Source organism: Pristis pectinata, chromosome 26, assembly GCF_009764475.1.
Source record: "Pristis pectinata isolate sPriPec2 chromosome 26, sPriPec2.1.pri, whole genome shotgun sequence".
NCBI lineage: Eukaryota > Metazoa > Chordata > Chondrichthyes > Rhinopristiformes > Pristidae > Pristis > Pristis pectinata.
Genome location: NC_067430.1, coordinates 26,584,158 through 26,856,257, shown reverse-complemented (window position 1 = coordinate 26,856,257; position 272,100 = coordinate 26,584,158). Strand labels below are relative to the sequence as shown.

The following is a 272,100-nucleotide window of genomic DNA, read 5'->3' as shown; positions in this document are numbered from 1 at the left end:
CTGTGGCACATTGAATCGCAACAACCAAGACAGCTCTTGAAAATTCTTTGACAACACCAATGCAGCAACCTCCGAGGACAAGAACTACAGGCGTAGGGGAACACCACCTCCACAGGTTCTCTTCTGAATCGCACACCACCCTGACTTGGAAAGGTATTGTAGTTCCTTCAGCCTCACTGGGTCTAAACCCAACTCCCTATCCAACAGCACTGTGTGATCACCTTCACCAGAAGGCCTGCAGTAGTCCAAGAAAGTGGCTCACCGCCAGTTTCTCGAGAGTAATTAAGGATGGGCAATAAACGCCTGGCCTGTTGATGAGAAAGAACATCTCCAGAAGCACCCAGGTCAGAATTGTGTGTGATCTGGAGAGGAACTTGGAACTGCTGATGTTCCCGTTACTGACACTTTTGTCCTTGGTTACAGGTCTCACAGCAGGGAGGCGGGTCAGAGAAGTGGACGTCGGGGGTAGGGGCTGTGACCGAAATGATGTGGGTATTGAAATAACGTGCTATTGAAATGACGTGGAACATCTGGCCCGTGGGTCGGCGGATAAGTGAATTGAGCAGAGGTACAACAGTTAGACCTCAGTGTCTTCGGATGAGAAAGAACAAAGTTCCCACTTGCCTCCCTGATGTAAGTTTAACATCTGACCCAGTATCAATGTATTTTACAGAAGGGGTCCAAATTCCTGCCTCTTTCTTCTTCTATGGCCAGACGTTTGGTGACCTGTTCTAATACCTCCTTTCATTGATCTATGTCAGATTTTGTTTCTTAACATTCTTATAACATGCCTTGTGATGTTGAACTCTGTTGTTAGAAGAGAGAAGCTGGCGAGAGATTTAGAGTTGATTGGATCTCAAAACCCCTCCATCCTGTACTGACTGACATTAAAGTATGAGGCATGGTTACGAAGGCATGGTCAGGACTAAATGTTGCCAAGGCGTGCCTGACCCTTCGTCCAGGGCTCCTTTGCGTTAATTATACAGAGGATGTGATGTCATCGCCAATGCCAGTATTTATTGTCCATCCCTAACTACCCCTGAACTGAGTGACACTTTTGTTCTTGGTTATAGAGTCATAAAGATGGTTACAAGGTTAAGAGTCACATAGACAGACTGGTTAAGGAACTGTACTTTCCTTCCTGAAGGTCATTTGTGAGCCAGAAAGTATTTTACAAGCATTTGGTAGTTTTGTGGTCACCATTACTGTGACTAAACTTTTCTTCTCAGGAATTCCAATTTTTAAAAAATTACTTGAACCCAAATTCCTCAGCCACCTTGTGGGATTTGAATTCATGCCTCTGGATCAATAGTCCAAACCTCTGGCTGTTAATCCAGTAATTTAACCACTACTGCCATATCCATCTGAGGTCTTCTGAATAAGGATCTAAGCTATTAAATATATTGAAGGATAAAGGAGCAGTCAATCATACTTGACCATAGTACAGCAATGAATCTTCAATCATTTTAATGCCAAGCCTCATAATACAGGGCAGAAAATGCTTGCGTTGCAATGTTAGTACTATTGACTGATTACATTCTATTTGGTTGATAATTTACCTACACACAACTGTAGCAGAGACTTTCTTTGCTCCTTTAACCCTGCACACACCTACCAAACATCCACCAAGTCCTCCTGTTCTTCTCTACACAATTAATTATTCTTACAAGAGCAAAGGAATGGACTGACGGAAGTTTTCATGAAGGACTATGAATGCTAAATTGTGAACCATCGTCAGTTAGACTAAAAGGTCATGAAGTGGAAAGAATGAAAGGAAAGTAAAGTGGTTCACATAGAGGGCATTTGTTGCGGAGATCCTTCTGCAATTTATTTACGTTTGATCCGTAAAAGTTATTTAGCGGTTTGGTTGACAAAGAAAAATATTAAAGTTTAGGAAAGGGTGGGTTTAGGCTCCATGGTGATGTTGGTTGAGGGAATGACTACCTTCCGTAGTACAGGACACCCCTGGGTTATGAATGCCCAACTTACGGACACCCGTACGTACAAACCGTTCCCATAATATTATTAAATTCGAAAGTACGAAATACATACATACACTTGGAGGAGGAGAGGGATCTTGGGGTCCACGTGCATAGATCCCTCAAGGTTGCCGCGCAGGTCGATAGGGTTGTTAAGAAGGTGTATAGTGTGTTGACCTTCATTAGTCAGGGTACTGAGTTCAAGAGCCGCAAGGTAATGTTGCAGCTCCATAGAACTCTGGTTAGGCCACACTTGGAGTATTGTGCTCGTTTCTGGTCGCCTCATTATAGGAAGGACGTGGAAGCTTTAGAGAGGGTGCAGAGGAGATTTACCAGGATGTTGCCTGGATTGGACAGCATGTCTTATGAGGATAGGTTGAGTGAGTGAGGGATTTTCTCTTTGGAGAGAAGGAGGATGAGAGGTGACTTGATAGAGGTGTACAAGATGATAAGAGGCATAGATCGAGTGGACAGTCAGAGACTTTTTCCCAGGGCGAAAATGGCTAACAAGAGGGGGCATAATTTTAAGGTGGTTGGAGGAAGGTATAAGGGCGATGTCAGAGGTAAGTTTGGTGGTGCCAGACTGGCAGATGTTCTGGACTACTGAATATTGGACTAATATCCCAACACACTTTTATTACCCTTTTTTGTTCACGTTACACGATGGGATAATAAATGTGCCAGTGAACCCAGTGAGTTTAAAGGGAGCATGGGACATGGAACCCTGCTGTCTTTAACGGAAGCGTGGAAAACAGGGTCCTGGTGATTTTAAAGGGAACATGGAAAACAGAACCCAGTGAGCCAGATGCCAAACCACTGGGGCTTCAAACAATTGGATACTGGAATATTGGAGGAATACTTTACACCTCAAAACTGTAATAATTAGGTTGCAATGGGAGGTTCATCCTGCATTCTCACAGAAGTATGAGCTTTGGAGTTGCTAACATTGGTTGGATCTGCTCCTGGAGGTATCTTCGCATGATACTTCCCATTGGTCACCCAACACATCCATCATCATGGTGCCCCACCTTCCCACAGCAACAGTAAAGTGAATGGATATCTCATAACCTGGAAGGCCGAGCCTTGAACGTCAGTCAGATGTGGTTTCCCATGTCCAATATTTTCAGAATGAGTGAAGTAAAGTGGTCAAAGTAATAAAAGGATGACAGCTTTTCTATTGTTGGGTTAATTTCTCCAGCGGTGTCCTGGAGATCAATATTTAATTCGGTGGAGACTGTTTTCTTTTGCCATCCCCAGAAAGCTCGGCAAGACCTCAGGGGTGGCACAGTGGCAGAGTTAGTAGATCTGCCACTTCACAGCTCCAGTGACTCAGGTTCAATCCTCATCTCCGGCGTTGTCTGTGTGGAGTTTGCACCTTCTCCCTGTGACTGTGTGGGCCTCCCCCAGGTGCTCAGGTTTCCTCCCACATCCCAACGACGTGCGTGTTGGTAGGTTAGTTGGCCGCTGTAAATTGCCCTTAACGTGTAGGTGAGGGGTAGGATCTGGGGAGGGTTGATGGGAATGTGGGGAGAATGAGATTAATGCAGGATCAGGGTTAATGCAGACTTGGTAGGCCAAAGGACTGCCAACGATCAGTTCAGTGGCTCTTTGATGTGGTGGCAGATCACCCCAGTATTCCTTCAGTAATGAAATATTACTCCAAGGCAATGATGGGAGCTGGGGGGATGGACATGGTGAGGGTTGTGGGGGAGTGGGATAGTTGGATGTGAAATGTAACAGGGCCCAGGAGGGCTCAGGCTCCTGGAGATACCAAAGGATGACTGGGATTGGGAGCTGGAAACTGGAGCATAGCCAGGAACGTGGGCAGTTGTGGCCAGAGGAGGACAGGGTGTAAGGGCTGAAGGGAGGGAGTATCTGTGGGAGAGCAGGGGAGGGGGAGCAAGGAAGAAGCTCAGAGACACTGAGACGTAGTCTTATGTAGTGGGAGACTCTCTCCTTCTCTCCCTCTCCCCCCTCTCCCTCTCCCCCTCGCTCTCTCCCTCCCTCCCTCTCTCCCTCTCATTCTCCCACTGCCATTTTGAAAATTGCCTTTCTTATTCTATTTTTTTTTACTATTTTTCAACTTTCAATACCTGTTACCATAACACCCAATCCCAGGAGCCTAAACTTTGAATGGGAACCTTCCCTTCTGTAAATTTACTCCTCCACATTTATCTACACAGCCTATTGCAGTTTCCAAATAGTCCAACAGATTAGTCAACTGCAAGTTACTTCTCCTAAATCTGTTTTGATTCTTCCAAATCACTGATTTTCAAAGTGCCCTGGTATCAGGCCTTTAATAATAGATTGCAACATTTTTCCTCAGACTGACATCAGACCAACTGGTTCACTGTTCCCGTTCCCGCTCTCCTTACTTTATTGAATGACAGGAATGTGTTTGTCACCTTGCTGTCCAAGGGGACCATTCTATAATTCATGGAAGGTTAAAGCCAATGTAGCTACTGTCTCTGTAGAGATATCCTTGCACGGAAGTCCCACGGAAACCAACCTCTGTCTACACTTCTCGCTGCCTTGCTAAAGCAGCTAACATAATCAAAGAACCCACCCACCCTGGACATTCTCTCCTCTACCCCCTCCCACTGGGCAGAAGATACAAAAGCCTGAAAGCACGTACCAACAGGCTCAAGGACAGCTTCTATCCTGCTGTTATAAGACGATTGAATGGTCCCCTTGTACAATAAGATGGACTCTTGAGCTCACAATCTACCTCATTATGGCCTTGCACCTTATTGTCTACTTGCGCTGCACTTTCTCTGTCACTGTAACACTTTATTCTGCAGTCTGTTATTGTTTTACCTTGTACTACCTCAAGTGCACTGTTGTAACAAAAGACAAGTTTTTCACTGTACGTCGGTACGTGTGACAATAATAAACCAATTTCAAGTCTAGTAGACTTTAAGCCCACTCATTATTGTCTTCATATTTTACAAACGCTAATTTGTTCATGTTCCTCACTCTGAACAGATCCTTTATTCCCCACTCTTTACAAAGTGCTTTTCTGTCTTGGTTGTGGTGCCAGATGCAAAGTATATATTTAATTTTTCTATCATTTTAGTCCTGCCCTTCTAGATTTCTTACCTTTGCTTTAAGGCTTCCTCGTGAAGCTTTTATAATCAGATCTCATCTCTTACTGGTTTCCCCTCCTATTTTAATTTCTCCCTCCATCAGTTCCTAAGTTCCTCCCAATTCTCAGGATTATTGCTTTTTTGGCCACTATCTCCCCTCATTCTTTTATTTTTGATGGCCAAGGTTATACGATGTGTCCAGCAGTATTTCATTCCAAGGTAATGCGTGCTCATCACAAGCTAGGAATTGCGTGTCTAAATGTTACCTAGTTATCAGAGCATGAAATACAGAGCAAGAAAGAGAGAGAGATGGAGGGACCGAAAAAAGAGAGAGATGGAGGGAGAGAAAAAGAGAGAGATGGAGGGAGAGAAAAAAGAGAGAGATGGAGGGAGAGAAAAAGAGAGAGATGGAGGGAGAGAAAAAGAGAGAGATGGAGGGAGAGAAAAAGAGAGAGATGAAATGGGGAAAGCAAAATGAGAGATAATTGGACGTAGAGAGAATAGGGAGGTTATTGGTGGTGGGGAGGTGTGAGGAAGATTGAGGAGCAAAGGTGAGAGGCAAGAAAGGTGAAAACAGTCATAGAGGCAGAGGAAGAGAAGAGGACAGAAAGAGAACAAAAAGAAACCAACAGAAGATGTACACTAAAAGGGAAACGTAACGACAGAGGGAAGGAGAGAGAAAGGTGAGTGCGCAGAAATGGAGACAATATCCCTACGTACATAGGGCAGGACAGTGAGAGAGAGAGAGAGAGGGAGCGAGAGGGAGGGAGGGAGAGAGAGGGGGTGAGAGAGAGGGAGAGAGAGAGGCAGGGAAAGGGAGAGAGGGAGGGAGAGGAAGAGAGAGAGAAGAGAGAGAGGGAGAGAGGGAGGGAGGAAGAGAGAGAGGTGGTGATGCTGGAATCTGGAGCAAAAAACAAACTTCTGGAACAACTCCAGGTTGAGCAGCACCTGTGGGTGGGAAGGAATTGTTGAGCCGAAACCCTGAATCGAGACTGAGCACAGAGAGAGAAGCACCGTCATTGTGAGAAAGAGGTAGAGAGAGTGTAAGTGAAAGCAAGAGAGAGAGAACGAGGGAGAGAAAGAGAGCAAGATAGGGGGAGATGGAGAGTTAGCTGCTTAAGCTCAGTAAGCAATGTGCTAATTCACTTGTTCCTGCGGCTTTCACGTTGAAACCTTTATCCAAATTTATCTTGCTTGAAAAATAGTGAAGATCACCAACTTAAAGAGTGGCATCGTGTGATACAGTGTTTCTGGGGACGCAAGGTTGATCAAACCTTCCTATCCAAAGAGACTTGGGACTCCATGTCCATGTATATGGGCCAATAAAATGATAGAGAAAATAATTAAAAAGGCCAATGGAGTGGAGAGCATTGAAGTATGAAGGGATAGATGTTACCCATGGCCAAGTCAAAGCCCTGGTTAGGTGGCGTGTGGAGCACTTTCTGAAAGTTTATTTGTTCATGAGGAGACCAGTGTTTACATCTCTTCCCTAACTGCACCTTAGTGGCTGGCTGCATTTCGTCAGAGGTCAGGCAACACTCAGCCACAGTGGTATCATGTTGGAGTAGGGAGGGCAGATTTCCTCCTCTGGGAGACAGGACTGCATGGGATAGATTTTACTCCACAATGTGATTGAATTTAAACTCCCCAACATCTGTGGTGGGGTTTGAAATATCTCTGTATCAATAGCCCAGCAACATGACCACCATACTACTGTGTCATGTACTGTAAGCACTACATCCAGATTGTACTTAAACTCATAGAACATAGAACAGCACAGGAACAGGCCCTTCAACCCACAACGTCTGTGCCAAACGCGATGCCAAATTAAACAAAATCTCTTCTGCCTGCACATGATCCAAATCCCTCCATACCCTGCATGAATGTATAATCTAATTCCTCTTCCCTGCATATTGACCATATCCCTCCCTTCTCTGCATATTCTTGTGTCTATCTACAAACCTCTTAAACACCACTATTGTATCTGCCTCCACCACTGCCCCTGGCAGCCCGTTCCAGGCACCCACCACCTTCTGTGTAAAAAAACTTGCCCGGCACATCTCCTTTCCCCCTCTCACCTTACATGCGTGTCCTCTAGTACTTGACAGTTCTACCCGGGGAAAGGATTCTGACTGTCTACCCTCTCATGATTTTACAAACTTCTATCAGATCTTCCCTCAGCCTCTGATATTCCAGAGAAAACAACCCAAGTTTGTCCAACCTCTCCTTATAATTCATACTCTCTAATCCAGGCAGCATCCTGGTGAACCTCTTCTGCACCCTTTCCAAAGCCTCCACATCCCTCCTGTAATGGGGCATCCAGAATTGCACACCATACTTCAAATACTGCCTAACCAAAGTTTTATTTAGGTGCAACAATGACTTACTGACTCTTAAGTCAATGCCCTGACCAATGAAGGCAAGCATGCCATACGCTTTGTTACAGACCTATCTACTTGCATGGCTACTTTCGGGGAACTATGGACTTGGGCCCCAAAATCCCTCTGTACATCAATGCTCTTCATGGTCCTGCTGTTAACTCCCAGGGTTAAACTACAAGAAGGGATTACACAAACTATGGAATTTAAAAGATTAAGGGGTGGATTAGTTGAAGTTTCCAGGATGAACTGATAGCATAGAAGCTAGTTCTACTGGTTCAAGAGTCTGGGACAGGGAGACAGAGTCTGCAAATTACAGCCGGGCCTTTCAGGAGTGAAGTTGGGAAATGCTTCACACATGGGGGTTGGGAGACATCTCTGGCTCCCCACTCCAAATGGCATTTAATACTGGGCCAATTATTAATTTTAAATGAGAGATTGGTAGATAGATTTCTGTTCCCCAAGGAAGTTGAGGAGTCGGGGGGTCACTATTCAGCTGCAACCTCTATTAAATGGTAATGGTAGTGGTTCATTATTGTCACTTGTACCAAGGTACAACGAAAAACTTGTCTTGCATACCGATCGTACAGATCAATTCATTACACAGTGCATTGAGGTAGTACAAGGTAAAAACAATAACAGAATACAGAGAGAAGTGTCACAGCTACAGGGAAGTGCATTGCAGGTTGACAATAAGGTGCAAGATCATAACAAGGTAGATTGTGAGGTCAAGAGTCCATCACATCGTATAAGGGAACCATTCAATAGTCTTATCACCGTGGGATAGAAGCTGTCCTTGAGCCTGGTGGTACGCGCTCTCAGGCTCCTGTATCTTCTGCCTGATGGGAGAGGAGAGAAGAGAGAATGACCTGGGTGGCTGGGAACTGGCTCGATGAGACTGGACGAATATTCCTGTCTCTATGTTCCTTAGTTCCAACAGTTTTATCCTTGCCTGCTTCTTGCAAAGGTTGCATCATGGCCTGGTACAGCAATTCCAACGCACAGGAACGCAAGAAGCTGCGGAGAGTAGTGGACGCAGCCCAGTCCATCACTGGCACAGCACTCCCAACCGTTGACAGCATCTACATGAGGTGGCGACTATCATCAAGGATCCTCATCATCCGGATCATGCCATCTTCTCACTGCTACCACCAGGCAGGAGGTACCGAAGCCTGAAGTCCCACACCACCAGGTTCAGGAACAGCTACTTTCCTACAACCATCAGATACTTAAACGGCCCTGCACAACCCTAACCCTACCTCAGCAACGGAACACTACCGATCACCTCTTGCACTGCCATGGACTTGTTTCTAATTGCATTTTTGTACTAATGTCTTGTTTTGCACAGTTTTTTTCTTCACTGTCTTGTATAATTTATGTATAATTTATGTTCTGTGTGTTGTCTGTACCTACATGCCTGTGATGCTGCTGCAAGCCCGTTTTTCATTGTACCTGTACCTCACCGTACTTGTGCACATGACAATAAACTCGACTGGAACTCAAACCCTTGGCCAACATTATCCCATGCATGCCTTTGCTGCATCTTCTCTTTAACAAAGGATTGAAACAAAAACAAAGCATCTCTGCTAAGTGTTGTCCTCAAAACTCTTGTTACTGGGAGCAAAGTAGCATCACAACTTTATATCACGTAGCATTATCGCAGAGGAATGGGCAGTTCGGCCCACAACAGCATCTACAAGTACGCCCGTTACATAATATCACGTGAAGCTGTTAACCTCAAGAACAGAAAAAACAAGAATTGGCCACTTTAACAATCGTTAACAAAAAGCCACTTTTCTGATTTCCCGCACATAACATGAATGCAGTTGGCTATAAATATTTTATTGGCATTATTATCTTCTTGCACTACAGAGCAACATCATTTATTCATTCACATAAAACTTTATTCTTCAGCCCTCAGCAAGAGACATTTTCTCACCATGAAGTCTCTCATCTTGTTAAGATCCTGTGCATTTCTCTCGTGGGTGTGTGGCGCTGAGGTGGAGTTGTGGGATAGAGGTTTCACCACTCAGTCTAATTGTTTTAAAGTATTTCCCATAAATTGGATCTTTCCTTCTGCTTTGGCACCAGACAGTGCAGTCTAATATTCTCAATGTGTTATAATGCAAGATACATGACAGGACTAGTAATTTACAGGAAGCCAATGACTAAATGCAGAGACTTACACAGTGGAGTTCCACATTCATAATACATCATTTTCAATAAGGCATTGGCAATTACTGCTTTACTAAAAGTGGTCAGTCATTTTGTGTTTTTAAAACAGAAAATGCTGGAAGCACTCAGCAGGTAACTCAATGTTTCTCCTACCTGGAAAGATATCCCTGTTTCTCCTTCCACACCTGCTATCTGACCCGCTGAGTGTTTCCGGCATTTTGTTTTTATTTCAGATTTCCAGCATCTGCAGTTCTTTTGACTTTCAAACGTTTTGTGTCTGAGTTCATTCAAACTTAAGGACACAAGTAGATAGGAGCAGGGGTAGGCCATCCAACCCCTCAAACCTGCCCTACTATTCAACATGATCGTGGCTGATCTGTCTCAGGCCTCAATTCCTCTTCTGTGCCAGTTCTGCATCGCCCTCGATTCTCTGATATTTCGAAGAGGTACCTACTGCCCCTTTAAATACCCCCAATGATCCAGCCTCCAAAGCCTTCTGGTGTAGATACTTCCAGGGATTCATCACCCTCTGTGAGTTCCTTCGGTGTGTGCCATCGCTACGTGGATGGAGCAAGTTCTTGTTTATATTTATTAATTCCTGAGATAAGGATGTTGAAGGCCAAGCCACCATTTATTGTCCATCCCTAATCTCAGAGGACAAGAGGTCCGCTTGGGTTTAAAATTGTAACCTGACTCACACCCAGTCAGACCACAGTCAATCCAAACCCAGACCAAGTCTGCAGATTTATCGTTCGAACCTTACCTGTTGTAAATATAAAAATCCCAAACACGTTTTGATCCCTTGAAGATGGACCCACCGCATCTTGATCAAGACAAAGACCGTATGCAGAGATGCTCACCTGGATAAAGTCATGAGCTGAGCCGGCATAATGCAGCCTGAAGTATTCTATCGGAAGGTTCACTGGACCCAGATCCAGCACTGATAGTCAGGTCTACTGGGTCTGAGCAACACAAAAGTAGCTCAGTGAGTCAGGGAGCATCTGTGGAGGAAACATAGAACATAGAACAATACAGCACAGTACAGGCCCTTCAGCTCACGATGTTGTGCCGACATTTTAACCTGCTCTGAGATCTATCTAAACCTTCCCTCTGACATAGCCCTCCATGGACTTTCAGGTCGAGACCTTTCATCTGAATGACTTTAGGAGTCGACCAGAGTTAAACAGGGCAGCTTTCCTCCCTTGAAGTAGATTTGTGATGGAGGTGACTTTTCATGACTGTTTGGTTGTTTTATGGTAACCGCCGCTGATGCTAGCATTTTATTGAGATTTTAATTTACTTTTACGATGCATAAGGAGGCCATTCACCCCACTGGTCCATGCTTGCTCACAGAGCAGCCCGATCAGATTCTATTCCCCCTCTTCTTCCTCTCTCTGTTGCTGCAAAACAACAAATTTCACATCCTATAAGTCACTGATAATAAATCTGATTCTGAAATTCTGATTCTCTGTCCAACAGCTTCCCTTTAATACTTTAGTCACTTACTTACACTAAGGGGTAATCTCCACTGACCAATTGACCTATCAGCATGTCTTTGAGATGCGGTGGGAAACCGGAGCATCCAGAGGAAACCCATGCAGTCACAAGGAGAACGTGCAAACTCCACACAGACAGCACCGGAGGTCAGGATTGAACCAGGATCACTGGTGCTGTGTGGCAGCAGCTCTGTGCTGCCTCACCTCTGTGAGGCAGGTACAGTAACAACTTTTAAAGGACAGTTGGACAGGAGAGGTTTAGAAGGATATGGGCCAAATGCGGGCAAATGGAGCTGACTTGGATGGGTAGCTTGGTCAGCATGGACCAGTTGGGCTGAATGGCCTGTTTCCAAGCTGTGTGACTCTGTGACTGGGAATCCAACAGGATTGACTGCCCTCGGAAGTGGTTGCCACTTCCAGTAGCTCTGGGGGCGAGGACACCACTGCCATAATTCAGCTATGACAGAAAGATCCTCGTCCTGGAAGTAGAGAAAAGGAAGGCGCTTGGGTTTCCGTGCCCAGCAAACCACAGTGGAGGTGGGAAGACCCTGGATCCCGGCTCGATAGGCTCCCACTTCCCACAGTTTCGATATAAGTTTAGCAGCCGCTGCTAATGTAAAAATAGATTTGAGGGCCTGCCATCTGAAGTCCAGCTTCCATGTGGAAAGTATCAGTTGAGGCTCAGCCTTGCATCTTTGTCAGATGGTCGTGGATTCAAGGCCCTCTGTAACAAACTGAGCTCAAAAACTGAGGCTTACACTGGAAGGGAGAGTTGGAGGCTGAGACCTGACACCAAGACCTCTTCTGAGATCAAAGATCCCATTGTGCTATCTTGAAGAACAGGAAGGGAACTTCCCCCATTGTCCTGGACAGTATTTACCCCTCAAACAACATCATTAGCAACTAATGGCCATTTGTGGGAGCTTGCTGTGTGCAGATTGAATGCTGTGCTTCATGCATACAGCAGCAAGTGTTTACGGACTGCAGCTAAAACCCAGCCTCTAATAGAAGCCCCTGCAATCATGGTCCCACCTTACAGCACCGAGCACACCTCAGAAGGACCTCTTTGGCTGTAAGCGCTTTGGGATTTCCAGAAAGAGATGTGAAAGTTGTTATGTAAAAGTAAATCTTTAGAAAAAGTGGGACTGCCTTATCAGCTGTGGTTGGCTATGTGAGCTTGGGGTGCAGAAGGCAATAACAGTGCCTAGCACAGGGACACAGACAAAACTTAAACTGATGCTCCCAAGCTATAGACACTAACGGCGCATGATCTCCCAAACAAGCTGCAGGGTTCGGACCACTCTAGACAATGCGCTGAGAGTGGAATTCTGCTCCTGAATCCTAGGATGAAGTTCTTAGGAGGATGTGGGCGTTGCTTCCCCTACACGCCTTGATCACTCCCACAGTTTGTAGAAATCCCTAAAATCCTCCTGCAGAATTAGACTGAATAATTGGCTGGTAGGTAGGTATCCACAGCCAAGAAAGAGCATTCACATCACGACCTGTCAGGCTGCTAATTAGGCCGTAAAACCTCCTGCTATTTCACGCTGTGCTCTGTGGGAAACATGAGGATATGAAAACAGCAACAACTCACTGACTTACCAGTTGACCCAGTGGGAAACCGATAAGAATCTTATTACGTCCCAGAACTCTGAAGTAACATGTAATTTAACTCCAGCCTCCCTCGTTCTCATGCATTTGCCAGTCATGGTTTTTAATACAGCAACTTCTATATTTTCTAGATTCCATACAGTCTTTGGAAGTCTCCATCTTAATGTTCTCTCTTTTGACAGAGAGACTCAAATATTATTGGCTCATTTTATCCGTTAAAATCTTGAGGGGTTAGTTGTCCTCTTAGACCATTTGTGCATCTTTTAACCACTGGCCTAGAGACGCTTTGCATGGTTGGGGGTTGTTGGCGGCCATTGCTGCCCTTGGGGCAGTTCGTCCAGTGTAGGTTGGCCCCCACTTTCCTGCCAAGTTCCAGAACTGGGTTTGTTTTCCCTGGAGCAGAGGAGGCTGAGGGGTGACTTGATGGAGGTATATAAAATTATGAGGGGGGGTAGATAGTAAAAATCTTTTTCCCGTTGTGGGTGGTGTCGAAGACAAGAGGTTGATAGGAGGTTGAGAATGGATGTGAGGAGCAATTTTTTGCTGAGAAGGTGGTTGGTGTCTGGAAAGTGCTGCTTAAGGAGGTGGAAGGTGCTAATACTCTCATGACATCTGTGAAGCATCTAGACAAGTACCTGAATCACCAAGGCAGAGAAGGCTCTGACCTAATGTGGATACATGGGATTAGTGTCGGTAGGTACAAGGGCTGGCATGGTCATGGTGGGCTGAAGGGCCTGTTTCTGCGCTGTGCAACTCTACATAACTCAATCTGGTCCCTCGTGCCCCACTCCTGGTAACAAATCCCCAAAATCAGTCAGAGCCCCTGCCTGTCCACATCAGATGTTGTGTAATACAAAGCAATAGGAAGAACTCAGTATCAAATTCTCCAGCTTTAGATAACTCACTCTTTCTGTACCAGAGGACACGCATTTAAGGTGAGAGGAGGAAAGTTCAAAGGAGACGTGTGGGGCACAGAGAGCAGTGGGTGCCTGGAATGTGCTGCCAGGGGTGGTGGTGGAGGCAGATATGATAGAGGCATTTAAGAGACTGTTAGACACGTGAATAGGCAGGGAATGGAGGGATATGGATCACGTGTAGGCAGAAGAGATTAAGTTTAATTCAGCTTCGTATTCAGCACAGACACGATGGGCCGAAGGGCCTCTTCCTGTGCCGCACTGTTCTATGTTCTATAAGCTCTTTCTGCCACCCTTTTCTCTTTTCTTCCCTATAGGTTGGCTTGCTGGGCATGCCCCAGTGTGCCAGAACCACATTAACAACACACTACACAGCCATAGTGACTTCATCTGCCACGTGATTTCACCCTATCAGAAAAATTCTTCTCTCTCTGACCTCCTCATCCACTCTGACGGGGACGGGACCTCCCCCAGATTTTCTTGAAGGTGGTGGGAGTGGTGCAGGGGACACCAGTCTTTGCAAATCTCCATGAAAAGCAGAGTGGGAGGGAGAGAGGGGGGTGGAGGGGAAATATACAGGGAGCAAAACATGGCATAAATCAGATGGGTGAAGTGGCTTCTCCCTGAGACTGAGGCACAGTCTGAGAACTCTGTTTAGTTATCAGGTCTAGGAAAGTATAAAACAGATTAAACTGTTAAACAGGGTAGGATTGGCGCAACCAGACATCATGGCTTCTGCTACGTTTGTGTCTCCTGCGGACAAATACTTTCTCATTCTGCAGACAATTGACCCACTGACCAAGTAGTGGTATGGAAGTCATAGAGATACAGCACAGAAACAGGCCCTTTGGCCCATTGAGTCTGCACCAGCCATCAACCACACGTTTATGATAATCCTGCACTAGTCCCATTTTATTAGAATCATAGAGTAATACAGCATGGAAACAGGACCTTCAGACCAATTCATCCAAGATTCCCATCTAAGCCAGTCCCATTTACCCACGTTTGGCCTGTATCCCTCTAAACCTTTCCTATCCTATTCTCCCTACTTTCTCATCAACTCCTCCCAGATTCTCCCACTCACCTACACACCAGGGGCAATTTACAGTGGACGGTTAACCTACCAATCCACACGTCTTTGGGGTGTGGGAGGAAACCCGAGCACCCGGGGGAAACCCACAGAGTCACAGGGAGAACGTGCAAACTCCACACAGGCAGCACAGGAGGTCGGGATTGATTTGGTGCTTCAAGTGTGTCCTCCTCTGCATTGGCGAGACTAAACACAGACTAGGTGACCATTTCACAGAACACCTGCACCCTGTCCGTAACCGCGACCTGCATCTCCCCGTTGCCGGTCACTTCAACTCCCCCTCCACCACTATCACAGATATGTCAGTCCTCGGCCTCCTCCACTGCCAGGAGAATTCCAAGCGCAAACTGGAGGAACAGCACCTCATTTTCCGTCTTGGGACCTTGCAGCCTATCGGCATGAACATTGAATTATCCCAATCAACCCCCACCCCCCACCCCCCAGCTACACCCACTATGCCTCTTCTTTTCCTCCCTTTCCTAGCCTCTCTCTCTTTTACTTCCTCACCTATGTTTTTCTTCCCCCCCCCCCCCCCCCCACCCATGGGACGCCTGCCTCCATACCTTTGACCCGTCTCCTGGTAGATCTGCTCTCCCCTCCTCCCCCACACCTGCCTATCACCATCTCTTACCTGCATCTACCTATCGCCACCCTGTGTCCACCCCGCCTCCCCTCTTTTTGTCCACCTATCACTGCCCTGCTTTTCCCTCCGATATATTGGGCTTCCCCTTTTCCTATCTTCAGTCCTGAAGAAGGGTCCTGACCCGAAACGTTGACCGTCTGCCTTTCTCCACGGATGCCGCCTGACCTGCTGAGTGCCTCCAGCATCTTGTTGTTTTTTCATCAGGATTGAACCCGTGTCTCTGGCGCTGAGAGGCAGTGGTTCTACCGGTTGTGCCACTGTGCCGGTCACTTTTCTGCTTATGAGATACTGGGAGTCTGAAACAAAAATGGGAAATGCTAGTCAGACACTATCTGCAAAGAAAACCGCTTCAGGTGTGGAGCCTTCATCAAAGCACTTTCTCTGGCCATAGATTTGGCACTGGAGATATCACTTGCTTTTTACCGGACATGTTGTTCCGCTTTAAAGAGACTTTGCTGTGAAATAGATGGGAGGTTGTGAGCCTTGGTTTAAGTTCCAACGCACTTTGAACTCAGGAACCCAGAATAGGTGTGGTGGCTTGGGCATTGTTATCCTGAACTTACACATTGAAGTCACCTCGAAGTAAGTATATCAGGTTGCACCTGACACAGAGAGTATTGATTTCACTGTAGAGGAATGGCTGAGGCAGGAAGAGTGAGCAAGTTAGTCACTTCAGATTTTTAAAATTGTTTAAAAGGCGGAGTTTATAAGACCATAATAAGACCGTAAAATATAGGAGCAGAATTAGGCCATTCGGTCCATCGAGTCTGCTCCTCCATTCGATCATGGCTGATTTATAAGATGAGATACCTTTATTAGTCACATGTACATCGAAACACACTGTGAAAAACAACCTTTTGCATAGTGTTCTGGGGGCAGCCCACCTCCAGCGCCAACATAGCATGCCCACAGCTTCCTAACCCGTACGTCTTTGGAATGTGGGAGGAAACCGGAGCACCCGGAGGAAACCCACACAGACCTGGGGAGAACGTACAAACTCCTTACAGACAGCGGCCGGATTTGACCCCAGGTCGCTGGTGCTGTAAAGCGTTTTGCTAACTGCTACACTACATGGTCATAGTGTTGTTAAATTGTAGTGAGTAGGGTTGTGCAGGTTGGTTCAAGAACAGAATGGTTGAAGGGAAGCTGTTCTTGAACCTGGTGGTGCAGGACTTAATAGCTGCCTTACTGTGCCTCCCAATTATCTGACCCCTGTTCCAAATGTAAGTTTGATTCTGACCAGGCAATAGTTGGGAGTAAGTGGGTGAGACGAAAAGGCCAGTGAATACTGAAGAATGTCTGTAGTGGCCAAGGAGGCAGGAGCTGGAGGGTGTGTGTGCGGGCTCTGGCAGACTCCATTTGCAGCCAGGCTGAAGTGAAGAGGCAACTGGTTTGTTCCACCCACAGCTGCAAAGTGGTGACAGATGATCCAGAGGCGGGAGCTGCCCAGAACAAGCACACACTGTGACAACTGTAAGTAAACCCCAGGGCACAAACGGAAATTGTGGGCAGGGTGTGGAAACTCACCACACAAGTGGGCATTGGAATCTTGCTCGGAGATGTAACCTTGCCAGGAAGTCTGGTTTACCTCCGGTGATTCTGGGAGTGGGGAGCAAAAGAGAGGCAGGAGACACAACTTCACAGCTCAACTCCTCTCCTGGTAAAAAGAGAGGAAATACTGGGAATTCTCAGCATGTCAGGCTGCCTCGACAGAAAGAGAAGCTGGTCAACAACTTGTCGGGAGAACTGGGAACATTTGGAGGTGAGCAATTTTTAACAAGCCATGAAGGAGGGAACATAGTGGAAGGTGTGTGATGCATGGCAGGAAGGAGAGATCGGCTCAGCCAACAGACCCACAGGGGAGGTCAAAATAGCCAACAAGTTGTGAAGTTTGCAAGTGAAAATGTCCCAATGAATGATTTACATTGGCCAATGATATCAACAGGAAGGAGGCTTGAACCTCAGGTGTTCAGATCTCTGGATGGAGTAAGATTCCTGCTGGTGTGTGATCTCTTGGAGGACCTCACTTCTCCAGTGATGACACAGGGAGCTATTCAAATGTACATTTCAGTTATGACTTCGAGATGACCTGAGCCAAACACAGGGTTCCAGCCAGATGGAAGAGGAGAATTTTTGTTTATACCATGAGGTGTTGAGTCAGTAATGACTTCCCAAAGGTAGCTGGATGCCCATGTGAAAGGGAAAAATTATCAGTGATCCATGGAGGGGTAGGAAGTGAAAATAAGGGCAAATCTTTCACAGGCACTGCTTTGACTCAATAAGCTGAACGGCTTCCAACAAATTGCAAGTTCTGACATGATCTTCCCGTCGGTAGAATAAACTGGGGAACATTCAATGAATTATCTTCTCTAAAAAAAGTCTTGGGTCCCTGAAGAGTTTGTATTCACTGGAGTGAGAGATGTCAAGCCAGTCGATGGAATATTTTTAAACACGGAATCAAGCATTCTCATCCCAGGAGCACTCAGGAATCAATGTGTTAGGATTGTTACAGTCAGCTATGAAATATAAATTTGGGGCATATAGCTTTGGGCTGCTTAGTGAGTCAGTGAAGAAATAACAACTGTCATGCTTGTGTTGATGCAGTTAGAGTGTGACTCATTTAATGGTGTGCAATCTCTGCAGGAACAGTATTTATGCAGCAGCCTATCACATTCCTCGGACATCTCCATTCTGAAGGACCCATTGCTGGGGGAATGACGGCAAAGATGAGAAAAATGGCAGTTCTGCAGAGCTTTATGTTCACCTGATGCTCGATCAGTCAAAGTAAATATAAATATAAGTGAGCTCCCAGCAACTCAATAACTTCATAAGTAGCAAGTCATCCATGTAATCTCCTAAACTGGGTTTCACCAAATGCTTTCCAGAGTTTTCATTTAGTTTTTCTTGACTCTCAAGAAGGCAGTGTCTATCATCAAGGTTCCCCGCCATTTGGGTCATGCCGTCTTGTCACTGCTATCGTCAGGCAGGAGATGCAGAAGCCTGAAGTCCCACACCACCAGGTTCAAGGACAGCTACTTCCCTACAACCATCAAGTTCTTGAACTGACCTGCACAACCCTAACCCTACCTCAGCAACGGAACACTACGGACCACCTCTTGCACTGCCGTGGACTTGTCTCTGATTGTGTCTTTGTTTTTTGCACTAAGGTCTTGTTTTTGTACAGTCTTTTGTTTCTCTCTCTTCACCATCTTTTATAATTTATGTGGAATTTATATTCTGTGTGTTGTCTGTACCTACGTGCCTGTGATGCTGCTGCAAGCACGTTTTTCATTGTATCTGTACCTCACTGTATTTGTGCATGTAAAAATAAACCCAATGACTTGACATTTTTTTTGCCTCTCTGAGGGCCTTGAAGGGAGGGAAGGAGTCTCAGCCATCGGGCTCGGTGGGGCAGTTGGTCTTCCCCTGTCCGTATCACTTTGTTCAGGTCAGGCCACTAAAGGAACGATAAACACCAAGACAAAGTGTACTACACTAAAAGCTCTGTTATCCACACTGCGCTGGACTTGTCAACTGCTGGTTAATTAGCTACACTCTTTAATCAAGAGTTGGCCCAGCCATTCCACTGATGTTGGCCCAATTACATCCCTGAAGTGCGGGTCATGATGCTTTGAAGGTGACAGATAACCAAGCTTTAGTCAGCAGAGGCTATACTAATTCCATGCCCCTGAACCCTTCATTTTCCAACCCACTCTGCACCCCCACCCTTCGATTTGGTCTGACAAAGAGATGGCTCCAGTTATTGGTGACTGAGAGATAACAAAGGAAACGTTAAAATCTCGAGTACCACTGCACTGATTTAAAGAAGACATGCTCAAAATCACATTGAAGGAGCTTGCATGAACTGCTGTCACATATGTTTGGATTTCAACAGAGACCAGACTTCTCCAGCTCTTCATGCTTCTTAAAACATTTTAGCATCTTCCGGAAGCTGTGAGAGGCCTAGAAGGTCTTTCTTTTGTTTTTTCCTCTCTTGAACCTGAACTCTGCTCATTAGCTGGTTACAATATTCAGTTGCAGGGGTCCTGTTCCCACCCCAGGAGCTGCAAGCTGGCACTTTCCAGCAGAGGTCACTAGTCACCAATCAAAGACAAGATGGGGCCAGTCGGGAGAACTTACGAATTAAGAGCAGGTGCCTTGAGCTGTTCGATAAGATCCATGTTGTTTCTATGTGTGGAGTTACTTTCCTGCTTGGTCTCTCTATTCCTTTGGAGTCTGAAAATCAATCTCAGTCTTGAATATATTCAGTGATTAAGTCTCAGATTCAGATGGGTTTATTATATACACCAGGGTGCAATGAAATTCCTTGCTCGCATGAAGCTCACAGAGTAAGTAATAAATACAACAATAAATACAACAAAACAGCAGAATGGTCCAAAGTAAAGTGGTGCAAACTGAGGTTGTGCAAGAGGAAATGCCAAAGCAATAATAACAGAAGAGGAAGGATTAAGGGTTCGAGACCGTGGCAGCACCACTGGGAAGGGGATGTGAAAGAGGTGACTGGTTCAGAAGTCTGACAGCAGTGGGGAAGAAGCTGTTCTTGAGTCTGGTCATCTGGGCTTTCAAGCTCCTGTATCTTCTCCTAGAAGGTAGAAGAAAGAAAAGCAAAGCTTGGACCAGTCAGTACTGTCTAGCACAGAGGTGTCTAGTTTAGGATAAACAGTAAGGGGCTTAGATTGGATCCGAGGAGGAATCTTTTCACCCACAGGGTAGTTGGAACATGGAATGCACTGCCTGAGAGGGTGATGGAGGCAGGTTCTCTCATAACAGTTAAGAAGTACCTAGACAGGCACTTGAATCACCAAGTTCTAGAAGGTTATGGACCAAGTGTTGGTAAATGGGATTGGTATGGATGAATACTGGATGGTTAACATGAACACAATGAGGCGAAGGGCCTGTTTCTGCGAAGTATGACTGAATCATGTGCATTTCATCCCTTCAGCCATTCAAAACCAGTTAACATTACAGTATCTCTTCATACTTTCATAGTCTTTCAGTGCTCCTGTGTTACTTCTTCCATTGGGTTGACCTGGAGGTAGAACATTTCCTGTGTTTTACATTGAGGGTGATGACTGCATCAGGACTGACAGAGTGAGATACAGAGTTTTGGCTTTAGAGACTGAACACCCCACCTGAGCCCAACCAGCCCAACTTCACTCTCTGCATTTGGCTTGGATCAGCTGTACATTCAGATAAAGCGTTGTGCTGGCCTGGCTCAGTGCTTTATCCAGGTCAGGCTGATTTGCTTAATTTCACTGTGTGTGTGTCCTCTGTTCTTGAGCAGTAGAGACCTATGTGCAGAAAGTTCTTTCCACCCACTTCTCTGCCAATGCCTCCGGGTGGGATTGAAACATTTGTAAATACTCGGATACAGATTGGACTGGGATTGGCTGTGATCAAGTTGGGTTGGGGTTAGGTCCGTGTCTAGTTTTAGTTTTACAGCCTGGCAGACATTTCATTGGGTTGCTCTGATGTTCCTCAGTCTGTTCTGGCTGACCACAGTCACACTGTGGAGTTTTCCAAATGACCACAGATAATCCTGTAGTGTGTAAGGATACAGTTGAGAGATGTCCATCGAATGTCTTGGAAGACCTTCTACAGTTGATCTGTTGTGAGAGGTTCAAGGCCATAAGACCAGGAGAAGCAGGGACAGGGGTGGGGTATTCAGCCTCCCCTTCGCCCCCACCCATCGAGCCTGCAAATCCAATACTCCATTTTTCTGCCCTTTTCCCATAACACTTGATTCCTTTACTGATTAGAGATCTCTCACTATCTCAGTTTTAAATTGCTCCTCCAGCAACTGCACAGTCCAGTTCACATCGAAGTAAAGCTGCCAATTAGTGAGGCTTTGATGCTGAATATTAATGGCCTCCTCTGGAGTTTCAGCAGTGTGTCCCTGCGGCTCTCTGGAGCAAGGAGTTCCAAAGACCCACAAGTCTCTAAAAGAATGAATTCCTCATTTCAGTTTACCTCCTGGATATTGAAAGGCCTAGATAGAGTGGACGTGGAGACGGTTTTCAGTAGTGGCAGAGTCTAGGACCAGAGGACACAACCTCAGAATAGAAGGACGTCCCTTTAGAACTGAGATGAGGAGGAATTTCTTTAGCCAGAGGGTGGTGAATCTGTGGAATTCATTGCCACAGACGGCTGTGGAGGCCACGTCATTGGGTATATTTAAAGTGGAGGTTGATAGGTTCTTGATTAGTAAGGGTGTCTAAGGTTACAGGGAGAAGGCTGGAGAATGGGGTTGAGAGGGAAAAATAAATCAGCCATGATCGAATGGCAGAGCAGACTCGATGGGCCAAGTGGCCTAATTCTGCTCCTATGTCTTATGGTCTTTAAATGGACAACCCCTTATTCTGAAACCATGCTGTCTGATTCTGGACTCTCCCGTGAGAGGAAGCATCCCCGGTCTAGACCCCTAAGAACCTCATATGTTTCAATAAGATCACCACTCATTCTTCTAAACTCCAATGGGTAGAGTACCAACCTGTTTAAATTTTCACGGCAGACCGTACCTTCAACCTTGTGAACCTTCTGTAAATCGCCATTAAATGATATCCTTCCTTACATACTGGATAAGGGCTCTCTAGTGCCTTGTTCGGTTGTGGTGGGATTTCCCTATTTTATACTGCAACCCAGTTGAAATAAGGGCCAACATTCCATTAACCTTCCCTATTACTTGGACAGGTACATGGATAGGAAAGGTTTAGAGGGATATGGGCCAAATACGGGCAAATGAGACTAGCTCAGATGGGAATCTTGGTCAGGATGTACCAGTTGGGCTGAAGGGCCTGTTTCTATGCTGTGTGACTCTATGACTCTACTTGCTGCAGATATGTGTCAGCTTTTTTCATTTGGTTTCTGAGTTTGGTTGGGATTTCTTGTGACCATTCTGTTTTATATACTTCTTCAGGGCTGAAGTCATGTCAACTACGTCACTGAGGAATCAAAGTCAAAGTCGAGTCAAAGTCGAGTTCATTGTCATATGCATGAGTACGTGTATGCACAGGTGCAATGAAAAACTTACTTGCAGCAGCATCACAGGCACAGAGCATCAGATAAGCAGCATTCACAAGAAAAACATAAACATAAATTAAACAATTTTTACAAGAAAGAACACAATTAGAACAAAAAAAAGTCCATTTTAGTGCAAAGTGATCAAAGTGGTCATAGTGTTGTTAAACTCCAGTGATTAGGGTTGTGCTGGTTAGTTCAAGAACTGAATGGTTGAAGGGAAGAAGCTGTTCTTGATCCTGGTGGTGTGGGACTTCAGGCTTCTGTACCTCCTGCCCGATGGTAGCTGCGAGAAGATGGCATGGCCCGGATGGTGGGGATCTTTGATGATGGATGTTGCCTTCTTAAGGCAGCACCTCCTGTAGATACTCCCAATGGTGGGGAGGGGTGTGCCCGTGATGTACTGGGCTGAGTCCACTACTCTCTGCAGCTTCTTATGTTCCTGTGCATTTGAACTGCCGTCCCAGACCATGATGCAACAGTCAGGAAACTTTTCAACAGCGCATTTACAGAAGTTTGTTAGAGTGTTCGGTGACAAGCCGAATCACCTTAACCTCCTGAGAAAGTAAAGACACTGGCGCGTTTTCCTCGTGATTGCAGCTTTGCGCAGGGCCCAGGACAGGTCATCTGACATGTTAACGCCCAGGAATTTAAAGCTGCTGACCCTCTCCTAATTAACTAATGAATCAACATTAGGCTGGGTATTTCTGTCACCAAAGCCAAAATGGCACAGCTACGGGGGAACAAAGATAAAATTAGAGCCACTCCACTGGTTATCCATATCAATAATGAATCAACCTTCCCCACCTATCAGCAACAGCACATTCTGTTTCACGCGCAGACCGAGCTCCGCGTGAAGCTGCCTGTTCGTGCGGCTTTGATGCTGAATGTTAATCGCCTCGCCAGGAGCTCCAGCCGTGTGTCCACAGGCAGCAGTGCAGGTGGAGACCAGGCTTGCTCCAGTCTCCTTTGTTCCTCCTCTGCCCTGCGTCGCTGGTGTAAGAACCAGCGCAGACTTCAATGCAGGGTGACCACCCATTTTCTGTGGGAAACCGAACTGCTCAAAAGGTTAATGAAAGCTGATGATAATTTGCATCCGTCGTTCTTTATTAATTAACATCCTGCCCAGAGCTTTGAGAAGATACTGGTGATACACCCATCCCACACAACACAGCAACACACTCGGACCTTACAGCTACATGTAACAGATGGCTGACGGCTAAGCAATACCTTAATTAAAATGTACGCTTGCCCAAGGTCATTCTCATGGCTCTATTAACAGTTTCTATTAGTTCGACTGTAAAGAGTGGAGTTGAATGCTGGGAACTCTATTAGCAAATAATAGAACCATCCCACTGATGGTTAGAGTCATAGAGTACGGAACAGGCCCTTCGGCCCAACTCATCCATGCCGACCAAGATTCCCACCTAAGCTAGCCCCATTTACCTGCATTTGGCCCATATCCCTCTAAACCTTTCCTATCCGTGTACCTGTTCAAGTGCCTCTAGGATCTTATTAATGTTCCTGCCTCAACCACTTCCTCTGGCAGCTCAATCAAGATACGGACCACCCGCCACATGAAAACGTTGCCCCTCAGATTCCTATTAAACCTCTCCCTTCTCACCCTGAACCTACGACCTCTAGTTCTTGATTCCCCAACCCTGGGATAACCAAGTTCAGTTTAACTCAGCTATGTGGGCACTCGTATCTTCAGCCCAACTCAATGATTCCCAGTGCTATCGAGTATAACCCTTTCTCAGATCCATGGAGACCCTACAATACCCAGAGGGGCTGTGCCAACCATCAGTAACCCACATCTCGTACTTGCTGCATGGTTTCAAGGAACTCTCTCTGGTTCCTGTTGTTTTGTCTCATCAACTTCACCAAATGGAATAAAGCCTAGAAACTAAACACAAACGGGGAACTCACTCTAAACCCAATGGCAAGGCTTCCTGGCTCTCAGCAGCCTCAGAAGTCAAAGATGGCTCTAAAGAAGGATCCAACTGGGGCACGGGCAGTGTGGCTGCTTAATGCAAAAGCGGCAAATCGAACTCTCCATAGGAAAAGGGGGTGCAATTTGCCACTTGTGCAATAAGGGAAAACAGCTTAGTGGTTGGTTTTAAAAGGGAAACTGGTTCAGACTGGGTAGGAGGAATTATTGGACATGGCACCGGATGGGTGGACAGTGAAATCTGGAGGCTGCTTACACACTTGTAGATGTGCCTTTAATTGTAGAAACACACAAGACTGCAGATGCTGGAACCTGGAACAACAAATAATTTGCTGGAGGAACTCAGCGGGTCGAGCAGCATCTGTGGGAGGAAAGGAAATGTTAACGTATCGGGTTGAAACCCTGCATCAGATTTCCTCCAGCAGATTGTTTAATTGTGGAAATGTGGCAAAGTAGACTTGGCTCAAAGCAACAGCATCATAGAACTATCATTGGGATGGAATTCCTTTAATTTACATAAAGGCACTATGCTCTTTCTCGATAATTAATGAGCTACTAAAGAATTTACGTTCGCAAATTGTGAATCCACAGTGGCAGCACCCACTTGTCATCTGAACTTTCATTAAAGAGAATGAGTCAGCTATTGGTTGCTACAAAGAGTGAAAATTCTTCCATGTGAATCCCTTCTGTTCTGACTCAATGTCAGTGCCTCATGCATTTCCTCGAGTTATTTTGTCTCAGTTGCTCTGTGCTGGGGCTGTGTGCTGTGGTTCCTGTACACCTGGTACTGCTCTTTGATGTGTCTCATTGAAAAGTGCATGAATGTAAATTTTATCTGGGTTAATGCATCAGCTGCAAGTTCAGGAGCAACCATTAAATAGAAACTCAAATGGGAGGCATTGAGTCCCGTCGCCACAGTGTGGAAGGGGGATCAGGAACTTCTGGGCACTTAAACACTGCCAGAAGAAGTGGAGTGAGACACTCATCTCAAATGCTTCAGGTTAACAGCTCAACTCACAAGTGTAGTGACGCACCATAAGCAGATGACCACCTCCTTGTGTGCAGCACATTCAGGATATTTTAAAGTAAGTACTTATATGGACCTCAAGTCAGGTTGCAGCCGCATCACAGGCATGTAGGTTCAGACGACAACATACAGAACATGTTATACATAAGTTATAGAAAACGGTAAAGAAACAAAATACTGTACAACACAAGTCCTTGGTGCAAAAATAAACACAATCAGAGACAAGTCCATGGCAGTGCAAGAGGTGGTCTGTAGTGTTCCGTTGCTGAGGTAGGGTTAGGGGTGTGCAGGTTGGTTCAAGAACCTGATGGTCGTGGGAAAGTAACTGTTCTTGAACCTGGTGGTGTGGGACTTCAGGCTTCTGTACCTCCTGCCCGATGGTAGCAACGAGAAGAGGGCATGACCCCAATGGTGGGGATCCTTGATGACAGACGCCGCCCTCTTGAGGCAGCGCCTCCTGTAGATGCTGTCAGTGGTGGGGAGGGCTGTGTCCACTATTGCCCATTTGTGACATAGAGGAGGCAGTTAAGAGTCGACCACAAGGAACAGGTTGCGCCTAAAATGGAGGGGGACCAATATCCTTGCGGGGAGGTTTGCTCATGCTCCTCGGGAGGGTTTCAATTGATTAGACAGGAGCTGGGAAGCATATCAGCAGTGCAGCAGGTGGGGGGAAAAGTGTGGAGGATAGATCAAGCAATCCATTGGGATTTGCGGACAGAGGTATTCATCTCAATGCTGACGGAGACTGGTTGGGGAGAATGGGAAGGCTGGCAGGCTCAACTGCATTGACTTTATTGCAAAGAGTCTCACCGGTAAGTCAGGTGAGCTTAGAATATGGAGACCTCTCATACACTTAAAGATGGAATCTCCCCCTATAACTCAGTCCCTCAAGTCCTGCAGCATCCTTGTGAATCTTTTCTGTACTCTCCCAATCTACCTTGTTGTGGCCCTTGCACTTTAGTTGCCTACCTGCACTGCACTTTCTCTGTAAATGTAACACTATATTCCACATTCTGTTTTCCTTTTTACTACCTTGATGTACCTGTTAATGACATAATCTGTTTGGATGGCACGCAAACAAAATCTTTTCACTGGTTGAGGGCAGGGCAGGACTAGCAGTCAATGTTTTGGGGTATGACAGGGGTGAAGGCTAAAGAGGAGGGGGAGACGCATTACTGAGTGGGAAGAACTGAAGGGCTTGGTCCAATGAAGCCATATGGTTAGAAGTTAGGAATAAGAGAGGAGCGATCACTTTGCTGGGATTATACAATAGTGGGAATTAGAGGAACAGATATGTAAGCAAATCGGAGAAAAGTGTATGAGCAATAGGTTATAGTAGTGGGTATTTTAGCTTTCCCAGTATTGACTGGAATTACCCTTGGTGCAAGGGGCTTAGATGGGACGGAATTTGTTAAGAGCATCCAAGTGGACTTATGAGGGTATTTCCTCCTGTGACCGAGTGTAGAACCAGTGGGTCACATTTTAAAAATAAAGCATTGCCCATTAAGGACAGAGAGAAGGCAACTGATTTTCTCTCAGAGGCTGGTGAGCCTTTGTGGATCTCCCTTCCTCAAAGGGCAGTGGAAGCAGAGTCATAGAATCATACAGCACGGAAACAGGCCCTTCGGCCCAACTGGTCTATGCTGACCAAGGTGCCCTATCCAAGCTCGTCCGATTTGTCAGTGTTTGGCCAATGACCTTCTGAACCTTTCCTACCCGTGTACCTGTCCAACTGTCTTTTAAAAGTTGTTATTGTACCTGCCTCAACCACTTCCTCTGGCAGCTTGTTCCATGTACGCACCACCCTGTGTAAAAGGTTGCCCATCATGTTCCTCTTAAATCTCTCCCCTCTCACCTTAAACTTATGCCCCCTAGTTCTTGACGCCCCAACCCTATCTATGCCCCTCATGACTTTATACACCTCTATACGATCACCTCTCACTCTCCTTTGCTCTGAGGAATAAAGTCCTAGCCTGTCCAACCTCCCCCTATAACTCAGTCCCTCAAGTCCTGCAGCATCCTTGTGAATATTTTCTGTACTCTTTCCAGTTTAATAACATCTTTCTTATAGCAGGGCAACCGCAACTGAACACAATATTCCAAGTGTGGCCTCACCAGCGTCCTGTACAACTGCACCATGACCTCCCAACTTTTATACTCGGTGCCCTGACTGATGAAGGTCAGTGTGCCAAAAGCCTTCTCCACCACCCGGTCTACCTGTGACTCCACTTTCAGTGAACCATGTACTTGTACTCCAAGGTCCCTCTGTTCTATAACACTCCCCAGGGCCCTGCCGTTCACTGTGAAAGTCCTACGTGGATTTGACTTTCCAAAACGCAGTTATCCAAATTAAACTCCATCCTGTCATTCCTTGGCCCAATTACCCAGCTGATCAAGATCCCCCTGTAATTTTTGATCACCTTCTTCATTGCCCACTATACCACCTATTTTAGTGTCATCTGCAAACTTACTAACCACGCCTTGTGCATTCTTATCCAAATTGTTGATATAGATGGCAAACAACAATGGGCCCAGCACTGAGGCACATCACTAGTCACATCCCTCCAATCCGAGAAACAACCTTCTACCATAACCCTCTGCTTTCTACCATCAAGCCAATTGTGTATCCAATTAGCCAGCTCTCCCCGGATTCCTATGAATAATTTTATGAAAGAAGGAGATAGATATTTGAAAGCAAAGGGGTGAAAGGTTACCATTGAGGGCAAGAACGTGGGGCTGAAGTTACAATCAGATCAGCCGTGTCCTCACTATATGGTGGAGCATGTGGAAGGGGCCAAGTGATCTATTCCTGTTCCTAATTCTTATGACCATGTCCACGGCAGATCTGACAGGTCTTGACCGGTTTCGATGGTTGGTGCACTATCATTAAGAACAATCAAAGCACCCGGCTGTTTTGCCCGTTAGGCGAGAGGAAACAGGTGATGCAGTAAACTGTTACACTTGTCCTCTTAACCTCTGGAGAAAGGTTTGAATTTTGGTGTGACGTTCCCAGCACCAGATAACTAAAAGTCCAGCGCACAATAGCACGGAAACCCAAGCAACTGTGTGTGTATTTTCAGTGGTAAAATTCCACAAACTGCCCCTGTGCAATTTACCGAACTCCAGTGTCAGAGAGGTGACAGGGATGGGGAAGTAGAAAGGTTCACAGGAGCCTTTCACTGCAGGAGAGTAAGGGTTTCTCCTCTTTTATTGTCTGAAGAACCTCAGTCACTGATAGTTTTGTAAATGGCACTAGTTTAGATGGGCATCTTGATCTGCATGGACGAGTTGGGCTGTTTCTGTGCTGTGTTACTCTAGGACTCTAGTTAAATAACATTCTTGTCTGTATCAATAACCATTTGCTGTATAAAGATCCCAAGTTCTTAATCTTTGACTTGCATTTTCATTTTCTGGTGATAACCACTAGTCTGTACTACCCGTTTATAGATGAACTAACTAGCTGGGCAATCTGTTACAAGTTTTGAAATCCTTTTGGACGCCACCTTAGTTACTTTGACAGTCAGAAAGTCTCCACTTCTTACTCCCCTTCGTAAGATGCATTTGTTCATTCAGGATCATTGTGACTTTAACTCACTAGGAACAAACATGCCTCTTAAACATCACTAGTGTATCTGCTTCGACCACCTCCCCTGGCAGTGCAGTCCAAGCATCCACCACTTGTAGTGTAAAACAAAACTTGCCTCGTAAATCTCCTTTAAACTTTCCCCCTCACCTGAAAGTTATGTTCTCTAGTGTTTCATATTTCCACTCTCGAAGATTTGTCTACGCCTCTCATAATTTTATACATTTCTATCAGGTCTCCCCTCAGCCTCCGACACTTGAGGGAAAACAATCTAACCTTTCCTTATAGGTTCATACCTTCTAATCCAGGCAGCATCCTGATTAACCTCTTCTGCACCCTCTCCAAAGCCTCCACATCCCTCCTGTAATGCGGCAACCAGAACTGCACACAATGCTCCAAATGAGGCCTAACCAAGGTTTTAGCAAGTGAAGAACAAGTGGTTCTTGATGGGGTAAGACTGTCCCACGCCAGTCACCCGCATGGGGAGTTTAATTGCAGCAAAATGGCCCAACATTACTGCGAATTTAAAGAAGATTGCAGTTTTACTCATCTGGGAAAGAATCAAATGTTTTACTGCAGATATATCCTGGAAGAACATATTGTTGAAGACATGAAAATTTATATAAAAAGATTCAGGAACAGCTTCTTTCCTACAATCATCAGGTTCTTGACCCTACCTCAGCAACAGAACATTTTTTGCACTAAGGTCTTGCTTTTGCACTGTCTTTTTTTCCTCCGCTCAATGGTATAATTTTATATATAATTTTACATACAACATATATTGTGTTGTCTGTACCTACGTGCCTGTGATGCTGCTGCAAGCAAGTTTCTCCACTGTACTTGTGCACCTGACAATAAATTTGACTTTTAATGTTCTGATCTTCTGTTGCCCTAAGAAATTAAGACAAAACATGCAGTCTAGCAAAAATACTTTATTACAATAGGCAAATACATTACACACGTCTGCTATATAAACAAAAACAATGGTCCAAAATTTATCCTCAAAGCTATTGAGAAAATAGTCCTAGATTTCCAAAGTGTGATGGATCACTTCCTTAGTACAACATTCAGGAGGTGAGACAGGTTACACAGATCTAGAAGATTAATTTACAAAGTTTTAAATGAAATATGTAATAGAATCACAGAGATGTGCTGTTCTCATGGGTTTGCAGATGTTGGTAATGCCACTCTTCTTTTAAAAAAATCAAATGTCACAATGCAGATGTGAACCACTGGGCTATTTTCCAGGGGACAAAATCTATCGAGGAGGAAGTTACATGATCTTCAGGATGTCCTGATTACTCCTCTCACCCAGTGAGAAACTCAAAGTAAATAACTTGTCACCAAAATGGAGTGCAGCTATTGAAAGTATATTTACTTTCACACTGTTAGTACGAAGACCAGGGTTGCTTAATCAAAACATTGTTTAGTTTCATTCCTAAGTACAAAAGAGGTTTCCTTATACAAAGTCATAATGAACAATGAGTGAAGATGGACCTCTCTCATTCACTAAGTAAGTTGAGGTCTAATTTCTGTGAACACCATTTTAGATTATAAACAGCTGGAGGGAGATTATTGGGAACAGCCACTGCTCCCTGCCCATTTCAAAGCAAACTGGCCAAAAGCAAGTTTCCACCATCTGGAGTGGTCATCACTATGCAACTGAAGGTCTCAGAATGTGACCAAAGTCAATGCCTTGTTAAATTTTATTTTCCCCTCCCCACTCCACCCACATCCTTAGATTTCATTTCACATTCCCATAGGGACAAATGAAACACAAATCAGCCCAAAATATTTCCAAGGACAGCGAGTGGATCCTTCTGCATGAGATGAAAAGATCAGTTGCTGGAAAACAAGCTATTCAAAGTGGTTTTGAAGACAAAATGTTATATTTATGAAGATCTTTGTTTGTTAAGTGAACACAATGCTTTGTGCATGGTCTATTTATTACAGCATGGAGCCAATACGATTGAGATTGCCCAAGAGTAGGAAAAATAAAAACAAGTTTTTTTAAAAAAGAAACATTGAGATAGTGAAGTGATTTAGGAAGATAATTTCAAAGTGTACAAGCCATCATGTGCCAGTATTGACATTATAATTAGGAGATGATCAGCCCAAATTCCCTGCAGCCTCTCAGCATTAATGAACAAGTAGAATTTGAATCAGACTTAATAGGGCTCCATTGAGGATGATACATCAGAACTAGGAGAGAAATGTGTTTAACAAGGGGGTTCACTGGACAACACACTGTCAAATTATTGTCCAAAATTCTTGTAGGAGCTTTGAGGTGAGCAAGGTAAAGTTCAAAATGGGATTATGAAGGCAAGTTGGTAACTGGTTGAGTTGGGAATTACAACCAGCTGCGCAACCACTTTAACCAGCTCCTTTACTAAAATAACCAGCAGTGTGTACCAACAGAAATCACACCTTGTGCCTCAGTATTATAAGAGAGAGAGCAAGCATGCAGGAGAAAGTACAAAGTGGAGTGAAGATTTCTTTACAGAATGTAATACCCAAGTTTAACAAGAACACAACTGATTTTGAATGGACTAGAGGCACCGTGGTTCTGAAAACACCCTTCTTTGGTGGTTCAATTGCTTGAATGTTTCTAGCTCTAGGCTCCTGAACTGGGCACAGTCAGTGTATTCGGCAGCAAGCACCATCAAAAAAAAAGCTGATCTCCATCTTCAACACCACACAAATGAAACAACCCGTTCCTTACAACAAAAGTGCAGCATATGTTGTGCCCCAGTTTTGCTGGAAGCAGCTGAAAGTCAGTTTGCTCCAGTGTCCTTGAAGAACATTTGTATGGAAGTCTGCATGGAGGAATCAGGGCTGCACTTCCTCGCAGTTGTTCACCATGGCTTTATAGGGCACCAGATCAGTCTCAGCCTTGCAACAGCTGCACAGACCAGAAACCAGCCGGGATCGAACAGCTCGAGTGCAAAGGACGAATGTAATGCAATTGGCTGCTCCTTGAAAGGTGTTCCCTATCCCCTGGGAGAGAGAGAGAGAGAGAGAGAGAGAGAGAGGGAAAAAAAAGTCAGTATGTTGAACAGAACTAGAAAGTTGCAATTCCTGTAGGCAGCTGATTCTGTGCAATGCAGCCACTGCCAATGGCTCATGCCTTGCAGTTAAAACAGTTTGAAAGTCATTGGTTGCAAAGTGCATTGGGATGCCCAATAGATGCTACATCAGTGCAAGACCTCAAGTCTAATGGTCAAGCAACAGGACTTGTACGTAGTAGCAGTTGTGTTGTAGACATTATTAGGGGCCTGTTCCTATAGTGTAGTGGATCACATCATCTCACAGAACAGAGTCCCCACGGTTTAAAAAAAATAGGACTTGCATCTCAGGAACACCCACCAGTTCCAGATGTCAGTGATAGCAACACATTAGATAACACAATGAACTGGGGTCGAGGAGTAGACGTATGGGCAGTTGGTGGAGATGAAGATTGTCCCAAAGTAATGGTGGTGAACAAACCTATTTGAGCAACCTTCACATCAGTGGCTTCCTGTCGAAGGGAGCGTTACTGCTCTGGTACATCCGACAGTGAGGGCTACAAATGGCATTACATAAAATCTTGTTTGTTTCAATATCCAATATTCCCATTTTCATACTCGTATCAATTTTCCACCTTGTAACTTTTTCTTGGTACTTAGCATTTCCTGGAGGCTCCAGAACCTGGAAGGACTGTAAACTTGCCTGGACCCAGTGACACTTCACACCACATTCTTAGTGTCCACATCAAGTTCCCAGTGTGTGTAGATCAGGCCCAGGTTAACCACACTCTCCCAACCCATTTTTATATCTAAAAATCCTTGGGCAAAGATTTCCAGCAGTCCAATTACTCGTGTGCAGGGCGTTACCACGTAAAAACCACCCCTACCCCTTCATACTAAAACAAAACACAGGAGGAAGTGCAGCAAATTCTACCTGATACTGACTGCTGATCAAAAAACACTGGTTTTGAACCAGTTCTAAAAGGAGACCATTCAATGGATGTCAAGAAATACTCATGAAAGGGCTAGTTATTTACAACAAACTTACTTGCTGTAAAATTATTCATTTTCAAATCCCCTCACTGAATGATGCTCAAATATGGAATAAAATTCCCCCATGTTAAAATTTTTCCTAGAACCAGCAATTTATATGTACTTTTTAAATTTGGTGCATAACACGCTCCTCCTTATTGGAGTGTCAACCCAGATTAAGTAATGGTTTTGCAGGGCAACTCTGTTCAGTCACCGAATACAACTGAGCTTTGTATCTTTTGTCTAAAATTTTATATCTAACCCCAGCATTTTATTTTTATCTGATATCTCCCATCCCCTCAGCACCATTTTTGTTTTGGAGTTTTTTTATTCTTGGAAAAAACTCTCCCTGCCAAACACTGCATGAAGTCATCCAAAAGAGGACTTTCTCTCCCCCCCCCCATCTTCGTTGACAGCACATTCATGGGAACTGCATTGCGACTCACAAGGAGAGGAGATACCTCAGGCAATTAATGACAGGACAAGCCAAGCCAACAATGACTGCTCTGTAAGTCAAGCCACTACAACTAAAACTACAGACTTTATGGTTAAGTTACTGGATGATCAATCAGATCTCTGGACCACTGATCCACGGACACAGATTCAAATTCATGTAGAGTCAGAATCATACAGCACGGAAACAGGCCCTTTGTGGCCCAACTGGTCCATGCTGACCAAGATTCCCATCCAAGCTAGTCCCATTTTCCTGTGTTGGCCCATATCCCTCTAAACCTTTCCTATCCACGTACCTGTCCAGCTGGCTTTTAAATGGTGATAATGTACCTGCCTCAATCACTTCCTCTGGCAGCTCATTCCATATGTTTCACCTTCTGTATATATTAAAAAAAACAACTGCCCCTCAAGTTCCTATTAAATCTTTCCCCTCTCACCTTAAACCTCCAGCTCTTGATTCTCCAGCCCTTGGAGGAAAAAACTGAGTGCATTCACCTTATCTACGCCCTTCATGATTTTATACACCTCTATAAGATCACCTCTCAGTCTCATCTGCTCTAAGGCAAAAAGGTCCCAGCCTGTCCAACCTCTCCCTATTAGACAGTCCTCGAGTTCTGGCAACATCGTTGGAAATCTTTTCTGCACTTTTTCCAGTTTAATAACATCTTTCCTATAGCAGGGTGACCATGCCAATGGAATAAGTCCAGAATTAAAAAAGGACTGTTTGAGTGACAACAAACTGGGAATTTCATGGTTACCAAAAGAACCCATCTGGTTCATTAACATCCTCCAGGAGGAGATTTACCATTCTTAGCTGGTTTCGCCTATATGCGACACCATACCCACCAACGTGGCTGGCTTTTAAACCGTCTCCTTGATCCAGGACAATTCAGGATGGACAATAAATGCTGGCGTTACCCCTGAGCTAATTAAAAACATTTGATCACTTTTGCTTCACGTGTCAAGATCCTTTCACTGGATTTTTTCCGCCGCTAACAAAGTGATGACTTCTAAGGGCATAGATTGTTCACTGTGACTTCTTCCAAATGACCCCGCTTCAGGTCCAGACTGCTGGCTGGTCCAACATTGACACTGCCACAGGAGAACATCTTTCTAAATAAGTTCAAGTAGAAGAACTGGACCACAAATTGAGCAAGTGGACAGGGCCTTGATATATTTAAAATAAAATCTGGGCTCGAATTTAGCTTGGACCTTTTAAGCATTAAAGTGATTCTATTGGGGACTGAAATTTGGTTCAGTGCCCTAGATTAGCTGCTGCTAATTAGTACCCAATAGCTGGAAAGAGGTCGATTCAACAATTTTATACCAACCAGACTCTGTGAACATGGTACAGAACAGTAGTCGGATACAACAGATACCATGTGCAAAGTTATGGGGTTCCAAGGGTGAGAAATTCTTCAACGTTAACTCTTGGATCCCAATAACTTTGCATACTTCTGTGATGCCAACTGCATCTTTGGAAGCAAACTAGCAAAGCAAGAGTGAGTGGCCAGCCATACCACCAAATGGTGGCTCCCAGAAACATCACTTCACCAAGCAGCCAAATACATTCGGATGCAACGAAGGACCATGTATTTTGGCCAATGGCAGGCTCAGCAGCTCAACTAGCAGGTTCCTTGCTGGTCTTTGAAGGTACAGGTGGAGAGGGATCCCACATCTCGGAGCCTTGGAAACCTCCCAAAGGTGGAGCAATTACACTTGAGAGCGACTGAAGGGCAAGAATTGGCGAAGTTCAGAGACGTGTGTGTGTGTATATAGAACACTGCAGCACAGTACAGGCCCTTCGGCCCACAATGTTGTGCTGACATTTTATCCTGCTCTAAGATCTATCTAACCCTTCCCTCCCATGTAGCCCCCCCCCCATTTTTCTATCATACAATGTGTCTAAGAGTCTCTTACACGTCCCTAATGTATCTGCCCCCCACAACCTCTGCCGGCAGTGCGTTCCACGCACCCACCACTCTCTGTGTAAAAAAAACTTGCCCCTGACATCCCCCTTATAACTTCCTCCAGTCACCTTAAAGTTACGTCCCCTCGTGTTAGCCATTGTCACACAAGGAAAAAGTCTGACTGTCCACTCCATCTATGCCTCTCATCATCTTGTACACCTCTATCAAGTCACCTCTCATCCTCCTTCTCTCCAAAGAGAAAAGCCCCAGCTCACTCAACCTATCCTCATAAGACATGCTCTCCAATCCAGGCAGCATCCTGGTAAATCCCCTCTGCACCCTCTCTAAAGCTTCCACATCCTTCCTATAATGAAGCAACCAGAACTGAACACAATACTCCAATGGTGGTCCGACCAGAGTTCTATACAGCTGCAACATCACCTCATGGCTCCTGAACTCAATACCCTGAGTAATGAAGGCCAACATTCCATACGCCTTCTTAACAACCCTATTGACCTGCGTGGCAACCTTGAGGGATCTATGGACATGGACCCCAAGATCCCTCTGTTCCTCCACACTGCTAAGAGTCCTGCCATTAACCTTGTATTCTGCCTTCGATCTCCTGAAGTGTATCACTTTGCACTTATCTGGGTTGAACTCCATCTGCCACTTCTCAGCCCAGTGTATGTTACGAGAAATCAAAGAGCCCATGTAAACCAGCAAGCGAGAATCCTCCCAGCCAGTTACCCAAGTCCGTCCACCTACCCGAACTCCAAATCCACCTCTTTGCAGGTACAGCAGCAAGCATCACACACGACGAGAGACGAAGCAACTTTATCCTTTGAGTGTCTCAAGGATAACAGATTACAACAGTTGTGTAAAAATTCCATGAACAGTGGCCAAAGGCGGCAGCAATTTGGCTCATTGACTCCATCCCTGGTACATCAAGATGACCTATCTGCAGTTGATTGAGAGGAGAATGTCACAGGTATAATGAAGAAGTTACTCTGATCCAGCAAACTGGCCAAGTCTCATCTGAATGTACTTCAGGCAACGGAGCACTCCTTCACTCCAGTGTCGTTGGAGAAGAGTTAGGAAGAGTCACATAGATGGCACAAGGGAAAACAGGAAACACTCTCCCATACAGAAGGAGGAGGCCAAGTCAGGTGGATTGGCACAGCCAGCCAAGGACACTAATGGATCTGAAGTTATCAGGTGGACAGAATTCGGATACTGGCAGACAGGCTTCTGGTTTGCATTTTATAAAAATGAGGCATTTGCTTGCTGGTTTACCTCTCTCCAAGGACTCATCCTTCTGCCTTGTTAAATCTTCTCCAGCCCTTAACATACAGATCTCCAAACTCCCCCATCTCTGGCCTCGAGATTGCTCCCAAATTTAATCACTCTACCAACGTCACCCTGTGCATTCTTATGGGGATTCAGTCCCTAAACTTCCCCCACCTTGTTGCGAAGACACAACTGGCAACTATTTTGTAAAATCTTTTCTTATACACTCTGACCTTTTTAGGCAGCCCTCGGGATAGAGGATAATTTGTTCCTACTCAGCTCTATGGGTTCTGAGGTGCCTTGTGTGGAATCCACAAACTCTGCCACAAAGGGTGGGTGGTGTGTGAAGGGAGTGGGTGGGAGGGATGTTTGGAAAATTTGGCATTCGCAAGCTCCTGAAGAGATTAAAAAGCTCATTGCCTTCTCAGCTGATCGTTCTCCATTCCGAGGACTCATGGACCAGGAATTCCCATTATTTCTCCCCCTCCACCCCCTGCAAGGACAACATTTTCTTTTTCCTCACGGAGAAATCCCTCGCCATATCGGAGATCAGTTGTGCCCTGCTCACAGAAGCTGGGAGAACACAATTAAGAGCCTCAGCACCGTGGGGGGAATCTGTCTGGGAGTAGTCACTTCCACCGGCCCTGCCACTGAAGTTGGAGGAGTACATGCCTACATGCACCTGTCTACATCAATGGTGCTGAGGTCGAGAGGGTTGAGAGCTTCAAGTTCCCAGGAGTGAACATCACCAATAGCCTGTCCTGGTCCAACCACGTAGACGTCACGGCCAAAAAGCTCACCAGCGCCTCCACTTCCTCAGGAGGCTAAAGAAATTTGGCATGTCCCCTTTGACACTCTCCAACTTTTATCGATGCACCATAGAAAGCATCCTATCTGGATGCATCGCGGCTTGGTATGGCAACTGCTCTGCTCAGGACGGCAAGAAACTGCAGAGAGTTGTGGACACAGCCCAGTGCGTCACGGAAACCAGCCTCCCCTCCATGGACTCTGTCTGTACTACTTGCTGCCTTGAAGCAGCAGCCAGCATAATCAAAGACCCCACCCTCCCGGGTCTCCTCTCCCATCAGGCAGAAGGTACAGGAGCCTGAGGGCACATACCACCAAGCTCAAGGACAGCTTCTATCCCCCTGTGATAAGACTATTGAACGGTTCCCTTATACAATATCTACCTGCAGTGCACTTCCCCGTAGCTGTGACACTTTACTCTGTTATTGTTTTTACCTGTATTACCTCAATGCACTCTGTACTAACTCAATGTATCTGCACTGTGTCATGAATTGACCTGTATGAACGGTTTTTCCACTGTACCTCAGTACAACTGACAATAATAAACCAATACATGCAGCATCTCTGCTGGTTTCTCTCCAGTGCCAGGAGGTGCCTGCAGAAGGTGGCCCACGTCTCTGAAGTACCCAGGAGGGCAATGGATGACGTCCTGCCCCAAAACTGTGGACGATTCAGTATTTGACAATGCTCCTGTACCACAACTGGGATTCTTTTGCTACCTTTAGCTGCTCCTCTATAAATGGAAGTTTTATAGAACAACCATCTCATTCATTCACAAAGCAGATTTAAGGGGCTTGAATGGAGATGGTGGTTGTTCTATAAACGACCTCCAGCAGGGTAGATATTTATGAATGAAATTGTGTTCATGGAATCGTAGACATACAGCACAGGAAACAGGACCTTTGGCGCACCGGGTCGCTGCCGACCATCCATCTACCCCAATCCCATTTTATTTTTCCTCTCACAACCCCATCCCCTTTGTGTTCACCCCCCTCCCAATTCTCCCGCCACCCACGTGTACTCACTCATTCACTTGGAGGAAGAGCAACATCCGTGTTCACTGTCACTCTCACCGATTAATTTGCATTTCGTAAAAACGAGGGATTTACCTTACAAACAGAATGTGTTCAAGGCCAAGAGTGCAGCTTGAACTGAAGACCTTGTGAGTTGGAGAAGGTTGTCAAGTTGGTACACAGCCATAATTATCAGATCCGTCAGTAAGGTGGGGACCAACATACTTACATGCAGCATTACCAGGATTCGATTCTGCACAGCAGCAGAGTCGTAGAGCGTCAGTATGAACCTCACTGTGCTCCATATCCGAAGGAAGATGAATATGATGGGAATAATGGTAAGCTTGCGGTCTGCAATCGAAGACCTCGAATGATAACTGGAGCTGCTGATGAGGATTGGACGATACTCTGATAAGGCTTCATGCTGAGAAATGAAAGAAAAAGAAAATACACATCAGTTCCTCTGGAGGGAAGTTTTGGTCCACAGTGAACACCACACTTCTACCAACAGAGTCAAGAACTTCCGAGACACTAACTCCCTTCCAAGTCAAATGATCTTCCATTAAATGCAGGAGGGCCAGTGTACCAGACACCCTTCACTTGACCTGTTTATCATTCACCCACCACTTATTCATATAGTTCTTATTAGACAGAATTTTTAAAATTAATTTTGACTAGTGTATGTTGAAATTACTTCAAAACACATAGGTTGGCTATTTGGAGTACTGCATTCAGTTTTGGTCGCACTGCTATAGGAAAGATGCCATTAAGCTGGAAAGAGTACAGAGGAGATTTGTGAGAATGTTGCCAGGACTCGAGGGACTGAGTTATAGGGAGAGGTTGGGCAGGCTAGGACTTCATGTCTTGGTGCATCGGAGAATGAGGGGTGATCTTATAGAGATGTATAAAAGCATGAGGGGCATAGATAGGTGAAAGCACATTGTCTTTTTCCCTAGGGCTGGGAATCAAGAACTAGAGGGCATAGTTTTAAAGGCGAGAGGGGAGAGATTTAATAGGAACTAGAGGGGCAACTCCCCCCCCCCCCCCAGTGAGGGTGGTGCATATAAGGAACGAGCTACTAGAGGAATTGGTTGAGGTGGTTACAATAACAGTTAAAATACAGTTGGACAGGTATGGGGATAGGAAAGGTTTAGAGGGATATGGACCAAACGTGACTGGCTTAGATGGGCATCTTGGTTGGCATGGACCAGTTTGGCCAAAGGGCCTGTTTCTGTGCTGCATGACTCCAGATCAAAATCAAAGTTATATCATTGCAGCTTATAATGTTTTCGACACCACTGATAATTCTGGAACGGCATGAGGTAACTTGCATTGCAGGGGAGGAGGTAAAAGTGACGTAGCCCGAACGGGCTTCAACTCCCATGTGCTGCTATCTGCCCAATTTGCTGTGGTTAACCATTCGGCACTCCTCCATTACCAGGTCAGGGGCTGGGTGGACAAGGGGGCAGGAGGTTGAAAAATAACTCGGAAATGTTATGGAACACATCATTCCCCGCTCAAACACAGCAGCTGAGGAGGGTCAAAACCAAAACCAGCTGTAAACACGCATGGTTATTAGGAGAAAAAGACAGCCCAACTGAGTGACAGGAGAGAGAGGGGTCACCAAGATATCCTTTAAAAAAAAACTACAGTTGCTGGAAATTTGCCTGCGGAAAGAGAAACGGATTTAATGTTTCCAAATAGATAGTTCAGAGGAACTCCTTCACCCAGTGTGTGGTAGGAATGTGGAACTTGCTCCCGCAGAAAGTTGTGACGAATAAACAGAACACAAACAGGCCCTTTGGCCCATAATGTGTCCACTGAACACAATGCCAAATTAAACTGATTTGCACATAATCCATATCCCTCCATACTTAAAAGCATCTTAAATGCCACTACCCTTGGTAGCCAGTTCCAGGCATCTACCACTGTGTAAAAAAAATACTTTTTCCTCTCACCTTAAACCTATGCCCTCTAGTATTCAACATTTCTATCCTGGGAAAAAAGATTCTGTCTACCCCATCTATGCTTCTCATAATTTTATGAACTTCTATCAGGTCTCCCCTCAGCCTCCGAAGCTCGAGTGGAAAATGTCCCAAGTTTGTCCTTGTAGTTAATATGGACAGGCATGGTAGTGTAGCGGTTAGCGTAACGCTATTACAGCGCCAGTGACCTGGGTTCAATTCCGGCCGCTGTCTGCAAGGAGTTCGTATGTTCTCCTCGTGTCTGCGTGGGTTTCCTCCGGGTGCTCCGGTTTTCCCCACATTCCAAAGACGTATGGGTTAGGAAGTTGTGGGCATGCTACGTTGGCGCCAGAAGCGTGGCGACACTTGCAGGTTGCCCCCCAGAACACTCGACACAAAAGACGCATTTCACTGTGTGTTTTGATGTACATGTGACCAATAAAGAAATCCTATATGCTAATCCAGGCAGGATCCTGGTAAACTTCTCCTGCACCCTCTCCAAAGCCATCGCATCCTTCCTGTAGCGGGCGACCTGAACTGCACACAATACTCCAAGTGTGGCTTAACCAAAATTTTATACAACTGCATCGTGAATAGTGTGGATGCATTTAAAGACAGGTTGAACAAGCACAGGAGGGAGAAGGGAATGGAGGGTCACGATGATAGATTTAGCAGAGGAAAAAACCAGAGGAAACTCAAGTGAAGCATAAATGCCAACACAAACTGGTTGGACCAAATGGATTGAACTGGTTTATTACTGTCACATGTACCGAAATACAGTGAAAAGCTATCAATACAGATCATGCCATACATAATTACATTGAGGTAGTTAAAAAAGGAAAACAGAATGCAAAATCAAGTGTTACAGTTACAGAGAAAGTGCAGTGCAGGTAGACAAATAAAGTGCAAGGGCCACGACGAGGTAGATTGTGAGATCAAGAGATCATCTTTTAGTGTGGGAGAGGTCTGTTCAGGAGGCTGAGGACTATCTGCCATACATCATGTGTAGTCCTGCATGCTGACCACATTACAGCAGTTGCAGAGGATAAACATCCTCTTGCACAGATGGAAGAAATCCCTCCGGGTTGCTTCATCCCCAGGAACTATGATTGAGGGAATAATCACTCAGGCGCTCGATGGTGTTTACTTAGATCCTTGGAAAATCTGCTTCTACCTTGAATTATTTTCAACAAGTTGAAGAACAATGACAACTACTACCTGCAGAAGTAATGTACCTTCACTTCAAAACTAAAGGCAGCATTGACCAGGGATCACGCCAGCCTAGAATACCAAAATTGCTCTCCAACGACTGTGTGAATCAAACCAAACCTTTCTTGCGTACCATCGATTCACAAGTAGTTACCAGCTCAGTCTTTGGACAGAGGCCAGAGCTCATCCAATGGGCTGGGTTATCCACCCTGCAGTTTTAGGAGTAACTGTGGGGGGGGGGGGGGGGGGGGGGGGGGGGTGAAGGTGGAGGGAGTGGATGTTTAACCTCATTCCTCTCCGGACGACAGCAGGATGGCTTGCTGAGGCAGCCACACCTTGACTGCTCAACTCACCAATGCTGGTCCCTCACCACACTGCCACAAGGTGCAACCTTTATATCAGCGGTGGCTTCACCCAGAACCGGCAATGCAAATGGATGGCTGGAGAATGACAGAGCTGTAGCTGGGCAGGAGCCTGGCTTTTCCCAGGGTCTCTGGCCCAGTCAGGGCTCCTGTAGTGGGGTGGAGGATGCGTATTTAGTAATCATTGCCTTTAACGTTGCTTGCCCAAAATACCAGCCAATTAAATAAATGCAGAAGCTGGCCCTAATTTTTTTTTGTACAACATTTGTTTTTTTCCCCTCAAGCTCCTGCTTCCTCCAGGATGATTGGAATCAGGAGACACTTCTCAGCTGTGCCCTTTGGGGAGGAGAAAGTACAAAGCCATTCCACACCCCAAGGGGACACAGCCAAGGGATATCAAGGGTTTTCATGTCAACCACCTGTGGAACAAAGGAAGTGATGTCAGCAGCACTGTCAAGGGCTAAATCAGATGATCTCCCCCCACCATCCTTCCACAATGCTGAGCAGTGTGAAGTGTGCTGCACTTAGATGGGACTACGGCAGCTTTGAGGAGAGCAAGGAACCACAATCTATTAGAGAGCCACGTGTGGATGGCTGTTTTCACAATCTGGCCCAATGCCTCTCAGTCTTGTGATGTCCCAAGGCAACTTTCGACACAGTCACAGTTCTAATCTTGGAAAGGCAGCAACCAATTTGGACAAGGCAAGCTCTTACAAGCAGCAGTGTGATAACCATCAGGAATGTGTTAGCGATGATGACGGGACAATAATTGGACTGGGAACCACTGTACCACAGCCAACACTCAAATAAAAGTGCTTTTGTTCACAGGAGAAAAGGTCAACAGTATGAAGTTGCAGCAATTCCTTAAAATAAAATGAACAGCTGATTCTGATTTTCTATCTGTTTTGCTTTAATCAGGTCAACCTTTTTCTCCACAAACAAGTCTAATCATCTGTCTAATTCTGTCTGAACCCCAAGGATTAAGAGTGTACATAATTGGGGATTTGAAAGAATGCATTAACTTGTTCCGTTACATGTGACGACACAATTAGCAGCTTTAAAGGAAGATTACTTCCAGTATATTATCCCTGTAGATGGCCTGGTATTAGTTTAGGTCAAATAATTCGTACATATTTAAATCAATCTAGAATAAAAAGCTGGTAACTAGAACAGGAACTAACTGATCGCTCGGAGAGATCCGTGATTCACACAAGTCCTTCCACAGCCAGACCACAGCCACGTGATTGCTTACTGAAGCAGCCCAGCAAGTTACTCAGTTCAAGGATAATTAGGGACGGACTATGTCTACTGGGCTTGCTGAGCACCAAAGTGAACGAGTACAAAAAAAAATATAAGCCAGAGATAAAATAAAATGTCAAGGTTGAGGCTAAGTGCAAATTTAGGGGAACAGCACCTCATATTCCGCCTGGGCAGTCTCCAACCTGACGGCACGAACATTCGATTCCCAAACTTCAGGTAACTGCTCCCCTCTGTCCCCTGATCCACCTGGCCCCCACCAGCCTCCCCATCCGCCCATCACCCACACACTCCTCCCACTGGTTCCCCTCTTCACTCCCTCCCTTTATTCCACGTTCCACTGTCCTCTCCTGTCAAAGTCCATCTCCTTCAGCCCTTTGTCACCTCCACCTATCACCTCCCAGCTTCTGACACCATTCCCGTCCTTATCTGCCCATCACCCCCTCACCTGGATCCACCTATCACCTGCCAGCTCTGGCTCCGCCCCTTTCCTCCTATCTCCCCTTTCTTTCCAGTCTAGATGAAGGGTCTCTACCCGTAACGTTGACTGTCCATTTCCCTTCATAGATGCTGCCTGACCTGCTAAGTTCAAAGAGCAGCAGAAATTCCACACCCTCCCACAAGGCAGAGTGACAACTGGATCTTCCAAGAAAGATTCTGTTAGGCAGGAATACCACGGGAAATGGAGGAGCCAGAGAACGGATTGGATCAACTGATCACTGTGATGGGAAGTCTCGAGGAACAGACAGGTCCATTCCCATCTGTGTTTGCCTATAAGTGACTTAAAAAAAAATTCAATAGCTGGGAGGCACCTTAGAACGGAGGCTGCCAGAGATGCTATATAAATGAAGTTCTTTCTGCAGGGAATCAAATGACAATTGTATTCATTTTTGTAAGGTGATGCATTCTTACTCAAATTATATGGTTTGTTAAATGCTTGGTATATAGACAGCCCCACTCCCATTTACAAGTATCTCTCTACATACTTAGTCAAAACACTTTAAAAAAAAACTGGATCCTACAGATCTCTCATCATTCTCTAAAAGATCAGAATAAAAATGCCTAGTCTCAAGTGGATGAGATCTTAGGTTACTCACGAAGAGCAGTGAAATCATTCTGGGTATCTTGGTTAATGTTTACATCTCAGTCAACATCACTAAAATAGATTATCTGGTCATTATCACCTTTCTGTTTGCTGTCAACAAATGGGCTGCTACGTTCCCTCAATGAACAACTGACCACTTTTTGGAAGTATTTCATTGGCTATAAACCACTTTGGAACATCCACAAAGATAAACATCTTTTCTCACTACAACCTGCATTGCCAGATACGACTGCAATTAGTAGCAATAAGGTCGAAAGCCTTCTGATCGTCAAGTGTCACAATCCTTCACGCTGAGTTTCATGGCAGTCACAGCTGTCAAACACATGGTGATCTACAATGCTTAAAGCCTGCAGTTTATAGGAAGAAAAAGTTAAGTGATAGGGGAGTTTGTATACACAGAGGGCAATCAAAGTGATTGGTGAACATTCATCCAGAAGTGACTGTGTGATTCACAGGAGAATCTTATAGCACACACGAGGCCAATTTGACAGTTGCACCTTCATGGCACACCTATTCGTCTGACTCTCTCCCTCGATGCATCTGAAAATGTTAAATCTGTTTTGGAAGGCAACGTTGGGCTATTGGGCCTGGACTGTCAGCCGAGAGATACATTCAAATCCTACAATATAGTAGGGAAATTCAAATTAATGTTAGCGTAACACTATTACAGCACCAGCAACAGGGGTTCAATTCCGGCTGCTGTCTGTAAGGAGTTTGTACATTCTCCCAGTGTCTGTGTGGCTTTCCTCCGGGTGCTCCGGTTTCCTCCCACATTCCAAAGACGTACGGGTTAGGAAGTTGTGGGCGTGCTATGTTGGCGCCGGAAGCGTGGCGACACTTTCAGGCTGCCCCAGAACACTCTACGCAAAAGATGCATTTCACTGTGTGCTTTGATGTACATGTGACTAATAAAGATCTCTTAAAATCTGGAATAAAGAGTTAGTATCAGTAATGGCAACCACAAAACCAGCAGATTGTTTCACTAATGATTCATTAATGTCCTTTAGAGAAGACAATCTGATGTCCTTACCCCGTGTCTTACAAATGATTCCAGACCTACCAATGTGGTCAGCTCTTATCTGCCTCCTCAGGTGGATAGTAAGCCAGGGGAGTCCAAAACTGGTGAACAAGTCAATAAAAAGTCTGCAAACAATTTCTTTCTGTATCACATTGGTCGTAAAATTAATTTCCTTGTTGTTCTTTTTTTTGCCTGTTGTGTTGATTATTCACAAAGTGTTCATAGCTGATGGAGGTTGCAATCAATTCAGTCAAAAGATTTGAGGGGGCCACGTGACCTACCTTTTCTCCTAATTCTTGTCACATGGCCCTTCTTTCCACCAATGTTTATTGGTTTCTCACCATTTAAGCAAAAATGCTTTTTCTAATTTCCTACCTCACATTATACTTGGCCATCTTGCTCAGTAGCTTAATCTCTCCACAACCCTGTGAAGAATTTTACATCTTCCTCACAGCTCACTATCACACCTAGCTTTGTATCATCAGTAAACAGAAACTTTCCATCCAAGACATTAATGCAAACTGAGTATCCAGGGGATGCAGTCCAAGATCTGTGAACCTCCTCGAGTAACAGTCTGCCAACCTGAAAATGATTTCTACTTTGTCCAGTTCTCTATGTGATTAAAAAGTTATACTCCTTGAACTTCCCCATCCAAGTACCACAGAAATACCCCGTTCCTTTCTTTCTCCAAGCTTCCCCATAAGAACCAGCCTCAAAAGCACTCCCTGTGGTAGAACTTCCACATTCTCAGCAAGTAAGGAAGTAAACCCCAAATTCCCCACGTGAATTAGTCTAGCTTCACTCACACATGGTAACATTCACCGTGTCTGCTCAAACACTACTTTGCAGAATCTTTGCAGGCCTATTGACACCCCTCTGCCTTGTCTCCAAGGGAAGGGACCTCACTTGTTCGTGCTTTCTTCCTAAGTATAACCTCATATTCCTGCTATCTCTCTTATAAATCTTTTTATGACACTCTCTCCAGTAGATACATATCCATTTTATAATATGTCAACCAGAACATTGCACTGTACTTTAGCTGTGGTCCAATTAAGTCTAAGTTTCAATTCCATCCCCAAAATAAACATTTATGAAAGGTGACAATTCAAGCAAAAGAAAATATAAACTACAGGTCCTCCCCAGCTTATGAATGCTCGACTTATGTATAGTCCGTACACACGGTCGAGTGTTTGGGAGACGGGCAGGATGGATTTGCCAGCTGCTGTAGGCATCTTCTGCCGAGTGGGAAGATAGTTCGCGGCCACATTTCCGACTTGTGAACGGTTCGGGTTACCACCGATTCATGGGAGCGGAATGCTGCCGTAACCTGGGGAAGACCCGTAAGGTTTTCCCAATGATCACGTGGAAGGAATCCAGGGAGGAATAAACGTGCTGAAATATTAAGTGCTACAATTAAAAGACAGGCTTCTTTCTACAAGGAGAATGATTAGTCACAGATAGTGATCTTAGAGCAGGATAAAGTGTCAGCACAACATTGTGGGCCGAAGGGCCTGTACTGTGCTGTAGTGTTCTATGGTCTATGGTGGATGGCTATCGACAAATTTCTCCAAGAGCTGGTAAGCGAAGAGGGAAAGGCTGTCAGCTGGATGGATGATGCAGCAAGGTACTCCAGTACATAGCAACTGGGAAAAACTGAGCCACATTTATTTATAAAAAGACAAACTTGATTCTTGATTATATTCAGAATATAACAGTTTTCCTTCTTACCGCTCTGTAGATGTGTTTCTTAATGAGGATGTAAAGTGTTGGCAAGGTAATGTAAGCTACGAATTCCCAGATTTTGCCTGTTAGCAGCATCCACAGGACATTATCTTCTGCATCAATGCTGATCCAGCACCAACCCACCGACACGTCAGATGCATCGTAACCTATTTTCTGCAGGCTGACTGCAGCCATCGTGATTCCTAAAGGCACAAGCCAACTGTTGGGGGAAAAAAAAAACAGAATCAATGTCCATTAGGAATGGCTGAACAGATACCGTCAATAATCGCTGCTGTTGATGCACTGTTCTCACATCCCAGGAGGTTAGATTGGTACAGCTAGCCAGCGACCTTGCCCACAACTGGCAGAGGTGGGGAGCTCTACCCCAGACAGGCACAACATTGAATTATTTAAAGGGGAAGTCTCATGGTTCCTTTGCCTCACTGAGCACCTTAACATTGCAAATGCAAGTACAGGAAAATTCCTTTAAAGACCCAGAGACACAGGCAAGCAACTTACTTGCAATTACAGAGATTAGATCTTCAGTAGGAAGCATTACTTTAATGCCTGGAGTCAGGTAACAAGGAACTTGGACAGGTTGGGAGAATGGGCAAAGAAGTGGCAGGTGGAATACAGCGTAAGGAAGTGTACGGTCATGCACTTTGGTAGAAGGAATAAAGGCGTAGACCATTTTCTAAACGGGGAGCGAATTCAGAAATCAGAGGTGCTAAGGGACTTGGGAGTCCCAGTGCTGGATTCCCTAAAGGTTAACTTGCAGGTTGAGTCAGTAGTAAGGAAGGCAAATGCAATGTTAGCATTCATTTCAAGAGGACTAGAATGGAAAAGCAAGGATGTAATGCCTAGACTTTATAAGGCGTTGGTCAGACCACATTTGGAGTATTGTGAGCAGTTTTGGGCCCCATATCTAAGGAAGGATGTGCTGGCATTGGAGTGTGTCTGGAGGAGGTTTACAAGAATGATCCTGAGGATGCAAGGGTTAACATACAAGGAGGGTTTGACGGCTCTGGGCCTGTACTCGCTGGATCTCATTGAAACCTACTGAATATTGAAAGGCCTGGATAGAGTGGACGTGGAGAGGATGTTTCCAGTAGTGGGAGAGTCTAGGACCAGAGGGCACAGCCTCAGAATAGAAGGACGTCCCTAGAGGAGGAATTTCTTCAGCCAGAGGGTGGTGAATCTGAGGAATTCATTGCCACAGACGGCTGTGGAGGCCAAGTCATTGGGTATATTTAAAGCGGAGGTTGATAAGTTCTTGATTAGTAAGGGCATCAAAGGTTACAGGGAAAAAGGCATGAGAATGGAGTTGAGAGGGAAAAATAAATCAGCCATGATCGTATGGCAGAGCAGATTCAATGGGCCGAACGGCCTAATTCTGTGCCTATGTCTTGTGGAAGACTCTACCATTGAGCAAACTGTGACAGGAAGGATTACTCTGGGCAGTTATGTACAAATCTCTCTCCAAACACTGCCTCTATAAATATGTATTTATGGAGGAAAATTGCTTTGAGTTAGGTGGTCACAAGGACAAACTAGTGAAGAGGTTGATTCCTTCCATTACTGGGAAGGTTTCACTTACAAGCTTCTGGGGTAATGGAACTGTTAATTTCCATACTTCGCCATTGCAGTGGTAATTCCATCACAAAGCACTTCAATGAGACACTAAAGCTCACCATTAAAATGCCCCTTACACTTTCACCACAGTCCAGTCTAACTTTTAATTTAGTGGTAACACTAACCCCAAGCCCAGAGATTTCAGCACGTGTTCTTAGTTGTCACATCTGTGGAACAGCAAGAGAACGCTGGGCGGCATTGTCTTATGGGAAAGAAGCCCCAGCTGTTTTTGTAAGTGAATGGAAAAAGATCACAGATCTAGACAGACCCAAGTGTCCTGGCCACTGTTTCTCCCTCAGCCCAAAACTGCAAAGTGTTCTAATTGTTTTATTTCAGTGCAGCTTGTGGTACATAAATCGTTTCCTACGTAACAGCAGAAGCCCTTTAAAGATACTTCAGTGCCGAAATTGATGATGTATGATGAAACCCAACTAAATGATAAAATATTCAGGGTCGATTGGGGCAGCTACAGTCCAGCACAGTGCTGTACTTTGGTTAGTATTACTGCACTGCCTTCTGCTCTTGATCATCAGCTTAGTGTGACAGCTGCTCCGCCCAAGACCGCAAAATACTGTGGAGAGTTGTGAACACAGCCCAGTCCATCACACAAACCAGCCTCCCTTCCACTGACTCTGTCTACACTCCCCTCTGCCTCGGGAAAGCAGCCAACATAATCAAGGACCCCCCCCCCCCCAGCCTGGTCATTCTTCTTCCCTCTCCCGTTGGGCAGAAGATACAAAAGCTCGATAGCACATACTCCCAGACTCGGGGAAAGCTTCTATCCCACTGTCATCAGATGGTCAAACAGACCTCTGGTACACTTAAAGATGAACTCTTGATCTCCCAACCTAGCTCGCCATGGCCCTTGCACTTTGTTTGCCTGCACTGCATTTTCTCCGTAACTGCAACACTATATTCTGCATTCTGTTTTCATTTTTACTACCTCAATGTACTTACGTATGGAATGATCTGTCTGAATGACAGGTAAACAAAAGCTTTTCACTGTATTTCAGTACATGTGACAATAAATAAATAAGCGGTTAGCACAACGCTATTACAGCGCCAGCGATCAGGGTTCGATTCCCATCGCTGTCTGTAAAGAGTTTGTACATTCTCCCCGTGTCTGCGTGGGTTTCCTCCGGGTGCTCCGGTTTCCTCCCACATTCCAAAGATGTATGGGTAGGTTAATTTGGGTTTAAAATAGGCAGCACAGGCTCGTTGGGCCGGAAGGGCCTGTTACCATGCTGTAAATAAAATTTAATTTAAAAAAATACTCAAAACAGATGTTTACGGTGACAATCACGTCGGGGATATAGAAATAGGATGCACTCGGGCTCAAGTTGCATTTGCTTTTGACCCTGGATTGATTGGTTTCAATGTGCGTTGTAATCTTATACCCAAGCAGCACATTGCTTCTCGGCTGACAAGTATTTTGGGACACTTTGAATTGGTGAAAGGGACCAAATGCAAAATAGGGCAGAAGATACAAAAGCCCGAACTACCCAGCTCAAGGACAGCTTCTATCCCACCGTTACAAGACTATTGAACAGTTCCCTAGTACAATAAGATGGACTCTTGACCTCACAATCCACCTCATTATGACCTTGCACTTTATTGTCTACTTGCACTGCACTCTCTCTGTAGATGTTACGTTTTATTCTGCATTCTGTTATTGTTTTACCTTGTAGAACATAGAACATTACAGCACAGTACAGGCCCTTCGGCCCACGATGTTGTGCTGACATTTTATCCTGCTTTGATATCTATCTAACCCCTCCCTCCCACATAGCCCCCCATTTTTCTATCATTCATGTGGCTACCCAAGAGTCTCTTAAATGTCCCTAATGTATCTGCCCCCACAACTATATCAATGCACTACTCTAATGAATTGATCTGCATGAACGATATGCAAGACTAGTTTTTCCACTATCTCGGTACACGTGACAATAATAAACCAATTCCAATTCTTTCTGATCTGCAAATTTAGCAGAATATGGGCTTCAATATCCATCTGCAATACCTCAGAATTACTCACTGACTTTGGAAAGCAGCTTCATACCCATGCTTTGTATCACTGTGAGAGACAGCTACAGTTGGAGTCCTGTTTTCCAGCGTGTGCGAATGTCAACTACACTTAAATTGGGAAGAGCTTAAAATAAGTAAAGGGTCACACATAAATGCATCAGCAGTATCAAAACAAAAATCCAGCAGCTCCGAGTCAAAGGATGTGATTTACTGAGGGGACTACAGCAATTAAGACCTTAACTGGCTACAAAAGGCAAATTGACAAGAAACTGAAATATCAAAGTTATGGGTCAGTGAGGAAATATCTAACTATCTGGTGCCATTTAACAATAACAGGCCAGGAACCAACAAAATATTTTAAATCCCTAAAACTACATGCCAGCAAGGTCAAAACAGGATGCAATGATTAGGATAGAGAAACTGATTGAAGAATTGGCTCCTGGACACAAATTCCCCACTCCCAGGTTTTTTTTTAAACAAAGACAAGTCCAGAGGAGTTCTTGGGACAGAGACACAGTGCCACAGGGTACACTGAGAGCTGGAGAGAAGATAAAATGCTGGAAGGTTAACGACACCAGAAGCACAAACCCAGCATCACCCAACACCTCCAGAAGTAGAAGTCGGGCAGCTTATAATATCGGAAAAAATTCCAGGATCCAGGCACCGCTGGCAAGGCCAGCATTTGTTGTCCATTTTGACTTGTCCTAGAGGGGTGGTGGTGGTGAGCCACTTCACGTTGGGGATGATGTTCCAGGATTTAGACCTAGTGGTGAAGGACTGACAATACATTTCCAAGTCAGGAATGGGGTGGGGGGAAAGAATCTCCAAAAAGGTAGTGTTCCCATGCATTTGCTGCCCTTATCCTTCTTAGTGGTAGAGGTTGTGGGTTTGGGAGATGCTGTTGGAGTAGCCTAGCAGGAAATTATAGTGCATTTGTAGATGAAGCACTTGCACCCACTCCACCATTCAACATGAAGGCTGGCACAGTGGCACAGCTAGTAGAGCCACCATCTCACAGCGCCAGAGAGCTGGGTTCAATCCTGATCTCCAGTGCTGTCCATGTGGAGTTTGCACATTCTCCTTGTGACCACGTGGGTTTCTGGGTCCTCTGGTTTCCTCTTCCAACCCAAAGATGTGCAGGTTGGTAGGTTAACTGAGAGAATCTGGGGGTAGTTGATGGGAACATAGGGGGAAGAAAAACAAATTGGGGGTAGTATAAAATGGGTAGTTGGTGGTCAGTATTGACTTGGTGGGCTGAAGGGCCCATTTCCATTCTGTTTTATTCTTTGACTCTATAATCATGGCCGACTTTTACCTCAGTCACTGCCCTGCATCAAAACCATAACCCTGGATTCCTTTAACATCCAAAAACCTGTCTTGGTCTTGTACATAATCAGCAACTAAGCCTCCACACCCTTGGGTGGAAAATTCCAACGAACCACCATCCTCCAGGCAAAGAAATTTTTTTCTCAGTTCCGGTCTGCACGGCCAACTCCTGATTTTGTTTTTAATGTGACGCCTGGTTTTAGAACCTTAGCCAGTGGAAACATCATTCAGCAAAGCTCTATATGGCTAACTCCTGCTCCTCATTCTCATGTCACAAGATCACAGACGATCGTTACATCATCGTGACTTTCCCCACACTAACTCCCTATCTCTTGAATGTCCAAAAATCTAAGGATCTCAAATACTCAGTAACTCATCCACCAGAGTCATACCGGGGCAGAAAGTTTCAAAGTCTTGCCACCCCCTGGGTGGAGAAATTTCTTCTTATCCGTGCTGAATGGTAAACTCTCACTTTAAGATTATGACCCCTGGTTCTAGGCACTCCAGCCAGTGAAAACATCATTCCCGTATCTCCCCTGTTGATCCCAAGAAGAGATTTGTATGCTTTAATTAGATCACCTCTCATTCTTCCAGACTGAAGTACAAAACCAATCTGCCTAATCTTTCCTTACACGACAACATCCTCAGCCAAAGGATCAATCTGGTGAACCTTGGTTACCCTTCCTCTATTACAAGTATATCCTTCCTTGAGCAAGGAGATCAGATCAATATTTCAGCTGCAGTCTTACCAGAATTCTATACAATTGTTCAAGTGCAAGTTTGTCAGAGGCATATATACACAGGGTGTAAATGCCATGAAAACTAGCAGCAGCCACACAGTACTTTACAAACACAAGTTCACAAACTTAAACAAATTATACATAACTTACAATGACAAAATAAACATAATGATATGAGTGCAAGGTGAAAGAGAGAAAGAAATATGTATGCATGGGTGCAATGAAAGACTTACTTGCAGCTGCATCACAGATACATAGCATCAGATAAGCAGCATTCACAAGCAAAACATTATACACAATTTTTACAAGAAAGAACGCAATTTAAAAAAAAAGTCCACTGTAGTGCAAAGCGATCTTAGTGCTACACTGGTCACAAATATAATTGAAGTCCGAGAGTGCCTTGAAAACCAAAGGTTCCCCCCAGTTCCAAACGTACAGGCAATTATGTCGGAAACAAAGCAACAAGTGTTTAAAGCAAGCAGCCACCAACAGCAGTGTGATAATGATTAAAAAGCCTTTTAGTGATGTTGGATGAAGGGATGAAACAAAATAACCAGAATTAGGGGATAACTTCCTTATCTGTCTTCAGAATACTGTCCTGGGATTCATTACATGCAGCAGAGAGGAGACAGGAGCTCCAATCAACATCTCTTTCTTTTTCAATCTTTTTATTAGTTTTCAAATTAATACAGATTAATATATCAATGTTTATACATGTAATACAAAGAGATCAGGTGAACAATCATGACATAGATAATCAAAGAACAATAAAGTATTAAAAAAACTGTAGATCCAACGATCTGTTAGTGAATGAATATAATACAAAAGAAAAAGATTTATTATAAAATATAAAAGAAAAAAATCCTCAGAACAATAAGAAAAATTATCAACAATATATGGAACCAAACTAAGCTAAAGAAAAAGAAATTCAAAAAAAACTGGACTAAAATCTCTCAATAGAAACAGAGCAATATTATATCATCAACTCCATTCCTCTACATTGAAAGGTTATTATAAGGGGATCTATATCATGTGAAAATATTGAATAAATGGACTCCAAACTTCCTCAAATTTAAGCGAAGGATCAACTGTACCACTCCTAATTTTTTCCAAGTTTAAACATGATATAGTTTGAGAGAACCATTGAAAAGTACTTGGGGGGGGGGGGGGGGTATGTGATCCTTCCATTTAAGCAAAATGGATCATTTGGCCATTAATGCAACAAAGGCAACCAATGAACATCTCACCCGATTAAGAGCACCTCCAACAGTGCAGCATTCCCTCAGTATGGCACTTAAGTGTCGATCTAAGTTTGTGTTCAAGTAGAGAGTGAGACCTCCAATTTAAAGGCAAATATGCCACCAACTGGGTTGGTGGCATATACCCCCCAACCACCTCCATGAATTCCCAAATTTCTGTATTTGCCACAACTTCCTTCTGTAGTTTCTGGATGGGAAACCACAGTTTAGAAATCATTGGATTCTCCTTTGTGGGATCAGAGACGGCTTTGGATTTTCAGTTTCAACTGAAACCTGTCAACTTTAAAAGTAATTAAGCCAGACTTTTTCCAGATTGTCTTTCATTGCCAAGGATGGCGAACAACATCCTCTCCTAGAGAGGCAAGAGACTGCAGATGCTAGAATCCAGAGCAACAAAACAAATTTGACCCACCAAATTCCTCCAGCACTTCCCTCCGCCTTTTCATACCGGCGACCTCCCCGCTATCTTTCAGTCCAGATGAAGGGTCTCGATCCAAAACATTGACTGCCCATTTCCCTCCACAGATGCTGCCTGACCTGCTGAGTTCCTCCAGCAGTTTGTTTTATTTTTGCTTCTTGCTCCTTTCCTGGAGAGACTGCTAATTTCACACTTGTAAAACAGGAGGTGGAGTGGTTCAGTGAAGGGAACAAACTCAACAGCACTCCAATAATCTGGCACCCTTGAGACTTCGGTGGGTTATGGACTGGCAGATTTTCCAGACTATTAGATGCCACTCCTATTAATACCCAAACACACTTTTATTTCACTTATTTTCCATGTTACACTGTGCTATAATTAATTTTCCAGTGAACCCAGTGAATTTAAAGGAAGCAGGAAAATGTACAAGAACTCTGGACCCCTGGTACAGACCGAGACAATTCCCTGACTCCTAATGTTCTGGAACGCAATCCCAGCTCCGGTCTCACACCTGGCCCCATGGAGCAGACCACACCCCTCACTCACACTCTGGGACCTCGGCTCCTATTCTGGACCAATGAGTGAGCCAGATTGCGAACTCAGGATTTCCAAACAATCCGATACCAAATTATCAAAGTTTTACTGTATTATTTTCTCATTCGTGGGAAGTGGCTGCGTGACTCAAAAAGCCCACTATGGTGCAAAAAAAATCACACCAACTTCTGTTTGAGAATATAACTGGGATCGAGAGCTCAACCCACACTCCCCCAATCCCCCGCCAAAACACTCAGGGTCTAAAACTGAGGCCCCCTCCCTTGCACAGGGTGCAGTATGTCTCTGAGCTGAGACACCTCACTCCTTCACCCAACTCTAGCCTGTGGGCTCCATCCATCTCACCCACAGTCCAAAAACTTCCACCCCTGACTACAGCCTCCATACTCTCAGGTTGCCACCTTGGGCCTGACCTGTTCTGATCCACTTCCAACCAGACAGTGATGAATTTAAGCCGAACAGGTGGTCTCGGACCCTTCCAACACAGGCTACAGGAACTGTGTCCCCACTGACTCAGAGAGCCAACCACATCATCGATGAATGGCCTCATAGTCATCATTGGTGCCTTTGATTTTTTTTAAAAAGAGAACAAAATATTTCCTTTATAAGATATCTTTATTAGTCACATGTACATTGAAATGCATCTTTTGCGTCGAGTGTTCTGGGGGCAGCCCGCAAGTGTCGCCACGCTTCCTGCGCCAACGTAGCATGCCCACAATTTCCTCACCCGTACGTCTTTGGAACATGGGAGGAAACCTGAGCACCCGGAGGAAACCCATGCAGACACGGGGAGAATGTACAAACTCCTTACAGATAGTGGCCGGAATTGAACCTGGGTCGCTGGTGCTGTAATAACATTACGCTAACCGCTATACTACCATGCCTGCCATAGAAAGTGAAGTTCTTTGTCTAACCCACGTCCTGGGAGTGTGTGACGGGACAGCGTAGAGGGACCGTCACTCCGTGTCCAACCATTCCCCCCCCCCCAAAACAAGTTTATTGCAAGTACTGCAACACAAGTTACTACAAACTAAACCAGCTAAATTAAAATGTTACCACCCTGACCCAGGATGCAATTAATTCCCTGCAGCACCCAATGGTCCCGGAACACCTCCCTGGTGCCCATGGACACCGCGTGTTCTTTCTCCAGGGATACCTAGACACAGACATAACCCTAGACTATGGCCAAACAGTCAGCTCGGGTCTTATTAACACTGGACCCTCGTACCCATCAGATACCTGACCCTACTAGCCCTGAACACAGCCATGGCACCACCCCATCACCACGGTAACCACAAGTTGCAAGAAAACTTTCCACCTCACGCAGGCAGCAGTATAACTCCGACCTGGTAGAACTTTTGCACCAATTTGAATTCCCACCACGCTATTCTCAAAGAACCTCCTTTTAAAAACAGACTGTGCTTACCTAATGGTGTGGAACCAGACGATGAGGCTGTCAGCCACGCTCTGCTCGGACCTGACGATGAGCAGGTATAGGTAGATGGCAATGCCCACCGTCCAGAAGAAGGAGCTGGTGTTGGCGAAGGTGGACAGGGCTCCCTGCAGCACACAATCCCAGGAGGAGCTCTGGAAGTCCCGCAGCACCCCGTAGAGGTAGGAGAGAGCCGAGAGCAGGTCCGCGACTGAGAGGTAGACCAGGAGCTGGCGAGCCTTGCTCCGAAGGTCGGGCCACCGCAAGTGGATGGCGATGATCAGTGCCGAGCCCAGGACACTCAGCAGGCAGGAGATGGATATCACCACCTTCTCATACACGTAGACCTCCGTTTGCAGTGCAGCCTGCATGTTGCAACTCTCTGCATTAAACACACACTTTGCAAACACAAATGCAGCTCAAAGCCTTTCTCCTGCAACCCCAGAGCGAATCACAGCCAGTTCCACATTAACCAGCGGCTTGCTCCGGTCATGTGCCTCATTACAAAACTTTCCTTCCCCGCCCTCCCCTCGGTATTGGGACTCCCCCAGCCCGGCGACCGATGGATCCTCCTCCAACCCCCCCCAGCCAAGTAAACAAGCAACACGATCATTTGGGAATGTTCTCCCAGCTGACTCCTGCGCACACACTCAAATGCAGTCTCTCGATTAAAAGAGACAGCTCGACGAGAGGTCACCTGGCCCATCGTGTCCAAACTGGGAAGGGAGTGGAGGCTGCTGTCGCTTGCCGGGTAAGTACATTGCATCTTTAAGAACTCGAGTATTGCATTCAATTCTGGAGGCTATGGAGAGAGTGCAGAAGAGGTTCACCAGGATGCTGCCTGGCTTTGAGGGCATGTTCTATAAGGAGAGGTTGGACAAACTTTGGTTGTTTTCTCTGGAGGAGCTGAGGCTGAGGGGAGACTTGACAGAAGTTTATAAAATTATGAGAAGCATATAGAGAAGATATCTTTATTAGTCACATGTACATCGAAACAGTGAAATGCACCTTTTGCCTAGAGTGTTCTGGGGGAAGCCCACAAGTGTCGCCACACTTCTGGTGCCAATATAGCAGGCCCGCAACTTCCTAACCCGTACGTCTTTGGAATGTGGGAGGAACCCAGAGCACCCGGAGGAAACCCACACAGACACGGGGAGAATGTACAAACTGCTTACAGACAGCGGCCGGAATTGAACCGGGGTCACCGGCGCTGTAATAGCGTTACGCTAACCGCTACACTACCGTGCTGCTAGTCAGCTGGTATCTTTATTCCAGGGTTGAAATGTCTAATACCAGAGGGCACGCATTTAAACTGAGGGGGAGTTTAAAGGAGATGTTTGGGTTAGGTATTTTTTACACAGAGAGTGGTGGGTGCCTGGAATGTGCTGCCAGGGGTGGTGGTGGAGGGAGGTATGACAGAGGTGTTTAAGAGGCTCTTAGACAGGCACATAAATGTGCAGAGAAAGGAGGGATATGGATTATATGCAGGCAGAAGGGATTAGGCATCATTAGCTAAATTAGGCACAACATTGTGGGCTGAAGGGCCTGTTCCTGTGCTGTTCTGTGTGGTCATGCTTTACTCTCTGATGAATTTCCTTGCAACTTCTCTTCAATGGCATGAGCCTGTGATGCTGCTGCAAATAAGCTTTTCATTGTACCTGTGCACATGTACTTGTGCATATTACAATAAACTTGTCTTTAATTCTTCCACCAATTATTGGTTTATTATTATCATTTGCCTGCCATCCAGACAGATCATTTCATACATAAGTACATCCAGGTAGTGAAAAGAAAAACACAAAGAAGGATGTGGTGTAGCAGTTACAGAGAAAGTGCAGTGCAGGTCGACGAATAAAGTGCAAGGGCCACGACGAGGTAGATTGGGAGATTAAGAGTTCACCTTTTAGAGTATGAGAGGTCCGTTCAGGAGTCTGATAACAGCGGGATAGAAGCTGTCCTTGAGCCTGGTGGTTCATGCTCTCAAGCTTTTGTATCTTCTGCCCAATAGGAGAGGGGAGAAGAGAGAATGTCTGGGGTGGGAGGAGTCCATTATTATGTTGGCTGCTTTCCCGAGGCAGCGAGAAGTGTAGAACTTATCTGTGCCCTTCATGATTTTATATACCTCTATTTTTCCCCCTACTCTCTAGGTATTAACCTCTGCATGAATGCATACTGAGGGTATATACTGGTTAAAATGGAGCCACACCTTAAAGTAAAAAAGCTTTCAGTCTTATTTTACTAGTATAAATCTGGCCTGTTTTGCAGATCCTGTCACCTCACAATTAACAAATGCACAAACCCAAAAGGTTAATGTGCTGATAAACCAACTTGACTCATCCTATCAGGGACATTCCCGTTGTTCTACACATCCCTCCCCCACCTACTCGTACTGAAAGCTATCTTGTGTATCTCTCTCTCTCCCAGTTCTAACAAGGGGTCACAGACCTAACACGTCGACTGTTTCTCTCTCCACAGGTGCCACCTGACCTGCTGAGTTTTTCCAGCATTTTCTGTTTTTATTTCAGACTTCCGGCATCTGCAGTTTTTATGATTTTTATTTGGATTTCCGAAGCCCTTTCAGAACATCACAAAGTGTCTTACAACCAGTGAAACCTTGCTGGTGTTTCCACAGTTGTAATGATCTGTGCACAGGCAACTGCTAACACTAGACCTCCCTACATGTAGACCTCCTAACAGGGATGACAATGGATTGGGAGCGCTGGAGGGAATGCCCTTGTTCTTCCTCAGAATTGTGCCTGAAAGTTCTTGGCATGGACCCACAGTTGACCAAGGCTAAGTAAGGCTTTGGGTTGCTCTGGTCCCACCAAAACTAAGCACCCCAATTCTGTCCCTGAAATGTTTCCAAAGATGGGCCTGGAAATCTGAGGCCTGGGTCATGCTAAACCCAGCCTGTTGCTGGGAACTTTTTTAATTTCAATAAAATACTTTATTCAGGAACATATACACAAGAAATACGATTTGTACATGTTTTTGCATTCATTGTGCCATCAGACCAATACATTCTCTTACATTGCATCAATGCACTAATGGTTCCTCTTCGAACCATACTTCCACTAAGTGTTTGAGAGGCCATTGCACAGGAACTTCTGTGTCCTGAACTCTCGACTAGTCCTTCCCTGCAATGCCTTCATTGTTGAACAGGTGAGCCAGATGAAAGAGGGACAATCCAGATCTGGATTGGTAGTTGGACGGCAGCTGGGCTTCGGGTAGTGTGGTGTTGGAGGACCACCTGCACCAACCCCACATTGATCACCGTGACAAACCCGGTAACCAAAGGCAAATCTGGGGGTGGAGCCTTTGCATCCGGTTGAAGCCTCTGAGGCTTTTTTAAATGTTTTTAAATGCCCTTGATGATTAAGAAAGAAAATCAGAAACACACAAAAGCACTTGCAGTCCAATAAAAAACATTAAACTAAAGTAACGTAACTTAACAAAGAACATTTATCTTCCCCATTCTGCAGACCAAGAATCCCCATTGAAATAAATGGGGTCTCCAATCCGACACCGAGTATGAACTGAAAAGGCTGGATGATGCTGGAGAAGAGAGAAGGAATGAGATATCTATGGGTCACAGCCACAGCCACTAAGTTACAACCCTATTTTTTTAGGTTTAAGGAAGGAGGTCTAGAGCTTAGGGCTCAGGCAGCTGAAGTCATGGCTACCAGCTACAAATTCCTAAGTGTAAATATCACCAACAACTTGTCTTGGTCTGACCATGTAGACACTATGGCCAAGGAAGCACACCAGCGCCTCTACTTCCTCAGACGGCTAAGGAAATCTGGCAAGTCCCCGATGACCCTCACCAATTTTTACAGATGCACCATAGAAAGCATCCTATCCGGATGCATCACGGCTTGGTACGGCAACTGCTCTGCCCAAGACAGCAAGAAACTGCAGAGAGTTGTGAACACAGCCCAGTCCATCACAAACACCAGCCTCCCCTCCATTAACTCCATCTAGACTTCCTTCTGCCTTAGGAAAGCAGCCAACGTAATCAAGGACCCCTCCCACCCTGGACATTCTCTCTTCTCCCCCCTCCCATCGGGCAAAAGATACAAAAGCTTGAAAATACGCACCACCAGGTTCAAGGCCAGCTTCTATCCCACTGTTATAAGACTCTTGAACGGACCTCTTATACGATAAAGACAAACTCTTGATCTCTCAATGTACCTCATCGTGGCCCTTGCACTTTATTTGTCTAAATGCACTGTACTTTCTCTGTAACGGTAATACTCTATTCTGCGTCTATTCTGTAATACTCTGTTTTGTTTTCCTTTTGTACTACCTCAGTATACGTGTATGGAATGATCTGTCTGGATGGCACGCAAACAGAAGCTTTTCACTGTATCTCAGTACATATGACCAATTACCTTTGGTGGAGTGAGTAAATTCAGCAATGATCAGGGATTGGAGTGTTACAGAAATCTCAGAGGGGTTTGAGGGGTTACAGAGCCATGGAAGGTGGGATTACTGAGGGATCTGATCATGCATGAGAGTTTTAAAATCAAATCTTTGCGTAACTGAGAGCCAGTGTCAGTCAGTGAGCACGGAGATGTTAGTTCAGATGAACCCAGCAGAATTTAGGAGGCTTCAGCAACTTGCCATCTAAGGTCTAGTTGCAGCTCAACTCCTAGTTGCCAAGGCTCAGGAAAGGAGGCGAGACTACGTGCTAAGGAACAAAAAGATGAAGTTGAGGACGAAAGATACCATTAAGCTGGAAAGAGTGCAGAGGACATTTACGAGGACATTGCCGGGACTTGAGGGACTGGGTTATGGAGAGAGGTTGAGCAGCTTGGGACTTCCTTCATTGGAGCATAGGAGAATGAAGGGTGATATTATGGAGGTGTATAAAATCATGAGGAACATAGATTAGGTGTATGCACACTGTCTTTTTCCCAGAGTTGGGGAATCAAGAACTAGAGGGCATAGGTTTAGGGTGAGAGGGGAGAGAATTAATAGGAACCCGAGGACAACTTCTTCCATATATGGAACGAGCTGCCAGAGGAGGTGGTTGAAGCAGGTACATTAACAACATTGAAAAGACACTTGGGCAGGTACGTGGATAGGAAAGGTTTAGAGGGATATGGGGCCAAACGCAGGCAAATGGGACTAGCTTAGATGGAAATCTTGGTCAGCATTGACCAGTTGGGCCGAAGGGCCTGTTTCCATGCTGTATGACTCTAAGTTGCTGCAGTCACTGCAAAAGCTTTGTGGAGAAGGACCAGAGTTTAAGGGCTTCCCATCATTGTGCACTAAGTGGTTGAAATCTGTGTTACAATCCCATATAGTCTTCACTTGAGGATTGTTATAAATGATGCCTGATGTCATGCTGATGTTAATTAACACTGATAACATGACCTGTGATGAAAGTGCTGGCTTGAACGTTCTGCATTACAGGCAGTCCCTGGGTTACGTTCCTGAGAACTGTCCGTAAACTGATTTTTCCGTAAGTCAGAAGCATCTTTCTTGTGTAGCTACCCATATTGCTCTTGCTATAATTCTTTATTTCATCAAATATTTTTCCTAATGCTATAGTTTAACATAGTTAAATTAATAGATTATATACCATATCTAGTCATTAATGAATAGCACAAAATATTATTATTATTAATAATAGCTTGAAAAATGCTGTAAAAATGTCTGGGAGAATCTGCATAAAGTTGGATTTCCATAAGTCTGGTCATCAGTAACCCAGGGGAGCCCCTGTACATACTGTACATTAGCACTTATTATGAATAAGATAGTGGTGAGAATAGGAGCTCGCTCCCACATGGTATAAGTGCATTAAAAGGGAAGGTGGACAGGAATACGATCCAAAAGGGAATGGGAGGTTGTGGAGGAGAATCAAAAAAGGCTTTGTGGGGAAGGACCAGAGAAGAAGCTAGAAACCCGAATCAAAATCAGAAATTGCTAGAAAAACTCAGCGGGTCAGGCAGCATCTGTAGAGAAAGAAGGGGAAGAGTTGTTGACCTGAAACGTTGACCGTTACTATAGATGTAGGTCAGGAAAAATGAGAAAAAGCTTGAGTGGAACATAAACACCAGCATGGACTGTGTGGGCTGAATGGCCTGTGGGATATATTCTACACAGTCCTATGTCACGTTACCAAGAAGATGAGGAAGCAGCCAAACAGGGAGCTGCAACGCAGTGTGATGCCTTCAAGTTCGTGCTTTAATCTTTTCAGATTCATCATATAATTTGGCTAAATTCTGGCTGTCTCCTGTTGTGGTTGCTTATAAGCTTCATTCAAAACCTTGATGTTTATCGGGGTATTAGTATCTTTTCAGGTCACTCTGTTTATAGGTGAAAAATTTAGATGTGGAAATTTGAGGAAATGTAACACAATTTGTGAACTTAAAAGTGTAAGGCTCTTTAACGGAACTGGCAGAGTCCTCGCCACACAAGGGCACAGCTGCAGAGGTTTGACTTTTAATGTCAATGTAATGTCTGCTTGCATTTTCGTCTGACCGTTTATTAAGATTTGTTATGGAATCTTGTCACTGGAATCAGTCTGGTGAATCTTTGGTGCACTCCCTCCGTGACAAGTATATCTTTTTTCCAGGTAATTGACCGGAACTGTACACGATAGCCCAGGTACAGTCTCATGAAGGCCTTGTATAATTGTAGCTACACACAAGATGCCAGAGGAATTCAGCGGGTCAGGCAGCATCTATGGAGGGAAATGGACAGTCGACGTTTTGAGTCAAGACCAGATCTCAACCCGAAACGTCGACTGTCCGTTTCCCTCCACAGACGCTGCCCGACCCGCTGAGTTCCTCCAGCATCTCGCGTGTTGCTCCAGATTCAGAATCTGCAGTCGCTTGTGTCTCTCTTATATAATTGTAGTTAGACCACTTTACTCTGTTACTCAAATCTCTTGAAATAAAGGCCAACATACTACATGCCTTCCTAATCACTTGCTGTACCTGCACGTTGGCCTTCCGTGACGTGTGCACAAGGACACCCAGGTCTCTCTGAAGATCAACATTACACAGTCCCTCACCATTTATAAAATGCTCTGCTTATCTATCTTGTGCACTGACACAGATAACCTAACATTATATTGTTATTATTATAGTTATTTTCTGTCTATATTGTTAAAATCATTATATTCTGCCTGGGCAGTCTCCAACTTGGCAATATGAACATTGAATTCTAAAACTTCTGGTAACCGCTCCCCTTCTGTCACTTTTCCCTTTTCTCTCTCCTCCTGATCCACCAGCCCCCACCACCCCACCTCTTTCCCCCTCTCTCCACCTGCCCGTCACCCACACGCCCCTCCCACTGGTTCCCCTCCCCACCTCCCTCCCTTTATTCCATGGACCACCTTCCCCTCCTGTCACATTCCGTCGTCTTCAGCCCTTTTGTCACTTCCACCTATCTCCCGGCTTCTGACATCATTCCCACTCTCCCTCCTCCCTCATCTGCCTATCACCCCCTCTCACCTGGATCCACCTATCACCCGCCAGCTCTTGCTCCACCCCTCCCCTCCACCTCTTAATACTGGCTATCTCCCCCTTTCGGTCCAGATGAAGGGTCTCCAAACGTCGATTGTCCGTTTCCCTCCACAGATGCTGCCTGACCCGCTGAGTTCCTCCAGCGCTTTGTGTGTTGCTCCAGATTCCAGCAGCTGCAGTCTCTTGTGTCTAACGTTATATGGTATTTGCCATGTCCTTGCCCATTCACTGTATGTCCATATCCCCTTGAAGCCTCTTTACATCCTCCTCCCTACTAATAAATGAGTTATTTCATTCTATTACCAGATTTTTCGTTTGATACTCAAAGCAATTTTTGGGTTATTAAGAAAAGGCTGCAAAATAGATATTAATGTGTAGATTGTGAGATGTGAACCAGCTACTTTAAGCTCAGTGGCATACGAGGCCCAAGGACTCTGGAGGAATGTGCTCAACCTAACCATATCCCTCTGTGGGTTCTTGGTTTCCTCCTCACAACCCTTTTCACTGTAAATCTAATTGGACTTCTCGTGTATATTCGATGAGTACTTAGTGCCACACAGTAACCAGGGAAGTTGGTTGCTTGCTCAGAAAGTCACTGCAAACCAGAAACACTCACACACTCAATTTCCCATTTTACCAACAGCACTCTGAGTGCTCAGAGATAAGTTGTGGAAATAAAAATATTTAAATCACATGCTCAGCTACAGGCGATCAATAATTTTTACATTATTAGCCTCAGAAATGCATTTTGCCCACACATGGATTTTCAATTATTTCCATTAGAATTCCCAATCTTCCACACCTCGCATCCCAGCCTCTGTAAATTGCCTCTAATGTGCAGGTGGGTGGTGGGATCTGGAGGCAGCTGATGGGAATGTGGGAGAATAAAAAGGGATTAGCATAGGATTGGTGTAAAAGTGCCTGCCTGAAGGTCGACTCTCTGGATATCTGTCCTATTGTTTCACTGCAAGCACGTGCCGTTATCTGTTGCACTGTACACGGTGCTAATGGCGGGCTCCAGGAAGCCCAGAACTGGTTTCTGTAGGTCTTAAGGTTACTGGAGTCTGAAGTGGGCCCTTTGCACCCCACCTCCCGTTACAGTGTGTTTTAATTGGTCTGAGTAGATTGGAATGAAACTAATTTGTGGCCATTGTGATACCCTGATTGTAGTAAATTATGTGAAAGTCAATTGAACTACAAATGATCCAGCGAAGGCAAATCTTGTCAAAGGTGTCTTCACTCTCTACCATCGTGACCTGTTATCTTAGGGTAGTTGGATACAAATTATTGCAGAAAAATAACCAAGCAATAACTATAAAACGAGAATGACCTGGGGATGAAAGGGTTAACGTATGAGGTGCGTTTGATGGCTCTGGCCCTGTACTTGCAGTCAGTATCAATGGAGGGAAATGGATATTCGATGTTTCGGTTCCAGACCCTTCACATTTACAGTTGGTACTTTTTTGTGACTGCATGACTTGAATCCCAGCTCACGCAACTGCCCAAGGACAACAGGTCATGATGACAGAAAGTGATAACACCTTTGACGAGATTTGCCATCATTGTGTCATTTGTAGTTCAATTGACTTTCATGCAATCTACAATAACCAGAGTCCAGATGAAGGGTCTCGACCCGAAACATGGACTCTCTATTTTTGCTACTGAGGTCGAGAGAGTTGAGAGCTTCAAGTCCCTAGGAGTGAACATGACCAATAGCCTGTCCTGGTCCAACCACGTAGATGCCACAGCCAAGAAAGCTCACCAGCGCCTCTACTTCCTCAGGAGGCTAAAGAAATTTGGCATGTCCCCTTTGACACTCACAAATTTTTATCGATGCACCACAGAAAGCATCCTATCTGGATGCGCCACGGCTTGGTATGGCAACTGCTCTGCCCAGGACTGCAAGAAACTGCAGAGAGTTGTGGACACAGCTCAGCACATCACGGAAACCAGCCTCCCCTCCATGGACTCTGCCTACACTTCTCGCTGCCTTGGTAAAGCAGCCAGCATAATCAAAGACCCCACCCACCCCAGACATTCTCTCTTCTCCCCTCTCCCATTAGGCAGAAGATACAAAAACCTGAAAGCACGTACCACCAGGCTCAAGGACAGCTTCTATCCCGCTGTTATAAGACTATTGAACGATTCCTTAGTACGATAAGATGGACTCTTGACCTCACAGTCTACCTAGTTATGGCCTTGCACCTTATTGTCTGCCTGCACTGCACTTTCTCTGTAGCTGTGACACTTTATTCTGCATTCTGTTATTTTTTTATCCTGTACTACCTCAGTGCATTGTTGTAATGAATTGATCAGTATGAACGGTATGCAAGATAAGTTTTTCACTGTACCTCGGTCCATGTGTCAATTATAAACCAATTTACCAATCCCTCCATGAATGCTGCCTGATCCTCTGAGATACTCCAGTGTTTTGTGTGATGAGCAGATTACTGGGACTGGGGACAGCAGGTGTTAATCGGGCATTGGTTGAACAGCATTGCTTTACGGGACTTTGCTTATATAATCCTGTTTTGCATGGACTAGTTGACCACAGAACAATTGTGATGACATTTCAACTCCAGTGAGTACATTAGCTGGAAAGGCCTTTGAGATGTCCCTGTGTTGGTAAAAGTTGATAACTAAATACAACTACATTTTTCTGAGGAGTTAAGCAGGGGATTATTGAGGCTCTACAGAGCAGTATCTTATTGGAATCTGCATTTCCTCTGTCTTACAGTGAAATGATAGTTGGTTTGTCTCCCCCTGTAATTGTGGGAGCTTGTAACTTTTTGGTTTTGGGCTACAACTGCCTTGATGTTAACGTCCTTTCAAATATAAAAGATGGGAAACAAATGAACAAGGGTCAGAGGGCAAAGTGTGAAACATTTGAAAGTTGGCACCCACCTCCAGTTGCCACAGTCGGGTACAGTGGCAATTCTGCTCCTGGATCAGGGCCCCACTACAAGCAATGTTGGAAGGGTTTACATCAAACTCCAGTAACCTTCAGGTCCACAGACACCAGTTCTGGGCTTCCTGTAGCCCGACATCAGCACCGTGTACAGTGCAACAGACTCTCCAGAAGTAGCTGGGTAAGTTACTGAAACTTTGTTGATGAGAGATTCATCCCTGATTGGGACGGCTAATTCTGCTGTAGAACAGATCTGAAATTCAGCTCCATTGAAGTAAATGAAAGGCGTCGATTTCTATCATGTCTTACAGTGCTCAACTGAGGTACTATTGATTCGTTATCATTTAGTTACAGGTGTAACGCAGGCAGTGCAGTGCCCAATTTCTGAGCAGTAATCTCCCCCAAAGAACAAATAATTTGGTCCACAAAAACCAAATTGCTGGAGGAACTCAGTGGGTCAGGCAGCATCTGCGGAGGGAAATGGAACATGAGTGTTACAAATCGAAACCCTTTGAGCAGTCCAGATGAAGGGTCTCAGCTTAAAACATCAACTGTCCGTTTCCCTCTGCGGATGCTGCCTGACCCACTGAGTTCCTCCAGCAGTTTGCTTTTTTGCTTCAGACTCCAGCATAGGCAGTCTGTTGTGCCTCCAAATAATTTGGTCATAAGTGATGCTGTCTCTGTGGAGTTTGCATGTTCGTGCTGTGACCACATGGGTTTCCTCTGGGTTCTCCAGTTTCCTCCCACATCCCAAAGATGTGTGGGTTGATAAGTTAATTGGCCATGTAAATTCATATTCAAAGTCAAAGTGGAGTTTATTGTCACATGCACAAGTCCATGTGTGCACAGGTGCAATGAAAAACGTACTTGCAGCAGCATCACAGACACAGAGCATCAGATAAGCAGCATTCCCAAAAAAAATAGAAATTAAACATAAATTATACACAACTTTTACAAGGAACACAATTATATCAAACAAAAACAAAGTCCATTTTAGTGCAAAGTGATCAAAGTGGTCATACCATTGCTAAACTGTCGTGGTTAGGGTTGTGCCGGTTGGTTCAAGAACCAAATGGTTGTTGCTGTTCTTGAACCTGGTGATGTGGGACTTTAGGCTTCTGTACCTCCTGCCCGATGGTAGCTGCGAGAAGATGGCACGGCCCGGATGGTGGGGATCTTTGATGGGGGTAGGAGTTGAGAATGTGGGAAGAATAAAAAATGAGATTAATGTAGGATTAGTGTACATGGGTGGTTGATGGTCGGCACAGACTCAGTGGGCTGAAGGGCCTGTTTCCTTGCTGTATCTCTCTATGATTATTTTAGTGATGTTGATTCATGTTTAATAATCCTCCTGCAAAAACAAACTGCTGGAGGAACTCAGCGGGTCAGGCAGCATCTGTGGAGGGCAATGGACACTCGATGTTTTGGGTTGATCCAGGTTTGTATTTTGTTCCAGATTCCAGATCCTCAGTCTCTTGTGTCCGAACAATCCTCCTGTTATTCTCTCTGATGGATTTTGAAAGGACCACATTTCCAACAGCCCAGCACTCCCTCAGTATTACATTGGAGTGTCAGGCTTGGCTTTTATTGCGTTTAGAACATAGAACATAGAACAGTACAGCACAGAACAGGTCCTTCAGCCCACAATGTTGTGCTGACATAGCTAATCCCTCCTACCTACAGAATGCCCATATCCCTCTATTTTCCTCTCATTCATGTGCCCATCCAAGCCCCTCTTAAAAGCCCCCAATGAATTTGCCTCCACCACCCTATCAGGCAACGCATTCCAGGCATCCACCACTCTCTGAGTAAAAAACGTACCCCTCACGTCTGTTCTGAACCTACCCCCTCTCACCTTAAGATCCCTCTGGTATTGGATCGCTCAGTAATGGGGAAAAGATATTGCTTGTCCACCCTATCTATGCCCATCATAATTTTATACACTTCCAACAGATCACCCCTCAGCCTCTGCCACTCCAGAGAAAAGAGCCCAAGTTTGTCCAGCCTCTCCTGATAGCACATGCCCTCTAATCCAGGCAGCATTGTACAGGCCCTTTGGCCGACATTTTATCCTGCTCTAAGATCTATCTAACCCTTCCCTCCCACATAGCCCTCCATTTCTCTATCATTCATGTGTCTAAGAGTCTCATAAATGTCCCAGTGTATCTGCGCTCACAACCTCTGCAGTTCCAAGCACCCACTGCTGTCTGTGTAAAAAAAAAAACTCACCCCTGACGTCCCCCTTGTATCTTCCTCCACTCACCTTAAAATTACGTCCCCTCGTGTTAGCCATTGTCACCCTGGGAAAAAGTCTCTGACTGTCCACTCGATCTATGCCTCTGATCATCTTGTACACCTCTATCAAATCACCTCTCATCCTCCTTCTCTCTAAAGAGAAAAGCCCTAGCTCACTCAACCTATCCTCATAAGACATGCTCTCCAATCCAGGCAACAACCTGGTAAATCTCCTCTGCACCCTCTCTAAAGCTTCCACATCCTTCCTATAATGAGGCAACCAGAACTGAACGCAATACTCCAAGTATTATCTTTAACCCTGAGGATCTGTCTCAGAAGCCCCTCGCCACAGCCCAGAGAGGGATTCACATCCACAGACACCTGACCTAGAAGGAAAAGTACCACAGCTGACACCACTGGAGCCTATGGGCTCCATGTATCTGAGAATGAGTGACATACTGAGACTGGGAAGCTAATGAGGTCGTTTAAATAGAATCTTTTTTTCTTGATGAGTGTATCTCAAACAAGAGGTGGAGATTTGGAGGGGATCCGAGGGGGATATTTTTCACACTAAGTGATTGGAATTGGGATCATGCTGCTTGAGGAGGTGGTTGAGGCATTTAACGCATCTAGACAAGCACTTGAATTGCCAAGGCACAGAATGCTATGGAGCAAATGTGGGTAAATGGGACTGGTATAGATAAGTACAATAGTTGGCATGAACGTAGTGGGGTGAAGGGCCTGTTTCTGTGCTGTACAACTCTATGACTCTAATAGAGTTTTTTAAAACTAAGAAGGCCTTAATAGGATGAATGAAAATGCCCATTGCTTCTATAACGAGGGCAGCTGGGGGTTGTTTAGTAAGCAGTGGTCGCCAAGGTAAAGTTGCCCTTTCATAAAGTTTATGGAACGCTATGAAAGGACAACTATTGTTTTTCCATGGGAAATAGATGTTACTGAGATTAAGAGAAAAGTTGATCAGACAAGAGCACAGGCCTGGAATTAAATATTACCCAAATCGAGAGTTGGCTCCATGCCAGAATGTTATCCCGTATTTTGGCCGCCACAATGAAACGCAGGAGACACAAAATTAGTCTTTTTTTTAGCCAAAGATCCCCAAAAGAAACAAAGATTCATATTTCTATAATGCCTTTCCCAGCTCCTTCAAGGTGCTGTACATCAAATGAAGTTTGTTTGGAGCTGTAGGCAGTGTAGTGATGGAGGGAACATGGCAGGCAATCTGTGGACAGCAAAATCCCCCAAACGATTACGCCCACACACTTCGGTATCAATGACGTCGGTCACCCTCTTTCAGGGGAGGACCTGGTATCATCTTACATTTGATGACCTCTAAAACCAAGGCAGAGCAATTTTTCTGCAGAAGTAATTGGGATGATTACTTCGGCCAGAGGTTGAACCACTGGATTAAAAGTTCATTCTGATCTCACTTTCTGCATCCCACCTTTGTTTGAAAAACAAATGGGTCTTTCCCTGTTGCGAGGTCAGCCAAATAACTTGGAACGTTGGGCTTGAAGGAATGTGGCTTTGTCCTGTAGGGGGTAGTGTAGAACTGTTGGTGTCTCCAATTGAACTTGGTGCATTACAGACCAGCCCAGCAAGATGCTGAAACCTCCTTTGTTAATGAGGTGCAGAAACAAGTAGATGACTCACTTTACCTGCATTGTCTAGTCATTTGGAGTTTTGGTCTCCTTATATATTGGTGTTGGTTTATTATTGTCACTTGTACCGAGGTACAGTGAAAAACTTGTCTTGCATACCGATCGTACAGATCAATTCATTACACAGTGCAGTTACATTGGGTTAGTACAGAGTGCATTGATGTAGTACAGGTAAAAACAATAACAGTACAGAGTAAAGTGTCACAGCTACAGAGAAAGTGCAGTGCAATAAGATGCAAGGTCGCAACAAGGTAGATTGTGAGGTCAGAGTCCATCTCATCGTATAAGGGAACCGTTCAATAGTCTTATCACAGTGGGGTAGGAGCTGTTCTTAAGTCTGGTGGTACGTGCCCTCAGGCTCCTGTATCTTCTACCTGATGGGAGAGGAGAGAGGAGAGAATGTCCTGGGTAGGTGGGGTCTTTGATTATGCCGGCTGCTTCACCTAGACAGCGAGAGGTAAAGAGAGAGTCCAAGGAGGGGAGGCTGGTGTCCGTGACGCGCTGGGCTGTGTCCACAACTCTGCAGTTTCTTGCGGTCCTGGGCAGAGCAGTTGCCATACCAAGCTGCGATACATCCAGATAGGATGCTTTCTATGGGGCATCGATAAAAGTTGGTGAGAGTCAAAGGGGACAAACAGGAAGGGTGTGCTTGCCATTAAAGAGAGTGTAACATAAGCTTACTTGACTGATCTGTGGGATGGCAGGATTGATGTATGGGGAGACACTGGGGTCAGTCAGTCATAGAGTCATACTGCATGGAAACAGGCCCTTTGGCCCATCGAGTCTGTGCTGACAACCAACCACCCATTTACACTAATCTCATTATATTCTCCCCACTTTCCCATCCACTTTCCCAGATTCTACTACCACCTGTCAGCTCGCACATCTTTGGGAAGTGGGAGGAAGCTAGAGCACCCAGGGGACATACAGCGGTCACAGGGAGAAGGTGCACAGCAAGTCAGGACTGAACCTGGATGGCGAGAGTTGTACCACCCAAGTTAGGCCTAAATTCATGAGAGCAAAAATTGAGATGCTGAGGGAAAGAAACTGGGTGATAGGGGGCCAGGGGTTTGGAAAGGAGGCAGAGTGTAAGAGGGCCTGGGTAGATCCTAAGGAAAGTGCTCTTCTGTTTGAAAGCTGTTTTAAATCCCCTTCCCATTCCCACACCGACGTCTCAGTCCTTGGCTTCCTCCAGTGGTAGATTGAGACTAAATGCAAACTTGCAGTGGGATGTGGAATCGAAGTGGCTGGCCACCGGGAGATCCTTGCTTTTGTGGCGGACGGAGCGAAGGCGCTCGACGAAGCGATCACCCAATCTGCGTCGGGTCTCACCAATGTAGAGGAGGCCGCACGGGGAGCACCGGATGCGATAAATGACACCCTCGGATTCACAGGTGAAGCGCTGCCTCACCTGGAAGGACTGTCTGGGGCCCTGAATGGTGGTGAGGGAGGAGGTGTAGGGGCAGGTGTGACACTTCACACGGTTGCAGGGATAAGTGCCGGGAGGGTCATCAGTGGGGAGGGACAAGTGGACGAGGGAGTTGCAGAGAGACCGATCCCTGTGGAAAGCTGGGGGGAGGGGAGATGTGCCTGGTAGTGGGATCCCATTGGAGGTGTCAACTATTGGTGGTGCTGTCTTTTGTATAAGACATTAAACCAAGGTCCTGTTAGCTCTCTCAGTTGTATGTGCAACATTGCCACGGTGCTACCTTGAAGAAATGTGACATCTGCACTTGGAAAATATCGTGTGCAGTTCTGGTCGCCCCATTACAGGGGGGATGTGGGGGCTTTGGAGGGGCACTGAAATGGACTTCTTTTTGTCCTAATTGTGTTCTTTCTTGTAAAAATTGTGCAGAATGTATGTTTAGTTTGTTTTTCTTGTGAATTCTGCTTATCTGATGCTATGTGCCTGTGGTGCTGGTGCAAGTAAGTTTTTCATTGCATCTGTACTTGTGCACATGACAATAAATTCCAATTTGACTTTGATTAGAGGGTATGAGCTATAAGGAGAGGTTGCACAAACTTAGGTTGTTGTCTCTGGAGCGTCGGAGGCTGAGGGGAGACCTGATAGAGGTTTAGAGGGTTGTGGAAGGCACAGATAGGGTTGACAGCCAGGATCTTTTTCCCAGGGTGTAAGTGACAAGTACTAGAGGACATGCGTTTAGGGTGGGGGGGGGGGGGGAGTTTCAAGGAGTTTATGGGGCAAGTTTTTTACACAGGGAGTGGTGGGTGCCTGGAACAGGCTACTAGGGGTGGTGGTGGAAGCAGATACGATAGTGGCGTTTGAAAGGCTGTTAGACACATGAATGTGCAGGGAATGGAAGGACATGGATCACATGCAGGTAGAAGAGATTTAGTTTAATTCGGCACCATGTTCAGCGCAGACATTGTGGGCTGAAGGGCCTGTTCCTGTGCTTGTACTGTTCTCTGGAGGCACAACCCCATGTTATTTATTTATGTTGGTGTGTGGGCATTGCTGGGAAGGCATTTATTGCCCCCTGAAGGCAGGGTGAGCCACCTTCTTGAGTCTGTGCAGACATTCTGGTGCAGGTACTCCCAGAAGACTGTCGGGTAGGGAGTTCCAGGATTTAGACTCAGCAACAATGAAGGAATTGCTCTATCTTTCCATCTCATGATGTTATGTGTAACTTAGCAAGGAAATCTCCAAACAGGTGTTCCCCTGCACCTAGAGCCCTTGCCCTTCTTGGTGGTAGAGGCTGTGAGGTTGTTGGAATATCCTTGGCAAATAGACCCTTGGACAGGTACCTGGATAGGAAAGGATTGGAGGGATACAGGCCGTACTGGGCAAACGGGACTGGCTTAAATGGGTGTTTTGGTCAGCATGTACCAGTTGGGCCAAAGGGCCTGTTTCCGTGCTGTATTACTATAAATAATTGCAGTGTATTTTAGGAAAAAATCCAAAAAATACACAGCAAGCAATGTTTATATTGTGTTAATTTTTAACATGCTATTTCAACTGAATTCCTAACACAATCCACACTTTTCATTCAGATAACTAGACACTAATCTTTGCCTGTAAAATGGCTTCATTTATTTAAAAAAAACAGGATTTGTCATTTTTAATGTAAAATTAAATGTCTGACATTACATCATCCCAATGAAACATATTATTGTTTTCAATGAATTGGACCTTGTGCGCGTAGTGCTGTGAGGATTCTGTGGACATACTGCCAACATCGTACCATTTTGAAGCAAAACTGTTTTACATTCAACAGCACTAACTTTTATTTTAACTGTCATCTTATGTAATTGACATGAGTAAATTGTTCACTTTAAACTTGTTCCAACTTCTGTTTCAACAGCCAGTCTGACTGGGCTGGGTTTCAAATTATAAAGCGATTGGTTATCCACCAGGGTTTTAGCTGGGAGTTTCTGAACAAATTCCATGTGCCACAAGCTGAAGAGAAAATCTTCAACTTGTGCACCGCTTTTCACACCCGTTGTCCATCTTAAAGTGTTTCCTGGTCAAAGGATTAATTTTTATTTGCAGAGAGACCATTCCTGTAAATGCAAAAAATGCAGCAGCCAATTGTTGGCTCCCGTAAACGGCTTCAAAACAATGCACTTTGTCTAAAACAAAGACTTTTTCCCAGGGCGACAATGGCTAACACGAGGGGACATAATTTTAAGGTGATTGGAGGAAGGTATAAGGGGGATGTCAGGGGTAAGTTTTTTTTTTACATAGAGAGTGGTGGGTGCGTGGAACGCACTGCCTGCAGAGGTTGTGGGGGCAGATACATTAAGGACATTTAAGACACTCTTAGATAGACACATGAATGATAGAAAAATAGGGGGCTATGTGGGAGGGAAGGGTTAGGTAGATCTTAGAGCAGGATAAAATGTCGGCACAACATTGTGGGCTGAAGGGCCTGTACTATGTTCTATAATGCACAGATAACCTAAATTACAAGTGAACATCACAGAATTTGAGTCATAGTCACAGAGTAATGTAGCATCGAAACAGGCCCTTTGGCCCAACTCATCCATGCCGACCAAGATTCCCATCTAAGCTAGTCCCATTTGCTCGCATTTGGCTCATATCCATCTAAACTTTTTCTCTCCATGTACCTGTCCAAATGCCTTGCAGACATTGTTATTGTACCTGCCTCAACCACTTCTTCCAGCAGCTCATTCCATATATTGACCACCCTCGGCGAGAAGAATTTGCCCCTCAGGCTCCTTTTAAATCTTTCTCCACTCACCTTAAACATATGCCCTTTTCCAAGGAAAAAGACTCTGTGTTCACCCTATCTATGCCCCTCATGATTTTATATACCTCTATAAAATCGCCACTCAGGAATAATCAATTGGTCTGTCTGGATATCATGATAGAAGACAAACGTTATACAGCAGATATTATTTTGCAATACAGATCTAGAACAGTAGCCTCAGGAGTCTGTCGTCTCTGAATCCTCTGAGAAATATTTGAAATGACACAACAACGTGTTAATTGACACATAAGAGAGACTGCAGATGCTGGAAATCTGCAGCCACACACTGGGAAGCTGGAGGAACTCGGCAGGTCAGGCAGCATCTGTGGAGGGAAATGGACAGTCGACGTTTCAGTTCGAGACTCTTCACCTGGGCTGGAAAGAAGGGAGATAGCTAGTACTGTCCAAACTGAATAAACGCATCACCCTCCGTGTGAAGAAGTTACCCCTCGGGTCCCTTTTAAACCTTTCTCCGACACTTCCACCTATCACTTCCCAGGTTCTGACATCATTTCCACTCCACTTCCCCACACCCCCTCGCCTGGATCCTCCGATCACCTGCCAGCTCTTGCTCTACCCCTTTCCTCCTTTTTATACTGGCTATCTCCCCTCTTTCCAGTCCAGATGAAGGGTCTTGACCCGAAATGTCCATTTCTCTCCATAGATGCTGCCTGACTCACTGAGTTCCCCCAGCGCCTTTGTGTGTTGCAGCATGTTAAGAGACAAGTTGACAATGCTCCGTCGCTGTGCTTGCTCTTCAGTTCCACTTCATGCCGTCGGAAGTTTATCAAGGACCTGCTTTTCACCCTTGGTGTTTCAGGTCAGAGAGGATGCATGCCTCCTGAAAGCTGAGATGTTTTCTCGGTGGCGAGACTGCAGGCCCTTCAACGTGTGGCTCTGCAGGTTGTCAAGCTTTCCACTGCATCAACACTCGGGTGCTGAGGGGAATTGCTGAAGTCAGCTCTGTGAACCAGCTTTCCACTTAGCAGAGGAACATCCCAGGAGAGTCAGAAATGTCTTGGGAAGACTGATTGATTACAGCTTAAGTGCCGCATTTCCATTGCAAAGAATTGGAACCTTGATTGAGTGACAATTTTCCTGGAGTTATAAACTGTATTTTCCATGGACTTGCCAATGACAAATTGGTTCATTTCTGTTGAGCACCTTGAACATTTAATCTTTTCAATATAACGATTGACAGCCGCACACCAGCTCAATTGAAACTACCCACTGTTTCAGAATAATTTGACTCATTTGCAGTACCAGCAATTCTGAATAAAAAAAAATCCATTTTATTAAGAATGCATAAATCATCCAGACATCCTTGGGCAACTCAATCTTGGTGCAAAATAGTTGATACAATGGTTTACAAATACATACAGATCTATCATCAATACTTCATGATCTGTAAAACTGAATACTCTCAATAAGCAAAAATTAAATCCAAATCCTTTCTTCAAACATCAGCTAACAGCATTAATTCAAATCTGGTTAGATGGCGTTAGTGTTAAAATATTACATTAAGAATCCGTTCCAAATTTATGTAAATTTCTGGATTTTGAAGACTATCTTTTGATTTCATCTTTTTTTCTTAATATTTCAGTGCCAGGATGTTATCAGAGCAAGGTCAGTATTTACTGAATTGCTTTTGAATGATGTGGCTTGCTGGGCTCTTTTAGAGGACAGTTACCAGTCACCCTTCCTTGCCTTAATTGGACACTGGGGATCCATAAGGACAGTTTCATTCCACTCTCGGTGTCTCACCTCCTTAAGCAACCTCTCCTTCCTCATTCCTGTTCCTCTGATCTCAAAAGAACCATTCTATTCCACTGTACGGTGAATAATTTTTGAAAAAGATTTTTCAAATCATCACTCAACAAAAAAAGCACAAATTATTTCCAGTGGGTGGGCCTCATCCACCAGTTTAGTTACACCATTGAAAAAATTTCCAGCAGCTTGCTAAGACCAGGCCAATGAAAGTCTGAAGTAGCGACGCATAGGGAATGCAGGGTGAGGCACCATACCACTGTACTCGTGAGAATGTAGTTCCCTTGCTTGAGTCAGAAGGTGGTGTTCACAGACATAGAAAGAGGCCACTTTGCATTGGTTTACAGAGCAATCCTATTTCCCCACTCATTTCTCATGTGACGCATTCTCCCTACATTCCCATCATCTCCTCCCAGATTCTGTCGCCCAATTTACAGCAGCCAGTTAACCAACCAGATGTGCAGTACCTCTTGAGCAGAAAGGCGAGAGCAACACAGTGGCAGAGCTACTGCCTCGCAGTGCCAGAGACCCAGGTTCAATCCTGACCTCGGGTCCTGTCTGTGTGGAGTTTGCATGTTCTCCCAGAGTCCATGTGGGTTTCCCCTGGGTGCTCCGGTTTCCTCCCACATCCCAACGACATGCTGGTTGGTAGGTTAATCGGCCGCTGTGAATCGCTCCTGGTGTGTAGGTGAGTGGTAAGATCTGGGGAATTGATGGGAATGCGGGAGAAAATAAATGGGGTTAACGTAGGATTACTGTAAATGGGTGGTTGATAAATTCTGTGTTCTCTAAACCTACGTGCCTGTGATGCAGCTGCAAACAAGTTTTTCATTGTACCTGTACCTCACCGTACTTGCGCACTCTACTTGACCTGATGGTCAGTGCATACTGTGTGGACTGAAGGATCTGTTTCCCTGCTACGATAATTCATGACTAAAAGCTCTTGCTGAAGCAAATTGGAGGTCTGTGCAGAACAGAGCGGTGTATCTGCTGTTGGTTCCACGCCGATCATGATCAAAATGAAAACTGAGAATTATGAAAGTAGAGCTTTATTTAGATTCACCTGCTTTTAATCACAGTTTTGTTACTGAAGGCTGGGGCTGGAATGATTGACTTTTAACAAGTTGTATATTCACAGATGAACACTAGTTCACACGACCTTGATTCACGCATGCAGAATACGGGGCTGTTGACAAAAAAGTTTGCTTTAAAAAAAAATGCTTAAATGTGTTTGCATTATTAGGATAATTGTTTACACCGGAATGTCAATTGTCAATATTTTAAACTGAAGTGAGGAAGTTGGAATACTTTGGGAAGTAATGACACTAATAACAAAATCTGCTGTCTTTACCTGGTCTGGGCCTATACTTGATTCCAGACTCATTACTATGGTTGACTCTTAACTGTGTCCTTGGGCAGGCATGGTAGTGTAGCAGTTAGCGTAACACTATTACAGCGCCAGCGACCCGGGTTCAATTCCGGCCGCTGCCTGTGAGGAACTTGTATGTTCTCCCCGTGCCTGCGTGGGTTTCCTCCGGATGCTCCCGTTTCCTCCCACATTCCAAAGACGTGTGGGTTAGGAAGTTGTGGGCATGCTATGTTGGTGCCGGAAGCGTGGCGACACTTGCGAAGCTGCCCCCAGAACTTTCTACGCAAAAAAATATGCATTTCACTGTGTGTTTCGATGTACGTGACTAATAAGGATATCTTAACCTTAACCAGCTGATGATCAGTATACTGCACTTTGCAGGATGCTCAGTAAACCTGCCCACCTACAGCACTCTCTCCCAGCCTCCACCACAGCACCAGCCTCGAAAACCCGCAGTCTTACCACATGGTCAATCCCTACAGACACTGCCCCAGGTTCTCCTGCTGACACACTCAAAACCCCTTTCATAAACACCTCTAACACTGAGGCAGCAGATTGCAGAATCTCACAGGCGTTCGATTCAGAACCGTGTCCCAGAATCTTTACACTGGTCAAAAAGTTAATCTAATGATTAATGGTTACAATTAGAGACAGCACATTTCCTGGCCTGACTGGAGATAATGACTGCCATCGATCACAACTTCTGTAGGTGACTGGAATTGAATTCATACACATAATTTGTATCATGTGACAATCCTCCACTTACTGTATTCTACACTAATCCCACATGAATCCCCCCCCCCCCCCCGCCCCACAGATTCTGTCACCCACGTACACACTAGGGGCAAATTACTGCACCCTCTCAAGCTTAATCACATCTATACTGTGGCAACCAGAACCAGACACAGTACTCCAATTGTGGTCTCCCCAATGGCCTACTCATCATCAAATGTTGATATTATTTCTGGGCCACTACTGAAAATTCTAACTTGTTAAAACATTGAATTATCAGTAATTTGGCCAAGGCAACGTTTATAGCACATCAAAGTGTAAATTTCCAGCAAATGACGCAAGAGGACATGACGAGAAACTTCCTTGCTCAGTAATTCAGATAAGAACATCGTAGGTGCAGATTTAGGCTACTCAGTCTCATGGCCAATCTTTTACCTCAACACATTTTCTTGCCCTATCTGTACTCCTTGATTCCTTCATGAGCTGGAAATTGCAGCCCCGCAGTTTTGAATGCAATCGATGTCCGAGCTTCCACAACCCTCCGCAGTACGGAACTCCAAAGTTTCCCTAAATTGTAGTAAGGCATCTTGTGCTCAAGTCCTCAGGGAATAATCAGAGCTTTCAAAGGGGGGATTGGATCAGCATTTGAGGGAAAATAATTTGGGGGATGGTGGGGTTGCTCTTCCAGAAGCCAGGCTGAATAGTTTCCTTGTATGCTGTAATGATTTAATGATCAAGTATATTCTCCCTGTTTTGCTTTGTGATATATTATCTGAAGTCTTGTTACGTACATGCTAATGCAAGGAGATACAATAGGAAATAATGTTTGCAGGAATCAACTGCCATAAAGCCCCTAGACTGCCATCAGCAATGTGAAGATACAGAAGGTCATTGAATTCTACAACTGGTCATTGGCTGAGTACTGCAAACTCCCTCTCCATCAACCCCAACTGCACACACTTACAAGTGCCAGCATAGTCCCCGTTTGTGCTGACTACGGGCTGAATTTGCAACTTACACTTTCAGATAAATGTTTTACATTCCAAATTCCACTGAGTATTTCTCCATGGCTTTATTGTCTGCCAGGATAATAGAAATTCTTGTAATGTTAAACGTTAGTCTCTGTATGTCCCACATTGTGTCTTAAGGTCTTGGCAGTTTTAATGTGAACAACCGCTCTTGTTTTTATGTTATTTTTCCATCTGATAGAAAGAAGAAATGCAAATGTGCCAGGCTTAACAATAACATTAACTTGGATTTCTAAAGTGAGACTTAAGACAATTGATTTCCAATCAATCTTGAAGTGTAATTGCAACAGCTGATTGCGCTTCATCTATAAAATGTAATCGCTTGCCTAGGCTATTCCAACAGCACCTCTTCAACCTGCGACCTCTACCACCAAGGTCAAGGGTTTCAGTTGCAAGGGAAAACCACCACTTGCAGGTTCCCCCGAAGTTGGACACCATCCTAACATGGAAACATTGCTGTTCCTTCAGTGGCACTGGGCTCAGATCCTGGAGCTCCCTCTCCACAGCACCATGGGTGCACCTTTGGCAGCTCTCCAAGACTTAGTCTCACCTTCTCAAGGGATTTGGGGACGGGCAATAAATTCTTTCCTCCCTAGCAATGCCCATGTCCCAAGAAATGAAGTAGTTTGATTGAATTTGCTCATGTTATAGAAGCAGATAGATGGTGGACGGACACTGCAGATGGCCCTAATATTTTATTGGTAACATCATGTGATTCATTTCATCTGCTCCGAAACCCTCATCCATGCCTTGGCTATCTCTAGATGGAGTTTTTTTATTATGTATGGTATAATCTATCTGGATGGCAATGCAAGCAAAAGCTTTTCCCTGTATCTCGGTACACATGACAATAATAAACTAAAGTAATAAACCAACCCTCCTGGCCATGCAACAAATCCATCCCCCCAGTGCTCACTGACACCAGTGGGCCTCAGTTGGACAATAGTTTAATTTTTAAAATCCCCATTAACCTTGGGTGGTATCTGCACTCCTCTGATATCAGCCTCTTGTTCTTTCCCAAGTTTAATCATTCCCACGCTTTGACATCTAGTTAATTTTATAACTTTGGTAACAGTTGTTATTTTTTAACAAGGTCTGATTGTAAAAGATTGGCTATACTTTGTGGCTAAATAATTCTGGTAGGCTGACACTTTAAGGCAGCGTTTAAAGAGTGCTGCATTGCCAGAGATACTGGTCTTAGAATAAGGTGGTTAATTGAAGCTCTAGCTCCTCGTTCAAAAGGGACGAGGTGTGTTATTATGCACAGCACTGCTTATAGTGTAGGGAGTTAACCCAGAGTTTCCTTAAATCGATATCAAAGGGCAGACAAATCTTTTCATTGCTATTCGTAGGATTTGATGTTCCCCAAATTAATTCCACTGACATCATTTCAAAGTAACTATCTGTACATGAAGTGCCCTAGTTGTGATAAGGAGCAGAATAAATGCTATTGTCTTGGAACTTGTGGATGGCTACACTGGATTCGAGAGATGCTTCCATTCAATAGCAACTACTGATAACCATTTTAATCAGAACACCAGAAACATCTTGTATAGATCAGCTAATTCCACCACTGTATTTTACTTGTTATTTGTGACATTAAACCAGGACTCTCTCTGTTGACCTTATAAAGGTGTACAAAATCATGAAGGGTACGGATAGGGTGAACGTACATGGTCTTCTCTCTATGGGAACTAAAAACTAGAGGGCATAGGTTTAAGATGAAAGATTTTAAAAAGGGACCTGAGGGGCAACTTCTTCACGCAGACGGTGGTGCGTATATGGCATGAGCTGCCAGAGAAAGTGGTTGAGGCAGGTACAATAACAACATTTAAAAGACATTTGGATAAGTAGATGGATAGGAGGGGTTTAGAGGGATATGGGCCAAATGCAGGCAAATGCGACTAGCTTGGCGGGCACCATGGTCAGTATGGGTGAGTTGGGCCGAACAGCCTGTTTCCATGCTGTATTACTCTATGGTGAATGTAATAGATTCCATGGCACAATTTAAAGTAAGAGGAAGAGAATTGCTCTCTGTTTCCCGACCATATTATCCCTCAACCAGTACAATTAGACAGATTACGGAATCATTTGCAAATTGGGAGCTTCTGTGCACAAATTAACCGCCACCTTTCCAACATGACAAACAATCTGCTGGAGGAACTCAGCGGGTTGATCTGTGGGCGGGAAAGAAATTGTTCAAAACCCAAAGTCATGATGCACGGTCTTAACTCGAAATGTCGTCAGTTCCTTCCCACCCCAGATGCTGCCTGACCTGCTGAGTTCCTCCAGCAGGCTCATCTCTCCATGATTACAATAACTGTATTTTAAAATATTTAATATGTAGGAGGTCACTGGAAACACGATTGAGGACGAAGGTTACTGAATCAACTTGTTTCAACCATTGTATTTCATAGAGATAACTAATACAGAGCATTCCTCTTGAAGCACCTGTAACTTTAGCCTGTGTGAAACGTGAAAGTTGTTCCGAAATGTTGAATAGGAATGAACAAAAAGGCAAGACTAGTACTTACACAGAGCCCGTCACCTCAAGGCAATTCATAGTTAATGAACGTGTCTGTTATAATGCAGGCAAAAGGCGGCTGCTGATCAGTTCTGTCGGAGCCAGCACTTAAACCAATGTTACTGCGATTTAATTTTTAGAAGCAGCTCTGAAGAATTGTAACACAGAAAGCAGCCGTTCGGTCTGTCGAGCAGCGGCGGGGAAAGGGAGCGAGCGGCAGCAGGACATTCCAAGGTTGTGTATGAGATTTACCAGCCTGGTTACTGCGTGGCTCCTGGCCAGTCGAACAACAGGTAACGCAAACCCATTTCCATAAAAGTCATCGAATTATACAGTCAGAAACAGGCCGTTCGGCCCAACCCGTCCATACCGACCAAGGTGTCTATCCGACCTAATCCCATTTGGCCCACGTTCCTCTAAACCCAAGGCAGCTGGCAAACATCAGCTTCCCTTCTAATGTTCTTTCGGCTCACTCGAGATCCACGACTAACTCTCTCCATTTAGGATAAGATTTCTTTATTAGTCACGTGTACATCAAAACACACAGTGAAATGCATCTTTTTGCGTAGAGTGTTCTGGGGGCAGCCCGCAAGTGTCGTCACGCTTCCGGCGCCAACAATAGCATGCCCACAACTTCCTAACAAGTACGTCTTTGGTGGGAGGAAACCGGAGCACCCGGAGGAAACCCACGCAGACACGGGGAGAACGTTCAAACTCCTCACAGACAGCGGCCGGAATTGAACCCAGATCGCCGGCACAGTAAAGCATTACACTAACCACTACGCTACCGTGCCTGCCCTTATAAGCCACTTGCCTGGTTTTAAACATAAGGCGTGTGTCTTGGTCTTTGGTGCAAGCAGATCACCAGCCTGCTCAGAGTCAAAGAGAGATACAGCACGGAAACAGGCCCTTCGGCCCAACAAAAGCATTCCAACCATCAGGCACCCATTTGCATTAATCCCACACTAATGCTGTTTTAACCTCCCTACATTCCCATCGGGCCGACAGATTCTACCACCCACCCACACCCTGGGGGCGACTGACAGCTGCCAATTAACCTGCATGTCTGTGGGATGTGGGAGGGAACCGGGGAATCCGGGACAAGCGCACGCAGCCACAGGGAGAACGTGCAACCTCCACACAGACAGCGCCAGAGGTCAGGATTGAACCCAGGTCTCTGGAACTGTGGCTGCAGTTAGGCTTCAACTAACTGTGCCACCCTGGGACCGGTGGCCATTAGCTCAGTGTGGAGCTGAATGTGTGGAGGTGAGCACCAACTAAGGCTTATACCCCCACCGAGCTGGCACCCAACGGTGTCTTCCTCACCTTCCGCTGGAGCCCACCCTCACCCTAACCCACCAGCACGTGAAACCTCTGGCTCGAGGAACTAAGTGCCACAGGAATTCTGTACGTTTGCCTTTGGCCGACACTTTGCCAACTAAGGATAGGGGGCAAGGGTTTGGCAAGCCCCAGTGTGAGGAGCAGATTGGGAGACATCGAGGTCCCGTCCTCTTCCCCGACTTCAACCAACCTTGCACATCTCCCTTGGTGATGCTGCACATGGAGCTCCGTTAAGGCTTCAGGGAGGAGGGATTGACCTTGGAGGGAGTCCGGAATGATTATCAAAGTGGCGACAAGGGCTCAGTTTTGAGACTACCTGATATATGGGTGCATTCTGTGGAGAGGAGGGGGAGTTTAGGGATGATTTGATTCGGGTTTTCAGGATATTGGAAGGGAACTGACAGGGTGGAGGGGGAGTGGGAGAGGGACGGAGAGAGATCACCTTTGCCAATTGGGGATTGGGACTGAGCCTAACAGAAATACAACCAGGCCTCTCTGGAATGAGGTTCAGAAAGCCTGTGTGCAGAGGCCAGAGGAATGTGGAACTTTTCCTCAACGGGCCAAAGACAGCTGGTCAATTGCTAATGTTAAACTCATGACTCAGTTCCATCAATCAAGGGTACAGAATGATAAAGAGCAAAGGTTAGCAGGTCGGCCTGCCTGCCCATCTTCCGCGCGCGGGTGTGTTTAGAGAGGGAGCACGCGCTTTCTGCGGGCACCCTAGCCGAGTTCAAAGCTCGGTGGGCCCCTCAGGATCGCGTGTGTCGTGGACAGTACGAACACGATTCTTATTTGAAGTGTCACGTGTCGCGTTAACGGGTGTAGCGTCACGTGTGTGTTTTGTTAGTATTAGTTTGCATTCTCTACCGTAGTATGTCGTTGCGTAGTTTCTCTTTTCTGTATTAGATGTAGTGTATTGACACTGGTTGTCTTTTGTAGTGCTTTTAGTGAATAAACGTTTATTATTAAAAAGAGCAAAGGTTAACACATGGAGTTAGGTCACAAATTGTCTGTGATCTTCCAATAGCAGAATAAGTTGGCCTCTATTTCTTACGAAGCTGATGGGAAAGATATCAAGAAGGGCTGGTGGTGGATCCCAAACCAATTTCAGCCCCAGAGATCTTCTCGCAGCTACCGTCGGATAGGAGGTACAGAAGCCTGAAGTCCCACACCACCAGGTTCAAGAGCACCTACGTCCCTTCAACCATTCGGTACTTGAACCAACCTGCACAACCCTAATCCCTACCTCAGTGTAGCAACACTATGACCACTTTGCATTAAAATGGACTTTTTTTTGTTCTAATTGTGTTCTTTCTTGTAAAAATTGTTTAATTAACGCTTAATTTATGTTTTTCTTGTGAATGCTGTTTATCTGATGCTCTGTGCCTGTGATGCTGCTGCAGGTAAGTTTTTCATTTGTACCTGTGCACACATAGACTTGTGCATACGATAATAAACTTGACTTTGACTTTGCGACACTTAGCCATTTTTGAACTGCTCCCCTGGGCTCACCAAGAAACAAAATGGGTTTCCCTCCTCTGGACCAGGGCCCAGGGCTCACCCAGACACCGGACTGGGCTGGTTAACTGCAACAGTACTGCACAAATCTCTACTGACCGCCACTTCCACAGTTTAAACCTAGCCCGCGCTCATTTACTGGGAGTTTCAGCCGACACACACACTGGCGCAGCTAGCAAAGCTGCTGCCTCACAGCTCCAGGTCACCCGGGTTCAATCCCGACCTCCAGTGCTGCCTGCGGTTCCCCAGGTGCTCCGATTTCCTCCCACATTCCAAAGACGTACGGGTTAGGAAGTTGTGGGCATGCTATGTTGGCGCCAGAAGCATGGCGACACTTGTGGGCTGCCCCCAGAACACCCTACGCAAAAGATGCATTTCACTGTGTGTTTCGATGTACATGTGAATAATAAAGATATCTTATGATGGTCTAGGAGTACTCTATGGGCTGAAGGGCCTGTTCTGGACTGTGTGACTCTAGTGAAGGTGGTGCCGGACTGGAGCACTTTGGCTCCAGGGTTAATCCTTTCCCGGATAGGGCCAAGGTGGAAGAAACCCAGGGTGTTATTGTGGCAGCAGCCTCATCCAACCAACAGTAACACAAGACCAACCACTCTCTCCTGGTTGCTGTCAAAGTCTGCACTGCCCTGCACCTATAGGGCACAGACCTGAACAGAGCAACGCACCACCAGCACATCAGGGGCAATCAGTGAAGAGTAATAAACGTTGGCTTTGTCAGCAGGGAACAAGATGGGCTCATTGCTAAAACTGCAATTTGTGTCTTAGACCCGTTTAATACCAATACAACATTTTGCAATGGAAAATTGTCATTTACGGCGAAGAACAAACATAAACTGTTGCACAAGTTTTTAATGAGAAAAGAATCACATTAGAAAATGGAACTAGATAACCGAGAAATACTGATTAAAATGAAAATGTAGCAATGCATTTAAACACAGCATTGCAACAAGTCACAAGGTTGCACACGCACGTTCTAATTCACTTGCTGGTTATGAATTCTTCTCTCTGTAACTCAGATCTCTATCAAACCAGAAATGATACATAGGAATGTACACCGTGTGATCAGCGTCAAAATACACACCCTACCCTTCCCTTATCTGGCACAAGCAATGCTGAAACATAGCTTTGTCTTATTAAAGGACTTAAAATTTTATTCATTTACAGGATGTGGATGTCAGGTATAGACCAAGGATGACAGATTCCCTCCCCTGCAGGACATTCATGAACCAGATACACCAGTCCCATAGCTTCATGCTCATCATTACTGGGACCTGCCTCATTAAACTCCAGAATGGGGGGCTATGTGGGAGGGAAGGGTTAAGATGGATCTTACAGCAGGATAAAATGTCGGCACAACATCGTGGGCCAAAGGGCCTGTACTGTGCTGTAGTGTTCTATGTTCTAATTATCTAAATATTGGCAACATGCTGAAAAAATAGGTCAGACAGCTTCTATGGAAAGAAAAACAGAGTTAACAGGTCACATGGCCCCCTGTGTCAGAACTGGGAATAAGAGATAAAGGTAACGCTAAATTGTAGGGAAGGTGATAGGTAGGTCGTTAGAAATATCCATGATTGCTGGAGCCAGGTCAAAAGACAACGCTCACTTTCTCTGTCTGTACCACCACTGGCCATTTCTGCTCGAAGTTATCTGTGATACAAGCTCAGGTTCTCTCTCTCTATGACCTGCTGATCATGTCCCACAGCCCCATTGTCAGCAACATGCAACACTGACACAGAAACATTATCACCCTCTCACTGCCTCACTAACCCATTTGATCCAGCCTCACCCTACCACAGGTATTCCCTTCGTCCTATTCATCCTTCCTGCTGCCACCTCTGCATCTTAAAATTACTTTTAAAATTCCTCTCTCAGTTCTGGTAAAAAGCCTTCCACCCGAAACGTTAACTGTTTCTCTTTCCGCAGAAACTCCCTGACCCACTGAGTGCTTCCAGCAATTTCTATTTTTATTTCAGATTTCCAGCATCTATAATTTTTTAAAAAAAATTTAATTATTCCCCAGCTACCATGGTGGGATTTGAACTCAGGTTTACTGGTTCAGAGCTCCAGGTGCCAGTCCAATGACTTAACCACTAGACCAGGATAACCTGTTGACTTGGGGTCAACGATCCTTCCAACTCAATGGATTTTCTCTCTCGATCTCCTTCTGGTCCAAAGAGAAGATAGAGGGCTCACATGGGTGATGGTGGTACAAAGGCCCTCTTCTCCACAACCTGACAGTATTGGCGACAGCTCTGGATTGGATGGGAACAACCCTGGGTCTTCACGCGCTAGATGTCTGTTTGGATATAGCATTAAAATCTAACCTGAACCAGGTCCAATCCAAACCCAACAAGCACGTATGATTATTTTTACACCTACCCCAACCTTCGCCATAAATATAACAACCTATTCACCTGTTATTATAATAACATAATTATAACATACACATGTGGTAATACAGGGCAGAACTTCCTGGCCTGGAAAAAGCATCTGGTCGGACTGGTGTGGTCTAAACATGTGGAGCCTGCAGAGTAAAAGGGGGGGGGGGGGGGGGGGGGAGAAGAAGAAGATTCCAGATAAAAAAAGAGCATCAGAAGAGGGAAGAAATTAATTTTTGGTCGCAGTTGCGAAACGGGTGCGAGAGTATCAGCCAGCAGTTGTACTCACCTCTGCGCAGTCGGTTCCATCGGCGTAACTGGAAGCGATTGGCAGGAGGCGAGTGCAACAGACAGCCAAAACCCCAGCAAGCATTCGGCTCTGAAACCACAGACCCACTTCTCTGACTTACACTGTACAACACTACTCAATACACAACACCGGTCAAATACTTTGAGTCCACTTGGTTGAAGAAGCCAGGAGCAAGCAAAAAAAAAAATCCAACTCTGCCAACATTTAAATCTTTTCCTTATCAAAACGCTCAGTGTCGGACTCTCTCACCTGTCTGTATTGGGTTTTATCTGGGAAGCTCAGGGGTGAAACTTGACGGAAGGAGTGGGTGAAAAGTCAAGAGAGCGCGCGGCATTTCTGCGGCAGTATACTTGCTGACTGCTTCTTATCAGTGGACACCACAACCAGCTAAGACACTGCCAGAGAAACACCCACATGTACAACCCACGCTGGGTTCTCAGGTCTGTGCCCTGTCATCCACGCTCTCAGAGGCAGCTCCAGTAGCCGGTGTCTTGAACAGCTCGCGAGTGGCTGCCTTGCAGAGAATCCCGGGAGAAACCGGCCAGGGAATGTGAATCGCAGAGCGTTGGCATCCCGTGAAGCTGTAAATAAGCTCACCTTCACTCCTCTTGAAGCCCTCGTTTCTCTGTGGCTTAAACGGGTGCAGGGAAGCTCTGCCCGGATGGACAACACGCACATCTTCCTAAGGGCAACAGCATCGAAAGTTTATAACACAGTAGAAGACTTCCTTCAACAAAAAAAAAAGCTTCCAGCTTAATTTTACACTAATCCCGTAAAGCACGAAAGTTTCTGAATCTTCCCCCTACTCGGCACAGAATTCCAGATCCCAATATCCTCTGGGTAAAAATGCTTTTCCTCGTCTTCCCTCCTACCACTTCAAGTCTATGCCCCCGTGGATTCTGACCTCACTGCTAAAGGCAAGAGATCCTTCCCATTTTTTCATAACATCTCCATTAAGTCTCCCCTCATCCCCCTCTGTTCCAAAGAGGAAAACCTCAGCCTATCTAATCTTTCCCCATAGCTACGATTTGCCAAAGCTGGACATTAAGATAAACATCCCAAACAAGGTTAGGTTAGGATGGAGTTAGGACTTGGGAGGTTTAGGGTGTGAGTAGATTAGAACATAGAACAGTACAGCACAGGGACAGGCCCTTCGGCCCACGGTGTTGTGCCAGACAAATTAAACTAGTAAATAAACGCCTAACTACACTAATCCCTTCTTCCTACACAATGTCCACATCCCTCCATTCTCTGCACATTCACGTACCTATCTAAGAGCCTCTTAAACACCTCTATCATATCTGCCTCCACCACCACCCCTGGCAGCGCATTCCAGGCACCCACCACTTTATGTAAAATACTTACCCCCTCTCACCTTAAATGCATGCCCTCTAGTATTAGACATTCTGACCCTAGGAAAAAGGTACCGGCTGTCTATGCCTCTCATAATCTTATAAACATCCATCAGGTCTCCCCTCAGCTTCCACTGCTCCAGAGAAAACAACCCAGGTTTGTCCAACCTCTCCTTAGAGCACATGCCCTCTAATCCAGGCAGCATCCTGGTAAACCTTTTCTGCCCCCTCTCCAAAGCCTCCACATCCTTTCTATAACTGGGCAACCACTATTAGGGTTTAAGGTTAATGCTAGATTAGGGACAGGGTTCGCACTGCAGCTGAGAAACTATAACGAGACCAATGTCTGCGTGATGGATCAAAGGTCCCCCTCCACCCACTCACTCAAATCTAACCCAGTTCACGTTTCTATTCCAATGTATTTTGCGCCAACCTGCTGCTCCTGAACAAAGCCTCTCTCTTGCCACACCTCAGTGATCTGGAACACCGCAGGTTCCTGAGCCAGTGCACACTGAGCTGTGCAGCTGGGAATCCTTACTCCCAATGTTATCCACTGGGCCCTGTCGGACAGTGTGGCTGGGGCGTGACTGTGGAGCATCAACGAGGATATCCATACAGTACTCATCAGCTGGTGCTGGAAGTGTTCCACTGTGTGCATCAGCTTCACTACAAAAGGTTATCAGCCAGGATCAACTCACAGCGAAATGAACTCACTGGGAAAAAGCAGCAAGTTCAAAGTCTCCCCAAAAACAAGTTGTTACTTTTGTCCAAGTGCTTGTACACCTGAATAGGACGGTAAAGAGCGGGTGAAATATTGACTGTCAACGTCCCACTGCTTTTTTGAAATTGGACCATTATAAACTTATTCATTCCCCAATTTACTCCACAGTTCTCAACTGCAGAGAAGGAAAAAACATGCATTTTCCAGCAACATGTTACCAGAATTTCATGACAAAACTCTAATCCCTTTCTCCAACCTTTACAGTGCGACGTAGGTCACCAGGGTTATGTTTTATTCCTATTACAAAGCTAATCTGTTTTTTGCCCATTTTATTTTTAAAATCTTTTCTGCCTGGAGGAAGCATTAATTCGTAAAGCATCTTTCGCTGCAGCAGAACACGTTAAATGCTTTACAAACAACGACATGCTCATGAAATGAAAGTGATAGCTAAAAGAATACATTTGATAATCCACACAGACCCAGTGACTGATTCAGTGAAGCACCATACCAAGATAAATATGACTGAATTAAATGAGGACAAACTACACAGAAAAATATCCTGTCCCAGCAGGCACTAAAATATTAGCAAAGCACGTTTTCAACACACAGTGGAATATCGTCTGAATTATGGAAGAACAAGGAGGTTTCTCTACCTGTCTGCTTGAATAAGCTTCTCATCACTGCTAGTTACAGAGCTATCTTCTGGAGCTCCAAGGTTTCCTCAAGGGATGATTGAAGCATTGTGCCTCTCTCCCGACTTATCTGCACAGGGGGCTCATTGCTCGGGACAGCTGAGCCTGCCACCTGATTGCACCTTACGTACTTAATGACAGCTCTGGTCTTGATAACAACCACACCTAGCTCTGAGTCATAACCGTCTTGTAACCCGGTTCTAGTATTTTATCCCCCGACCTCAGCGAACTTTTACAGATTACACCGACACTAATTCAGAAGAAGAGAGAAACACACGACGGCAACGAGCCAATAATAACGAGCGGGACACCGATCCTTCCGCTTAACAGGCATCATTCCAATTAGCCCTGCTCTGTTTCCCATAGCCGAGCTGCAGCAGGTACAAATATTAGAAGCACGTAAACCGGTTGGGCGAGTGGTTAACCCAACAAGAAAAACTGCCAACTCAATCCTGCACTGGTCACATTCCTATCCCATTCAGCTTGGCAAGAACCAAACACCAAACCCATGAGTTGGCAATCCCTTTAGTGCGCGATTACTTTGGGAAGCGAGGAGTGCTCCTCCCTCTCAGCTGTACGGAGAGGTGGAGGGAGGAGACGAGAAGACAGGTCTGTCAGGCGTACACTGGGCAAGTGCAAGGGTCACAATCACAATCCCTTGGGCACTGATTAACTCGCACATAATTACAACCTGCCTTCTCAGCAACCAATCTGTGAATGAAAAATAAAAATGGTGTACAAATGCAAGAGCAATTAGGTGAAAAGGTTGCCTGTTTAACAGGCACTGTCCCAATCGGTCCCACACTGTCTGCCCTAACTCTGAACTAAGCCAATGGCAGGTACAACTATTATAAGTATGCAAACTGGTTGGGCAAGTGGTTAATCGCACAAGACAGGCAGACAGAAGTGCCAATCATTCCTGCATGGGACACATTCCTAACTCCTTCAGCCCAAGATCGTCTTCGCAGACTCGTGACAAAACACTTTGGAATTCAGATCAGTGGGCCACTGGCACACCCTGGCAATTTTACAGCCGATGCTGCTACAAAGTCTGCAGGACTGACTGCTTTAGCACTTTCTGTACATGGTATGTAAGGCTAAAAGTAATAAAACCCAATGTGCAGGAGGGAGTGGGAGACTGCAGGATGGTTGAACCTTGAATTGTAGGTGAAGGCTTCAGCAGGGATGAGCTGAACTAGTGGCAGGGATATTTGACAGCAGGGAGGTGTAATGAGACCCACAATTCCTCTTCTATATCATGTGATCCACTCTCGATACCTTCCCAACCCAAGAGTCTAACAGTGAAAAGTTAGTACGGATTTCAAATGAAAAACCCAACCAGACTTAATATTTTTTTGAAGGTGCAGGAAGAGTAGACAACAGAAACGTTGTTGGATGTAAATTTTCAATAGGGCTCCGAGAAAGTGTCCAATGAATAGACCAGAAAATGCAGAGTCAGCGGACAAGCAGAGTCATAGGGCAAGGAAACAGGCCCTTCGGCCCAACTGGTCCATGCTGACCAAGATCCATCCAGACCAAGATCCAAACTAGTCCCATTTGCTAGAGTTTGGCCCATAACCCTTCCAATCCATGTACCTATCCAAGTGTCTTTTAAAAGCTGTTATCGTACCTGCCTCAACCACTTCCTCTGGCAGCCGATTCCACATGAATACCAGCCTTGGCACAGTAGTGTAGCGGTTAGCGTAATGCTTTACAGCGCCAGCGACCCAGGTTCAATTCCGGCCACTGTCTGTAAGGAGTTTGTATGTTCTCCCTGTGTCTGCGTGGGTTTCCTCCGGGTGCTCCGATTTCCTCCCACATTCCAAAGACGTACGGGTTAGGAAGTTGTGGGCATGCTATGTCGGCGCCAGAAGCGTGGCGACACTTGCAGGCTGCCCCCAGAGCACTCTACACAAAAAGATGCATTTCACAGTGTGTTTCGATGTACATGTGACTAATAAAGATATCTTATCTTTGCCCCTCAAGTTCCTACCAAATCTTTCCCCTCTCACCTTAAACCTATGCCCTCTAGTTCTTGATTCCCCAACATTGGGAAAAAGATCGAGTTCACTCACCCTACCTATGCCCCTCATGATTTGATACACCTCTATAAGGTCAGAGTAAGGATTGCAAACTGGCTTCAGGGCAGAGGGTGGGAGGGTGCTTGCAGGGTAAGGAGGCGTGTAGTGTCGTCCACTAGGCTCAGTGCTGGGACCACTGCTGTTCACAATTTGCAATAATGATTTAGACCTTGGAAGGAAACAAAAACGAATTCCTAAATTTGCTGAGAACATCACTGAGAGATACAGTGAGGAAGATGACAGCAAATTACTGGAGGACATTAGTAAAATGGCAGAAAGGACAAATACTTGGCCGATAAAGTCAAACACTGAAAAAAGGGATGGAGCACACCTTTGTGGGAGGAGGTCACTTCTTACTTGGAAGGTGAGCCATTAAGTGTCACGCCACAAGTTCACAAATTAATATAAAACAAGATCAAGAATTTATTTCTAGCGGGACAGAACTGTGCAACAAACTTGGGTTAGACAACACTTGCAGTACTGCATCATGTTCTGTTTAACTGTATTATTAAAAAAGGATACAAAAGCATTGGAGGGACGTAGAGAATATTTACAAGAATTATATGGTAAAATATCTTTATTAGTCACATGTACATCGAAAAACACAGTGAAATGCATCTTTTTGCGTAGAGCGTTCTGGGGGACAGCCCGCAAGTGTCGCCACGCTTCCGGCGCCAACATAGCACGCCCACAACTTCCTAACCCGTACGTCTTTGCAATGTGGGAGGAAACCGGAGCACCAGGAGGAAACCCGCGCAGTCACAGGATGAACATACCAACTGCTTAAAGACAGTGGCCGGAATTGAACCCGGGTCACTGGCGCTGTAATAGCGTTACACTAACCGCTACACTACCGTGCCTGTCCTATAATAGGGCACGTAGGAAATAGGAAACATAAAGGTGCACACATCACTGAAGGATGAACAGACTGCGTTTCCTTTCTCTTAAGCAAAGGAGGCTGAGGGGTGACCCAAAAGAGGTCTTTAAAATGGGTTTTGATAGAGTGGGTACAGGGAAAGAATAACTAGAGGAACCGATATAATCCAGGAAGGAATTCAGTGCAAACTGCTTGATCCAGAGCAGTGGGAACATGGAACCTCTCCTATGGAATTGGAATTGGGTCTATTATTCTCACATGTACCAAGATACACTGAAAAGCTTTTGTTTGTGTACCATCCAGACAGATCATTCCATACAAAAGTACACTGAGGTAGTAAAAAGGAGAACAGAATGCAGAATGTAGTGTTGCAGTTACAGAGAAAGTGCAGTGCAGGTAGACAAATAAGATGCAAGGTCGGGGAGTGCTGAGCCAAAGAGTGCAGACAGATCTGGGAAGAAGCAGGACAAGTATACAAGGGAAAAGGGAATAAAGAGTCACGTTGATAGGTTTAGATGTGGAAAGACCTTGAGTGGAGCATAAACACTAGCATGGATTGGTTGGGCCAAATGGCCTGTTTCTGTGCAGTATATTCCGCATAATCCTGTGAATGTGGCTCTGCCAACATTGGCCACATCTCAGTATCACTCAGCTATGAAAAGCAAATCAGAACAAGATTAGAAAATGGAAACTATTTGTGACCAGCAGTCCTTGGTGAGGGCTCTCCCAGACAATAGTACACCACAGGATCTCTGAGAATGTACTGAGAAAATACATTTCCCTCAATAAAAGCTTTTGGATATAATCCCAAAATCTGAGGGTTTATTCTCAGTTGCTTTATATTTAGACAGCGGCTCTACTTCGTTAGGAGTTTGAGAAGATTTGGTATGCTACCAAAGACTCTTGCAAACTTCCATAGATGTACGGTGGAGAGCATTCTGACTGGCTGCATCACCACCTGGTACGGAGGCTCCAATGTGCAGGATCACAAGAGGCTGCAGAGGGTCGTAGACTCAGCCAGCTCCATCACAGGCACAACCCTCCCCAGTATCGAGGACATCTTTAAGAGGCGGTGCCTCAAGAAGGCAGCATCCATCAGTAAAGACCCTCACCATCCGGGACATGCCCTCTTTCTCGTTACTACCATCAGGGAGGTGGTACAGGAGCCTGAAGACCCACACTCAATGATAATAAACCTGATTCTGATTTTGATTCTGTATCATACTATAATTAACCTTTCTCGAAGGAGTGGCCATGCTGTATGACTCTATGACGTTAACCTTGGGGGCTACATTAGCCAACTTGTAATGCTAAACATACTAGTTGTACCAGTGTGCTCTACTTCTGAAATTCATTTCATTGACTATAACGGATTGAAACTGGAACCTTCTCCTTTTAACTGAACAACCAATTCATGCTGCAACAAACACAAGACACGAGAGACTGGAACCAATTCATGCCAGTATCTGTGCTCCACTTAAGCTCTTTGCTCATATAAATCTATCAGAAATGTAGTCATGTCTGTAACTTAGAAAGCACAGAAGTCAATTGGTGCACAGCAAGTTCTCACGAAGAGCAACGTGATAAGGATCAGGCCACCTATTTCAGCAGTGTCAATTGAGAGAGACTAGTTTTAATTTTTCAGCGAACCCAAGGGGAAAGATGGACGCTTGGTTTAACGTCTCTCAAGAAGGGCACTCACTCCCTGGAGTCTCAGCCTAGATTTTGTACCCAAGTTTCTAGTTATACTATAAACTACATCCTGCAAATAAATACATTTACTACGCTAAAAGTAAAAAAGAACATCAAATGCTAGTGCACAGTGTCTTCTCGGTACTGAAGAACCATTACCCAATAGAGAAAGGATTCTGAGCTTAGGTGCTTTGTAAGTGAGCAATCTGTGATCCGACCTCGACTGAACTCAAAGTAATGACTGGAGTGAACAGTCCACTCGTTGAAGATTAAGTGAAACACTAACACTACACGCTCGAGTCTCGAGACTGCAGTCCCGATCTGCTAAAACTCAGAATAAAAGCAACTCACTGCCTTGTGTCCCAAATTTATATCAACAGCATTACAGAATAACTCAATTTGCATTTATAAAGAGCTTTTAATATGCTAAGTTATCCCAAGTGCTTCAGGGAATTTTAATAGAACAATTTTGATGCCTAACCTCATTAGGAGATAGAACATAGAACAGTATAGCACAGGAACAGACCCTTCGGCCCACGATGTTGTGCCGAACTAATTAAACGCCTAACTAAACTAATCCCTTCTGCCTACGCAATGTCTATATCCCTCCATTCTCTGCACATTCATGTGCCTGAGAGCCTCCTGAATGCCTCTATCATATTTGTCTCCACCGCCACCCTGGCAGCGTATTCCAGGCACCCACCACTCTCTGTGTAAAAAAACTTACGCCCTCTCACCTTAAATGCATGCCCGCTGGTATGAGACATTTCAACCCTGGGAAAAAGATACCGGCTGTCTACTCTATCTATGCCTTTCATAATCTTATAAACCTCTTTCAGATCTCCCCTCAGCCTCCACCGCTCCAGAGAAAACAAGTTTGTCCAACCTCTTCTTATAGCACATGCACTCAAATCCAGGCAGCATCTTGGTAAACCTCTTCTGCACCCTCTGCAAAGCCTCCACGTCCTTCCTATAATGGGGCGACCAGAACTGAATGCAATACTCCAGGTGCAGCCTAACTAGAGTTTTATAAAGCTGCCCGACCCTTGAACTCAATTTCTCGACTAATAAAGGCAAGCCTGCCAATACGCCTTCTTTACCACCCTATCAACCTGCGTAGCCACTTTCAGGGAGCTATGGACTTGGACCCCAAGATCCCTCTGCACATCAACACTGTTAATGGTCTTGCCATCAACAGTGCACTGTCCCTTTACATTTGATCTCCCGAAGTGCAACACTTCACATTTGGCTGGGTTAAACTCCATCTGCCATTTCTCTGCCCAAATCTGCAACTGAACCATATCTCGCTGAATCCTTTGCCACTCTTCTACACTATCCATGACACCACCAATCTTCGTGTCGTCTGTGAACTTACTAACCCACCCATCCACATTTTCATCCAGGTCATATAAAGCACAAACAGCAGAGGTCCCAGTACAGATCCCTGCGGAACACCACTAGTCACGGACCTCCGACCAAGTCCCATCGACCACTACCCTGACTTTTATGGGCAAGCCAATTCTGAATCCAAATGGCCAATTCACCATGGATTCACTCTTGATATCAAATGGAATGACCCAACAAGCAAGTTTTAAGCAGGAGTGGTTTAGGATGGGAATTCCAAAATCTAGGCCTAGGTAGAGCTGTCCATTAAAGTTGGGGCTGTGCCCGAGACCCGAATTCATGCGGCTGTTTACAGCATCCTTCCTCCTGCCTCAGCTGTTCTGGACATCGCTCACTGCCCGTTGTCCTGCTCCCGCAACCCAGCAGCACAATAGCCAAGGCACCAGGAGAGAAATAAAGAGCAGTGGGGTTCACTTTGACTGGGCCATCCCTCTCGCCCTATCCTGGAACGCCTGCCCCATGCTGGCAACCCTTCCCCCCTCCGTCAATGAGTAATCATTCTTGGCCACAGTCACCAAGGGAGCCAATAACAAACCTAATCAGGAACCCATGAAGACCACCCTCAGATTGATACAGCATACAAACAGGCCCTTCGTCCCATCTCATCCATGCCAACCCATCAAGTACCCATCTATACTAATCCCATTTAACAGCACTTGGTCCATAACTTTATGCTTTGGTAATTCAAGCACACCTCTTATCCTTTCAGACACCTGCAGTAACTGCTTCTGGGTTCCTCTTGCAGTTCTGTCTGAAGCAGGTTTTGTAGAACAATAACACACGTCTTTTAATATAGAACAAAGAACTGTCAAAAGGCAGATTTTCTAAAGAAAGGAACACACTACCAAGCAATGCACCCAATAAAATTCTGAGACATACTCTAGGTAGCTGGAATCTCACTTTAACAGCTTCAAAGGCTTCTGATTCCAACTGCAGGATATTTTCTGTGAATGGGCCATTTTGTCAGCAGATCAACGTCTGCTTGTAAACTGAAGACACAAGAGACTGCAGATACCAGAATCTGGAGCAACACACAATCTGCTGGAGGAACTCAGCGGGACGAGCAACATTTGTGGGCTTGGGGGGGGGGGGGGAATTGTCAACATTTTGGGTCAACAAACATCCTGACGCAGGGTTTTGACCCGAAACGTCGACAATTCCTTCCCTCCCACAGATGCTGCTCGACCTGCTGAGTTCCTCCAGCAGATTGTTTGTGGCTCTGCTTGTAAACAGTTGGCTCCCGAGCCAGGTCAGAAGAAACCAGCAGCAAAATTCCTTCTGTCCCATCCAAAAGATGGATTTACCAAAAATTGCTGCACTCAACGGGAGGGAGGTTCTATCAAAATGTCCAGCATCTTGTCCGTTGCACCAGATTCCAACATCTGCAGTCTCTTGTGTCTCTGAGGCCACATCTGGAGTTCGGATCCAACCCTGGTCACCACACTTTAGGGGGGACACGGGTGTCCCAGATACAGAAACGATTTACCAGAGCAGTTCCAGGGATGAGGAATTTCAGCTCCACGTTTAGTTTGGAGAAGCTGATACAAAGAAGGTTGACAGGAGATCTGACAGAGATGGACAATAGATGGACACAGGGAACATTTTCCTTTTTCATTGGACGGTTCAGGGACTAGGAAAACGTCTGAAATTTTAGGCAAGATACAGGGTCAGGGAGGGGTCGTAACAGTGCTTATGATTGGAGCAACACACAATCTGCTGGAGGAACTCAGCGGGTCAAGCAGCATCTGTGGGGGGAGAGGAGCTGTCGACGCTTTGGGTCAAAACCCTGCATCAGGATTGGAACCCGCTGCCTGTAGTGGACACACAACAAGCCGGATGAACTCAATGAGTCAGGCAGCGTCTATGGAGCAAAATGGACAGCCGACATTTCAGGTCAAGACCCTTCATCTGGACTGGTCCCTCCACAGATGCTGCCTGACCTGCCGAGTTCCTCCAGCTCTTTGTGTTTTGCTCCAGGTTCCAGCATCCGCAGTCTCTTGGTCTAACTCTGCCTGTAATCGAGGTAAGAACAGGGCTTTGAAGAGGGAACTGGATCGGCAGCAGAGAGAATAATTGGCAGCCGATAAGTGGAGGAAATGGGAATATTTGGACTGCTCCACACACCTGGAGCCCGCTTGAGGGGCTGAGTGCTTTCTTTTAATGCTTTCTTTGTGGTTTGACAATTGCTTCTGTACAGCCTGTCAAGTCCTGTTGTGGAGACCACTTAGGTTGTAATTATGAAACAAAGATTTACTCATCACACTTCTATGTTATGTTAACCACTGAACTGTAACAAATTAATCTCAACACTTTTCCTAATAGGCACAAACCCATGAACTATACATATACTTTTAAATATACAGTACAATGAAGTCTATGTTTCCATCTTATCCAAGGTTAAATTTTGTGTCTTAATTTCTGGGCACACTGTTGGGAGTCATAACAGAGGCCCCCCTAACAGTAGCTATACTGCAGCACAGAGTACAAATCAAGAAATATCGAGAGCTTGTAAAAAAAAAGTTACTGCCATAATCATTGGTGATTTTAATTACCATATAGATTGGATAATCAAATGTGGCCATAAGGACAAGTTCATAGAGTATATTCAGCATGATTTCTGAGGGCAATTGATTGAAGAACCAATAGGGATCAGGTTATTTTAGATCTGGTATCGTGTGATGAGATAGGATTAATTAATGACCTTAAAGGATAACCTAGAAAAGAGTGGTCATAGCATGGGAGAAATTCAAATTCAGTTTGGGAGTGTGAAACCAGTTTCCTAACTTAAATAAAGAGAATTACAATTGCAAGAGGTCAGAGTTGGCTGTAAGGAGTAGACTGCAGGGCAATGTGGGAGATCAGCAGTGAGAAACATCTCAGGAGATAGTATGTAAGTCTCAGCAAGGGTAAGCACTGGCAAGGAAGATGAGCTTCAAGAGAAGGATGTACCATTGTCGAAAAGCTGGCACCTCCAGGAATGCAGCACTCCCTCAGTAATCAAGTTATAATGTTCAAGTCTCTGGAGCATGGTTTGAAGTCTCAACGTCTGATTTGGTGCTCAGGATTCTATTGATTAGACTTTGCTTTCAGAGGGAGTAGCTAATCAGTGGAAAGGGCCAGATTTACAATCCAAGCCACTTGTGAGAAACATATTTTACTTCAGTTCTACCCAATCAGATGTACCAAAGAAACATGGAACAAAATTGAATGAAAAGGCACACAACGTTGTGAAGATTAGCAGTAGGCCAGAGAATTGGGAAATTTTTAGCTGCAAACAAATGACCAAAATTTTCGTAGAATTAGAAGATAGAGAACAAACAAACAAATAATATGGACAGTAAGAGTATCAACAAATACATGAAAAGGAAAGCAGGAGTAAACTTTGGTTCTTTAGATGATGAGACTGGGGAGTTACTAATGCGAAATGAAAGATTCTAATTAATTGGATTCATTTTTACAGTAGAAAATATCTCAATAATAACAGATAGTCAAGGGGCCATAGGAGATAGAGGAACAATTTCTATCACTGAAAAAAACTCTAATGGGCTAAAGACCAGCACGTCCTCTGGATCTGATGACCTGCTCCCTAGGATCTGGTAGGAATTGGCTACAGAGATACTGGATGCATTCGTTGTGATGTACTGAAGTTCCAGTGATTCTGGAGATGTCCCAGAGCACTGGAAAGCTGCGAATCTAACACTACTATTTAAGAAAGGAGAGAGACAAAGCAGGAATCACCAAACCTGTTACCCCATCTGTCACTGGGAAAATGCTGGAATCCATTACTAAGGAGGTAAAAGGACAGTTAAAAAACTATAAGAAGATCAACAGAGTCTGAAGGGAAGTGGTGGTCGACAAGTTTGCTGGAGGTCTTTGAAGATGTAACAAAAGGCCGGATAAAGCCATTCGATATGGTACCACGTAAAAGGTTAGAGCACAGGATAAAGGGCAGAGGTTTAGCGATTATGAACCAGCATGAAAAAGAGAGAAGCCAACTAACAGAAAGCAGGGAGTTGGGCTAATTGGTAATCAGTAACCAATGGGGTGCCACAGGGATCTATATATTGATAGGGACCTGGTGCACTGAAGCCAGATTTGATGATGTTACAGAGATAGGTGGGTTAGCAAGTCATGAGGAGTGCAAAACGAACTTGTAAAGGGATATAGGTACATTAACTGAGCAGGCAAAACATTGGCCAAGGGAGTGAAATGTGGGAAAATGTTGGAAGGAAGAATGGAAATGCAAATTACTAAGTCAAGTGAGACTATAAAATGTTGTAATACATAGGGATCTAGGGGTTCCGGTGCATTAAACACAAGAAATTATCATGTAGGTACAGCAAGTAATTAGATAGGATAATGGAACGTTGGGCTTTTGATTTATGGCCAACTGCACATCTTACTCCCTTTGCTATGTTCTGGCCCCTCAGTTAACCTATATCCCTTTATAAGGGGTATGGCGTAGAGGAGCTGGAAGATTTGATGCTTTACAGGGCACTGTGACATCTCAGCTGGCAACTGTGTACAGGTGACCCGTGCATCACGGGGGGGGGGGGGGGGGGGGGGCGCTGCGTTGCAAGAAAACTGTCCGTACTGCAATTTTCTGTCATGCAAAACTGCATCATCTGTGCATGCATCAGGAAGTGAGAGTTAAAAAAAAGTTTTGCGTTGATTTATTTTTTCTTCCCCATGAGAGTGAATTTTATTCCGCATCTCAAATTCTTGGGAAATGTTTTGGGAATTCTGTAAGGGCAAATTTCCGTTACCCAAACAGCCATAATGTGGGACACGGTTCCGGTCTCCGTATTTAAGGAAGGGTCAGCTCGCACTGGGGACGGTGTGGAGAAGGTTTATTGGGCTGATTCTTGGAATGTAAAATGCGGATCAAGCAGATTAAGCCTCTTCTCACTGGAGAAGCACACAACACGCTGGAGGAACTCAGCGGGTCAAGCAGCATCTGTGGACAGAGGACAGTCAACATTTAGGATCAAGACCCTTAATTTGAGTCCAGATGAAGGGTCCCGACCCGAAACGTCCCGACCCAAAACGTCGACTGCCCATTTCTCTCCACAGATGCTGCCTGACCCGCTGAGTTCCTCCAGCGTCTTGTGTGTTGCTCCAGATTTCAGCATCTTAAGTATAAGTTGAAAAATAAGAGGTGATCTTATGAAATGTAAGATTTTGAGAGGAACTGATAGGGTGGATGCTGAGAGTATATTTCTTCTAGGGTGGGGATAGTTTACAGAATAAGTGATTACCATTTCAGACACAGATGAGACGGACCACAAATCTTTGGAACTCTCTATCCCAGAGGTGAGTGCAGGGTCATTGAATATATTCAGGGTAGAAACCGACAGACATTTAAACTACAAGAGAGCCGAATTGTTTGGGGAGTGAGTGGGAAAGTCACGTTAAGACCAAGACTACAACAGCTATGATATTACTTAAAGGTGCAGCAGGTTGACTCGCCTTCTCCTGCTCCAGCTTCTAATGTTCAATGGGGATGGTTAATATTAAATTCAGAAAGCTTGGCTTTGCAGCTACGATTCTTCAAGTTAAATTGAGTCCCAGCAATAGATGATTCAGGTCAATAAATATCAGTTTCTTTTCAATAGCAAGGTCAATTCATTAAATCAAAGTATTCAATGAAATTCCCAAGAGCTAACCTCGCATTCCCCATGAATTAACCATACACACCGGCACACTGTGAAGGGCTGATTGATGAAGTGCTGCTTGCTTGCTTCTCCTCCCCAGTGAGAGGATATTTCCTGAAAGTAACCAAGCATTTAGTAAATTATTTTCAGCACCTTCAAGGAAGTGTTGAAGCTGTGGGGGGACACCCAATCCGGCCTGGAGGGATCAGGTTGATCCAAGAGAGAGGGCCACGTCTGCAGACCGACGAGTAAGGTCGTCAGGTCAAAGGTCAGCTTCCAGGATCAGTGGAGGGGTAGGTGGTAGTTCAGGGGTGGTGTTGTTACGTGGCTGACGAGAAAAGGGGAGCTACCAGAATTGGGTTCCGAGCAGCAGCTCGAACCTGCTGCGGAAGGTCCCCTTTAAGTCATAAAGCAACAGGCTACACACACACACACACACAGAACACTTACTGGTAGCAATGGGATGCAGACACCCCATCACCACTAAGAGCAACAACGTGCCCAAAGTCTTCCGTTGGTCGGTATTGTGAAGGGGCTGGACCCCAGGAGGCTACAATCCCCGATTTTCAATCACGTTTTGTTTTGGTGTGTTTCGGTGTACATGTGACTAATAAAGAAATCTTATTTTAACTATAAGAACTGACTTGCTTAGCAGACAAAAGATAATTCAATTCTGCCGCAATTGCATGCATAGAAGTTCATTCTACCTTGGGCTGCTTGTAGATGCGAAGTCCTGTCAGAACCCCGTGGAGTTTGTATCCTCATTGTCTGCCACTTGAAAACGTGAACAGTCAAATGTTGCGCAAATAAGCCTCAACTACGAGTCCAGTCTTCTGGGTGACCACAAGCTATAGGTTCCACACCAGTCATTCAAGGACAGATACTATCTGGGGCTCTCGACAAAACACACCAGGGATTCCTTTCACTCCTCAACTTTACTTCAAGGCGATTCCACGACCATTTCAACCACACGCCCAGCGACTCCGGTCAAGCTGATATTCCAGAACCACGTGCTGGTTTGGCTGCACCAATGCAGTTCGAGAGCTCAAAGCCACGCAATACAACGCTGAAAAGTTTCCCAGCTCTCTGAAGGGTGCTGGGTGAAGGATTTCCCCACCGCTGCTGCCTTCGTGAGGTCTGACACACTCTCCAGCAGTCAGTCTGCCCAGAGTGAGAGTGCACGCTGTCAGCAGCACATCACACCCACAGTCTGTAATCCCATCTGTGCTGAATCATGTGATAAAGCCCTCGCCCCTTCTCATTACATCATACACTCAGCTGAGAGCTAAAGTACAGCTCAGCTCACGCTATGGAAAGCTGAACTCAGCTGATAAGGGACTCCAGTCATTTCAGCTGGTAACAAACATTATGGCTTTGCTTTATGCTGGGTTCAAGACTCCCATCACAACCTCTGGCTTTTAAATCTTTCCTGTCCTCCACATGTCCTTGAAATGCTTTCAACCCAAGCAGCCCATAGTTTATAAAGACTAAAACCCATGCCAGAAGTACAGGATTTCATAAACCTTTCGCTTCATTGTAAAAGTGGCCAGGCTTTGGTCCCAGTTCATTTTCATCAGGTGTAGGGAAAAGGAGTTTTTCAGGGAACATTTGATTTTGCATTCATGATCACTTTGTTTTTAAAAAAAAAACAATTCACTTACGAAATGTCCACTTTTATAGCTTTAACAGAGCAAGAACATGCCAAGGACTTTGACAGGAGAGCTACCAGACACAACTTAAATCCAGCGTGAGCTAATTACCCTCGTCACCCCCAGAATAATTGGAAGCAGTTACCAATGGAAGAGAAGCAATGCACAAAGCCTCACTGAACTGAAAACACCACATCACAATTTGCAAAACATAGTTTACCTTTTTCCTAATGCAACAGATTATGGGCACTAGATGTAAGCTCTACTAACCGTGTCCCTGACTGTTAAATGTAATGCGGTGCAATATAACAGGGGCTCTGATTAGGAAGGTATGCCATTTAGCCACCTCTCATTCACAACAGTGTGTCTAATTAGACCCTGCCAATACCCTGAACTCTTCACACACTACATTACAGTATAGTGTGTCCGTGCAGATTTGCTGTGACATTTATCTTGTGAGGGTTTAGCATCTTGCCAGAGGTTACAGGTCAGTGAGTGTGTGCGCATCAGTGTTGCCGAGGGAAAAGGACGCAGCACAAGGTCAGCAGCCTATCAAAAAGTGCTCAAGTCTCCGAACGAGCCAATGGGGGAGCGGTTTGAGCTACATTACTTTATCCGCAGAGGATGGCCTCCGCAAGCAGGGCACCTCAATCAGTCTGCCTCCAACTGCAGAAAAGGCCCCTTGTTTCCACTTCCTATATTTATCAGCACAGCACAAGATACACATTCTACCTAGAACAAACTGAGCTCAATTTCATTCCCTGGAGAGAGAGGTGTCACGCAGCGAACCAAGTGATTTATTCTCGTTTAGATTCACAGCCCTCAGACTTTCAATGCAACACTGGGATAATTGGAGGTCAATTCAGACTGGATGAGAAGTCTGCTGAATTAGACAGGGTACTGTCCTGTCTCACATAGTGACCCAGGGGCTGCAGTTTTAGTCTGTACCATTAGAACTACTGCAGAGCAAAGGATCAGAGTGGAAGGGAAGAGGCAGAGAAAGGAGGGCTGGGAAGGAGAGGAGGAAAGCTTTGCATTTTTATAGCACCTTTTGCAACCTTATTTTAATTCAATTTATTGAATTTTAAATCCTAACCTCCATCAACGCACACATCTCAAGCTGCTGAATATGGACATTCACCAATGTAGGCAGAATAGGAGGGAGTGGAGTTGCCGGGAAAGGTTCGGATACAGGGTTAAGATAAGATTTCATTATTCGTCACACATACATCGAAACACACAGTGAAATGCATCTTTGCGTAGAGTGTTCTGGGGGCAGCCCGCAAGCGTCGCCACGCTTCTGGCGCCAACACAGTATGCCCACAGCTCCTAACCCGTACGTCTTTGGAATGTAGGAGGAAACCGGAGCATCCGGGGGAAACCCACGCAGACTCGGGGAGAACGTACAACCTCCTTACAGACAGCAGCCGGAATTGAATCCGGGTTGCTGGCGCTGTAATAGCGTTACACTAACTGCTACATGGAGTAATGTGCTCAGACCCCACCATTAGCTGGGTACTGGCCTGTCCCCAGTAAGCTGATCAGGGGCACACCACTGGGGAAGGTGGAGAGAGAAACACACACAAATTAGGGAGAAAATGTGTAAACAACAGACAACATTTAAAGAAATAAGTTGAATGCCCCAGCGTAATATCAAAGTGGTATAGAATTTCCACATGTATAATTAATGGTCGATTTTGTTGATATGAACTCCACTGAGAGAAAGAGAGAGTCAGAGGACAGAGGAGACTGTCTATCATCAAAACCATGGCACATCTGCTGGTGATTATTTACTGTCACAACTTAAAGTGTCCAATAAACCCCCAACTACAGTCTCCGTGTTATGAACAAATGTGTGTTTAAGGTCTCAAGCAGTCCGACAGCTGAAGCAAGGCCAATGGGAGACAGACCCTGTGATTATAAACACACAGGAACAAAGCTAACATTGTAGACTCCCTGGGGTAGAAATTTGTGCTCGGTCACTGGCGCTAAGTGAGCAATAGTGCGGTGACTGCGTGCTGGGCCATGCGTCAAGCTGCTGAGCTCAGTGGAATTGCATTCAGAGGCAGAGCCGAGCGCGGATTCCCTGCGCACTCCCAGCAAGTGACCGAAGGGCAAATTCTACCCGGGTCAACGGAGGGGAGAAGAAACTGGCAACTAGAGAGGGGCAGAACTGGCAGATTCCAAACTCGGTCACCTCTTCTCCTGATCCAAATCCTCATCCCACCCCCTTTCCAACTGCCAAAAAAATCGTTAAAACGTCCACCTCATTACCAGGAGGAGCAGCAGGCAACACAAGAGACCACCAGATTCCATTCAATTGTCATTTCCTCCCTAAACCTACAACTTATTATGAGAGGCCATTCAGTCCAACAGATCCATGCTAGCTCCCAACCTTTACCAACTGGTAACTTATTAAGTAATTAACTTACCAGCGCATCTTCAGGATGTGGGAGGAAACCGGAGCACGGGGGGGTGTGGAACCTGCAGAGTCACCAAGAGAAAGTGCAAACCCCACCCGAGGTCAGGATCGAACCCAGGTCCCTGAAGCTGAGACAGCACTACCTGCAGAGCCACTGTACCGTCCCTGCCCTGGTTCTGCAGCCGGATAAGACTCAGTACCAGATGCATCACACACACTGCAGGGGCACACCACAACATTTCATACTTGTGGATGTAGGACTGAACTCTGGAGTTGTTTATGGATGATGCACTGTGGTTCAGGCATGAATAAGCAACTCAAATAACATCTCAAGGCTCCATCTTCTTCACCAGTCCTGTGTCTCCGAGACAGGCCAAAGAAGAGCTGGATATCGGCATCATCACTAGTACCGCCCAACTCTACCCATTGCTATGCCTTTTGCGACACTCCAATGTTTTCCTGGCCAGTCTCCCTTCATCCTGCTTTCCATTAGTTCGAGGACTGAGTGGCTGATGGAAGGCATGTGTCAGGTTATGTATTTTGGTAGGAAGAATAAAAGTATAGACTATTTTCTAAATGGGGAGAGAATTCAGAAATCAGAGGTGCTAAGGGACTTGGGAGTCCGAGTGCAGGATTCCCTTAAGGTTAACTTGCAGGTTGAGTCAGTAGTAAGGAAGGCAAATGCAACGTTAGCATTCATTTCAAGAGGACTAGAAAATAAAAGCAAAGGTGTAACGCCGAGGCTTTACAAGGTGTTCGTTAGACTGCATTTGGAATATTGTGAGCAATATGGGCTCCATGTCTAAGGAGGGGTGTGCTGACCCTGGAGAGGGTCCAGAGGAGGTTCACAAGAATGATCCCGAGAATGAAAGGCTTAATTAGGAGGAATGTTTGATGTCTCCGGGCCTGTACTCGATGGAGTTCAGAAGGATGAGGGGGGAGATCTCATTGAAACTTACTGAATACTGAAATGGATGTGGAGAGGAAGTTTCCATCAGTGGTACAGTCCAGAATCCAAGGGCACAGCCTCAGAATAAAGGGACGTCCCTTTAAAACTGAGATGAGGAGGAATTTCTTCAGCTAGAGGGTGGTGAATCTGTGGAATTCATTGCCACGGAGGGCTGTGGAGGCCAAGTCATTGACTGTATTTAAGGCAGAGACTGATAGGTTCTTGATAGGTAAAAGGAATAAAGGTTACGAGAAGGTGGAAGAATGGGTTTTAAAAAAAAACAGCCATGACTGAATGGCAGAGCAAGACTCAATGAGCTGAGTGGACTAATTCTGCTCCTATATCTTACGGTCCTATCCAAAACTCCACTGTCGACAAGTCCTGTTCGCCCAGCACTCCCGTGCCTGCTGTCCTGCTCTTATAACTCCCTGGGATCTTCTGCATCGCTCACGTTGTGGCCTCCAGCAGATTCCCACGTTCCACCATCGGCAGACATGCCTTCAGCTGCTGGGACTCCCGAGCTTTGGGATTCTTCTCCTTGCGCCTCTCGGACCCTCTTCCTCCAAGACCCTGACGGCGATGGTAATCAAAGAAAGACCTTGACATAGCAGACCTGTGGGTTCGTTGTCTCTCTGTGGTTGAGAAAGACTTACCCAGACTATTCCCACTTTCCAGTTCTGGGTCAGTAGTCCTGCAGGTCACAGTTTCACAAACACACAGAGTACTCATCAAGTAACGCCACACGGGAACAGGCCCTTCGGCCCTACTTGTCCGTGCCAACCATGGTGCTGTTCCCAAGCTAGTCCCATTTGCCCACGTTTGGCCCATATCCCTCTACACGCCTCCTATCCATATATTTATCCAAACGTCTTTTAAATGCTCTACTGCCTCAACCACTTCCTCTGGCAGCTCGTTCCATATACGCACCGCAGAAGTTGCCCTCAGGTCCCTTTTATTTCTTTCACCTCCCACCTTTGACCTATGGCCTCTGGTACTGTTGAAGTAGAAACGTAAAACGCTGGATACACTCAGCAGGCCAGTCAACAGGATTCACACGAGACTGCCGGCGCTGCAACTTGGAGCAAAACGCAAAGCGCTGGAGGAACTCAGCGAGCCGAGCGGTGCCTGTGGAGGGTAAAGGAAGGTCGACGCTGCGGGCTGCGGCCCTGTATCAGGGCCGACGAAGGTTCTCTGAACGGAAGTGCTAACGCAATCTCTCTCCCCACAGACGCTGCCTGACCCCAGTGGTTCCAGCATTTTCTGATTGTATTTCAGATTTCCAGTATTTGGAGGCTTGTTTCTGACCATCAGCTGTTTAAGTAATACCTCCTTATGTGGGTCAGCATCAGAATTGGTTTGGTAACTGCTCTGGATGCACTGCTGTGTTGCAGGCACCACATAAATGCAGGTTTTGTCTGCTGTACTGCCAGGGCATTGTCCTGCAATTACCCCCATCACCAGTAGTGGGCCCACTTAACAGAATCAGAATCATTACCACTGACACGATGCAAAATCTGTTGTTTAGTGGCAGCAGTACAGCACAAAGACATAAAATTACTATAAATTACAAAAGTAAATAAATAGTCCAAAAAAAAGGAATAATGAGGTAGTGTTTAATGGGTTCATGGACCGTTCAGAAATCTGATGGCGGAGGGGAAGAAGCTGTTCCTGAATCGTTGAGTGTGGGTCTTCAGGCTCCTGTACCTCCTCCCCGATGGCAGTAATGAGAAGAGGGCACGTCACTGCCAAACAAGGGGAAGAACAGGATATCCTGGAACCTCTAGGGTTAAAGAACTCCTTGCAACAGCGCAGATGAAAGATGGTAGGACGTCCATAAAACCAACTGCTTGCCTGGGGGAGGGTCACTGGGGAAGCGACAGCCCCCCCAGGAATGGGCCTGGAGCCGAGCGTCCTTGAAAGGGAACGAATGCAAGACTGTCGTTATTTGGTCACGTGCTGGTTACAAACTGGTTCCCTGCATTATCAAAAGGAACCCCACCTTAAAAGTAATCCACTGTTGCAAAAGCTTCACAGAGACGCAGAGAAAATGAAAGAGTAGACCATCAAGCGATTCAAGCTTGCTCCACCATTCACTACAACCATCCAAATACAGTCCCTTGTTCCAACGTTTGCCCCGCACTCCTCTAGCCCCAAGAACAATATCCGACTCCTTTGTGAATACATTTCATGATTTGGAGTCAACGGCTCTCTACGGTGGAGGCTTCCACAGGTTCACCACTCTCTGGGAGAAGAAATTTCTCGTCAGTCTGAAATGGCTCACACCTTATCCTTACGCAGTGACCCCCAGTCCTGGATTCCCCCACCCCCTCATCAGGAGTGCACTTCCTGCATCTAATGTCCAGGTCTGTCAGAATTTAAGGAGGTCTCTATGAGATTCTCTCTCATTCTTCTAAACATCTATCAGTGATAATAAATCTGATTCTCATTCTGAAACTCGAGTGAATGTAAGCCTAATTGAACATGGAACATAGAACAGCACACAACAGGCCCTTCGGCCCACGTCGTCTGTGCCGTCCGCAATGCCAATTTCAACTAATCCCATCTGCCTGCACGTGGTCCACATTCCTCCGTTACCTGCCTGTTAAATGGTGGCCATTAAAATGCCTCTTAAATGTTGCCATCATATCCGCTCCTACCACCTCCAACTCTCTGCGCAAAAACTTGCCCCACAAATCTCTTTTAAACTTCCCCCCCCCTCACCTTAAATCTATTCCCTCTGGTATTTGACATTTCCACCCCGGGATACTGTCAGTTCTGCCAGTTGAGGAATCAGTTTGGTGAACCTCCGCTGAACTCCGTCCATAGCAAGAACAACCTTCCTCAGATACGGAGACTGAAACTACACTCGATACTCAAGGTTCAGTCTTGCCAAGGCCCTGTGCAATCGCAACAAGACTGGAGCATCCCGTAAGGGATCCAAAAGGCAATAGGGAAATGCAAGTCTCTGGCTCCTTCTTGCTTGTATATTAATATTTTGAAACTTTACTGCAATGATGCCGATTTGTAGCTTGGTGAATGAGGGCAACATAGCACTGGCTTACAGAGACTTCACAGTGAACAGCAGGGCGCTGGGGAGTGTTGAAGAACAGAGGGACCTCAGAGTACAAGTTCCTTGATAGTGGCATCACACAAACAGGATGGTGAAGAGAGCTTCTAGCACACTGGCCTTCATCAGTCAGGGCAGTGAGTTTAGAAGTTGGGATGTTATGTACAAGACATTGGTGAGGCTACATTTGGGATATTATGTTTGGTTTTGGTCAGCCTGCTATAGGAAAGATGCCATTAAGCTGTGAAAAGTGCAGAGGACATTTACGAGGATGTTGCCAGGACTCGAGGGGCTGAGTTATGGAGAGTGGTTGAGCAAATTGGGACCTTTTTCACTGGAGTGTTGGCAAATGAGGGGTGACCTTATAGAGGTGTGTAAAGTCATGAGGGGCATAGATAGGCTGAATGCACACAGGGTTGGGGAATCAAGAACCAGAGGGAATAGATTTAGGGTGAGAGGGGAAGAGATTTAATAGGAACCTGAGGGGCAACATTTTCACCCAGAGGGTGGACAGTATACAGAACGAGCTGCCAGAGGAAGTGGTTGAGGCAGGTACATTGCTAACATTGAAGAGACCCTTGGACAGGTTCATGGATCGGAAAGGTTTAGAGGGATATGGGGCAAATGGGAATCTTGGCTGGCATGGACGAGTCTATGACTCAGTGCGTAGACTGCCCGAGGAACGCAGGCAGAAGCAGGCTCCTGATGGGACATAAAAAGTGTCAATCGCAGAGAAACACTGAAGGCAGATGGCAAACAGCTGCTTAGGGACAGAGTTTCAGAGGGCAGGGCAGGTATTTCTAACGAGAGCTGAGAGGTTGTGGTTGGGGTGGGAGCCAGATTGTTTTATAATGAGGCAAAGAGTAAACTGAGCAACCCAAGGTCACAAGGCACAGCAACTGGACATCCAGGTACATCAGTGCAAACAGTTATTACAGTCCTTCCATATTTAATCTGGTCTACAGCAGAGGCGAGCTGGGCCCTCGACAGTATCCATTCCAAAGTGTTTTTCTTTTAAATGATACTGCTTCCCTGCCAACCTCTGCCCCCCCCCCCACTCTCCTCAAAGTCTCTCAAATGTTCCCATTCAAATATTCATCCAAATCTGAAAGCTACATTTGAATCTGCTTCCAATATGCTTTCCGGAATTGAAGTTTAGACGGTAATTCACTTCTGAAAAGTTACACATCTCATCGCCTCTTGGGTCTATTTCCTAAGGTCACAACATTTATAATTTAAGAACACAGGAAAAGAAGCCCCTCACCTCTGCTATTTAATAAGATAATGGCTGATCTTTTATCAAGGCACAGCTTCCTCACATTAACCTACTAAAATTCTATGTTAATAGCCTGAGCACACTCAGTGACCGAGCTCCATTGCTCTCTTGGACAGGGGATCCTGAAGATTCACTATCCCTCAAACAGCTGAACCCTTGGGTTTAGATAGTGACCCGGCTCTAGAACTGTAAATAATTTCTCACACTTTACTCTATACAAACAGCAAAAAAAAGAGTATTATTTCCCACACAAAATGCTGGAGGAACTCAGCAGGTCAGGCAGCATCTACGGAGGGAAACAGACAGTCAACCCGAAACGTGAACCGTTTATTTCCCTCCATAGATGCTGCCTGACCTGCTGAGTTCCTCCAGCATTTTGTGTGTGTTGTATTTTTTCCCCCTTTACTGACGAAGATTACTGACGAAGAAAACTAACTGAATGCCCATCCAAAATAGTTCTGCAAGAGATTTTAAAGTAAACATCCTTTCTGGCTTTTGCCAGAACAACCTGCTTCGTCAACAGAGTCCGTAGTCACACAACAACCAACATGTTTAGAATTGTCTGATATCTGGCAGAACACCAATTTGGAATAATCACACTGCAGTTGTGAATATTTTTTAAAAATTCTTGTGCACGTGGCTTGCAACAGTAGAAATTTCCAAATGGATTTCTATTTCTAGTCAAAATAGTGCCATGCCACTCAAAGCTGTAGATCTGAACTCCTGTCCTCATTTTCAGCTGCACAGGCACTGATGCGTCTTCAGTACCAATTTACGTCTCCTCAGTGTGACACAGACCACGTGAGGGAGAGAGAGAAGCGAATGAAAAAGTGGCGTAAAAAGAACAAAACAGAAAGGGGGAAAGAACAGAAGAGATCAGTAAGGGAGAGAAAAGCAAGTTGTGTATTTATGCCTCATCCTTCCCAGCTTCTGGACATCACACTTCAGAACCAATTCATTATTCTGGACATTTATAGGGTGGACATTCCCAGGACATCTTTGGTTGCAGGAGGAGCTGAGCCAATCACGAGTTTTGTTCAGAGTCACTCCATCTGGGACACGCACCGGGTCCACAAAGGCTTCAGGGACGTAGGTCACATTGGCTCTGCGCTCCCAGCTGCATCACCAACCTCTGTCCGGCCGCCAGCTGACACTCAATGTTGATATCATGTGAAATGAAACGACTGGGGAAAGGAGTTCATTTTGGCTTTGGAACGACAGCGTAAAACAAGCGGCAAATCAATTCAGTCAGTGCTTCACACATCCCTCCCATTTTGCTACCAACCCCACTTAGGAAACAAAAAGTTGGCCAGGGAGTAAAGGGAAACATACAATTGATCGCTTGTCCCAAGTTTACAATACCGAATGGCCTTGGAGTGAGACACTGATGTACACTGCTATTTAAAGACCTGGCAACAAGCAACTTTCTCCATTATATTGAGACGTCACACGCAACAGATTGGATTTAAACAGCCGTGGCAACTTTTGTGCACGTTCAACTGAAGGGTATTAATGCCGACATTCAAAACATACTTCACAATTTGTACTGAGTGTTAACATCCAGGCTGGTCCCAATCTCCACTCGCTGCCAATTGGGTCTTCTGATTATCCCAGAATTTAACCGCACTACTAGACCGTTAACACACTATTCTCCTGCCCATTTTGTGCCCGGAGCAATAATCTGGCCATTTTATTGCTTCCAAGGAAGACATTTTGAACTTGCTCACTCAAGCCATCAATCCATCATCGAGACCAGAGAACATCAATAGTGTGCCGGAAGAAGGGGTAATCTCAAAGGCTCCATTCCAATTCCTCTTGGACATGGATACACAGCAGGTAGTCTCTGGTACGATGGGCCTAACTGCAAATTCCCGATTCTGTGAATTCTGCATGAACGAATGGATTCAGTGACAGACCCAACACGACATAACCTGGGGAAGGTTTGTATGGTGAGCTGGAAGTTCAAAATTACAATTGGAGCAGGGATCAGTTGGTAAAATGGGCAGAGAAATGGCAGGTGGAATTTAATCCCGAAAAAAGTGTGAGGTGTTACTACTTTGGGAGAGTCAACAAGGTGAGGGTATACACAATGAATGGTAGGACCCTGGGAAGTACTGCAGAAAAGAGAGGAATCTTGGTGAATACATCCAAGGATCCCAGAAGACAGCAGTACAGGTAGATAAGGTGGCATATGGGATACTTGCCTTCATTAGCAGATACAGAGATCAAGAGCAGGGAGATTATAGAGCACAGCTGGAGCAAAGTGTACAGTTCTGGTCACCATGCTATAGGACGGACATGACTGCATTGGAGAGGGTGCAGAGGAGATTCAACAGGGCATTACCTGGGATGGAGTGTTTCAGATGGACAACCAGACGGGATAGGCTGTGTTTGTTTTCCTTGGAGCAGAGGCGGCTGAGGGAGCTTGACTGAAGTATACAAAAGTAATGGGGCTGCATATAAATTTTTCCCCTTAGCAGAGGTGTCTACGGCTAAAGGACACAAGGGTACAAGATTTAAAAGGCACTCGATGGAAGAACTTTCTCACCAAGAGGGTGGGTGAAACCTGGAACTCTCTACCGGAGGAGATGGTAGAGGGAGATGGTCTCAGAGTTTTAGTATTTAGATAACACTTAAAATACTGTGCCTACTGTGGATGGCTGCCAGCAGTGCTGGAGGACATAATTGGTATAGAGAGGTACAAGATGGACAGCATTGACACTGTGGGCAGAAAGGCCTGCTTTCATGCTGCATGACTCCATGACTCTTCTTTATCTTTATTAGTCACATGTACATCGAAACACACTGTGAAATGCATCTTTTGCGTAGAGTGTTCTGGGGGCAGCCTGCAAGTGTCACCACGCTTCCGGCGCCAACATAGCATGCCCACAACTTCCTAACCCGTGTATCTTTTGGAATGTGGGAGGAAACCGGAGCACCCAGAGGAAACCCACGCAGACACAGGGAGAACGTACAAACTCCTTACAGACAGCGGCGGGAATTGAACCCGGGTCGCTGGCGCTGTAAAGCATTACGCTAACCGCTACACAAATATCTCAATTGACCAACGTGTAGTCTAAGCTTTAAAATGTTTTCAGTTTCTGTGCCTAAAGAGCAGAGAATTGCGGTGAACATTGCGCACTTTCCTGGTATGCCTTTGATGCAAATTAGACATCTGCAGCTCATGGAAAAGGACATCTGGTCCCAAAAGTAACCTCAAACTGTGGGAAGGAAAGGAAACCCATTGAAACCACTCCCAACTGCTCATATTCAGCTTACTGGAACACGAGGAGGAGAATGCACAGCCACTTGCCGGTAACTTGGCTGCGTCTGGAGGAGAGGCTCCAGTCAAGGCTGCCAATTGTAACCTTGTCTCTGCTGGAAGGCCACACCCGTGCCTGTGAGGTTTGAGATTGCCAATGTCCAATCTCTATATCGAACAAGACAGCACAAGAACAGGTCCTTTGGCCTACGATGTTGTGCATTACTAATTAAACCAGTAAATTAGTAAATAATTAGTAAATCGGTTTGTAATTATCCCATGTACTGAAGTACAGTGAGAGAAAAAAAAACTTCATTTTGCATGCCATCCATACAGATCATTTCATCACATCGAGGTAGTACAAGAGAAAAGCAATGAACACCTAACTAAACTAATCCCTTCCGCCCACACAATGTCCAATTCCCTCCGTTCTCTGCGTATCCATGCGCCTATCTAAGAGTCTCTGAAACACCTCTGTCATATTTGCCTCCACCACCACCCCTGGCAGCGCATTCCAGGCACCCACCACTCTCTGTGTAAAAACCTGCCCTGCACATCTCCTTTGAACTTACTTCCTCTCACCTTAAGCGCATGCCCGCTAGTATTAGACAACTGGACTGTGGGGGGAAAAGATAGCAGCTGCCCACCCTATCTATGCCTCTCATAATCTTATAAACTCCTATCAGGTCTCCCCTCAGCCTCTGCCACTCCAGAGAAAACAACCCAAGTTTGTCCAACATCTCCTCAAGGCACATGCCCACTAATCCAGGCAGCATCCTGGTAAACCTCTTCCGCACCCTCTCCAAAGCCTCCGCATCCTTCCTATAATGGGGCGACCAGAGGCGACCAAGTAGGGCACAGCAACGTCAGATTCAGAAGGGAAGTTCCTCCTCTCCAGACTTCAGGTTGGAATTGATGTAAAATTAAACGTGACCCTTCCACAGCTGATACGAACCATCCCTAAGCCCAAGGACTTGTCATTTTCTCCATGCACAACGTCATCATACAATGGAAGCGCTCAATAGTCTTATCATAGCGGGATAGAAGCCGTCCTTGAGCCTGATGGTACGTGCCCTCAGCCTCCTGTATCTTCTGCCTGATGGGAGAGGGGAGAAGAGAGAATGACCTGGGTCGGTGGGGTCTTTGATTATGCTGGCTGCTTCACCAAGGCAGCGAGAGGCATAGACAGAGTCCATGGAGGGGAGGCTGGTTTCCGTGATGTGCTGGGCTGTGTCCACAACTCTCTGCAGTTTCTTGCAGTCCCGGGCAGAGCAGTTGCCGTACCAAGCCGTGATGCATCCAGATAGGATTCTTTCAATGATGCATCGATAAAAGTTGGTGAGTGTCAAAGGGGACATACCGAATTTCTTTAGCCTCCTGAGGAAGTAGAGACGCTGGTGAGCTTTCTCGGCCGTGGCGTCTACGTGGACGTACAGCTGAGACCTCAAGCTAGAGAGACAGGCTCAACACATGCGTCCTAATTTGTTTATGACAAGTTGTCCACTTTTTTTTATATAAAGTTTATTCCTTTAATGGTATCTGGTATTCAAATAGTACTGGATGACAATGTCAATATATTGTGCAAATGTCTCTGGTGTCGGACTTGAACCCACAAGCTTCCGAGGCACAGCTTACATCAGCAGAGAGAAAATGATACCTCCCCTCTCTGCCTCACACCAATTCCCAGTGCTGTATATGTGGAGTTTGTACGTTTTCCCTGTGACCATGTGGGTTTGCTCTGGGTGCTCTGGTTTCCTCCCACACTCCAAACCAGAGAAACTTGAGCATTCCAAGAAAAACAAATATTACCAAGCAAGATCACACAGAGCAACACACAGTACGAGTCAGTCCAAGAACAGTGTACTAAATTACAAAGGCAGAACTTGTACAGGGTGCCTGTCATGGCTGCAGTCCTGTGTTGGACCCATTAGTGGGTGTAGCAGATTTGTTTACGATTGAACAGGTCACATGTTCAAATCCCACTCAAGAACCAAGAGCACAAAAAGGAGGCCGAGCCAGTAGGTGCAGTGCTGAGGGAGTGCTGCACAGTCAGCGATGTTATTATTTAAGAGAGACATTGCTGGGCAACTATTTTGTGTAGCTCAAGATATCAGAAGAAGCCGATGCATATAGAGCTGTACCCCAACCACTGACATCATGGAAAGTTTGGAGAACATCGCCAACAGCCTGTCCTGGTCCAACCACATAGAACCCACAGCCAAGAAAGTTCACCAGCGCCTCTACTTCCTCAGCAGGCTAAAGAAATGTGGCATGTTTCAGTCAACCCTCACCAATTTTTAATCGATGCACCACAGAAAGCATCCTATCCGGATGTATCACGGCTTGGTACGGCAACTGCTCTGCCCGGGACCACAAGAACCTGCAGAGAGTTGTGGACACAGCTCAGCACGTCATCGAAACCAGCCTCTGGTTTTGTGGTCACCTCCATGGACTCTATACTTCTCGCTGCCTCGGTAAAGCAGCCAGCATAATCAAAGACTCCACCCACCCCGGACGGTCTCTCTTCTCCCCCCTCCCATCAGGCAGAAGCTACAGAAAGCTGAAAGCACAAACCACCAGGCTCAAGGACAGCTTCTATCTCACTGTTATAAAACTACTGAATGATTCCCTGGTATGGTAGGATGGACTCTTGACCTCACAATCTACCTCGTCATGACCTTTCACCTTATTGCCTGCCTGCACTTTCTCTGTAACTGTTACACTTCATTCTGCGTTCTGTTATTGTTTTACCGTGTACTATCTCGATGCACTGTGTAATGAATTGATCTGTATAAATGGTAAGGAAGATGGGTTTTTTCACTGTACCTGGGTACACGTGACAATAATAAACCAATTCCAAAAGTCTCCAGCAGAACAGGAAGTTTAAAAAAAAGTTTAAAATCTCCAAAAGCTGGTGCTCAGTTACGTTGTGGCTACATCCATTTATTTGACCACCTGCCTGCTCACTCTCTTCCACAAACCACCTCAAATTAACACCTTAACGTCTCCCATACCACTGCGCTCAGCTTCCACCACTGTCCAGAGGTAACTATAAATATTTAATGAGGACAGGAACTCAGTGCTGCAAAAAAAAAACATTTTGGCTTATTAATGTGCAGAATTATTTGACTAGCCAATGGTGAGAGACTCATCTCCTGACATCCCAAAGCCCTTCTATCATCGACGAGGCCCAAGTACGGGATGGAGTGCTCCCAATATGCCTGGATAAGTGCAAGACTCTGAAAATCTGGAACCCATCCACCATCTCAAACATTCATAGCAGATGCTTGGGAACATCACAGCTTGCAGGTTCCCCTCAGTGTGACGCATCACCTCGACTTGATCAACCCTCATTGTTACTGGGTCCGAGTCCCTTAAGTCCTTCCCTTTGCAGGGATATTGTGGGAGCGCCTTCACTAGAAGGACTGCAGTGGTTTAAAAAAAAGAAGTCACTCACCACCTCACCATGGGGAATCAGGGATGGACAATAAATGCTGGTCAGTGAGACAAATTTACAAGGTGTGGACAAAACCCTGACAGCCACCAATGCAGCTGAACCTGTGATCACAGTGGAGGACGTAAGATCAGTCTTCCGGAGAGTGAACACGAGGAAAGCATCTGGCCCAGATGGTGTCCCAGGCCGCGTGCTCAGATCTTGTGCTGATCAGCTGGCAGAAGTGTTTGCGGACATATTCAACCTCTCCCTGCTTCAATCTCAGGTTCCCGCCTGCTTTAAGAAGACCACTATCATCCCAGTACCGAAGAAAAGCAAGGTAACACGCCTCAATGACTACCGACCAGTGGCTCTGACATCCACCATCATGAAGTGCTTTGAGAGGCTGGTCATGGCACACATCAACTCCAGCCTACCAGACAACCTGGACCCATTGCAATTCGCCTATCGGCGAAACAGGTCTACAGCAGGTGCCATCTCCCTGGCCCTACACTCAGCTCTGGAGCATCTGGACAGTAAAGACACATACGTTAGACTATATTAGACACATATTGTTTATTGACTACAGCTCTGCCTTTAATACAATAATTCCAAGCAAGCTTGTCACCAAACTCCGAGACCTAGGACTCAACACCTCCCTCTGTAACTGCATCCTTGACTTTTTAAACAAACAGACCACAATCAGTGAGGATAGGCAGCAATACCTCTGGCACTATTATTCTCAACACTGGTGCCCCACAAGGCTGCGTCCTCAGCCCTCTACTCTACTCCCTATACACTCATGACTGTGTGGCCAGATTCTGCTCTAACTCCATCTACAAGTTTGCAGATGGTACCACCGTTGTAGGCCGTATCTCAAACAGCGATGAGTCGGAGTACAGGAAGGAGATAGAGAGCTTAGTGGAATGGTGTCATGACAACAACCTTACCCTCAATGTCAACAAAAGAGCTGGTCATTGACTTCAGGAAAGGGGGCGGTGTACGTGCACCTGTCTACATCAATGGTGCTAAGGTCGAGAGGGTTGAGAGCTTCAAGTTCCTGGGAATGAACATCACCAACAGCCTGTGCTGGTCAAATCACGTAGATTCCACGGCCAAGAAAGCTCACCAGCGCCTCTACTTCCTCAGGAGGCTCAAGAAATTTGGTTTGTCCCCTTTGACTCTCACCAACTTTTACCGATGCACCGTAGAAAGCATCCTAGCTGGATGTATCACAGCTTGGTACGGCAACTGCTCTGCCCAGGACCGCAAGAAGCTGCAGAGAGTTGTGGACACAGCCCAGCGCATCACGGACACCAGCCTCCCCTCCTTGGGCTCTCTCTTTACCTCTCGTTGTCTTGATGTAGCAGCCGGCATAATCAAAGACCCCACCCACCCGGGACATTCTCCCTTCTCTCCTCTTCCATCGAGTACAAGATACAGGAGCCTGAGGGCACATACCACCAGACTTAAGGACAGCTTCTACTCCACTGTGATAAGACTATTGAACGGTTCCCTTATACGATGAGATAGACTATGACCTCACGATCTACCTTGTTGTGACCTTGCGTCTTATTGCACTGCACTCTCTCTGTAGCTGTGACACTTTACTCTGTACTGTTATTGTTTTTACCTGTACTACTTCAATGCACTCTGTACTTACTCAATGTAACTGCACTGTGTAATGAATTGACCTGTACGATCGGTTTGTAAGACAAGCTTTTCTCTGTACCTCAGTACAAGTGACAATAATAAACCAATACCAAACCAGAATTCTTGGCAAAGGATTGCAAAAAAAAAACAAAGCCAGGAATGATTCCCTCTGCTGGTTAAATAACAGACCAATGGACTGACAATTTTAAGGCAGCTTTTAGGAGCTCACGTTTCACTGGGTACATGTCTCTGCTCGTTCTCGTCAATGCTCGACTCTCAACTGGCCTCAGTGAAACTAACGATTTGGCTTTTTAACCTCTCTCCCTGCTTCAAATCGGTGGTTCCCACCTGCTTCAAGACCACTATCAGCCGAGTACCTAATAAAGTGCAGCATAGTGGTTAGCATAACGCTATTACAGTGCCAGCGACCAGGGTTGAATTCTGGCTGCTGTCTGTAAGGAGTTTTTATGGTCTCCCTGTATGACTGTGTGGGTTTCCTCCAGGTGCTCCGGTTTCCTCCCACATTCCAAAGACGTACGGGTTAGGAAGTTGTGGGCACGCTATGTTGGCACCGGAAGCGTGGCGACACTTGTGGGCTGTTCCAGAACACTATGCAAAAGATGCATTTCACTGTGTGTTTCAATGTACATGTGACGAATAAAGAAATCTTAAAAATAAGGTAACGTGCTTTAATGACTACCACCCAGTGGCTCTGACATCCACCATCATGAAGTGCTTTGAGAGGCCGGTCATGGCACACATCAACTCCAGCCTCCCAGACAAACTCGACCCACTGCAATTCACCTACCACCGAAACAGATCTATAGTGGAAGCCATCTCCCTGGCCCTACACTCAGCTCTGGAGCATCTGGACCATAAAGACGCCTACTTTTATTGACTACAGTTCCGCCTTCAATACCATAATTCCAAGCAAACTCATCACCAAACTCCCAGACCTGGGACTCAACACCTCCCTTTGCAACTGGATCCTTGACTTCCTGACCAACAGGCTGCAATCACTAAGGATAGGCAGCAATACCTCCACCATGATTATTCTCAACATTGGTGCCCCACAAGGCCGCATCCTCAGCCCCCTACTCTACACCCTATACACTCACCACTGCATGGCCAGATTCTGCTCTAACTCCATCTACAAGTTTACAGATGATACTACCGTAGTGGGTCGTATCTCAAACAATGAGTCTGAGTACAGGAAGAAGATAGAGAGCCTAGTGACATGGTCTCATGACAACAACCTCTCTCTCAATGTCAGCAAAACAGAAGAGCTGGTCATTGATTTTAGGAAGCACGAGCTCCTGTTTATATCAACGGTGCTTAGGTCAAGAGGGTTGAGAACTTCAGGTTTCTGGAAGTGAAAATCACCAATAGCCTGTCCTGGTCCAACCACATAGACCCAACGGCCAAGAAAGCTCACCAGTGCCTCTACTTCCTCAGGAGGCTAAAGAAATCTGGCATGTCCCCTTTGACACTCACCAATTTTTTAATCGATGCACCACAGAAAGCATCCTATCTGGATGCATCACGGCTTTGTATGGTAACTGCTCTGCCCAGGACGGCAAGAAACTGCAGAGAGTAGTGGGCACAGCTCAGCACATCACGGAAACCTGCCTCCCCTCCATGGACTCTGTCTACACTTCTCGCTGCCTCGGTAAAGCAGCCAGCGTAATCAAAGACCTCACCGACCCTGGACATTCTCACAAAAGCCTGAAAGCACGTACCACCAGGCTCAAGGGCAGCTTCTATCCCACTGTTATAAGACCATTGAACGGTTCCCTTATACGATGAGATGGACTCTTAACCTCACAATTTACCTCATCATGGCCCTAACACCTTATTGTCTGCCTGCATTGCACTCTCTCTGTAACTGTAACACTTCTGTTATTGTTTTCCCTTGTACTACCTCAGTGTATTGTTGTAATGAAATGATCTGTATGGATGGCATGCAAAACAGTTTTTCACTGCACCTCAGTACGTGAGATGATAATAAACCAACTTACCTTTCCCACACTGTTGCCTGATGGAGCTTGCTGTGGACACTTGCTGCTGCCTCTTAACTTACATCAATGACTATACTTCAAAAAGACTCAACATTGTGTGATCATCCAAGCTACGACAGGAACTGAAACTCTCTCTCGATAACCTACCAAAATACTTTCGCAAAAAAATCTTACCTCCACAAATGACAAACGCAAAACTTGTAGTCATAAAGCTCTGGCCCACTGAGTCTACAACAACCAACAAATACCCACTTACACAAATTACATTTTATTCTCCCCACATTCCCGTCAATTTTCCCCAAATCCTACCACTCGCCTCCACACTAGGAACACCTTACAGCAGCTAATTAACCTACCGACCCGTGCGTCTTTGGGATGTGTGCGGAAACCAGAGTGCCTGGTCACAGGGCGAACGTGCAAACTCCACGCAGCCAGCACCCAATGTCAGGATTGAACCGGGGTCTCTGGTGCTGTGAGGCAGTAGCTCTACTACTAACCACTGCTCTGGGAGTTGAGGAGTTGGAGGAATGGACCCAGGTTAAAAATCACTTCATTACAAGTCAATTAAAAACACAGATTAATTTAATTCATCTTTGTTAAAAGCTGGACTCAATTTTTAATTGATTTCTGCTCACGGATCTCAAACCAATTATAATGGATTCGTCAAGTATAGGTTAACAAGTCAAACTGATGCACTCCAATGGGGATTCAGAACCGTGTGGTGAAATTAATTACTTTCCCCATTTTCAGCCTATTCCCTGGGACTCCAACAGAGCAGACTGACCTTTCAAAGGTTCGCCGCAATGCTGGATGGAATATTTCGTTTGCAAGTGAGAAATTCCAGCTCAGAAAATGCACAACTCTCAGGAAGACACAAAACAAGAAGGGAATACTGCAGAAACGGTTTAGCCTATCCTCAATGTAGATGGCTGGAATTTAGTTCTGGGATCCTGAGTGGCTTCTATTCAACTTCTCCGACTTACAAGACTAACACTCCAGTAAATAACCGCAGGCAGCCATGGAGTACACTGGTTTTTTTTTAAAAGGGACTGAGGGAAGAGAGAGAGAGAGAGAGAGAGAGAGAGAGAGAGAGAGAAAACAGTACAACATTCAGGGACAGAGGGGAGAAAAGGGGAGGGGGGAGGGGGGAAGTGCAAAGAAAATGTGAAAAGGGAGAGAGCACACACAAGGAGAGAGAGCACGCGGGGGCAGAGACAGAATAGCGGGGGGGGGGGGGGGTGGCAGAGAGAGAGAATGCACAATTACTCGTTTCCTCAGAATCTCCAGTGCATTCACAGCAGCAATTTAAGCTGCTAATGCACATCCTGGTAACTATTGTGGCTGAGTAGCTCAGACAACTATAGTCACCCACGAAGCCACTGGGAGGGCAGGGGGAAGAACGGCCATTTTTACTTCAATCCTGCGTCACTGAAAGGAGGAAGTTTGTTCGGATGGACTGACGAGGAATTAGAAAGCAGAATTGGAAAACCAAAGACATTCAGAAGTTCCTGTGTTTTCATCTGACTGCAGGCTGCAATCCATCAGACATCCTCTTTCAGGGAGTCTGGATCACTGGAGACTTCGCCTGCAGGGCTAAATGCCAGGAAGAATGTCACCAGGAAGTTCTGTCCCTGGTTTTCCCATCACTTCTATCCCAGGGGCAGACAGGACAGGTAACGTGCAAGTGTCACAACAGGAGCAGAAAAGTCTCGCTTGCATCTGGGCTCCCAAAGTGTCTTAACACAGGAACCTGGTGAATTGCAGGTTAGAAGAATCTAACCTCAGAAAGAAGTCTCCTCAATTCTCACAGGTCTCAAATTATGGAAGTTGAATTGGATCCTAAAAGATTGGGTGTGAATTTCCAGTTCTCAATTTCTCTTCAGGGCCGCTAGATTCGCTGGCAAGACCAACGCTTAATACCCATCTCCAACTGACCTCAAGAGGCCACCTTCTTGAACCACTGCAGTCCTGGTGAAGGTGCTCCCACAACTGGGGAGGGGGCTCCAGGGTTTGGACTTGGCGACAACGAAGGACAATATGCCCGAGTCAGGATGGTGTGCATTTTAGAGGGGAGCCCTACAGGCAGTGGCATTCCCCTGAACTTTAGTGGTAGATGTCACGGGATCAAACTGGCAAGGAAACTAACCTTGGCAATGTCCAGCAGTGCGTCCTGCTGTTGTCGGGACACAACACACACACACACACAATGCTGAGGGAACTCAGCAGGTCAGGCAGCAGCTATGGAGGGAAATAAACAGTCGGCGTTTTGGGTCGAGACCCTTCGTCAGATGGGAGGAACAACACCTCATATTCCACCTTGGGAGTCTCCAACCTGACGGCATCAACATCGATTTGTCGAACTTCCTGTAACCCTCCCCCCTGTTCCCCACCCCCTTCCCTTTATTCCATCGTCTACTGTCCTCTCCTATCAGATTCCTCCTTCTTCAGCCCTTAGCGTCTTCCACCTATCACCTCCCAGCTTCTTGCATCATCCCTCTTTCATCTCCCCTCCCCACCCACCTCCCTTCCCTCTCTCACCTCTCAGCTTGTGCTCCTCTCCCTCCCCTTTTATATATATAAAAAAAGTCCTGATGAAGGGTCTCGACCTGAAAGGCCAACAGTTTATTTCCCTCCATAGTTACTGCCTGACCTGCCGAGTTCCTCCAGCACTCTGTGTGTATTGCTCCTGATTCGAGCATCTGCAGAATCTCTTGTGTTGGGACACAGTTCCTCAGGCATGCACACCACTCTGCTGCGGGCAAGCAAGCCTAGACAGCGAAATGTGGAGATGGGGCATCTTGTTTGAAGCCAATTCCATTCTTACACCTGGATATTACAGCACGGAACCTGACACAGGAACACTTACCTTCCGCTCAACACGAATTAAATCAATTAACACATCACAGCCAAGAGAGTGGACCTCGACCATCCTAGGCAACGGGACAACCGAGGTGCTTAGAAATGTCAACAAGCAACAAGTGGGTCATGGAATCATACAGAAGGCAGCTATTCACACCTGTATCCGTGCCAGCTCTTTGCAAGCGCTAACCAGTTAGCATCTGGGCAACGACTACTATTGTCCTCCAATATTCAACATGAATTAGCTTCCCAGCTCCAAACTTGTGCAGGTTCTCACCAATGGCTGCACTCAGCTCCCTTTATCCATTCCACCGAGCTCTTCAACACTTACACAATCCTCTCCCGGTGTTTTCAAACAAGGCTCTGAAACCAGAACTTATTCTCCATGCATGTTGGAGAGGCTTCCTCCAATCGCCGGCACGAAGTATCAGGCAGAATCAATGGCAGTACACAGTAGGGTAGAATGCCCCAATGGTCGTCAACAGGGCACTGGCACCCAAGGTGCTCATAACACCGTATTTGCTTTGATTCGTTATATTTAAGAACACTTCAAACGTCAGCGACCAAGAAGTTTCCTACCCCAATGTTTCAGTGTCACATGACACAATTGGCCATTCAGCCCATCGCTCTCCTTTGGCCTATTGAACAGAGCAAATCCAACTCTCTGTAGCACTGCAGTAACTTCCCCCTTCAATGGGAACCCATGGTAACAGAGCCACATACCATGGAGATTCGATTCTCAAACTACAGTGAGAGTTTGTATCTACCCAAAGCAGTTTTATTTCCACATAATGGGCCACTCCTGTTGTGTGTGTGTGCTGTGGGTGTGTGCAGTCAAGGACTAATTCAGATTTGGACAAAGACTGTAATCTTGCACATTGCAGCTGGACTCTGTGGTTTTACCCCGGAACTAGAAGTCTGGCAGCTAGTTGAAATCCAATTACATGGGACACTGCAAACAGCAGGCTCTGAGCAATGGCTGTTATTTACAGTATTCCACACCCTGCTTTTGAGGACCGGTCTACTACAGGACACCTTACTGTGCCTGAGAAACCCAGTCTGGACTGTCCACCAGCAGTGACCAGCTCGGATAAAGGTGCTCCCCTGGAGGTCACTTCATCCTTTCTGAATATCCATTTTACCTCAGCTTAAACAACTCAAGTGTGCAGGCCAAAGGCACCCTTGCTGACAATTAGGCCGTCACGTTCCCCACAACATTTCACTTCCTGGTAGTCCAGACCACTGGCTCTCAGAGTCAGAGTTATATAGCATGGAAACAGGCCCTTCAGCCCAACTCGTCCATGTTGCGGAGCTGAGCTCGTCCCAGTTGCCTGCATTTGGCCCATGTCCCTCTAAACCTTTCTTATCTATGTTTTTTTTAAATGGTGTAATTGTACCTGCCGCTACCACCTCCTCTGGTAGCTTGTTCTGTACACCCAACACCCTCTGGCTGACAAACGTTTTCGGGCCGAGACCCTTCATCAGGACTCATGAAACTTCAACTGTTCATTTCCCTCTATAGATGCTGCCTGACCTGCTGAGTTCCTCCAGCATTTTGTGTGTGTTGCTCCAGATTTCCAGCATCTGCAGTCTCTCTTGTGCCTTAAATCTATGCCCTCTAGTTTTGGACTGCCTTACCCTGGGAAAGGTTCTGTGACTTTTCACCTTATCTATGCCCCTCATGATTTTATAAACCTCTACAAGGTCACCCCTCAGCCTCCAGGGAAAAAAGCCCCAGCCTATCCAGTCTCTCCTCAAGTCCTCCAGTCTTGGTAACACCCTTGTGATTCCTTTCTGCATTCTTTCCAGCTTAATCACCCTTCCTATAGTGTGGCGCCAGAACTGCACAATATACTGCAAGTGTGGTCTCACCAATGTCGTGTACAGTTCTAAGGTGACATCCCAACTCTTGAACTCAATGCCCTGACCGAAGACCAGTGCTCCACACAAGTCACCAACAACAAGAGTTGGAGCAACTTGCAGGAGCTTTAAAGGCGGCCCTTGTCTCCCCACTCCCAACCCTGCTTCACATTGGCCAAACCCCTGTCCCCTTACTGAACATGCCACTTACTCCTGCAGCCTGGAGTAGATGCCCTGCTGGAACCTTGTGATCCAGCGAATGGGAACCAGGACAGTCACCGAATGTGTCAAAGGCCAAAGGTGCAACCCCTCATCCGACAAGCCAGCAACATTTAGGGACCTTGCCTTTAGTGCGGGAGGTGGGGGGGGGGGTGTTGGTGGGGTAGTGGGGAATATTCAGAACTCTTCTATACCTTGTCAGAGCTTGTAATGAACTTCAGGCCAAGGAGCAACAGTCATCTCCTCCATTTAACAGAACACTGTTATACCCGTCAAAATATAATCAAAAGCAAAACTGACACTGGGCCACATGGGGGGCGGGGGGGGGGGGGTGGAATGATAAATCAAGAGCAGTCAAAACAGGAGCATCTTTTATCTTTCACCCTGACCCTCACCAATTTTTATCGATGCACCAGAGAAAGCATCCTATCCGGATACATCACGGCTTGGTACGGCAACTGCTCTGCCCGGGACCGCAAGAAACTGCAGAGAGTTGTGGACCAGCCCAGTGCGTCACGGAAACCAGCCTTCCCTCCGCGGACTCTGTCTATACCTCTCGCTGCCTTGATGAAGCAGCCAGCATAATCAAAGACACCACCCACCCGGGTCATTCTCTCTTCTCGCCTCACTCATCAGGCAGAAGATATAAAAGCCTGAAAGTACATACCATCAGGCTCAAGGACAGCTTCTATCCCACTGTATTAAGACTATTGAACGGTCCCCAGCACGATAAGATGGACTCATGACCTCACAATCTACCTTGTTATGAACCTTGCACCTTATTGTCCACCCTACACTGCACTTTCTTTGTAACCGTTACACCTTATTCTGCATTCTGTATTGTTTTACCTTGTGCTACCTCAATACACTGTGTAATGAATTGATCTGTACGAACGGCATGCAAGACAAGTTTTTCACTGTACCTCGGTACAAGTGATAATAATAAACCAATTCCAATTCAAAAAAGACACAAGAAGACTGCAGATGCTGGAAATCTGGAGCAACACACAAAATGCTTGGTCGTCTCCAACCTGACGGCATCAACATTGAATTCTCTATCTTCCGGTAACCACTCCCCTCTGTTCCCCAACTCCCTTCTTTGTTCTCCCTCATCCCACTACCCCTTCTCTTTCCTCTCCCCCGCCCTCACAACCTGCCCATCACCCACACCTTCCTCCCTCTGGTTCCCCACCTCCTTCCCTTTATTCCATGGTCCACTGTCCTCTCCTGTCAGATTCCATCTTCTCGGCCCTTTGCCTCTCCCACCTCCCAGCTTCTCACATCATTCCCTCCACACCACCCCCCCACACGTACCTCTCCCTCTCATTTGGACCCACCTATCACCTGCCAGCTCATTCTCCTCTCCCTCCTCTGTCCTTTTATTCTGGCTTCTGACCTCTTCCTTTCTAGTCCTGATGAAGGATCTCAGCCCGAAGTGTCGACTGTTCCTTTCCCTCCATAGATGCTGCCTGACCTGCTGAGTTCCTCCAGCATTTTGTGTGTGTTGCTCTTAAAAAGAAGGCAAGATTGAAATCGGAGAACACAACAGGTGGTATAGTGGGACGGCACAGGGACACAGCTAGTCATCCCGTGTGGAGTTTACACGTTCTCCCTGTCTTTGCGTGGGTTTCATCCGGATGCTCTAATCGCCTCCCACAGCCCAAAGACAAGCGGATTGGTAGGTTCGCTGGCCGCTGTAAATTGCCCCTAGCGTGGTAGAATCTGAGTGGAGTTAATGGGAGTGTGGATGGAATAAAATGGATGCTTGATGGCTAACGTGGACCTGGTGATCTGAAGTCCCCATGACTCTATGATAAAGGGACATAGAAGTCCAAGTTGTCCCACTAAAGCTGCTCCATTGTTCAACAAGATCACGGTCCGGGCCATGCCATCTGCTCGCAGCTCCCATCAGGCAGGAGGTACAGAAGCCTGAAGTCCCACACCACCAGGTTCAAGAACAGTGACTTCCCTACAACCATCAGGTCTTGAACCGACCTGCACAACCCTAACCCTACCTCAGCAACGGAACACTACGGACCACCTCTTGCACTGCCATGGACTTGTCTCTGTTTTTTTTTTGCACTCATGTCTTATTCTTCACTGTCCTGTATAAGTTATTTTCTGTGTGTTGTCTATACCTACATGCCTGTGATGCGCATGGCAATAAACTCGACTTGAGCTGACCTCATCCAATCACGATCTGAACACCACTTCCCCTCCACTTCAGTGCAGTTTAAGTGTCCATCAAGCTCCACCTTGACTTGGACGTCACAGAGAATTCCAAAGAGTCACAACAGTCCGAAAAGACATTCTGCCTCATACTCATCTCCATCTTAAAATGGGCCACCACCGATTTTGGCACTATGCTTCCTAATTCTAACCCCACTGAGGGAAACATCTCTCTGCACCTGTCGGGGGGGGGGGGGTGGGGGGGGGGTGCGGGGTGGGAGTTTTGGAGTGTCAGGGCATGGCATCTGAAGGCACAACTGTGAATGGTGGAGCAGTTACATTCAGGGCATGAGTCAGGATGGCTACAGGTATCTCAGAAGGTTATAGAGGCCAAAGGGATAGAGACGGTGGCGGTGGGGGGGGGGAAAGAGGCTGAGCCATGGAAGGATTTAGGATGAGAATTTAGAAACTAAAAGAGATTAACCAGCGGCCTGTGGAGGGAAGCAGGCAAAGGAATATAGGTAAACGGCACTTTGGAGAGGTTCGGATGTGGGCCGCGGACTCTTGGATGACCTTGTGTTACGAGGAGGAGGCTGGGAGAGAGGTCAGGAGGTGAGAAGAGGCCACAAAGACTTCAGCACCAGAACTGCCGTGGCCTTGAGTCACAGTTAGCAGAGATGTGCTTCCATTTTCCAATATTTAGCGTTTCATGTTTGTTAGCATTTGCATCCATGCAGGTGTTAAAGACAAAAGCATCAGGGTACTGAGACCCCATTTAGTCCTGCATTAAATCAGTGTGGAGCAGGTGATAACCTCCAGTGCATCACAGACAGAAACCAGCCAACTAGGCCCTCCCTGAAGTGGGAGCCGAATTGTAGACAACAATGATTAATAAATATGAAATGTTATTTCCAAAAATCAGTGGACACAAACATTTTTGGAGGGGGGTGGGGGGAAGGAAAGAGGGAAAATAGCTCAAACCACCACAAACTCCAATCATAATACCCTCAAAACATTTAGTCATAGGATTATACAGGACGAAACAGGCCTTTCAGCCCAGCTCGTCCATGGTGTCTACTAAGCAAGTCCCATTTGCCCACATCCCTCCAAACCCCTCCTTTGTCATTGGGGCGATTCTCCCTTTTCCAAAGGTGGTTTGTTCAGTGATTACGTGATCCCATTAATTTTTAACACTACTTCACGATGCACAGTACTTAGTTTCAGATTACAACATGGTCATTGCTATCTAGGATGTACTCGAGCCCCTGTGGTGCCCACTGGTGCCGGAAATTCCATCGTGCCTGCGCAGACCGCATGCTCCCTCTCCAGGGACACACTGGCACAGATGTAACCCCAGAAGAGGGGCAGGCCCAATCGGATCGGGGAGGACCCTCAACTGCCCACCATCTAAGCCCACGAATGGCCCCCTTGGCCAGGCCCAGGAGCAAACCGACTGGGAGATCCCCCGAGCGACCCCTGCCCCACCACCACCACTGCCCCCCCCCCCCCCCCCCCCCGCCCCCAACCCAATCTGAATGTCTTTTTAATTCGAGACAAGAGAGACAGCAGACACTGGAATCTGGAACAACAAATAAACTGCTGGAGGAACTCAGCGGGGTCGAGTAGCATTTGTGAGGAAAGGAAGTGTCGATATTCTGGGGCGAAATCCTGCATCAGGACTGAATCCTCCAGCAGATTGTTTGTCGTTTGTTTAATTCATCCTATTAAGCCTCACCAGTGGAGTGTATTGATTCAGTAATTTGCCCCAACTCCTCTTCCCACCCACCCTTGCCCTTTTGTCTCAACTCCTCTCTGCCCCTTTACACAGCCCTTGGTGCACTGCAGTTCATTCACCCCAATCGGTTTGCTTTAGGGGTCTCTGGCAGAAACAGGCCGATTTGGGGTCTGCGATCGGGTGGGCCGAGAGAGAGGTCAGAGATCCCAGGGGCCAATTGGATGACCACAGCTGCAGAGGCCCAGTACAGCAACCTCAGGAGCCCCTCATAGGTCGTTTATTCTCTCCTTCCAACCAGCGAGCCAATTGTGGTGTTATCCCCGGTCAGCTGACCATAGCCTCTCCACCCAAAAAGCCACAGCACTGAATTACACTGAGCCAACTGCTTCCACAGAATTTCCACAGCAACTTTTGTAAACACTTACATAAAAGCCCAACAAAAGTTTATTACATTAGCAAACTAATCACAAAGTCTATGTGAACCCAAGAATTTTTTAAAAAAAACAATCACCATTGTGGACTCAAAGTAAATACAGAATCTGAGTAATTTCTTAATGCAAAGGGCGTTACTCTTTCAGTAATCAGTTAGGAAAGATAGAGAGACAGTATAACTGCCGATATAATACAGTCCTGAAGAACAGAACAGTACAGCACAGAAACAGGCCCTTCGGCCCACAATGTTGTGGCAAACTAATTAAACCAGTCATTAAAAGCCTACTAAACTAACCCCTTCTGCCTTCACATGTCCGTATCCCTCCATTCTCTGCATATTCATGGCCTATTTAAGAGTCACTTAAAGGCCTCAGATGTATTTGCCTCCACCACCACCTGACAGAACATTCCAACATGCTGTGTAAAAAAACTTGCCCCGCACATCTCCTTTGAATTTACCCCTCACTGTAAATGCATGCCCTCTAGTATTAGACAATTCGACCCTGGGAAAAAGATACTGGCTGTCTACTCTATCTATGCCTCTCATAATCTTCTATCAGGTCTCCCCTCAGCCTCCACCGCTCCAGAGAAAACAACCCAAGTTTGTCTAACTTCTCTTTATAGCTCATGCCCTCTAATCCAGGCAGCATCCTGGTGAACCTCTTCTGCACCCTCTCCAGAGCCTCCACATCCTTGTTGTAATGGAGTTACCAGAATTGAGTCTTTAACCCGAAACCTTAACAGCATCTGTGGAAAGAGAAACAGAATTAATGTTTCACTTGGAAGACCCTGTCAAATGTTGAGAGCAAAGGTCTCAGAAATGAAATGTTAACTCTGTTTCTCTTCCCACAGGAGCTGGCCGACCTTCTGAGTGTTTCCAGTACTTTTAAGATAAGATTTCTTTATTAGTCACATGTACATCGTAACACACAGTGAAAAGCATCTTTTGCCTATAGTGTTCTGGGGCAGCCCACAAATGTCGTCGCACTTCCTGCACCAACATAGCATGCCCACAACTTCCTAAACCGTACGTCTTTGGAATGTGGGAGGAAACCGGAGCACCCGGAGGAAACCCACGCAGACACGGGGAGAACGTACAAACATCCTCAGCAGAAAAGGTGTTTGAAGATCAAAGGCTACACTCATGGTCTACTGGGAAATGGTGATCCACCTTACTGCATGCTTCTGAGACCTGGACTACCTACAGCAGGCACTTCAAACCACTGGAGAGGTACCACCAGCAATACGTAAGATAAGATTTCTTTATTAGTCACATGTACATCAAAACACACAGTGAAATACATCTTTCGCGTAGAGTGTTCTGGGGGCAGCCCACAAGTGTCGCCACGCTTCTGGCGCCAACATAGCACGCCCACAACTTCCTAACCCCGTACGTCTTTGGAATGTGGGAGGAAACCGGAGCACCCGGAGGAAACCCACGCAGACACGGGGAGAACGTACAAATTCTTTACAGACAGTGGCCAGAATGAACCCTGGTCGCTGGCGCTGTAAAAGCGTTATGCTAACCGCTACACTACCGTGCCTGCTTTTGTTTCAGATTTCCAGCATCTGCAGTCTTTTGATTTTTCCCACAGAACAATCAACATTTTACTCGGCCACAGAGAACAGCTGGTGCTACAACAGGGAGCCTCCTCACCAGTCCCACATCTCCCAGGCACAACTCCCAGAAACCACAGGGTCATATTTCCTGAGGACCTCGGATACTTTGTCAAAACTACAGCAAGCAGCGTCGCAGAGAAATCGTGTTGTAAATTGCTCTTTTAGAACTGCTTGAGTTTACCAGATTAATGAATAATTAATTCAGTTTATGTCAAATCTGTGACCTTGCAGATAAATGGCATTCGTGGCTGAATCTTGCAAGAACCTGAGCAGTTATTTTCCTTGCTTCACCTAACTTCCATTCGTAAACTGGTCATTCTCACTACTTATATTTTGTGTTCTTACGGCATAGAAGGAAGTCCATGATTTGGTGAGGACGTTTCATTTTTCCCCCCAGAGGAGACTTTTGCACCATTTCTGTTACTCTCCTGGTAACCTCTTGCCAAGATGGAGCTTGGGGTAGAATCTGGTGCCAGGCTACGTGAACCATATGGCCTCCCCACTGGAGCAGGTTCAGTGTGATTGGAGCCTCACAGGAGGGGGATGTGAGGAGAGTGGCTGTGCCTTGAAAGCATTTCGGTAGCTGCACAGCCCTTTATAAACGCTATTACAGCGCCAGCGACCCAGGTTCAATTCTAGCCGCTGTCTGTGAGAAGGTTGTTACGTTCTCCCCGTGTCTTTGTGGTTTCCTCCCACATTCCAAAGACGTACGGGTTAGGAAGTTGTGGGCATGCTATGTTGGCACCGGAAGTGTGGCGACACTTGCGGGCTGCCCCCAGAACACTCTACGCAAAAGATGCATTTCACTGTGTGTTTCGATGTACATGTGACTAACAGATATCTTGTCTTATAAAACTGTAAAATTCTTCTGCAACACTCTGCTGTTACATTACAATCTTTGCACCATTCTGCTGATTTCCACTCACTGTAGTTATAGTCACATTTACCATTACCACGTATACTGCTTACACTGTGAGCTTCACATGAGCAAGGAATTTCATTGCACCCTGGTGTATATGACAACAAACTAATTCAAATCTAATCTGCACTGGGACCCACAAGATCATGAAAGGAGTGCGGGTGGTGGGTTAACTGGCCGCTGTAAATTGCCCGAGTGTGAGGCAAATGGTAGAATCCGGAAGGAGTTGGTGAGAATGTGGGGAAAAGGTTTATAGGGAAAAAAAAACAGTGGAGGAGCGAGATTGCCACAGAGCTGGTACAGACTTGATGGGCTGAACAACCTCCCTCTATGATGTAGGGAAATAAGGGTCACCCGGGTGGAAAGGGGGGGGGGGGGGGGGGGGAAAAAAAACGAGGCAAGACACTGGAGGAGGACTCCCTCCACCATCAGATGTACTCCCTGACCTGCTTTACCCATTTGGTCTTGTCACTGCCCCGGTTCCCCCAACTACCACACCCCGAACACCGGGAGCGAGCGAAAGAGAAACACGTTTCTCTAAATGAGGAACTGTGAAGTCAGGATGAAGGGTGCCGAGACATGGGATAATCAACAGCCTGTAAGGAAGCTGCTCTGCTGCTGGGTAGTCAGCAGGGAGCACAAGACACCAGCTGTAATGCCACTGACCTGTTATCCCAACTTTCTGACCCATTCTCAAAAATGCAGCAGCGAGAAGAGGGTGAAATTGTTCAGGTGAAGCCGATGACCGGTGAATTTCTCAATCATTCACGTCCCGGAAACTGGCTTCTCCTCCAGTTGAGAACATCTTCAAGAGGTGGTGCCTCACCTCACCAAGGACCCTCACCATCCGGGACATGCCCTCTTCTCGTTACTACCATCAGGGAAGAGGTACAGAAGCCTGAAGACCCACACTCAATGTTTTAGGAACAGCTTCTTCCCCTCCGCCATCAGATCTCCGCATGGTCCATGAACACTACCTCGTTATTTTTTTTTGGCTATTTTATAGCTTTAATAAAGCTATAGAATAAATAGTTATAACTTAACTATTTAATTTCATAATTTATAGCAATTTTGTGCCTTTACTCTGTATTGCTGCCACGAAATAACAAATCTAACGTCATATAAATCAGCAATAATAAATCTGATAAGTGAAGTGAAAGTGGATTATCCGAAGAGAATGAGAGACAAACACCATCCCACTGCCACCCTCAGCCTTCCACTGCCACACGCACACATGTCCAAACACATCAGACAGACACAAGAAACCACAGGCACAATCTCTGCTCCATTAACATCTGATAACTAAACCAGGTGGCACAGTGTCTCAGAGAGTAGACCTGCTGCGCCGATCCAGCAAGCCAGGTTCGATCCCGATTTCTGGTGCTGTCTATGTGTAGTTTACATGCTCCCTGTGACCAAGTTTATTTCCCTCCCCCCCCCACCCCCGGTTTCCTCCCACCTCCAAAAGATATGCAGGCTGGTAGGTTAATTGGCCGCTGTAAATTGAGTATGTGGTAGAATCTGCAACGAACCGATAGGAATGTGGGAGAGTAAACTGGAATTAGTGTAAATGGGTGGTGATAAGATTTCTTTATTAGTCACGTGTACATCAGAACGCAGTGAAATGCATCTTTTGCAGAGAGTGTTCTGGGGGCAGCCCACAAGTGTCGCCACGCTTCCGGCGCCAACAAAGCACGCCCACAACCTCCTGACCCGTACGTCTTTGGGATGTGGAGGAAACCGGAGCACCCGGAGGAAACTCACGGCAGACACGGGGGAAAACATACAAACTCCTTACAGACAGCGGCTGGAATTGAACCCGGTCGCCAGCGCTGTAAAGCGTTACGCTAACCGCTACTAGTGGATAGCCAGCACGGACTCAGTGGGCTGAAGGGCCTGTTTCCGTGCCCGCACAGCTCTGACTCGGTGCTCACAAGTCCATTCCATTATCATATTTTCCAAAGCAAAATATGCATCTTGTTGCCAACTACCACTACTGAAACTTCAAACTGGATTCTCAGAACTCCCCACCCATGACCAATACATCACAAGTCCCAAATTTCAACCGACACTCAGACTGTTACCCAGTGAGAGACGAGACTATCTGAAGTAACAAGTTCACTCCCCACCAAGGTCGTGTCCTGTGACTGCTGCAACGAAACCACCAGCTCAGGTGGAAAGAGTGGCCAGAGTTTTTATCTTTAACCTCAAGGCCACAACCCCTATCCCTTGATTCCCTTAATATGCCAAAGTTCTAACAGACGGCTGTGTTCTAGGGGACACATTTGGACACAAGACGATTGGAGCTCTCTCTTTATTCAGCATCTCAAATAGGTCAGTGCCTGACCAACGCTACTTACTCCTGAATCAAAGCGGTGCAGGTTTTAGGCACTGACAGGTAATAAACCACCATTACAGTTGCAAAGCAACCACAAGTAATGAGATCACTGTGGGGCCACTAAAGATCAGCCAAAGACAGAAACAGAAGCTCATTACAGAAAGTGCCTAGTCCCATAAATCAGACACTATGCAAACCAAGTTTTGCAAGAGTAGCAAAAGGGGGTGGATTGATTGAAAGTGAGGAAATCAACATGAAAATTCACAACAGCATACAGGCCAAAGAACCTTCCAATGCTCCACTGATATAATGTGGAGCAGGCACAACAAGTAATTTGCAAATATTTCTAATTATCTCTTATACACTTGGAACTTCCCGAATTTCTCAGTGTATTTTTGTTCAAACAACGCTGAACCGTCAAGGGAATTAACCTGGAGGAGTTACTGAGCTGGACTGCTCGAGGGCATTGAATTAACATGTACGATAAAAAGGCTAATCATTTCAAGTGCACCGATAATGACTTTTATAGCTCCTGAGATTAATGTAGCATTCACACAATGTCGCCCTCAGTAACTCCCTCAAGTATCAGTTCCTTGAGGATATCAGGAGTTGGGGTTAACAAAAATTATTCCCCATGACAGATGTTTAAAACTAATCTTAATCCCTTAGATTTCTGCCAGAATATCATGGATTAGATATGCTTTACACATGCAGCACTCGTTCCAGTAACTGTTTCCCCAAAACACCCTTTTGAGAACAAACCATTTCTGAAGTAGAGAAATCCAACCAAATACAACCCAGTGCCGCAGATGGTAAATACATAGGAAAAGATGTTCTGCAGTTAAAGGTCCGTTAAGCCTACTCTAGGTACGTAGAGTTCATATCTGTTATTCCATCACCTTTCCTGCACCCACTCCCCCCCCCCCCCCCAAGTACGCTAACACACTTCTACAGATGCACTTTTGCAAGTATCCTGACTGGTTGCGTCATGGTCTGGTACGGTAATTCCAATGCGCAAGAAACACAAGCTACAGAGAGTAGTGGACTCTGCCCAATACATCATGGGCACATCCTTCCCCACCATCAACAGTATCTACAGGAGGTGCTACATCAAGGAGGCAACATCCATCATCAAAGATCCCCACCATCTGGGCCATGCCATCTTCTCGCAGCTACCATCGGGCAGGAGGTACAGAAGCCTGAAGTCCCACACCACCAGGTTCGGCTACTTCCCTTCAACCATTCAGTTCTTGAACCAACCAGCACAACCCTAAGCATAACACTATGACCACTCTGTACTACAACTGATTGTTTTTTTTCTAATTGTGTTCTTTGTAAAAAAATTGTGTATAATTTCTGTTTAATTTAGGTTTTTCTTGTGAATGTTGTGCCTGTGATGCTGCTGCAAGTAAGTTTTTCATTGCACCTGAGCACACATGTACTTGTGCACATGACAATAAAATCAACTTTCAACTTTCTGATGACCCATGAAGTTCCCTATATCTCTCTATGGATTATTAGATTCTGTTTTAATATTGAATTAAATCCTTTTAAAATGGTGCTCATAGCCACTTTGACTGGGATTCTGCTTCCCATCTCTCAGTTTGTTCCACTCTTGCAAATTTTTGACGCACACCCACTTATTCTGGGTCTGTACAGCCGTTTACTTATCTGTATGAATAAATAAAAACTTGCATTGATGTCGTGCCTTGCATGTCCCTTTCAGGACAACCGAATGCACTTTATAGTAGTTTCTTTATAGAATTTTTCCCAGGGTGACAATGGCTAACACGAGGGGGCATAATTTTAAGGTGATTGGAGGAAGACACAAGGGGGATGTCGGGGGTAAGTTTGTTGTTTTTTTTTTTACACAGAGAGTAGTGGGTGCGTGGAACGCACTGCCGGCAGAGGTCATGGGGGCAGATACATTAGGGACATTTAAGAGACTCTTAGATAGATACATGAATGATAGAGAAATGGAGAGCTACGTGGGAGGGAAGGGTTAAATAGACCTTAGAGCAGGATAAAATGTCGGCACAACATTGTGGGCTGAAGGGCCTGTACTGTGCTGTAACGTAACGTTCTATGTTCCTGAAGTCATTGTTGAAACACAGGCGATTTCCTCACAATATGTTTCTGCAAACAGCAATGTGATTATGAATGGTACTTTTTCTTTTTACAAATATTTTACTGAGGTATGACACCACAGACTCTACTTGAAGCTGTCCTGAAGGCTTCATGCACACGTAACGATAAACCACCCGTTTTTGTTCTGTGCCAAATTAAGTTCTGTGCAGCACTACCTTATGCCTCCACTGGAGGGTCAGGTTGGATTAAAGGGCTCACACCCACAAACTTCGGATTCAGAGGCAAGAGAGTCATTGGCCAAGCCACCCTACAAACAGTCTGTGCCTATAACTGTCTACGCTCATTACTGACGGGAAAAACCATAGGGGAGAACTTTGAAGATCCATAATTCACCAGTTATTTTTTTTGAAAACAAATCGCCCTTTAAATGGCCTCCACTGACATCTAACATTTTATACTTCATCACCTAACTCAGGCTAACAAGCCAACTCATGGACTTAGGAAGGAACTGGCTTCATCTTAAAGGTCAAACCTAATTGGATGGTGAAAGTGATTCAATGGGAACATTCAAAAGGAAAATGTATAAGTACTAAAAGGAGTGAATGGAGTATAAAACGAGTGGAGCCTTGCTACTACTGCCCAGAGCACTGGTGACGCCACACTTGGGGTACTTCGCAGTTTTTATTTAAGGAGGGATACACTCATATTGGAGGAAATTCAGAGTAGGTTCACTGAAGAGGTCTTACGGGGAAAGGTTGGAGTGTAGAAGAAGAGAGGTGAGTTTTTAACATCTCCACTTATTGGGGAGTTTACAACTAGGGATATGGGTTCAGAAAGAGGGTAAAGTAATTAAAACAGCGATTGGGAGGGATTTTTCCCTTCGAGGGTTGAAAATCTTTACTCCAGAAAACAGTGAAGTCTGAGGTTTGAATATATTCAGTGCTAAAATAGATATTGAGTACATCAGGGATTTGAGGGGTTTCGGTAACAGGCAGGAAAGCAGAGACAAGACCAAGATCAGTTCAGCCATGACCTTGTTGACTGGTAGAACAGGCCCAAGGGGCCTCGAGACAGACTCCTGCTCTCCCCCCCCCCCCCCCCCCCACTCAAGTGTTCTAATGTGCTGCTTAGCCAAGCAAAAGTGGAAGATCACATGGGATTATTCACGGAAGAGCACAGTACTTTCTCAGCATCTTGGCCAACATTGTCCTCTCAAGCAACACTCAAACAAGTCAACTGGCTTTTCATCTCATGCACCCTTGTCACTGCCTTTGTCCACATAACATTCAATGGCAGTTAGCGTACTGGAGCGAGACAGGACACCCAGTTGGGTGGTGCCACAACAACCTCTCACTCAAACTAAAGAGCTGATTGTTGACTTCAAGAAGGGGAAGGAGGGTGAGACATGTGCCAGTTTACATTGGGGGAAATCGGTGGTGAAGAGAGTCAGCAGCTTTATCTTACTGGGCGTTAACATATCAGATGACCTGTCCTGGGTTCAGCACATAGATGCAATCACAAGGAAGGCACAGCAGCATCTTTACTTTCTTGGAAGGTTAAGGAGGTTCGGCTTGTCACCGAACACCCCAAAAACTTCTACAGATGTACCACTGGAAGTATCCTGACTGGTAGCACCGTGGTCTGGTACGGCAATTCAAATGCTAAAGAATGCAAGCTGCAGAGAGTAGCAGGACTCTGCCCAATACATCACGGGCAATCCCTCCCCACCATCGGTAGTATCTACAGGAGGCGTTGCCTCAAGGAGTCAACATCCATCATCAAGATCCCACCATCCGAGCCATGCCATCTTCTCACAGCTACCATCGGGCAGGAGGTACAGAAGCCTGAAGTCCCACACCCCAGGTTCAGGAACAGCTACTTCCCTTAAAGAGAGCAGTGGATGCGTGGAACGCACTTATGTGCCTTAAAGAGAGGCAGGACTTAAATAGTTCCTGGTTATTCAGACAAGATAGCAAGGAGGATCAAAGAGGAGTGGCAGGTGAAGGCGATATTGGTTAAAGAAACAATCATCGCGCAAGAAGGGATGATATACAAGGATTATCAAACAAACAATATGCGTTGAAGGAACAAAACAATGTTGGGAGTGCATTATAGACTCAAATAGTCCAAGGGGGACAGAAGAGCAAATTTGTAAGATTTCCACCTCAGACGGTAATCGTGAGACATTGCAATCAACACATCGAGTATAAATCAGTGTAAAAGCTACAGAAGACCGAAGGAATTTTTTTTCGTAGCGAGGCCCAAAAGGGGTTGAAATCCTGGATTTACTTTCAGGGAACAAGAAGGTAGAAAGGGTGAATACCAGTCGAATATTTAATATTTTTGTTGAAGAGGGCAAATATAAAATAGGAATAAAAGGTTCTAAACTGGGGTGAGGGTCCGGGTTAGTAAACTGAGAAATTATTCAGCTAAAGTGGACTGAAACAGCTACTTGAAGTAAATGGGAGGCATTTAAGGAGATTCCAGGGTAGACATATCTCCACAAAGTAAAGGGTAGGACTGCCAAATCTAGAGCTCTGTGACAGAGCACAGAGAAAGTAGGACAAGGGAAAAAGGAAGCTTCACGTCAGACACGAGACCTTCAACCAGCAGCAAGCCCAGACAAGTACAGAAAGTGCAGGAGTGAAATTAAGAAGGAAGTTTGAAAAGTAAAGAGGTTATTGGCAAGTAAAAACAAAGAAAATTCCAAGATGTTCTCTGAATAAATAAAGAGCAAGAGGATACTGAAGAAAGAGCCGAGCTTATTAATGGACTGTCCGGTCTGGAGGCAGAGGATGTGGGCAAGGCTCTTATGTTGGGCAACTGCTTTCAGAAAATAAGAGATGATGCCAATATTGAAATCGATGAGCAGAAAACCTGGTAAATTGGTTTATTATTGTCACATGTACCGAGGTACAGTGAAAAGCGGCACACAAACATTCCATTACAACAATGGCATTGAGGTAGTACAGGGAAAACAAATAACAGACTGTAGAATAAAGTGTCACACGGTAGCGTGTGGCAGACACTGTAGTATAGCGGTCAGCGTAACGCTATGACAGCACCAGCGACCTGGGTTCAATTCCAGCTGCTGCCTGTAAGGAGTTTGTATGTTCTCCCGTGTCTGTGTGGGTTTCCTCCGGGTGCTCCGGTTTCCTCCCACATTCCAAAGACGTACGGGTTAGGAAGTTGTGGGCATGTTATGTTGGTGCCGGAAGCGTGGCGACACTTGCGGGCTGTCCCCAGAACACTCTACGCAAAAAGATGCATTTCACTGTGTTTCGATGTACATGCGTCTAATAAGATATCTTATCTTATCAGTTACAGAGAAAGTGCAGTGCAGTTAGACAATAAGGCGCAAGGCCATAACAGATTGTGAGGTCAAGAGTCCATCTTATCATACTAGTGGACCGTTCAATAGTCATAACAGTAGGATAGGAAGCTGTCCTTAAGCCTGGTGACAGGCGCTTTCAGGCTTTTGTATCTTCTGCTCAATGGGAGAGGGGAGAAAGAGAGAATGTCCGGGGTGGGTGGGGTCTTTATGTCAGCTGCTTTACCGAGTGAGCGAGAAAAGTAGACAGAGTCCGTGGAGGGAAGGCTGGTTTCCATTACTGAATGTTTAATGGAAATAAACATAAAAGAGGAAGCATTAAGGTGTTCAGCAGTTTTGAATGTGGATAAGTCGCCAAACTATAGAGGTTTTCTACAGGCTTGGTGCCAGAGGATTGCCAACTTGTGCTGTTGTTTAAAAGAGGGACAGGCGGAATAAACCGAGTGATTACAGGCCAGTTAGTTTTACTTTGGAGGGTGGGCAGTTTACTGGAATTCATTATAAGGGAGAATCCAAACTTTCATTTTGGAAAGACACAAATTATTCAGTGACAGTCACCATGATTTGTTACGGAAAGTCGTGTCTGACTAGCTTGTCTGAATTGAGCAGGTACTGACAAGCAAACAAGGTCCCACAAGCCAGGCTTGTCAAAGTAGTAAAACCGTTATTGCATCCAAGGGAAAGTGGCAAATTGGATCCAAAACTGGCTCTGTGACAGGAAACAAACTGTAATGGTTGATGGGTGTATTGACTGGAAGATTATTAGCAAGCTGAGTTCCACAGGGCTCAGTCCCTTGCTTTCTGTAATATATATTCACTATTTAGACCCAATTGTAGGGCAGAAAAATGATACAAAAATTGGCTGCGTAGTTGACAGTCAAAAAGACTTGAGAATGTAGGATGATGCAGTCAGTCCGGTCTATTGTACAGAAAAACGGCAACAGAAGAATTGAGGAAAGTCTCAGGTCAGGCACTTAGGGAGGTGCAAGCCGGCAAGGAATAAACAAGAGAAGGTAGGAATGTGGAGGAGCAGGAAGCTTGGAGTGTATGATCATTGTAAGTTAAAAGGACATGTTAATATTGTGGTTAAAATGGCATACAAAGCGCTTTCCTTCATTGGTCAAGGCGGAGGTGATAAGAGCTAGAACCATGTACAACACCAAGTGGGACCACAGCTTTAGAACCGCGCACGGTTTTGGTCTGCATATCACAGAAAAGATGTAACTTGCGATGGAGAGGGTGCAGAGGAGATTTAAAAGATGTTTCAGGTCTGGAAAACATTAGTTATGAGGAAAAGACTGGAGGAACCGATGTTGTTTTCTTTGGAACACGAGAAGGGACTTTAGCCAAGGGTAAGAATTGTAAGGGGGTTCAGACAGGGTAAATGACAGAGGAGCTAAACCCAGGGGGCATAGCTTTAAAGTAACTGGGAGAAGAATTAAAGGGGTGACGAAGATAACAAAAAACTCCATCCCAAGGATAGAGGGTCTGGAACTCACCGCCTGCGTAGATAGGAGAGACAGAAATCCTCATCATAGTTAAATAGCCCTGGACGTGGGCTTGAAGAGCTGAGACCTGTAGGACAAGGTGTCAGAGGGTGGATTAAGTTGCATCGCTCTTGCGAAAATGGCATTGAAATAACCAATTGGTTAGTTTAATATTATTGTCACATGTACCAAAATACAGTGAAAAGCTTTTATTTTGCTTGCCATCCAGACCGATTATGCCATATACAAGTACACTGAGGTAGTGAAAAGAAAACAGTGCAGAATATAGTGTTGCAGTTACAGAGAAAGTGCAGTGCAGGTAGGATAAGTCCTTCTTGGCTGTACATTTTCCATGACTAAATAAATCTGAATGGGAATAACTAGAAAGACTAGTCCCCAATATAAAAAAAACCATTGGATTTTGTTTCAAACTAACTGGTTCATTAACCTTCTGCAGGGAAGGAAGCCCATTGTCTTTGCCTGGTCTCTACAACCACAACTCCAGACTCAATGCAGTTGACTCTGAACGGTCACTTCAATAAATGCCAGCGACATCCAGATTCCCTGAATGAATAAGACTTGATGCTGATGGTGGAGTGGGCTCAAGGACTCCATTTGGCCTCTGGCACTTTGCCAACGACTACCTTGCATGGAAGCAGAAAATAATAATGTTTGTATTTATATAGCGCCCTATTTTTGTTCAGCACACTTTGCATTCATCAGTGATAAAACTTAAAATTTTTCTTCCAAAGGGTTTGTCACAGAGTGTGATCGCCTGGACTTCTGTGCAACACCAAATGATCCAAGGTTATCTCAACACCCAAGATGCAGCCGCCCACACCTTTGGGTGCCTTCAGCGAGACGTGAGAACAGGAAGAGGCCAGTCCGCCCTTCCGAGCTCGCTCACCCTTCCATGACATCGTGGCCATATCAGCCTCACCTACTGCCACAGTACTCTTACCAGCAGAAATCCGGCGGGCACGGTCTTGAAAGATCCGACTGTCCCAACCTCCCCAGCCTTTGTGTCCCAGGTGTCTGAGCACTGGCCAACTTCAACAGGTTTGGCATTCCTAACTGCTTCAGTACAGCAGGTGCATCTTGCCCTTTGCCCAGGGAAGGCAGCAGCTCCTGAGAAGGAGTCACATTCTAAATAATTTGCTCAGCTGGCTGTCAAAAAGGTGCAAAAGGGACACAAAGCCTATCAGCAGGACACTGCAAACCGCAACCAGCATTTCACGACCCTTTCCGGAAGTGATTCCGGAACATCACTGCACCACAGACAGCAACTAAACCGACCACAGGTTGATAATCGCAGAGACAGGTAACTGCAACTCAGCTCAAAACACTTTGTCCTGGTACAGTGCAGATTACACTACAGAGGCTGAAGTATGGGCACTTGATCAGGGCTTGCATTGAAGCTGCTCTATGGTGCTACTAACCTGTATTAATCCAGGTCTGGGAACTCCCAAAGTTGCAATCGGTCACAAGAAAGCCATTCGAGATTCCAGCAAACCAGCATTCACCTTGTGGAATCCTCAAAAACTCCAGAGTATACCAGAACTGTCACAAAAGTCATGAAGCAAAAGTTAGTCTGAAGTACAAGACACTTCCTGCGCAATATTTAAGCATTAACCAACTAATACAAGTTGACTTGAAAACTGTTACCCAAATTATTAGTTTCAAAAGGAATTATTTGTTAGTATGTTCTCAACTTCAATGGGTCAGAAGGCCTGCTAAGGTGAATTTCAAAAAAAATGTAAGGAACTTTGCAGTCAACTATTTACACAACAGTTTCCTCTTACGCAGTGCATGAGCCTAGTTACAAGATCAATTACAAATCTACAGTTTAGATTACATGTGACCCAATTTATTAACAGTAGGTCTGCAGAGACATCAAACATTTCTGCTCTGACTTCCTGTGACCGTCCCTCCGTCTAAGGATTCTGGTTTCTCTTTCAATATTCTGTAGGTATGCTCAAGTCCATTTTTGCCTCTTTCAGTCCCTCTGCCGATGTCTCCAAAAGACGCCCAACTCTTCACCTCTCCTCCAAAAACCACCCGAATCACTTTTTGGAATTCCTTTCCTTCCAACAGTTGTCTTTCTGACGTCAGATGAAAACTCCAAATGCGCCTCACACCACCCCAAAAGAAAAATTTCATGGAAGAATTACAATAGCAAGACTTACATTATGTCGAGCCATCCAAGATAACCCAAAGCTCTTCAGAGCTAATGAAAAAGCAAAGTTTGTACGTACTTACTATAAAAGAAATGAGGAAAGTGAATGGAACATTGGTGAGATCACACCTGGAGAATAAACTCCTTGGATGAGCTGTAGCAAGGTTTCTGAGAAAAGGTTCACAAGGTTGACTTCTGGAATCACAGGATTGCCCTATGAGAAATCACAGGATTGCTCATTGGAATTTAGAAGAATGAGATGTGATCTTATTAAAACATAGGATTCAGTGTGAGTTTTACAGGATAGAAGTGGGGGGAAACAGAGGATTCAGAGTGGGGAGAAATCCAGGAGCAGGACCACGGTTTCAGAATAAGGGCTCACCCACTTAAAGCAGAGAGGAGCCAGAATTTCTTCTCTCATGGCTGTCACTCTGTGGAAATTCAGAGAGCAGTGAATGCCAAATCATTGACCACAAAGACCGGTTTTTCACTGTACCTCAGTACAAGTGACAATAATAAACCAATACCAATACCATTAAAGGCAGAAATAGATATTCTTTAGACCAAGAGAATGAAAAGTTACCACAGGCCAGGCAGAAAAGTAGAGTTGAAAGGAAGAGCCACAACCTTATTGAGTGGCAGAGCAGTCCCTAGGGAGCAATATGGTCAGTTCCCGCTCTTATCTCTTGGTGTATAAAGTGCAGCCAGTCTGTGCACAGCAAGCTCCCACAAACCACAGCAATTGAATAATTGCGACATCAACTGCGGGATAGATTGCGTGTCTGCCCGACAGTGCAGGACCTCCAACTGTGCAGCAGTCCCTCAGTACCGCAACAATACCTACACCTCAGTGCTCAAACTTCTGAAGAGGGCCTTGACCCCACAACCTTCCCACTAACAGCCGAGCCACAGCCCGACACTTGGTATGCTTACTCAGTCCACGACTCAGTCCTTCGTTCTGCAGTCAGCCTCGATCTCCCAAACCGCGCCCTCCTGTCTCCTACACTTTCCCGTCCAGTTGAAAAGTTGCCCCAAGGTCTTCTCTCTCTGTGGGTGGAAGCAGGAGCTGCAAGGGAGCAGGTCAGCACCTGTCAGGCATCCTGGACACCAGTTATCCAAACCAATGAATTAACAACGATCTGTGGGATCTTATGATGCTGGAGGAACTCAGCAGGCTAAGATGATAAACCAGCTTGCTGAGTTCCTCCAGCATCATAGTGTTTTTTCACCTAGATTCCAGTATCTGCAATCCTCTGTTTCTCTATGGGATCTTGCTGTGCAATTTAGCCACCACATTTCATGCCACCAACAACAAAGTCTACATTTCTCACACCAACCACCCATTCACACAAGTCCCCATTTTGTTTTTACCCCCCCTACATTCCCAGCAACTCCCCATGCAACCCCCCCCCCCCCCCAGATTCTACCCCTCACCTACACTCTAGGGGGGCAATTTACAGTGGCCAATCAACCAACCGACCCGCACGGCTTTGGGGGGCAACCGTAGGAAGCCCACACGGTCACAGGGAGAACTTGCAAACTCCACACAGACGGCATCCAAGTCAGGGCCGAACCCGGGCCTCTGGCGCTGTGAGGCAAAGTCTTACCAGCTGTGCCACCCTGAAAGGTAATTTTGCACATAATGCATCTTGGAAGGTCCCACGGTGTTAGAAGTTCTTTATTTCCCTTGCAAGGTTCTCCCATCTCCATGTCCACACATTTGCCCCCCTATTGCCCATCAATTTCACATGTTGATGATCTCTCTGCCTTCCACACACTCCGTGTAGTCTCATGATCCCTGATCCCATATTATTCATGTTCCCTCAGATCCCAGATGGACCTGGAACCTCACCTTAGATACATCTTTGCAACCACTTACAGACGGACAAAAGGAAAGATCTGTAAATTGCAACAAAACACCCTTGTAAAAGTACCACGGCCAGCAAATGCACACCAACTGCTGACTTTGCAAATTGTGTCCACCGTAGAACTCATTAGTCTGTAACCTTACGTGTTATCCTGGACTTATCTCGAGGGTCAGACTGGTCTGTACTGATGACTAGTTCCAATTGTAAAATTTTGCTACATTGAACATTTCAAGCTGGCTTCTCAAGGCTTGTGTGGAGCAATTCAGATGCACATCTTGTTGCTATGCTTCTTGGTGTGGAATATTGTGCACACATCATTTTTGCTCTCAGTAAATCAGTGGGCGATGTGTATGAAGACACACGAGAAAGTAGGAGTTAACCTCTTGGCCCATCAAACCTTCCCCGCCATTTAATATGACAATGGCTGATCTATGCTGACCTTAACTCCTCTCCTGTGCCAGTTCCCCACAGCCCTCAACTTGCCAATCTTTCAAAAATTCCCCTTAAACATGTCTAATGATCCAGTCTTCACCACCCTCTGTGGTATAGCGTCTTTTGTCTTACGAGGATAGGTTGAGTGAGCTGGGCTTTTCTCTTAGGGGAGGAGGAGGATGAGAGGTGACTTGATAGAGGTGTACAAGATGATAAGTGGCATAGATCAAGTGGACAGTCAGAGACTTTTCCCCCAGGGCGACAATGGCTAACACGAGGGGGGCATAATTTTAAAGTGATTGGAGGAAGGTATAAGGGGGATGTCAGGGGTAATTACTTTTTTGTACAGAGGGTGGTGGGTGCGTGGAACGCGCTGCTGGCAGAGGTTGTGGGGGCAGATACATTAGGGACATTTAACAGACTCTTAGATAGCCACATGAATGATAGAGAAATGGAGGGCTATGTGGGAGAGAAGGATTAGGTAGATCTTAGAGCAGGATAAAATGTCGGCACAACATCGTCTGTACTGTGCTGTAATTTTCGATGTTCTAGAGATTCGATAGCCTCTGTGGAAAAACAAAATTGTACACACCTCTGTTTTCAAGTTGGTAAAAGTTTATAAAATAAGAGGCATAGATAGACAGCTGGTATCTTTTTCCAGGGTCAAAATGTCTAATACCAGAGCGCACACACTTAAGGTGAGAGGGAACAAGTTCAAAGGAGATGTGCGGGGCAAGTTTTTTCTTTAAGAAAACAGAGTGGTGGGTGCCTGGAACGCGTTGCTAGGAGTGGTGATGGAGACAGATATGATAGAGGCGATTAAGAGGCTCTTAGAATAGGCACATGAATGTGCAGAGAATAAAGGAATATGGACCATGTGCAGGCGGAAGGGATTAACTTAATTAGGTGTCATGAGCTTAATTAGTTTCAGCACCACATTGTGGGCCGAAGGGTCTGTTTCTGTTGCTGTCCTGTTGTATGCTCATAATGATGTCCTCTGGTTCAAGACTTTCTCACTAGTGAAAACGTCTCAACATTTACCCTGTCAAACCTCCTCAGGATCTTCTACATCTCAGTAAGGTCACCCCTCAATCTTCTAAATTCAAAAGAACATAGATCCAATATGTTTAGCCTCTCTCGATAGGACAACACTCTCAGAGTAATACCACAAGGAAACAGCCCTTCAGCCTAACTCCTCCATGCTGACCATGGTGCTAGTTCGTCCACGTGACCAAGATTCCCATCTAAGCTAGTCCCATTTGCCCGCGTGTTGGCCCATATCCCTCTAAACCCCTCCTATCCATGTACTCATCCAAATGTCTTTTAAATGTTCTTATTGTACCTGCCCCAACCACTACCCCTGGCAGCTCATTCCATATACGCACCACCTTCTGTGTGAAGTTGCCGCCCTTCAGGTCCCTCTCACCTTAAACCTCTCGTCTTTACGAAAAACACTATGAGCTGGAGGAACTCAGCAGGCCAGGCAGCATCCGTGGAGAAAAGCAGGTGGTCAACGTTTCAGGTCAGGACCCTTTTTCCTGACTCGAAACGTGACCGCCTGCTTTTCTCCACGGATGCTGCCTGGCCTGCTGAGTTCCTCCAGCATCATCACGTTTTCATCCAGATTACAGCATCTGCAGTCCTTTGTTTCTGTTGTACCTCTAGTCTTTAGTTCCCCTGCCCTGGGAAAAAGACAACGTGCAATCACCCTATCTATACCTCTCATGATTTATACACCTCTACAGGTCAGCCTCAGTCTCCTACATTCCAAGGAATAAAGTCCTAGTCTGCCCAACCTCTCCCTATAACTCAGGCCCTCGAGTCTTGGCAACATCCTCGTAAATCTTCTCTGCATGCTTTCCAGTTTAATGACATCTTTCCTATAACAGGGTGACCAAAACGGTACACAATAAATACAAAAGTGCAGTTATCAACACCTCATACAACTGCAACTCTCATCGCTGGCAAATCCCTTCAAAATCAGAAGTATTATCGCCGACTTAAATGACATGAATGTGTTGTTTTGTGGCAACAGTACAACAGACATAAAATTACTATAAATTACAAAAACAAATTGTGCAAAAAAAAAGGAATAACTAGAGTGTTCATGGACCATTCAGAAATCTGATGGCGGAGGGGAAGAAGCTGTTCCTGATCGTTGAGTGTGGGTCTTCAGGCTCCTGTACCTCCTCCCCGATGGTAGTAATGAGAGGAGGGCACGTCCCAGGTGGCGGGGATCCTTAGTGATGGATTTCCTCTGGACCGCCTCCGATGTTATTACTTTTTTTACGTTAAGGGGCCCAAACTGTGCACAGTATTCCAGCTGTGACCTCAGCAACACCCTGTGCAATTGCAACAATACTTCCCTATTTCTTAACTCCACCCCTTTTGCAATAAAGGCCAATATACCAGTTGCCTAAAATTGGGCTCATTTTGAGCCTCGAGAGACCAAGGTTGGTGCTCAGTAATCCACAAATTATATTTAGGACTGGGACGAAAAATGACAAACTACTACAGAATCAAGTGTGTTGATGTTACAATGCAAGGTGGGGAAAGCAAACTTCAAGGTAGATGCAAAGTATCTGAACAGGGGCCGATTAAGGAAGTAGCAGAAAGGGTAAATTGTGCGTGCCTGGATGAGAAGACAAAATGTTTTTTCCAGCAGTGGTTGAGATCCACATTAGCTGGCTCCAGAAAAAAAATTAAATACACAGCATGCAAGTGGGGAAGCTTGTTGGCTTAAATTACAAGAGGGATAGGGCCAAAGGTGTAAAGAAATCACGCTGACGTGCTACATGGCTTTGGTACGATCTCATGTCCAGTGAGCCTTGTGGCTTTGCTCTGTACCCACATTCACCTTGGAGTCAGGAGCGTGGAGAGTCGCGAGGCAGGCAATTCCCTGCACAGAACATGTTGCCCTATGAAGGGGAATCAAGATCAACCAGTACTCCCTGGAGCGTAGACCAACGAGACCACACTGAGAATTAGCAGATTCCACGAGGGATTGAAAACCCGGATGCAGCAAGGCTGCCTTTGATGGAGATCTATCAGCAACGCTGCGTTTGCAGAGCTACGGCCATCATTAAGGACTTACATCACCCTTCTCACGACCTGTTTTCCCTCCTGCCGTTGGGAAGAGGTATAGGAGCATCTGCTCTAAATCTAGTAGGATGCTGAACAGCTTTTTCCCCACAAGCAGTCAGGATCATAAATGGACTGTGTCCCCTTCCATTTCCACTGACAAGCTCTCCCTCCACACACACGGACATACTCACATCAATACAGAAACAGTTTGATAGTTACCTGATACGTTGAACTTCATCGAGCTGAATAAGCACTTATTAATACATAAATGCACTTTAACAGATGTAGTGTTGATATGTTTTTAGTTTTGTTTAGAGATGTTTTTATGGACTATTTTAGATATTTATCACTGTTCTTTTTATTGCACTGATATGAGCTGGTGAGAAACAGTATTTTGTTTTTTTTTGTGTATGTAAATACTCAGAGAAATGAGAATAAAGTGAATCTTGTTTCCTCAGGCACGAAAACCAGGAATGACAGAGTTATACAGCACAAAAACAGGCCCTTCAGCCCATGCTGAACGAGGTGCCTTCCTGAGCTAGTCCCATTGACCTTGCATTCCTCTAAACCTTTCCTATCCATAATGCTGTCCCAATGTCATTAAAACGTAGTTGTACCCACCTCCACCATTTCCTCTGGCAGCTTGTTCCATCTTCCCACCACCCTCTTCATGAAAAACCTGCCCCTCTGGTCCCTTTAAGTCTTTCCCTCTTACCTCAAAGCTATGCCCTCTTTTAGATTCCCTTACCCTGGGAAGAAAGCTTGTGGTCAATCCACCTTATCAATAATTGTCTCAGAGCTGGGTGGAGGAGGTGAGAGAGTTAGCCATTTGGGAGTGAGGGGGAGGGGGTGGGGGAAGATATTTCTTCACACCGATGGTTGTAAATGTTTGGAATTCTCAACCGCAGAGACCTGTGGATGATCACCAAGGACATCCAAGACCAAGATCAATGGATTTTTTAGGCATTGAAGGGAAAGTGGGCTCAAAGTATTTGCTCAGTAACTGAATCACCCGATCTCTGTCACATCAAAAGATGGACACCACTTTCCTCAGAGCAGAGACGATTAAGAGGAGATCCGATTCAGGAGTTTTAACGTGACAAGAAAATTGGGAAGAGTAAAACGAGGAGATTCCAGGTCTCCTGTTGGAACACAGTTAAAGGTGCTGGCAAAAGAACCCAATGCAATAGGACAAAATATTTCCACCTCAGTAGGCTGTGACGATGTGGAATGTGCTCGCCTTCAAAAAAATTAAAATCACCATCTCAAAATCTTCTTTCAAACCACCTGCGATTTTAATACCGGTTTTTTCCCCCCTGCATAACCTAATTATTTCAGATTAGCATGCAAATCCGTGCACAGCGTAAGTGGAGTGTTCTCAAAATTGAAATGAACAGTCAGAAAATTAAAATCAAAGCCTATATGCCAAAGCTGGTGTCTACAATATTCTTGCAGAATAACCATTTTTATCAAGGAATATCAGTGGGATACACGCCTGCCTCCAAGTCAGGAGGTTGTGGATATAAATCCCGGAGACTAAAGCACAAAAAAAATCTAGGTTGACACTGCATTGCAGTACTGTGAGAGTGCTGCACTGTCAGATGAGATGTTAATCCAAGTAAAATAAGGCATTTTTCTGCGGATTCATATTCTGCAGAGGTCTCTAGGAATATCGCTCCTGTCAATACCTCCCCCAGGAACACACAGCCCCTGCTGCTGTTGCTTTGCCCCGGACGGCAAGGGGCTGCAAGACAAAATGCTGCACTTTGCAAATGCAATTAATTATTGCATCGTGTTTGGAAAACTTTTCACAAGTATGTTAATGCAGTCTCCGAATTGCACTGCCCCAAGTGGTGGTTTAAGGGATTTAATAGCACATTTCAGAAGAGAAGTGAAAAGAAACTTGAAGAGGAGAGGCCAGGGGAGTGGGACTAACTGGACAAAGAACCAGCACTGGTATAACAGGCTGAAGTGCCTCCTTTTGTTCTTGATGTACAATCGTTCTGTGAAATGCTGTAGCCAATTTAGGCACTGCCACTGACTGCATTTAAAACAGATTGGTAGCGTTCTGGACGTTGGAGGAATAAAGGGATGTGGGGATAGTGCAGGAAAATGGAGGCAAGGTAGAAGATCCGCCATGCTGTTCAACGGCAGAGCAGGTCTAGAGGGGCTGAGTGGGCCACGCTCGCTCCTGTTTCTTCTGACTTCTTTCGATAATGTCCAGATAATGTTAATAGTGATATCGACTGAGGAATAACTTGTGCCATATGGCACTTTTACCATCTGTCTTGGATTAACATCTGAAGGTCAGCACCTCTGCCTCAGTACCACACTGGAATGGCAGTCTGGATCTTTAAGTGGGACTTGAACTCAGAACCATTTTAAATCAGGGGCAAGAGTGGTTCCCATTGAGCCACAGCTGATGCATGTTCTTCCTGTTCATGATCCTCGTCCAAATGGAACAACGGGGCAGTCATGACTCCTCTGCTCTGGGCTTCTAACCTCCACACCAGGAGAAGAGGAGCAGGAGCTGGCCATAAATGACCCTCCATCCTGCTTCACCACTCAGTCTTGGCCTCAGCTCTTTCCTGCCTATTCTCCGCAACTCTCAACCCCACTAGAGTTCAAACGTCTGTCTATTGCAGCCTTGAATATTTTCAATGATTCAGCATCTGCAGTTCTCTGGGATCGGGAATGCTGAAGATTCAGAAACCCTCAGAGAAATTACTCATTTCCATCTTAAACGGGCAACATCTTGTTCTGAAGCTAGGGCCAGCTTCACTCTGGAAGGGAAATATCCTCCAGTATTCACCACAGCTCCCCTCAGAATCTTATATCGCAGTAAGATCACCTCTCATTCTTCTAAACGCCAATTAATACAGGCTCAACCTTTCTGCTTATGACAACCCACTTCACCCTAGGAACCAATCGGGTGAATCTTCTCAGGATAGCCTCCAATGAAAATATATCCCTTCTTAAATAAGGACCAAAAATCAGCCCTCCAATTGTAGTCTGACCAATGCCCTGTCATAGTAGTATAATTTCCCTCCTTTTTAAGTTCATCCCCCTTCCAATAAGACCGTTCTATTTGCCTTAATCACTTGCTGTAACTGTACACTACCCATCTATGCGTCATCTGCAAGGACACCCAGAACCTCCTGTACCACAGCATTGCGTAGCCGCTCTCTATTAGAGCAAGACATTTTGATTTTGCTTTCTCCCTAGCAAAGTGGATAACCTTACACTTCCAAAAAAGCAAACTAACAGCAAATGCAACAGCTCCTTTCCATCATGTTATTCTCAGATAGATCTTCGTTGATGTAGCCCACAGACCTGGTCACTACAGCAAGATCCATTGACCACCGCGACTTGATACCCTCCAGCTCACGAACAACTGCTGCCCCAACACTTCAGCTCGTCAACCCATGCCAATTCCTTAGCCCCAACCTTCACGTGGATCCTCCCACAGCACTATTTCCTTCTCCCAGGAAAACATAAATCATAGACCATGGTTTTAAGGTGAGAGGGGAAATATTTAAAAGGGGACCTGATGTTCTCCCCACCATAGAAGACAGCTTCAAGAGGCGGTGCCTCAAGAAGGCGGCATCCATCACCAAGGACCCTCACTGTCCGGGACATGCCCTCTTCTCGTTACTGCCATCAGGGAGGAGGTACAGGCCTGAAGACCCACACTCAACGATACAGGAACAGCTTCTTCCCCTCTGCCGTCAGATTTCTGAATGGTCCATGAACACTACCTTGCTATGTGTTTTTTTTGCACCATTTATTTTTGTAATTTATAGTAATTTCATGTCTTACACTGTACTGCTGCCACAAAACAACAAATTTCACGTCACAAGTCAGTGATAATAAACCTGATTCTGGTGGGTTACTACTTCACGCAGAGAATGGTGTGTATATAGAACAAGCTGCCGGGGAAACCGTTGAAGCGGGTACACTAACAACAGTTAAAACACACTTGGACAGGTACATGGATGGGAAAGGTTTGAAGGGATATAGGCCAAACGCAGGGAACTGGGACTGGCTTAGATGGGCATCTTGGTCAGCATGGACCAGTTGAACCGAAGGACCGGTTTCCGAGCTGTATTGCTGTATGATCACAGTTCCCAACAAGGGGCCATCCAGGATCGAAGGTAGGGCCAAGTTTGCTCAACACCCTGCTGCAAGTCGGAATGCAGAGCTCAATGCAAACCTGCTTTGCGCCAGAACAGACACCGTCCCTCTGTGTGGGTAAATCGGCCCTCTTGCTCATCCTGATGTGAAATGAAATCACTTTGACCGAGGTCTGACTACCGAGGCGTTACAACCCAGCAGGATAAACAGTGCCTTGTCAGATCATCTAGCACAACGCATCCCAACACACCGATCGCGATTCGCAAAGCCCACAAACAAGGAATGATAACCCTGACCCACCAGATACACAGCCGAAACTTGAACCCCCACCTAACCCCTCCCACCTCTTCCCCACCCCCCCCCCCCACCGACCACGGCAACCCCCACCTCTCCACCAACAAACCATCTAAAGTGACGTAACAAATCCTGCTACACATTCAGGGATCCTTCAAAAGACTCGCACAGTCCCTTTAACAATTCTCTCACATGGCACAAAATAATTGTTTTATATTTATAACATGTTCCAAAGTAATTGGGGTATTCTAATCCAACCAGACTCCCGGTACTCAGCGTCCTTTAAAGCAAGCAACACATTTCCTATCAGAGCATCTGCAAAACTGCAGCCAATTTACATCATTGAAATGGTGCGTGCAAGTTTTAAAATATTCATCATTAATCTGCCTTCCCTGTTGCTGCATTGTTTCTCCACATTTAGGAATACAAGCTGTGCAATGTATGCTCTGCCACACGTCAATGTTGTTCTGCACTCACCACATCCCAACCCTCCCTCCCCCACCACATTCTCCCTCCACCTCCATCTCACCTCTGACTTTGCTGCATTCACCAAGACAAACTGTCAATGCAGCATGCAGTGGTGTTTCATGCAGTTTTGCTCTCCCTCTTCATCCCCTTCCGGACTGCAGTGGTTGCTCGCTGGGCATCCTCGCAGCTTGTAACATCTTGACCAAGCCGCAGACAGATTCCTTCTCAGACTCAATTTCTCCAGTCACAAAGCTGCACAAAAAAAATGGAATGAATCAGCCATTTTGTCAGAATTTCATACATCTATACGTCAAACCATACACCGAGTTTGTAATGCAAATCAAACCAAAATAAGTCTGAAATTTACATGGACACAAAGAAATTACTGAACGTTAACACTCTCATTCAAATGTAGGTCTTTAGAAGGGCTTCCTCTGCACTGGTGGCATTGCACTCTCCTGAAGTTAAAGAAATTTTACACAGAACACTGCTTTTGAAAAGTTCAACCGCATCTCTAATCCACCGGTCTGGGTACTTAAACAAGGCTTACCTTTAACAAAAAAGGTCAACACTAAAGTTTGCCAGCATTTCTGGCTCCCTTGAGCGAACAACAGCTTTGGGGAACAGAAAAGGGTCAGAGGCATCGATGCTCCCATCTGACGCAGTGTACATCCACCAGCAACTATACTCATTATACACTGCAATTTTTCTGCAAATCTTACAGGAGATGAAAGGAGGGATCAGTGGAAAGTTAACCTACTGTAGACCAAAAGGTGACTCTCGGCTGCAGCAAACATTTGTGACCTACTTCTGCTAATGAAAACTGCCACGCATGGGGAGCACCTCTACTCTTTCAGCTGCATTAAATGATTTACTAGTACATTAATGCAAATTAAGGCACAAAGTGGAATACTTGCATTGATTTTTAAATCAATTTCAAAGCAAGACTCAAGGTCTTTATTAAAATTTTGTATGGGGTAGATTAATAACATTTAAAAAATTAAGGGAGTGGAGTTTTGCTCATTCTTCGATATTGCTCTAAAGGTGAGAAAATTATTTTTAAAAGCTACATTCACTTTTAGGTGCCTTTGTAAACTTGCAAGTTCAATTCAGATCAAGATACCTAGGACCACTTCCAACCATCATAATGTAAATGGTATCTTTGTTAAAAATTTGTTCTGCAAGGTCATATCTCTTTAGAGACTGAAAGCTCAAAAGCATTATCTTTCTGCAGCAGAACTGACCTTCTGAGTACATCACAATCATTTTCTCTTAACTAGCTTTGGAAATATGACACAAAATAAAACTTGTAATTAAAAAAAAGACTTCTGAAAGATATGGGGTAAATTGGACCAGACAGGCTTGGCTGAGACATTCAAACATTCTGTGAGGATTTTAGGGTCATCTCTCTAAGATTGATCCTATTTAAAAATCTCTTCTTCTTCCCACTGGCCTTAGAATGTCAAGTGATAGAATATGTAGAAGACAATCAGTGGGAGATCATCCTTTGGCTTGATTTTGCCCCTCTTGCTGGGCACTGCTCAACGTTTGTCAGCTAGTGGGGCTTAGATTGGAAAATGGGCAGGGAATGTTCTCAAACCTGACACAGCTCCCTCACCAGATCAGGGTTGGGGCTCCTTCACATTCATTGTTATTCCAGGGCCAACTAAAAGGCCAGCTATTTTATTTAAATAGCCCTTCCCCCCCAGGCAGATCACTCTTACCACTGAATTTTGGGGGGGGGGGGGGGGAGGGTGGAGAAACAGAAATAGAATCAGGAAAATTGTTACAGCAGAGGAGATCATTCAGCCCATCAAGTCAATGGCAGCCGCCAGTACAGCAATCTCATGTCTCATTCCCATATTCTCTGTCCAATCACCTCTTTCCATTGAATTACAAGCCAAAAATCCGCTCCCTCCACTCACACAAGGGCGGTTTCCATCGTTCCTTGAGGCAACGCGGGGAATGCAGGAGAAGAGAGTGGGATTGACGCAGGATTGGAGTGGGCAGCTGACTCTACAACTCATCGAGTCGATGACTCTGTGACACTCCTCACCCCCAACACAATGCAAGTAATGCAAGGGAGTGGCAGGGACTTCAGTCATTGGCCCATTTGCTGCAGCAGCCTAGAATGCCTCGAAATGCAAGGTTCCAGATGCCAGTGACTGCAACATGAACTGCAGAATATCAGGGCCACTGTTCAACCAGTAACCAGTGAATGCCCAACTGCAGGAATGGTGCAATCCACAAGCCTAACTTTCCCCTAGGTGAGGGCTTTCTCCCTGTATTATTAAGCAATATTGATGAAAAAACACTATTCATGAACCAGTTTCTATTAAAGGGACCTCCCTCATCACCCCCAGAGTGCAGACATCCTTGGCACAAGTGAACATCTCCCCACGTCGGTTTTACACTCACATCAGTTCCCATGAAGTTACTGACAGACCTCCCTGCTTAATTTTAAATGCATTCACCAATTTCGGCTGTATTTGTCTTTAAAATACAACCACCCATATCACCTTTACAGGCAAAACCGCCTTTCAGAAAAAATGCAGGAATGCATCCCGCAGCTGAGTGAGTGACCATGGACTGGATTGCAAGATCAAACCTCGGATCAGCAGTGGGCTGCAGCAAACGTGCAAACATGCATCCAACCCCACACAGATGCGATGAACTAATGAATCCGTTGCCTGCAGTGACCTGTAAGACACTGAGCCGGCTCTCTTCAGAAGGACAAGCTATCACAGGACACACACAGGTCAGAGAAACCTGAGGGATGAACAATTACATTCATCCATGTGTACTTGCAAGAGCTGCAATGTGCACTAAAGTTTTCAGAGCAGATGAATCAGAATTATGATCACCGACTTATATGACGTGAAATCTGTTGTTTTGCGTCAAAGACATAAAATTACTATAAATTACAAATATAAATAGTGCAAATACCCTTGTGACAATAGCAGCAATTCTTTTGACAATGCCAATTAAATAGTAGTGCGCAAAAGCAAATTGAATAGCCCACTTTAAGTTTAATCGTTGCATTTATTCTTGGCGAGTTCTGGCGGAAATACTCAGCCCAGATCTTATTCTGACCTCTACCCCCACTGCTCAATCGAAAATGCACCCTCTGAACCTCGAAGCAGGTTATGCAACAACTTTAAATTTTTTTAAAAAAAATTACCGGCGGTAATAACCAAAGCAGAGGTGAGGTGTGTTAAAAATTGAACTCAACTTCAAAAGGGGGGGGGGGAACGGGGGAAATTAAACTTTCCTTTCCATGCAGAGCTGCACCGGCGAGCAGTTACACCTAGAAACCAGCAGGAGGAATTAAAACAAACGGCATGCAGCAAAATATTAAACCAGGCATTGCAGAACTCCACTGATTCCACAAGCCAATTCATTCCCAGCTATCACAAAACATGTGAAAATTCAAACAAATTTTGCTTTAAAAAAAAATAAAAAGCAATGCATCTCTGCATCCTCCGGAATATGATGCAGGGATTCGCTGCACGGCGGCGAGGTCTCTCTGAAGGTCATCCCTGCTTAAATGGTTTTTTTTTAAAAAAAGATGTCTTGCAGAGCAAGGGGTTTTTTGCATTTAACCCTCATCTCTATCCCGGGAGTGGGATAGAGAGGGGGAGACAAGCTGGATTTTTACCACGTCTGCACAAGCACCCAGCTGCGACTGCAGTGTTCCGCTAACTTTTCCTGTCCTACACCATTGGAAGCAGGTCTTCCCCGCAGTAGCTGAATCAGCCAACCTCTCTTAAAGGGGCGGGCCACCAGAGGAGGCAGCACGCCGTTTCCCTTTTTTATTTCCCCTTGGCCGATTAAATGCAACCGCCGCTGGAGGGCAGATTTGCCCTGTGTGGCTTTGCAGTTTTAAAAAAAAGCGAAGCGGGACAATAATGATGCACCCTTGGTTTACAATGTGGCGTAACCTTCCCATCGGGACACGAATTTACGATTGCAAAATTCCCCTTACCTTCGAACTAGCGTTGCAGTAGCTGTGAACTTTGCATCATTCCCTTTAACAAGGTCCCCCAGATGCTGTCAAGTGATAGACAGAGGGTGCATTACATTGCAAACCGCCTTAAAAAGGGGGAACTAGTTAACAGAAACAAATGTCCTTTGCACCCCCCCCCCTCCGAATTTGGGAGCTGCTATTTGAAGGGACGAGAGATGCAGAAGTTTGCAGGGGGTAGGTCACTGGCGAAGGTGCTTCGGAAGCAACGAATTCCCTCAGTGCCGCTGTGCGGACAAATCAAGGAGAAGTATTTCGCAGTACGACACATCGTCGGCACAGCAAGAAGCCATTCGGCCCAAGGAGCCCGTACTGGCCTTCCATCAAAAGCATTCCTGTTAACACCACCGCCGTTCATTTTACTGCAACATTGCCTCCTTAATTTATACTCCTGATGCAGACAGGCAATGCCTTTAATTTAAAAAAAGCTCAGTCAAAAAGTGCACCGCACTCTATATGCAATGCATATTTTATACCGAAATATATTCTACAAGGGCTATAACCGACGGCAGATCATCGCCAACTTTTGCTGGATTAAATTTGCAATTTTTAAATCTTATCCAAATATATTTTGCAATAAAATATTAAATGTAATTATTTAAAAAATAATAATTTCTTAAAATACTTAATTGTAGGTCATTGAGAATCACTCTTAATATCGCCCCTTGCCCGAAAAGAAAGTTACCTTGTTGCCCGAGCAAACCTTGTACAGAGACTTGCTATCCAGCAGCTTCCGAATCCGGGACGCTCTGATTTGCTGAGGTCTCGCAGTCTGAATACTGAGGTAAACCGGGACGTGCCAACAGCCAAAGAAAGAGGCCAAGCTAATGGGTCCTGATGCAATCCCGGCCGCTGAACGTTACTTGTCAGCATTAAATAAACCTGAAAGCACAGTTTTTCTCCCCTCCGAACGCTCGGAGTACGCAGTCTTTGTATATCGATGAGGAATGCATAGATTGCGGACACTGCTGTTAGAACATAAGCTCTCCCTCTCTAAATATTGACTGATGACTGGGAGTGGGATGCTTTGTCTTGAGTCTGCGTGTCCTTGCAAACTCATGGGGCAAGTTGGGGCTTGTCAGCAGCTGTGGGAGGGATTAAACTTCATTCTGTGTATTGGAAGACTTTGCATTTATGTAGCGCCTGTAATGTAGTCCCAGAGAGCAGCTGTGGGAGACGGGGCAGCACGCTCCAAGCATTGGGTCAGTGACGGTCGGCATGGGGTCGGTTAAATAAAAGCTCAGCGGGTCAGGCAGCATCTGTGCAAAGAGAAGCAGAGTTCATATTTCACTTGGAAGACTCTTTGTCAGATATTCCGAGCAAGGATCGCGGAACTGAAACATTAACTCTCTCCCCCCCCCCCCCCCCCCCCCCCCAGGGATGCTGCCCGACTAACAGAGTTTCCAGCTTTTTCTGTCTTCAATTCAGATTTCCAGCGTCTGCATGTTTTTCTTTTAAGTTCACAGGGATAACTCCCCCTCTATCTCCCACTCCCCCCCCCCCCCATAGTCGACTGAGAGAGTAGCAGGGGTGTATCAGCTCATCTGAAAGACCATGCCAACAGTGCAGCATTCCCGCAGTACTGCACTGACCACGCCGACAGTGCAGCATTCCCGCAGTACTGCACTGACCACACCAACAGTGCAGCGTTCCCGCAGTGCTGCACTGACCACGCCAACAGTGCAGCATTCCCGCGGTACTGCACTTACCACGCCGACAGTGCAGCATTCCCGCGGTGCTGCACTGACCACACCAGCAGTGCAGCATTCCCGCAGTACTGCACTGACCACGCCGACAGTGCAGTGTTCCCGCAGTACTGCACTGACCACGCCGACAGTGCAGCGTTCCCGCAGTACTGCACTGACCACGCCGACAGTGCAGCATTCCCGCAATACTGCACTGACCACACCGACAGTGCAGCATTCCCGCAGTACTGCATTGACCACACCGACAGTGCAGCATTCCCGCAGTACTGCATTGACTACACCAACAGGGCAGCATTCCTGCAGTTCTTCACTGACCACACCAGCAGCGCAGAGGGAATGCTGAAAGACGACCAGCTCCAATCTCAGAGTAGGGCTTGAACCCACAACTCCCAGGCTCAGGTATGACCGGTCAGCCACAGTTGTGGTTGCCCTCTGCCCTAAGCGTGCAATGCACACTCCCATCCCCTGTGATCTTCCCAGCGTTGCTTGTTCTCACCAACGTATTTAAGGCTGACGAGGCATTTTATTGTACCTGAAAAGTGACTGGATAACACTTACCTGGGGGGGGGGGGGGGGGGTGTCTGTTGTACAAGTGGAGCAGGGGTGCAGGGAGTGTGTACAGTAACCGTACTATGGTTCTTACATGGCCACCTATCTGGTGTGGGACCACATGCAGTTCCTCATCAACTGGCCTCGACAGACTGAAACCTTTGCTGTGTTCCACTTCTGCAGTGGGTACTAGTCATAGCAGAAAAGTTGGCCATTTGGCCCATCATGTCTGTGATGGACTGTGAGAAATTTTGGGCCCCGTATCGAAGGAAGGATGTGCTGGCCCTGGAGAGGGTCCAGAGGTGGTTCACAAGAATGATCCCGGAATGAAAGGCTTAACCTATGAGGAGCATTTGATGTCTCTGGGCCTGTACTCGATGGAGTTCAGAAGGATGAAGGGGGATCTCATTGACACCTACTGGATCCTGAAAGGCCTGGATAGAGTGGACGTGAAGAGGATGTTCCCATCAGTGGGAGAGTCCAGGATCTGCGGTCACAGCCTCAGAATAAAGGGACGTCCCTTTAGAACTGAGATGAGGAGGAATTTCTTCAGCCAGGGGGTGGTGAATCTGTGGAATTCGTTGCCACAGAGGGCAGTGGAGGCCAAGTCATTGGGTGTATTTAAGGCAGAGGTTGATTGGTTCTTGATTGGTAAGTGGGTTAAAGGTTATGGGGAGAGGGCAGGAAAATAGGGTTGAAAAAAATCAGCCACGATTGAATGGCAGAGCAGACTCGATGGGCCGAATGGCCTAATTCTTCTCCTATATCTTACGGTTTTATGGACTCTTTGAGGGAGTCATCAGATTAGCCCCAGAAACTTTGTCCCTTTCATATATAAGACTGTTCAATTTCCCGGGTAGAGCGAGTCAGTAAGAGTGTTGAACATGCAGCACTAACTCAGGAAGAGAACCGGAGCAAGTGAAGACCAGCCAGCCCCTCGAGGCTGCAGGAAGATCATGGCTGATGCAATCACTTTCCTGCGTTTTAGTCTCAGTCCGGGGTTCAATTCCCGGGAAGTCACCAAGGGAAAAAAAATAGGCCACAATGGCCTTTGCCTACAGTTCCTGCTCCTGGTCCCAACTCAACGAGTGTGAATGCTGTTCTGGGTTAGAGGAAGTTGAACCAGGTTATGATGCTGTCTGGAGTGTTACAGGTCACTGACGCTCCGACCAGACTTGTGGTTCTATGGTGCTTTACACATCATTCCAAAGTGCATTATAACGCATGAAGTACCACAGCAGTAACTGTTGTGATGGGGGGGACCTCAGCGGCTCAGATCCCATAATCTGCCATCTCAGAATGACTTGATAATCTGATTTGAAGTGATGTTGATTGAGGATAAACATTGACCAGGACAACATTGCTCTTCCCTGGAATAGCACAATGGGATCGTTTACATCCATCTGAGCTTAGGCAGGGTCTTAATTTAGTGTCTCATCCCGATAACGGCACCTTCAGCACTCCAATTTGTGCTCAGGCCACAGAGTCAAGGAGACTGAGGGGTGACCTGTAGAGGTGTGTAAAATCATGAGGGGCACAGACAGGGTGAATGTACACGGTCTTTTTCCCAGTGAAAGAGAATCAAAAACTTGAAGGCATCGGTTTAAGGTGAGAGGGGAAAGATTTAAAAGGGAGCTGAGGGGTAACTTCTCCACACGGAGGGTGGTGCGGACATGGAACGAGCTGCCAGAGGCAGTGGTTGAGGCAGGTACAATAACAACCGTTAAAAGATATTTGGACAGGTACATGGAAAGGAAAGGTTTTGAGGGATGTGGACAAACACGGGAAAGTGGGGCTAGCTTGGATGAGCATCTTGGCCAGCATGGATGAGTTGGGCTGAAGGGCCTGTTTCTGTGCTCTATTACTCTATGACTAATAGAGTTGTATTACTCTGTGACTAATACAACACAGAAACAGGCCCTCTGACCCATGATATTCATGCTGACTGTCAGGTATCCACCTATACTAATCCCATTTTCCAGCACTTGACCTATCGCCTTCTATGCCTTGGCAATTCAACTGCTCATCTAGTTACTTCTTAAATATTCTCTACCTCCACCACCCCCTCAGACCATGTGTTCCAGGTTCCAACCGTTCTCTGAGTGAAAAAAATCTTTCTCAGACCCCCCCACCCCCCAAACCTACTCCTTACCTTAAACCTATGCCTTATGCTTCAGACATATGGGGAAAAGTTTCCCGCTTTCAACCATAGCTATGCCCCTCAATTTTGCATACTTCTCTCAGGCACCCTCCCGCCAGCCTCCTCTGCTCCAAAGGGAATAAACCCAGCCGCTCCATTCTCTGAAACGCCCCATCCCAGGCTGTCATGGTTCCGAGTGCTAGTTCTCGATTCTGCACCTTATTCCCATTGATGGGGCCTTGTTGGGCAGCAGATGGTTTCCACGCACTATTATTTGCCTAATGACACACACCTGAGTTCCATCAGGAGACTAGTATAAGAACCCTGGTTTCACAAACACTGGTTGCCAGATTATTGGTCCATCTCTGGGCATACTTTGTCTCCTGGCTGCTTAGAGCTGGTAACTCTAGAGCAGTCCTGGTTTTGCTGTTTCTCCTGGAAAACTCTGTTTCTGAGACAGAGTCCTGAGGCAAGATTGCAAGATTCCTTCTGTTTTCTGTGTGGTGTTTGGTACTGAGGAAGCATCCCAACTCCAGTCTCATTCTGGTGTTCCACATTTGGGTTCTCTGTGATCTTGCTCTTTGTGTGACATTGTGATACAGGCAACATCCCAGTGAACTCCTCTGCACCCTCTCCAGTGCAATCACTTCTTTCCTACAGTGCGTTGACCAGAACTGCACACAGGACTCCAGCTGTAGTCAAATGAATGTTTCATAAAGTTGTACTGTAACCTCTTGACTTGTATATGCCGTTCCCTGACTAATGAAGTATCTTGTGTGTCTTCCTTATTACCTTATCTGCCTGTGCTGCCACCTTCAGGAATTCTTGGACTTGTGCACCAAGGTCCCTCTGTTCCTCTATACTACCTTGGGACCTACCTTTCACTGTGTATGTGCTCCCTTATTAATCCAACCAAAATGCATCAGCTTTAAATTCCATCCGCCATCTCCCTGACCAACGTATCAATACTGCCGTGTGGTCTAAGGCTACTCTCCTCACTATCAACACCACCACCAATTTTGAGGTCATCTGCAAACTTACTAATCATACCCCCTGTGTTCACATTCAGATTGTTGATGTATACAACAGACAGTAAGGATCCCAACAATGATCGCTATGGTACACTGCTGGGCACAGGCTTTCCAAACACAAAAACACCCCTCCACCATCATCTTCTGTCTCCAATTGCCAAATTAATTTTGGATCCAATTTGCCAACTTGCCCAAAATCCTGTGAGTACTAATCTTTGGACTAGTCTCTCAGGTGGGACCTTGTCAAAGGACTTACTGAAGTCCATGCAGACTACAACAACCATACTGACCTCATCAATACACTTTGCTACACGTTTGAAAAGTTCAAACAGATAGGTCAGACAGGATCTCCACCGACAAAGCCGTGATGACATTTTTTTGATTAATTCCTGCCTTTCCCCAAGTGCAGATTAATCCTAGAGTCATTGAGTAATAGTCATACAGCACGGAAACAGGCCCTTCGGCCCAACTGGTCCATGCCGTCAAAGATGCCCCATCCAAGCTAGTCCCATTTGCCAGCGTTTGGCCGTTATTTCCTTGCACCTTATTGTCTACCTGCACTGCACTTTCTTTGTAGCTGTGACACTTTACTCTGCATTCTGTATTGTTTTACCGTGTACTACCTCAATGCACTGTGTAATGAATTGATCTGTATGAACGGTATGCAAGACAAGTTTTTCACTGTACCTCAGTACAAGTGACAATAATAAACCAATTCCATTCCAATCCCATAACCTTCTAAACCTTTCCAATCCATGTACCTGTCTAATTGTCTGTTAAAAGTTGCCATTGTACCTGCCTCAACCACTTCCTCTGGCAGCTCAAAATTCTGGCAGAAGATTTTTCCAATAAATTTCCTGTCAGTGACATTAGACTCTCACCTGTTGTTTCCTGACTTTCCCCACTGCCCTTCTTGAATAAAGGTTTGCTGTCCTCTAATCACCTGATACCTCACTAATTAGCCTCTTGCCCTGGATGAACTAATAAAGTGCTTTGGGATTTTCCTAATCTTTTGTGTCCCCTGTCTGCCCCTTTCTTTTTGGTATCCCACTGTCATTTCTATGCCCCTGTCTCCGAAGTGGGGCATGTACCCACAACTCCGGGACTCGTGGGTGAGAGAAATACCCTGAGGTTGCACAGCGGGCATTTTCGTGAAATGATGGGTCTGACATTTGGACCTTTGGGGAGGGGGAATGGAACACATTTTATTACCGAAAAAGCACCCTCCAGTCACCCAGTAACCAAGCTGCGTAGTTGCCCGCTGATGATTTGAAATCGCGAATTGTCTTATTTGGATGGATGTCATTTAAAAAGATGTTGCAGCTGCTGACTAAAACTGAATTCTGGTTGGGGATCTGGCAAAGCTGAGTAACTCAATCCAGGTCAAAAAATGTCACTGCATCATTGGCATATAAATCCATAAAGTATCATGTAATCGTTGCTTCCTGACTTACCTTGTCTCCTCCTTTCCTTCTTGCAACCTTGGTGGTGTCTTGCATTGGGAACTGCGGTCTCTCGTTATGGTTTCTTAACAGCACAGGAACGGGCCCTTCGCTGTGCTGGACTAATTAAACTAATAAACTAATTAAGCTATATAAAAAGGTAACACTAATGATTGATCCGTACACAAATGTAAGGGCTTGCACTGTTGCATATAGTATTTTATGTTGAATAAAGTCTATTTTGGATTTTAAAAAAACTAATAACACCATCCCTTCTGCCTGCACATAATCCATATCCCTCCATTCCCTGCATATTCGTGTGCCTATCTACGAGCCTCTTAAACACCTCTGTTGTATCTGCCTCCACCACCACCCCTGGCAGCACATTCCAGGCACCCACCTCTCTGTGTAAAAGAAAACTTGCCCCGCACATCTCCTTCGAACTTGCCCCCTCTCACCTTAAACACATGCCCTCTAGTATTAGACATTTTGACCCTGGGGTAAAAGATACCGGCTGTTCATGCCTCTCATAACTTTATAAACTTCTATCAGGTCTCCCCTCAGCCTCCGCTGCTCCAGAGGAAACAACCCTAGTTTGTCCAACCTCTCCTTATAGCACCTACCTTCTGATACAATGGACTAAAACGTATAGTGTGTGACTAAAGTTATTCTCATCACATCTTCAAATCATACAAATTGGAAGCAGGAATAGGCCACACCATCCCTCAAGCATGTTCCATCATATAATAAGATCATGGCTGATCTGATTGTAACCTCGTTCCTGTCTAAAAGGCAGGCACGTGAATATGCAGAGAATGGAGGGATATGACTCATGCAGGCAGAAAGGATTAGTTTAATTAGGTGTTATTAGGTTAATTAGTTCAGCACAACATTGTGGGCCGAAGGGCCTGTTCCTGTGCTGTACTATGTTCCTATGTCGGTTCCTTTCCCCAACAGATGCAGCTCGACCCGCTGAGTTCCTCCAGCTTTCTGTCTGCCATCCTTGTCTATCCATGGTAACCTTTCGACCCCTTGCTTCTCAAGTATCTATCTACCCCTGCCTTAAAAACATTCAATGACTCTGCTTGCATTCCCCTTTGAGGAAAGGAGTTCCAAAGGCCACAGTCCTGTGAGAGAAAAAAAATTGCCCTGTCCTCTGAATTAAATAGGTGATCCCTTATTTTTAAAACAGTGACCTCTACAAGAGGAAACACCTCGATCATGTCCATCCTGTCAACCTCTGTCAGGATCTTACATGTTTTCAATCAGGTCCTCTCTTCCAAACTCCAGCCAATACAAGCCTGTCCCATCCAACTTTTCCTTATGTCAATCTACCCATTCCATGTATCAGTTTAATAAACCTTCTCTGAACTGCTTCCAATGCATTAATATTCTTCCTTAAATAAAGAGACCAATACTGTGCACAGTACTCCAGATATAGTTTCACTAATGCCCTGCAAGAAACTGCAGAAAATTGTCTTTCTGCAATGAAACCTTCTTAATTAATTGACTGTCCTAAAAATATTTTAATACATGGGGCTTGATGGTGGTTATGGTTACTGAGACCTGACCTAATGAACTGCTGATAGGAATTTCAATCCCACAGGAATTTCAATTCAATCAGGAGCAAGGTCGGATGCAGAGGATGGTGCAGCTTCCTCACTGTTCCAGCAACCCCAGGTCGATCCCGACCTACTGGTGTTTCTAGGTGGAGTATGCCCATTCTCCCTGTGTCTGCGTGTGTTTCGCCTGGGTGTTCTGGTTTCCACCAACGTCTTAAGGACGTGTGGGTTTGCTGGGTTAAATGTAAGTTGCCCCCAGGTGAGGTGGCAGGAGATTAGGGGTGAAGTTGATGGGTCTGTGAGAGAGAACAGGTTGCATTGGGGGAATGGGATTGACCTCAGAGCCGGCATAGACTTGGTGGACTGAATGACCTCCTTTTACATCATGAGAAAATATGGAAAAATTGTATGGAATGAAAAATTTAGGATCAATAATTACATGATAAGATGTCTTTATTAGTCACATGTATACACAGTGAAATACATCTTTTGCATAGAGTTTTCTGGGGGCAGCCCACAAGTGTCGCCACGCTTCCAGCGCCACACATAGCATACCCACAACTTCCTCACCCGTACGTCCTTTGGAACGTGGGAAGGAAACCGGAGCACCCGGAGGAAACCCACGCAGTCACAGGGAGAACGTACAAACCGGAATTGAACCTGGGTCGCTGGCGCTGTAATAGCGTTACGCTAACCGCTGCACTACCATGCCTGCCCCCAATTATTACAATCAGATTCAACTGCATCGACATAGGGAGGGAAATCCGCCATTTTCATTGGTCGGCCTACTGTTTCTCCAAGCGTTGGCCTGATCATCGCTCCCCACTGAAGTGATCGGGTAATCCCCTCACTTCAAGGGCAGTTAGGGTTGGAGTGAAATAACTTAAGACATGCTCACATCCTATGAACAAATAAAGAAGGCTCTGAAACAGATCTTTAGAGCATAAGAAATGGGAGCAGGAGTAGCCAGACTCTGAAAACAGATCTTTAGAGCATAAGAAATGGGAGCAGAGTAGCCAGACTCTGATCTTTGTCACTGATCTACTTTCCTGTTTCTTCCCTCCCAACTTACCAAAACACCGCCTACTTCAGCCTCCCTGACTCTGGTGTAGAGAATTTCAAAGACCTTTGACAGAAGGAAACTCTCCTCACTTCCATTTTAAACCAGGAGCTCATTATTTCAGAAATAAGGTTTGGTTTGTAAGGAGAGGCCTGTTCACAGTTACAGCAACTGATGTTCAGTGTTTGCACATGAATCCAGAACTAAGTCGTCAATCAGGACCCCTTGCAGATCTGTAAACCAATCCCACTGAACCTACCAGAGGTTTTCTGGAGAATCTTTAGACAGAGTGCAAAAAATAAGCAAAAATGTGTCTTCAACCACTTCACTGCAACAACTGTGTTAGTGTAAACGCATTACTATATTTCAGGTTTCGCACATTTTCACTGAAGCATCAAAGAGGATGAGCCTTATACTTAACATCTGTCAAACAGAGGTGTTCTACCACCCCATTACTACTGAACTGCACTGCTCACCAACAATTAAGGTTCAGGGTGAAACCCTGGAAAACGTGGACCACTTCCCACATCTTGGGAGCCACCTCCTCGTGAAGGTAGACATTGATGGTGAAATTCACCACTGCTATCAATGCACCATTGTCAATTGAGAAGAGGGCATTTGAAGATCATGATCTCAGACCTGACACAAAACTCATTGTCCACTTTGCAGCAGTAATCACTGGCTTCTTATACTGTTGAGAGCCGGACTACCTATAGCAGGCATCTCGAAGCATTGGAGAAATATAATGTTGTCTCCATAAAACCTTCCAAAGTCACAGGCTACATTGGGCAGGCCATGTCATTCCTTGGCCAATGCAAGACTCCCAAAACAGACATTCTTCTCCAAGTTCTGTCATAGGAAGCGATTGCCAAGCAGACAGAGGAAAAGATTCAAGGATGTGCTCAACACCTTCTTAAAGAAATGCCACATCTCTGCTGCTTCCTGGGAAAGGACTCAATCCAAAATGTCGACGGTCCATTTCCCTCCACAGATGCTGCCTGACCCGCTGAGTTCCTCCAGCACTTTGTTTGTTGCTCCTAATTTCTGGCCAGCCTCCCCTCTATTGACTCCGTCTACACTTCCAGCTGCCTTGGGAAAGCATCCAACATAATCAAGGACCCCACCTACCCCGGACATTCTCTCTTCTTCCCCCCTCCCATGGACAGAAGATACTAAAGCTTTAAAACACGTACCAGCAGGCTCAAGGACAGCTTCTATCCCACCGTTATAAGACACTTGAACAGACCTCTTGTACAGTAAAGATGAACTCTTGAGCTCTCAATCTACCTCATCATGGCCCTTGCACTTTATTTGTCTACCTGCACTGCACTTTCTCTGTAACTGTAACGCTATATTCTGCATTCTGTTATTGTTTTTCCTTTGGTTCTATTTCTGTGTACTTATATTTGGAATGATCTGTCTGGGTGGCTTGAAAAAACAAGGTTTTTCATTGTATCTCGGTACATGTAACAATAATCAACCAATTACCAATGTCTGGTCAAAGTGGAGTACAACAGAGAGAGACAGGCCCTTCTGCCCACCATGTCCATGCTGAGCATGCTTCTATCTACACTAATCCCATTTGCCAGTACTTGGTCTGTATCATCAATGCTTTGGCAGTTCAACTGCCCGTCTAGGTCCATTTAATGGTTGTGAGAGCCTCTGCCTCCACCACCTCCTCAGGCAGTGCGTTCCAGATTCCGACCATCCTCTGGGTGAAAAAGTCCTTCCTCAGCTCCCCTCTAAACCTCTTCCTCCTAACCCTAAAGCCCCCTGTGCTTCTCCTCAGCTGCCCACCCCAAGGGCACCATCCGTCTCAGCTGTGGCAGAGTTTGCAATTCCCCACACTGACCCCTTCAGTCATTCAAACTCCGCAAATCTGGAGTGAAGGTAAACCAGAAGGACTGTCAAAGAAGAAGAGTTTTATCATATGCTACATTGTGACAAGAACTTCCATCCATAAAGCCACCTTACGCAAAACAGGATTTGCAGGAGGCTTATCAAACAGATAATTGATGCCAGACCACAAGAGAGATATCGGGACAGGCGGTCAAAGGCTTTAAAAGGCATTTAAAGAAGAGAACAACAGATAGATACAGAGAGGGGCTTCCTGAGCACAAGGGAAAACAATAACTGAATGCAGAATAAAGTGGAACAGTGACAGAGGAAGTGCAGTGCAGGTAGACAATAAGGTGCAAGGTCATAACGAGGTAGATTATGAGGTCGAGAGTCCATTTTATCATACAAGAGGTCTGTTCAATAGTCTTCTAACAGTGGGATAGAAGCTGTCCTTGAGCCTGGTGATACATGCTTTCAGACTTTAGTATCTTCTGCCTGATGGGAGAAGTGAGAAGAGAGAATGTCGGGGAAGTTGGATCTTTGATTATGTTGGCTTCTTGAAGGGTGGTGACGAAACATGAATGCAGAGCACCACTTGTGGCCCAATGTGTGTTGTTGATGGGTTCAACCCAACCTCCCTGCTTTTGTACGTCATTTTGTACCATGAATCTGGAATCCAAAAGCTTACTAACTACTTGCTTTAGTGAGAATTACTGGGTTGGTTGCCGGGAGCTCGGAGGATGGTGTGGCCTTGGCTCCATGTATCTCAATTATTCAACGATTACTGGGTCTCGTGCATATATGATGTTTTTGGTGAAGGTATGTTCTCCCCCTACAGTTTGAGATAGATTGTAACTTCAGCCCACTCGGTCCTTGCAAGGATAATGTTTTCCAAATGCTCCTCATGTGAGTGGATCCTGGCCGATCAAGGCTCTGCTTCACTTTACATCTCAAAGTGATGAAATGCACAGTTATTGTCCAGTTTGTCCAGTCCACAAAATACCACAGCTGTTGGAAATCTGAGATTAAGAGATGAGAATAATGGACATACTCAGATTCCATGGGAGGAAGGAAGCAATGTTCATGCTACAAGCTGTGGAATGCTCATCAAATTCAAAGGCATTCAACATAAAAACAGTCTCTCCTCTTTTTTATTTCAAAAATAAACTTTATTCTTAATAAAACAATATACCAAGGAAGAAACAGTGCAAAACTTTTATGTTCATGGTGATTACGTTCAGTAGTGTAAACTTATTTTTCATATAAAACCATAGCACCGTTGCCACTCATGTGCCCCTGGGGTGATACACCCTTTCATTGCTTGAAGGCCTTCCACCCAACTCGGCCTCTCCATGTGCGGTAGCAGAAGGAGGCCCAGACTGAGGTCCTTCCCCACAGAGCCTTTGCATTGGCCGCACCGAGCTTCGGTGTGTCCCTCAGCACGTACTCCTGCAGCCTGGAATGTGCTAGTCGGCAGCATTCCCTTACGGACATCTCGCTGTGCTGGGAGACCAACAAGTTTCAGGCAGACCAAAGGGCGTCTTTCACTGAGTTGATGACCTTCCAGCAGCACTTGATGTCTGTCTCGGTGTGTGTCCCCGGGGACAGCCCGTAGATCAGAGACTCCTCTGATCCGCAGCTGCTTGGGATGAACCAGGACACGGACCCTTGCATCCGTCTCCGCACCCTCTTAGCAAATCCAGTCTGCAAAGAGGTGGGTGACCGTCTCTTCCAAACAGTCTCTCCTTTCCTACCAACAACACATGACCCCTTGGACATTTATAGAATTTAGTACTTTTAAGCCAACCAATCACATCAGTAAAAACATCCATTACAGTCAGTATTGTGTGACCAAAACCTGATGATAAACAAAACAAAGATTAGTTAAGTGACAAGCAAAACAACTCCCCAGATCAAGGCCCCGACAGATACCCACTTCTCAAAGTTTACTCCACTTTTGTTATATCTTGAGGTCATTTGCATTTGCAAAATCAGTCGTTGGAGATCATAAAAGATTATACAAAATGTCTCTGGTTGGTGTTGCAACATAACAGAAGTTCGTTAAGCAGAAAATGCAATTTAGAAACAGGTTGGTCTGTGTTACAATTCATGCCTTCTCATAGAACCCTGTTTTTTAAAGTATGAGACCTGTCACGTGAGGCTTCAAAGCCAGTAGTGTTGATTCTGGAGTACTCGATGCCCTCTCCTTCACGTGGACTGATCTGATTTCAGTCAGATTTAAGGTAGGAGCACGACAGTTGACCACGGCACCAACGAGCTAATAAGGAAAATTGTCCAGTGTTCCTATCCCTGCTTACAGGTCAGTGACCTGCTCCCACTAAGTGTGAGTGTTGGGCAACCTGGGGTTTAGGCTCAGTCACGGTCTACTGCATGGTACCTGCAATCTACTCTATCCCTGAAAGTGGCTGCACAAGTTGATAGGCTGGTAAAGAAGGTGTACGGCAAATACAATATTTAAAAGGCTCTTCGATAGTAGGCACATGAATGTGCAGAGAATGGAGGGATATGGACATTTGTAGGCAGAAGGGATTAGTTTAGTTTGGCATTTAATTACTAGTTTAGATAGTTTGGCACAACATAGTGGGCCGAAGGGCCTGTTCCTGTGTTGCACTGTTCTATGTTCTATGTTCGATGTACTCCATTATCAGATTAAACCTTAGAGCTAAAAAAATGTGGCATTCTGACCACTGTGCCTGTGACAACTCTTACCGATGAAGAAATGTCACTTGAGGAAGACCCCAGATAGAGAGCTTTGCTCTCCAACCCAATTCTATACCTGAGTCTGTGTCCTGCTTCTGGTCAAGGTGGCTTTGGTATTGGTATTGGTTTATTATTGTCACTCGTACCGAGGTACAGTGAAAAACTTGTCTTGCAAACCGATCGTACAGGTCAATTCATTACACGGTGCAGTTACAATGAGTTAGTACAGAGTCCATTGATCTCAGGCTAAGATCTCATGCTGGGTTTGGGTCAGATTTAGATTTTATACCCAGAAGGCACCAATGTAGAACAATTTCCCAACAATTTCCTGCTCTGTCCAAGACCCCAAGAAATTGCAGAGAGTTGTGATAACACGGAAACCAGTCTCCCCTCCATGGACTCTTGTCTACACTTCCTGCTGCCTTGGGAAAGCAGCCAACATAATCAAAGACCCCACCCATCCAGGTCATTCTCTCTTCTCCCCCCTCCCATCGGGCAGAAGATACAAAAACTTGACAAGACATACTACCATGTTCATGTCAGCTTCTATCCCATTGTTATAAAACTCTTGAATGAACCTCTAGTATAATAAAGATGAACTCTTTATCTCTCAATGTACATTGTCATGGCCCTTGCACTTTATTTGTCTGCCTGCACTACACTTTCTCTGCAACTGTAACACTTTATTCTGCATTCTGTTATTGTTTGCCCTCGTACTACCTCAATGCATTGGTGTGATGAAATGATCTGTATGGATGGCATGCAAAACAATGTTTTTCACTGTACCTCGTTACATGTGACAATAATAGACCAATTACCAACTGTGCAACATTTCCTCAGCATGGCAGTGGAGTGTCAGTTTGTGTTCAAGCATCTGGCATCAGACCCACAATCTTCCAACTCGAAGTTGTGTGTGCTACTGAACGAGCCACGGGTGACCTAGACTCACTGTTCACCAAGGGTTTAAACCTCAGCTCCTACACAAAGAATCCCCAATCTGAACTGGGGCTAACAGTTCAGAATGTAGAACAATACTGAGCTGACTGCTTTGACACTGACCTCGGGTGCTGTCTGTGTGGAGTTTCCACGTTCTCCCTGTGACCGCGTGGATTTTCTCCTGGGTGCTCTGGTTTCCTCCCACATTCCCCCAGAACCAGAATCAGGTTTATCATCACTGACGTGAAATTTGTTGTTTTGCGGCAGCAGTACAGTGCAAGACGTAAAAATTACTATAAATTACAAATAAATAGATAGTGCAAAAAAAAGAATAACGAGGTAGTGTTCATGGACCATCCAGAAATCTGATGGCAGAGGGGAAGATGTTTCTGAGTCATTGAGTGTGGGTCAGCAGTGTGTAAGAAGAGAAAAATGGAGCTAATCCTTCAGGAGTTGGTAACCTGAGGAAAGATCGCTGACTTGATTCGTTAACCCTGTCTCTGTCTGCACACACACTGCCTGAACAGCTGAGTGTTTCCAGAATTCTGTTGGTTATATCAAGTTCAAGTTTATTGTCACAGGCATACATACTCAGGGTATAAATGCCATAAAAATGAGCTTCTTGCAGCAGCAGCACAGTACGTTACAAACATGACAAACTTAAGATAATATCAACTTAAATTAACATAAATTATACGACAAAATAAACTTAACGACATTAGTGAAAGTTGAGAGAGAGGAAAAATGAAATCCAGTCTGAGGTAGAGTTAGGGTTTTTCAGGGCAGTTCAAGAACCTGACTGCAGTGGGGAAGGAGCTGTTCCTGGACCTTGAGGTGTGGGTATTCAGGCTCCTGTACCTCCTGCCTGATGGCAGCATCGAGAAGAGGGCATGGCCCGGATGGTGGGGGTCCCTGATGATGTCCCTTCCTGAGACATCACCTCTTGTAGATGTTCGCGATGGTGGGGAGAGATGGAGCTGGCTGAGTCCCACCACTCTCTGTAGCCTCTTGCGTTCCTGTGCATTAGAGCTCCCATACCAGGCCGTGATGCATCCAGTCAGAATGCTTTCCACCCGCTGTACGTCCGTAGAAGTTTGTCGGAGTCTTCCATAACATGCCGATTCTCCTTAAACTTCCAAAAAATTAGAAACGCTGGCGCGCCTTCTTCATGATTGCTGGGCCCAGGATAGATCCTCCGAGATGTTGACGTCCAGGAATTTGAAGCTGCTCACCCTTTCCACCGCTGGCCCTTCAATAACGACTGGTGTGCGTTTGCCTGACTTCCCCTTCCTCTGGATATTGGAGCAAAATACATTTGAGGAAAACTGCAGTGCATCTTTTTTTCTGAGTGAACGAGCACAGTGTAACATATTCCACAGCATCACAAAATTTCCTACATATTTAATTTTTACATGCTTACATTTCTCCAAAATTAGTATAGGGTTACTGTTGATGGTTGTTGTGAACTCAGTGGGTCAAAGGGCCTGTTTCTGGATTGTGTAACTTGATGACACAGGACATTTTTTTGTTTTCTTTTCTATTTGTGTTCTTTCTTGTAAAAATTGTGTATAATTTATGCTTAATTTATGTTTTTCTTGTGAATGCTGCTTATCTGATGCTCTGTGCCTGTGATGCTGCTGCAAGTAAGTTTTTCATTGCACATGTGCAGATATGTACTTGTGCATGTGACAATAAACTCGACTTTGGACTTTTTTGACTTTGACTCTTCTACCTTTAGAAGGTTTGAACTAATGGCCTATTTTCACACAGTCTACAGATGTTATTTAATCTAGGTTTGTTGAGGCAGGGTTGGATTAGTGTCCAGATTGTTGTTTCTCTTGTGTTTTTTCTTGTAGTTTTAGCTTTCTTTACACTTGCTTATATGTCTATATAATCACACGTATAATGGGCATGCACAGTAGTGTAGCGGTTAGCATAGCGTTATTACAGTGCCAGCAACCCAGGTTCAATTCCTGCCGCTGTCTGTAAGGAGTTTGTATGTTCTCCCCTTGTCTGCGTGGGTTTCCTCCAGGTGCTCCGGTTTCCTCCCATGTTCCAAAAGACATACAGGTTAGGAAGTTGTGGGCATGCTATGTTGGCGCCGGAAGCGTGGCGACACTTGCGGGCTGCCCTCAGAACGCTCTACGCAAAAAGATGCATTTCAACGTGTGTTTCGATGTACATGTGACAAATAAAGATATCTTATCTTATCTTATCTTACCAAGGTCCCAGAGCTGGCTCTGGACATGCAGTGCACACCACTGTGTATATTCAAAGCCTTTCACCGCATCAAACACACAGAGTGACCCAGAACCAATTTGCAGGCTTTGTGCTCTATACAATGAATCATCGAGTTTTGGTCACACTTTATAACTAATCACAAAAGGCACAAAAACATTGAAAACTATTCCCATTTCTAAACGCACTTTACACTCCATCGTTCACAGTGTACGTCTGCAGCTGCAGTCAAAATAGGGTCAGTTATAATTTTAAATCCGAGATTAGAACATAGAACAGTACAGCACAGGAACAGGCCCTTTGGCCCACAATGTTGTGCCAAAGTAATTAAACTAGTAATTAAATGCCTAACTAAACTAATCTCTTCTGCCGACACAATATCCATATCCCTCCATTCTCTGCACATTCGTGTACCTATCTAAGAGCTCCTTAAGTGCCTCTATCATATCTGCGTCCACCACCACCCCTGGCAGCACATTCCAGGCACCCACCACTCTCTGTGTAAAAAACTTGCCCTATACATCTCCTTTGAACTTTTCCCCTCTCACCTTAATTGCATACCCTCTAGTATTAGACTTTTCGAGCCTAGAATAAACAGAGGAGGAACAGAGGGATCTTGGGGTCCACGTCCATAGATCCCTCAAGGTTGCCACACAGGTCGATAGGGTTGTTAAGAAGGTGTATGGTGTGTTGGCCTTCATTAGTCGGGGTATTGAGTTCAAGAGCCGCCAGGTAATGTTGCAGATCTATAGAGCTCTGGTATTGGTTTATTATTGTAACTTGTACTGAGGTACAGCGGAAAACTTGTCTTGCATACCGATCATAAAGGTCAATTCATTACACAGTGCAGTTACATTGAGTTAGTACAGAGTGCATTAGGGGCATTTGAGAGACTCTTAGATAGCCACATAAATGATAGAGAAATGGGGGGGCTATGTGGGAGGGAAGGGTTATATAGATCTTAGAGCAGGATAAAATGTCGGCACAACATTGTGGGCCGAAGGGCCTGTACTGTGCTGTAATGTTCTATGTTCTACAACCTTATAAACTTCTATCAGGTCTCCCCTCAGCTTCCGCCGCTCCAGAGAAAACAACCCAAGTTTGTCCAACCCCTCCTTATAGCACATGCCCTCTAATTCATGCAGCATCCTGGTAAACCTCTTCTGCACCCTCTCCAAAACCTCCACACCCCTCCTATAATGGGGCGACCAGAACTGAATGCAATACTCCTGATGCGGCCTAACCAGAGTTTTATAAAGCTGCAACATAACTTCCTGACCCTTGAACTCAATGCCTCGACTAATAAAGGCAAGATTGATAGATTTTTCCTGATCGAAGGTATTAAGAGTTATGGGGCAAAGATATCGAGCTTGGTTACCAGTCAGCCATGACCTCATTGAATTATGGAACAGCCTCAAAAGGGCCGAATGGGCTCCTACACAATAAAGCCACTAAGGACAATCCTCACGTTACAGGTGCTAGTTTAGAGCTTTTCTTCAGAACAATCATGTCATGGACTGTTGACCCTATCAGCCTGACTGGAATTTAACTGAACCAATTACTTCACAGGCAAAGGGCTCCTGAAGTAAAGTAGATGAGTGTTTAATTTCAGGGATTGCAATGAGACCTTGCTTTTGTTGTGCCAACTACTTAGATTTTCATTGAGAATATTCAGATTGAAAGACCATATCTGGGCATATGCAGATTTCATGAACTAAAGAACATCACACAGTAATCTGTCTTTGACGGCTCTATACCCAAGTGTGCAATAACTTTTCGTTGTGTACTTTCATTTGGTTCAGTAACCTTATAAAAGGTACAAATCAAGATGATGCAGCAAAAACTGGATAATATGCTATAATTAGCCCCGTATAAAATGAAAATGACTCCAAAATCACACTGATATAGTTCTCAGATCCCAGAAAAAGGAGAGAGCACTGTGTTTTCTCTCTATATTTACAGACATCCTGTTTATCTTAACAGTATTATCTTTGATAGATAGCATTAAGAAATTGCCATGAATTACACACAGTAAATGATAAAAAAATAAGGGCTAGCCAGTGGAAATGTTTGGGTAGCTTCTGTGCCGACCAATCAAGCTGTAACTGATTGTGATTGAGGCACTATAATTCATAAGAAAAATATTCTCCACCAACTACATTTTCTGGAGAGATTACTCTGCCTTTATTGGGAGAAGGTTTCTCCGCTAATTAAAAGGAATTTTTAAAGTAAATTGATTGTAATTGCAGTAGAATAGAATACACTCCACCCACTTCCATCTCATTGTCTGGGGTCCCGTTCTCAACCATAGAACCATAGAACCATACAGCACAAAACAGGCCCTTCGGCCCACCATGTTGTGCCGTCCATCAAACCACCCTCACACTATCTAACCCTTTCCTCCCGCATATCCCTCTATCTCACATTCCTCCATGTGCCTATCCAACAAACTCTTGAACCTGTCCAATGTATCTGCCTCCACCACCACCCCAGGCAGTGCATTCCATACAACAACCACTCTCTGGGTGAAAAACCTCCCCCTGACATCTCTCCTGAACCTCCCACCCATAACCTTAAAGCCATGCCCTCTCGTCTTGAGCATTGGTGCCCTGGGAAGGAGGCGCTGACTGTCTACTCTATCTATTCCTCTCAATATTTTATATACCTCTATCATGTCTCCTCTCATCCTCCTCCTTTCCAGTGAATAAAGCCCTAGCACCTTAAGCCTCTCCTCATATTCCATACGCTCTAATCCAGGCAGCATCCTGGTAAATCTCCTCTGCACCCTCTCCAACACCTCCACATCCTTCCTATAATGCGGCGACCAGAACTGAACACAGTACTCTAAGTGTGGTCTAACTAGAGTTTTGTAAAGCTGCATCACTACTTCGCGGCTCTTAAACTCAATCCCACGATTTATGAAAACTAGCATCCCATAGGCCTTCTTAACTGCTCTATCCACCTGTGAGGCAACTTTCAGTGAACTGTGAATATGAACCCCCAGATCCCTCTGCTCCTCCACACTGCCAAGTACCTTGCCTTTTATCCTGTACTTTGCCCTGGAGTTTGTCCTTCCAACGTTTTCTTCAATATGAAAATAACTGTCAACACAATAATAAACTCTGTTTTCCGCTCCACAGATGCTGCCTGACTTGCTGGGTGTTTCCAGCATTCTCTGGCTGTGCTAGCCTCACACCTCCCTATGCCTCCAGCTCCTCATGCCTCTGAGATATTTCTGCTCCACTAATTCTAGCCACCGGACCATCCCTGAATTTAATGTGGTTAATGTGTTCCATCAGTTGGAAAATGGCGGTAAATTGGTTTATTGTTGTAACATATAGCGAGGTACAGTGAAAAACTTTGTTTTGCATGCCGTCCATACAGATCATTTCATCACATCAGCACATGGAGACAGTGCAAGGGAAAAGCAATAACAGAATATAGAATAAAGTGTTACAGCTACAGAGAAAATGTAGTGCAGGCAGACAATAAGGTGCAAGGTCATAATGACGTAGATTGTGAGGTCAAGAGTCCAGCTTACCGTACTAGGGGACAGTTGAGTAGCCTTATAACAGCAGGATAGAAGCTGTCCTTGAGCCTGGTGGTACGTGCTTTCAGGCTTTTGTATCTTCTGCCCAATGGGAGGGGGGAGAAGAGAGAACGTCCGGGGTGGGAGGGGTCTTTGATTATGTCGGCTGCTTTACCGAGGCAGTGAGAAGTGTAGACAGAGTCCACGGAGGGGAGGCCGGTTTCTGTGATGTGCTGAGCTGTGTCCACAACCCCCTGCAGTTTCTTGCAGTCCCGGGCAGAGCAGCTGCCGTACCAAGCCGTGATGCATCTGGATAGGATGCTTTCTGCGGTGCAACTATCAAAATTGGTGAGGGTCAAAGGGGACAAGGCCTGGACGAGGCTGGTGTAGTCAGCTGTGCATTGTATACACTGCAAAGAGGCAGGAGGCAAGGGAAAGGTTTGACCCAGAACAACATCCTGAAACTCAAACCAGTTCTGGAACTGAGGAACCAGTTTGAACCAATTTGCCCGTGCCAGCAGGCTGACCTAATAACTGAGCCAAACTGAGATACCACAAATGTTGTGTGATAACGTTCCTGCCATGTACCTCTGTATACTTTTCCATATAACAGGGTGTGAGCACCATACATAGAACAGAACAGGCCCTTCGGCCCACAATGTCTGTGCTGATCATGATGCCAAATTAAACTAAATCTATGTGCCTGCACATGATCTGTGTCCCTCCATTCCCCGCATATTCATGCGTCTGTATAAATGCCTCTATCATACCTGCTTCCACCACCACCCCTGGCAGTGTTTTCCAGGCACCCACCACTCTCTGTGTGAACAACATACTTCACATGTTCCCTTTAATTTTTTCCACTCTTATGGGAACCTGAGCTTTGGGTGTACACTCCCATGGACAAAGTATTCTATTCTGTGCATTTTAACAATAACTGCAGTTTCATAACTACTGCACTAGCACATTAGCAACCTTCTCCCTAGAGGAATGGGATCATCAGTCAGCTCCGGGCTGGACTCCAGCCCACTGCACTTCTCAAGGACAGTGGCTCTCATTAAGATTAACAGTGCAAGGGTTGGAACTTCCACAAATGTTGTATGGCACCCTGGGACAAATTACACGGAATCCAGATTTAAACTATTTGGAAAGAACATTGCACATGATCAAGCTGGAAAGCATGGTTCAAGTCAGCGGGGTTCAGGGGAAGGTTAAGAAATAGGAGCAGTAGATTTAATCCCCGGAGCAACAAACAATCTGCTGGCGGAACTCAGAAGGTAAATTGGTTTATTATTGTCACATGTACCGAGGTGCAGTGAAAACTTTGTTTTGCATGCCATCCATACAGATCCTTTCATTACAACAGTGTATTGAGGTAGTACAAGGTAAAAGCAATAGCAGAATGCAGAATGTGGGCAGGCACAGTAGTGTAGTGGTTAGCATAATGCTATTACAGCGCCAGCGACCCGGGTTCAATTCCGCCCGCTGTCTGTAAAGAGTTTGTACGTTCTCCCCGTGTCTGTGTGGGTTTCCTCCAGGTGCTCCGGTTTCCTCCCACATTCCAAAGACGTACGGGTTAGGAAGTTGTGGGCGTGATATGTTGGCGCCGGAAGCGTGGCAACACTTGCGGGCTGCCCCCCAGAACACTCTACGCAAAAAGATGCATTTCACTGTGTGTTTCGATGTACACGTGACTAATAAAGATATCTCATCTTACCTTAATATAGTGTTACCGTCACAGGGGCAACCTTTTTTACACAAAGGCTGGTATCCATGTGGAACGAGCTGCCAGAGGAAGTGGTTGAGGCAGGTACAATAGCAACTTTTAAAAGACAGTTGGACAGGTACATGGATTGGGAAAGTTTAGAAGGTCATGGGTCAAATGCTGACAAGTGGGACTAGCTTGGATGGGGCATCTTGGTCGGCATGGACCAGTTGGGCTGAAGGGCCTGTTTCCGTGCTGTGTGACTCTGACTCTATAATATCCAGTAATCCATCAACCAGTTCTGAGTGCAGTCAATAAGATGAGATTTCTTTATTGGCCACATGTACATCGAAACACACAGTGAAATGCATCTTCTGTGTAGGGTGTTCTGGGGGCAGCCTGCAAGTGTCACCACACTTCCGGCGCCAGCATACCATGCCCACAACTTCCTAACATGTACGTCTTTGGAATGTGGGAGGAAACTGGAGCACCCGGAGGAAACCCATGCAGACATGGGGAGAACATACAAACTCCTTACAGACAGTGGCCGGAATTGAACCTGGGTCGCTGGCGCTGTAAAGCGTTACACTAACCGCTACACTACCGTGCCTGTCTGTATGACTGACCCTCCACAGATTCACCACCCACTGAGTGAAGAACTGCTCCTTATTTCTGTCCTAAATGGCTGTGTCCTCATGAAATCACTGCTAAATATAATTTGTGGATTACTGACCACCGGCCTTGGTAGCTCGAGGCTCAAAATGAGCCCATTTCAGGCAACTGGCTTATTGCAAGGGGTTGGAGTTAAGAACAAGGCAGGTATTGTTCCAATTCCACAGGGTGTTGGTGAGGTCACAGCTGAAATACTGTGCACAGTTTGGTCCATTAACACAAATAAAATTGGAGGCGGTCCGAAGGAGATTCACCAGGGAGTGAGAGTTGCAGTAGTACAAGACATTGGTGAGACCGCACTTGGAGTACTGTGTGCAGGTTTGGTCGCCCTTGTTATAGAAAGACATCATTAAACTGGAAAGAGTGCAGCTAAGTTTTACGAAGATGCTGCCAGGATTCAGTAGCGTAGCAGTTAGCGTAACACTATTACAGTGCCAGCGACCCGGGTTCAAATCCGGCCACTATCTTTAAGGAGTTGTATGTTCTCCCCATGACTGTGTGGGTTTCCTCCAGGTGCACCAGTTCCTCTCACATTCCAAAGACGTACAGGTTAGGAAGTTGTGGGCGTGCTATGTTGGCGCCGGAAGCGTGGCGACACTTGCGGGCTGCCCCAGAACACTCGAGGCAAAAAGATGCATTTGACTGTGTGTTTCTATGTGCATGTGACTAATAAAGAGATCTTATGGAGGGCCTGAGTTATAGGGAGAGGTTGGCAGGCTAGGAATGCAGGAGATTGAGGGCTGACCTGTAGAGGTGTATAAATCATGAGGGGCATAGATAGGGTGAACGCGCGCAGCCTTTTTTCCCGGGGAAGGGGAACTAAAAACTCGAGGTTTAAGGTGAAAGATCTAAAAGTGACCTGAGGGGCAACTTCTTCACGCGGAGGGAGGTCTGCGTGTGGAATGAGCAAGTGGTTGGAGGCAAAGTGAAAGAACAAGACTTAAAAGGGATAGAGGCCAAATGGGAGGAGAAGCATGGACGAGATGGGCCGAAGGGCCTGTTTCCAAGCTGGTTATTGCTCTAGGAGCCCAGAAGCAGCGTGCACCCGCTGCAGTGGGTCATGGTGAAGGCTCCAGCTCCAGCTCCAGTGCAACAGCTGAGAGAGGCGGGTTCGAACCCCGTCCGGAAGCGGTAGTCAGATGATAACCCGTCTCGATGTTCGTCTCTGCCGGCGTCCTGTGTTCACGGAAGTGTGCTGCTCAAACAGGTTGGTGAACGTTGCATTTCGGGGTTGGTTTGTTCTGGAGGGGGCCAGATGTTGCAGCCGGGGTGTAGTGAAAGGCTGCCAGCTGTGGTTTCCGATGGAAGGAGAAACAACGTAACCGCTGGAGGTTTCAGCTAACGCTGGGATCAGTTGAGGCAACACTGTAGCGACCTTCTCCCCAGGGTCAGGGCGATGGGATCATCTCCAGGCTGGACTACAGCCCACTGCGCTTCTCAAGGGCAGTGGCTCCCACTGAGGCTGACGGTGCAAACCCTGTGATATTCACAAGGCTGCTGAAACTCAGCTGCCAGACGCCGGCGTGAAGTGCTGACGTTTCTGCGGAGCCTTCCTGCCAGGAAACGTGCTCTCTCTACCTCTTGACTCCACATCTGATTTGCCGCCTCTTCTTTTAGTGGCCGCTTTCTCACAGCTCCGGGGATCCGGGTTCGATCCCGCCCTCGGGTGCTGTCTGGTGGTGTGGGGGGTTACATGCACGAAATGCTGGAGGAACTCAGCGGGTCAGGCAGCATCTATATGGAGGGAAATAGAAATAGATTGCTCCCGATTCCAGCTGTTACTCCAGATTCCAGCATCTGCAGAATCGCCTGTGTTCCTGATAAGATGAGATTTCTTTATTAGTCACATGTACATCGAAACACACAGTTAAATGCATCTTTTGCGTAGGGTGTTCTGGGGGCAGCCCGCAAGTGTCGCTGCGCTTCCGGCGCCAACGTAGCATGCCCTGTGTGGGGTGGAGGGTGGGGGTTTGTTGCTTTCTCTCTGTGGGTTCCCCCGGGTGCTCGGATTTCCTCTCACGTTCCAACGACGAGTCAGTAGGCCGCTGTAACTTGCCCCTGGTGTGTAGGTGAGTGGTAGAGGGAGGGATAATGAAATGGGTTGGTAGGATTAGTGCAAACGTTAGTGGTTGGTGGTCAGTATGGATGATGTGGGCCGAAGGGTCTGTTCCCGCGTTGTATCTCTTTCTAACTCTCCACCTCAGCGTCCGATAGTTCAAGGTTCAAGACTGCCTCCTGATCCCAATCTGGGCACCTACACTGCAGTACCAATGGAACGCTGCACTGTCCTCAGATGTGAGATAAATCTGAACTTCTGCCTACACTCTCAGTTGGACGTAAAAGCCTCCTGGGCTAACGCCTGAATTCCATTAATGTGGACCCTGTAGTTTCTGGTGCCACTGGGATGGGCCACAACCTCTGACTAGCACCCAGGGTCTCTCGCCTCCCTCTCAGGCCCTCCTGGGACTTGCCAACTGCCCACCCAATCCTCAGAATCAGGTTTATTATCACTGACTTGTACGTCATCAAATCTGTTGTTTTGCGGCAGCAGTACAGTGCAAGACATAAAAATTACTATAAATTACAAAATAAATAAATAGTGTAAAAAAAGAGGAATAACGAGGTAGGGTTCATGGACCGTTCAGAAATCTGATGGCGGAGGGGAATCGTTGAGTGTGGGTCTTCAGGCTACTGTACCTCCTCCCCGATGGTGGTAATGAGAAGAGGGCATGTCCCGGGTGGTGAGGGTCCTTAGTGACGGATGCTGCATTTTTGAGGAACCGTCTTGTGAAGATGTCCTCAATGGTGGGGAGGGTTGTGCCCGTGATGGAGCTGGCTGAGTCTACAACCCTCTGCAGCCTCTTGCGATCCTGTGCATTGGCGCCTCCATACCAGGCGGTGATGCAACCAGTCAGAATGCTCTCCACCGTACAGCTATAGAAATTTGCAAGAGTCTTTGGTGACGTATCAAATCTCCTCAAACTCCTAACGAAGTAGAGCCGCTGGCGTGTCTTCTTCGTGATTGCATCAATGTGTTGGGCCCAAGATAGGTCCTCTGAGATGTTGACACCCAGGAACTTGAAGCTGCTCGTCCTTTCCACTACTGACCCCTCAATGAGGACTGTTGTGTGTGGACTCTGAGTCACTTGTTTCTGTGGCTCACCTTGTGAACGAAACCAACCAGATCCCTGGGCTGAACCACTGAGCTGCTGTGTCCCTGGAACTGTGCATCAAAAACTCTGCTTATAAGGAGAGGTTGGACAAACTTCAGTTGTTCTCTCTGGAGCAGCAGAGTCTGAGGGGAGATCTGATAGAAGTTTATAAAATTAAGAGAGGCATAGATAAGGTAGACAGCTGGTATCTTTTCCCTTGGGTCGTAATATCTAATACTAGAGGCCATGCATTTAAGGCGAGAGGGAGTAAGTTCAAAGGAGATGTGCGGGCCAAGTTTTTTATTTACACAGAGGGTGGTGGGTGCCTGGAATGTGCTGCCTGGGGTGGTGGAGGCAGATACGCTAGAAGCGTTTAAGAGGCTCTTAGATAGGCGCATGGATGTGCAGAGAATGGAGGGACATAGATCAAGAACGGATTAGTTAGGCGTTAATTATCAGTTTAATTAGTTTAACACAACATCGTGGGCCGAAGGCTCTGTTCTTGTGTTGTACTGTTCTATGTTCTATAAATAAAACTATAGTTCCTCGGTAAAACACTCCACAGGTAGGGTTTAATGGGATGATTTTTAAGAAGTATAAAATGTTTATTTAGTTTGAGCTGTTTTCCTACTGTCTTTGCCAATTAACTTTTGCAAATTACCACGATTAATACAAGTAAGTGTTTTTTTTTACAATTTTGTTCGTCTTATCTGCGACTCAGCCGCAGTTTTTGAAGGCTGTCCACAGCTTACCTGGGGCTTCGCAGTGACACTGTGTTGAAGAAGAGCAGGCCTGCTTATGCCAGTATTCTGGCCAAGCGTTTGAACCGGTGTCCGCCTACTCTGAGTGACTGTGGTCTGATGTGTGGAACAAACTCGCCAAGGCTCCGACGGACAGGACTTTCCATTCCAATAACTCCTGCAGACTCGCTGGAAGCTTGCAGAGATGGAGCTGCAACCCAAAGAACAGTCAGCTACCTGATATTGTACTTGAAGAGGCAGCAATTACTGTTAAACAAACAATGCCGCATATGCTGTACCACTCTCTTTTAGCATAGAACAAAAGAAGAGCTACACATTTGCAAATGTACAGGTTCAGTTGCAACATAGGTCTCTGGGACCTTCTCACTGGTGTTAATGTCACCGATATCCCCCGCGCCTATTCTGGATGCAAACTGCCCAACCATCGCAGTGTCCCCTGTCATCTCTCGATCACTACTTTGTACCTTCCTTGCCTTCATCTATCACATCCTTTTCAGCGCATGCTGTGAGTCGTGATGTGTTTTACCATCGGTTCTTGGATCAGAGCAGTTGTGCACAAACAGCAAATGATCCTCATTAAACTTCCTGTCAATCTTCCCCAAATAATTTCTGTCTCCGTATATGTCCACGAGTTCTCTGATCTGGATGTCCGCACCTAACCAGAAGGTCTAAGTAAGCACCCATAACACCAACTTGAAACCGTCTTTCTATCTGCACTTGAAATATTTCCTTTGGCTCCATCTTCCCCTTGAAGTTCTCCTGCTCCAGGCTTAACCTTCTTCAGAGCCAAGAGTTTGTCAGCTGACCAGTCCCCCAGTGCTGGAGTCGTCCACTAATGGGAAGATTGTAATGTTGTGTATGGACCTCGTCCATCAGCTCTTTAAGCCTCCTTGTGAGGCAAAGTGAAATAGGAGATGTGAGACTGCTTTCCATTTCCAGTGTATACATTCCCCAAATCGGCTGGAGTGGAAGGTGGCCCAATGTCTGATATTAGGTCTGGCAACCCATGGTTGCAAAGACGAACTCGATTCTTGGGTTCTTTTGGCTATGGTGCAAGATCCACAGGTTGGACTTTGAACCCTTGCCTGCTCATACAAGGAGGTTAGTCCAGTCCCATCTGGTAATTTTCAGTATGGACTCTTTGGAATGACTTTGAAGACTCTTCCATATCTGAATTGGTGTCCTCTGAGGTTGGTCCTGCAGTCTTGGCAAGGTGAAGATCTATTCACAACACCTTCAATATCTTGGTGTGATCCAGGCCAGTCCACAAGCCCAGGCACCAATGTCTTCATGTGCACCTTGCCAATTATGTGGGGCTTACTTAAGACGCTCTGGGAAATGCCTGACTTACTCTTGATCTTCGGACTTTTCTCGTCTTCTGTGGATGAAAGGTCAGACGTTCTCGGTGAGACTGACATCAGGTTCATTCCACGTGGTCAGGGCGTTTTCACAAACCTGCCTTTGCATTTTTTTTGAGTGCCTTGCAATTTCTTCAGCTGTGACTGGGAAATCACCATGGATAGATCATAGCATGAAAAATTTATTCTCAATATCCACTGTGGTGCCTCTGTTTGGGAGCTTTAAGAACAGCATTCTATTTTGCAATAACACCTGTGGGATGCCTTGAAAATAGACAGCAAGGGGTTGCAGTCCATTACAAATGTGAAGGGCCATCCTCAGAGGAGTTTGTAAAAATGACGGTGAATGCCTTGTTTTTGTTCTGTGCACTACTACTGGCGGTGTGCAAGAAGCTTGCAGTGCAGGTTACACGTGACACGTGTCCATAACAAGAACGACGACAGCTCTGGCACATTGACTGAAGTTGTCACATTGGTGCAGCTGGTAAGATCTGTTGCCTCAGCTCCAGTCACCCAGTTCCATCGTGATCCCCCACGCTGTCTGTGAGGAGTTTGCGCGTTCTCTCCGTAACAGCGTGGGTGCTCCGGTTTCCCCCCACATCTCAAAGGCGTGTGGTTTGGTAGGTTAAGTGGCCGCTGTAAACTGTCCCTGCTGGAGGTACGTGCTAGAATTCACATGGAATTTAATGGGAATAGGTTAAGGGAGGAATTAGCTGGTGGAATGGGATTGCTCTGTGAGCCAGCAGTGGTTGGATGGGCTTTATGCAACTCCTATGTTGTAAGGAACTAGGATGCTGATAGTTTTACTACAACGTGAATCGGCTATAATGTGATTGATGGATTAGGAAACACTGTTTGCATTACGCAGACCACATTGTTTGTAGCTCAATCAAGAAGACCTGTTTAAATCTGTGTTTTGAAGGCAACTACAGGTATATCAGTCCGTGAGGGGCATAGTCAGGGTGAAAGCACAGTCTTTTTTCCCAGGGAGCGGGTGCTAAGAACAAGAGGGCTTAGTTTTAAGATCAGATTTAAAAGGGACATCAGGGGCAGCTTCTTCACGCAAAGGCTGGTGCGTATTTGGAATGAGCTGCCAGAAATAGTTGTTGAGGCGGGCACATTAGCAACGTTTAAAAGCCATCTGGATAAGTACATGGATAGGAGAGGTTTAGAGGACTATGGGTCAAACGCAGGCAGATGGGACTAGCTCGCTGGGCAACGCAGTCGGCAGGGACGAGTTGGGCCGAAGGGCCTGTTTCCATGGTGCATGACTCTGTGACAGCCTGTTCTGCTATAACGCAGCTTTCTATAATGCAAGGTTTCTTAGGAACATACCTGTTGCATTATAGCAGAACTACCTGTAGTTTCACTGCTCCTCTGTGTCACAGTGACCAGGAATGACTCGCTGTCAAAGCTGACGCACGTCACGTATGCTCTGTTTTCCTGTCCCATTTCTCCTCCGTCACGGACGGAGAGTTTCGGCTGAGCGTTAGGGTGGATCCCAAACCGAACGCAAGGTCCGGCAGGAAGCGGGCTTCGTCGTGTAACGTGCCAAGGAAGGACCTGAGCGCCGTGACGTGTTCGAGCCTCATCCTCCTCCACGCCAAGACACAGGGAAGCGCACTTGCTCCTTTCCAGTTTGGCACTGTGCCAACGGAGCCTCCGGAAGACCTCTGCACGCACTCAAAAGTGCTCTTCCTCAGTTGCTGGGGCGCTCAATATCTGGGTCTTGATTACAGAGGGAGTGAGAAAAACCCTGCAGCACCAGACCTGTGACCAGGGAGACCTTAGCCCTGATACTGTGTCGGCATTCGCGCCTTCAATGAGCTTGCATTGACCAAGCTGTGCGGGTGCATGGGACTCGGTAAAAAACGTTGTACCTGCCCACTCTGTGACCTTGTGGTTGTCACAGAGAACAGTCTTGTCTGGAATTATGACTATTGGTGTTGCCCAGTCACTCCACTGCATCTTCATCTGCATTCTAGAGTAGTCTAATTTCTTCTTGGGGCATTGGACATTGACTTTGCTTCTTGGTATTGGTATTGGTTCATTATTGTCACTTGTACCGAGGTACAGTGAAAAACTTGTCTTGCATACCGATCGTACAGGTCAATTCATTACACAGTGCAGTTACATTGGGTTAGTACAGAGCGCACTGAGGTTGTACAGAGTGTATTGATGTAGTACAGATAAAAACAATAACAGTACAGAGTAAAGTGTCACAGCTACAGAGGGAGTGCAGAGCAATAAGGTGCAAGGTCACAACAAGGTAGATCGTGAGGTCATAGTCCATCCCATCGTATAAGGGAACCGTTCAGTAGTTTTATCACAGTTCTTGACTTAGGATAGCTGGTGTATAGGGCGGTCATTGGCCTCTTCCATGTTTCTTCAATTGTCTTCTGATGTAAAAGTAGGCCATTTGGCCCATCGAGTCGATGGTGGCTCTGAGATCCATCCTGCTGCCCTATCTGTTTCCCTGTAGCCTACTTTCTCTCAAATAACCACGATCCCTCACTGTTTCTCCTTCCACCCACTTACACTGAGGGTAAACTAGCCTACCGACCAGCACGTCTTTGGGATGCGGGAGGAAACCGGAGCACCCCTCCCCCGTGGGAAACCCACGCGGTCACAAACTCCACACAGGCAGCGCTCGAGATCGGGATCGAACCGGGGTCACTGGAGCTGTGAGGCAGCAGCTCTGTGCCACCATTTCCTGATTCCTTTGAAGGACAGGATGTGCAAATTGTCAACTGTGCCAGTGGTGCAGGGCTTCACTTGCGTTGCTTCTAGTTAATGGGACCTTGCTGAACCTTTGACTCTCTGCCCCAGTGGGTTCAGGGCTCCACTTAAATCGGTGTGTAGCGCCATGTCGCTGCTAATTGATGGGATCTCGCTGAACTTTTGACTCAATCTACCTTGCCCCGTAGCCAATCACTCTGCAATTACATTTTATTTGGTCAGGTGAGTGAATTGTTTTTCATTCTGAAGCAGTTGACTGAGAAAGTGTAGAAAATAAAATTCCAGTAACTGACTTTGAGTAAACAAGGCACTCACTGATGTATTTTTTGAAACTTGGGGTACCAAACCGTGAAGTTTTACTTTTAACAAACCTTGTTTTCTATTTGACCCAGATTAATGCCATTGTACTCTTGTCTTCCCCAATCTATAAACCTGTAATGTCTCAGAGCCTTTTGTTTCTCTTATGTTTTATTTTGTTGCAAGGCCTTCTCCTCTGCCTACGTTTGCAAGAATGTGCACTGCTTGTATTTTTTTTGCCTGAATTTTGATATGACAGCTTAGAGACAAAATTGGTCACTGTCTCATTGTACCTACCCCGTCCTTGTGCAACCTTTAAGACACACTAGAATTTCGAGGCAATAATACATGTGAATGCATGAGCAAGTTTAGAACATAGAACACTACAGCACAGTACAGGCCCTTCGGCCCACAATGTTGTGCCGACATTTTATCCTGCTCCAAGATCTATCTAACCCTTCCCTCCCACATAGCCCTCCATTTCTCTATCATTCATGTGCCTATCTAAGAGTCTCTTAAATGTCCCTAATGGATCTGCCCCCACAACCTCTGCCCGCAGTGCGTCCATGCACCCACCACTCTCTGTGTAAAAAAAAATTACCTCTGTCATCCCCCTTATATTTTCCTCCATTCACCTTAAAATTATGTCCCCTCGTGTTAGCCATTTTCGCCCTGGGAAAAAGTCTCTGACTGTCCACTCGATCTATGTCTCTTATCATCTTGTACACCTCTATCAAGTCACCTCTCATCCTCCGTCTCTCCACGGAGAAAAGCCCCAGCTCACTCAACCTATCCTCATAAAACATGCTCTCCAATCCAGGCAGCATCCTGGTAAATCTCCTCTGCACCCTCTGCAAAGCTTCCACATCCTTCCTATAATGAGGCGACCAGAACTGAACACAATACTCCAAGTGTGGTCTGACCAGAGTTCCATAGAGCTGCAACATCACCTCGCGGCTCTTGAACTCAATACCCCGACTAATGAAGGCCAACACACCATATTGCCTTCTTAACAACCCTATCGACCTGCGCGGCAACCTTGAGGGATCTACGGACTTCATAAAAGATTCCTTCTTGTGGGATACAGCCAACAAATTAGAAACTTTTAACGATGTATATAATTTGTATCAGTTTTCAGTGCACATTGTCCCTGCAATTTGGCAAGACTGTTGCATTTATTTAGTATCACTTAATGTGGAAAGACATCCCATAGCTCTTTGGAAAATATGTGGTCACATAAAATTGACCCTGAGCCTCAGACAGATCCAGGGAGGAGCGATTCTTGCTCAGTGAAGCAGCTTTCTAGGACTATGTAAAAGGATCAAGAAACGGAAGCAGGAATTGGCCCATCGACCCTGCTCCACCATGGAAGACCTGACCTTTGAGTCTCAACACTTCTCCTGCTTGTTGTGCAAAAGGTGTTGGCCGTCGTAAGACTGTGCCTGCACCGCTTTGTGGGGCTGGAAAGTTCCAACGATTGAGAGAAGTTCCTTCTTATTTTAAATGGGCGCCCCTTTATCCTGAGTCAATGCTCCCATAGTTGTAGACATCCCTTTCACCCCCCCCCCCCTCCCCACCCATAATCCGGGGGAAATATCTACTCTCAAATACCCTTAGACCCTTTCTCGTTTCAATGTTTCCTGTGCCAACTACCAAACTCCAGAGGGTACAGACTCACTGCACAGTTCTTCCTTGAAGGACAACCCTCCCGTCCCGGAGGGATAGACAGGATGATGGAGGGAAGTCCTGGATCTTTGAGGTTAGATATTTTTAGTGGAGGAACAGATGCCTTCTAGATCTCAGAGTGATGGGGAGGGACTAGGGAGGGCTTTGAAGTTGTTCACTCTACTTGGATTTCAACACTGCTATCAGAAACTGGTTGTCTTTCAAACCTCCATCATAAACCCCTTCACCGATCCTCCAGAGAAAGCAAGATAACACCCAGACACACTATCCTTTTTCATTATTCCACCCCTTCGAAAAAGAGGCACCAAGCGTTAACGAGCACCACTGAGAATCCGACCTTGTGTCTGTTGAAGCCTTCAGCTCATTCTCTGGAACAGAAGACGTAAGGTCACCCAGCCTGATCAATAACAGCTGTACTTGTGCTTAACCTACATTCACTAGGTTTATAAAATAACATACACGCTGCTTTTCAATGCTGGCTGTGGTAGATTATCCTGAGTTTGCAAGGATTTTTTTCTGGCTTCTTTGTCATTTTTTTAATAGAAAAATCAGGCGACTTCATAGGAACATCAACAGCACAGGAACAGGCCCTTCAGCCCACGATGTTGTGCTGAACTAATTAAGCTAATGGTGCCTAATTAAACTAATCCCTTGTGCACATGGTCCATATCTCTCCATTCTCTGCATTGAAAGGCCTGGATAGAGTGGACGTGGAGAGGATGTTTTCAGTAGTGGGAGAGTCTAGGACCAGAGGGCACAGCCTCAGAATAAAAGGATGTCCCTTTAAGCAGAGACAAGGAGGGATTTCTTTAGCCAGAGGGTGGTGAATCTGTGGAATTCATTGCCACAGACGGCTGTGGAGGCCAAGTCATTGGGTACATTTAAAATGGAGGTTGATAGGTTCTTGATTAGTAGGGGTGTCAAAGGTTACGGGGAGAAGGCAGGACAATGGGGTTGAGAGGGAAAAATAAATCAGCCATGATCAAATGGCAGAGCAGACTCGATGGGCCGAATGGCCTAATTCTGCTCCTATGTCTTATGGTCGTGTTTATTTGCCTGTCCAAGAGCCCCTTAAATACCTCTTTTATATCTGCCTCCACCACCCCTGGCAGTGCATTCCAGACACCCACCACTCTCTGTGTGGGGGAAAATAATTCCAGAGATTTTATCTCCCGCCTGAAGTTGCGTGTAGCTTTCCGCTCAGGAAGAGAATGTGCCCGTCACCCATCCCACCACTGCATTAGATCACGGTCAATCCTGTGTCTTGGCTCCACCTATCCGTCGTGGTTCCATGGTCTTTAATGGCTTTGTCTCACAAAAATAGACCAGAGGTGCCTATAGATGTATAAACCACATTGTATGTATAATCTTTCATAAAACTATTCATGCTGAGATGAAATCGGATATGGATCAAGCACATCAGTTTGTTTAATCATTTCTTGGTGCTGGTTAATTTAAGTGCGTTACTTGAGAATTGATCAGACACCAGGGTACGTTTACGACTTTGCATTAGGGCCCCGTTGTATTTCAGTGTCAATCCCCTTTGCTTGGCTGACTTGGGAACAAGTGACTTGTGTGAATATAATGTTACGCCTCCAGATTGAGACTGCTTGAGCCACACTTTCAGTTCAGGAGTGTCACTGTGCTACACTAGTATTTGAAACACTTCATCTGCATTTCCGCAAATGTTTTTACACTGCACGGGAGATGCGTTTGCTGTGCTGGTCCAGTACTGTTGAGGAATCCTTTCCACCATGTGTTGGGGTTGCATTGGGTCGGTTGATGCTTGAGCATTTTCACGGACCGTACAAGAGTGAAATTGAGTGAGGAACAGCAATATTATTTTCACATATACTTCTAAATCTCAAAAGACTTAGTGATGGGAGAGACTAGGTTATTGGTATTGGTTTATTATTGTCATGCATACCAAGATAGGGTGAAAAACTTTTGTTTCCATGCCAGCCAGACAGATCATGCCATATATCAGTACATCAAGTTAGTAGAAAGGAAACGATGCAGCTACAGAGAAAATGCAGTCTAGGCAGACACATAAAGTGCAAAGGCCACGATGATAAGGTAAGATATCTTTATTAGTCACACGTATATCGAAACACGCAGTGAAATACATCTTTTGCATAGAACATTCTGGGGGCAGTCCGCAAGTGTCGCCACACTTCCGGCGCCAACATAGCATGCCCGCAACTTCCTAAACTGTACGTCTTTGGAATGTGGGAGGAAACCGGAGCACCTGGAGGAAACCCACGCAGACACGGGGAGAATGTACAAACCCCTTACAGACAGCAGCCGGATTCGAACCCGGGTCACTGGCGCTGTAACAGCGTTACGCTAACCGCTGCACTACCATGCCTGCCTGAGGTAGATTGGGAGATCAAGAGTTCATCTTCAGCGTGTAAGAGGTCTGTTCAAGGGTCTGATAACAGCGGGATAGAAGCTGTCCATGAGTCTGGTGGTTTCAAGCTTTTTGTACCTATTGCCCGATGGGAGAGAGGAGAAGAGGGAATGATCAGCTTTGAAGTTGTTTAATCTGCTGGGATTTCAGCAGTGCTGTCAGTTGCTCATCAAGTTCTTGACTCTTCTGGTTTGGATTATTCTACCACTGCAAAACAGCTGATTCAAATAGAACATAGAACGCTGCAGCACAGTACAGGCCCTTCGGCCCACAATGTTGTGCCGACATTTTATCCTGCTCTAAGATCTATCTAACCCTTACCTCCCACATAGCCCCCTATTTTTCTATCATTCATGTGTCTATCTAAGAGTCTCTTAAATGTCCCTAATGTATCTGTCCCCACAACCTCTGTCGGCAGTGCGTTCCACACACCCACCACTCTCTGTGTAAAAAAAAACTTACCCCTGACATCCCCCTTACACCTTCCTCCAATCACCTTAAAATTATGTCCCCTAGTGTTAGCCATTGTTGCACTGAGAAAAAGTCTCTGACTGTCCACTCGATCTATGCCTCTTACGTCTTATCTCCAACGTCTTAACAGGATAAACCAGAGGGGAGGAATGTGGGAGCAGAACTGTACAGCCCAATTTTTGATAAAGCTAAAATTGGATCTGCATTTATGCTCCTGCCATGTCCCAAAGCATCTTATTGCTGAGGGGTCACTTTTGGGCTGTTTTCACCATTATAGCATAGGAAATGTGACAACCAATTTGTGCACAGCAAGCTCCCACATGTGAACGTGATCAAAAAGATTTGTTTAAATGATGTTGGTTTAGGGATCAAGAGTGGCCTGGGATGACACACGTCTTTGAACTAACGCCATGGAATTTTTTTATACATCCGGCTGAGAGTCTAGGCAAGGCCTTGGTTTAATGCTCTGCGTGAGAGACTCCCTCAGTACTGCTCTGGCTGTCATGCACAACCTCTGACTCAAAGCTCAAAGGCAAGATTCCCACCCACTGATCAACAGTTAACACACGAGGTTGGGTTTGTCAGGCCAAAATTGGACATCCCTATCTTGTGCTATATTCTCTGATGTATAAAAAAAATCCTATGGTGCTAGTTCAAAGATGTGTGTCATCCCAGGCCACTCTTGATCCCTAAACCAACATCATTTAAACAGATCTTTCTGATCACATTCACATGTGGGAGCTTGCTGTCCACAAATTGGGATTATGCATTTGGTTACCTACTGCAGTAAATCTCTGATAATGCAACTATTTAGAAATGCTAGTAGTTTGCCATCTGACTCAAGGGTGACGTCTCCTGCTTTCCTCAGATACTTGCTGGGACCTGGGATTCCCACACGAGTGTGGCGGTCGGCGTGATGATATTACAGTGCCAGCGACCCGGGTTCAATTCCCACTGCTGTTTGTACGTTCTCCCCGTGTCTGTGTGGGTTTCCTCCGGATGCTCCGGTTTCCTCCCACATTCCGAAGGCGTACGGGTTAGGAAGTTGTGGGCATGCTATGTTGGCGACGGAAGTGTGGCGACACTTGCGGGCTGCCCCCAGAACACTATGCAAAAGATGCATTTCACTGTGTGTTTTGATGTACATGTGACTAATAAATAAATATCCAAACATCTATATCTTACTGGGTTCAGTAGAAAATTTATTACAAATGTCCCAAATGTGCTGGATTATTGCAATTTACTGAAATATCCAACATTGAGAGGTGGTTGTTTAAAACTGAGGTGTGTAGAAACTTGTCAAGAGGGTGGTGGAGTTTTGTATCTCAGAGGGTTGTGGAGACCAGGTCATTGGGGGTATTTAAGGAGAAGGTAGATAATTTTTGAAAGATTGGGGAATTGAGGGCTGTGGGGAACTGCAACATAAAACATAGAACAGTCCAGCACCAGACAGGCCATTCGGCCCACGATGTTGTGCCGATCTTGATGCCAATTTCTACTAAATGTCCTCCTCCTGTGTATCATCCACATCCCTCCCTTCCCTTCACGTGGCTACCTAAAGGCCTCTTAAACTCCACCAAACTGCCTGCTTCCACTACCACCCTTGGTAACCCATTCCAGACACCCACCACTCTCCGTGTTTAAAAAAAATCTTGCCTCTCGTGTCACCTTTATACTTCCCTCCCCCAACCCTTCAAAGCGTGTCCTCTGATGTTTGACATCTCTACCCTGCGGAACAGATTCTGACTGTCTACCCTATCTATGCCTCTCATATTTTTATAAACTTCTATCAGCTCTCCCCTCAGCCTCAATAAGACTATTGAACGGCTCCCTTATACGATGAGATGGACTATGACCCCACGATCTACCTTGTTGTGACCTTGCACCTTATTGCACTGCACTTTCTCTGTAGCTGTGACACTTTACTCTGTACTGTTATTGTTTTTACCTGTACTACATCAATGTGCTGTGTACCATCTCAGTGTAACTGCACCGTGTAATGAATTGACCTGTACGATCAGTTTGCAAGACAATTTTTTCACTGTACCTCGGTACAAGTGACAATAATAAACCAATACCAATACCGCTCCAGAGAAAACAGCCCAAGTTTGTCCAACCTTTCCTTATGGCTCATGCTCTCTAATCCAGGCAGCATCCTGGTGAACCTCTTATACACCTTGCTGCAGCATGACATCCTTACCCTTATACTCAGCCCCCCTACCACTGAAGGCAAGCGTGCCATACGCCTTCTTTACCACCTCGTCCACGTGCGTGGCCTCAACTGGCCCAGAAGAGGAGCCGAGGCCTGGGGCAGATCGGCCATGATCACAGTGAATGGTGGGGCAGGCAAGAGGGACCGAGTGGCCTCCTCCTGCTCCTGTTTTCTTATGTTGAGTTTTTAGCTCTGTATATGAAATCCTAATGGTAGTTTTACACATTGAATATTATCATGGTGTTGAACAACTGCTGAGGCTGTAAAAGTGTGGCTGGTGATGAGTAGTTTTTCAAAATAGGACATTGGATTAAGGTTATGATTTTGATTTATTACTTCAACTGAAGTCTTGACTTGTAGGAAGTAGAGACCACCTGTCCCACCCATAACAAGTGAGTGAGGGAGAAGGACGTGGAGATTAACAGATAAATACTTGGAGACGTGGGATGGGGAATAGATAAAGGGTTAACTGAAGTAATTGGTGAGGGAGGGAAAGGGTGCATGGGTCAGGTGGGCGATCCAAAGAGGAAGAGACGGTTGTCGGGAAGACGAAGAGGGAATGGGGTGGCGTAGGGAGAGGGTAGTGGGTGACATGCGGGGAGCGACGGAAGGGGAGCCACTGCAGGCCACGTTTTCCGTGCAACATACAAAATGCTGGAAGAATTCAGCAGGTCAGTCAGCGCCCGTGGAGGGGAGATGGGCAGCCGACGCTTCGACTGTCCAATTCCCTCAGTAGGTGCTGCCCGACCCGCTGAGTTCCTCCAGCGTTTTGTTCGTCGCTCCAGATTCCAGTGTCTGCGGTCCCCTGTGTGTGCACATTTTCTGTGCTGTGGCCAGCTGGCAGTGTCAAAGCCGCCTTTCCCTGACACGCTACACCGAGCTGCCACCCAACGGGGACAGGGAGACGAAGAAAGGCACTGAGGTGGGATGGATAGAGCAGTGACAAATGACCCAGGGGCAGTACCTCGGCAGATTGGCTGCAGCAGGAGTGAGAAACCATCCCTCCTGCTGGTGGTGCTGTGACCTGCCTTTTCACTGAACGTGTTGTGATGGGGGACAGACCAGAGCTGCTGTTCAGCAGCTGGGCTACGTCACCACTACGGCCACACTATCCGGCCACTGCTTTCCCACACATCATTCCCAATGCTTCCTCAATTTTTCCTCCATTAGTGACATTTCTAACGTCCAAACAAAGCAGGGGATTTTTTTTCCACTCTTTTTAACAAGATAAGATCTGTTCACTGAACTGTATTTTTCTTAAAGCATAGAACACTATAGCACAGGAGCAGGCCCTTCGGCCCACAATGTCTGTGTCAAACATGATGCCGAATTAAATTAAATCCTTTCTGCCTGCACTTGATCCATATCCCTCCAATCCCTGCATATTCGTGTGTTTATTGGTATTGATTTATTATTGTCACTTGTACCAAGATCTAAAAGCCTCTTAAACACCACTGTCGTATCTGCTTCCACCACTATCATAGAACATTACAGCACAGTACAGTCCTTTTGGCCCATAATGTTGTGCCGACATTTTATCCTGCTCTAAGATCAATCTAACCCTTCCCTCCCACACAGCCCTCCATTTCTCTATCATTCATGTGTCTACCTAAGAGTCTCTTAAATGTCCCTAATGTATCTGCCCTCACAACCTCTGCCGGCAGTGTGTTCCACGCACCCACCACTCTCTGTGTAAAAAAACTTACCCCTGACATCCCCCTTATACCTTACTCCAATCACCTTAAAATCATGTCCCCTGGTGTCAGCCATTTTCACCCTGGGAAAAAGTCTCTGACTGTCCACTCAATCTATGCCTCTAATCATCTTGTACACCTCGATCAAGTCACCTCTCATCCTCCTCCTCTCCAAAGAGAAAAGCCCCAGCTCACTCAACCTATCCTCATAAGACTATCATATCTGCCTCCACCACCACCCCTGGCAGCGCACTCCAGGCACCCACCACTCTCTGTGTAAAAAAAACTTGCCCCGCACATGTCCTTTGAACTTACCCCTTTCACCTTAAATGCATATCCTCTAGTGTTAGACATTTCTACCCTGGGAAAAATTTTAATTCCTTCATTTTAATCCCTTCATTAAAGTTCTACCTTCGTAATTTACTCACTGTATAAGCCTGGGGCTGGGTTATAAGTTATCATCTCGAGTTCCACCTCGTCAGCTGAATTTGGATTATATAGCATGAGCTCCCGCAATGTGTCAAGCTGCAAATCTGCTTCCATCAGCATATGGATGGGATAGGTTTCCATAGCTTTTTGCTTAAGGTGATCATTAATGTACAGCTGATAAGTGCAATGTAAGTGCATGGTGTGTTTTAATAATTTAATCGGGGGTTCCCAGCTCAGTGCTAGGTAACCACTGTTGATAAATAGGTTTTATTCTCATCAACCCCCCCTCCTACAAAGAACTATTGTGTCCAATTCTTCCCAGTCTTCCATTTTGAAATCGTGCCCCATGTCAGTTATTTGGACAGTGGCGCAGCTGGTAGAGCCACTGCCTCACTGCGCCGGAGACCCGGGTTCAATCCCAGCCGCCGGCGCTGTCTGTGTGGAGTTCACATGTCCTCCCTGTGACCGCTCGGGTTTCCCCCAGGTGCTCCGGTTTCCCCCCACATCCCAAAGGCGTGCGGGTTGGCAGGTCAGTTGGCCGCTGTGAATCGCCCCTTGTGTGCAGGTGAGTGGTAGAGTCTGGGGGGAGTTGATGGGATTGTGGGGAGAATAAAAAATGTAGGATTAGTGTAAATGGGTCATTGATGGTCAGTGTAGACTCACCCGTTCCCTTACTACATCTCCCTCTGACTCTATGACTGTGAAGTGTGAACCCATCTAATTTCTAGACATAAAAGACGGTACTTGAGCAAGGGAGTTTAGCCTGACACTCCAGCACAGTCCTGGGTACATGTCACACTGTCAGAAATGCTGAGGCTCAGATGCAATTTTAAAGCTGAGTGCATCAGCCCAGGGGTGAAGTTTGACAGTTGCACCATCAGATTGTCAGGTCAGTGTAACGTGTGGGTGTCTTCTCTGTGGAAATAAGTGCCAGTGATTCCTACACTTGAAAATACATTGCTAGATTATGAAAAGGGATGTGAGAGGTACTGTAGAAATGTAGCTCTTTCTCTCTCCTACATGCCTATGATGCTGCTGCAAGCAAGTTTTTCATTGTACTTGTACCCCACTGTACCTGTGCACATGACAATAAACTTGACTTGCATTTGAATGACATTTACTTTTCAATTACATTTCAATTTTCAATAGAGGAATGGGGATTTATGTGGGAGGGAAGGGTTAGATAGAGCAGGATAAAATGTCGGCACAACACTGTGGGCCAAAGGGCCTGTGCTGTGCTGTCGTGTTCTGTGTTCTGGAACATAAACATAGAACATAGAACAGTACAGCGCAGAACAGGCCCTTTTTGCCCACAATGTTGTGTCGAAATATCTATTCCCTCCTACCTACAGAATGCCAATATCCCTCTCGTTCATTTGTTCATCCAAGCCCCTCTTAAAAAGCCCCCAATGAATTTGCCTCCACCACCCTATCAGGAAACACATTCCAGGCATCCACCACTTTCTCAGTAAAAAACGTACCCCTCACGTCTGTTCTGAACCTACCCCCCTCACCTTAAGTGCATGCCCTCTGTAATTATCAGTTGTGAAGGATGGTAGAGGAGTTTGTACGTTCTCCCCGTGTCTGCGTGGGTTTCCTCCCACATTCCAAAGACGTACGGGTTAGGAAGTTGTGGGCGTGCTATGTCGGCGCCGGAAGCGTGGCGACACTTGCGGGCTGCCCCCAGAACACTCTACGCAAAAGGTGCATCTCACTGTGTGTTTCGATGTACACGTGACTGATAAAGAGATCTTATCTTATAAAATGTAGATTGATGCGGAATCTCAAATTTTTGCATCTTTTCCTTTGAAGGTACCTGGAGAAATCTGCCTCAGTGCAGCAATGACCCTGAGACGAGCTCTTTATGGGCTGTTCCTCGGAGGAATGCTGCAGATTTTCACTGCGGAATGCAGGACCCACGTCTCTGTTGTCTTAGTCGGGTCAACAGGAGACCTGGCTAAAAAGTACCTCTGGCAAGGTTTATTTCAGATGTACACGGAGCAGGTCGACAGTGGCCTGCACAGCTTCAGTTTTTATGGTGGCACTCGACTCCCTTCTGCGGAGGGCTCGCCAGTAATGTACGAGATACTCAAAGGCCTGTCTTGCTTGCCAAATGTGCCTTCTGTCAAGTGTGTCATGCTGAAGGACCAGTTTATAAAGTTGTCTCAGTATCGTCAATTGGACACCATGGAAGACTATTCCAATCTCAACAAGAAGATTGAGGAGTTGCTCACTCAAGAAGGCCTTGAGGAAGAAGGCCGCCTGTTTTATCTCAGCGTCCCTGCCTTTGCCTACGTTGGCATAGCAACTAAAGTCAATGCCACCTGCCGACCGAAGAAAGGTTCCTGGCTGCGTGTCGTTCTAGAAAAGCCCTTCGGACACGACCTCGATTCAGCCCAGCGGTTAGCTGAGGAGCTGCAGAAGTTCCTGCGTGAGGAGGAGATGTATAGAATTGACCACTATCTCGGCAAGCAGGTGAGTGTGGTGTCTCCCAGAAGTGTACTGTGAATCTCACTCACTGAATTCATAATGTGGCTACTTTTCAAAGTTGTCTGCCTGTTAAATGAATCATCTGTAGACTTGTGAAACTCCATGAGTGAAGTGAGATGAAATATTGTCGCATCATTATTCAACCTCTGGATGTCGATGTTGGCAGGGCCTATGTATATTGCGCCACCTTAATTGGCTCAAGTCAACCAACCTAGTTGGATCTGATGGAAGACTATAAGGTATAGGAGCAGAATTAGGCCATTCGGCCCATTGAGTCTGCTCCACTATTCAATCATGGCTGATTTTTTTAACCCCATTCTCCTGCCTTCTCCCTGTAATCCTTAATCCCCTTACCAATCAAGAACCTATTAATCTCTGCTTTAAATACACCCAGTGATTTGGCCTCCACAGCTGTCTGTGGCAACAAAATCCAGTGATTCACCACCCTCTGGCTGAAGAAATTCCTCCTCATCCCAGTTCTAAAGGGACGTCCCTTTATTCTGAGGCTGTGACCTCAGATCCCAGACTCTCCTGCTGATGGGAAACATCCTCTCCACATCCACTCTATCCAGGCCTTTCAGTATCTGGTAGGTTTCAATGAGATTTACCCCCTCCCCCCTTTCTGAACTCCATTGAGTACATCAAACGCTCCTCATATGTTAAGCCTTTCATTCTGGGGATCATTCTTTTGAATCTCCTCTGGACTCTTTCCAGGGCCAGCACTTCTTTCCTTAAAAGCTAGCTGACTTGAAACATTATCCCTGTTTCTCTCTCCGTTGTTACTCCCTGATCTGCGGAAGATTACCAGCATTTTCTTTATTATTTTGGATTGGCATCTATGATATTTTGCTTTGGGTCTGATACCTCAGTTGGGAGTTAGGTGTGAACTACCTTGGAGTGGGATAATGGGTCAGATCCATGGAGGATGGTGTGTTTATCCCTGAATAAACTGAGTATTTTGATGAGAATCTGATGCCAATTCGTGAAGTTCCTCAACCATTGTAGCTAGTTCATGCTTCATGTTCTCAGAGTTTCCTTTGTTCTTCAGGACTCATGTTTCTGATTCTTCAGCCTTACTCTTCATCTTAATGAAGAATTCTATTGCCTTATGGTTGCTCTTTCATAAGGGACCACTCACAAGATCGTTAATTGTTCCTTTCTCATTGCACAATCCCCACTCTAGCCCGTTCTCGAGTCAGTTCCTTGACATATCAGTCTAACAAAACTGTCATGTAAACACTCCAAGAATTCTTCCTCTACAATACTGTTGCTAATTTGGCTGGACTAATCTAGATGTGGATTAACAAACAATCTGCTGAAAGAACTCAGTGGGTCGAGCAGCATCTGCGGAGGAAAAGGAATTGTCAACGTTTCGGGTCAAAACCCTGTATCAGTCCCGAAATTCCTTCCCCCCCCCCCACCCCCGCAACCAATGCTGCTCGACCCACTGGTTTTCCAACAGATTGTTTGTTGCTCCAGATTCCAGCGTCTGCAGTCTCTTGTGTCTCTATATGTAGATTAAAGTCACCCACAGTTACAGTGGTAACCTCCTTGTATGTACCTCTTACTCCCTGTTTAGGTCCTTTTCTTACATCACCACTATGGTTTGGAGCCTGAAGACAACTCTCACCAATGTTTCCTGTCCTTTAGCTTCACCCAGACAGATTCCACATCGTGGTTTTCTGAGCCAACGTTCATCCTCACCATTGCATTGATTTCTTCCCTGAGAACCCTCCCATTTAGTCTGTCCTTCCTAAATACTCCTGAACATTCAGTTCCTGTCCGTGGACACCTTGCATTCATATGACGGTAGCAGTAACAATATCATAACTCTGATAATCAGCTCTCCACTTGTTCAGTAGTCCCTATGGTTTGGTATCTGGATCGCAGTGATCTGGTTCCTGTGCTCCCTCTGACACACGGGAACCACAATCCGTCTGTTCACTGCAAACTCACTGTGACCACAGTTCTGCACTCCCCTGAAACTTGACAGGACCCTGGTTCCCATGTTCTGCTGAAACTCACTGGGGTTTGGGGTCCTGTGTTCCCCTGTAACTGACCGGGACCCCCGTTCCACACACCCTGTAACTGACCGGGACCCCCGTTCCACACACCCTGTAACTCACCGGGACCCCCATTCCACACTCACCTGTAACTGACCGGGACCCCCGTTCTACACTCCCCTGTAACTGACCGGGACCCCTGTTCCACGCTCCCCTGTAACGCACCGGGTCCCCTGTAACTCACCGGGACCCCCGTTCTCACACCAGAACCCCAGTGGCACGCTGTGTTGAACCTCACCTGGACCCCAGCTCCTGCCCTCCCCAGTAACTCCGCTGGTTTACTGGAAAATTTATCATACTGCTGTTTCTTAAAATAAAAAGCTAAAAGAGTGTTGGATCGTTAATTGGAATAACATCCAATCATCTGGAAAAGCTGCTGGTACAACACTACCAAAGTCCTGAGCATCTCGGATTATCGGAGATGACTATATTTTGTTCCCACTGGAACTGCAAGAGTGGGTCTGGATTGTTCTGAACCTGGCCCGCTGCCCACACTCCCCACCCACCTTTCCTGGATGCAGAGCTGACCCAATGTGTGTCCAGTAATACACAGCAGAGAAACAGGCCGTTTAGCCCACCCAGTCTGCACCAGCGTTTGTGCTGCACAGAAGCCTCCTCTCACTTTCCCTCATAAAACTTACCCATTGTCTTTTTTATCCAGCAGGTTTCTCGGCTGTCAATTTACTACAATAACAAGACAAATTTTAACCTTATTGGCATAAACGTACAATTTTCATTGATTATTGTCACAGAACAAGGAAACAGGCCCAATTCGTCCATGTGACTAAGATCCCCATCCAAGCTAGTCCCATTTTCCTGCGTTTGGCCCATATCCCCCTAAACCTTCCCGATCTATGTACCTGTCCAAGTGTCTTTTAAATGTTGTTATCGTACCTGCCTCAACCACTTCCCCTGGCAGCTCGTTCCATATACCCACCACCCTCTGCGTGTAAAAGTTGCCCCTCAGGTACCTATTCAATCTCTCCCCTTTCACCTTAAACCTGTGCCCTCTAGTTTTTGATTACCTCCACGGACTCTGTCTATACTTCTCGTTGCCTCGGTAAAGCAGCCAACATAATCAAAGACCCCACTTACCCCGGACATTCTCTCTTTTCGCCTTTCCCATCAGGCCAAAGATACAAAAGCCTGAAAGCACGTACCACCAGGCTCAAGGACAGCCTCTATCCCGCCGTTATAAGACGATTGAACGGTTCCCCAGTATGATAAGATGGACTCTTGACCTCACAACCTACCTTATTATGAACCTTGCACCTTATTGTCTACCTGCGCTGCACTTTTTCAGTAGCTGTGACACTTTATTCTGCATTCTGTTATTGTTTTGCCTTGTACTACCTCAATGCACTGTGTAATGAATTGATCTGTAGGAACGTTATGCGAGACAAGTTTTTCACTGTACCTCGGTACCTGTCACAATAATAAACCAATTCCAATTCCTTTCCCTGGGAAACAGACTGTGTGCATTCACCCTGTCTATGCCCTCATAAGGTTATAACCTCTATAAGGTCACTGCTCAATCTCCTACGCTCCTATGAATAAAGTCCTAGCCTGGCCAACCTTTCCCTGTAACTCAGGCCCTCAAGTCCTGGCGACGATCTTGTAAACCTTCTTTGCACTCTTTCCAGCTCGATGACGTCTTTCCTATAACAGAGTAACCAAGACTGAACACAATACACATCAACGTCTGCAACTGAAACGCCTTCTTTACCATCCCGTCTACCTGTGACGCCACTTTCAGTGAACTATGTACTTGTACTCCTAGTTCCCTCTGTTCTGCAGCACTGTGGAAGTCCTACCCTGGTTTGACTTCCCAAAGTGCAACACCTCACACTTTTCTGGATTGAATGCCATTGGCCATTCCTCAGCGCACTTACCAAGCTGAACAAAATCGCCTTGTAATTTTTGATAACTTTCTTCACTGTCTACAATATCACTTCTGTTAGTGTCACCTGCAGACTTACAAACCATGCCTTGTACAATTTTATCCAAATTGTTTATATAAATGACCAACGATGGTCCCAGCACCAATATCTGTGGCACACCATTAGTCACTGGCCCCTAGTCCGAAAAACAACCATCTACCGTCGCCCTCTGCTTCCTACCGTCAAGCCAATTATGTATTGAAACCAGATATCAATAAAAACATTATGGTTGTCGAATCCAGGAGCAAATGTGCATGGGAGTCAGTAACTGAAACCAAATTCAAGAGGTTCCTGACTCATTTTAGTCAAGTCAGGGGAAATGGTCCAGTGCATGATAAATGCAGTTTCTTGTCATTTGTGATCGAGAGGTCCCGACCATTTTCGACAAAGAATTCCACTAAAGATGATATATCAAAGATTATATGCCAAAAGCAATTATTGATGTATTATTAAGGGATTTCATGAAGTTAACAGGGAAACCAAGTCTTAGGATTTAGATGACTTCAGGAGGACCATCAAGGTTTTGATAGAAAGTGTAGTGCTAAGGCTGTACAGAGCTCCAGTATATCTACACATGGAACATTATCACCTCTTGCAAATAAAGCAGGATAATTGAGACTCTGGGAAAGGAAGTGAGGGTGATTAAGATGATTCGTCATCCTTAAGGTAACTCTCTCTTCATCTAAATTGCAAGAATTGCATACAGCAGATGGAGAGGGGATGTGACTCAGGTTGTTAAGCATGAGAGAGTAGATTGAGTCTGGTTAGCATTAGCATCTGGAGACAATTGGATTGGAATTACACAATCTGAAGTTTAGAGCTGAGGGCCTCGGGGTCTTGGCTTCCTCTGTTTGTAGGTGACGATCAGCTTGGCAGAGCCAGGAGTCAATTTCCAGTCAGACAGGATTGTTTGCCTGTCAGTGTGGCCTTCTGGAGCTTTGCTTGATTGATTTAGGGAGGCAGAGATGAATTTCATGACGGGCTTAATTAAGAGATGTGTCAGTTGAGTGTGACGATGAGTCATTGTGTGCTTAGGGTGGCTTTGATGGTCTTTCCTGGTTTTAAAAGTTCATGTGTTTCTACAGAACAATGATATTGAGGAGGGAAATTAACTCTGGTGAAATGCGCCGTCACCTTTTTGCATTGCTTTTAGTCCTGAGGTTTGATTGTGAATACAATTGACTGATTATTTTTCCAGGATAGGGATGAAGGAATGCTGTGGGTATGCAAATCCAGGGGACAGAAAGCTAATCAGAAACCACAGACTTGAAAGTTTAATGGCAGCTTGGGTGACTTTGGGTCACTGGTAGGGAAATTATGGGGGGGGAGAAATTCTGAGTGACAGGACTAATCTACACTTGGAAAGGCAGGGATTGATTGGGGATAATCAGCACGTGGGAGATCGTGACTGGCTGACTTGGGTTTTTTGAGAGGTAACTAATTGTACTGATGGCAGGGATGTGGCCTGGGATGGACTGTTTCAGTTATGAGGAGAGACTGAGTAGTCAAGTTCGTTTTCTTTGGAGCAGAGGAGACTGAGGGGGGATTTTGCAAGGATGGATAGTAAGGAACTTTTCCCCACGACAGAGGTGTCTAAGACCAGAGGGCATAAGTTTAAAATAAGCAACAAGAGGTTTAGAGGAGAAACAAGGAAAAATGTTTCTCCAGAGAATGGTTGGAATCAGGAACGCACTGCATGGCACGGCAGGCTGCGGACTAAGTGCCGGTGAATGGGTTCAGTGTAAATGCACATGTCGATGGTGGGCATGAACTCAGAGGGCTGAAGGGACTGGTTCCGTGCTCTATAACCCGATGACTCTAGTAACAACTGTCTTAGAAACCAGAGTGGGGAAAATGCTCCTTCAACCACTGCAAGTTACCCAATTACGTGGGTAAGCCAGTTTATGAGATTCCCTTAACTGTTATCCAATGAGCCCTCTTAGAGATAAGAAATAGAAGCAGGAATCGGCCGTTCAGTTCCTTTAACCTTCTCTGCCATTCACTTAAGACCCAAGAGACTGCAGATGCTGGAATGTGGAGCAGCTATCGCTTGCCATCTCTTGATCAGCCCCCATCCCTTCACCTTTTTATACTAGGTATCTCCCCTCTGTCTCTCAGTCCAGATGAGGGGTCTCGACCCGAAATGTCAACTGTCCATTTCCCGGCGCAGATACTGCCCGACCCGCTGATTTCCTCCAGCATCTTGATTTTTTTTTGCTGCAATTCAGTTAGATCATGCCAGATCTAATGGAACATAGAACAGCACAGGAACAGGCCCTTCAGCCTATGATCTCAGCCTTGAACATACTAAACGGCAGAGTAGCCGCATTGCTCTGGGATGTGGAATTCCAGTGAGGGAAGGAAATCCCCTTTATCTCAGTTTTAAGTGACCAACTCCTTATCCTTAGCTTGTGCCCCTAATCCCAGACTCTCCTACCAGGACAAGCACTCTCAAAGCATCCACCCTGTGCACACCAAGCTCCCACAAAGAGTAGCGTACCAATGACTGAATAACTTCTTTACAATATTCATTGAAGGATAAATATTGTCAAACATGCAGGTAACTCCTGTGTTCTTTGCAATATTGCAGTGGTATCTTTTAGTCCCTCCTTAAAGGCATGTAGGACTTTGGTTTCACTGTGTATCTTTGCAGGATGGAGGGGTGTTGTACAGCATTGTGAGTTGGTTTGCTTCTGGGTTATATTAGTTTGCACTTTTAGTGCAGTCGAACATTCTGAATCAATCGGAGCATTCCATGATTGAAAACCAGGTACAGTTCCCTAGTCACCAGAAGGACCAGCATGTGGTACAAGTGTTTGAAGCGAGAAAAATAAGTGCAAGACTGCTTTCATTCATTATCTCATTTTCGCAGGCGATCGCCTACATCTTACCGTTCCGTCACGAGAACCACCATTCCTTGGATCCCATCTGGAACCAGCATCACATTGAAAGAGTGGAGATAGTTATGAAAGAGACGGTGGACGCCAAAGGTAGGGAAAATGTTGCTGCAAATGAACATCGCACCGTGAATGTGAAATTCCCAATATCACCCCTGGTTCTTGTGAGAAGTTTTGAAGGACAAAAAGACCTTGTGTATGATCTCATTTGGGTGTGGCTGCACCTTTCTGTTTTAACTTGTTTCCCTGTCTCCACCTGACCATTTTTTAAAATCATTATTCCCTGGAGAACTTTGGTCCATAGCCTGTTACAGACATTCCTCTCAACTCCTACTTTCTGCAGTTTAAAGCACTTCCAGTGTGGAATCCTTTCTATCTACAAGGATGCTGTCTGACCTGCTGAGGTTTCCTGCATTCTCCATTTGTGTTTTAGATTTACATTATGTACAGTTTCTTGCTCCAGTTACCATGGGAGAGGTTTGGTGAAGAGTGAAATCCTCACTGCTGTGAGTTTTCAATGCCGGGATCACGCATTCTGTTGGACAGAGAAGAAGATTGTGTGTGACTTGGAAGTTTCACATGAGAAGTGTATTCCAATTCCCATGGCAAATCCGTCTCATCTGTTGATCTGATAATATTCACTGGCTAAGTGTTTTCAATTATGCCCAGAGAAATAACAAGCACAGTTTGATTTTCTTCACCACAGATGGAGATGCTGCAGTTGAAATTAGCCCTGAATGACTAGCATGAAATGTGCATTATTAGAGTGGCTTTGCGTCGTACATTACCTCCAAACTTTGGTTTCGTGATAGTGAACCTGGACTAAATTCTGCCCTTCAGCTGAGCTTAGACTAAATGCTTAAAAGAAGCCAGACTTTTTCTTAACTTACAAACATCATGATGTGCATCAATGCATCACAGGGACAGAATGATCGTTGAATAAGCAATGAGAAAAACTAGGTGCCCCTGATTGTATGTGCCAAATGCACAGAATCGTAGCATACACACTTTGTACTTATCTTCCAAAATATGCTCCCATTCAAGTCAATCAAGCTGAATTTCAGAAGAGGAGAAAAAAGTGCATGTGCTTGGACTTATTACAAGTAACGCATTGCAGATTTATGAGTTTGAATCCATCCAGTCCCATTGGATGTTATTGGGGATTGGGAGCAATTTAGATTTTAGCAAAGGAGAACAAAGGCATTATATAGGAGAGCATAAATAAAGTGTGAGAGTAAACTTGCGGAGAATAAAACAGTCGACTGTAAAGGCTTCTTGAGAGAAAACGTCAGCAAGGTCAAGTGTAGGTCCCTGCAGGTTAGAAATGTTGGAGCTTATAATGGGGAAGTGGGGAACTGGGGAACTGGGGAACAGGGAAGCGTTGGAGCAATTAAACAAATACTTCTGTTCTCTTCTGTCAAGACAGAACCAAAGTAAATTTTCAGTAATGTTAGGGAGCCAAAAACTAATGAAAATGAACCAAAAGAAATTAGTAATAGTAAGGAATTAGTGCTGGAGAAATTAATGGAGACACAAGGGACTGCAGCTGCTGGAATCTGGAGCAACACACAAAATGCTGGAGGAACTCAACAGGTCAGGCAGCACCTATGGAGGGAAATGGACAGTCGCTATTGACGAAGGGTCTCAACCCGAAACGTTGACTGTCTTTTCCTCCATAGATGCTGCCCGACCCGCTAAGTTCCTGGAGAAATTAATGGCACTGAAAGTCCAAAAAAACCTCCCGGTTCTGATACTGTGCGTCCTAGAACACTAAAGGAGATTGTCATGGAAATACTCGATGCATTGGTTGTCACTTCCCAGAATTCTGCAGATTATGGAACAGTTCCTACAGGCTGGAGTGTGGTATATGAAGCACTGTTATAAAGGAGAGACTGTGAAAATGGGAAACTACAGACTATTTAGACCAACTTCATTAGTGGGGAAAATGCAAGCGGCTATTATAAAGCGATGAGGTAGCAAAGCACTTGGAAAATACTGCAAAAAAATAAGGGAAAACTAGTGGCTGAGGAATACTTGCATTTCCAGAACACCTTTTGATAAACAAAAAGTGCTGGAGGAACTCAGCAGGTCAGGCAGCATCTATGGAGGGAAATAAACAGTCGACGTTTCGGGCCGAGACCCTTCATCAGGACTGGAAAGGAAGAGGGCAGAAGCCAGAATGAGAAGGTGGGGGGAGGGGGAGGAGCACACGCAGGCAGGGGAGAGGTGAGTTCAGGTGATAGGTGAGTCCAGGTGACAGGGGGAAGGTAGTGGGTGGGGAGGGGGAGAAGATGTAATAAGCTTGAGAGGTGACAGGTAGAAGAGGCTGAGGGTTGAAGAAGGAGGAATCCGGTAGGAGAGGGCAGTGGACCGTGGAATAAAGGACGGGGGAGGGGGAGGAGAGGAGATGGGCAGGTCATCAAGGCAGGGGAAGGGAGCCACGGGAATAAGGAGTAGGGGGAGGAAAAAGAAGGAGTGGGGTTACTGGAAGTTAGAGAAATCGATGTTAAGGCCAGGTTGGAGACTCCCAAGGTGGAATTTTGATAAAGTTCCTCATAAAAAGTGAGTATGCAAAATTAAAGCTCAGGAACCTGAAGACCCACACTCAACGATTCAGAAATAGCTTCTTCCCCTCCGCCATCAGGTTTCTGAACTGTCCACGAACACTACCTCGTTATTCCTTTCGTTTTGGCACTATTTATTTACTTCTGTAATTGATGGTAATTTTATGTCTTTGCACTGTACTGCTGCCGCAAAACGACAAATTTCACGTCGTCTAAGTCAGTGATAATAATAAGAGAGAAACAAGGGACTTCAGATGCTGGAACCTAAATGAAAAACACGATGATGCTGGAGGAACTCAGCAGGCCAGGCAGCAGTCTCCATGTGGAGAAAAGCAGACGGTCAACATTTCGGGTCAGGACCCTGCTTCAGGACTGAAGATAGGGAAAGGGGAAGCAGTCATATATAGGCCCCCTAACAGCAGTCAGGAAGTGGACCATAAGTTGCAGATTGAGACAGAGAAAGCGTGCCAGAGTGACAATGTGAAGTTAATTATGGGGGATTTTAACATGAAGGTGGACTGGGAAATCCAGCAAGGCGGTAGAACTCAGGAGAGTGAGTTTGTGGAATGTCTAAGGGATGTTTTTCTGGAGCAACTTATTGAGGAGCCCACCAGGGGATCGGCTGTTTTGGATTGGGTGCTGTGTAGTGAACCCGAGGTGATTAGGGAACTAAAGGTAAAGGAACCACTGGGAACAAGTGATCACAATATGATTGAGTTTAGTTTCAAGTTTGAGAAGGAGAAGCTGATAACTGGTGTATCGATATTTCAGTGGAATAAGGGAAATTACAAAGGTATGAGAGAAGAGTTGGCCCAAATTGATTGGAGGAGTAAGTTAGCTGGAGGGACGGCGGAGGAGAAATGGAAGAAATTTCTACAGGAAATAAGGAAAATGCAGGATAGATATATTCCAAGAAAAAAGGTTTTGAATGGAAAAAAGGCACAGATGTGGATAACGAGGGAGGTGAAGGATAAAATAAAAGCAAAAGGGGCGGCGTACAAAGTAGCAAAAATTAGTGGGAAAACAGAAGATTGGAAAGTTTTTAAAAATCTGCAGAGAGAAACTAAGAAGGTCATTAGGAAAACAAAGATGAGTTATGAAAGGAAGCTGGCGGACAACATTCGGAAGGATTCTAAGAGCTTTTTTAAATACATAAGGAATAAAAGAGAGACACGGGTTGACATAGGACCAATTGATAACGGTGCAGGAGGTATTATAATGGACGATAGTGAGATGGCAAGGGAATTGAATGAATATTTTGCATCGGTCTTCACCGTGGAGGACATAAGCAATGTGCCGGTTAGTCAGGAGTCTCACGAATTGGAACTGAGTTCAGTTGAGATTACTAGGGAGAAGGTGCTAGGGAAAACTAAAGGGGCTTAAGACTGATAAGTCTCCCGGACCGGATGAGGTGCATCCCCGGGTTCTGAAGGAGGTGGCTGTAGAGATAGCGGAGGCATTGGCGATTATTTTCCAGGAATCGATAGATTCTGGCATGGTTCCGGAGGACTGGAGGGTAGCGAATGTAGTTCCGTTGTATAAGAAAGGTGGGAGGCAGCACAAAGGAAATTACAGACCTATTAGTCTGACGTCAGTGGTGGGAAAATTATTGGAATCTATCCTCAAGGAGGAGGTTACCGAATACCTAGAGGCGCAAGGCAAGATTGGACCTAGTCAACATGGTTTTGTGAAGGGGAGGTCCTGTCTGACCAACCTATTGGAGTTTTTTGAAGAAATCACAGGTAGGGTGGATAAGGGAGAGGCGGTAGACGTTGTGTATTTAGACTTTCAAAAGGCCTTCGATAAGGTGCCTCACAAGAGACTGATTAATAAGATGAGAGGTCATGGAATTATGGGTAGGGTAGCAAAATGGGTGGAGCATTGGCTGGTTGGCAGGAAGCAAAGGGTGGAAATAAAAGGATCTCGTTCTGATTGGTTACCGGTTACTAGTGGTGTGCCGCAGGGGTCGGTGTTGGGGCCGCTCCATTTTACCTTGTACATCCATGATTTGGATGATGGAATAAATGGTTGTGTGGCTAAGTTTGCGGATGACACCAAGATAAGTGGAGGAATAGGGAGCATAGAGGAAATAGAAAGGATGCAGAGGGACCTAGACAGTTTAGGAGAATGGGCAAGGAAATGGCAGATGAGATTCAATGTTGAGAAATGTGCAGTTGTACACTTTGGAAGCAGAAATAAGCGGGTAGATTATTATCTAGAAGGAGAGAAGATTGAAAGTACGGTAGTACAAAGGGACTTGGGGGTACTCGTACAAGATACCTTAAAAGTTAACCACCAGGTTGGATCGGTGGTTAAGAAAGCGAATGCTATGTTGGCATTCATCTCGAGAGGTATAGTGTATAAAAGTAAGGAAGTGTTGATGAGGCTCTACGGGCACTAGTGAGGCCTCATTTGGAATACTGTGCGCAGTTTTTGGGCCCCACATCTTAGGAAGGATGTGCTGACGTTGGAGAGGGTTCAGAGGAGATTTACGAGAATGATTCCGGGAATGAAAGGGCTTACGTATGATGAGCGTTTGTCGGCTCTTGACTGTACTCACTGGAGTACAGAAGGATGAGAGGGGACCTCGTAGCGACATTTAAAATGTTGACAGGAAAGGATAGAGTAGATGTGGCTAGGCTGTTTCCCTTGGTGGGCGAGTCAGGACCAGAGGGCACAATCTTAGAATTAGAGGGTACAGTTTCAAGACAGAGATGAGGAGAAATTTCTTTACCCAAGAGGGTGGTGAAATTGTGGAACTCCTTGCCACGCACAGCAGTGGAGGCCAGATCAGTGGGGGTGTTCAAGGAGGAGATAGACAGATATCTAAATAGTCAGGGTATCAAGGGATATAGGGATAAGGCTGGAAAATGGGATTAGAATAGTTTTTTTCTCCCCATTCCCCATTTCTTTTTCCCTTTTCCTTGGAGCAGACTCGATGGGCTGAATGGCCTGCTTCTGCTCCCTTGTCTTGTGATCTTGTGATATACAGGAGGAAAAAGCAGAGCAGTGATAGGTGGACAAAAGAGGGGAGGCAGGGTGGGCACAGGGTGGTGATAGGTAGATGCAGGTAAGAGATAGTGATGGGCAGGTGCGGGGGAGGAGGGGAGAGCAGATCCACCGGGGGGTGGGTCATAGGTATGGAGGGATAATAATAAAGCTGATTCTGATTTGGGGTAAAGTATTGGTATGGTTAATAGGAACAGAATGGGAATAACCGGACCTTTTGGGGATGGCAGGCGGTAATTAGTGGGGCTCCAGAGGGATTGTCACTTACGCCTCACCTTTTTATAAAATATATCAGTGACTTGGATGAGGGAGCCAAATATAATACTTTGACATTTGCCAGCAACAGTAACTGGGTGGGATTAGGAATAATGTGAAGTTAATTGACTTTTGTAGGGAAAACAGAAAGGCAACACATTGTTTAAATAGTGACGGTTTGGGAAGTGTTGAAGTGCGGAGTGACTTAGGTTTTGTACCTGACTCACTGAAAGTACAGATTCAGGGAAGCAAGAAGTTAAAGGGGAAAATACTATGGTGGCCTTCGTAATAGAGGACTTGAACACAGAAGCAATGATGGGTTGATGCAGTTGTTCACTGCCTTGGTGAGAGCACACTTGGAGTGTGCAGAATTGGTCTCCTTATCTAAGAAAGGACATAGTCACCGTGGAGGGAGTACAGCAAAGGCTCACCAGACTGAGTCCCAGGATGACAGGAGAGCCATATGAGGAAGGATTCATTTGATTAGGTTTGTACTCAATGATTTTTAAAAAGAATGAGAGCGGAACTAATTGAAACTTGTATAATTCTGAAAAGGATTGACAGACAGTTTGCAGGGAGGATGTTTCTCCTGACTGTGGTCTCTAGAAAGGTGGGTCATACACTCAGTTTAGAGGGCAAGAGATTTAGGACTTAAGATGAGGAAAACCTTCATCACTTGGAGGATGTTGAATCTGAAGAATTCTCACCATAGAAAACAGTGGAGGTCAGGGATATATATTTAGGAAGCAGATCAGTAAATTTCTAAGACACAAAGGCATCAAAGAATATGGAGGGAGGGCAGGAATATTGGTATTGGTTTGTTATTGTCACTTGTACCGAGGTAGAGTGAAAAACTTGTCTCGCATACCGTTCGTACAGATCAATTCATTACACAGTGCATTGAGGACACAGTGCATTGAGGACACAGTGCATTGAGGGTATTGAGATGGATGATCAGCTGGGTTTGCATTGAATTAGTGCCGAATGACCTACTCCTGCAACTGTTTTCTATGTTTCTGTGTAATACTGTGTGGCTAGTTTGTGTAGCAAAGTACAGATTGGATGTTGAAACCCAGGCAGGAAAACCCAAGCCCTTGGTCTCTTTGGAACTCTTTGGAGCCATGGGCTCTTAAGACAAATGGGTCACATGTAAAGTCCATGACAGTGTTCCCTTTAATTTGCTAATAATAACGGATCTTGCCTTGTGCTTACTTCGAGCCAGTAGCTTGGGAGTTCAAGTCTCACTCTGGAGGCTTGAGTTCAAGTCTCACTCTGGAGGCTTGAGCACAAAAATCGGAACCAATACACCAACACAGCACTGGGGAACTGCCGCACTGCCAATGGTGCTGTCTTTCAAATGAGACAATAACCGTGAAGCCTTGGTTGCTCTCTTGGGTGGATGTTAAAGATCCCATGGGGAATTGGCCCAGTGCCCTGACTAACCTTTATTCCTCTTTCACCAGTAATTACAGCAATTATTTGGTCATCATCACTTTGCTGTTAGTGGGAGCTTGCTGTGCACAAATTGGCCACCACACTTTCTGAAATTCAATAGTGAGGAGCTTTGGATCATCCAGAGATTCTGAAAGCCACTATAAGAATGCAGGGGTTCCTGTTCAGATATCTTTTTGTGTTGACTTGAGAAGTATCTACCAGTGAATGAATAGCGTACTAATCCTAAATATTTGCCTTTCGTAACCTTCAGACCCTCATGAGTTGAAACCAGACAGGAAGAAGTGTACACAAGTGGAGCAGGATTGTCTGACCACTGAGGATGGCCTTTGTGTTGCTTGGGGGATTAAGATGGTATTGTTGTGTTTAAAGACCACGGTAGAAAGTGAGCTGCATTCCTCGTAAACAAGAGGAAACTTTGAAATTTGGGAATGACGAAGAGAGTAAGTAAAAATAATTATCAGTGAAAAGGGGACATAAATTTGGAAAATTTTGCAAAAGGTTTATAGCACCTGTATCAGGGGAGAGTTGATAAGCTGAATGGCTTCCTTCTGTGGCATAGGTTCCTATGATTTTATAGGATGTCTTGAAGTGGCTTACAGTTACTGGCTTCCCTTTGGAAATGTTGTATTGTGCGGAATGTTGCCGCCTTGTGCACAGCAAGTTTCCACAAATAGTAACGTGGCAGTGACCAGACTTTTTCTTAATTGATGTTTGTTGAGGGATTAATACTGGCTGGAACGTGGGAGGGCTGTCCCTCAACCTCAGCCAACATCAGTTTTTTTTAAAAAAATCTATCGATTGTGTGTAGCTTTGGGGTCTCCTGTCAGATCGTATGGTTTGTTGTTTGTAGAAGACACACAAAGCCATACATCATCAAGACATCGTATATTGTTAGGGTTGTGTGGTCGGGAACAGTCCAGCAAGTTGAGACTCCTTATGCCTCCATCCGACCACTATCATTTTACTCTCTTAGCCTTGTGTTAGCTACTTTCCTTCAAGAGAGCATTTTTTGACAATGATTGCAACCAGTTAGATGATCAAACTTGTCAGTTTACTGCCTCAAATGTTTGCTCTGTGGCCGACAATTGTTGCAGAACAGCTGAGAGGATTGCCAGCAAATGGCTTTGGTCCTTAGCTGTTGAATGCAGACTAATGAGCTGCAGGGCTGATCATTGAAGCCACTGGGCTCTCCCTGGTGAAAATCACCTGCTGTGATTCCTTGCTTGATGGATTGCATGTTTAAAACAAAATGTTGCTAAGCACAGGAAAACAGTGACTTCATACGAAATCAAAATATCTCGCCCTTCAATGTGGATAATTGTTCAGGATCAGGAACCAACTACTCATGATTCTGAAGCATTGCTTGAAAAGTATGCACCTCTCTGTTCATAGAGCACTGCTCATTGAGTTATACAGTGCAGGCACAGGCCCTTCGGCCCATCTCAACCATGCCGACCAATGTGCCTATCTGAACTAATCCCATTTGCCCGTATTTGGCCCATGACCCTCTAAACCTTTCCTATCCATGTACCTGTCTGAAGTCTTCTAAGGAATATAATTGTACCCTCCTCCTTACATATACCCATCCTCTGTGTGTGTGGGGGGGGGGGGGGGAGGTTGCCCCCGTGCACCTTTTAAATCTTTCCCTCTGTTTGGAAAGGGAAGAGAGGTGAACCAGGATTTTACAAACCCTGTTAGCCCCTCTTCTGTTGTTGAGCAATCATTAAAATCTATTATTGGGATTGGTTTATTATTGTCACTTATACCGAGGTACAGTGAAAAACTTGTCTTGCATACCAATCGTACAGGTCAATTCATTACACAGTGCAGCTACATTGAGTTAGTACAGAGTGCATTGAGGTAGTACAGGTAAAAACAATAACAGAATACAGAGTAAAGAGTCACAGCTACAGAGGAAGTGCAGTGCAGGTAGACAATAAGGTGCAAGGTCACAACAATGTAGATCATGAGGTCAGAGTCCATCTCATCGTATAAGGGAACCGTTCAATAGTCTTATCACAGTGGGGTAGAAGCTGTCCTTGAGCCTGGTGGTATGTGCCCTCAGGCTCCTGTATCTTTTACCTGATGGGAGAGGAGAGGGGAGAGAAAGACCCAGGCGGGTGGGGTCTTTGCTTATGCTGGCTGCTACACCAAGACAGCGAGAAGTAAAGACACAGGCTGGTGTCAGTGATGCGCTGGGCTGTGTCCACAACCCTCTGCAGTTTCTTGCGGTCCTGGGCAGAGCAGTTGCCATACCAAGCCTTGATGCATCCGGATAGGATGCTTTCTATGGTGCATCGATAAAAGTTGGCGAGTGTCAAAGGGAACATGCTGAATTTCTTTAGCCTCCTGAGGAAGTAGAGGCACTGGTGAGCTTTCTTGGCCGTGACATCTACGTGATTTCACCGGGACAGGCTATTGGTGATGCTCACTCCTAGGAACTTGAAGCTCTCAACCCTCTATTACTAAGGACAAGGTGAGTTTGAACACCTTGAACGTCTGCTGATCCCAGAGAACTAGCATGGAATTGTCAGGGGTGTGGTGATGGCGCAGTGGTTAAGTTACTTGACTAATGATGCAGCGGCCTGGCCTAACAAGCTGGAGATCAGTTCAAATCCCACCATGGCAATCGAGGAATTTAAATTTGTTCAATGATCTGGAATTTGGTAAAACAAAATAGTCATGAATCACGATGACCAGAAAGCCATGAGATAAGATAAGATCTTTATTAGTCACATGTACATCGAAACACACAGTGAAATGCATCTTTTGCGTAGAGTGTTCTGGGGGCAGCCCACAAGTGTCGCCACGTTTCCGGCGCCAACATAGCATGCCCACAACTTCCTAACCTGTACGTCTTTGGAATGTGGGAGGAAACCGGAGCACCCGGAGGAAACCCATGCAGACACGGGGAGAACGTACAAACTCCTTACAGACAGTGGCCAGATTTGAACCCAGGTCGCTGGCGCTGTAAAGCGTTACACTAACCGCTACACTACCGTGCCTGCCCACCCCAGCTGTTTCGCTAGACCCTACAGTGGAGGGAATTTGCTTTCCCAATAATGTAGCTCCTATAGGTCGTCCACAGGTTACGACAGGATTCTGTTCCTGAGAACCGTAAGTAACTTGGACACTTCATCAGTCGGAAATGCGGCCGCGCACTAGGTTCCCACCCGGCAGAAGATGCCAGCAGATCCATCCCGCTGGTCTCCCAAACCCTCGTTGGTATTTACGGGCTGTACATAAGTCGTTTGGAAGCTGGAGAGCACCTGTGATGTGATTGTTCTGAAATGGATTAGCGGGATACTCGGTTCCAGAGAAAGTCAAGATTGGCAGCAAATAAATGCCGGTCTTGTCAAAGATCCCCAGATCCTGAAAAATGAATTTAAAAAAAAACACTGAAATTTGGAAAAGCTTCTGCAAACAAACTTTCTCTTTTGCAAGGAGGCTGAGGGGGGACCTGATTTACAAAATTATCAGAGGCACAGATAGGATAGGGAGTAAGAAACTTTCCCCATAGCAGAGGTGCCTAAGACCAGAGGGTGTAGGTTTAAGGGGAGGTGTAAGAAGTTTAGAGGGGATCTCAGCAAGACGTTTTTCACCCAGAGGGTGGTTGAGGTCTGGAACACACTGCTTGAGAAGGTGGTGAAGGCAGAAGACTCTCACAGCATTGAAGAAGCATCTAAGCATCAGGATGGGCTCTTGAGTGGCCAAGGTGGAGATGGCTACGGACCAAGTGGAGCAACAAACAATCTGCTGGAGGAACTCGGTGGGTGGAGCAGCATCTGTGGGGAAAGGAACTGCTGATGTTTCAGGTCAAAACCCTGCATCAGGTATAAAGGTAGGTACTTGATGGTGGGTGTAGAATTGCTGGGCCAAAGCCCTATTTGCTGTGCTGTATAAAACAGCAATAGTTAGTTAGTTTTAAACTTGAGATCGAGAGATTGTTGATGATTATAGATATTAAGGCATATCACATGAAGGCAGAGAGTTAGAATAAGATCACAGATCAGCCATGACTTCATAATGTGGTACAGGCTTGACGGGCTGAATGGCCTTTCCTGTTCCTGTCTTGCGTGAATGTAAACTGGATTGGTTAATACCATTATAGTTAGAACAAGAGGTAAAATGGTGCATCTTACCAAACTGTGGCTATTGGTTCTTTGCTATTTGTTGAGTTGAAGTGTTTTTCTAAACCGATGAATCATTACCTTCAGAGTGAGTTCTCTTTCAATGACATTACACCGCTGAACATGGCACTGTTTTCGTGGTTTGCCTTTGTGAGCTCTGTGTTTGGATGACAGTACAGCTAAAAGTTATTTTGTTCTCCTTGTAACAGGCCCGTCAACAATTTAACGGGTACTTTCCACCACGGTACCAACAAGTACGGCCAGAACTGAGCAGGATTGAAGGTCGTTTGCATGATCCAGTGGCTGTGTGGTACACATTCACCCTGCTGATAGAGATCTGTGGTTTGCTATCCCAATCTGCTGAGTTGTTTGCAGTTGGCCAGTTGTGGGGAGTTTGGTACTTAACTCATCCTTTGGCCATCGCTTCAACTCACCACCTCCCTTGGTGAAATGTCTCGCACTATTCCGCACGTTCAATGCATCGTGGCCACTTTGTGACCTCGGAATACATTCTTACTTTGCCCCCATTTCCCTTGGTACATTCGCCCACATCAGGGCCTGACGGAGGCATTGATGGATTTGGTCTTGTGTTTTCGGCCTGCCTGAATGTGATTCATTCGTGCGTCCGGTTTTGTTGTGGGGAGGGGGTGAGGTAAGGGAGAGGTGGGGGAGGGAGGGGTGAGGGAGGGAGGGATCGGCGGGGAGGGAGGAGTGAGTGAGGTAGGGAGGGATGAAGAGTGGGGAGGGGTGGGTGAGGTGAGGGAGGGAGGGGTGAGTGAGGTGGGGGAGGGAGGGATTGGTGGGGAGGGAGGGGTGAGTGAGGTGGGGAGGGAGGGGTGGGTGAAGTGGGGAGTGTGAGATGAGCACCCTTATTCTTTGTCGCCTTGTTCTGTGTGTCGTGTTTGGTGTCAGTGTGTGAACCGTGATGCGGTTGTTCTCCTTTAATGCAGAAACAAACTCGTGTTTCACGTAGAGAGAACCAAATCCGTCAGTGCACAGCGAGGCTCTTTTCCCCACTTTCCTATAATTACACAGAAGGTATAGGCCTCTGGTTTACTACTGACAGCAAAACACGGGCTTTGGAATGTAGGAGAATGAGGGGCGACCTTGTAGAAGTGTTTAAAATTATGAGAGGCATCGATAAGGTGGACGGGAACAATCTTTTCCCCAGGTTAGGGGAGTCCAAAACTAGGGGGCAGAGGTTTAGGGTGAGAGGGGAAAGATTTAAAAGGGACCTGGGGGGGCAACTTTTTCACGCAGAGGGAGGTGAGTACGTGGAACGAGCTGCCAGAGGAAGTGGGTGAGGCAGGTACAACAGAATCATTGAAGAAGCACTTGGATAGGTACATGGAGGGGTGGGGCTTGGAAGGATATGGGCCGAATGCAGGAAATTGGGACTGGCTGGGTGGGCACCGTGGTCGGCACAGACTCATTGGGCCGAAGGGCCTGTATCCATGCTGTACTGCTCTATGACTCTGTGGCTTACTGGACCTATGTTGTGGGTTCAAGTCTGACAGACGTGGGTACGTATGTCAGACGTGAATATATGAAGAGTGGTCTGTTGGTTATTGTTCTGCCTCTGATTCCCTCTGAACCATCCAGAAACCTCATTAATATCCTTGAACCATCTTCTTCACCATTTTGTCTTTATAAACATTGATTATTTGCAAGAAATGTCCATGGTTGTGAAGTGGTTTAGCCATTACAACCCAAGCCCATCATAAAATTATTAGAGACACAACAAAGACCGCAGATGCTGGAATTTGGAGCAACACACAAGATGCTGGAGGAACTCAGCGGGTCAGGCAGCATCTGAGGCAGGAAATGGACAGTCGACATTTCGGGTTGAGACCCTTCATCTGGACTGGAATTATTGGTTCACCTGAACATTTCTTAATGAATAGGTTATTAGAAAGAAATTTGTCAACTTGCGGAACTAGGTATTTCTGGTAAATGTATGAATATGGATTTTTTTGTTGCCACAGCAACAGGTAAGGTATTCCCTCTGACCTGGAAGTGCTTTGTATGCTCAACACCCATGGTTAGTTTGGAACAGATAATTGATAAAAGCGTATTCTCATACTCTTGTAGTTTCTTAGCACCTGAAATTATTACAGTGAATTACATCCCCAGATGTGATATGCTTAAATAAGATTCCTTTTTACCCATTTGAATTCTGATTTCAAAACTTAATTTCTCGTTGTACAAACAGTGCACACGGATTTGGTCACAATGTGATCAAAGGTACAAAAAGGGAATAGAGAGGGGAAGACAAATGATAAGGAGGACACCAGAAATGCAAGGATTTGATTATCAGGGAAGGATGAACTGACTGAGTCTCTTGTCCATCGGGGAAAAAAAAAGCTGAGGGGTGACCTAATCGAGATGTTTAAAATGAAAGGCTTTGGAAGAGCAGGTAAAGAGGAAATGCATCCACTTGTGGGGAGGAGCAAAAGGAGAGGAGAGGCCATCAGTGTGAGATCATCAGCAGGAAGTCAAATGGGGAAGTCAGAAACATCTTCTGTCGCCAAAGAGTGTGTGAATGTGGAACTGGCTTCCACAGGGAGTGGTTGAGTGAATGGTTTAGATGCAGTTAAGGGATGAAACACTTAGACACGGAAAAAACGGGAATGGGCTAGAGCAGAACATAAACACAGTCCTATTGTGTGGGAGTAATTATAGTCGATTAAATTAAACACCGTAATGTAATCAGCTGTGTCCCTGAGAGAGGGTACACTCTTTAGGAAAATACCAACCATTTTTGTTTTAGAGATGTTCAGTGAGGGGAGTCCATCTTCTTTTATACTTCAGTGAGTGACTGGACAATGACTTGGAGCTTGGCCTTTGAACGTGGTCATCTGAGTCCAACTGAGCTTGCAGTGACCTTGGTATGAAGTGAAGGTGATGTAGGTCCATTTGTCCTGCAGATTAATCCCACTCCAACGGCGAAATGGATAGAGGAAAGTATTCAAGGATTTTCTCAAAAACTCCTTGGGGGTTGGGGTGGGGGGAAATGCAACATTCCCAGCAACTTTGGCAACTCTTGGCCCATGATGATTTGAAGCAGAGAAGGAGCATTTTGAGATGGCTTTCAGAACCTGGAGTCTGTGCATTGGGAGCACACTGAAGCCCAGCGTAAGACTGTAAGATACAGGGGCAGAATTAGGCCCATTTGGCACATCGCGTCTGCTCTGCCATTCAATCATGGCTTTTTTTTTTCAAGCCCACTCTCTCACCTTCTCCCCGTAACCCTTAACCCCCTTACCAAACAAGAACCTATCAATCTCCGCCTTAAATACACCCAATGACTTAGCCTCCACAGCTCTCCATGACAACGAATTCCACAGGTTCACCACCATCTGACTGAAGAAATTCCTCCTCATCTCAGTTCTACAGGGACGTCCCTTTATTCTGAGGCTGTGCCCTCGGATCCTGGACTCTTCCACTGATGGAGATATCCTCTCCACGTCCAGTCTGTCAGCAGCAGTAGAAGGAACCCACCACTTCACAAGCTCCCCTTCAAACTGGCCCACCAAGCGTTCCCTCCGTCAACTGTGGCAGGGTCCCAAGGTCCCAGAGGACCTGAGTGGAAGCAACTCACCTTGAATCTGAAGGACTACCTGGGGAGTTGGGCAGCACAGCGAGCCACAGCCTCACAGCTCCAGCGACCCAGGTTCAATCCTGACCTCTGGCGCTGTCTGTGTGGAGTTTGCACGTTCCCCCAGATTGTCGTGCAAGGGGCTGCTGTTACCATGCCTACAAATCACAATCTGTATAAGATGAAATTGGAGTTTTGAAATCTCGGCTGGAATTGAAATTGGAATTGGTTTATTATTGTCACATGTACTGAGGTCACGGGCAGAGCAGTTGCCGTACCAAGCTGTGATGCATCTGGATAGGATGCTTTCTGTGGTGCATCAATAAAAATTGGTGAGGGTGGACAGGGACATGCCAAATTTCTGTAGCCTCCTGATGACACAGAGGCGCTGGTGAGCTTTCTTGGCCGTGGCCTCCACATGGTTGGACGAGGACAGGCTATTGGTGAAGCTCTCAACCCTCTCAACCTCAGCACCGTTGATGTAAACAGGAGCTTGTGCTTCCTAAAATCAATGACCAGTTCTTTTGTTTTGCTGACATTGAGGGAAAAATTGTCATGAATCCATGTCAGTAAGCTCTCTATCTGCTTCCTGTACTCTGACTCATCGTTATTTGAGATACAGCCCACTATGGTAGTATCATCTGCAAACTTGTAGATGGAGTTAGAGCAGAATCTGGCCACGCAGTCATGAGTGTATAGGGAGTAGAGTAGAGGGCTGAGGACGCAGCCTTGTGGGGCACCAATGTTGAGAATAACCATGCTGCAGGTGTTGCTGCCGATCCTCACTGATTGCGATCTGTTGGTCAGGAAGTCAAGGATCCAGTTACAGAGGGTGGTGTTGAGTCCCAGGTCTCGGAGTTTGGCGAGATTTTATCTGCAAAACAAAACCATTGCTGATGGCTCGTAAGAGCGATGCATCAGTCTTTATTAACACTGCTTGTGTGGTGCTTATGACTTCAGTGAATCAGGATGTCATTGAGAAACCTTGTGTGTCCACAGAGCTACGGGTTTTCAGAACAGAGTAAAAATTATTACCTGACGTGCCCTTGAAATCGAGGACGGACGTGCTTCCCGTTGTAAGCGTCCTGGCTTGAGCCTCTGTGAGCTCTGGCTTCTTATTACAGGGTGCACCTTGTCATAGTTCAGCTCGGCTGCTTCGTGATGCTGAGTCGTGCTTTCTGGCTGTAATCACCGAGCACTGGTGGATCCGCAGTATTGATTCATTTAATTAATCTTTCATACATTGACCGTGACAACACGGAAGGAGCTCAGACTGCTGACTTGAATTGGCAGAACCCCAGTGAAGGAGTGCAAGGCATCAGCAGTCATATTGCAGCGTTAACGCTGCACTGTTCACCTGAACCTGCATTTATACAGTGACTTTCACCCATCGTGCCTCCGCTAGCACACTCCCGCCAGAATCCCCACAGTGTCACCCACGGCTTGGTGGGGTTCACTTACTTACCTCTGAGCGGAAGGTTGTGGGTTGCAGTCCCTTCACAGCGACCCAGATGAGGGAGTGCCACAGTACCAGAGGTGCAGAGCTTTCAAAAAGATGGTCAGTCCGAAGATCTGATCTCTCACCTGGATCTAATAGATCCTGGGACATTATACTTTAGGGAAGATGGGGGAATTATCCCTGGTATCCTGAATGTCCCTCAGTCAGCTTCATTGCTGTTTGTTTTGGTTTTCTGTGTATGAATTGGCAATTACATTTCCCACGTCACAATAGGGATGACACTTCAAAAGTACTATTTTGGTTGTACAGTCCTGGGTTGGGGTGAAAGTCACTATATAAATGCAGGACTTTCTTCTTAACATCATGCAACTGGTCTCAATAAGTTTTAAGACATAGATTTAACATCGAACCTTGAACAGTAGATGGTGACCCATGGTGTCTGTGCCGACCACGACGCCAATTGAAACTAATCCCATCTGCGTGCACATGTTCCATATCCCTCCACTCCCTGCCTGTTCATGTGCTTGTCTAAATTCCTCTTAAACATTAAATTCCTCTTAATCATCTCCGCTGGCAGTGTTTACTGCTCCTGTGTAAAAATAAAAGGGAAAAAAAAAACTTTCCTGTAAATCCCCTTTCAACTTCCCCCCTCTTGCTTAAACCTATGCCCTCTGGTATTTGACATTTCTATCAAAGATTTCTTTATTCCCAACTTAGAAATGATCTGCTTTGAATCTTGCCAAACTCTATTCCCCTTTCCGAGAGTGTAGCTGAGATAATGATACATCAGTGCCACCTTCACACCTCGTTGCTTTGTGAATCAGATGCGGGAGACTCACTGTGGCTGTGTGCGTCTGCGGGATGTCCAGAGCCTTTTCTTTCAGTGTTGTGGTCAATTCCCTCATCGTTTCTTGGCTGCTCACCCAGTGTGACTGGGAATGTGAGCAGAAGGCTTGGCCTCGGCCGCTCCGCTTACTGAGAGGCCTTCGACTGGGGTGTGAGGATTTTGGGGTGTGAGGAACTGGGGTGGGCTGTGCCTGCAGATTTTCAGGGGTCCAAGTCCATAGTTCCCTGAAAGCGGCAACGCAAGTGGATAGAATGGTGAGGAAAGCATACGGTTATTGGTTTATTGTTGTCACAAAGTCAAAGTTGAGTTTATTGTCATCTGCACAAGTACATGTCGTAGAGTCATACAGCATGTAAACAGGTCCTTCGGCCCAACTCGTCCATGTCGACTGTGTTGCCCAGCGAGCTGGTCCCATCTGCCCACATTTGGCCCATAGCCCTCTAAACCTCTCCTATCCATTGACTTATCTAGATGGCTTTTAAATGTTGCTAATGTGCCCACCTCAACCACTATTTCTGGCAGCTCATTCCAGATATGCCCCGTCCTTTGTGTGAAGAAGCAGATGTGCAGTGAAAAACTCCTATATATTGGGCTTCCCCTTTTCCTATCTTCAGTCCTGAAGAAGGGTCCTGACCTGAAACGTATACCGCCTGCTTTTCTCCGCGGACGCTGCCTGGCCTGCTGAGTTCCTCCAGCATCGTCGTGTTTTTCATCCAGATTCCAGCATCTGCAGTCCTTTGTTTCTCTGCAATGAAAATCTTGCTTGCAGCAGCATCACAGGCACATAGCATCAGATAAGCAGCGTTCACAGGAAAAAAATAAATTAAACAAATTATACACAATTTTTACAAGAAAGAATACAATTAGAACAAAAACCAAGTCCATTTTAGTGTAAAGTAATCAAAGTGGTCATAGTGTTGCTAAACTCTAGTGATTAGGGTTGTGCCGGTTGGTTCAAGAACTGAATGGTTGAAGGGAAGTGGCTGTTCTTGAACCTGGTGGTATGGGACTTCAGGCTTCTGTATCTTCGAGATACAGTGAAAAGCTTTTGTTTGTGTGCCACCCAGACAGATCATTCCATACATAAGTACATCGAGGTAGTAGAAAAAGGAAAGGAAAACAGAATGCAGAATATAGTTTTACAGTTACAGAGAAAATGCAGTGCAGGTAGACATGCTTGCCTTCAGGAGTTAGAGCATAGAATAGAAAAGTTGGGAACTACAGAACACGTGTTAGACCTCACTTGGAGTTCCGTGTGCAGTTCTGGTTGCCAAACTATGGAAGGATGTGATTGTGCTTGAGAGGGTGCAGAGGAGATTCACCAGGGTGTTGTCTGAATTGGAGGGCTTCAGTTATGGGGAGAGAGTGGATAGGCTGGGCTTGTTTTCCATTGAGCAAATAAGGCTGCGGGGTGATCTAATTGTATGCAAGAATATAAGAAATGTAGCTAGGGTAGATAATTGAAATCTTTTTCCTTGGTAGATCTGGACTTTCTTTCAGTCCAGATGAAGGGTCTCGACCCAAAATGGTGACTGTCCATTTCTCTCCATGGATGCTTCCTGACCTGCTGAGTTCCTGCAGTGCTTTGTGTGTTGCTTCAATCATGGGACGTGAATTCAGATCCCACAAAGGGAGATGGAAACTTAAATAAAATTGTATGAAAATCTGGTATTAAAAAGTTAGTGTGAGAAATCCCATTTCTAAAACTACCAGCCTGTCAAAATCTGCTGGGTTTACTTTATCATTTAGGGAAGAAACACTCTAGCAGTAACCAAAGCACGAGTCCAGACTCCCAATTGGCTTCTGAAGTGGGTTTAACAAGTGGGGGCAATTAGGGCTGGTCAATAAATGCTGACCCAGCCCACATCGTATCAATGAATAATAAAGCAAAATACCTGCAGTGATTGTTTTTTGCCAACTCTTTCCTAATTCAGGGATTAACTCACTCAGTGGCCCAGTTCTGTTGAAAAAAAAATTGACCTATTTTACAAAGTGCTTCAATTCTGTTCAAAAGATGCAGACTCGAGCTATAGCAAGTACTTGGATAGAGGTTAATGGTGTTCAGTTATTCCAAACAATAGCATGAAGCTTCTTTTGCTCACACCCTCCTCCTCCTCCTCCCCTCCTCATCAAATGAGCTCGAACACCATTTACCCATCACCTGAATTGTTCCAACTGGATCCCCTCCGGCAGAATGTGCCCGGGGTACTCTTGCTTTGGCGTTTCCATAAGGATTTCTAAAGTCCCTGGAAGTGAATGCTCAGGGTTAATCCGTGTGTGTGGAAGGTGTTAGTGGATGATGTCACTGCCTTTGTGAAGTATGGGGTTTCTGTTTGACACCAGTCATGTGCATTGTGAATCGGCCTGTAGCTCCCTAAGCTGTGCTCCACGTGTTACTGGAGATAAGGATGGAAGCTTTACCAACAGATCGCCACCTCTTCACTTCACTAGCAACATTGTAAACACTGCCCAGTCCATCACTGGCTCATCACTTCCATTCATCCAGTCCACCTTCACCGTGTGTTGCTTCAGGAAGGCCAACAGTGTGGTCAGGGATACCTGCCACCCCGGCCACTCCCTTTCCTCTCTTCCACCTTCTGGGAGAAGATACAGGAGCTTGAAAGCCCAGACGTCCAGGCTGAAGAACAGTTTCTCCCCCGCTGCTGTCAGACTCCTGAACCCCCTTCCCGGTGACGCTGCCACGTTCTCGGACTCTTAACTCTAACCCTCTCAGTTATTCTGTATTGTCACTGTAGCATCTCTTTTTGCACTACTTCAGACTGCACTACGAGACTTTGCACCACTCTGTTGTTTTGCACCCGTTGCTGTATTTATTGTATTTGTTATTACCACATACACTGTGTACTGTGTGAGCAAGGGATTTCATTGCACCCTGGTGTATATGACAATAAACTGATCTGAATCTGAATGTAACACAGGGATAAGGTGGGGGTTGTGACAGGTGTAAAATTGGGTTTGCCAGTAGTGTAGGCTCCAGTTGGCTCAGGGGTTGGGGTGTATTTTGAGTGAGATGCTTTAAGCTGGTTTCACAGAGCACCATTTCCAGTGCCTTTAACAACTATGGGTGGTTATACTTTCTCCTACAAAGGCTTTAAGCACCCGTGACCTGTAGCTGTTGGCAGCACCTCACATTGGCATTGTTCGATGCTTGTCTCAAGCAGGGCTCACTTTGAGGATGGAGCCCAGATCCTGACTCTACCCCAATGGGATCCCACTACATGTATCGGCTTGGCTTTGGGACAATTCAAATGTCCTTGATCTGGGTTGGGGCAATGTGTTCACACTTAAGAGTGGGGACACAAGGTCATTGGGACTGTCAAGTGATGGAACAAGTGGCCATATGGTTCACAGACCAGACGGGATTCTTGGGAGTCTTTAATTGTGGGGCTGGGATTCAGATTGGCTGCGGTTGGGTCAGGTTTTATATCCGAACAGGCCGTGCCCTCTTCTTGATGCTGCCATCAGGCAGGAGGTACAGGAGCCTGGAGACCCACACCTCAAGGTTCAACAACAGCTTCTCCCCACTGCCATCAGGTTCTTGAACCCACCTGAAAAACCTTAACTCTACCAAGGACTATATTTTTTCTCTCTCTCTCAATCTTACACTAGTGCCATTAAGTTGATTTTGTTGTGTAAGTTATGTATAATTTATGTTAATTTATGTTTGCAATGTACTGTGCTGCTGCTGCAAAAAGTGAATTTTTATGGCATTTATACCCTACATCAATAAACTTGAACTTGAGGCGAGAGGATTTTGCCACAGGCCCTCTTTGCTGTGGAAAGATTGTTTGAAAATAGCAAGGTCAGTTCATTTTCTGGGAATGAGTTCAATGAGCTGATCAGCAAATGAAGTTGCAAGTCTGTTGCAACGTTGGGTGGTTACTCTGCCATCTCACTTGTCCAAGGAAACTGCTTTTAAATCCGAGGTGAATCCTGGAAATGAATGTTGCACAACAGCTTCCTGTGACGTGGCTGGTTTGTGTTGTTGCCTTCAATAAGTACTGCAGACCGATGCTTGCTTAATTCATTCAATGAACCCATTCTTTTGAAGTTCTAGGATGGCACCTAGCATTTTGAGACGTTTTGTAAGAATTCTTAAGTACTGGTTTTCCCCTCTTCTGCTAGTTCTGTAGTTAACAATTGGTGAATAACCTTGCCTAATAGTACAGCTTGATACAATGGGATTCTGGCAAGAAGTTGTGCAATATTACATGTCATCCAGTAAAATAAGAATCATTTTTCCAGTGAGTCTGTTTCCCAGATTCAAGCTCCAGATCACAGGTCGTGTGGATTTTCCAGTGAAATTTGCTTTCCTTTGTGAGAACGGAAACAGATTGGGAAGGAGTCAGAAGGCTGAGACTGCCACGGTTCACTCCACTCCACACCCTCGCGCACAACCCCCTTCCACACCTCCACACTCCGCACGTACCCCCACTCCAGCCTTCACGCTCACTCACCCGCCTATCCACTCACCCGCCTATCCACTCACCCGCCTATCCACTCACGCATTCACAGCTGTGAATGTGACAGAGGGATTGAATTTAAGAGCAGGGAGGTTATGCTGCATTTGTTCAGGGTACTGGTGAGGCTGTTCCTGAAGTACTGCGTGCGGTTCTGGTCTCCTGACTTGAGGAAAGATATACTGGCTTTGAGGGTGGTACAGAGGTTCACCAGGTTGATTCCGGAGATGAGGGGGTTAGCCTATGAGGAGAGATTGAGTCGTCTGGGACTATACTCGCTGGAATTCAGAAGAATGAGAGGGGATCTTATAGAATCATAACAATTATGAAAGGGAGAAATAAGATAGAGGCAGGAAGGTTGTTTCCACTGGTAGGTGAGACTAGAACTAGGGGACATAGGCTCAAGATTCGGGGAAATAGATTTAGGACAGAGATGAGGAGAAACTGCTTTTTCTAGAGAGTAGTGAACCTGTGGAATTCTCTGCCCAGGGAAGCAGTGGAGGCTACCTCATTAAATGTATTTAAGACGCAGTTAGATGGATCTTTGCCTAGTAGGGGAATTAAGGGTTATGGGGAAAAGGCGGGCAGGTGGATCTGAGTCCACGGCCAGATCAGCCATGATCTTATTGAATGGTGGAGCAGGCTCGACGGGCCAGATGGCCGCCTCCTGCTCCTATTCCTGATGTTCTTATGAAAGGTCTGGGTAGAGTGGACATTGAGAGGACGTTTCCATTAGTGGAGAGTCTAGGAACCGAGGGCACTGCCTCAGAATAAGGGACCTCCTTTTAGAACTGAGGTGAGGAATTACTTCAGCCAGAGGGTGGTGAATCTGGAATTCATTGCCACAGACGGCTGTGGAGGCCAAGTCATTGGGTGTATTTAAGACAGAGATTGATAGGTTCTTGATAGGTAAGGGAGTTAAGGATTACAGGGAGAAGGCAGGAGAATGGGGTTAAGAAAAAAAACAGCCATGATCGAATGGCAGAGCAGACTCGATGGGCCGAATGGCCTAATTCTGCTCCTATATTTTATGGCTTTGTTCAGTTCCCCCTGCTGCCTAGGGCTGGTTATGTTCTTTAACCAGACTGACAGGGGTGTAATAGACTTGATGCATATCAACTGCATACAAACACACTTTGTGGATTCAACTTTCCAGTGCGAATTTCTGGGTTTTAACAAGCAGTTGGGCTATTGCTGACAGAAATTGCTGTGAGCACACCAAAGCCCTTACCTCATATGTTCTCTTAGATTGAGCTGCTGGCTCTGGGGAACACATTTCATGTTCACTCTGAAAATGCAATGTCCAGAACTAAGTCTTTGCGCAAATGCAATTTTGGTGCATGTAAGTGAGGTATTCTGGCTGGTTGATCCAGTGGTGGACCTTTTTGACTGAATTGCATCCATTACCGTGTTTATAGCCCAGAACTACCTATCAGCTTCTGAGAAACTTTCACTATTTCCCAATGTGAGCTTTCATATTAACAGCATTGAAATGTTTAACTGTCCAGTAAACATTCCCATTACAAGACACAACTTAACAAGTTTGCTGATAGCATTCAACTCTGCACCCTTGATAAGGAAGTTCATTCCTACGGGAAACAGCTTTGCTTGCTGGTTGACACTGACTCCCAGTTAAGCAAAGCCTTGATTTAAAAATTCCCACGGTTGTTTTCAAATCCCTCCATGATCCGGTCTCTCCAGATCTCTGCAACCAACTGCAGCCCAAAGCCCTCCAGGATACCTGCTGTCCTCCAAACCCTGCCCTCTGAATTTCACTGTCTGAACATTAGTTGCCGTACCCCAAGTTCTGAACTCCCTCGCTATAAAAGACCCTTTATTGATTATCTCTCAGGGTGGCCGCTTGGTTGGATCTAGTTGACCAGCCTTAGGTATGATTGTCATAGGTACCAAGATACAGTGAAAAACTTTGTTTTGCTTGCCATCCAGAGAGGTCATTTCACAACGTAATTACATCGAGGTAGTACAACAGAATGCAGAATAAAGTGTTACAGTTACAGAGAAAGTGCAATGCAGGCAGACAATAAGGTGCAAGGGCCATGACGAGGTAGATGGTGAGGTCAAGAGTCTTCATTGTACAAGAGGCCCGTTCAAGAGTCTTATAACAGCGGGATGGTGGTACGTGTATCTTCTGCCCAATGGGAGAGGGGTGAGTGGGGTCTTTGATTATGTTGGCTGCTTTCCCGAGGCAGCGAGAAGCCGACAGAGTCCATGGGTGGGAGCCTGGTTTCCGTGACGTGCTGAGCTGTGTCCACAACTCTCTGCAGTTTCTTGCGGTCACGGGCAGAGCAGTTGCCGTCCCAAGCCGTGATGCATCCAGATAGGATGCTTTCTATGGTATATCAATAAAAGTTTGAAGAGCAAGAGGGGACTTGATTGAAATATAAGATCCTGTAGGACCTAAAGGGTGGATGTGGAGAGGAGGTTTTCTCTTGTGGGAGAACATGGAACTAGTTTAAAAGTAGAGAATCACCCATTTAAGCTAGGAATAAGGTTTTTTTTTCTCTGAGGGCTGTGAGTCCTTAAAACTCTCCTCCTCAAAGGGCAGTGGAAGCTGAGTCTCTGAATATCCTTAAGATATAGGTTAGTCGATTCTTGAAAAGCAGGAGGGTGAAAGGTTACTGAGGGAAGAGAGGAATGAAGATCTGAGGTCACAGATCAGCCATGATCTTGTTGAATAGCAGAGCTGGCTCAAGGGCGGAGTGGCTAACTTATATGTTGCTATCACTTTGAGACCTCTCTTGATTTTCCCTTAAACAATACCATAGGATCTTGTAGGTTCACCTGAGAGATATGCAGTACTTGCGTTCAAAGTCACGCCGGAAGAGCACACCTTTGACTCTGCGCTGAAGGGTCATCAGAGAGTATCCACTGCAGTCTCTGGACAATGGCTTAAGCTTGCAGTCTTGGGACAGGTTTCTACTGAGCTGCTGGCTGTAGATCAGCATGGTTCCGGCACCAATATCCCGCTCCAGCCTTCTCACATCTACATGAGTTAACTCACTCAACCTTCACTCCACCCAATAAATAACTTGGTTATTCTTTTCTAAGAAGTGAACATATAATAACAGGACCTCCAAAGGTTAATGTCTTTGACCTTACTTAATAAATATGCCCATGTAAGTGTTCTGCTACTAAACTAATCATTTCATAAATAATTATAAATCACAGGACACCAGGAAATTACTTCGTCATACCTTCAGACCATTAATGTAATCCAATTTATTATCTTGAATTATTCCACCTGAATTTCTTCAGCAAATTAACATTCCCCTCATAAATTACCATAATTCTCCAGGTATCCAATCAGCGAGGGTTATCTGGGACTATTTCAAACTCCCATCAAAGAAATAAATCTCAGATGGGATCTTTGGATTTGACTCTAAAATCCAGGAAATGAAAATTAGGTGTGTTTTTTATCCCTTTTCTCTATTACAGACTATCTTGTTCCAACTTACAGATCGTACCATGAGGCAATTACATTGCAATTGTGGTGTTACCGTGAAAGAAGCTCTTGCCTTTCTATAGGACCTTTTGCGACCTTCCCAAAGTGCTTCTCCACCAACGAGGTGTTTGAGAATCGAAGCCACTGCTGTAAGAAATGCGGCGGCAAGTTTCGGGACGGCAAGTTACCCCAAGCCCATCCGCTGGAGGAATTCAGCGGGTCGAGCAGCATCTGTGGGGGGAATATATTGTGGACATTTTGGGTCGAAACCCTGCCTCAGGACCTGATGAGGAAATTGGTGAGCTTTACATCAGTGGTTGTGGAAATCATTGGAGAAGGTTCTTGGAGAAAAGACTTAACCGCATTTGGGAAACAGTGGACTTATTTGGGAAAGTGAGCATGGCTTTGTGCAGAGAAGGTCATCTCTCACAAATTTGATTGACGTGGGTAGGGCAGAGATTGTTGTCTACGTGGACTTCAGTAGAGTATTTGATGAAGGTCTTGATGCAGGGTTTCAACCCTAAATCTCGGCAACTCCTTTCCCCCCCACAGACGCTGCTCGACTCACTGAGTTCCTCCAGCAGATTGTTTGTTGCTCCAGATTCCAGCATCTGCAGTCTCTACAAGCAGAGCGGGATTATTTATCCCTTAATCAACAACAAAATTAAGATCAGGGCACTACTTTCTTTCACCCGTGGGGCGGTGTAGTGGCGCGGTTAGTAGAACTACTTCCTTGCAGCTCCAGCGACCTGGGTTCGATCCCGATCTCCTTCGGTGTGGAGTTTGTACGTTCTCCCGGTGACCACATGGGTTTCCCTCAGGTGCTCGGGTTTCCTCCCACATGCCAAAGGTGTGCGGGTTGGCTGCTGTAAATTGCCCCTGGCGTGTAGATGAATCTGGGTGTGGAGGGGGGAAGGGGGGGTGGTTGATGGGATTGTGGGGAGAACAAGTTACAAGGAACCTGTTAGAGGTGGGGGAATGGGGTTGTTTGGTAAGCCCAGCATGGACTTGATGGGCTGAATTGGTCTCCTTCTCTGTCATGAGAAAGCTGTCATCCACCCGAGAAGCCAGGAAAAGTCTCCTAGGAAAGACGGCATCCTGACAGTACGCACTACTTTGGAGTTTCAGGCCGGATTTCTGCCTCTGTGCTGGAGCAGTGTCAGCTTTTGTGGATGGCTCTTTACTATGTAGATGCAGCCTGAATCCAGACATTGCACTGGACTTGACTTGGATTAGACTTTGGGGTGACCTTGAGCCCAGAGAGATCCACAGGTTTGACCCTGGTACAAAGTAGGACTCAATGGAGTCCTTGTCACTTTCCTTGCTAACTAAACCAAACAGGGTCAGGGGGTGCAACTTGGACAGAGGTCACTCCTCTTCCTGTTACTCCAGAGCAGGAGTGAATGGCGGCGTGAAACTACGAGGGCATATAACCAATAAGTGTCCCTCTTAGCTAGGTATCACTGATCTCTGAAATCTAGTCGCTCCATTACAGAAAGGATGTGGAGGTTTTGGAGAGAGTGCAGAAGAGGTTCACCAGGATGCTGCCTGGATTAGAGAGCATGTGCTATAAAGAGAGGTTGGACAAACTTGGGTTGTTTTCTGTGGAGCAGCGTAGGCTGAGGGAGACCTGATAGAAGTTTATAAGATTATGAGAGGCATAGATAGGGTAGACAGCCAGTATCTTTTGCCCAGGATCGAAATGTCTAATACTAGAGGGCATGCGTTTAAGGTGAGGGGGGGAAGTTCAAAGGAGATGTGCAGGGCGGGTTTTTCACACAGCGAGTGGTGGGTGCCTGGAATGTGCTTCCAGGGGTGATGGTGGAGGCAGATACGATAGAGGTGTTTAAGAGGCTCTTAGATAGACACATGAATGTGCAGAGGATGGAGGGATATGGACCACGTGCAGGCAGAAAAGATGAAGCGTCATTAGCTTAATTAGTTCAGCACAACATCGTGGGCCGAAGGGCCTGTTCCTGTCCTGTACTGTTCTATGTTCTATTTGTGTGTATATTTAGCTCCTCCCCACCACATCTCAAGAGACTCTGACTTCGGTGTACTTGTGGGCAGAAATTGGGAGCACTGTCTCCTGCTGTGCAGTGAGGAAATTCATGCACATGTGAAGTTTGCCTCTTCAAAACCAGCCCCATTGCTGCAAGATGCGATTGGTGCCCCCAAGTACATACATAATTCCACAGAGCAGCAGTAACATGGAGAGCAGGTATCGGAATTAACCTGGACCATCTCCACCAGCTGACCTGTACAGTAAAAATAGACCTCAATGGTGGCCATTCTTTCTATCCAGAAGGGGGGATATCCCCGGCAAAATTCTCCTGGGACACATTAGTCTCCTTCTTACCAGCTGGGCGATTTTGGAAACCTGGAAAGACTTTCTTTCATCACAGTAGTGCTTGAGGAGGAATAAGAGGGAACAAAAACCACCAATTAGATAGATAAGATCTTCTTACAGATGTGAGGACAAGGGGAAGCGAATGTTATAAAGTGTGGACTTTGTCTCGTCAATCCTTAATGTGCCTGCAGTGTTTCAAAAAAAGTAATGGAGAAATGTTCAATGAACAGTCTTGCAAAAACATATTGGAAACGGTTGATAAGGTTGAGTTGAACATGTGCGAACGTAAGGTGAAGCAATCACTCAGCTGCTTTCCCAAGGCCTCCGGAAGGCACAGTTTTACGTGTGACAATTCATCCTGGCTGGACAGAAGAAATAATATCGGCAAAATCTGGAGAATTCCCTCCTCCCTCTCCCACCCACCTCTCCTTGCCCTGAACGCACTGAGTGTCATCAGAACGGCATTCAGTGGAACCTTGGCCAAGTTGTGTGTTGCCTTGGGTGTGTGACCCAGGTTGAAGGAATTTATATTTGACCTTATCCTGTCTGCGTTTTGACGTCAATGCATGTTTTTTGCTATGAGAATCACGAGCTCTAATTGACTCCTAAGGATGTAGGGAGGAGGTCACATGGTCACCATAGAAAGCATCCTATCTGGATGTATCACGGCTTGGTATGGCAACTGCTCTGCCCAGGACTGCAAGAAACTGCAGAGAGTTGTGGATACAGCCCAGCGCATCACGGACACTGGCCTCCCCTCCTTGGACTCTGTCTTTACCTCTCGTTGTCTTGGTGGAGCAGCCAATATAATCAAAGACCCCACCCACCTGGGACATTCTCTCTTCTCTCCTCTCCCATCGGGTGGAAGATACAGGAGCCTGAGGGCACGTACCACCAGACTTAAGGACAGCTTCTACCCGACTGTGATAAGACTATTGAAAGGTTCCCTTATACGATGAGATGGACTATGACCTCACGATCTACCTTGTTGTGACCTTGCACCTTATTGCACTGCACTTTCCCTGTAGCTGTGACACTTTACTCTGTACTGTTATTGTTTTTACCTGTACTACATCAGTGCACTCTGTACTAACTCAATGTAACTGCACTGTGTAATGAATTGACCTGTACAATCGGTATGCAAGACAAGTTTTTCACTGTACCTCAGTACAAGTGACAATAATAAACCAACATCAATACCAATACTTAAGCCTAATCTGCGATTCAATACAATTATTTGCTGAATTTCAATATTTTTTAATTTGTTTTTGGGATCTGGAGGTCACTGACGAGGCCAGCATTTTATACCCATCCCTAATTGCCCTTGAGAAGGTGGGGGGGGGGGTGAGCCGCCACCTTGAACCGCTGCAGTCCTTCTGGTGAAGGTTCTCCAGCAGTGCGGTTGAGTCATTGAGTCACACAGCACAGAAACAGGCCCTTCAGCCCATCGAGTCCATGCCTGTACCAATCACCATCTATTTGCACTGATGCTATTTCATTGTCCCAACACTCCCATCAACTCTTCCCAGAGTCTACCCCTCACCCACACACCATGGGGGCGGGGGGGGGTGTGCGCAATTTACAGCGGCCAATTAGCCCACCGACCTGCACGTCTTCGGGATGTGGGAGGAAACCGGATCACCCAGGGGAAACCCACCCGGTCACAGGGAGAACGTGCAAACTCCACACAGACAGCACCAGAGGTCGGGATCGAACCTGGGTCTCTGGAGCTGGGAGGCCACGGTGCTGCCCTGTCGCCTTCCTTCAGCTGAGGCACAGAGCACAGTTGGGGAGGGAGTGCCAGGGTTTAGACCCATCGAGAATGAAGGACCAGAGATATGTTTCCACATCTAGATGGTTGTGTGGCTTGGAAGGGAACCCTGCGTAGAACATAGAATGTAGAACACTTACAGCACAGTACAGGCCCTTCGGCCCACAATGTTGTGCCGACATTTTATCCTGCTCTAAGATCGATCTAACCCTTCCCTCTCACATAACCCTCCATTTTTCTATCATTCATGTGGCTACCTAAGAGTCTCTTAAATGTCCCTAATGTATCTGCCCCCACAACCTCTGCCGGCAGTGCGTTCCATGCACCCACCACTCTCTGCATAAAATACTTACCCCTGATATCCCCTTATACCTTCTTCCAATTACCTTAAAATTATGTCCCCTCGTGTTAGCCATTGTCACCCTGGGAAAAAGTCTCTGACTGTCCACTTGATCTATGCCTCTTATTATCTTGTACACCTCTATCAAGTCACCTCTCATCCTTCTTGTCTCCATAGAAAAGCCCTAGCTCGCTCAACCTATCCTCGTAAGGCAATGCTGTCCAATCCAGGCAGCAGGTAGCCGTGTTCCCATTCACCGGCTGCCATTGTCATTCTAGGCAGCAGAGGTTGTGGTTTGGGAGGTGTTCTCGGACTAGCTATGCCTTTCTACCTTGTCTTGTAACTATTAGTGCCCAAGGATCCATCTGTCTCTGACACAAAAACCTGAAAGCACATACCACCAGGCACAAGGACAACTTCTATCCCATTGTTAGAAGACTATTGAATGAACTTCTTGTATGATAAGATGGACTCTTGACCTCACAATCTACCTCATTATGCCCTTGCATCTTATTGTCTGCCTGCACTGCACCTTCTCTGTAACTGTGACACTTTATTCTGCACTCTGTTATTGTTTTCCCTTGTACTACCTCGATGCACTGTGTAATGAATGGATGGCATGCAAGACAAGTTTTTCACTGTACCTCGGTCCGTGTGACAATGATAAACCAATTTACCAATTTAGTACTTTGTTCTGCATCCTGTTACTCTTTTGCCCTTGTAATACCTCAATGTACTGATGTATTGAGAGAACCAAAGGACTGCAGATGCTGGCATCTAGATGAAAAACACAACGATGCTGGAGGAACTCAGCAGGCCAGGCAGCATCCGTGGAGAAAAGCAGGCGGTCAATGGTTTCGGGTCAGGACTGAAGATAGGAAAAGGGAAGCCCAATATATAGGAGGGAAAGGCAGAGCAGTGATAGGTGGACAATAGAGGAGAGGTGGGGTGGGCACAAGTGATGATAGGTAGATGCAGATAAGAGATAGTGATGGGCAGGTGCGGGGGAAGAGGGAAGAGCAGGTTTGCCGGGGGATGGGTCAAAGGTAAGGAGGTAAAAGGGGGGTAGACAAAGAGAGAGAGGCTAGGAAAGGGAAGAAAAGAAGAGACATGGTTTGGGGGGTGGTGGGGGTGGTTGTGGAGGTTACTTAAAGTGGGAGAATTCAATGTTCATGCCATCAGGCTGCAAGGTCCAAGACAGAAAATGAGTGCTGTTCCTCCAGTTCGTGCTTGGAATTCTCCCGGCAGTGGAGGAGGCCGAGGACTGACATATCAGTGATAGTGTGGGAGGGGGAGTTGAAGTGACTGGCAACAGGGGAGATGCAGGTCGCGGTTACGGACAGAGTGCAGGTATTCTGCGAAATGGTCACCTCGTCTGCGTTTGGTCTCACCAGTGTAGAGGAGGCCACACTTGGAGCACCAAATGCAATAGATGATATTAAGGGAGGTGCAGGTGAATCTCTGTCTCACCTGAAAGGACTGTTTGGGTCCCTGGATGGAGGTGGTGAAGGGGCAGCTGTTGCACCTATGGCGGGGGCAGTGGAAAGTCCCCGGAGTGGGATTGGGATGGGTGGGGAGGGAGGAGTTAACTAGGAGTCACGGAGAGAGTGGTCCCTGCGGAAGGCAGAAAGGGGTGGGGTGGGGAAGATATGCTTGGTGGCAAAACAAAGGACGTGTTGAAATGATCTGTATGGATGGCGTATGCAAAACAACGTTTTTCACTGTACCTCAGTACACGTGACAATAATAAACCAATAAACTCAACAAGTGGGTAACTCCAACTCTTTGGGGTAGAGAATTCCAAACATTCCCAACTTTTCTGAATAAAGAAATGTTTCCTCAGGTACGTGCACATTCTCTGTCCAAAGACAATGATCCTTAGCTGTAGATTTCTCAGCTGCTCGATTACTTGCCCTGTTAAGACCACTAAAAACTTTCTACATTTCAAGAAGATCACTTTTTACACGTTTAGTACGTGATGTCTTCACAAAGGCATTAAGATACAGTGTCTGTACAGCTAGAGGTTTATTTACTAGGCAGAATACTTGCAATGTTGAGACTTTAAGCTTGTTCCAGACCAACTGTGACAAGTGTCTGGTGAGGAACGATGAGACCTTTTGCAGATTTCCACTGGTAGTGTAGCGGTTAGCGTAACGCTATTACAGCACCAGCGACCCGGGTTCAATTCCCACCTCTGTCTGTAAGGAGTTTGTGTGTTCTCCCTGTGTCTGCGTGGGTTTCCTCCGGGTGCTCCGGTTTCCTCCCACATTCCAAAGACGTACGGGTTAGGAAGTTGTGGGCGTGCTATGTTGGCGCCAGAAGCGTGGCGACACTTGCGGGCTGCCCCCAAAACACTCTATGCAAAAGATGCATTTCACTGTGTGTTTCAATGTACAAGTGACGAATAAAGATATCTTATAACTCTGATCCTGAAATGCCCTGAGCCAATGACAGCAGACAAAGTGAGGGGTGGGGCTTTGCTTCCTGTCAAATCTGGAACTAAATTTAAATTTATTACAATAGATGCAAATGAATTAAAAAAAAGAAATTTCATTTCAACGATAAACATGCATAAAATAGCTCTCCTGTTTCCTCCGGATCTCCAGCCCAGGGATTGAATGTGAGCTCTGATGTTTTGCCAGCCTGACTGTCCTGGTATCAGAGCAGGGGACCCCTCCCCTTGTGTAATGCAAGACAGAGTTCATCGCTCAGCATGTCCCAGACTTAGAGCTGGTCCTAAACCTGTGAGAGCTGCCGATGTCTCGCAATGAGACTGCTGGCTACAGTCAGCACAAGTTGGACCAATATTTCAACCTTGATTTTCAGAAGGAATCTGTTTTTCTATTCCTCTGGTTGATGTGTTGTCCCTCACCCCCTCCAACTGGCACACCTAGGTGTGTCGAAGCATGAAGAGCTTTAGCATGTGAGAGTACGGGATGTGTCATTGGAGCCCTTGGTACTCAGGCACAAGGCAGCTGACTGCAATGTGATACTGGAGAGGAAACTTTGATCTGGAGGGCAAACAGTCCAAGTTACAGCAGGCAGTTAGCAGACGATTCAAGCTATACAGGATCACAAGACAAGGTGTCTTGCCCTGAGGAGTTGCAATGTTACCTCATTACTATGTAGTCCTCATTAACATATGAGGAGCGTTTGATGTCTCTGGGCCTGTACTCGATGGATTTCAGAAGGGTGAGGGAAGGATCCCATTGAAACCTACTGGATCCTGAAAGGCCCTGGATAGAGTGGACGTGGAGAGGATGTTTCCATTGGCAGAAGGGTCTAGGATCTGAGGGCACAGCCTCAGAATAAAGGGATGTCTCTTTAGAACTGAGATAAGGAGGAATTTCTTCAGCCAGAGGGTGGTGAATCTGTGGAATTTATTGCCACAGCGGGCTGTGGAGGCCAAGTCATTGGTTCTTGATTGGTAAAGGGGTTAAGGGTTATGAAGAGAATGGGGTTGAAAAAATCAGCCATGATTGAATGGCCTAATTCTGCTCCTTTATCTTCTGGTCTTCTGGTCTTATTACTGGGTACCTTGGTGTTTCAATGGGGCTTGCAGTGATGGGCTTTCCTTCCCAAGTTTAGGGCTTGGGGAAGAAATGCAATCTCCACTTTCATTCACTTTGTGGGGTTTTAAAGTTCTCCGTTCACCTGAAGGTAGTTCTCTTGCCTCTGAGACAAAAGGTTGTTGGTCCTACACACAGGATAGGAGCACAAAAATCTGGGCAGACGCTTCGGTCCAGTGATATTGGTATTGATTTATCATTGGTATTGAAGATATTGTTGCAGCTACAGAGAAAGTGCAGTGCAGGTAGACAGATAAAGTGCAAGGTAGACTGGAGATCAAGAATTCATCTTTGGCATGTGAGAGGTCCATTCAAGAGTCTTATAATAGCAGGATAGAAGCTGTCCTTGAGCTGGTGGTACGTGCTTTCAAGCTTTTGTATCTTCTGCCTGACAGCAGAGGGGAGAAGAGAGAATGACCAGGGTGGGTGGGGTCCTTGATTATGTCGGCTGCTTTCCTGAGGCAGCGGGAAGTGTAGATGGAGTCAATGGAGGGGAGGCTGGTTTGCGCGATGGACTGGGCTGCGTTCAAAACTCTCTGAAATTTCTTGAGGTCTTGGACAAAAGCAGTTGCCAGTGCTGAGGGGGGCTGCACTGTTGGGGATGCTGTCTTTGTGTTCGAGCTACAGAGGCCACCAAAGGATATGGGTACCCAGGATAGTGGTGAATATGGCAGTGAGATAGAGGGTTAGCTATGATTACGTTGAATGGCGGACCAGGCTCAAAGAACCAAGTGGCCTACTTGTTTCCATGTCAACCAAGGTCCTGTCTGCCACCACAGATGGACATAAAACATCACATGGAGTCCCTACTATGACAACCAGGAGCTTGCTGAACTCAAATTAGCTCCTGAATTCTACATTGCCAGCACTGGTTAAAGGATAGTTCTCTGTTTCCTACATCGAACATCCCTGGCAGTCTTTAAACTTTGCAGTCCAGTCACAGTTGAAGTGTAAGAAACACAATGTCCAACTTACCACACAGCAGACCCAATGTGATAATGATCAATGTATCTGCTTCTGTGATGTTGCTTGAGGGTAAAGCATATGTTACTGTCTCTAATCATCTATCAGCTTTTTTTTGATCTGCAATTGGCCCGGAGCAGGTAAAGAGAGCAGATTTTCTTTGCATTAGGACTTTAGTGTGATCACTACAAGTTTTCTAATTCCAAGTTTATTTACCTGAGTTTAAATCCCCCTATTGAAAAGGAAACAGAATGCAGAATATAGTGTTACAGCTACAGAGAAAGTGCAGTGCAGGTAAGCAAATAAAGTGTAAAAAGTAGATTGGAAGATCAAGAATCTCCCTGTTGCTGTGAACTCCTGTCTCCAGATCAATAATCTAGACCTCCAGACACAAGTCCACTAATTTAACCACTGTGCTACCATACCCCTGCAGGATAAAGGTGTAGCACCTTTGCTTTTGTTTGAACCAGTGCCGTGGGATCTTTCCATTCACCCACAGTCACAGTCCTGAGAGACGGCACCTCGAGCACTCCTTCAGAGTCCTCCACACTTCAGAGGCATTCATAGGTTACAAAAATGTTTTGGATTCTGCTTCAAGAGTGAAAGGGGCTATACAAATGCAGGTGTTTCCCCTTTTAAAAATTCTGAAATTGAGAGGAGGTTTGGCTGGCTGAGTGGGTTACCATTCAAAGAGTTGCTTTAACCTTGACAGTGTTGAGCTTCTGAAGTGTTATTGGAACTGTGTTAATCCAGTCCAGTGGAGAGTGTTCCATCACTGATTTAAAATGGCTGGACAAAAAACGAGGGGAAGGGGAGGATTTTTGTCTCATGCAAGGATCATTGATTCATGCAGCATTGAAACAGGCCCTTCGGCCCACCGAGTCCGTACTGACCATTAACCGTCCATTTACACTAATCCCAGATTATTCTCCCCATATCCCATCACCTCCCCCCCCACCACAGATTCTACCCCTCACCTACACACCAGGGGCAATTTACAGCGGCCAATTAACCTACCAACTCACATGTCTTTGGGGTGTGGGAGGAAACCCGAGCACCCGGGGGAAACCCACACGGTCACAGGGAGAACGTGCAAACTCCACACGGACAGCTGCGGAGGTCAGGATTGAACCCCAGTCACTAGAGCAGCTCTTCTAACTGCGCCATTGTGTTGTCCAATGTGAAGTGGCTTCCTGGGCTGGGAAAGGAACCAGATTCGATCGGAATTTTCAAAGGGAATTGGGAATGTTCTGCCCATTGAGAACTTGCGGGTTGATGGGATGAGAACAGTTGAATGAGACTAATTGGACTTAACTACTTTAAGAGTTGCCACAAAGAGAGAGGAGCAAATGTTAGCCACAGGATCTTCTGATTCGAACTTGAGACAAACGCCCCCGAGTAGAATTTTTTACACTGTCCAGCAACACGTTCCAAACCAGCAGACCCTGGCTGTAAAAACTTTATTTTTAAACCTGCAGCTGTCAAACTCGGGGTCATTAATGTTCTAAACGTTGCTCCTCTCAGGTCGCACGAGCTTTTACGAGCAGTACGGAGTCATTTGTGATGTTATTCAGAACCACCTGACGGAAATTCTGACTTTCGTCGCTATGGAGACCCCGGCAAACATCAGCGACTCTGAAGAGATTCACAGAAACAAAATGAAGGTGTATGGCAGCTTGGAGAAACTCAGTAAGAGGAGCGCTGTCATTGGCCAGTATCAAGCTTACAATGGTGAGGTCGTGCAGGAGTTGCAGAAGCCAATTGTTTATAGAAGCAACGTTCCAACATTTGCTGGTAGGTGTCCACTCTTGTCCTGACTGCACCCTTCACTGACTACACAGATAATATATCCCTCTCGTAATCCCTTCACAAACTCTGGCTGAGACTGGTAAGCATTTGGTGCTTTCCTAGCTTCTGCTTCCTTATGACATAGATGGAAGCCCATTGGACTCTGTGAATCAATGCCAGCTCACAGAGTAATCAACTTTGCCCACTAATCTTTACATTCCCATCCACTTCTCCCAGTTTATACCACTTACCTGTACACCAGGAGCTATCTACAGTGGTGAGTTAACCTAGCAACCCGCACTTAGGACCATAAGATACAAGAGCAGAATTAGTCCATTCAGCCCATCGAGGCTACTTTGCCATTCAATCATGGCTGATTTTTTAACCCCATTCTCCTGCCTTCTCCCTGTAATCCTTAACCCCCTTACCAATCAAGAACCTATCAATCTCTGCCTTAAATACACCCAATGATTTGGCCTCCGCAGCCCTCTGTGGCAACGAATTCCACAGATTCACCGCCCTCTGGCTGAAGAAATTCCTCCTCATCTCAGCTGCTCAACCCACTGAGTTCCTCCAGCAGATTGTTTGTTACTTCAGATTCCAGCATCTGAAGTCTCTTGTGTCTCCGTCTCCCTGAGCTACTCCCAGTTGCCTGCATTTGGCCCAAATCCCTCTAAACCTTTCCTCAATGTCAACAAAACAAAAGAGCTGGTCATTGACTTCAGGAAAGGAGGCAGTGTACATGCACCTGTCTACATCAATGGTGCTGAGGTCGAGAGGGTTGAGAGCTTCAAGTTCCTAGGAGTAAACATCACCAATAGCCTGTCCTGGTCCAATCACGTAGACACCACAGCCAAGAAAGCTCACTAGCGCCACTAGTTCCTCAGGAGGCTAAAGAAATTTGGCATGTCCCCTTTGACACTCACCAACTTTTATCAATGCACCATAGAAAGCATCCTATCTGGATGTATCACGGCTTGGTACGGCAACTGCTCTGCCCAGGACTGCAAGAAGCTGCAGAGAGTTGTGGACACAGCTCAGTGCGTCATGGAAACCTCCCCTCCTTGGACTCTCTTTACCTCTCGCTGCTTTGGTGAAGCAGCCAGCATAATCAAAGACCCCACCCACCTGGGTCATTCTCTCTTCTCTCCTCTTCCATCAGGTAGAAGATACAGGAGCCTGAAGGCATGTACCACCAGGCTCAAGGACAGCTTCTATCCCACTGTGATAAGACTATTGAACGGTTCCCTTATACGATGAGATGGACTCTGACCTCACAATCTACCTTGTTGTGACCTTGCACCTTATTGTCTACCTGCACTGCACTTTCTCTGTAGCTGTGACACTTTTACTCTGTACTGTTATTGTTTTTTACCTGTACTACATCAATGCGCTCTGTACTAACTCAATGTATCTGCACTGTGTAATGAATTGACCTGTACGATCAGTATGCAAGACAAGTTTTTCACTGGACCTCGTTACAAGTGACAGTAATAAACCAATACCAATATCACGGACCTGTCTGAATGTCTATTAAATGATGAGGTCTTTTTGATCTCATTTTATCCAGCAACAAAGGGGATCTGGCTAGTTGAAGAACAGAATCAGCTGTGAACTACCCTGCGCATTCACAACGCTATTTGCAGCCTGTACATTGTAAACAGTAATCTTTCTGTGTTTCAGGTGTCGGGATTTCCTGGACAGCCCTCAGTGGGATGGTATGCCTTTTATACTGTCCGCTGGCAAAGCTCTGGATGAACGGGTTGGCTACACTCGAATTTTGTTCAAAAATAAAGCTTTCTGCCTCCAAGTGAATCAACGAGAAAGCTGAATTCAGTCAGTGCAAGCCCGAAACAGATCATCTTTTATGTGGGTCACGGAGATTTGAATGTTCCAGCTATTTTGGTCAGTAGAAACCTGTTCAAACCAGTGATAGATTCAGCAAACTGGAAGCAAGTGACTGACTTACCAGATCTTCACATCTTTGGCCTTCCTTTGTCAGACTATTATGTTTACACCCCAGTGATGCAAAAGGACGCGTACGCAGTGCTCATCCCACGGATTCTGCAGGGAAGCGCGACATGTTTGTCAATACCGAGGATCTGCTGGCATCCTGGAAGTTCTGGGACGCCTCTCCTGAAGGACATGTCGGGGGAGAGCCCACGCATTTACCCCGGTGGTTTGCAGAATGGCGACTTACTGGACTTCACATTGGCAGGGGCAGTGGCGTCCTTCAGCGCGCCAGACCCCGCGATAATCATCTCCTCGAGCCTCGGCCACCAAAGTGCAAGTGGCTACAAGGTCCTCGAGTCCAGCTACCGAGGGAACAAATTGGTGTCGGCGAGCACCGAGGAAACTCGTTGCCAAACTGGCTTCGCATCTGCATGAGGCAGCTGAGACAACTGTGCGTCGGAGCGGGAAGTTCCACCTCGCACTGTCGGGTGGTTCAAGCCCAGTCAGCTTGTTCCAGAGGTTGGCCGCCCACCACTACACGTTCCCCTGGAAGCAGACCCACTTCTGGATGGTGGACGAGCGCTGCGTCCCTCTTCACGATGCCAAGTCCAACTTCCGAAGCTTGCACGACCACCTCTTAGCCCATTTCAAAATCCCGTACCTCAACATTCACCCAATGCCCGTCCACATGAATCGCAGGCTGTGCGTCGAAGAGGACCACGGGGCAGACCTCTACGCCAATGAGATCAAGACGTTGGTCAATGGTTCGAGCTTTGATTTTGTTTTGCTGGGGGCCGGCTCTGATGGCCACACCGCCTCCTTGTTTCCCAACAGCCAGGCGCTAGCTCAAGGAAGCAAACTGGTTCTGCTGTCAGAAAGCCCAGTGAAGCCTCATCAAAGGATGACCCTTTTCCCTGAGCGCTATAAACCGATCTAAAAATGTCGCCATCTTGATAACTGGGAAGAGTAAGCACTCGATTGTTAGTAAAATGAATAAGGCTGAGGAGAGCCCTCAGAAATGGCCCATTACAAGTGTCCGGCTCTCGAATGGTGAGCTGGTGTGGTACATTGACTCTGATGCTCTCTTTGGTTGACCCGGGTTCTAGGATGATATCCTTACTGTCTGTTAAACTTAACTGCAATGCTGTGAATGATCTGAAATTGTCCCTGATTCATGAAGTGGTGGTGTTCTGGGAGGGTCTGAGGTTTCATTCTGAGTGACAATATTATGTTAAGAGTAACTTAAGTACAGCAGGGAAGATTTGCATCCTCCTCTCTTCACTGCTCGGACATGTGCCCTGTTGGAATGGATCGATCGCCCATGAAGACACCACCCTGGTTCCGTGCACTTTGACCTCAATGGACAAAATTCAGATGCTCTCCGTCGTAATCTGGGCATCCACTCCATTCGTCCAGCCAAAAGCAAAAATCTCTCTGGGTGTTATGTCATGATGAATCTATCGTCTTTCCAATATTTTCTTAGATGTTCCAATGGTGCCTCAAGGATTGAAACTTTGTGCGGCCTTATCGCACAAGCAGAATGGTTCAGGTGTTGGAAACACTCATCAGGTCAGGCAGTGTCTGTGGAGAGAGAAACAGTGTCAACGTTTCAGCTTGATGACCTTTAATCTCCACTGATGCCACCCGATACCCTTTATGTACCTAAAAAAAAACTTTTATATTATCAGCTAGTTTACCCTTATATTTCATCGTTCATCTTCAGCTTTTTTAGTTGTCCTCTGTTGGTCTTTAACGCTTCCCAGTCCTCTGGCTTCCCACTAATCTTCACCCTGTTGTATGCCTTCTCTTTGCTATTCTGCTGTCCCTGACTTGCCTTGTCAGGGGAGACTGTGTGCTTCTTCTTCCATGGGATAAAGTTCTGCCGCGTCTCCCGAATTACTCCCAGAAACTCCTGCCGTTGCTGCTCCACTGTCCTCCCTGCTAGGGTCCCCTTCCAGTCCACTCTGGCCAGCTCCTCCCTCATGCCTTTTACTCAACTGTAGTAGTGTTACATCTGATTTCAGCTTCTGCCTCTTGAACTCTACCATATATGGTCACTGCCTCCTAAGGGTTCCTTCACCTTAAGCTCCCTTATCAAGTCTGCCTCATTACGCAACGCCAAATTCGGGGCAATACACAAAAGTGCTGGAGGAACTCAGCACAAACCCACTGCCTCCCACAGTTACCTTGACTACACCTGTCACTTGTAGGAACGCCATGCCCTTCTCCCAGATCCTCTGCCTCCGCTGCATCTGTTTCCATGATGAGGCTTTCCATTCTAGGACATCAGAGATGTCCTCCTTTTTCAGTAACCAGGATTCCCTTCCACCACCATCAATGCTGCCCTCACCCGCATCTCCTCCACTTCCCCCCTCCCCCCCCGCCAACATAACAGGGACAGGGCTCCCCTTGTCCTCAGCGACCACCCCATGAGCCTCCGTATCCGACATATCATTCTCCGCAACTTCTGCCGTCTCTAATGGGATCCTACCACCAGGCACATCTTACCCTCACCCGTCTCTCTGCTTTCCGAAGGGACCACTCTCTCCGCGACTCCCTTGTCCACTCGTCCCTCTGCACCGATAACCACCTGGAACTTATGCCTGCAACCGCACCAAGTGCTACACCTGTCCCCACACCTCCTCCCTCACCACCATTCAGGGCCCCAGACAATCCTTCCAGGTGAGGCAGCGCTTCACCTGTGAGTCCGAGGGTGCAAATCCAGCTCAGCACACCAAATTCGGGTAGTACATGGTTCAAACTTGTGGTATCCATCCAGCTCCATAATTCTTTTCACGGATCGATTGGTTCCAAACATTGAACAAGATGTGGGCTAGGTACTTCTCGGGATCACCCTTGTACATTCTTGCTCTCGTGTCCTTATTGAAAACAATCCAGAGAAAACGTAGACACAGAATCCTGATACAGGGTCTTGACCCAAAACGTGACAATTCCTCTCCCCCACAATTGCTGCCGACCCACTGAGTTCCTCCAGCAGATTGTTTCTTGCTCCATATTCCAGCATCTGCGGTCTCTGGTGTCTCCTAAATGGAGTCACAGCTGCATCAATGGGGGAAGGTGTGGATAAATGCAATTTGGAAGGTGCAGATGCTGTTGTCTAATATTTGACTGAGGGTCTCCAAAAGGCTCAGCCAAAGCAAGAGCTTAATCTACATGGATTGAGTAACTTAAGGAGACACAAGAGATTCTGCAGATGTTGGAATCTGGAGCAACAGACACAAAAAGTGCTGGAGGAACTCAGCAGGTCAGGCAGCATCCGAGGAGGGAAATAAACAGTCGACGTTCTGATGAAGGGTCTCGACCTGAAATGTCGACTGTTTGTTTCCCTCCACAGATGCTGCCTGGCCTGCTGGGTTCCTCCAGCATTTTGTGTGTGAGTAACTAAGGTGTTGGTGTTTACCTACCCATAAGACCATAAGATAATAGAAGCAGAATTAGGCCATCCGGCCAATCGAGTCTGCTCCGCCATTCAAACATGGCTGATTTTTTTTTCCCAACCCATTCTCCTGCCTTCCCCATAACCTTTGACTGCCCTTGCTAATCAAGAACCCTAACAATCTCTGCCTTAAATACACCAAATGACTTGGCCTCCACAGCCGTCTGTGGCAATGAATTCCACAGATTCACCGCCCTCTGGCTGAAGAAATTCCTCCTCATCTCAGTTTTAAAGGGACGTCCCTTTATTCTGAGGCTGTGCCCTCGGATCCTGGACTTTCCTACTGATGGAAACATCCTCTCCACGTCCGCCTCTATCCAGGCCTTTCTGTATTCTGTTTCAATGAGATCCCCCCTCATCCTTCTGATCTCCATCGAGTACAGGCTCAGGGCCATCAAGCGCCCCTCATAGGTTAAGCCTTTCGTTCCCGGGATCTCCTCTGGACCCTCTCCAGGGCCAGCACATCTTTCCTTAGATACGGGGCCCAAACCCAGCCGGTATTATAGTCAATATGGCTGATATGTAGCCAAGGGTCGTCCTCCCTTGTGGAAGCTGTAGACCCTTGCAAAGCAGAAGCACAGGGACAGATGTTGGAGGAAGACCGTCTCCCCACTGGTCCGGTACCACTCTGGCAGAATCAAGCTCCCGCTACCTTTTTTATTTCACCTTCAGGGAATATAACTCAGTGAAAGACTTGACACAGCCTGGAAGGAGGTTTTCTGCCCAGTGTTACACTGAAAGCGGCAGTGGTGGTGAAACAACAGATCTCACATGATCTGGGTCACAGAAAGTCTGTTCCCTGAATTACACTGTAGACCTAACATGAGCTGACAGCAGATCTCATGTGCTTCTCCAACCAGTTACAAGAGTTGTATACAATTTACCACTGGGTGAAAAGCTTAGTAAGTTGTATTATTTTACTGTGTTAAGTTTTTATTATTTTAATGTATTGTGTACAGCAACAAACTAATACTTTATTTGCTGTTGTACACAAAATAGTAAAACTCTGTCAATCCAGCACACTCAGGATTTTAATGGTGTCAGATTTAGCAGATTTTCTGGACTATTGGATGTTTTTAAAAGCTCCAACTCGTTTTTAATTCGCGTTTTTTGAGATGGTACACAGTAGAAAGGTAAATTTTCCCAGTGAACCATTAAGTTTCAAGGGAGCACAGGAACCAGGGCCCAGGTAAGTGGACAAGATGCATCAGGTGAACCAGGTCCTGAGACTTCTAAATAGTCAGATAGCAGATTATCGAAGTTTTACTCCATTACTGAACTGCGCCTGGTTAAACACAATCACTTACAGGCCACAGGTGCAGCATATTTTTCAGTTGACTGTGCCCTTGCCTCAGTGTGGGAAGTCTCACTTTGTACTCGGACGACTATAGCTGAAATGCAACCAATGCGAGATAAAGTTTAAGAAATTTGCGGGTGGTTGGCTGTATGAGTGTCAACATTTAGCCCTGATTCAGTTGCTGCTGAGCCAGAAGAGTTCATGGGCGTGAGATCTGTGGACTTGTGGGTGAGGAGGACCTCAAATTTCCCCTGTGGTGAGAAGACACCTTTACAGGTAGAACCCAGCAAGCTGATGCACTGGGATCTTGAACGATCGTCGGCATATCCTTTGTGTAGGTGAAGAGTTAAATAGAATATTATTTATAAAATGTCAGTGGAACTATGTAGATCTGTCATACTTTTTGTATGACTATAACAAACTCATAGCAATGACGTCACCAGGTGTCTATGTTTGAACACCACAAGGGTGGATCAATGACATTCCAAATTCTCTCAGAGCATCTCTAGAAGGCTGGAAGAATTCTCTAAAGGCTGTATTTTGACCAATATTGGGGCAGCACTGTGCAACAGCTGTAGAGCCACCACCTCACCATACCAGAGGCCCAGATTCAATCCTGACCTCGGTGCTGTCTGAGTGGAGTTTGCACGTTCTCTCGGTATAACCAAGTGGGTTTTCCTCTGGGTGCCCCGGTTTCCTCCCACGTCCCGAAGACATGAGGTTAGACCGCTGTAAATTGGCCTCACTGCAGGTGAGTGGTAGAATCAGGAGGGAATGGAAGGGAGAGAATAAATTGGGATTGGTGTAGGATAAGGGTAAAGGAGGGGAAATGGGTGCTTGATAGCACAGACTAGGTGGGCTGAAGGGCCTGCTTCTGCACTGTATGCCTAGTTTCTTGAACTACTGGATTCATTCACCATTCTCACGCCCCTGATGGGAACTGTTGGCAAAGTTTGCTTTCAGCAGAGACTTTTGAGACATAACTTAAAACGTTCAGCATTATTTTGACAGGTTTGGGTAAGTCTGCAGTGTAGCTTAACTGTCGATGTTCTGATTTTCTTGGCTGGGTGCATGAGATGTGAAAATTGTACAGGCACCCATCACTGGGGTCGATAGCCCTTTAAATACAGAGACGGGATCGAGGTTGCACGTTATATTTAAGAGATTCTAACCAGACCTTTGCTGAGCATCCAGGGAAAGGAAGAGGAGCTGTTGAGGATGGGTCATCCTTTTAATCACCTCTCTAATGGGTGAATACAAAATTCCTCAATAATAATAAGGCGTTTGATTGTCCTAGATTCGTAACATAATGAAGTGAATCAAAATAGAAGGAAGGTGAAGTGGAAATGATAATGAAGCAAAGTAATTCAGGAAATACCATTCACACAGGGGATTGTGTTTGAGGCAGAATTGATGATGTATCTGTCTGGAAGAATGGATGTCATTGCTAAATGTGTCCCTTTTATTATCTGCAAGGACTTTGGAGGGTAAAGCCATGTGCCTTGGCGCTGTTATATTGGGTTTCCAAATCGGAGGTTGCAAGTTCAAATTCTGGGCAAAGCTGTCACTCAGATTCACTCAGCACTCATGGCTGGTATTCATCAGTTCATCCTTGACCATCGGAGGGAGTAAGGACGACAGAACAAACCCACTCATTAAGACAGGAGGCCATTCCGCCCCTCAAGTCCATCCTACCATTCAATTCGATCACAACTATCCTGTACGTTTAGCTCCATCAGCCTTGTTCGATAAACTTTAACTCATTTTCTAACAGGAGCCTCAGTTTCGAGATGTGAAAGTATCACAATGAATTGCCCTGCTCAAATCTCTTGTATCAGATTTAAACCCATGTCTTTCTTACTCTGAGGCAAGAGCGCAGCCAACTGATCCAGGGCTGAGTTGACAGATGTCTTCATGGATATTAGATGATACAGTGAATTAATATCATTGGTTTCTCAATGATATTAATTCACTTGGTCTTTAATCTAGGAACACTTTCAATGCAAAGTTGTTGGTTTTGATAATTTTACATGGGTCATTGGGAAGAGATTTTTGTGATTAACTTAACGTCATACAGCACAGGAAAGGGTCCTTGGACCACCAAGTCCATACCATATACAGTAATCCCACTTTTATTCTCCCCACAATCCCATCGACTCCCCCAGATTCTGCCACTCACCTAACACACCAGGGGCAATTTACAGTGGCCAATGATCCCACCGACCTGCATGACTTTGGGACGTGGGAGGAAACCGGAACACTCAGCAGAAACGCACGTGCCAACTCCGCACAGACGGCACCCGAGGTCCGGATCGAACCTGGGTCACTGGAGCTGTGAGGCAGCGGTTCTACTAAGCTGAGCCATCGTGCCGCCCATCAACCTGCCTTGAACTTAAATGCTGTCCCTTTAAAAAAACTTCAAATTCACTCAGAAGATTGCAGACTAACATTGCCCTTTCCCAGGTCAACTTATTATCACGTGATTGTAGCAGGGAAACCTTGAGCCCATTGAATCTATGCCAGCTCTCTGAACAATCCCCAGTGGTGAGACCCTAGTTACACTCTATTGGTTCCCATGGGCAAGGTGTGTCAATGGCATGCCTGACCCCCGATCCCAGAAGTAGACATTCTATTCTGAGCTCTGTCACGGCAAGGGATTACTGAGCGGACAGAGGAGACTACGAAAGGATGTTCTCAAAGCCTCCTTGAAAAATAGATCAATCCCACTGACAGGTTGGTGTTCCCTGATCCATGACTGCTTCGAATGGTGCAGGAGCATTCAGGATGACGTTGAGGATCTCAAGTCCATTTGTCGAGAGCACACAGGATGTGGAAAGAGTGGAGCGACCCCCAAACCATCCCTACCCCTGGCGCCAACACTGGCCTCACCACTGGCGGAGCATGTAGAGTTGCTGCCTCAAGATCCAGTGACCCGGGTTCAAACCTGAGCTTTGGCACCCGCTGTGTTAAATTTGCACATGGTGCCCCCCTCACTGTAACCGCGTGGGTTTCCCTCGAGCACGCCGGTTCCCTCCCCACGTCCCAAAGGCGTGCCTGTCAGTTAATTGGCTGCTGTAAGTTACCCCAAGTATAGGTGGGTGGAAGGAGAATCAGAGGGCAGGTGATGGGCATGTGAGAGAGAACGTTGTACTGGGAAATAAGTGGGAGAATGAGATTACATTGAGAGCCAGCATAGAATCAGCAGGCTGAATGGCCTCCTATGGGGCGGCATGGTAGCATAGCGGTTAGCGTAACGCTATTACAGCGCCAGCGACATGGGTTCAATTCCGGCCACTGCCTGTAAGGAGTTTGTACGTTCTCCCGTGTCTGCGTGGGTTTCCTCCAGGTGCTCCGGTTTCCTCCCACATTCCAAAGACATATGGGTTAGGAGCTGTGGGCGTGCTATGTTGGCGCAGGAAGAGTGGCGACACTTGCGGGCTGCCCCCAGCACATTCCCAGTAACGCAAAAAGACGCATTTTGCTGTGTGTTTTTGATGTACATGTGACTAATAAATAAATATCTTATCCTATCTTATGTCTTAAGGAAATATGAGAAATCCCAGCCCTCAGAACTGGAGTAGATGCACAAAACAACTGCTGGAGGACTTCATTGAGTCAGGCAGCATCTGTGGAGGCATGCCCCTTGATGCTGCAATATCTTTGTCACTGCCTTATAATTTTGTATTTGTGAACAAAGGTACTGCTTTGCTCACCTAATCAAAACCTCCTTCATCACGTAGGTCAGGAGGAAAGTGGAGGAAGGTTATGGTGTCAGGGGTTCCACTGGATTTCTCAGGGATTCGAAGATCCAGTCTGACTGGGATATTAACACACCCTGCCTAAACTAATTCTAGCTTCAGACACCATTGTGAATTCTTTACAGTTACACTCTTGGCTGGTATCTTCCTGATCTCTTTGTCCTCAGCATGGTCATTAGTTTACCGGGACTTTGTAATCCAGCGACCTGGACTGATGGTCCATTACCGTGAGTTCAAATCCCACCGTGATCCAGGGAAAAAATGTCTTCACGGATATTAAATGATGCAGTGTGGGAAGCTGTGAATTCAGTTTTTGAATGATATTAATTCACTTTGTCCTTAATCTAAGACAAATTTCAATGCAAAGTTGTTGTTTTCCATGATCTTACATGGTTGTCATTGTGAAGATATAAACTTCAGATCGAGCCTTTTGTGATTAACTTAATGTCATACAGCACAGGAAAGGATCTTTGGGGGAATTAACTTGAAGTGAATCACTTAACTTAAAGTGAATAACTTAAGTGAATCTGATATAAGAAGAAAAGGTATTCGAAACCACTGGATTGATGCTAAAACGTGCCTGCAGTACTCAAGTTGAATCAAGAAAACTACCTTCCTCTTATGGGTCTCCACACCCATAAAAGTGTAGTCTGACTCTTAACTGCCATGTGAAATGGCCACTCTGTTGAAAGAGCCAATAAGGTTGGACAATAAATCTCCAGCGATGCCCACAGATTGAGAAAGGATCGTAAAGAAGGGGACGGCACTGTTTCAGCACCTTCTAGTGGCGAGACACCACTGACGGCAGCTGCTGAGATGAGAGCACACTCCGAAGTTGAGGAGTCCTGCTGAGATGAAGGAGGCGGTGACAAAAGCGGGCGAGATGAAGAAAAACAGGAGAGGCAAGTTATTCCTGTCAAGATGATCGCTCTTAACAGTACTGTTTTTGATGATGTATTATTTCGGAGATTTGAAATGAGTGTCTGCACACTCTATGTTTGTAGAGGATGACTTGTGCTTTGTATCTTCTGTCCTACCATGTTCTATAAATGGTGACTAAAACTTTTGTGGGCATTTTGGAGTAAATGTTTTTAAATTAAGTTGCACTTATCTGTGAAAATCTATTTTTCAATTGGGTATTTTTAAGTCTTTTCAGATTTTTTATATATATAAAATGAGAATCGGTACCATTGAATGCAATCTTAATCATGACAGATTAAAGATTTAATAAAGCTTTTATTTTAAATGCAATTTGATTTATAGCAGTTTGATTTTGAACAGAGGGAGGGGATGGTCTAGATTTTAGCAATGGAATTTTTCCCAGCTTTTGTTCAGCCACAAGTCATTTCCAACAAAACATTCCCTGATTACTCATCTGGGAAAGGTCATCACCCGGCATTCAGAATCCCGAATGCGGAACAGTGCGGTGCATCACATATCGTAAACTGCTATCCATGTGCTGGGACTGGGAGATTACCCACACTCAGTAATTAAGAACAAATTTGGCATGTTGATTGTTATCAACTGGAAACTAAATTTCAGCACAGGACATCCACCAGAGACCTTATTCTCTCACTTTCCATCTTTTCAGTTATCCGTGTTATCATTGAGTCACAGGCAGCACAGTGGGTAGAGCCGCTGCCTCACAGCGCCAGGAACTCGGGTTCGATCCTGACCTCGGGTGCCGTCAGTGTGGAGCTTGCATGTTCTCCCTGTGACCAATGGGTTTCCTCCCATGACCCAAAGACAAGCTTAGAGCTAAATAAATAGTGCAAAAGGGGAATAACGAGGTTGGGTTCATGGACCGTTCAGAAATCTGATGGCGGAGGGGAAGAAGCTGTTCCTAAATCATTGAGTGTGGGTCTTCAGGCTCCTGTACCTCCTCCCCGATGGTAGTAATGAGAAGAGCGCACGTCCTGGATGGTGAAGGTCCTTAGTGATGGATGCCGCCTTCTTGAAGCACCGCTTCTTGAAGATGTCCTCGATGGTGGGGAGGTTGTGTCTGTGATGGAGCTGGCTGAGTCTACAACCGTCTGCAGCCTCTTGCAATCCTGTGCATTGGAGCCTCCGTACCAGGCGGTGATGCAACCAGTCAGAATGCTCTCCACCCTATACCTGTAGAAATTTGTGAGAGTCTTTGGTGGCATACCGAATTTCCTGAAACTCAAAGAACTGGCATTGGGAGGAAGCCATTCAGCACATAAAATCCATGTTGGCTTCTGGTAAAGCAATACTCCAAAGGAGATTTAACTAGTGTTGTGTATAGGTTCACTTTGCATCTGCACTCTCTTCCTTTGGGCAATGGACCCAATTCTGGTAAATAGGGTTAGTGTAGATAGGTACAATGGGTGGCATACATATGGTAGGCCGAAGGGCCTGCTTCTGTGTTGTCCAACTCTGAATATCTGAACATAGAACAGTACAGCACAGAACAGGCCCTTCAGCCCACAATGTTGTACTGACATAATCCGTCCTACCTACAGAATGCCCATATTCCCCTATTTTCCTCTCATTCCTGAGCCCATCCAAGACCCTCTTAAAAGCCCCCAATGAATTGCCTCCACCACCCTATCAGGCAACGCATTCCAGGCATCCACCACTCTCTCAGTAAAAAACGTACCCCTCACGTCTCTTCTAAACCTACCCCCTCTCACCTTAAATGCATGCCCTCCGGTATTGGATCGCTCAATAATGGGAAAAAGATATTGCTTGTCCACCCTATCTATGCCCCTCATAATTTTATACACTTCCAACAGATCACCCCTCAGCCTCCACCGCTCCAGAGAAAAGAGCCCAAGTTTGTCCAGCCTCTCCTGATAGCACATGCCCTCTAATCCAGGCAACATTCCAGTAAACCTCCTCTGCACCCTCTCTAAAGCTTCGACGTCCTTCCAGTAGTGAGGTGACCAGAGTTTCACGCAATACTCTAAATACGGCCTAACCAGAGTTCTATAGAGATACATCATAACTTCTTGACTCCTATACTCAATACCTCGATTAATAAATGCAAGCATTCTTAACCACCCTATCTACCTGAGTAGCCACTTTCAATGAGCCATGGACTTGCACCCCAAGGTCTCTCTGCTCTTCAACACTGTTAAGGGTCTTGCCCTGAAGAGTGTGCTGCCTCTTGACATTAGTCCTACAAGGTGCAAGACCTCGCATTTATCCGGGTTAAACTCCATCTGCCATTTCTCTGCCCACATCTGCAGCCGATCTGTATCACGCTGTATCCGTCGCCAGTCTTCTACACTATTCACAACTCCACCAATCTTGGTATCATCTGCAAACTTACTAACCCACTCATCAACATACTCATCCAGGTCATTTATGTACATCACAAACAGCAGAGGTCCCAGTACAGATCCCTGCGGAACACCACCACTCACAGGCCTCCAGCCCGAATAAGTCCCTTCAACCACCACCCTCTGTCTTCTACGGGCATCTGGATCCCACTCCCTTAATATTGTCTGCCACTTTGATCGTCTCAGCAGCCAGTACTTTTCACACTATTTCACTTTCCCTTCATTTCCGCTCTGTGCTGGAAAGAGGACCTGCATTAAGTTAATTTATCCAATGAAAAATAGGTTTTAAAAAATCCCCAAAGAGCCACACAGATGGGTAAAACACTAGCACACAGTGCAAACTCAGTGACCGCTGAATGAGACGTTCAATGTGATTGTCGAGATGAGGAACTGTATTCCGATCTTTGATCGAGTGTGATGTAAAGAGCCCTGTAACTCTGAGGTCAGTGGGTGTGAGAGGGAACCTCACTACGAGCTGGGGTCAAACCCTGCACAAAAAAACAAGATTATGGTGGTCAGAGGCCAACTATCTCAGCCTCTGGACCTCACTCCTGGACTCCCAACCATCTTCAGCTAGTTCACTGTTAGGGCATAACTGCAGATGTTAATGGGTGATTTGATTAATTTTCACTTCCTCAGAAAATTAAGCAGCTGCGCCTGCAATCTGTGAGAGTTAGACAGTGTTCAAGGGTGGGTTAGTAACTGGCAAGTAAGATTCATGTTACACAGGCAATGGCTACCTCTGACTACTGCCACCGACTGCCACCATTGACATCAGGTCCCCGCAACACGTCATAAGTGTCATAATCACACCTGATAGGCCACATAGGTGTTGCAGGGATTCTGTGGCTAGTGATTCACCTCCTGACTGCAAAGTGGTCATAGTGTCGCCATACTGAGGTAGTGATTAGGGTTGTGCCTCAAGTGTGCAGGTGAGTGGTAAAGTCTGGAGGGGAGCTGAAGAGGGTGTGTGGGGGAGCATGGACAATGGGATTAATATAAGTAGTTGATGGTCAGTGTGAACTCGATGGGCTGAAGGGCCTGTTTCCCTGCTGTGTCTCTCCATGACTATGAAAGGAAGTTTTGGGAGTCTTCATTTCTGTTTTAATTTCTGCCAGGAGGTGGCAGTGTCTCCCCAGTAAAGGGGAATGGACAGTCACATCCAGCACTTGACAGAGGCTGGGGAACTGCTGTTCCGGAGCAAAGAGCAAAAACTAATGTTTCTGGTTGTCACTGGAACATGAATGATGCAAATGTTTTTTGGAGACTTTCCCAGGAGTATGAATGCTGAGCTGCCCAATTATTTATTCAAATGTTACGGCACCAAAATGTAAATATTAACGAAGGGAAATAGCATAAATATATCACTATGAATGGCTATTTCTACTTCTTTAACAAACAAAAGCTGCTGGAGGAACTCAGCAGGTCAGGCAGCATCTGTGGATGGAGAGGGATGGTGGACGTTTCAGGTCGAGCCCCTGCTTCAGGACTGAGAGTGTGGAGGGGAGGGAGCCTCTGTACCATTGCCGGACTACCCCAGCCCGGCTGCCAAGACCCCCACCCTGTGCCTTCAGGTGACTATGCCACCTCGCTCTTTCTGCCTCCTCGGTAAACTCGAGGTCATCCGAAACTCTGCTGCCTCTGGCGCCAACTCAATGACCGAATAGCCTCACCCTCACTGAAACCCCACATCCCATCCAATTGACCCTTGATTTGGTGATGCCTTGATTTAAGTTTCTCGTCCTTGGTTTCAGACCCTTCCGAAGCCTCACCATTCCCAGTCACCGGGATTTCTCCCTCAGGAATCTGACCTGCTCCAGTTCTTGTGTCCACTGCATCCCCGTGTTTAATCCCACCACCGTGGACAACCACGTTTTCAGCTCCCCAAGGCCCTGATTCCTCTCTAATCCTCTCTTCCTCTCTTTCCTAGTTATTGTTGACCAAGCACATAGATGTAATCGCAAGGAAGGCATGCCAGTGCCTCTACTTTCTAAGAAGCTTAAGGAGATTTGGCATGTCACCAAATACTCTAACAAACTTCTACAGATGTACTGTAGAAAGTATCCTGACTGGTTGCATTAAGGTCTGGTACGGCAAATTCCAACACACAGGAACGCAAAAGGCTGCAGGGAGTAGTGGACACAGCCCGGTCCATCATGGGCACGGCCCTCCCCACCATTGAAACCATCTACACGAGGCACTGCCTCCATCATCAAGGATTCCCACCATCTGGGTCACGTTCTCTCCTCGCTGCTACCGTCAGGCAGGAGGTACAGAAGCCTGAAGTCCCACACCACCAGGTTCAGGAACAGCGACCTCCCTTCAACCATTTGGTTCTGAACCGACCTGCACATCCATAACTCTACCTCCGCGACGGAAACACTACGGACCACCTCTTGCACTACTGCGGACTTGTTTCGGTGTTTTTGCAGTAATGTCGTGTTTTCCACAGTCTCGTTCTTCACTGTCTCGTGTAACTTATGTACACTTTACATTCTGTGTGTTGTCTGTACCTATGTGCCTGTGATGCTGCTGCAAAGTCTTTCCATTGTACCTGTACCTCACCGTACTTGTGCACATGACAATATAACTCAGCTTGTTACCTATTAATGTGACTTTGGGATGTCTTTGGAATGTGGGAGGAAACTGGAGCACCCGGAGGAAACCCACACTGTCACAGGGAGAACGTGCAAACTCCACACAGGCAGCACCCGAGGTTAGGATTGAACCCAGGTCTCCAGCGCTGTGAGGCAGCATCTCTACAAGCTATGCCACTGTGCAGCCCAAGTATCCAACAAGAAGAGAACATTGAGTGTCTGTTGTGGCCCAGGAGGTAGGCTGCTGGTTCACCTGCTGTAGATTTCCAGACGACATAGAAGGAGACTGTTCAGCCCATTGAATCTATCCCAACTGGCAGAGGAACCCCACTATTTCCCTGTAACCTATTCTCCCCACATTCCCAACACTCCCACCGTCACCTGCATCAATTGACAGTGGCCAATTAACCTATTAATCTTCGGGACAGGGGTGGAAACCAGAGTTCTCAGGGGAAACCCACGCAGTCACGGGGATCGAACCCAGAATCGCTGGAGCTGTGAGACAGAACTCCACGAGCTGAAAAACACGATGACGCTGGAGGGAACTCAGCAGGCCAGGCAGCATCCGTGGAGAAAAGCAGGCGGTCAACGTTTCGGGTCAGGACCCTTCTTCAGGACTGAAGACAGGGAAGAGGGGAAGCCAGTATATAGGAGGGAAAAGCAGTGCAGTGATAGGTGGACAATAGAGGGGAGGCGGGGTGGGCACAGGGTGGTGATAGGTAGATGCAGGTAAGAGATGGTGATAGGCAGGTGCGGGGGGAGGAGGGGAGAGCAGATCCGCCTGGGGATGGGTCAAAGGTAAGGAGGGAAAAACGGAGGGGGGGGGTAGAAAAAGAGCGAGAGGCTAGGAAAAGGAAGGAAAGAGGCTGGGTTGAAGGGTGCGTGTGTGGGGGGGGTTAGGGGAACACTCGCTGTGTCCTTGGACCACTCCAGGATCTAGAGTGCGAAGTTGAAGTTGATGCATGAGTGTGGTACAGGAGGGAGAGCAGCTCTGCTGGGAGAGCTCTCTCCCAGAGGTCACATTAAACTAAGTACCCTGTCTACTCTCTGAAGTTGAAGTAAGAGCTTCCACTGCACTGGGAGAAAAGCATGAGAGTTCTCCCTGAAGTCCTGGCCTAAATTTAACCCCCAATTAACATAATTAAAACAGATTACCTTATTCTCACATTGCCCTTTCTGGGACTATGCTGCCTACTACTGGCCAAAAATCCCTACATTACAACAGCAGCCATTCTAAGTGCATTAATTGGTTGTAAACTGCTTCATGACACCCTAGGAGGACACTGAAAGTGGTATTGGTATTGGTATATTATTGTCACTTGTACCGAGGTACAGTGAAAAACTTGTCTTGCATACCGATCGTACAGGTCAATTCATTACATAGTGCAGTTACATTGAGTTAGTATAGAGTGCACTGAGGTAGTACAAGTAAAAACAATGACAGTACAGAGTGAAGTGTCACAGCTAAAGAGAAAATGCAGTGCAGGTAGACAATAAGGTGCAACGTCACAACATGGTAGATCGTGAGGTCAGAGTCCAAATGCAAGTCTTTCCTGATATTACAGGCAAACAACATCAATTATTCAATACAGTGTAAATGGATGATAAATAATAGTTGTTTGTGATGTGAGAGGTAAGTTTTTTACACAGAGAGTGGTGGATGCGTGGAATGCACTGCCGGCAGAGGTTGTGGGGGCAGATACATTAGGGACATTTAAGATACTCGTAGAAAGACACATGGGTGATAGAGAAAATGGGGGGTTATGTGGGAGGGAAGGGTTAGATAGATCTTAGAGCAGGATAAAATGTCGGCACAACATTGTGGGCCGAAGGCTGGACTGTGCTGTAGTGTTCTATGTTCTAAAGTTGAAAAGCTAATTACATTCCAATTGCAACACAACAGAAGCCAAATAGTGGAAAGTGATTTTATTTTTTCCACCTGTTCGTTCCGTATCCACTCCTGTAGCTTCTCCTGTTTGCTGATAAGATGTGTATTACAGTATTGTGGCTGGAACAGTAGCCGCTTTGTTAATACACAGGGCATGGGATCATCAAAGTTGCATCAGACCGGCCGTCTGGCCAACTCTCTGTGTAACTGACCAAAACCCGACTCCCTTCTCTTTCCTGAACTGTTTCTGAAATGCTTGCCTTTTCTAGTACCTGTTCCTTTCTGGAATAAACTTCCTGAAAGGATGGTGGGTGCAGATATGGTTACAGAAGGGAATACTTGAAGATTCTCAGCTTGAGGAGATCAGGGAGAGTGGAACTAATTAGATTGGTCTATCGAAGAGGCACGCCATGCTGATTGGCCTCAATCTCTGCTGCGACTGTGTTAAATTATAATGTCTGTGTCAATCACCCCATGAAACACCATTCCCTATCATTCTGAGAAATGCACATAAGGTCTATTTTTTCTATCAGCCCTACTCATTACTACATTAATTACACATTAATAAAACTCTACAAGTGCAGGAACATCGCCCACAAACATTTGCACATTTGGTAACGCTTGTGTGGATTAGTATTACACATCATTAATCATCAACTTTCTCTTAGCTGTGGGGAGTGGGGTGGGGAAGTGAAAAGTCCACTGTGCAGAATCTGTAGCAAAGCATAAGCATCTTCATGATTTCAGCACCAGTTACAATTGTGCTCCGGGCGAGTGGGATACTTGATTGGAGGAGATGGCAGTGTGTCCTCATTAAAGTTTAACAGCTGTTAAGCACCCACCAGCCTCCTTGCCCTCTCTGATGAGCCAGACCATCTCTTTTATTGGACAGAGGATATTAAATATTCATGGTGACAAATCTGAAAGAGCAAAGAGAAACACTAATAATATCACCACACTTCTACCTCATAAATCGAGATCTCTGGCCCAAGCGGATTTAAGATAAGATTTCTTTATTAGTCACATGTACATCGAAACGCACAGTGAAATGCATCTTCTGCGTCGAGTGTGCTGGGGGCAGCCCGCAAGTGTCGCCACGCTTCTGGCGCCAACATAGCACGCCACAACTTCCTAACCCGTACATCTTTGGAATGTGGGAGGAAACCAGAGCGCCCAGAGGAAACCCACAGTCACGGGGAGAACGTACAAACTCCTTACAGACCGTGGCTGGAATCGAACCCGGGTCGCTGGCGCTGTAAAGCATTATGCTAACCACTACACTACCGTGCCTGCCCTTCTTCCAAGTCTAACAGCACTGGGCTTCCTACTGATCTACTTGGACCTTACAGTGCCAGAGTAGGAACATTTGAATGCTGGAGGGATGGATCATCTGTCTGATAAGAAGTGCTTTACTATTGGAGGAAAATAAAAATAAGAGGTTAATGTTTGGAAAATGCATAGCAATTTAATATCCAACCTAGTGCTGAGTGGGGAAGAGAATGTCTGTGGTGGCATCGAGTTAAAGGTAATGGAAGTTACAGAGGATGATCCAATGACTGTGCTGTCCAGTCGAGCATAGATGTGGCACTGAGGAATGTCTGTACTATCTGAGAAATAGAAGCAGAGGGTGGATGATCTTGCAGAATTTATCATGGTCCATGCACTACTACAAAGAGTAAGATACCTCTGGATGACACTTTCCAAGTTGTGCCAAAGAAATGGGACATCATTTAGTGCGGTTGATAGTTGAGGTGACTAGTACAGATGCACTGAAGGGGCGGCTAGCCAAGGATAATTGAGGAGTGTTTAATGTCTCTGGGCCTGTACTCGATGGAGTTCAGAAGGATGACGGGGGGGATCTCACTGAAACCTACCGAATACTGAAAGGTCTGGATGGACCGGACGTGGAGAGGAAGTTTCCATCAGTGGGGAAGTCTAGACTCCAAGGGCACAGCCTCAGAATAAAGGGACGTCCCTTTAGAACTGAGATGAGGAGGAATTTCTTCAGCCAGAGGGTGGTGAATCTGTGGAATTCGTTGCCACAGAGGGCTGTGGAGGCCAAGTCATTGGGTGTGTTTAAGGCAGAGATTGATAGGTTCTTGATTGGTAAGTTGGGGGGGGGGAGGTTAAGGGTTACAGGGAGAAGGCAGGAGAATGGGGTTGAAAAAAATTCAGCCATGATTGAATGGCAGAGCAGACTCAATGGGCCGAATGGCCTAATTCTGCTCCTATGTCTTACGGTCTATCTTAGAGTAAGAGGGAGAAGGGAACAGAGGGACATGATTAGAGTTGAATGGAGCATAAACTGTGGTATGGAATGGATGGACTGTTTGCCATAAGGAATCTCACGGAACTGAAGCTGACTGTCTTACCTGCCAGTAATTGAATGTGTTAGGCAATTGATTAATGCTTAATACCAAGTAGTTACTGAGAGGAAAACTGACGGATTCTGCTGATCTCGCCTGTGTTGCTCAGTTCTGATAGGAGATGGCTGTTCGTCTGAAGGTCCCATGCTGACAAGATCCTCCAATTATCCGGCATCTAAGTGAGTAGTTCTGGGCCAGCCCCGTGTTAATGTACAGTACTAATTATTTCTCCCAAGAGTTTTACAGTAGTCATTTGAAAGATGTATGGAAACCTTTTTTTCCTGCCAGGTACAGGACCTCCCCAGGTCGATAGGGTCGTTAAGAAGGCGTATGGTGTGTGGGCCTTCATTAGTCGGGGTATTGAGTTCTAGGGCCGCGAGGTGATATTGCAGCTCTACAGAACTCTAGTTAGGCCACACTTGGACTATTGTGTTCAGTTCTGGTCGCCTCATTATAGGAAGGATGTGGAAGCTTTAGAGAGGGTGCAGAGGAGGTTTACCAGGATGTTGCCTGGATTGGAGAGCATGTCTTATGAGGATAGGTTGAGCGAGCTAGGGCTTTTCTATGGAGACAAGAAGGATGAGGGGTGACTTGATAGAGGTGTACAAGATGATAAGAGGCATAGATCGAGTGGACAGTCAGAGATTTTTTCCCAGGGTGACAATGGCTAACACGAAGGGACATAATTTTAAGGTGATTGGAGCAAGGTATAAAGAGGATGTCGGGGTAAGTTTTTTTTACACAGAGAGTGGTGGGTGTGTGGAACGCACTGCCAGCAGAGGTTGTGGGGGCAGATACATTAGGGACATTTAAGAGACTTGTAGATAGACACATGAATGATAGAGAAATGGGGGGCTATGTGGGAGGGAAGGGTTAGATAGATCTTAGAGCAGGATAAAATGTCAGCACAGCATCGTGGGCCGAAGGGCCTGTACTGTGCTGTAGTGTTCTATGTTCTATGTTATGAATGCCTGACTTGTGTACAGTCCATACATATGAACTGTCTGCATTACGCACAGTTCACAGGGATGGAACTCTGCCGTAAGGAAGACCTGCACGCATCGCTGATGGGATTGTTCCCCCTGAGGAAGCAAAGAATGCAATTGGCTTATATTAGTGAATGGAGCTCCCACAAGTTCAGCTGCTTCACACAACTCTCTCCAGCTTCCTGCTTTCTGTAATTTACTACATGGTCAATAAATTGAATTTACTAACTGTTCTGACGAACTATGAAAGGAATCTACAACCCTGATCACAACGGTATAACCAGAGAAACAAAGGGCTGCAGATGCTGGAATCTAGCCCTGCTATCACTGCTCTGCTTTTCCCTCCTATATATCGGGCTTCCCCTTTTCCTATCTTCAGTCCTGAGGAAGGGTCCTGACCTGAAACGTTGACCGCCTGCTTTTCTCCACGGATGCAGTCTGGCCTGCTGAGCTCCCCCAGCGCCATCGTGTTTTTCACTACGGCGTAACAACAGTGTGGCAACACTGTGACCACTTTGCTCACTCGACTCTAAAATTGACTTTGGTTTTTTTTGTTCTAATTGTGCTCTTTCTTGTAAAAATTGTTTAATTTATATTTTTCTTGTGAATGCTGCTCATCTGATGCTCTGTGCCTGTGATGCTGCGGTAATTAAGTTTCTCACTGCACCTGTGCACACATGTACTTGTGCATATGACAATGAACTCGACCTTTGACTTTGACTACATTTGCGTGCTGAGAACGTTGGTTTTTTGAGCAGGGTGCTGGGGAAATGAAGATCTACTTGAGGAAGTCTTTCCCGAACTTCAACTTCTTCTATTGCGGGGAAAGTTTGGGGTGCTGTCCCATTGAGGTGATGATCCCTTTTCTGTGCAACCAAAGCCCAGTTCCACTGAAGGACCTTTATTCTAATCAATGACTCATAATAATCACTTCCTCTGGACTGAGGCAGAACAAGACTCTTACTCAGAACACCATTGCAAAACCTACTGGCTAGTGGAACGGGAAGTAAATACACTTGAGAACAGTAAAAAAACAACAGCTGAAGCCCAGCTGACTCAGTCGGCACTTGTTTTCTACCCCATTGTGGCTTGGTATGGCGACTGCTCTGCCCGGGACCGCAAGAAACTGCAGAGAGTTGTGGACACAGCTCAGCGCGTCACAGAAACCAGTCCCCCCTCCATGGACTCTGTCTATACCTCTCGCTGCCTTGGTGAAGCAGCCAGCACAATCAAAGACCCCACCCACGCCGGACATTCTCCCTTCCCTCCTCTCCCATCAGGCAGAAGACACAGGAGCGTGAGAGCACGTACCACTAGGCTCAAGGACAGCATCTATCTCACGGTGATACGACTATTGAGTGGTTCCCTTATACGATGAGATGGACTCTTGACCTCACAATCTACCTTGTTGTGACCTTGCACCTTATTGTCTATGTGAAATGCACTTCCCTGTAGCTGTGACACTTTACTCTGTATTCTGTTATTGTTTTTACCCTGTACTACCTCAGTGCACTGTGTAATGAATTGACCTGTACCATCGGTATGCAAGACAAGTTTTTCACTGTACCTCGGTACAAGTGACAATAATAAACCAATACCAATCTCATCAGTTTTTCTCTCTCCGCAGGACTCAATGGGCTGAATGGTTTTCTGTGCCGTAACAGTTCTTTCTTTTCAGAAGTGCAGATGGTTTCAAAGCCCACCGCTGTGGCTTGTTACTCCTTCCCAGCTAACACTCTACTGAAGACGGGGTTTGAAGTTTGTCCACTGTTCCTAAGGGGTTTGTGCTTGGATCTTGAAAATAATGTCACCTTATTTTTCTATTCTCTCACTGCTGGCCTTACAATATTGCAGCCTATCCTCTGCACTTAGAGTCATACAGTCATACAGCATGGAAAGAGACCCTTCTGCCCAACTCGTTCATGCCGACCAAGATGCCCATCTAAGCTCGTCCCATTTGCCCATGTTTGGCCCATATCCCTCCGAACCTTTCCTGTCCATGAATCCAAGTTCCCTCTGCTGAGGCCTGTTCCATCACTGTGATCGCCCGATCCGTCTCTGAGATTCTCAGGTGGCTACATTCAAAGTCAAGTCGAGTTTATTGTCATCTGCACAAGTCCATGTGTGCACAGGTGCAATGAAAAACTTACTTGCAGCAGCACCACAGGCACAGAGCATCCAATAAGCAGCATTCACAAGAAAAAACATAAATTAAACATACATTTACAAAATTATACAAGAAAGAGTGCAATTTTAATTAAAAAAAATAAAATCCATTGTTGTGCTAGGTTGTCACAGTGTTGCTACACTGAGGTAGTGATTAGGGTCGTGCTGGTCAGTTCAAGAACTGAATGGTTGAAGGGAAGTAGCTGTTCCTAAACCTGGTGGTGTGGGACTTCAGGCTTCTGTACCTCCTGCCCAATGGTAGCTGTGAGAAGATGGCACGGCCCGGATGGTGGGGATCTTTGATGATGGATGTTGCCTTCTTGAGGCAGCACCTCCTGTAGATACTCCCGATGGTGGGGAGGGATGTGCCCGTGATGTATTGGGCAGAGTCCACTGCTCTCTGCAGCTTTGAGTGAACAGAGAGAACGAACCCAACCCGACTTGAATCGCTACCCAAAAGGATTCCTGCAAACAATTCAAAAGCGCTGAAGGAAAAAGACTTTAATTTCTTTAGCATAGACCCGAGTACTTCTTATAAACCCGAAGACTTTTATAAACCCAAAGACTTTAATTTCTTTAGCGTAAACCCAAAACCTCCCAGAGTGCTTTGCAGCCAATGAAGTAGTTTTCAAAGTATAGTCGCTCTTGTAATGTAGGGAAACCAAACACTTGGTCTTGATTTCATTTGAGGGATAAGTGTTGTCAGGGTGCTGGGGAGTACTTCATGGCACACATGTCACAGAGGGAACTGCTGTGGGTTGTTTTACATCCATCTATAAGGACAGAATTTTTTGACATTTTATCCACTGCCCTCCCACTGTAACACATAGCATCGTCAGCCCGGATTTGTCTACCTCACGTCGGAGAGAAGGATTTAAATCCAAAACCTTCTGTTTCTACGACATTAGTGCCACCAACAGAGGCACAACCAACTGCTGGAGATAGAAAGGAATTCCTAGAATCTGACGATAAGCAGGTCAAATTAAAATTGTCAGCCCACATCTGTGCAGCAGAAACGATCTTACTCAAACCGATTTTGAAGACAAAAATTCACAACCACAAATGTCTTCTTAATTGGCTGAAGAGGAGGGTGTTTTTCTTAAGTTGCTTTGTGTTGGGATTTTTTTTGCTCGCTTTCATTATTTTATCTTTTAATTATTGCGTGGGAAATTCTGCTCAGATGAAGGGATTGCTCATGGGTATCAGTTTAAAATAGATCCCAGGCTGCAACGGATTTATTGGTTTGCAAACTGGTGCAAGACCCTGGCTGAACTGATGTAGAAAACACCAAGAAGCCCAACGACAATCCTGAGAGTTATGTGGGAGATATTCTCACCAGTTTAACAAGTGAAACCAGCAAAATATCACGTGCAACTTGTGGGGTTTATTAGATGGGTTATGAGTGAAATCTGGAACATTACAGAAGGTTGAAAGACCTTCCCTGCAGTGAGCTGCTTTTTGAAATGCCACCTCTTCAAAAAAAAATGATACATATACAACAGCTTCTCACAAACGGCACTGTAGAACTGGACAGATAAACTGTTCCAATGAAGTTAGTTGGTTAATATTGACCAGGGCACAAGGGGTAAGTCCTCTGCTCCACCTTACAATAGTGTCATCTTACCTTGCACAATTGTCATGTTTTCTTTTGAGATAGGAGACCATTTAGCCCATCGAGTCTCTACAGACTCTCAGAGCTGTCTCATCAATCCCATTCCCCCATTTATTTTCCTGTAACTTATTCTCCCTCACATGCCCATTGACACCCCCTAATCCTCCCTGTCCAGGGGCTGGGATTATGAGCGTAGGTTTACTGTGGGTCAAACACCCCTTGGGCCAGGACTGAGTGTGCGCGGGTTTAGGGTGGGTTAGGTGCTGGCGGAACTCTGTTTGAGTGTGCAGGGATACAAGAGCGGTAACACAACAACAGAGCTGGGACTGAGAGCTTGGGTTTAGTCATACAACACGGAGACAGGCCCTTCGGCCCACTGGGTCTATGCTGATCATCAACCACCCATTTACACTAATACTAATCCTACATTCCTAGAACACTACAGCACAGTACAGGCCCTTCGACCCACAATGTTGTGCCGACATTTTATCCTGCTCTAAGATCGATCTAACCCTTCTCTCCCACATAGCCCCCTATTTTCTATCATTCATGTGGCTTTCTTAAGTGTCCCTAATGTATCTGCCCCCACAACCTCTGCCGGCAGTGCGTTCCATGCACCCACCACTCTCTGTGTAAAGAACTTACCCCTGACATCCCCTTTATACCTTCCTCCAATCACCTTAAAATTATGTCCCCTCGTGTTAGCCATAGTCGTCCTGGGAAAAAGTCTCTGACTGTCCACTCGATCTATGCCTCTTATCATCTTGTGCACCTCTATCAAGCCACCTCTCATCCTCCTCCTCTCCAAAGAGAAAATCCCTCACTCACTCAACCTATCCTCTTAAGACATGCTCTCCAATCCAGGCAACATCCTGGTAAATCTCCTCTGCACCCTCTCTAAAGCTTCCATATCCTTCCTATAATGAGAGGACCAGAACTGAACACTCATCTCACTTTTTACACTCCCCACATTCTCATCCATTCCCCACACTCACAACCATCTGCACACTGGGGGCAATTTACAGTGGGCCAATTAACCTACCAACCTGCACATTTTTTTCTAATGTGGGAGGATACCAGAGCACCCGGAGGAAACCCTTTCGGTCACAGGGAGAACGTGCAAACTCCACACAGACAGCACCCGAGGTTAGGATTGAACTGGGGTTACCAACGCTGTGAAGCAGTG

At 45.9% G+C, this 272,100-nt stretch overlaps 2 protein-coding genes and 1 long non-coding RNA gene across 7 annotated transcripts; 1 reads left to right on the top strand and 2 right to left on the bottom strand.

The window, feature by feature from the left end:
* Positions 1-29,884: 29,884 nt before the first annotated feature.
* gpr157 (G protein-coupled receptor 157) lies at positions 29,885-57,221 on the bottom strand. Its single transcript, XM_052039630.1, has 4 exons — positions 56,494-57,221; positions 47,122-47,335; positions 38,708-38,902; positions 29,885-31,968 (listed from the first exon to the last, which is right to left on the bottom strand). The coding sequence occupies exons 1-4, from the start codon at positions 56,868-56,870 to the stop codon at positions 31,801-31,803; spliced, it is 954 nt and encodes a 317-aa protein (XP_051895590.1). The 5' UTR covers positions 56,871-57,221; the 3' UTR covers positions 29,885-31,800.
* Positions 57,222-86,159: 28,938 nt separating this feature from the next.
* Positions 86,160-160,808, bottom strand: LOC127583400 (uncharacterized). Of its 5 annotated transcripts, none has more exons than XR_007958250.1 (8): positions 160,444-160,808; positions 155,796-155,986; positions 146,388-146,520; positions 145,584-145,668; positions 144,718-144,838; positions 88,617-88,701; positions 87,999-88,088; positions 86,160-87,855 (listed from the first exon to the last, which is right to left on the bottom strand). It is a non-coding gene; the product is annotated as an uncharacterized LOC127583400 (long non-coding RNA). The 5 variants fall into 5 exon arrangements; XR_007958251.1 differs by lacking the exon at positions 160,444-160,808 and adding an exon at positions 159,393-159,474; XR_007958252.1 differs by lacking the exons at positions 145,584-145,668; positions 146,388-146,520.
* A 22,913-nt stretch (positions 160,809-183,721) lies between these two features.
* h6pd (hexose-6-phosphate dehydrogenase (glucose 1-dehydrogenase)) lies at positions 183,722-250,772 on the top strand. The gene is given in 10 exon segments (XM_052039377.1): positions 183,722-184,095; positions 201,910-202,572; positions 209,463-209,580; positions 245,266-245,541; positions 247,194-247,367; positions 247,370-247,594; positions 247,597-247,655; positions 247,657-247,884; positions 247,886-248,392; positions 248,394-250,772. Coding segments are annotated over 9 exon segments (2,403 nt in total). The 5' UTR covers positions 183,722-184,095; positions 201,910-201,939; the 3' UTR covers positions 248,577-250,772.
* The last annotated feature ends 21,328 nt before the right edge of the window (positions 250,773-272,100 follow it).

What these genes read in the sequence shown, in the direction of transcription:
- gpr157 (XM_052039630.1), bottom strand. Translation starts at nt 56,870, where the DNA reads ATGCAGGCTGCACTGCAAACGGAGGTCTACGTGTATGAGAAGGTGGTG. An exon ending in GTCTGGTTCCACACCATTAG is followed by an intron (nt 47,336 to 56,493) that starts GTAAGCACAGTC and finishes TTCCCCCAACAG; the next exon opens with TTGGCTTGTGCCTTTAGGAA. An exon ending in AGAAACACATCTACAGAGCG is followed by an intron (nt 38,903 to 47,121) that starts GTAAGAAGGAAA and finishes TTCATTTCTCAG; the next exon opens with CATGAAGCCTTATCAGAGTA.